Source organism: Periplaneta americana, chromosome 2 (genome assembly GCF_040183065.1).
Source record: "Periplaneta americana isolate PAMFEO1 chromosome 2, P.americana_PAMFEO1_priV1, whole genome shotgun sequence".
Classification (NCBI taxonomy): domain Eukaryota; kingdom Metazoa; phylum Arthropoda; class Insecta; order Blattodea; family Blattidae; genus Periplaneta; species Periplaneta americana.
The window spans coordinates 23,437,092-23,725,449 of record NC_091118.1 but is presented as its reverse complement, the minus strand read 5'-3'; the positions used below and the strand labels follow the sequence as shown (position 1 = coordinate 23,725,449).

The window sequence follows — 288,358 nt, the reverse complement described above, 5'->3', positions numbered from 1 at the left end:
TTCGCTCTCTACCGAATAATCTAAACCGCGGGAGTGCGGGACCTTCATCGTCAAGGTATGTTTGACTGGAGCGTTCCGTGGTGGGTGTAATGAACTCTCAGGTAAGCAACTCACTGTGCGTGTTTCAGACCTACAGTCTTGAATAATTATAATATGAATTGCCTACATACAATAATCATACATTTCGTACTTACCTAATTGATGCGATGTCGTCAGAATCTTTTTCTTCACAATAAAGAATTATAATTACAACTATGTAGGCCTACCTATACAGGGTGTTTCAAAAATACTGGGCATAATTTCAGGTATGTATTTCCCACATGTAGACAATCAAAATAGTTCATTACAACATGTGTCCGGAAATGCTTTATTTCCGAGTTATGGCCTTCACAATATTGAAATTCACCGGAACGTTTTTCTTTCCGCAGGTCGTTGCCGTCAAAGGAAACATTAAGAGGGCACTCTGACAGTTCATTCCGAGGCGAAGGTTACATTCAGTGTTGTGTAGGCGTTAGACTGTGCGACATGTAATCAAATCAAGAGCTGGCAGAGATACACTTCATGTACGGTAAGGCGGACGGCAATGCTGCGCTGGCTCGTCGTTTGTACCAGGAGAGGTACCCACAGCGACAATGTCCAGATCGGAAGACATTTGTACGTCTCCATTACCGTCTGTGCGAGTATGGAAAATTTAACTCTTCTGGTTTGGAATCCAATTGTGGCATGTTCTGAGGACATACGCAATAGGCCTACTCCTGGAGTTTGGGATCGTGTTCGCAGGTCAATGAGACATCGATGTGAGGTCTGTATTCAAGCAGGAGGTGGACATTTTGAACATATTCTGTAATGACAACGACCTGCGGAAAGAAAAACGTTCCGGTGAATTTCAATGTTGTGAAGGCCATAACTCGGAAATGAAGCATTTCCGGACACATGTTGTAATGAACTATTTCGATTGTCTACATGTGGGAAATACGTGCCTGAAATTATGCCCCGTATTTTTAAACACCCTGTATACGTATATTGTCAAAGGAGAAACTTCTGCGTTTATCAATTAGAATAATATGTTTGTGGGCTACTGCGAAAAGTTTCTTTCGACATCGCAAGAGGTTAATGGAGAGTACGTGAAAATAATAATAATTTTGTATTAACAAAAGCCGCCCTAAATAAGGGTTCAATAGGTCGGCCTACTAATCAATTCACAATGAACAATGATTAAAAACAATGTGTGACAATTTGAAAGAAAAAAACATTAAGATAAATGGTAAGAAAACATAGGAAATCATTTACAATAAAAGATTCTTAGGTACAAATGATTACTAATTATAGCTAAGGATGATTTTAATACATGAGATCCTATGGCATCAATCGTTGCATTAGAAATTTTAAATTGTTTAAGTTGATTTTAAAGTTTCTCGTGGGATCGTGCCACGGACACCGAACATGAGCCCAAAAACTATCCAATGTGTGATGTGGTATTGTGCTCCGAGATGCTGACAACAATGACTTGTTTTTCACGACACACCTCTTGTGGCTGTTGCTCATGCATATCGAAACGGATGTTGGGATCAAGAATGACACTCTTATACTTCTGCCGATCAATTATGATGATATCAGCACGTCTAATAGAGCCATCAGAAGAGACGCAACCAACCTCCTCATAAACCTCATAGGAAGCATTCTGACGGATTGAAGATTCAATGAGAGAACGAACCATATTATCAGGGATTTCTGCACTGAAATATCATATGTACTTCGGTACATCGTAATATATTATGTCTGTTGTCATTTAAATTTTTGTCCTGTTTTTTTCACCAAACTTTCAACACTACATAGCCATTATTTTTGTTGTATTACAGTATGAAATTTGTATTTTACATTACGAGGACACGGTCCTTGGGATAGACCTTGTTAATTGTTTCCGATACTTTCTCAATTACGAAATACGAATACGAAATACGAAAAGCCTGAAATCCCATAAGGGCAACGGCCTCCTACAGGAAGTGTAGGGTGAGCTGAAGGTCTACTACGCTTGGGGAGCCAGTCCAAGAGAGCTTACACTATACACTTACAAACTAAACAAATTATACCAACACGAAAAACAATGCAGACTAAACACATTAATTATGCAAACTAAACATCCACAAAAAATATTCAAACTAAACACATAAATTATAATCCGAACACAACTGTCCACACTAAACACACGATAAAAGAAAAAAAGAAAAAATTACACAAACTGAACACATACATAGTCTTAACTCACACACAAACTAAATACACAAAAACCTATACCAATTGCACACATAAATTGTACAGCCTAAACACACAAACTATCTAAACTAAACGCACAAAAACGATACAATTGAACACAAAAATTACACTAGCTAAATACATGAACTATACCACTATACACGGAGTCAAACTATTCAAACTAAAACACATAAAACCATATAACTGAACACAAAAATTATACTAACTAAATACATGAACTATACCAACTACACACGGAGTCAAACTATCCAAACTGAAACACACAAAACCATACAACTGAACACAAAAATTATACTAACTTAATACATGAACTATACCAACTATACACGGAGTCAAACTATCCGAACTAAAACACACAAAACCATACAACTGAACACAAAAATTATACTAACTTAATACATGAACTATACCAACTATACACGGTGTCAAACTATCCAAACTAAAACACACAAAACCATACAACTGAACACAAAAATTATACTAACTAAATACATGAACTATACTAACTACACACGGAGTCAAACTATCCAAACTGAAACACACAAAACCATACAACTGAACACAAAAATTACACTAACTAAATACATTAACTATACCAACTACACACGGAGTCCAACTATCCAAATTAAAACACACAAAACCATACAACTGAACACAAAAATTATACTAACTAAATACATGAACTATACCAACTACACACGGAGTCAAACTATCCAAACTAAAACACACAACATCATATAACTGAACACAAAAATTATACTAACTAAATACATGAACTATACCAACTACACACGGAGTCCAACTATCCAAACTAGAACACACAAAACCATATAACTGAACACAAAAATTATACTAACTAAATAGGCTACATGAACTATACCAACTACACACGGAGTCAAACTATCCAAACTAAAACACACAAAACCATACAACTGAACACAAAAATTATACTAACTTAATACATGAACTATACCAACTATACACGGAGTCAAACTATCCAAACTAAAACACACAAAACCATACAACTGAACACAAAAATTATACTAACTAAATACATGAACTATACTAACTACACACGGAGTCAAACTATCCAAACTAAAACACACAAAACCATACAACTGAACACAAAAATTATACTAACTTAATACATGAACTATACCAACTATACACGGAGTCAAACTATCCAAACTAAAACACACAAAACCATACAACTGAACACAAAAATTATACTAACTAAATACATGAACTATACTAACTACACACGGAGTCAAACTATCCAAACTAAAACACACAAAACCATACAACTGAACACAAAAATTATACTAACTTAATACATGAACTATACCAACTATACACGGAGTCAAACTATCCAAACTAAAACACACAAAACCATACAACTGAACACAAAAATTATACTAACTAAATACATGAACTATACTAACTACACACGGAGTCAAACTATCCAAACTAAAACACACAAAACCATACAACGGAACACAAAAATTATACTAGCTAAATACATGAACTATTTTCTCAATTAATTTAGCCTAATACCCTCTGACATTTGTAGACCAGACGTTTCCAGTTGAGTTATGACTAGTGGCAAGTTTCCCGAATTGATCTTTATGAATTGTAGATTTTGGTACATTTTTTTCTGAAATCAGAGATTTTGCTGTTATAATGGCGGCTGAATCTTCGCCATCTAATGCATGAATAACTAGTTTGACTTTATTGTAACGTTCTGCGAAATATACGGCAGCTTCAAGCCAGGTACCCAATCTTGTAACTACGGGTTGAAGTAGAAGGGGGAGATCTGGTGAAATTTCTCGAAATTTTAATATTCTTGAAGGGGCTTTGAGAAATATTTTTTTTTTTTCACAGACGCTATAAAACAATCCACATCGCTATACAGAGTGGAAAGTAATTAAACCGACAAACTCCAGGAGGTTGCATGGGACACCATTGTCATATTGTGTTGTGAAGCACTATTTCGCGAATAGATCTATGTGCCCTTTTAGATTATTATCAGGGAAAGGAAGTTCATGTCCTAAACAACGTGAAGAATATGTATGCATTTATGCCGTAAAAATAGATAAATATGCTACGAAATATGCATTGTCAGTCTGAGATTATTTTAACAGAATAATAAGGTATAGGTAACTTACGTTTAGTCTATGGATTTTGAAGTGCTTGCCTCATTGCTGAATGCTCCATTTATGCTCACAACTAAGCAGTGACGTATGTTTTCTGTTGTCATTCTTCGCCTGTTGTCTCTCAGCATAGCTTTGAAATTTGACACAGGTACTTTCCTTGTGATTATTCTCTCGTCGATTTACTGAGAAAGTATTTATTTTATATTCTTACTCGTGTTATGAGACTGCATCACTTTTCTAAATAGTGATAGGCCTACTAGGCCTACTACTACTACTACTACTACTACTACTACTACTACTACTACTACTACTACTACTACTACTACTACTACTACTACTACTAGTATAGCTACTAGGCCTACTACTACTATTACTAGACTAGAATTTATTATACTATCATTGTTATTAGGTCCTATTATTATTATTATTATTATTATTATTATTATTATTATTATTATTATTATTATTATTATTATTATTATTATTAGCCTGTTATTATTACTATTAGACTAGCAGGCCTATTTATTATACTATCATTATTATTATTATTATTATTATTATTATTATTAAAATCCTGTAGCCCTAGGCTACAATTAGACCTAATATTTTTTTAATAAATCTAGCCTAATGAACCAGTGTTCGAGTTATCACTGCCCTATAAAACATAGGCTAAAAGTTTGAAATTACATAGGCCTATGATAAAGATATGGGGCCTACGCCATTGAAGACCACAGGGGAAAAACTTGATAGGCTACATCCAAATTTATCGATTTTCTGTTCTAGATGTCAAGTAACAGCTCAAGTAGTGTAGATTTTCTAGTTTAACTGTAGAAACAACCTCATTAGTGGAAATAAATTTGAAGAATGATGAACTGGAAGAAAATAGAACAAATTTTTAACTTTCTCTCCTGCAAAAAAGCACAACAAGACATCAGATTTTTCCCTATAGCCTAGGTAGTCTTAATAGAGCCACGCTGTGCCTGATATAAACTTGATACGCCACTGACTGTAGCTAGTGTTACTGCTCCTCACATGCACAGCAATACTACGGCCAACTTGTAAGAGTAGCTGCATTTTCTTTATTTATTGTTTTTTTTTAATTCGGATATCAGCAATGTCTAGTTAGAGATAAACATTTTAGCATCACTGTGTCTCCACGAACTCAAAAGGCCCTGTTCACGTCTAGCGGCTTGTCATAGTCTTCTTCTTCTTCTTCTTCTTCTGCCAGACAAGGTTTAGGCCTTTAGACCTGTTACGAGGCTAAAAACTGGTCTGTCCATCTCCTACATGGTCGACCCCTGTCATAAGTGCCGGTACGCCACTGATACCTGAAAAAATCATAGAGGATTTACGGCCACATACGTAGCCTATTTTATGATCGCCATATTGGAGAAATCTAAGTACGAAATTAAGCAGAATTTAGATATATCTGAGAGTTATTATATAGACTTAGGCCTACCATTGTGTTAATGCATGACAGACCTAAATGTGGTAACAAACATTGGCAAGAATAATGGAGACGGTTTCAGGACAGCCCTGAAATGTGTTTGGCTATCCAGTGATTATATAGCTACGTGTTTAACCAAGGATAAATCAATATGATCTGGACTTGATAAGATAATGCCAGCCGAGACGCGAAATATTCCATTGTACCGCCTTTACCGACATCAGTATGCTGTACTGACATGAGTTTCTCTTGCTCTTTTTTTACACTTCTCAATTGGTGTAAGCCCTACATGACTCAAGAATGAGTTCGGAAGTACAAAAAGGAGGCCGCAAAGAAATTGAGACAGTAAGGCAGGCATGTCAATTGATGCCCATAGGAGCAAGCGCGCGCTTTAGAGCTCAGGAAAGCCTGAGCGCTTTACAGCGGAAGGAAAGAGACAGACGAAGGAGGTAGTAATTATATGCCGCTAGGTCGAGCTATATTCAGGGATGGCCACCACTGTTTCAACAGATAAAGGGAAGACAACTTATCAAAACTGTATCCATGTTAATTTTTAGATTTGTCTGAGAATTATAAGTGCATTATAGGCCTAAGAATGTAAGTTTTAATTTCAACGCTCATGTTTCACAAGTTTGATTCTTTTATTCAAAAGAAATATTTTCCCAAATTTTTTTTATAGAAAGTGAAATTTTCAGATATGGCCTATTTATTTAGCCTAGTAGCCTTACAGAATGTTTTCGTAATCTGATATACCGTAAATACGTATTAGGCCTAGTGTATTGAAAATTTTGAAAATATTCGCATGGAAATTGTTTGTAAGGAAATGAATTAACAAAGCAACTACTGTTACATCATAAGCAAAAGATATGTGCCCATGTGTTGTAAAAATGTCAGCTCTATAGCTTCATACGATGAAAGAGTAATGGAACGGAGAAAAATTCTCTCCGGCGCCGGGATTTGAACCCGGGTTTTCAGCTCTACGTGCTGATGCTTTATCCACTAAGCCACACCGGATACAACCCCGGCGTCGGACAGAATTGTCTCTGAGTTCCAACTCTTGGGTTCCCTCTAGTGGCCGCCCTCTGCACTACGTCATAGATGTCTATGAACATAGGACCGAAGTCCACACATGTGCTGAGGTGCACTCGTTATGAGTGACTAGTTGGCCGGGATCCGACGGAATAAGCGCCGTCTTAAATCACTTCGTGATTTACGCATATCATATATTATTTCAATGTACCGAAGTACATATGATATTTCCATGCAGATATTCTGCGTCATCATATGATGAAAGAGTAATGGAACGGAGAAAAATTCTCTCAGATGTGTGGACTTCGGTCCTATGTTCATAGACATCTATGACGTAGTGCAGAGGGCGGCCACTAGAGGGAACCCAAGAGTTGGAACTCAATCAGAGACAATTCTGTCCGACGCCGGGGTTGTATCCGGTATGGCTTAGTGGATAAAGCATCAGCACGTAGAGCTGAAAACCCGGGTTCAAATCCCGGCCCGGAGAGAATTTTTCTCCGTTCCATTACTCTTTCATCATATGATGACGCAGAATATCTGCATGGAAATATCATATGTACTTCGGTACATTGAAATAATATCTATAGCTTCAGATTTCGAGAAAATAATTTAATATTCTGATGATAGGAAGTTGCTCACCAATATCGTCTTAAAAGCATAATGCGATAAGAGTTTTATTATGGAATAGGCCTATTAGTTACACTTAAAACATAGGCTATAGAGAACCTAGGTAACTTTGCTTTGTACTGTAACATTGCTTTGATTAGTTTATTCATTACTTTTATGAGGCTAAAGATACCATCAATATGAATTCCAACTTATCATGTCATACTCAATCTTTTTTTTGGGGGGGGGATATCACTTTCTTTATGAATGATGTGTTTAATCCATTTAGTACAAAATAGTTGTACTACTATGGAATTTATGTGAGTATTCCTTCTTAACTCTCTATTATGTTATTAACATTTAAAAAACAACTCCAATATTAAGAAATTGGTATTAGTACTTTTGTTTTACAGATAATATAGATCATATTAAACAGAAAGAAGCCATATTAAAAATAACGACATAAAATTTCACGTTCCGTTTGAAGTTTGTGCACCACTGTTTTCTTAATCCAACAGGTTGCTTATTCATATACACAACCCTTCCTCTTTCCATACTTAGCGCTTGATGCCCGCGCACGACGTCAAGGTCAGAAAAATGCGCTTGCTTTGACATCACTGCAGTAAGGAGTTACGAAAGTAGGCTATTGGGCCTAGGCCTACATCTTTTCGAGTTAGTCCAGTTCTTGTAGGCCTATTGTATTGTATTGTATTTATTAACATTCCATGGTATTCATACATTGCTTCACAGCTAGAATGTGGAACAAGCCAAAAAACTTAATACTATTATAAAGTCTTAATTTATAGTCACATATCAATAGGCCTATATTTGAGTATAGGATAGTTAACACGAATATAACAACTTACTTGCCCCATCAGAAAAAGCCAATCACACCATTTGACTTCAAACTTTACGACTCAACATTCAGTAATACGTTTGTATTATAAAATAATTCTATAATATTTATCAATGGACAATATAGGCCTACGGTTACACATGTTCACATAGGCCTACCTGTGTTCTATAAGTCATTATTAATGAAAGTTTATTGGCAATAGGACAAAGTAGTACCTATGATATTAATGTATTAAGATTTGACTTTTGTGAGTCATCACTACTTACAGTATTAAGATTTCTTCAACAATATTTTACAGCTATGTAAACTTGTGAATTTTTAACATTTGACGTGATCATGTTTTTAATTAATATTTGTCACTATGCTAGATTACATATAGGCCTACTATCTCTTCAATAAGCTCATTATTATTTTCAAACATGAGGCCAGATTCTTTTAATTGATTTTAGATTGATATTGTAAATACTTCGTACCTGAAGATGTCCCATGAGGGTGAAAACGTTTGTATGATGACACAATACGATGTAAAACATTGAATTAATTTGTTTTATATAATTATCAGTGTTAAGCCATAAGATTAAATAAAAATTTTAATTTATTGATATAACTTATTGCATTAATAAGGGGCTTAGCTGACCATTTCCAAAATGAACTGTAAATTAGTTTCATCTCAACCAGTGACCCAACCAATTCCTTTTCCTCTTCCTGCTCACTCTCAGCATAATTCTTTCTTCACCCACTCTTTCCAACACAGCTTCATTTCTTATTCTGTCTGTCCACTTCACACGTTCCATTCTTCTCCAAATCCACATTTCAAATGCTTTTATTCGCTTCTCTTCACTTCGTCGTATTGTCCATGTTTCTGCCTCATACAATGCCACACTCCATACAAAGCACTTTACTAGTCTCTTCATTAGTTCTTTTTCCAGATGTTCGCAGAAATGCTCCTTTTTCTATTATAAGCTTCCTTTGCCATTGCTATTCTCCTTTTGACTTCCTGGCAGCAGCTCATGTTACTGTTTATAGTACACCCCAAGTATTTGAAGCTGTCCACTTGCTCTACTGCCTCATTTAGAATTCGCAAGTTTACCTTCTTTACTTTTCTTCCCATGACCATGGTCTTTATATTTCAGACGATTTTCATAATAACATTTTAATAATGTATATATATATATATATATATATATATATATATATTTTCAATTTGGAAAACATTAATATAGAAATAAATCAAATTTGTTGGATAATCAAGTTGACTTGTTTAAGCAAATTTTAGTTATCCGCTTTTGAAGCTATAGGCCTATAAGCGGAGAAAATGTAAATTTTGTTTATCCTCCCCATCCGATTATACCATACTGGATGACAGATTGAATCAAACCTAAATAAACTATTCGCAGAATATTTGTAGGGATGTAAGAGCGAAGGATTTACAAACTTATAAATTGTTTTACGAAGTCTGTTCCATAAAGAAGAAATATGTTTATTTCACCTTAAATGCTGGTCAGTAATAATTCCTAAGTACTTCACTTGAGTACATTTCTTCAGTTTAGAACATTTTCAATCATCATTAAATAAACAACGAGCATAATGAATTATTACATTTAATTTACACAAGATTTTAATTGTTGTATACCACTTGTAAAGCACGGTACTTTCAATGTTTGGATTGCTCATAAAATAGACGTATTTTAATGTGATGTAAATTGAACAGTGGGATCTAACTGATTCCAAACATAGGTTTAATTATTTACTTACATATAGGCTGTCTAGAGTTATGGTAAGATGGGTTGAAAGTAACGAAATTCAAAGAAGAAAATTGGTTTTTTCTTCTCATTTCTGCACACATTATTAATTTATGTTTCTGTACAGTTATTTAGAATGTTGCTTAATGTATTGCAATTTACACAAATGTAATTTTTCATTTGAGCATTCTTGCGACATTTATCTACATTAGCTCAAACCCTGCGTAATGAAATGTCATGTCGAATGTCGTCTCAATAGGCTACGCGTTTCATTCTCTCTTCACTGCATCAGAATGCGGGACGATTTGCGTATTTGTCTTGTTTCTGTCCGGGCAGTTGATGGGGCTGGGAAGTCTCTACATCCCACGGACGGGAGTCAAATGTGGAAATTTTGATTGGGGTAGATTATAGTGTAATATTGTATTACAACAGCTTGTTTATGAATGGGATGTGAAAGGAAATTGAATCTAAAGGTATACAACGGAACAATGAATCATATGACTACACGGGAAGAAGGATGACTAAGCATTCGAGCGCTTGATGTTTCTTGTGCTTTTCTTGCACGGAGGAAGGAGCGGCAACCAAGGAGTTTGCAATGCATTAGTACTTTGTTATGAATGATGTAGTCATAGGGTCTATGTTATTTAATGCATACAATTTACGATATTAATTAACGTAATAACCAGGCCACGGATGTTCGGTACGTCTGTGTTCTCCGCGCGACTACGACTTCAGATAGGACGGGGGGTTTGTGCTGGTAGTTTGCGTTGCAAGTGCACAGTGACAGTCACAACTAATAACAAAGCGGGCACATGCAAGTATAGCATACGGACGAGGTAACCGAGTCATGGCGAAGCCAATTACATTCAAAGAAGTGCAGGTAAGCGGACGTTTTGAGAACTCACAACATATGTGTTATTAGAAGCGGTGTTATAAAAGTTTAACAATACTACTTTGAATTATAGGTGAATTGTTTCGTGGAGGAATTTGGAGGAGGTGAAATATTTTCTTCGAATGGAGAATTTATAATTTGTAGATTGTGCCGCACACAAACTAGAGGCTGGAAACGAGCATTCATTGAAAGACATTGCAACACAAAACAACACAAGGCAAGTGTAGCTTTATTGGGGCAGGAAGTAAACAAAGTTCCATCTACTTCTCTCTCAAGTCGGAAGTCTACATTTTTTCGGGACGTCTGTGAGATGATGGTGGGGGCCAACATTCCATTCCATAAAGTACAGAATGTTTTTTTTAAGAACTTCATAGAAAAATATACAGAAAAACAACTTCCTTCCGAATCAACTCTTCGCAAAAACTATCTGCCAGATTGTTATGCAGATGTTTTAAATCAAATAAGGAAAGCGATAGGAAATAATAAGATTTGGGTTTCTGTGGACGAAACGACTGATGAAACAGGGCGATTTGTAGCACATGTCGTTGTCGGAACATTGAGTCCTGATGGACCTGGTGAAAAGTTTTTGTTAACCGCAGAGGTACTTGATAAAGTGAATCATGCATCCATTGTAACACTATTTGAAAACTCAATGTCTCTTTTATGGCCAGACGGAGTTAAACGTGAAAATATCCTGCTGCTAGTCACCGATGGCGCTGCTTACATGATGAAAGCAGGCAGACAAATAAAATTAAGCTACCCTAACATCTGTCACATGACTTGTCTTGCTCATTGTCTTCACAGAGTAGCCGAGACTGTGAGGAGTTCCTATCCAGATGTGGACCGGTTCATATCAAATATGAAAAAAATATTTTTAAAGGCACCTACTAGGTTACAAGTATTTAAAAATATAGCGCCAGAAATTCCCTTACCTCCAAAGCCAATCATAACACGTTGGGGTACTTGGTTGGATGCTGCAAGCTACTATGCAAAATACTACGAAAAAATAGTAGACGTGTTAGCAGTGCTCAAGAGTGAGGATTGTTCTTCAGTTGCCATAGCTAAAGAGTTAGTGTCGGAACAGCTAGGAGACCACATTATGTATATTGAACAGAAGTTCAAGGATTTGTCAAAATATATTAAGCTGTTGGAAACAAGTGCCATGGAAATATCTAAGTCTCTTAAGTAGTACAAGACTTGTCCACAGCCCTAGATCAAGTCAGAGAGGGGCCCGCCCAAGCAGTGACACAAAACTGAAAACAATTATTGACAAAAATGTTGGATATTCTGATCTTTGCCAAATACGTGATCTGCTAGCAAATACTGAAAATCAAACACATAACAGTGACAGTGAATACATTCAGTATTTTAAATTTGCACCCGTCACGTCTTGTGACGCGGAAAGAAGTTTTTCGCGCTTAAAATCGGTTCTAACTGACAATCGAAAAAATTTTCAATTCGAAAACCTTCGAATGTACATGGTCATACACTGTAATAAAATGTACAGAGCACACCATTAAATTCAATGTATTTCCCAAGGTTATTAATAAAATATATGCTGTTTTAGACAGAAGTCACTTTTCAAGGGGATCTGACAGTACCTCCTTTACGGAAGCGGGGTTGGAATGAGTTTATGTTGACATTGAAGTCGGTTACTTACGTATGTGCAGCAACACAAGTCTCCAAGATCCGGGCCTTGGTCATAACACTTGTTTTGTTGATACTGATTAGTAGAGAGCGGAATTTAGGCAAAAACCTATTTTTTCTCCTTGATACGTACAGGCTTGATATTTAATATTTACATTTTCATTAAGATATACTGTAGGTATAAATAAAGGGGTTTTATAGGCCTAAAATGCCTATTTCGACGTTACTACCTATTTTAAAGTTTTATTTTATTCTTGCATCTTTTTCGTAACTGTTTACTGTTTTTCTTGACATCCTGTATCGTTTACATTCCAAGACGGATAACAACAACTCCTTCCTAGCAGTGAACAACACAAAAGATAAGTAGGCTACCTCCCTTCTCATTTTTACAGTCTTTCAATCCTAAGATTCCAACTTTAACTCGGCCTGGATATCGTAGTTGGTATAGCGCTGGCCTTCTGTGATCGAGATTACGGGTTCGATCCCGGCCAAGGTAAGTGGTATTTAAGTGTGTTTAAATGCGACAGGCTCATGTCAGTAGATTTAGTGGCAAGTAAAAGAACTCCTGCGGGACAAATTATTATTATTATTATTATTATTATTATTATTATTATTATTATTATTATTATTATTATTATTCCTCTGTCTGTCAGCAATTTGTCCACGCCTGTGGAGTAACGGTTAGCACCTCTAGCCGCGAAACCAGGTGGCTCGGGTTCGATTCCCGGTCGGGACAAGTTACCTGGTTGAGGTTTTTTCCGGGGTTTTCCCTCAACCCAATATGAGCAAATGCTGGGTAACTTACGGTGTTGGACCCCGGACTCATTTCACCGGCATTATCACCTTCATCTCATTCAGACGCTAAATAACCAAAGCTGTTGATTTTTTTAGTTGGTTATTTTACGACGCTTTATCAACATCTTTGGTTATTTAGCGTCTGAATGAGATGAAGGTGATAATGCCGGTGAAATGAGTCCGGGGTCCAGCACCGAAAGTTACCCAGCATTTAGTCATATTGGGTTGAGGGAAAACCCCGGAAAAAAACCCCAACCAGGTAACTTGTCCCGACCGGGAATCGAACCCGGGCCACCTGGTTTCGCAGCCAGACGCGCTGACCGTTACTCCACAGGTGTGGACCAAAAGCTGTTGATAAAGCGTCGTAAAATAACCTATTAAAATAAAAAAATAAAGTCAGCAATTTAACACAAACTCGCTGGGTTGTACCCGAATAAGCATTCTCTTACATTCCAAGACAGATAACAACCCCTTCCTTTTTCCTCACCATTTGTAAGTACATCAGTGAGCGACACAATAGTCACAATAGTGCTGATCATCTACTGTGAAGCAGACTATGGAAATGTGATCGGTGAATGAAAAACTCTAACTTAAGGACAGAATGTCTTCATTTTGTGTATGTATGTGTATACTGGGGACAGAATATCTAGAAGCATGGAGACGGTTACTTTTAAGCGGTCCGACAACCCCCTCCTCTCGCACTAGCAGGTACGGTACCATTCATCTGCAAAACATTTTCTGAACGGAAGTTATTGTATTGTGAGCGCGCAGCGGATCAGTGAAAGTAAGTGGTCAACGTTTTCAGTTTGTATTGCAACGAACAATTCTGCTGTGTGTGGGTTCTTCTGCAGTGACGTCACTGAAGCCTCTAGTTGTTCAGTCCCCGGTGTACCCTTGTAAAATGTGAAATGTTTGGAAGTGTCTTGTAATCCTAGAATTTTGCATTAAATAAATGTTGAATGTTATTTTAGTGACATTTTTTTTTAACAAAAAAGCCTATTTTTTATTTTATGGAGCCTAAATAAAGGAGTTTAAGAGCCTATTTAGGCGCCTAAAATGCCACTTTTTAGGGCCTAAAATTTCGCTCTCTACCGATTAGTCTAAACCGCGGGAGAGCGGGACCTTCATCGTCAAGGTATGTTTGACTGGAGCGTTCCGTGGTGGGTGTAATGAACTCTCAGGTAAGCAACTCACTGTGCGTGTTTCAGACCTACAGTCTTGAATAATTATAATATGAATTGCCTACATACAATAATCATACATTTCGTACTTACCTAATTGATGCGATGTCGTCAGAATCTTTTTCTTCACAATAAGGAATTATAATTACAACTATGTAGGTCTACCTATACAGGGTGTTTCAAAAATACTGGGCATAATTTCAGGTATGTATTTCCCACATGTAGACAATCAAAATAGTTCATTACAACATGTGTCCGGAAATGCTTTATTTCCGAGTTATGGCCTTCACAATATTGAAATTCACCGGAACGTTTTTCTTTCCGCAGGTCGTTGCCGTCAAAGGAGACATTAAGAGGGCACTCTGACAGTTCATTCCGAGGCGAAGGTTACATTCAGTGTTGTGTAGGCGTTAGACTGTGCGACATGTATTCAAATCAAGAGCTGGCAGAGATAAACTTCATGTACGGTAAGGCGGACGGCAATGCTGCGCTGGCTCGTCGTTTGTACCAGGAGAGGTACCAACAGCGACAATGTCCAGATCGGAAGACATTTGTACGTCTCCATTACCGTCTGTGCGAGTATGGAAAATTTAACTCTCCTGGTTTGGAATCGAATTGTGGCATGTTCTGAGGACATACGCAGTACTCCTGGAGTTTGGGATCGTGTTCGCAGGTCAATGAGACATCGATGTGAGGTCTGTATTCAAGCAGGAGGTGGACATTTTAACATCTTCTGTAATGACAACGACCTGCGGAAAGAAAAACGTTCCGGTGAATTTCAATGTTGTGAAGGCCATAACTCGGAAATGAAGCATTTCCGGACACATGTAATGAACTATTTTGATTGTCTACATGTGGGAAATACATACCTGAAATAATCCCCGTATTTTTTAAGCAGCCTGTATACGTAGATTGTCAAAGGAGAAACTTCTGCGTTTATCAATTAGAATAATATGTTTGTGGGCTACTGCGAAAAGTTTCTTTCGACATCGTAAGAGGTTAATGGAGAGTACGTGAAAATAATAATAATTTTGTATTAAAAAAAGCCGCCCTAAATAAGGGTTCAATAGATCGGCCTACTAATCAATTCACAATGAACACTGATTGAAAACAATGTGACAATTTGAAAAAAAAAAAAAAAAACGTTAAGATAAATGATAAGAAAACATAGGAAATCATTTACAGTAAAAGATTCTTAGGTACAAATGATTAGCAATTATAGCTAATGATGATTTTAACACATGAGATCCTATGGCATCAATCGTTGCATCAGAAATTTTAAATTGTTTAAGTTGATTTAAAGTTTCACGTGGGATCGTGCCACGGGCATCGAACATGAGCCCGAAAACTGTCCAATGTGTGATGTGGTATTGTGCTCCAAGATGCTGACAACAAGGCTCATAGATGACTTGTTTTTCGCGACACACCTCTTGTGGCTGTTGCTTATGCATCTTGAAACGAATTTTGGGATCAAGAATGACACCCTTATCCTTCTGCCGATCAATTATGATGATATCAGCCCGTCTAGTAGAGCCATCAGAAGAGACGCAACCAACCTCCTCATAAACCTCATAGGAAGCATTCTGACGGATTGAAGATTCAATGAGAGAACGAACCATATTATCAGGGATTTTTGCACTGAAATATCATATGTACTTCGGTACATCGTAATATATTATGTCTGTTGTCATTTAAGTTTTTGTCCTGTTTTTTTCACCAAACTTTCAACACTACATAGCCATTATTTTTGTTGTATTACAATTTGAAATTTGTATTTTACATTATGTTGTCATTTAAGTTTTTGTCCTGTTTTTTTCACCAAACTTTCAACACTACATAGCCATTATTTTTGTTGTATTACAGTATGAAATTTGTATTTTACATTATGTTGTCATTTAAGTTTTTGTACTGTTTTTTTCACCAAACTTTCAACACTACATAGCCATTATTTTTGTTGTGTTACAGTATGAAATTTGTATTTTACATTATGTTGTCATTTAAGTTTTTGTACTGCTTTTTTCACCAAACTTTCAACACTACATGGCCATTATTTTTGTTGTATTACAATTTGAAATTTGTATTTTACATTATGTTGTCATTTAAGTTTTTGTACTGTTTTTTTCACCAAACTTTCAATACTACATAGCCATTATTTTTGTTGTATTACAGTATGAAATTTGTATTTTACATTATGTTGTCATTTAAGTTTTTGTCCTGTTTTTTTCACCAAACTTTCAACACTACATAGCCATTATTTTTGTTGTGTTACAGTATGAAATTTGTATTTTACATTATGTTGTCATTTAAGTTTTTGTACTGCTTTTTTCACCAAACTTTCAACACTACATGGCCATTATTTTTGTTGTATTACAATTTGAAATTTGTATTTTACATTATGTTGTCATTTAAGTTTTTGTCCTATTTTTTTCACCAAACTTTCAACACTACATAGCCATTATTTTTGTTGTATTACGGTATGAAATTTGTATTTTACATTATGTTGTCATTTAAGTTTTTGTCCTATTTTTTTCACCAAACTTTCAACACTACATAGCCATTATTTTTGTTGTATTACAGTATGAAATTTGTATTTTACATTATGTTGTCATTTAAGTTTTTGTCCTGTTTTTTTCACCAAACTTTCAACACTACATAGCCATTATTTTTGTTGTATTACAGTATGAAATTTGTATTTTACATTATGTTGTCATTTAAGTTTTTGTACTGTTTTTTTCACCAAACTTTCAACACTACATAGCCATTATTTTTGTTGTGTTACAGTATGAAATTTGTATTTTACATTATGTTGTCATTTAAGTTTTTGTACTGCTTTTTTCACCAAACTTTCAACACTACATGGCCATTATTTTTGTTGTATTACAATTTGAAATTTGTATTTTACATTATGTTGTCATTTAAGTTTTTGTACTGTTTTTTTCACCAAACTTTCAACACTACATAGCCATTATTTTTGTTGTATTACAGTATGAAATTTGTATTTTACATTATGTTGTCATTTAAGTTTTTGTCCTATTTTTTTCACCAAACTTTCAACACTACATAGCCATTATTTTTGTTGTATTACAGTATGAAATTTGTATTTTACATTATGTTGTCATTTAAGTTTTTGTCCTATTTTTTTCACCAAACTTTCAACACTACATAGCCATTATTTTTGTTGTATTACAGTATGAAATTTGTATTTTACATTATGTTGTCATTTAAGTTTTTGTCCTATTTTTTTCACCAAACTTTCAACACTACATAGCCATTATTTTTGTTGTATTACAGTATGAAATTTTTATTTTACATTATGTTGTCATTTATGTTTTTGTCCTGTTTTTTTTCACCAAACTTTCAACACTACATAGCCATTATTTTTGTTGTATTACAGTATGAAATTTTTATTTTACATTATGTTGTCATTTATGTTTTTGTCCTGTTTTTTTTCACCAAACTTTCAACACTACATAGCCATTATTTTTGTTGTATTACAGTATGAAATTTGTATTTTACATTATGTTGTCATTTAAGTTTTTGTCCTGTTTTTTCACCAAACTTTCAACACTACATAGCCATTATTTTTGTTGTATTACAGTATGAAATTTGTATTTTACATTATCAGGACACGGTCCTTGGGGTAGACCTTGTTAATTGTTTCCGATACTTTCTCAATTAATTTAGCCTAATACCCTCTGACATTTGTAGACTAGACGTTTCCAGTTGAGTTATGACTTGTGGCAAGTTTCCGTAATTGATCTTTATGAGTTGTTGATTTTGATACATATTTTCTGAAATCAGGGATTTTGCTGTTATAATGGCAGCTGAATCTTCGCCATCTAATGCATGAATAACTAGTTTTTACTTTATTGTAATGTTCTGCGAAACATAAGACAGCTTCAAGCCAGGTGCCCCATCTTGTAACTACGGGTTGAGGTGGAAGGGGGAGATCTGGTGAAATTTCTCGAAATTTTAATATTCTTGAAGGGGCTTTGAGAAATAATTTTTTTTTTTTTCACAGACGCTATAAAACAATCCACATCGCTATACAGAGTGGAAAGTAATTAAACCGGCAAACTCCAGGAGGTTGCATGGGACACTAAAACAAGCAGTTTTCTCTGATGTCATATTGTGCTGTGAAGCACTATTTCGCCAATAGATCTATGTGCCCTTTTAGATTATTACCAGGGAAAGGAAATTCATGCCCTAAACAACGTGAAGAATATGGAAGTTATGCATTTATGCCATAAAAATGGATAAATATGCTACAAAATATGCATTATCGTTTGCGATTACTTTAACAGAATAATAAGGTATAGGTAGCCTAACTTAGTCTATGGATTTTGAAGTGCTTGCCTCATTGCTGAATGCTCCATTTATGCTCACAACTAAGCAGTGACGTATATTATCTGTTGTCATTCTTCGCCTGTTGTCTCTCAGCATAGCTTTGAAATTTGACACAGGTACTTTTCTTGTGATTATTCTCTCGTCGATTTACTGAGAAAGTATTTATTTTATATTCTTACTCGTGTTATGAGACTGCATCACTTTTCTAAATAGTGATAGGCGTACTACTACTACTACTACTACTACTACTACTACTACTACTGCTGCTGCTGCTGCTGCTGATGCTGCTACTGCTGCTGCTGCTACTGCTACTGCTGCTGCTACTACTACTACTACTACTACTACTACTACTGCTACTACTACTACTACTACTACTACTGCTGCTGCTGCTGATGCTGCTACTGCTGCTGCTGCTACTGCTACTGCTGCTGCTGCTACTACTACTACTACTACTACTGCTGATGCTGCTACTGCTACTACTACTACTACTACTACTACTACTACTACTGCTACTACTACTACTACTACTACTACTACTACTGTCCGTTACTCAGGAGAAGACGAGCGGAAAGAATGTGATCTTCTTGACTATCGCTGCTGATTACTATAAACATCGCTCAGATAAGCATCCCAGTAGCCAGGTTATTACTCGTGCAGGAAACATGAGTAACAATGCGTATGGAAATTAAAGCTAAGTTGAACAGAAGGAGACCTAATGTTTCCGCTTACTGCAGTACAAATATTGCACGTGTTGTCGTACGTTATCTGTTCACATCCCTTCCTCCTCAGTCCGCTCTCGTCTTCTCCTGAGTCACCGACAGTACTACTACTACTACTACTGCTACTACTACTACTACTACTACTAAGCTTACTAGACTAAAATTTATTAGACTATCATTGTTATTAGGTCCTATTATTATTATTATTATTATTATTATTATTATTATTATTATTATTATTATTATTATTATTATTATTATTATTATTAGCCTGTTATTATTACTATTAGCCTGTTATTATTACTATTACACTAGTATTTATTATATTATTATTATTATTATTATTATTATTATTATTATTATTATTATTATTATTTTATTTTTATTGGGTTATTTTACGACGCTGTATCAACATCTAGGTTATTTAGCGTCTGGATGATATGAAAGTGATAATGCCGGTGAAATGAGTCCGGGGTCCAGCACCTCAAGTTACCCAGCATTTGCTCGTATTGGGTTGAGGGAAAACCCCGGAAAAAACCTCAACCAGGTAACTTGCCCCGACCGTATTATTATTATTATTATTATTATTATTAACTTATTATTAAAATCCTGTAGCCCTAGGCTACACTTAGACCTAATATTTTTTTAAATAAATCTAGCCTAATGAACCAGTGTTCGAGTTATCACTGCCCTATAAAACATAGGCTAAAAGTTTGAAATTACGTAGGCCTATGATAAAGATATGGGGCCTACGCCATTGAAGACCAAAGGGGAAAAACTTGATAGGCTACATCCAAATTTATCGATTTTCTGTTCTAGATGTCAAGTAACAGCTCAAGTAGTGTAGATTTTCTGGTTTAACAGTAGAAACAACCTCATTAGTTCAAATAAATTTTAAGAATGATGAACTGGAAGAAAATAGAACAAATTTTTAACTTTCTCTCCTGCAAAAAAGCAAAACGAGACATCAGATTTTTCCTTAAGCTTATAGCCTAGGTAAGTAGTCTTAAATAGAGCCATGCTCTGCCTGATATAAACTCGATACGCCACTGACTGTCGCTAGTGTTACTGCTCCTCACATGCACAGCAATACTACGGCCAACTTGTAAGAGTAGCTGCATTTTCTTTATTTATTATTTTTTTTAAATTCGGATATCAGCAATGTCTAGTTAGAGATAAACATTTTAGCATCACTGTGTCTCCACGAACTCAAAAGGCCCTGTTCACGTCTAGAGGCTTGTCATAGTCTTCTTCTTCTTCTTCTTCTTCTTCTGCCAGACAAGGTTTAGGCCTTTAGACCTGTTACGAGGCTAAAAACTGGTCTGTCCATCTCCTACATGGTCGACCCCTGTCATAAGTGCCGGTACGCCACTGATACCTGAAAAAATCATAGAGGATTTACGGCCACATACGTAGCCTATTTTGTGATCGCCATATTGAAGAAATCTAAGTACGAAATTAAGCAGAATTTAGATATATCTGAAGGTTATTAAATAGACTTAGGCGTACCATTGTGTTAATGCATGACAGACCTAAATGTGGTAACAAACATTGGCAAGAATAATGGAGACGGTTCCAGGACAGCCCTGAAATGTGTTTGGCTATCCAGTAATTCTATATAGCTACGTGTTTAACCAAGGATAAATCAATCTGATTTGAACTTAATAAGATAATGCCAGCCGAGACGCGAAATAGTCCATTGTACCGCCTTTACCGACATCAGTATGTTGTACGGACATGAGTTTCTCTTGCTCTTTTTTTACACTTCTCAATTGATGTAAGCCCTACATGCCTCAAGAATGAGTTCGGAAGTACAAAAAGGAGGCCGCAAAGAAATTGAGACAGTAAGGCAGGCATGTCAATTGATGCCCATAGGAGCAAGCGCGCGCTTTAGAGCTCAGGAAAGCCTGAGCGCTTTACAGCGGAAGGAAAGAGACAGACGAAGGAGGTAGTAATTATATGTCGCTTGGTCGAGCTATATTCAGGGATGGCCAGCACTGTTTCAATAGATAAAGGGAAGAGAACTTATCAAAACTGTATCCATGTTAATTTTTAGATTTGTCTGAGAATTATAAGTGCATTATAGGCCTAAGAATGTAAGTTTTAATTTCAATGCTCATGTTTCACAAGTTTGATTCTTTTATTCAAAAGAAATATTTTCCCAAATTTTTTTTATAGAAAAGTGAAATTTTCAGATATGGCCTATTTATTTAGCCTAGTAGCCTTACAGAATATTTTCGTAATCTGATATACCGTAAATACGTATTAGGCCTAGTGTATTGAAAATTTTGAAAATATTCGCATGGAAATTGTTTGTAAGGAAATGAATTAACAAAGCAACTACTGTTACATCATAAGCAAAAGATACGTGCCCATGTGTTGTAAAAATGTCAGCTCTATAGCTTCATACGATGAAAGAGTAATGGAACGGAGAAAAATTCTCTCCGGCGCCGGGATTTGAACCCGGGTTTTCAGCTCTACGTGCTGATGCTTTATCCACTAAGCCACACCGGATACAACCCCGGCATCGGACAGAATTGTCTCTGATTGAGTTTCAACTCTTGGGTTCCCTCTAGTGGCCGCCCTCTGCACTACGTCATAGATGTCTATGAACATAGGACCGAAGTCCACACATGTGCTGAGGTGCACTCGTTATGAGTGACTAGTTGGCCGGGATCCGACGGAATAAGCGCCGTCTTAAATCACTTCGTGATTTACGCATATCATATATTATTTCAATGTACCGAAGTACATATGATATTTCCATGCAGATATTCTGCGTCATCATATGATGAAAGAGTAATGGAACGGAGAAAAATTCTCTCAGATGTGTGGACTTCGGTCCTATGTTCATAGACATCTATGACGTAGTGCAGAGGGCGGCCACTAGAGGGAACCCAAGAGTTGGAACTCAATCAGAGACAATTCTGTCCGACGCCGGGGTTGTATCCGGTATGGCTTAGTGGATAAAGCATCAGCACGTAGAGCTGAAAACCCGGGTTCAAATCCCGGCGCCGGAGAGAATTTTTCTCCGTTCCATTACTCTTTCATCATATGATGACGCAGAATATCTGCATGGAAATATCATATGTACTTCGGTACATTGAAATAATATCTATAGCTTCAGATTTCGAGAAAATAATTTAATATTCTGATGATAGGAAGTTGCTCACCAATATCGTCTTAAAAGCATAATGCGATAAGAGTTTTATTATGGAATAGGCCTATTAGTTACACTTAAAACATAGGCTATAGAGAACCTAGGTAACTTTGCTTTGTACTGTAACATTGCTTTGATTAGTTTATTCATTACTTTTATGAGGCTAAAGATACCATCAATATGAATTCCAACTTATCATGTCATACTCAATCTTTTTTTGGGGGGGGGGATATCACTTTCTTTATGAATGATGTGTTTAATCCATTTAGTACAAAATAGTTGTACTACTATGGAATTTATGTGAGTATTCCTTCTTAACTCTCTATTATGTTATTAACATTTAAAAAACAACTCCAATATTAAGAAATTGGTATTAGTACTTTTGTTTTACAGATAATATAGATCATATTAAACAGAAAGAAGCCATATAAAAATAACGACATAAAATTTCACGTTCCGTTTGAAGTTTGTGCACCACTGTTTTCTTAATCCAACAGGTTGCTTATTCATATACACAACCCTTCCTCTTTCCATACTTAGCGCTTGATGCCCGCGCACGACGTCAAGGTCAGAAAAATGCGCTTGCTTTGACATCACTGCAGTAAGGAGTTACGAAAGTAGGCTATTGGGCCTAGCCTACATCTTTTCGAGTTAGTCCAGTTCTTGTAGGCCTATTGTATTGTATTGTATTTATTAACATTCCATGGTATTCATACATTGCTTCACAGCTAGAATGTGGAACAAGCCAAAAAACTTAATACTATTATAAAGTCTTAATTTATAGTCACATATCAATAGGCCTATATTTGAGTATAGGATAGTTAACACGAATATAACAACTTACTTGCCCCATCAGAAAAAGCCAATCACACCATTTGACTTCAAACTTTACGACTCAACATTCAGTAATACGTTTGTATTATAAAATAATTCTATAATATTTATCAATGGACAATATAGGCCTACGGATACACATGTTCACATAGGCCTACCTGTGTTCTATAAGTCATTATTAATGAAAGTTTATTGGCAATAGGACAAAGTAGTACCTATGATATTAATGTATTAAGATTTGACTTTTGTGAGTCATCACTACTTACAGTATTAAGATTTCTTCAACAATATTTTACAGCTATGTAAACTTGTGAATTTTTAACATTTGACGTGATCATGTTTTTAATTAATATTTGTCACTATGCTAGATTACATATAGGCCTACTATCTCTTCAATAAGCTCATTATTATTTTCAAACATGAGGCCAGATTCTTTTAATTGATTTTAGATTGATATTGTAAATACTTCGTACATGAAGATGCCCCATGAGGGCGAAAACGTTTGTATGATGACACAATACGATGTAAAACATTGAATTAATTTGTTTTATATAATTATCAGTGTTAAGCCATGAGATTAAATAAAAATTTAAATTTATTGATATAACTTATTGCATTAATAAAGGGCTTAGCTGACCATTTCCAAGATGAACTGTAAATTAGTTTCATCTCAACCAGTGACCCAACCAATTTCTTTTCCTCTTCCTGATCTCTTTCAGCATCATTCTTTCTTCACCACTCTTTCCAACACAGCATCATTTCTTATTCTATCTGTCCACTTCACACGCTCCATTCTTCTCCAAATCCACATTTAAAATGCTTCTATTCACTTCTTTTCACTTCGTCGTAATGTCCACGTTTCTGCCTCATACAATGCCACACTCCATACAAAGCACTTCACTAGGTCTCTCCCCTCAGTTCTTTTTCCAGAGGTTCGCAAGAAGATGCTCCTTTTTCTATTAAAAACTTCCTTTACTATCCTTCTTTTGACTTCCTGGCAGCAGCTCATGTTACTGCTTATAGTACACCCCAAGTATTTGAAGCTGTCCACTTGCTCTACTACCTCATTTAGAATTCGCAAATTTACCTTCTTTATTTTTCTTCCCATGACCATGGTCTTTATATTTCAGACGATTTTTATAATAACATTTTAATAATGTATATATATATATATATATATATATATATATATATATATATATATACATATTTTCAATTTGGAAAACATTAATATAGGAAAAAATCAAATTTGTTGGATAATCAAGTTGACTTGTTTAAGCAAATTTTAGTTATCCGCTTTTGAAGCTATATAAGCGGATAAAATGTAAATTTTATTGAGTGTTATGTTTTGGTTTATTCAACGACGTTCGCAACTGCAGAGGTTATATCAGCGTCGCCGGATGTGCCGGAATTTTGTGCCGCAGGAGTTCTTTTTACATGCCAGTAAATCTACTGACATGAGCCTGTCGCATTTAAGCACACTTAAATGCCATCGACGTGGCCCGGGATCGAACCCGCAACCTTGGGCATAGAAGGCCAGCGCTATACCAACTTGCCAACCAGGTCGACAATTTTATTGATCCTCCCCATCCGATTATACCACACTGGATGACAGATTGAATCAAACCTAAATAAACTATTCGCAGAATATTTGTAGGGATGTAAGAGCGAAGGATTTGCAAACTTATAAATTGTTTTACGAAATCTGTCAGGCCTACATAAAGAAGAAAGAAACATGTTTATTCCACCTTAGATACTGGTCAATAATAATCCCTAAGTACTTCACTTGCGTATATTTCTTCAGTTTAGGACATTTTCAATCATCATTAAATGAACAACCAGCATTATGAATTATTACATTTAATTTACACATTTAATTGTTTTAAACCACTTGTAAAGCAAGGTACTTTCAATGTTTGGATTGCTCATAAAATAGACGTATTTTAATGTGATGTAAATTGAACAGTGGGATCTAACTGATTCCAAACATAGGTTTAATTATTTACTTACATATAGGCTGTCTAGAGTTATGGTAAGATGGGTTGAAAGTAACGAAATTCAAAGAAGAAAATTGGTTTTTTCTTTTCATTTCTGCACACATTATTAATTTATGTTTCTGTACAGTTATTTAGAATGTTGCTTAATGTATTGCAATTTACACAAATGTAATTTTTCATTTGAGCATTCTTGCGACATTTATCTACATTAGCTCAAGCCCTGCGTAATGAAATGTCATGTCGAATGTCGTCTCAAGAGGCTACGCGTTTCATTCTCTCTTCAATGCATCAGAATGCAGGATGATTTGCGTATTTTTCTTGTTTCTGTCCGGGCAGTTGATGGGGCTGGGAAGTATCCATATCCCACGAACGGGAGTCAAATGTGGAAATTTTGATTGAGGTAGATTATAGTGTAATATTGTATTACAACAGCTTGTTTATGAATGGGATGTGAAAGACAATTGAATCTAAAGGTATACAACGGGACAATTAATCATATGAGGACTACACGACAATAAGGATGAATAAGCATTCGAGCGCTTGATGTTTCTTGTGCTTTTCTTGCACGGAGGAAGGAGCGGCAACCAAGGAGTTTGCAATGCATTAGTACTTTGTTATGTAGTCATAGGGTCTATGTTATTTAATGCATACAATTTACGATATTAATTAACGTAATAACTATTAGAGTAATATAATAATGAAGACATTATTACAAAAGCAACCTTTGTCAAAATTACTATTTTTCAGGAGGAAAATAAAAATAAATAGAACAACACATGTCAGCTGTTTCGTACAACTGGTGTTTATCCTTGTGGCTATTGGACCTAACATGTGTCATTTTTGGAGTCTATAAATACTTGAAATAGTAGAACATGTGTCCTTAATTCGATTTCATTAAAAGTGACTAGGGCTGTTTTTGTAATAATGTCTTTATATGTAAGAGAAGAGAATGAATATTTACTTACTTACTGGCTTTTAAGGAACCCGGAGGTTTATTGCCGCCCTCACATAAGCCCGCCATTGCTCCCTATCCTTAGCAAGATTAATCCAGTCTCTATCATCATATCCCACCTCCCTCAAATCCATTTTAATATTATCTTCCCATCTACGTCTCGGCCTCCCTAAAGGTCTTTTTCCCTCCGGTCTCCCAACTAACACTCTATATGCATTTCTGGATTCGCCCATACGTTCTACATGCCCTGCCCATCTCAAACGTCTGGATTTAATGTTCCTAATTATGTCAGGTGAAGAATACAATGCGTGAAGTTCTGTGTTGTGTAACTTTCTCCATTCTCCTGTAACTTCATCCCTCTTAGCCCCAAATATTTTCCTAAGCACCTTATTCTCAAACACCCTTAACCTATGTTCCTCTCTCAAAGTGAGAGTCCAAGTTTCACAACCATAAAGAACAACCGGTAATATAACTGTTTTATCAATTCTAACTTTCAGATTTTTCGACAGCAGACTGGATGATAAAATTTTCTCGACCGAATAATAACAGACATTTCCCATATTTATTCTGTGTTTAATTTCCTCCCGAGTATAATTTATATTTGTTACTGTTGCTCCAAGATATTTGAACTTCTCCGGCTCTTCAAAACATAAATTTCCTATTTTTATATTTCCATTTCGTACAATATTCTCGTCACGAGACATAATCATATACTTTGTCTTTTCAGGATTTACTTCCAAACCTATCTCTTTACTTGCTTCCAGTAAAATTCCCGTGTTTTCCCTAATCGTTTGTGGATTTTCTCCTAACATATTCACGTCATCCGCATAGACAAGCAGCTGATGTAACCCGTTCATTTCCAAACCGTCTCTGTTATTCTGGACTTTCCTAATGGCATACTCTAGAGCGAAGTTAAAAAGTAAAGGTGATAGTGCATCTCGTTGCTTTAGCCCGCAGTGAATTGGAAACGCATCTGACAGAAACTGACCTATACGAACTCTATTGTACGTTTCACTGAGACACATTTTAATTAATCGAACTAGAAGAGAATGAATAATCGGGTTAAAGAAGGAAACCAAATAAATTGTTACAATATAGCCTAATAGCTATTTAAATCGAGCCTTTAATGAGCATAAATTCTTAAGGGAAAAATATTAATATGCTCTGGGTGCTTTGATACAATTAATGCATAATGTAATAATGATGCACTAGGTACTAGGCCTATCATAACAAATAAATTCACGTATAAAAACAAAAGTTCATTGACTGTTGAAATTATAGGCTTATGAGGGACAATTCTGAAATATTCCTTTGCAACAGCTAAATTACATTATAGGTAGTATTGTTAGGCCCTATAAGGTAAGGGTGTTAAAATCTGACATGGACGAAATACCAGCATGGGATCTCTTACAGAACTCTCTCAAGTCTACAGGTATGCCACCTAGAGATCAACGCGGCAAACATCATAATCATCTCAACAAAAACCTGATGATGTCTTCGAAAGTGTGCACGAACACATTAAATCATTCAAGGGAAGGAAAAGCCATTATGGTCAGTCAAAAAGTGATCGGATATATCTTCCTAACAATCTAAACATTAAACAAATGTTTCAAATGTGTCTTATGAACGCTAAAGAAAGATTTTCAACACCAGATTTAACATATCATTTGGATATGCACGCCGTGGCATTTGCGATACTCGTACATGTGACAAGTTTCAGGCTGATCTCAAAGTTTATGAAAATAAACTCTCTGATAACGTTGCGTCTCCTCTTTCTGTACGTGAACGTGTACTATACACTCGTATACTCGTAGAATGACGCTGTATTCGCTTTGTTCTGTGTTTACAGCTAGGTCCGGGCTGCCTTCTTGTATTCGCTTTGTTCTGTGTTTACAGCTAGGTCCGGGCTGCCTTCTAAGATTCGTACAACAATGGCATATGACGCTGAATATTCCGTCAACTCTATTCATAATTTTTTCCGTGTACAGTTCATAATATATTAAAGTCTACTTTCCCATTGATTGAGCTTAAATGTCATACAAGTGCAGCTCTTAAAAATGGCGATAGTTTAGGTCCAAGACTTTATAATAAAATTACAAATCATTTTCCAAGTTTGAAATATTTTAAAATAAAGAGGACCGTTTTTGCAAAACTTGCTAACTGAAAAAAAAAAGACTAAATTTTACAGGAGAGATAGAACACTACAGTAAGCAAGTTTTGCTGTATGTCTCACTTAAGTTATAGCAGAAAGCAAGTTTTGAAAAAACGGTCATACTTTGACACACTACAATGAAGAGAAATGACCCAATTTTACTAAGACGCTTTGAACATCACGTAGAGGCCTTATGTTAACGAATCCATCAAAATCTCAATTTTGCAAATTTTGCAGTTACCAAGTTTTCCAAAAACGGTCCTTGAACCTTTTAAAAAAGAAGTTTATAAAATTAGATTCCTGATATATGATATATTAACAAATGGTGTATTTTTTACATTTTTATTTCTGTCGACTATATTCATATTTTTACTGAATGTCATTGGTTTTTGTCTGATTGTCAATTTTTATTAAGCTTAAATGTGTTTTTCTCTTTATTTCTCTTTCTTTTTTTTTTCTCTTGTATGTTAGTTGTCGGTCTGAATTAAGTTACGTACTGTATTTAGTAAACTGGTAAACTGTCTTTGTAAATGTTACGTTTATATTATCAGCTAAGACCACACCATACACGAGCCTGGCTCTTACGGTAGTGGCTAGAAACATTTTTGTTTTATAATTTTGAATTTATACTCACTTTACCTACTAACTAATTAAATAATAACAATTGAAAATACGCGTAGACTATAATACCATGATTAGACTCTTTTCCATGGTTTAAGTTGGAAAAGTATTTACAGATACACAAATGAAGGCACGAGTATTGTCAGTGCAAATCTATTTCTTTAAATATCACCTAATCGACGTTAATTCCTTTTTCATTAAACATAACTAGCAATCAGAAACTGAATTCAAACTTATCTCAAAATAAAAATACATAATTCTTATTGTTAATTCTCTATAAATTGCGTCGATCTGGTTGGCAAGTTGGTATAGCGCTGGCCTTCTATGCCCAAGGTTGCGGGTTCGATCCCGGGCCAGGTCGATGGCATTTAAGTGTGCTTAAATGCGACAGGCTCATGTCAGTAGATTTACTGGCATGTAAAAGAACTCCTGTGGGACAAAATTCCGGCACATCCGGCGACGCTGATATAACCTCTGCAGTTGCGAGCGTCGTTAAATAAAACATAACATTAACATCTATAAATTGCAATTGTCAATGTTCGGAAGAAACTTCGGAAATTAAATATTTAAGTATTGTCATTGATAAATATTTAAGATGGGACAAATATAAAAGCATATTTAGCCTATGGTAACATACTCAGTAAAATCGTTTATATATTTGTCATGCTCTGAAATTATTTACCCATTCATATTTTAAAAATTATTATTTACGTAGCTATTCGCAGCGTCAATAAGATATGAACGATTACTGCACATGTTTAAAGACAGGAAATGTTCGATGAATAGGATTTTCAAAATGACCACCGCGAATGGCAATTCAATGATTTAAACGTTCTTTAAAATTGTCAATAACTCTCTGGCACATGTCAGTTATAGACTCAGCTCATAGATGGTTCTAAAACTGTTAAAACCATTTCAACATAAACTCCCAAGCTTGTTTCTTGTTCTCCAACAATGCCATGAACAAATGACTAACAACTTCTCAATATTAACAAAATAAAATCGTTTATATTTTATTGGCGCTCTCTGTATTTAGCAATATTTGAATCTGTGTATACTTATTGTTAGATATTGTATAATTAGTTGGAAAGGAATTGGTAAATCACATTCTATTCCGCTGTCTTTGCTTAAAAAATGAATAATTAAAATTTGTTTGTCAAAGGCTGTTTATTACGCAATAGACTACATTTTTTTTTTTCACTGGAAGGAATGGTGAACGGGAGAAGAGTTCGGGACAGAAAAAGATATCAGATGATAGACAACATTTTAAGATATAGGTATGGATCATATGCGGAGACTAAGAGGAAGGCAGAAAATAGAAAAGATTGGAGAATGCTGGGTTTGCAGTGAAATGCCTGCTCTTCGGCAGAAAACTATGAATTAATTTCATTGATCAGTATATAAGATGGGATAAACATACAGCTTACTTATGTAGGCTAATAGTCTCCGTAAAACTGTTTATAAATTGGCCATTCTCTGAAATTATCTACTCATTCACATTTTAAAAATTAGGCTACATAGGCCTACCGGTATTTAGCAATATTTGAATCTATTACTTAGATACGGTGCATTTGGTTTGGGGAGGAAGTGCTAAATCATATCTTATTCCTCTGTCTTTGCTTAAAAAAATAATAATTAAATTTTGTTTGTCAAATCGTGTTTGTTTCCTATCATATTGAACAAATTTATAATTCAGTTCTGTTGAACTTTTTTTTTCATAAAAATCGTTGAAAGAAGACACAGAAATATTCCATAATATTATGCGAAATATGTTACCTTTTTTGCTTGAACGAAAATACAATACAAAATTTGGGCAAATCCATTCTTCATATTATGGACCAAGATTATATAATTAGTTTATTGAAATAAATCCAGAATTAAGTAAACTTAATAATAACATTTTCAGTATAGTAAGATGATTAAGTAGCCTATTATATTTCTTTTAATTGAAACTGCCCATTTTTTTTCCGTATAGGCCTAGAAATTTTTTCTTTCCTTTTTTCAAGTAGGGCCTACTGCTTTTTTCTCGATTTCTACTTATATTTTTATTATATTAGACTATTAGCGCTAAGATTTGTTCTTTTGGGTGTAAGTTACGGTACAGGTCTATATTTTAAATAGACTACATTACTTTATACATAACTAGTAAATTGAAATCCAATGCATTGGACATTAATTTCAATTGGAAGACATTTCTCGCTCTGTATTATATGCAAATGTGTTTATTTTTGTCTAATACTGTACTTCGTAGAATGATCTAGAAAAATGTTGAGACAACATTACTGCCTTCTCATTGGCTGAATTACATCCAACGCAATACTGCCCTCTGCCTGTGGTGGTTGAAATGTGAACTCTGTTTAGATGAACGGCGATGCTAGGAGTGTGCGGTTCGTTCCTGGGTTTGATGCGGTGAGTTACAATTCAAGATGTCTTTCTGTGTAAATCATATACTTCAAAATTGTTCTCAAACCCATCGAAGACAATGTATTACAACTGAAGTAAGAAATTTATTTAAAGTAGGTTAAAGCCTTGATTTATAATTTGATAGATGTAATAAAACATTAGAGCATATTTCGCTTTTTAGATTTTAGATTAAATTACGATATGAATTGTAACTTTACGTGTAAATTAAGTGCTTTAATAGACTTAAATTTAGATCTGGAATCATGTTACTTCAAAAGTAACATGTAATTTAGTTTCAGACGAAATCCGATATGATCTTAAATTAAAATATAAATTTTCGTGTTAAAATGAGTTCGAAGTGAAATGGCGTCTGTGAATATTTAACTTTTTCGGTACAACTAATGCAACTGAACCATCTGGAATATCTCGCCTACTAAGAGAGTTTATATTAAAAGGATTGAAAATTCATTCATTCATTCATTTTTATTCCATAGAACTTACATGAGCAATGAAGCTTTAATATGTGGAACAAGTCAAAATTTTACAAATTTTTATAATTTTACAATTTCGTAATTTTCTACAATTTTTACAATTTTGTGCAATGTTTTACAATATTTTGGCGAGATGTAGTGAGATGAGGTGAGGTCCGAGGATTCGCCAAAATATTACCCGGCATTTGCCTTTTGGTTGGGGAAACCTCGGAAAAACCCAACCCAACCAGAAATGTTAAGATTTTTGTTCTAGATCGTGGAGATTACATATCTAGGTATATTTCTTTAACATATTTGTCTTAGTCTAGCTGATGATGCATCTTATTTTGTGCAGGAATTTCTGTGGAAGAGAAGAGTTCAACAGAGCACACAGGCTACGACGCAAGTACGAGAAATCTGTCGTTTCTTCACTGATACGAGGTAAGTTTATTTCTGAGGAAGTCACAAACTTTTTACAGAGTACGCCATTTTCTACATATGACTGATATCTTGCTGTAAAATAGGACAGCGAAAGTCTCAATTAGCAATGTTGCACTTAGACTTTGAAAATAATATATTTAAGATTTTTTGAGGCCCTAATGAATAAACCCTAAATTTTAAATATTTAATTCAATTAATTTAGATGTTAAAATAAAAGTAAAATAATTTGAAGGCATACTCTGGTTTCATAAATTATGTAGGCCTAATAAAGAAGAACATTGTGCGCTATTATCTTTGTATTCTCTCTATCATGAACGGATTTTGACGTTTTAACATAACTCTCAATGAACGCTGGGACAATGAAAGTTTTCGTCATGATATTCAGAATATTGCGAAATTTGAATGACTTATTTTTTTTTTATTTCTCCATTTAATTCTTTTGGGCCGTGGTAAACTGCCGACAACTGAAACCGAATCTTCAGATACGAATAATTATATAATATTCGCAGACCATATAGCCTACAGTCCTCCGCTATGTCTCAGTGTATAAAGCGTGCGCTTCTTAACCCGGTGTGGACTGAGATTTATCTCCACTGGATTGGTGTTTGTCCTTTATTTTGTACTTGTCCTGTGATGTCTCTGCGGTGGCCCTGCAACATGCTGACCATACAATCAAGGTGTGTAGTGTTGGTTTACATACGTTCAAATAAAAGTACTGAAGAATTTGTACGAAACAGACGAAAGCGTATTTCCTTATCTTGGTTGTCAAGGCAACCTGAATATTTTAATTCATAATGCTGTTATATAGGCCTACATAGGTCTACATAATAATATCCAAAATTAAGAACAGAGTTTTAGGAGCCATTCAATCAAACTTTTCTACACAAGGACAGGTATTTCACTGCAAACTCGGCATTCTCCAATCTTTCCTATTTTCTGCTTTCCTCTTAGTCTTCGCATATATCTTAATGTCTTCTATCACTAATATCTTTTTCTATCGCAAACTTTTCTGCCGCTCAACATTTCTTGCAGTGTCTCTTTCAGGAGGCAGTTTTTTCTCCCAACCAATTCCTTGTTGTCTTCCTGACCATTTTCGGCATCATTTTTTTCTTCGCCCACTCTTCCCAGAAGGGGTAGCTATACGTGCAAATATTTTTGTCTTATATAACCTACGAATGGTCCCGCGCCGTGACGTCGTGGTCTAAGGCATCCTGTCTAGGACTCGTGTTACGGAATGCGCGCTGGTTCGAGTCCTCATGGGGGAAGAAATTTTCTCACGAAATTTCGGCCAGTGTATGGGATCGGTGCCCACCCAGCATCGTGACGCACTTGAGCTACGATATGTAGCAAAAATCCGGTTACGAAAACCAGCTATAACGGCTAGGGGGATTATCTTGCTAACCACACGATACCTCCATTCTGGTTGGATGATCGTCCACCTCTGCTTCGGCATGTGGACGTGAGGCCAGCAGCCGGCTGGTCGATCATGGTGCTTCATGGACTGTCGTGCCTCGGATGATGATGATGATGATTATTATTATTATTATTATTATTATTATTATTATTATTATTATTATTATTATTATTGGTTGTGAAACTTGGACTCTCACTTTGAGAGAGGAACATAGGTTAAGGGTGTTTGAGAATTTAGGTGCTTAGGAAAATATTTGGGGCTAAGCGGGATGAAGTTACAGGAGAATGGAGAAAGTTACACAACGCAGAGCTGCACGCATTGTATTCTTCACCTGACATAATTAGGAACATTAAATCCAGACGTTTGAGATGGGCAGGGCATGTAGCACGTATGGGCGAATCCAGAAATGCATATAGAGTGTTAATTGGGAGGCCGGAGGGAAAAAGAACTTAGGGAGGCCGAGAAGTAGATGGGAGGATAATATTAAAATGGATTTGAGGGAGGTGGGATATGATGATAGAAAATGGATTAATCTTGCTCAGGATAGGAACCTATGGCGGGCTTATGTGAGGGCGGCAATGAACCTCCGGTTCCTTAAGTCATTATTATTATTATTATTATTATTATTATTATTATTATTATTATTATTATTATTATTATTATACGAATGACAGTAGGACTATGAAACGCCTGTCAGTGTAGACTACATGCACATCTGTCGATCTCTCAATATTCCAGCATAAACACTTTCTCTTTCAGTTAAAGGTCATTAACCTTGCTCACTCACCAATATTTTACGTAATGGAAGGAATCATTGGCCCTGAACTAGCAGCTATTCATTTAATGTGCGGAACAGAAAGAGTAGGATCTGCAATAATGGCAAAGAGCTCTATTAGCTACGATTTACAAATCTTGGGATTCCAAACAGAATAATGTTCATTGCTGTGTATCAAATATTCGGGATGCAGGATCTTTTCGTCCTCGGATAGAGTATCGTGGAGTTTGTGATGTTTCTTTTCGGAATGTGATGCAACTTTTCTAAACAAATTTAGACGCTAGTTAAGAAAATATTATGTTAACAACTGAGAGATTATTTCATTTTCGTATATTTCTTTCATTTCAATAACCACTACTATTTTAAATGTGAATTTCTTTTATTTAATTCGTGATAGTTTAGAAGTGAATACAACGTAGTAGGCCTATATATATTTTTTTTATGAGTGAGATATCGTTACTTTCAATGCTTTCGTTTTATTGCAGCCTACCTTATGAGATTAAAAATGTACGCTGTTTTGAATTCGAACCTATTAAGTACAAAATAAATAATGAATTTAGTCCCGTGTGTTAATGAAACAAGGTTTCGCATAACTGGTTAAATTATTTGACTATCTGTTACAGTACAAATAGGTCTTCATGGTAAACCTGGACTTTATAGTAACTAGCCAAGCGTTCGTATGGAAAACAAATTACTTTAAAAATATTATCGAAGAACATGATACTTTTTCATGTCTATTAATAACTTCGAAGGTTGAGAAATTCTTTAAATTATATCATGCGATTCAGTAGACCTATATTGTACCTCCAGGTGAGGGCGCATCAAGGGTAGCAGGGGAGGTAAATAGGGAGAGGGGGTTAGATATAGGACCTACGAGCGGATTAAACACGCAGAAGCAAAAATATCCGAAATTAGTTCAGCAAATGGCGGACTGTGGAATTAGAATCTTTAATCGTGTTTGTCTTTTCTGTTCTTCGGCTGAAAAGCGTCGTTCGTCATATATTTTTCAGAATGACATGCACTTAAGCATAATATGTTTAAGGAACTATATATTTAATAAAGGTAGTCTAATCTATTTATTGAGTTCTAAAATCATGTCATTAATTTAATTTTATAAAGAAGAAATTAATAAACGTTCATAATAAAACATTATACAGTAGAACCCCGATTATCCGACACCCTATTAACCGATCGGCGGATTATTCGACTGTTTTTCTCTCTCTCTCTCTCTCTCTCTCTCTCTCTCTCTCTCTCTCTCTCTCTCTGCTCCAGAACAAAATAATATGAAGTTCTTTGCAGTTACTTGTTCGAGGGAGTATTTTTATTCCCAAGTTGTAAGTTAGTCATTACCTGCTTTTAATGTAATGACCCCAAGAACTTCCACACAATTGTAAAATCCGTGTACCATTCAGTCCTTGTCCTACTGTTGAAGTGGCCGTACTGTGTAACTCATATTATGTAAAATGTCTTCCATGGGTGTCGAAAGAAACGAAAAAAAAAAAAGCGCAAATAATTTAGAGGTTGGGAAAGCAGAAACTTTATTTTATGTTGAATCAGAATATCAGATTGACGTTACAGCTGTGCGTGATTTAATAAAAAAAGAGAGTAAAGTGTATAAAGTACGAGTACCTATGTAAATCTACAACATGAGACCTCTATTCCTATATTCATACAGTAGACAACCATCACAAGGAGTTCCCTTGGCCCTTAAAACAGGACTTAAATTAGTTAACTTGTGATCCTCTAACTAGCATGTTAAACAGAATACCATGGAGAATATTAGGCCTTTGTATTATGCACTTAATTTATGAAAGTCTTTTATGGTATCGGTACTGATTATCCGATTTTTTCGGTTAACCGTTCAATTCACCCCTTTCATTACCACGGATAATAGAGGTTCTACTGTATACAAAACTGAAATGACAAAATAAAAGTATCTACCGTAGTATCTTAGCTACATTGATGATGATGATGATAATAATAATAATAATAATAAAAACAACCGTGGTGCCACACCCCATGAAGGGCCCAGATCGACCAGTCAGCTGCTGGCCTCACGTTCACATGCCGAAGGAGAGGTGGACGATCATCCAACCAGAATGGAGGTATCTTGTGGTTAGCACGATAATTCTCCCAGACGTTATAGCTGGCTTTCGCTACCTATCGTAGCTCTCCAAGTGCATCACGATGCTGGGTGGGCTCCGGTCCCATACACTGGCCAATATTTCATGAGAAAATTTCTTCCCCCCGCATTCCGTAACGCGAGTCCTAGGCAGGATGCCTTAGACCACGACCCCATGGCGCGGGATAGCTACATTGATAATGGAAGTTTTAATTGCATTTGAATATCGATATTAAACATCACCAGTTGCTTTTGTTAAATATAATTAATGTAAGATCGTTAAATTTGAAATACGAGTAATTCAAAATGTAACGTTAGTTACCATAATGAAAAGAACACAAAACTATTACACAAAGCTTTCAACTGTTCCTTAACATCTAATGACATTTCATTTATTAGTTCTCTCAGGCAGTCTTACATTTTGAAATAAGACAACTTCGTCGACATACAATGCATCAGCTACTCTAGTGTCACCGCACGAGTAAAATTTCCTCTTCGATCTTTATGTATTTTCAGCTCTACTAGTCCCTATAATAAACATTTAAATTGTATTTTGCCATAAATAATGGTAATAGAAATTGTAATAACATTTACCACGACATCATTAATAATATCTAGAGCCCGGATGTTTGGCAAAATGCCTTTTTTACTGGATGGAAGTAAATCATTATTTGTATGGATATAAATGTGATTTGGAGGAAATCAAAGTGATAGGGCCGATTTTTATTTTGCCTATTTTGCCTTTTTAAGGTGTTTCTTTTTATTGCCTTTTTTGCCTGCCTATTTTAACTGTTATAAATGCCTAAAGATCCGGGCTCTAATTATAATCATAACGAATTCACGTTTCTAGTAAATGCATTCGAGCGTTATACACTTATCACATCCTCTTGTCTCTTTTATAAGCATGTCGTGCTTCTTTTCTTTCCATAGGACTGCAGTGGGGCGTCAGGTTTCTGAAATTCTGCCACGATGCGACGTCTTGTGCTGATTATCCACTACTGGGCCGTGGTGGAGGGAGCAAGAAGACATGACGTCACGAAGTATCTACCCTGGAAGCCAGATTTGCCCTAAAAAAGTAAGTAAAATTAATGATTTAGCAAATGTTATGTTGCACTGGTTACAGTATACACAAACTGCAATTGGGGTTATATAATAAATTAAATTTATAAACAAAACTGCTGTGCTTTTACAAAACTCATATATATATATATATATATATATATATATAATATAGATCAGCGTAGCGATTTTTAATGATGGGGAAACACATTTAAGTGAAATGACCATAATCATCCCATAAAATATTTCAGCTACAACACGTCCTTTTTGATTTTTAGTATGGCTGAGAGGTAGTATCCACCAGACTTTTGGAGATAGGCGCACCAGTGATTAAGTAATAAAAAATAGGCCGTAGTGTAACTTGGTAACACTTTCCTGGATGGATTCAGCACTTGAAAATGAATTTAATATAGATATAGACTACATACGCATAAAGACTTGTTTTGTTTTAGAATTCTGAGCCAATTTGTATGTTGTAACTCACCTTCATTAATAATAATAATGATGAGAAAAATGCGCTCGAGTTGAGCATTAATGTCCAAGTTCAGTCTTTGCCATAGTCAGTAACTCACCTTCATTGAGAGTGCTCAAAGTCTTGATTTTCTTATGTAGGAACTCCAACCGTTATGTTGTGATACCCAGAAGCAGGAATTATGTGAAAATTCTCGATTTGATAACTTCTTTATTTTTCTTAGCAAGTTGCCATTAATATTAACTGAACACTCACGTAAGAAATTAGGTCTACTAGGATCTTAATAGGATTCGGATATCTAGCATGTTAGGCACTATTACCATTGTAAATTGTAGGACTAATTGAATATTGAGTTATTCAGTGACACACTATTTTTTTTATTTTGGGCCAAGGTAGAGTATCCACCGGCCATTGAACGAATATTGCACACTTCTATCACTGCCAATGTGGCGCTATAAACCAATTTTCAATACTTTTATCACAACCACAACACATTTCAATTCTTCTTGTACTATATAATATATGGTATTATCACTACATTAACACATTTATGGTAATATATCAGAAAACATACACTAAACGAACTAAATGTCATTATTATGAAAGTCACCTTATTTTCTCCTTGGCATTACGATCTACTTCCACTAGATGGCTACCGACACGAGTAGCAGGATCGACAATACATGCAAACGAAATAATACTAAACGTGAGGAATGTTAGTATAGGTGTGTAGTATTATGTGACAGGTTAGGTTAGGTGAGATTAGGTGTGTAGTATTATGACAGAGGTTAGGTTAGGTTTGAGTAGGTGTGTAATATGAGAGAGGTTAGGTTAGATTTGATTAGGTGTGTAGTATTATTACTATGTTGGCAACACTGAAACCCACTGTTACATTAAAGAAATATGGCGGTATTCTTCGTTCACGCACGAAGATTTTCGTATATAAGTAAGGTACGTATTTAGGCCGGGTTGGATGGGCTTATACCTCTCCCAGTGATCACATCAATTTCTACTAATCAGTACTTTAAATCGAAGGCATTTTAGCAAGTTCTTATAGTGGCTGGGACGTAAGTAACCTTCACCTATTTTGAGGACCGAATTCATTGAGCCTAGAAGCTAAAATATTTTGCGTCCTTTTAAAATTTATCTTCTAAGATGACTGTAGTAGTTAAGAATGTCACTGTTGGCTTATATAGTTAGAATGTCTTCAAAACGACAATGCAATAGCGTCAATTTCATCCTTTGGTGGTTACACTAACAGGAAATGCATTTATCTCTGACACTTCTACAGATATAAAAGTTTGATTGAATCACCTACGTTATGAAGGTGATGGACAGAAGTGGATTTTTCACTTTTGTTAGGATGTTGCAACACTGTAAACATTGTTGCATTGTTCTGCTTGCAAGCTCACAACATAGGCTACACAATTTTGTTCAAATATGCTTTTAGCCTATTTATTTTTAGGAATATTTGTTTCGTAAAAAAGTGATAGACATGTTTTGCTCTTTCAGGGCCATGTTTACTTGCACTTACACAGGGAGGAAGTGAAATAATCCTGAAAATTGTAAGGGAGGATAAGGTATGCTTAAATGAATAGAAAAGCTATATTACATTTTGTGATTGAATGCAAAGTTAATTAGAAAATTAAGTTTGAAGTTTCAGCAGCCAAGCAACATCGCCGCTAATACACTGCTCTTTCTTATAATACAGATGTAAGAGGTAAACGAACTCGTGTCAGTCTCCTTAGGAGAACTACTCCCTCTGTGACTACAACATTGCAATCTGTTCGCATCGTTCAGTGGCTTGAAATCAGTGTCCTTTTTATTAAATGTAGGCTACCTGAAAACTGTCTACGCTATTGAAATATAACCGCGGAATAAGTGGTTCTTTATTACATTTTCTGTCGATATGAACAAAAATCAAGATCTTAAGCGCAACAGTTACCGAATAAGAGGGTGTTAAACATTTGGGGGGGGGGGAGAAATTCTAAGAAAAGTATGAACTTTCTACCAATATGGTATTAAACATTTTTGTGAGGTCTACGTACAACATATCTGTAAGGTTATTTCACTTCCACCCTGTACAGGCAACACCAAACCCTACTTGTTACAAGTGACACAAATTTTAAGCACGTGGCTTTATTGGAGAAATACTATCTGTAACTTATTCATTAATGTCTAAACCTTACAGGACAAGAACAGCGACTCCAACACCCACAGACGGTGTGGGCTGGTGGGTGCAGGCCTGCAAGGAGGATCTTCCTACCACAGCTCTACAAGGACACAAGTACAGCGGTGAGGACCAGTCCTTCGCATCTGCATGGCCGTGGTGCAGTTCGCATCGCTGTGTCTGGAATGTTCTGCCTGGCTGCCAGCGACTTCTGAAGCAGCTGACGTGACGGCGCCTGGCAGCCATTTTGTGTACCCTGGGCCCCCGTGATGCAGCAAGTCTGGAGAGTTTTCGGTCTTGGTGACCAGCGCGTAGATGGCGCTGTGACTGGGTGACTAGACAACACAAGGATGCTGCTGGTGCTGCCCACACTCTGGTGGATGCACGGGTGAGACTCAGGGGCCTTCATATATTTAGATTATTTTATTGAGATTTCGGATAAAAGCGTTAATAACATCAGACGTTTACTACTAACATATAAAAACAAACGGAAAAAATCCAATGTTCTGAAATTTAATGAATAATAATAATTTACAATACGTACCAGGGGCGATTTCTCAGGGCATGCTATGCTTTCTGCGCAAGCTCAATATTTTCGTAGAATGTGTATTTCTCAAAATGGGATTACGTACATTAAAAATTATGGGAAATGGGTGTTATTATTCGATCGAGAAACTTTTATCATCTAGTCTGCTGTCAAAAAATCTGAAAGTTAGAATTTATAAAACAGTTATATTACCGGTTGTTCTGTATGGTTGTAAAACTTGGACTCTCACTCTGAGAGAGGAACATAGGTTAAGGGTGTTTGAGAATAAGGTGCTTAGGAAAATATTTGGGGCTAAGAGGGATGAAGTTACAGGAGAATGGAGAAAGTTACACAACGCAGAACTGCACGCATTGTATTCTTCACCTGACATAATTAGGAACATTAAATCCAGACGTTTGAGATGGGCAGGGCATGTAGCACGTATGAGCGAATCCAGAAATGCATATAGAGTGTTAGTTGGGAGACCGGAGGGAAAAAGACCTTTGGGGAGGCCGAGACGTAGATGGAGGATAATATTAAAATGGATTTGAGGGAGGTGGGATATGATGATAGAGACTGGATTAATCTTGCACAGGATAGGGACCGATGGCGGGCTTATGTGAGGGCGGCAATGAACCTTCGGGTTCCTTAAAAGCCATTTGTAAGTAAGTAATGTAGGAAAATTGATACTTCACTGAAAACTGCTATTTCTCTGAAAAACTTTGTGTTCCAAGCTTCAAAATGAGGGGTCAATTATTAAAATCCTTTCAGCCGTCTTCCCATAATTTCCGTTACCAGTTCAAATTATATGGGAGGAATTATTTCTTGAGATTCAATTTGGACAGAATTCCTGAAATTTCCGGAGTCTTCCAGGCTACAAGGCTAACTAAGGGTTAAGGGGAACTCTTCGTGTCATGGATAGATATTGAGGAACCATGAGCCATGTTATTGGCTTCTCCCATGCAGCTCATTTCTATAAAGAGGTACTGTCATACTAATTTTGGCTTATTTTTGGATGGAAATTAACTTCTGTCAAAGATCGGAAATTTTGTGAAATACGGTTGTCTCATAAAATCCGTTCGCTTCGTCGTTACTTTTCGCCTGAGAACTCTGCACACCCGCGGCATAGGCGCGACAGAGAAGTTGCCGAACAGTCTAGGGTGAGGTATGAAAGTTTCAAAACATAAAACACGGAAGGTCATTAGATCAGAGAAAGTAGGATAGTAAGTCTTATTGTACTCTAATAAACTTTATTTCCCACAGTATACCCATTATTAGCAACAACAAATTGTCATTTTTCTGGAAGGTTACAAATTCGGTTTCTCCAAAACATTGGTGTTTTCTGATTGATGAACTCTTCCATGTTGAGCCTGCTTTCCTCCAAGGAAGTAAGGCGTTTATCATTCAGGAAATTCTGCAGAGTCGTTGTCGAGATATCGACGGTTTAACAGGAGAACGTTGGGGTCAAAATGCTAATTTTTTAGTGTCGGGGGATTGAAGTGAGTGGAGATTTCGAGTGAAGCGTCAACAGTACTGAAGGTCCTATTGCGACACTGGGGAGTAGAAAATGTGCCGGATCCGTCGCAAATACCGCTATTCCTGATTTTTTGGGATAAATATCCTTCAGAAAGTCGATTTTGACAGATTTTCAGAAATTTCCGGGGTCTTTCAGACTAAACCATTGTGTGTTAAGAGAAACCATTTGTCAGGGATAGAGATCGAGAACCCATACTCCCTGCTATTGTCTGCGCTCATGTAGATCCCTTCCAGCTGAATGTATTGCCTTATTTAGTTTGTATATGTTGACGAAGGAGAAGTATAGAACTCTTACCTATTTTTGGGTGCAAATTACCTTTCGTCGGATGTGGGATTTTTGTGAATTACTTAGGCACAAGTAGGCTATATGCACAGGAATTCAGATCCCAAGAACGCCTTTCTGCGACGCCTAGTTTTTGTGATAATCTGTTTATGTGGAGACTTAGTAGGTCAAAATGCCCATATTAGAATATTGAGTGGATAAAGTGCCAAATTAAAATGAAACTTACTTGCCTCAGCATAAAAACTCGTTCTCCTTCTTCCTCTTGTTCTGCTCAGATTACCCTTCATCTCCACGTTTCCCCTTGTTCTCCTTCTATTTACATTGTGCTCCTTGTATTCCCTTTGTTCTCCTCCTATTCCCCTTGTCCTCACTGTATAGCCCCTGTTCTCTCTGTATTCCTGTCTTTCTCATTGTTCCCCTTGTTCTCCTTGTATTCCCCTTGCTTTCACTATATTCTCCTTGTTCTCACTGTATTCCCCTTTTCCTCACTGTATTCCCCTTTTCCTCACTGTATTCCCCTTGTTTTCACTGTATTCTCCTTGTTTTCACTGTATTCTCCTTGTTTTCACTGTATTCCCCTTGTTTTCACTGTATTCCCCTTGTTTGCACTGTATTTCCCTTGTTTTCACTGTATTTCCCTTGTTTTCACTGTATTCCCCTTGTTTTCACTGTATTCTCCTTGTTTTCACTGTATTCCCCTTGTTTTCACTGTATTCTCCTTGTTTTCACTGTATTCTCCTTGTTTTCACTGTATTCCCCTTGTTTTCACTGTATTCCCCTTGTTTTCACTGTATTCCCCTTGTTTTCACTGTATTCCCCTTGTTTTCACTGTATTCTCCTTGTTTTCACTGTATTCCCCTTGTTTTCACTGTATTCCCCTTGTTTTCACTGTATTCTCCTTGTTTTCACTGTATTCTCCTTGTTTTCACTGTATTCCCCTTGTTTTCGCTGTATTCCCCTTGTTTTCACTGTATTCCCCTTGTTTTCACTGTATTCTCCTTGTTTTCACTCTATTCTCCTTGTTTTCACTGTATTCCCCTTGTTTTTTACTGTATTCTCCTTGTTTTCACTGTATTCCCCTTGTTTTCACTGTATTCTCCTTGTTTTCACTGTATTCCCCTTGTTTTCACTGTATTCTCCTTGTTTTCACTGTATTCCCCTTGTTTTCACTGTATTCCCCTTGTTTTCACTGTATTCCCCTTGTTTTCACTGTATTCCCCTTGTTTTCACTGTATTCTCCTTGTTTTCACTGTATTCTCCTTGTTTTCACTGTATTCCCCTTTTCACTGTATTCCCCTTGTTTTCACTGTATTCTCCTTGTTTTCACTGTATTCCCCTTGTTTTCACTGTATTCCCCTTGTTTTCACTGTATTCCCCTTGTTTTCACTGTATTCTCCTTGTTTTCACTGTATTCCCCTTGTTTTCACTGTATTCCCCTTGTTTTCACTGTATTCTCCTTGTTTTCACTGTATTCTCCTTGTTTTCACTGTATTCCCCTTGTTTTCACTGTATTCCCCTTGTTTTCACTGTATTCCCCTTGTTTTCACTGTATTCTCCTTGTTTACACTGTATTCCCCTTGTCCTCACTGTATTCCCCTTGTCCTCACTGTATTGCCCTCGCTCTGACTGTATTCCCTTGTTTTCACTGTATTCCCCTTGTTCTCACTGTATTTCCTTTGTTCTCATTGTATTGCCCTTGTTCTCCTTGTATTCCCCTTGTTCTCCTTGTATTCTCCTCTGAGCTGAGTGGTCAATGCAGCAGACTCGTAGACCAAGTGTATCAGCTGTGCTTGGTATGAGGCTTACTACAAGCATGCTGCCATTACATTCTGCTTGCTGTTCGTAAACAACTCTTTCTATACAAAGATGTGCACCATAGTAAAGCTATGCAGCTGTCGACTGTTTCAGTGTAGTGCAGTAATATACATTGTTTTGTCTCTGGTGTGATGGAAAATGTTTATTGTTGCAGCCAGCAGAAAATGATCGTGCCAGGAGGAAAGCGATGTGCAGTTGGTGTCAACTGGACTGGATTTGGAATGGAGGTCTTCACAAATCACAGCAACACAGGCAAGTGTCTTTGTTGAAATATTAATATTACGTGACACACATGACAGTTATTGAAAAGTAAACTGCTTTAACTTTTCTGTTACACAAAGAATAGAGAAAGTGTTATGAAGCTGTAAAGGTCTGCTTGTGGGTTTTAACATGAACACACTTTCAATCATTCCTGACGCCACCTGCTGATGTGCTGCAGTTTTGGTCGGGTTTTAGTCACATTCAGTATTACAAGTTAATATATCTGGGAATGACTCACAGGAAACATTGTAGCAAATACACATAGATTGGGATGGTCAATGCAGAGTTTTACTCCAATTTGTCAAGCTTCAGTTTTCCTTGGATGTGGGATGCTCTGTGTAGCTTACATTACCAGTTACAGTGTGACCAAGTGTTCAGCCATATCAGAGAAATGTCTTGTATCATTCTTGACAATCTAAGAGTTTGTGTAAAATCAGATCTGCGAATCTATGAGATATGAAATGCGGGAAATGGGAAATTAGTAGTAGGTATATTCATTAAATAATAGCAGTGGGATGAAAAGATAACATTAAATATGAAGGTTATGCGATCATCTGTAAATGCAGGAGAGTGGAATTTGTGAGCCATATTTATGCTCGTCTAGGTTCCATATTTTCCTTAAAATAATAGGTATGGCTGTGTTGGGTACATGTGAATACAGTAGAACCTCTATTATCCGTGGTAATGCAGAGAGTGGGCTGAACGGTTAATTGAAAAAATTGGATAAACCGTACCATAAAAGATTTTCGTAAATTTAGTGAATAATATTTACAGTATACTTTTGTAATTACCTCCGTGGTTTTGGCGGCGTTACGTTTAACACGCTGGATAGAAGATCAGAAGTTCACTAATTTAAGTCTGGTTATCAACGACAGGTTTTTAAGGGCCAAGGAAACTCCTTGTAATGGCTGTCTGTGGAAAGATATTAGTATTGGAGGTCTCGTGTTGTAGATTTACATACTTTCTACACTCCGATCTCGTATTCTGATGCGAAATGAGCCACTGTTTATCTTCCCCAAAATCACTCGATTATTTTTCGATTCTTAACACAATGAGTGTTTTTTTACAACCGTAGAAAACATTTCATATAGAAGTTATTCAGTACCACAATTCGAACAATAATAATAATAATAATAATAATAATAATAATAATAATAATGGTTTATTTAACCTGGCAGAGTTAACGCCATACGGCCTTCTCTAACACTCAACCAGGAGTAAAACTGCGTTACAAAAACACTACAAATTTACAAAGTACACTACAATTTTACACACAAAACTGAATAATATAATAATAATAATAATAATAATAATAATAATAATAATAAAATGTAAACAAGTAAGTAGAAATCAGATATAATATATAACATACAGAAAGAAAGAAAAAAGCATAAGAAAATGTGAACAGCAGGTCAAAATAAATGAGACATACAAAGTATAAAAAATAAGACAATTAATAATAATAATAATAATAATAATAATAATAATAATAATGATTTATTTAACCTGGCAGAGTTAAGGCCATACGGCCTTCTCTAACACTAAACCAGGAGTAAAACTGCGTTACAAAAAACACTACAAATTTACAAAGTACACTACAATTTTACACACAAAACTGAATAAGATAATAATATTAAAATGTAAACAACAAGTAAGTAGAAATCAGACATAATATATAATATACGGAAAGAAAGAAAAAAGTATAATAAAATGTGAACAGCAGGTCAAAATAAATGAGACATACAAAGTATAAAAAATAAGACAATTATTGATAATAATAATAATAATAATAATAATAATAATGATTTATTTAACCTTGCAGAGTTAAGGCCATATGGCCTTCTCTAACACTAAACCAGGAGTAAAACTGCGTTACAAAAACACTACAAGTTTACAAAGTACATTACAATTTTACACACAAAACAGAATAAGATAATAATAAAATATAAACAAGTAAGTAGAAATCAGACAATATATAACATACAGAAAGAAAGAAAAAAGCATAATAAAATGTGAACAGCAGGTCAAAATAAATGAGACATACAAAGTATAAAAAAATAAGACAATTATTGATAATAATAATAATAATAATAATAATAATAATAATAATAATAATAAGATTAATAATAATGATTTATTTAACCTGGCAGAGTTAAGGCATACGGCCTTCTCTAACACTCAACCAGGAGAAAAACTGCGTTACAAAAAACACTACAAATTTACAAAGTACACTACAATTTTACACACAAAACTGAATAAGATAATATAATGTAAACAACAAGTAAGAAGAAATCAGACATAATATATAACATACAGAAAGAAAGGAAAAAGCATAATAAAATGTGAACAGCAGGTCTAAATAAATGAGACATACAAAGTATAAAAAAATAAGACAATTATTGATAATAATAATAATAATAATAATAATAATAATAGTAATAAAATAATGCAGTACAAAGCATACAATGAATATAATACAGAGCGTTCGCCTATGGGTGGGGCCAGGAAAGCGGTATGTACTGATACGCCGCTTTGTGCGCGCAGTTGTTGAGACACGCTCGACAATCAAGGTCGACAAGTTATCAGTTGTGAGCCAGATGTTGCAGTATTTAACACGTACAGTGCAGTTTCTTGACACAGTTGCTTAAATATTCAGCGTGTGTGAAAAAATTTGTTAACAATGCAAAACGCAAAATTCACGTTTGAACAAAGAGTTTTTATGTATGATGCATATGTGAAAACAGAGACCTGTAGAGAGGTGCGTAGACTATTTGAAGTGAAATATCCGGGTGCTCCAATTCAGGGTAGAGAAACTGTTAGACGTCTTGTTAACAAATTAAGGACCACAGGGTCGATAAATGCTACAATTCCTAAGCGAAAACAAAGTGTATTGACGGGAGAAAAAATTGATGAAATCAGTGCATCATTTACACGCTCTCCTAATAAATCTCTAAGACGTGTTTCACAGGAAGTTAGTGTTTCAAAAACATCAGTCTTTACTGCTGCTAAACTTTTAAAATTAAAACCCTACAGAGTATAGTATAGAAAGCGGAAGCTTACGGATAGACGATTCCCGCAAGCGACACCGCAGGCAGGCCGCTTTCCTGGCCCCACCCGTAGGCGAATGCTCTGTATTTTTAAGTGCACACAGTAAGGAAAATTATGATTATAGACCATACTGTGTAAGGGAAAAGGTTTGTAATAACACACACTACAAAAAAAAATAACGTGGTAATAGAAAGTACAATACTTGATATATTTCTGCAGAAAAAAAAGTAAGAGAAAGACAGACGGTTAATCCACCACTCGGTGAATAGGGTGATTGATAATCAGGGTTCTACTGTATATCTTAAAGCGACAGATATAGACGAGATGTTTAATTTGCCACCAAAATCAGAGTGCTAGCACATTGCAGTTGTGAGAGATAGGTTTACTGCCTGAAAAATAATCTTGCATGCCCAAAATGGCTGCCAGTTGCTGTGGACCCCCCACCAAGTTTATGCTTGCATTGTAGTAGTATGCCCGATTGAATGAGATCACATTTATTTGTATTATGTTATTAGTCACCAAGTTAGATATTGAAATGGATCACCCTGTAAATATTACACTGCCATTTTTGCTCTGGTACCCCATATCTTGGTCTGATTTAAAAAAAAAAACATGTTCAAGTCAAAATTGAGACTTAACTAGGTTGGCTTTCATGAGAAATCATTTAAAATATCATTCATGGAAAATAAGAGCTAATACCTTATTCTTACATTACTTTCATTGCTGATTGTTGTAATTTACCTCTTGGGCTTGATTTCTGTCCACCATGTTAGAAGTTAGTCTTGAATCTTTCTTGCACCATGTCTGGAGATAGAGTGTGGAAGTGAAATAACCCTGCAGGTTTTCAGAGCGAATAGGTTATGTATGTAACAAAAAAGTGTAATACCATATTGGTTAAAAGTTCATACATTTCTCAGAAAAAAAAATTATTTTTCCAAAAGGTTTAACACCCTCTTATTCAGTAACTATTGTGAGTAGGTTTGTGATTTTTGTCTATAGCGATAGAAATCTAATAAGGAACCACTCATTCTCTGCTGTATTTCAATAGCATGGATGGTTTTCATGTAAATTTAATTGCAAAAACCACTTATTTCAAGCCACTGAACAATCTGACCAAATTGCAATGTTGCAGCCAGAGAGAGATTGTAGGTAGTTCATCTAGAGCATACATGGGCATCGTGTCTCACTTGAGAATTAGTGCCTCACTGACCTCCACAGAGCTTATCGCTCTGAGTGACATTATCTTCACAGTCCCCGTTCCTCCCTCACGTAGCTCCTAGGCGTGGGCAGGCTATATATCAGTTTCATAAGCAATATCAGTGGTGGCGCAATGGCATTATCAAAGCAGTGTGTATGTGTTAGAAAACGATTATTTCATGAGAAATGGGAGGAAGAGTTTTTTTGCTGTTTAGAAGGGGAGAACAAACGATGTATGTTATGCTCGAAAATCCTATTAGGCATTAATAAATTTAATATACAACGACATTACTCCTTATGTCATAAAGAACATGCTGAATTAGAAGGTAAGACAAATTAAACTATTCTGAAGAAAATCTATGATCTTAACATTTGCACAGTATACTAAATACGACATTATACCTTAAACATGCTGCATTAAAAGGTACGAGGAATTAAATGTTGTTTGTACGTATTATTTCCAAAAGAAATTTATATGAAAAAAAAAATCAAATGTGCATAGGAAACGAAATATGATTTTCTGAAATTGTTTTAGGTCGAGAACGTGCAAATCTATTAAGTAATCTTGATAAATGCCAGAATATTCAAGAAAATATATGTAGACAACATGTTGGAATATTATTGGCTAGTTACACAATTTCGAAATGCATATAGAGTGTTAGTTGGGAGGCCGGAGGGCAAAGGCCTTTAGGGAGACTGAGACGTAGGTGAGAGGATAATATTAAAATGGATTTGAGGGAGGTGGGATATGATGATAGAGAATGGATTAATCTTGCTCAGGATAGGGACCAATGGCGGGCTTATGTGAGGGTGGCAATGAACCTCCAGGTTCCTTAAAAGCCAGTAAGTTACACAATTTCTCGCGTGTGATTTAAATCAATTCAGCGACAGAGAAACAGTAAAAAGGTTTATGGTTAAAGCTGCCGAATTAATTTGCCAAATTGAATAAAAGTTTTCGAGTCTCTCACGTTAACCAAGCGCTTTCCTAACAATTCGCCACTGACCGCCTTAGCGATTACGATAAGGTGACGCAGGTCACAGCAGTTCATATTTCCCATCCTACTCTACAGTCTCCTCTCCTAGTAAACAAACTATTTCAAATTGAGTGCCTCACGTAACTGAAAATTGTGCCCATGTATGATCTAGAGAGATAGATCTGAGTTCGTTGACCTCTTCCATTTGTATTAGGAGAAGAAAGAGTAGTGTGTTAGTGGCAATGTTACAAGAGTGCTGAAACTTCAAACTTAAATTTCTAATTAACTGTACATTTAATCACAAAACGTAATACAGGTTTTCTATTCATTTAAGTGTACCCTATTGCCCCTTTCAATCTGCAGGGTTATTTTATTTCACTTCCACCCTTTATTTTCTTTCCATGCTGAAACTCTCCACTCTCATTTGTGATTGTAGAGCTCTCTTTAGGTGTCCAGTTAGTGTTGTTTCTGTTGCATTGTGCACACCAGCTGTGGTACAATTGTTACAATGCCTTGAAAGATTGTTGTCAGTGAAATGGTTTATATGCTGACCAGCCAGGATACATGTAATGGGATCATAAAAGAAATGAAGGAGGTGGGATATGATGCTGTAGACTGAATTAATCTTACTCAGTATAAGTGGGCTTATGTGAGGGCGGTAATGAACCTCTGGGTTGTCTAAAAGCCAGAAGTAACTGATTATTATAATATATATTATTTTAATGTACCGAAGTACATATGATATTTCCATGCAGATATTCTGCGTCATCATACGATGAAAGAGCTTAATCTGAGACGATTCTGTCCGATGCCGGGGTGGTATCCGGTGTGGCTTAGTGGATAAAGCATCAGCATGTAGAGCTGAAAACCCGGGTTCAAATCCCGGTGCCGGAGAGAATTTTTCTCTGTTCCATTACTCTTTCATCGTATGATGACGCAGAATATCTGCATGGAAATATCATATGTACTTCGGTACATTAAAATAATATATATGATATGCGTAAATCACTTCGTGATTTAAGACGGTGCTTATTCTGTCGGATTCTGGCCAACTGTCACTCATAACGAGTGCACCTCAGCACATGTGTGGACTTCGGTCCTACGTTCATAGACATCTATGACATAGTGCAGAGGGCAGCCACTAGAGGGAACCCAAGAGTTGGAGCTTATTCTGAGATGATTCTGTCCGATGCCGGAGTGGTATCCGGTGTGGCTTAGTGGATAAAGCATCAGCACGTAGAGTTGAAAACCCGGGTTCAAATCCTGGTGCCGGAGAGAATTTTTCTCTGTTCCATTACTCTTTCATCGCATGATTATTATAAGTTATTGAAAGAATTTTAGTTTTGATCTGAACAAATGTAACACTAAAATTCCTTTGAAGAATGAAAAGTTACATTGGTTTGGATCAAATTTCTGCAATGTTTAAAGGACAAAACTAAAATTCTTTCAATCACTTATCATAATAAACTGCTCTCTTAAACTAACTGAGCATATTGAGAATTAAATCAATGGCTTTCCCAAAACACACTATGAAATGTTTCATATAAAAAAAATTATCTCGAAAAAATGGCAAAATACGAGCAAAATTGTATTAAACTTTTATGTTTGAAGTCCACACCTGTGGAGTAATGGTTAGCGTGTCTAGTCGCGAAACCAGGTGGCTTGGGTTCGATTCCCAGTCGGGGCTAGTTACCTGGTTGAGATTTTTTTGGGGTTTTCCCTCAACTCAATGTGAGCAAATGCTGGGTAACTTTCGGTGTTGGACCCTGGACTCATTTCACTGGCATTATCACCATCTCGTTCAGATGCTAAGTAACCTATGCTGTTGATAAAGTGTTGTAAAATAACCTACTATATATTTGAAATATCTCAAAGAACAATCCCCTGAAATTGACATTACTTACGGTTGACACTGTATATCCTGGCATGTCGAGAATATAGGTGTCTGTCTTGTTAACATTCCTGGTGTCTCCCAGGCTGTAGTCATTTTTCTTGTGTAATGTATTGCATATTGTTGGAATTCGAGTAGCTTCTGGTGGTAGGTTTCTGGATGATGATGTGTCATTGATGTCTCCTGCTTCATTGCTAGAACGTTGCATCATAAAATGTCTTGCCCATCCATAACTTGCTTCAAATTCACTACACGACATTCTATTTGCTATCTTCCACACTTCAAAATAAGGATTTCAATAGACACAACAAATCTGTTGGCTTGTGGTTTCTTAACATACTTCAGGAGCTCCATTTCCACCTGAGAGTATTTTGCTTCCTTCCACTGAAATGTTTGTCTGATTTTATTGGTTGTTAAGGGAAGTCTTCATTTATCCAATGATGAAAGTTTTTATTGTTGGACCATCGGATCTGTACCCCTTCAGTGCTGTCGTTCTTGAAAAAGTTAACGCCTGTACTCACTCCATTCCACCTGCTTTCCTCCCACCACATTAAACAGCAAGCCACAAACCTTGCTGAATAGGGATGTTGCCAAACTTCCATCAAATGGTGTCATAAATAACTGGTCCTCCATGCTATATTATTTCTTTCAATCAAAATACATCTTGTATTTCTACATTTTTTAAACCTAAATCCCATGTCTCAAATCACTTTCTGTAGTTTTTCTCTCCAATGTTGGAAATTATTGCTTCTCTCGCAAGCTTAAGTCATTTCTTCAATGTTGAAACTTCTTTCTGAACTTTTTTAAATTCTTGTATCTTTCTTCTTAAAATATATCGGTTCATATCATCTACAATAATTAAAAGTTCCCTTAGTCTGTTCTCCTCTGGTGATTCTAGCTTTTCATCTCCTGCACAGACTCCCTCTTTCCAGATTTTATTAGGTGCTCTGACCTGTCTATATCAATTACATAAAATGTTGTATTATTAGTATTAGTTAAGTAATTTTAATACATAATCAATTGAAATAAAATAAGCCTCATCTGTGATATCAGTTGCTCTTCTCGTTGCCTGATTTATAGGAAACAGATATTGACCTGTTTGTTTCTCTTCATCACAAAATGCTATTACGCACTTGCTTAATAATATTTCTTTTGCCACTCTGTGCTACAGTATTCATGTTGAGTTGACAACACTGGACTGCAAGTGCAAATATTGTAAACTGTCCTGTAAGAAGGCCAAAATTGTGAGTAGTGGGGGACAGAAAGGGAGAGAGATAGGAATGCAGGGAGAGAAATGAATTACCGAGGCTGAGAAGGAATTAGGGTTCAGTTTGCATATCTTACGGGGGCACAGATCTGATGGTCCGACTATAGGATCAATATTGTGCTTTGTTCCTGCTGCTCTCTTGTACTGTAAATTTTGCAGTGTAGCTTCCATGTATCTGGCCCTTATCTCATGATTCCAAAAACTACAATTAGTTGTACTAAACTGAACAATACAATTCACAGACCAGGAAGGAATGTAGGTGAAGCGAGTTTGGCATTGTCACAACTAGGTAACTTTCTCCAATGTTCTGTTGTATGGCTGTTGAGTGCTGTTAGGCAGTAAAATAATTCATGACATTGACACATGTAGCAGAACATCCTCCTAGACTAAGTTTTATGGTAAATATGGTAATTGTAAGTAACTCATGCAAATGTACAGTTTCCCTGGAAAAGAATGAGATGATTGAATATTCCTAAGCCTCAGATGTAAGACACTGCGCATGATTGGAGACCAGAGCACTGATACACAAGATAACGAATATTGAGTTACTTAAATTCAGGCTATTTGGTTTGTTACTAGCATTGTTCTGAAATTCACTTCAAAAACTGCAAAAAATATATTACGTAAATAAAAGACAAATATATACATAAATTGTGTAGTTAAATCGACAATGGACCTTCATGACTAGATTGACACTGCACAGAAAGGAAAGCTTTTGTGTTGTTTCAATAGCTCAGATGCTAAGACTTCTGCATGTTGTGTAGAATAGAGAGAGTTCGATTCTTAGTCTACATAATGTTGAAATAGCTAAGTAATGTTGAAATAGTTTTACAAAGTCCTCAGATTAAGTGTTAATGATCACAGACAATACAAAATTACAAGTTATAATATTATAAACTTTAATCTAATGAATGCATTTATATACACACATATATACAATGTAAATGCATATATATTAAAAACTAACAATTAAAATGGCTATCTTCTTTGTGATCCTTATTCTGGTCCTTGTAACAATTCTTTTGTATTTGTCATGGTACTTATTGTTATGTTGATATTGAGTGAACTGAGGCTGTAGAACTTGAACTTCTGACAACCAAGAGTCGTCTCATTCCTTTTATGGGTAACTGTACATTAATATTGGTAGGCCTATAATTCAACCACAAATTGATGACAAAAATCCTATAGCAATGACGTGTATCTGATATGGCTGTCTCTTGGTTGCATAGTAATAAGTGTGTTCTGAAAATAAAATTTAATTCCATGGAACGGAAGTGAAATTTATGTTGTGTACAACCTTTCATACAGAAAATGGTCACTTTCCTGCATGGTAAATTATTAAGCATAGAGGCCAGAGGATGAAGATACAGCAGTGATTTATCTGTATGTTAGAGATTGAATATGAAAGCTTTATGGCTTAGTTATAGAGATCTTTGTCATTACAAAGACTGCTTTGAATCTATGTAAAATACATGCATGTAAATAGTGTATAATTTCCCAACTATTCCAAGGTGGGACTACTTTCTGAAGTGACCAATTTCTGTGTTAAAGAGTACAAAGATGAAGTAGATATTAAATTCTGCTTTCCCTAACCTCTCTTTCTCTAAAATTCGTCCTCCAGCCAAAATACAAGTAACCAATTCTTTATTTTTGCATTGTGTCAAAGAAATGGATCAGATTTCTTATCAGTTTCTGTTCTCTTTATTTCCAGATTTGCTGCACATTACAAGTTTGGGCAGAGAGCTAGCAAGAAGTATCTTGCTTCAAGTGTTCACAACTGCATCTGCACATTGAAGTCTATCATGGGAGTTCAGTGAAGTGTTGTGATTGCAAATGAACAGTTTATATAGACAGATGACATGAAGTGAATTTTAAGTGTTGAATTTGTTAGTTTTACTAGTTGTATAAATACTTACAAATAATAAATTGTATGATTGTAAGGACTAGATTTCTTTGTGGATTAGAATATGTATACCCTACACCCTCCCTCTAAAAATTTTTTAATTTTCCCGCCAAAAAAGATAGAATATATACACTTTATAGGCCTTTTATAGTGACTGTATGTGAGGACAAGTGGAGAGCAAATGAAGCCATTTATTTTTTTAAGTGCTGCTTATATAGGCTACAGTAGAGGACTCTGGTGGAGAAACCATGCACTAGATACTTCATGAATTTATTCTAAGTCCTGATGTTCAATGGATGCTTTTATTTTCTGAACTTGTATACACTAGAGAACTTGCCACACCAGAGTTCTCTAGTGTATACAAGTTCAGAAAATAAAAGCATCCATTGAACATCAGGACTTAGAATAAATTCATGAAGTATCTAGTGCATGGTTTCTCCACCAGAGTCCTCTACTGTAGCCTATATAAGCAGCACTTAGAAAATAAATGGCTTCATTTGCTCTCCACTTGTCCTCACAAGCACTATAAAAGGCCTATAAAGCGTATATATTCTATCTTTTTTGGCGGGAAAATTTTTCAAATGAAAAGGGATTCCCCTAGGAAAGGTGGCAGTTATAGGAGGCACAAAGAACATAAAATACATATAATCTTTCCTGAAAATTTTTAATTAAGCATCACAATTCATATTACAATCTCCATTTTACAAAGTTATACATGCACATAATTCATTTTTGCTTGCTTTAAGAATTACACCATTCACAATCTTGTATTCCTGAAACAGAATTCAATATTAAAAAGGCTATTCCCTACAATAGAAAGTATTCCTGCAATATAAAATTTAACATTGTTGATAAATTATATTGCAGGCTTCACATAGCTTTATACACTGTTACTGAATGATCACTACACACATAACAATATATCATAATAATTTATCTGCACACATTTATCCCTAATGTAGGTAAACTGCAAATATTTTGGTTTGCAGTTTTTATCATAACATGCGAGTCATTCATTTAGTATAGCATTGCAAGTTGCAGATTTTAGCAACATGTCTAATGAAAACCAAAAGGGATTCATTCAAAACTATAAAAAATGAACATCTCAAATGAAATGGCAAACAAAAAGAGGCTGCCTACAATAATTTCAATGAAAAATATAAATCTATGGACCCCACTGCCAACAGACAAGTAGTGAGACACCAAGAACATCTAACATGATCAGGGATTAATTACACTAAAACCATTTTGAGTAATTCCAGACATTTACATTATGAATCTATGGAAAAGCTGCTATGATTAAGAGTTATGACCCTTGACATGTCACTTATCATGGTCATGATCGCTATCTTGATGAAAATCAGTCATTTTAGTTTTCACCACAATTCTTATTGCAGTCATGGTCCTCATCATGATTGTGGTCTTGTGGTGCTTGAGGTCTTGTCAGGACACTTGTCATGATTGAGGTCTTGTCAGGACACTTGTCATGGTGCTTATCATGATCGAGGTCTTGTCGTGATTGAGATCTTGTCAGGACGCTTGTCGTGGTGCTTATCATGATTGAGGTCTTGTCAGGATGCTTGTCGTGATTGAGGTCTTGTCAGGATGCTTGTCGTGGTGCTTATCATGATTGAGGTCTTGTCAGGATGCTTGTCGTGATTGAGGTCTTGTCAGGACACTTGTCGTGGTGCTTATCATGATTGAGGTCTTGTCAGGAAGCTTGTCGTGATTGAGGTCTTGTCAGGATGCTTGTCATGATTGAGGTCTTGTCAGGACACTTGTCGTGATTGTGGTCTTGTCAGGACGCTTGTCATGGTGCTTATCATGATTCAGGTCTTGTCAGGACGCTTGTCGTGGTGCTTATCATGATTGTGGTCTTGTCAGGACACTTGTCGTGGTGCTTATCATGATTGAGATCTTGTCAGGACACTTGTCGTGGTGCTTATCATGATTGTGGTCTTGTCAGGACGCTTGTCGTGGTGCTTATAATGATTGTGGTCTTGTCAGGACGCCTGTCATGGTGCTTATCATGATTGTGGTCTTGTCAGGACACCTGTAGTTGTGCTTATCATGATTGTGGTCTTGTCAGGATGCCTGTCGTGGTGCTTATCATGATTGTGGTCTTGTCAGGATGCCTGTCGTGGTGCTTATCATGATTGTGGTCTTGTCAGGACGTTTGTCGTGGTGCTTATCATGATTGTGGTCTTGTCAGGACACTTGTCGTGGTGCTTATCATGATTGTGGTCTTGTCAGGACGCCTGTCGTGGTGCTTATCATGATTGTGGTCTTGTCAGGATGCCTGTCGTGGTGCTTATCATGATTGTGGTCTTGTCAGGACGCTTGTCATGGTGCTTATCATGATTGTGGTCTTGTCAGGACGCCTGTCGTGGTGCTTATCATGATTGTGGTCTTGTCAGGACGCCTGTCGTGGTGCTTATCATGATTGTGGTCTTGTCAGGACACCTGTCGTGGTGCTTATCATGATTGTGGTCTTGTCAGGATGCTTGTCGTGGTGCTTATCATGATTGTGGTCTTGTCAGGACGCTTGTCGTGGTGCTTATCATGATTGTGGTCTTGTCAGGATGCCTGTCGTGGTGCTTATCATGATTGTGGTCTTGTCAGGACGCTTGTCGTGGTGCTTATCATGATTGTGGTCTTGTCAGGACGCCTGTCGTAGTGCTTATCATGCTTGTGGTCTTGTCAGGACGCTTGTCGTGGTGCTTATCATGATTGTGTTCTTGTCAGGACGCCTGTCGTGGTGCTTATCATGATTGTGGTATTGTCAGGACGCTTGTCGTGGTGCTTATCATAATTGTGGTCTTGTCACGACGCCTGTCGTGGTGCTTATCATGATTGTGGTCTTGTCAGGACGCTTGTCGTGGTGCTTATCATGATTGTGGTCTTGTCAGGACGCTTGTCGTGGTGCTTATCATGATTGTGGTCTTGTCATGATTGTGGTCTTGTCAGGACGCCTGTCGTGGTGCTTGTCATGATCGTGGTCTTGTCAGGACGCTTGTCGTGGTGCTTATCATGATTGAGGTCTTGTCAGGACGCTTGTCGTGGTGCTCATCATGATTGTGGTCATGTCATGACACTTGTTGTGGTGCTTATCATGATTGTGGTCTTGTCAGGACACTTGTCGTGGTGCTCATCATGATTGTGGTCATGTCAGGACGCTTGTCGTTATGCTTATCATGATTGTGGTCTTGTCAGGAAGCTTGTCGTAGTAATTATCATGATTGAGGTCTGGTCAGGACACTTGACGTGGTGCTTATCATGATTGTGGTCTTGTCAGGACGCTTATCGTGATGCTTATCATGATTGTGGTCTTCTCAGGATGCTTGTCGTGATGCCTATCATGATTGTGGTCTTGTCAGGCATGATTGTGGTCTTGTCAGACGCTTTTCGTGGTGCTTATCATGATTGAGGTCTTGTCAGGACGCTTGTCGTGGTGCTTATCATGATTGAGGTCTTGTCAGGACGCTTGTCGTGGTGCTTATCATGATTGAGGTCTTGTCAGGACCCTTGTCGTGATGATTATCATGATTGAGGTCTTGTCAGGACGCTTGTCGTGGTGCTTATCATGATTGAGGTCTTGTCAGGACGCTTGTTGTGGTCCTTATCATGATTCTGGTCTTGTCAGTCATGACTATGGTCTTGTCAGGACGCTTTTCGTGGTGCTTATCATGATTGAGGTCTTGTCAGGACGTTGTCGTGGTGCTTATCATAACTGTGGTCTTGTCAGGACGCTTGTCGTGATGCTTATCATGATTGTGGTCTTGTCAGGACGCTTGTCGTGATGCTTATCATGATTGTGGTCTTGTCAGGACGCTTGTCGTAATGCTATCATGATTGTGGTCTTGTCAGGACGCTTGTAGCACTTATCATGATTGTGGTCTTGTCAGGACACTTGTCATGGCGCTTATCATGATTGTGGTCTTGTCAGGATGCTTGTCACGGTGCTTATCATGATTGTGGTCTTGTCAGGACACTTGTCGTGGTGCTTATCATGATTGTGGTCTTGTCAGGACGCTTGTCGTGGCACTTATCATGATTGTGGTCTTGTCAGCATGCTTGTCATGGTGCTTATCATGACTGTGGTCTTGTCAGGACGCTTGTCATGGTGCTTATCATGATTGTGGTCTTGTCAGCACACTTGTCATGGTGCTTATCATGATTGTGGTCTTGTCAGGACGCTTGTCGTGGTGCTTATCATGATTGTGGTCTTGTCAGGATGCTTGTCATGGTGCTTATCATGATTGTGGTCTTGTCAGGATGCTTGTCATGGTGCTTATCATGATTGTGGTCTTGTCAGGATGCTTGTCATGGTGCTTATCATGATTGTGGTCTTGTCAGGACGCTTGCCGTGGTGCTTATCATGATTGTGGTCTTGTCATGATTGTGGTCTTGTCAGGACGCCTGTCGTGGTGCTTGTCATGATCGTGGTCTTGTCAGGACGCTTGTCGTGGTGCTTATCATGATTGAGGTCTTGTCAGGACGCTTGTCGTGGTGCTCATCATGATTGTGGTCATGTCATGACACTTGTTGTGGTGCTTATCATGATTGTGGTCTTGTCAGGACACTTGTCGTGGTGCTCATCATGATTGTGGTCATGTCAGGACGCTTGTCGTTATGCTTATCATGATTGTGGTCTTGTCAGGAAGCTTGTCGTAGTAATTATCATGATTGAGGTCTGGTCAGGACACTTGACGTGGTGCTTATCATGATTGTGGTCTTGTCAGGACGCTTATCGTGATGCTTATCATGATTGTGGTCTTCTCAGGATGCTTGTCGTGATGCCTATCATGATTGTGGTCTTGTCAGGCATGATTGTGGTCTTGTCAGACGCTTTTCGTGGTGCTTATCATGATTGAGGTCTTGTCAGGACGCTTGTCGTGGTGCTTATCATGATTGAGGTCTTGTCAGGACGCTTGTCGTGGTGCTTATCATGATTGAGGTCTTGTCAGGACCCTTGTCGTGATGATTATCATGATTGAGGTCTTGTCAGGACGCTTGTCGTGGTGCTTATCATGATTGAGGTCTTGTCAGGACGCTTGTTGTGGTCCTTATCATGATTCTGGTCTTGTCAGTCATGACTATGGTCTTGTCAGGACGCTTTTCGTGGTGCTTATCATGATTGAGGTCTTGTCAGGACGTTGTCGTGGTGCTTATCATAACTGTGGTCTTGTCAGGACGCTTGTCGTGATGCTTATCATGATTGTGGTCTTGTCAGGACGCTTGTCGTGATGCTTATCATGATTGTGGTCTTGTCAGGACGCTTGTCGTAATGCTATCATGATTGTGGTCTTGTCAGGACGCTTGTAGCACTTATCATGATTGTGGTCTTGTCAGGATGCTTGTCGTGATGCTTATCATGATTGTGGTCTTGTCAGGACACTTGTCATGGCGCTTATCATGATTGTGGTCTTGTCAGGATGCTTGTCACGGTGCTTATCATGATTGTGGTCTTGTCAGGACACTTGTCGTGGTGCTTATCATGATTGTGGTCTTGTCAGGACGCTTGTCGTGGCACTTATCATGATTGTGGTCTTGTCAGCATGCTTGTCATGGTGCTTATCATGACTGTGGTCTTGTCAGGACGCTTGTCATGGTGCTTATCATGATTGTGGTCTTGTCAGCACACTTGTCATGGTGCTTATCATGATTGTGGTCTTGTCAGGACGCTTGTCGTGGTGCTTATCATGATTGTGGTCTTGTCAGGATGCTTGTCATGGTGCTTATCATGATTGTGGTCTTGTCAGGATGCTTGTCATGGTGCTTATCATGATTGTGGTCTTGTCAGGACGCTTGCCGTGGTGCTTATCATGATTGTGGTCTTGTCAGGATGCTTGTCGTGGTGCTTATCATGATTGTGGTCTTGTCAGGATGCTTGTTGTGATGCTTATCGTGATTGTGGTCTTGTCAGGACGCTTGTCGTGATGCTTATCATGATTGTGGTCTTGTCAGGACGCTTGTGATGCTTATGATTGTGGTCTTGTCAGGACGCTTGTCGTGGTGTTTATCATGATTGTGGTCTTGTCAGGACGCTTGTCGTGATGCTTATCATGATTGTGGTCTTGTCAGGACGCTTGTGATGCTTATCATGATTGTGGTCTTGTCAGGACGCTTGTCGTGATGCTTATCATGATTGTGGTCTTGTCAGGACGCTTGTCATGATGCTTATCATGATTGTGGTCTTGTCAGGACGCTTGTCATGGTGCTTATCATGATTGAGGTCTTGTCAGGACGCTTGTCATGGTGCTTATCATGATTGAGGTCTTGTCAGGATGCTTGTCGTGATGCTCATCATGATTGTGGTCTTGTCAGGACGCTTGTCGTGATGCTTATCATGATTGTGGTCTTGTCATGGTGCTTATAATGATTGAGGTCCTGTCAGGACGCTTGTCGTGGTGCCATCATGATTGTGGTCTTGTCAGGATGCTTGTCATGGTGCTTATGATTGTGGTCTTGTTAGGACGCTTGTCGTGGTGCTTATCATGATTGTGGTCTTGTCAGGACGCTTGTCGTGATGCTTATCATGATTGTGGTCTTGTCAGGATGCTTGTGATGCTTATCATGACTGTGGTCTTGTCAGGACGCTTGTCGTGGTGTTTATCATGATTGTGGTCTTGTCAGGGCGCTTGTCGTGATGCTTATCATGATTGTGGTCTTGTCAGGACGCTTGTGATGCTTATCATGATTGTGATCTTGTCAGGACGCTTGTCGTGATGCTTATCATGATTGTGGTCTTGTCAGGACGCTTGTCGTGATGCTTATCATGATTGTGGTCTTGTCAGGACGCTTGTCGTGATACTAATCATGATTGTGGTCTTGTCAGGACGCTTGTCATGGTGCTTATCATGATTGAGGTCTTGTCAGGACGCTTGTCATGGTGCTTATCATGATTGAGGTCTTGTCAGGACGCTTGTCGTGATGCTTATCATGATTGTGGTCTTGTCATGGTGCTTATAATGATTGAGGTCTTGTCAGGACGCTTGTCGTGGTGCTATCATGATTGTGGTCTTGTCAGGATGCTTGTCATGGTGCTTATGATTGTGGTCTTGTCAGGACGCTTGTCGTGGTGCTTATCATGATTGTGGTCTTGTCAGGACGCTTGTCGTGATGCTTATCATGATTGTGGTCTTGTCAGGATGCTTGTGATGCTTATCATGATTGTGGTCTTGTCAGGACGCTTGTCGTGATGCTTATCATGATTGAGGTCTTGTCAGGACGCTTGTCATGGTGCTTATCATGATTGAGGTCTTGTCAGGACGCTTGTCGTGATGCTTATCATGATTGAGGTCTTGTCAGGACGCTTGTCATGGTGCTTATCATGATTGAGGTCTTGTCAGGACATTTGTCGTGGTGCTTATCATGATTGAGGTCTTGTCAGGACGCTTGTCGTGGTGCTTATCATGATTGTGGTCTTGTCAGGACGCTTGTCGTGGTGCTTATCATGATTGTGGTCTTGTCAGGATGCTTGTCGTGGTGCTTATCATGATTGAGGTCTTGTCAGGACACTTGTCGTGGTGTTTATCATGATTGTGGTCTTGTCAGGACGCTTGTCGTGGTGCTTATCATGATTGTGGTCTTGTCAGGACGCTTGTCATGGTGCTTATCATGGTCATGGTCCTCGTCATGAAAACATTTGGAAAACGCAAAATATTTAACAAACTGTTAAATCATTAATAAATTGTTAGTAACTGTTAAGGCATCTTTGTATCAGATGTTGATGAAACTGGCCATTATTGTATACAATTTTATAATCCCACAGAATGGAAAACCGAACTATTGGATTCAATTTATCTAATCTCCATATTCAATCTATTCTGAACACACATTTGTTTATTCTGTTTATACCTCCTACATATCTCTATCGATCTACATATCTTTTTAAATATATAGTGTGCATTCCAATACATTACAATTCGTTCCAAAGCAGATAAGATCCCCACTGAAATCCTTCACTTCTTCGTAACAGTCCTGCTCGTCGATCTCAGGAAAAGCTGTGATCCTCCACTGTCCCGCAGAGAAACGATCTGAAAAAGTTGAAAAGAATGCCAGTTCAATGTTAGGTGAAACATAATTATCTATAGAACTCCTGTTTCTACAGAGTTGTGGAGAAAACACCAGCCAATCTCACTTGATTTGAAATTATGTTGGCTAACCTTTGAAATTCAAACCGTACATAGTGACAGCTGTGCAACAACTGAAGGAGCCCGATAAGGATAAACATGTAAATTTCTGCCGCTGGTTGTTGAATATGGTCGTTTGGACCTGTTTATCATGACTGATAAGGCTTTGTTTCATCTATTGGGATATGTAACAGCAGGTATTGGGTGACAGAAAATCCTAACCTAGTGTATGAGCAACCCCTACACAACCAAAAGATCGCTATGACTGCAAAACTCATTACCGATCCAATATTCTTTGACACCACAGTCAACACAGGTTTATACTTGACCTTCTTGGATGAATTTTATCCCCAACAGAAGAGGAGCGTAATTACTGCTTTTTTCAACAAGATGGAGCAACATCTCACACATCTGAGAGGTCACTTACTGTACGCGTATTCATCAGACATTCACTGAAGAGTGGACTGTGAGCGAACGCTTGTGGCCACAGCGGTCACCAGAATTGTTGACATGTGACTTTTATTTATGAGTATACTTGAAGGGGAAGTGTACAAGAAGAATCCCTACGCTATCGATGAACTGAAGGATAACATCCGCACTATTACCTGTGAGGAACTGGGATGCATGTATATTAATCTGTTAAGACATGCACAGAAGTGTCCAGAAGTTGGTGGAGGGCACTTTCAACGTCTATTATGGTTAGTACAGGACATATTTATTTATTCATTCATTTTTTTCCATGTCTTTGAAAAAAGTTAGTTTCAAATCAAATGAGATGAGACAGGCTGGTGTCAACTATCCAACCCTGTACTTCCCCAATATCTGCAGTACAAAGTATTGTGATTCTGCAAAACGTCCATTTAGAGATATTCACAAAGTACACATTTCCAGCAATCCTGATATAGAGAAAAGTGGTTTTCAGGATGTCATCCTTGTCTTTGTCCTTATCATGGTCTTCGTTATTTTTATCATGCTACCTATTTCTATCATTGTCCTTATGATATTTGTCTCTGTTATGGTCTGTATAGTTGCCTTTTTCCTTGTCATGATCTATATCATGGTTCTTGTCGTAGTCCATGTTGTGTTCCTTAAGCTACAGTTTCTTTACGGCGATCATCACCGGACGCACATCACCGGCGATTATAAATGCTGGCGATCGTCAGGAAGTGGTTTCTTTATCAGCATACATCGCTGTCAATTCTCATTTGTTTTGCTGCCGTAACTCGATTCAATATTTCTACATGGCCTTCTCTAAATATCGATTATTGAACATGTATGCGGCGATGTGCATCCTGAATTTGCTTCAGAAGCAACCTCCAACGATCTACGTTGGCGATCATCGCTGTAAAGAAACCGTGTGCATTCATTTTAACTGCTAGCAACTCCAGGTGACAAATGCCAGCGATGATCACCATAAACAAACCACAGCTTTATTGTGATCACTGTCATCCTAGTCTTTATCTTTGTCATCTGTGTCATGGCTCTTATCGTGGTACTTGTTATCTTATCATGGTCGTGATCCTTTGGTGGTCCTCATCATGGTGCTTACCGTGGTCCATGTCATTGTCCTTATTGTCTGTCATGGCCCTTGTTGCCTTTGTCATTGTCCTTATCATGATCCATGTCATAGCCTTATTGTGATCCTTGCCATAGCCCTTCTCATGTTACTTGTCTTACCATGGTCCTTATCTTGGTCTTGGTGCTTTGGTGGTCCTTATCATGGTCCATGTCGTTGTCCTTATTGTCTGTCATGGCCCTTGGTACTTTTGTCATTGACCTCATCATGATCGTGGTCCTATGTTCCATATCATGATCCACGTCATAGTCCTTATTGTGATCCTTGTCATGTGCTTGGTTCTTGCAATAGTTCATGTCACTATCCTTGTCATGGTCGTGGTCCTTGTGATCCTCATCATGAGCCATGTCATAATCCTTATTGTGATCTTTGTCATGGTGATTGTCATGGTTCGTCCACACCTGTGGAGTAATGGTTAGCACGTCTAGCCACGAACCCAGGTGGCCTGGGTTTGATTCCCGGTCAGGGCAAGTTACCTGGTTGAGGTTTTTTCCAGGGTTTTCCCTCAACCCAATATGAGCAAATGCTGGGTAACTTTCGGTGTTGGACCCCGGACTCATTTCACCGGCATTATCACCTTCATCTCATTCAGACGCTAAATAACCTAAGTGCCGCGAACCCAGGTGGCCTGGGTTTGATTCCCGGTCAGGGCAAGTTACCTGGTTGAGGTTTTTTCCGGGGTTTTCCCTCAACCCAATATGACCAAATGCTGGGTAACTTTCGGTGTTGGACCCCGGACTCATTTCACCGGCATTATCACCGTCATCTCATTCAGATGCTAAATAACCTAAGTGCCGCGAACCCAGGTGGCCCGGGTTCGATTCCCAGTCGGGGCAAGTTACCTGGTTGAGGTTTTTTCTGGGGTTTTCCCTCAACCCAATATGAGCAAATGCTGGGTAACTTTCGGTGTTGGACCCTGGACTCATTTCACCGGCATTATCACCGTCATCTCATTCAGATGCTAAATAACCTAAGTTGTTGATAAAGCGTCGTAAAATAACCTACTAAAATAAAAAATAAAAATTGTCATGGTTCATGTCATGATTCTTACTGTAGTCCTTGTCGTGGTATTTGTCTTTATCAGTCCTTATCATGGTACCTGTTGTCCTTGTAATGATGCTTATCATGATCCATTTCGTGGCCCTTCTTTTTGTCCTTGTATGTCATGGCCTTTGTTTTCTTTGTCATTGTTGTGGTCCTTGTCATCCTTATTGTGGTCCATGTCATGGTCCATGATCCTTGATGTGTTGCCTGTCGTAGTCCATGTTGTGATCCTTACTGTGGTCATTGTTTTTGTCTTTCTCATGGTCCTACATTTGTCATTTCAAAATAATAGTTTTGTTTTGGTCATTTGACAAGTGACTTTTGTGTGACACAGTGAGAAGACAGGAAAATAAGCATAATATGCCTCAACTACTAAACTGTCACGTAGCAAATACACTTATTTCCTGCTCTTTACTTCATACACAACAGTGACTAGAATTTCAAAGAGAAGATCAGATCTATACTCTGAAAAGATGATAGGAGAATATCAGGCGGGGTTTCAATCAGGAAGATCTACAACAGATAATTTGTTCACACTAACATAAATAATGGAGTGCCGGGAATTTAACCTAATTACCATTAATTGCAAGCAAGTTTACGATTGTATTTTACAAAAGACACTGGGGCTGCCTTACTAATATATAGCATTCCATCTAAATTTAGACCAATGAACCTAACAATGAAGGAAACTGTTAATATTGTTAAAATACAAAATGAGATAACTGACATCTTTATTATTGGCCAAGGGTTAAAGCAGGCTGACGGATTGGTCCCACTACTATTTAATCTCACTCTAAATTCATAACACAAACTGGTTTGGGTGGAAAAAATACAATACCATTCAAATCATTGCATATGCTGATGGCCTGGTTATAGTACCGTAATAAAGAAAAAAAAAATGTTTTATTTAACGACGCTCGCAACTGCAGAGGTTATATCAGCGTCGCCAGATGTGCCGGAATTTTGTCCCGCAGGAGTTCTTTTACGTGCCAGTAAATCTACTGACACGAGCCTGTCGCATTTAAGCACACTTAAATGCCATCGCCCTGGCCCGGAATCGAACCCGCAACCTTGGGCATAGAAGGCCAGCCACAATAAAGATTTTCAGGAAAACCTTAAATCAAAAAATTTTCACTTCATTAAGCAATTCTTTTAGCTCATTGATTTTGCTAAGTTTTACAATTTTAAAATGACTCCAACCTATCTAGGTGAAATTCTTCTAACCTGCTTAACAAAATCTACCGAATCTATTTTTTTACTTGGTTATTTAACGACGCTGTATCAACTACTGGTCTTACTAATAAACTGTGTATAGTTTTTATACGAGACTTATGCAGTGTTGAGACAGGAAATGTTACTAATAAACCATGCACAAGCGATGGATGTATAAACAGCCTGTAACTATACAATGGGAATTGCTTTGCAGTAGTTATATATACGAAACCCCTTGTTTAAGCGTTGTATATAGAGAAAAATGGTCACCCCACTAACAGCTGTTCGTATCGACTGTCATTTTATGATGATGGATGCCTTGTAACCACAGAAGAACACACCAAAGAGCTCATAATAAGTAGAATATTATTGCTGTAGCTTGTAGTCTTTGACCAAAATGTAGTGTGGTAATTGATCAGAGCCAGTTGTACTATCGATTCTTAACACGGCACACTAGAGCGCTCTACCGGATGCAATAGAGAATTTCAGATATTCTATTACCTTTCATAATGAAGTAATGACAAAACTATGACGTAGCTGTGTAACAGTTATACTGTTATACACGACGTATGTAGTGATTATTAGTAAGGAATTTACACACAACTTATAAACGAGCTACTCATTGTATAAGTATAAGACAGTTAAACGTCTGTATATAGAGTTTTTATTAGTAAGACCGTACGAGGTTATTTAGCGTCGATGGGATTGGTAATAGTGAGATGAGGCCGAGAATTTGCCATAAATTACCTGACATTTGCCAACACATAATCAGTCCAAGCGGGAATCAAACCTCAAGCTCAAGCTAACACCGGATTGGCAGATCTATCTATTCTAAACAACTCTGTTATACTCTGATTAAATACTGCATCTTGTACATATGTTTAGGAATCTTAATATCCACTCCTGGGAACCTCAGCAATGCCAGTGTTCCTCATCTAACCATCTTGACTTGGTTGGCCAAAGTCCCGTTTTCCCTAAGCTTTATAATTTTATCTATTCTATTCAAGTATGTTACATTCTAATATATACAAACCTTAAGCTCACAATGATCTTGTCGAAGTCATTCACCTCTTCATACAGCCCTGCTCAGTTTCAGGAAAATCTGTAGTCCTCTCCGGCCCATGGAGAAACAATCTGTGACAGAAATACCGGCAGAATATAAGCTCAATGTTAGGTGTTAGAATTCCTATTTTTACTTCCTCAATACATGAAGTTTTAAAGCTAAAGCATTGTGATGCTGGAAAAAATTAATTTCGCTATTTCCAAGGGACCACACATTTTCAATAAATCATTGTACCAGGAAGTGATTTAGATCATGTTGTATGTCTATAACAAATATTTCTGCACTATTGGTCAGATTTTGTTCATATCCACTAACTCTCGCCTCCAAAGTCAACTTATTCAAGGATCCTTCACACAAAAAAAAATGTATATTCGAAAAAACACTCATGGCAATTTAGCGCACATGAAATCATTTTCTTTTTAATTGTTTTTAACTAATAACAGGTAGGTACTCGACTATTCGTCATTCACCCATATAAAACCAATTATATAGATAAATTTACCGAGAGTCATTGTCCAGGTTGTGCCATAGGAGGCTGGTCTACGCTACATCTGCGATGAGATGAGATGAGATGGAGATTTGTCAGGATGTCACAGGAGAACTGCAGCTCCCGGCGAAAACTCTGTGAAATATAATGTAAAAATATGATTATTTCAGTTATTTCTTTACATTTATAAAGCAACCCATTTCGCGCTCACATAAATACTTCTGCACTATTGGTCAGATTTTGTTCAAATCCACTAACTCTCGTCTCCAAAGTCAATTTATTCAAGGATCATGAATATTATATTACATTTTTTCCTTCAAAAAAAAAAAAAGTAACATTCGAAAAAACTCATGGCAATTTAGCGCAAATGAAATAATTTTCTTTTTCTTTTTTAACTAATAACAGGTAGGTACTTGACTATTCGTCATTCACCCATATCAAACCAATTATATAGATCAATTTACCGAGAGTCATTGTCCAGGTTGTGCCATAGGAGGCTGGTCTAAGCTACATCTGCGATGAGACGAGATGATTTGTCAGGATGTCACAGGAGAACTGCAGCTCCCGGCGAAAACCCTGTGAAATATAATGTAAAAATATGATTATTTCAGTTATTTCTTTACATTTATAAAGCAACCCATTTCGCACTCACATAAATACTTCTGCACTATTGGTCAGATTTTGTTCATATCCACTAACTCTCGTCTCCAAAGTGAATTTATTCAAGGATCATGAATATTATATTACATTTTTCCTTAAAAAAAAAAAAAGTACATTCGAAAAAACTCATGGAAATTTAGCGCAAATGAAATAATTTTCTTTTTCTTTTTTAACTAATGCTCGACTATTCGTCATTCACTCATATAAAACCAATGATATAGATCAATTTACCGAGAGTCATTGTCCAGGTTGTGCCATAGGAGGGTGGTCTATGCTACATCTGCGATGAGATGAAATGAAGATTTGCCAGGATGTCACAGGAGAACTGCAGCTCCCGGCAAAAAACCCTGTGAAATATAATATAAAAATATTATTATTTCAGTTATTTCTTTATATTTATAAAGCAACTCATTTAGCACTCACATCTCTCCCCTGCTAGAACCTTTACAGCTATTACGAGACTTCTGTCATAACACAAAGCATCCTGAACACTTATAAACTCTACTTCTACTGGACAAAGTTTGTCGTGAATCGTACAATTAAAGGGCATGTTAAAAAAAAATCTAAAACAAAAATGAGGTAACAGCAAGGCCCCATGAAAACCCACTTAACACCTTCTGTTCTCCACACATCCTAGAGCCTTGTCAATAGCACTTGTCCTATTCTGCAGTCTTATAGGGTGCTATTCATAGACAGTTAGCTAGCCCGCACTACGAGCATGCTAAACTAGCCCCGCTATCGACTGGTTACTTGTACAGGATTCATATATCATATCGCTAACAGTGGTTTAGGAATATGAAAAACGTTAGTTCGCTGATTATCTACCGGAAGCCAGCGCTAAGAATGTCTACGAATACGGCCCATACTGATTGATGAATATTAATCTATGCTCGGCTTTTCTATAGCATGTGATGCTCAAACTTCCAACTTTAATTTTTCTAAGTTCTCCGGTGCGGGAATCTGTGACAGATTAGGTTAGATTAGCTTAGTTTCTTAGTTTAGGCTTTTCGAAGCCTTGTATATACGAATCTGTGACAGGTTAGATTAGTTTAGGTTTTTGATATACCTTGCATATACGAATCTGTATTTAGTTTAGGCTTTTTGCATGCTTTGGTACACTAAGTGAAATGAAATGTGCGTTTCGCGTTATATTTTGAAGTGTTCTACCTTTTTATTTCAAGTTTTAGGTTATCTGCACCGATAAACGCTTTCCAATTTGTACCTATTTTCTAATATGTTTTCAAGTCAACTGACGTCCTATACGAATTCTTCACATTCCATCAGAAAATTACCGGTAGCCTTTTTCCCAGTTTTCGTATAAAAAAAAAAAAAAAAACCTTCAGTGTCGCATGTTATGGAAAACCCCTGTGCTCGATATCTTTCATGATCTTCTATATCATTGCTCGACATCTTTCATGGTCTTCTATGTCATAATTAAGTCAAAGAATACGTCGTCCCTTAGAATCAGTGAAACTTTGGTATCTCCCCACACTACACAATTCCTCGGCCTCATATCACTTACATAATCCCAACTAACCCACTAACCTTGCCATATACGTCGGCTAAATATTAACTATCCCCTCATTTAACCCATAAAAAAAATCTAAATCGGTCAGTCCCATTTGTGGTGTGAGGCGATATCGAAGATTGGCCGAATGCTATTTCAGTACAAACTCCAAAAGCTATGTTGACTAATATATTAATATGAATTTTAATCACACCTGTTGCAACTTCCGAAAAATGCTGTGCAATATAAAGGACTAATACTGAAGTTTTCCCCAGAGCAGTGCATATCACCATATTATTTGTTTACGGAGTATTTACTTATTTATTTCTAAACATAAGCAGCCTATTCATTACGAAAATTTATTTCAAAATGCGTATCCTACGTCCTGCCATCCCATTACGTCCTTTCCTTTTCGCACAGGAAAATACAAAATAATTTCTCGTTGTTTTAAAAATCCGGTCACCTTATGAAAACTATAATGAAACGATTACCATATTACTTCATATCATTGAAAAATATTACAAATTGTAAGCATAATATGAAAATTACAGACAAAATTATACAAACCCAACCGAACTCACGTCATGTCGAAGAAGAAAAGGATGTTCGAACGATTTGCATGCAGTGTCGCCAGGCTCACGGAATGGAAAATCCCTTTGATACAATGAAAAAACTCTATATTTCCAAAACAATTACCTAAATAATCCCTCCGTAGATTGGTAGAGCCGTAGAGCGGATGTTTAAATGAAGGCTCAGACAATACACAACAGTACACGACAATCATAGAGGGTTTCTAGACAATATTTACTTACTTACTTACTTACTTATGGCTTTTAAGAAAGCCAGAGGTTCATTGCCGCCCTCACATAAGGCCGCCATCTGTCCCTATCCTAAGCAAGATCAATCCAGTCCCTACCATCATACCCCACCTCCCTCAAATCCATTTTTATATTATCCTCCCATCTACGTCTCTCTAGGTCTTATTCCCTCCGGCCTCCCAACTAACACGCTATATATGCATTTCTGGATTCTCCCATACGTGCTACATGTCCTGCCCAGCTCAAACGTCTGAATTTAATGTTCCTAATTATGTCAGGTGAAGAATATAATGCGAGCAGTTCTGAATTGGGTAACTTTCTCCATTCTCCTGTAACTTCATCCCTCTTAGCCCCAAATATTTTCTAAGAACCTTATTTTCAAACATCCTTAATCTCTGTTCCTCTCTCAAAGTTCTAGACAATATACAACCCTATAAATATATTACAATCAAAAAGCATTTAGAGAAAATCCTGGGTGTCAAATCCAGATGGGATTTTAAAACGTGCTAAAAAGAAAAAAAAGGATTGTTTCAATAATCTTTCTTGACAGTATAGCATATGGTAATGTTGGTTCAGATCACCTAAAAATAGACCATACTGTCCAAGCCTAAATTACAAGATGTTATAATAAATTTACAGCGAAATAACAGAATACATATTTAAACTAATAATCAGCATACAAACCCTTTAAATAAACCTCTTGTGATGCAAGTTGCATCATTGTAGCCTATTCTATATAACTTAACCACTGAGCATATTCTAAATGACATATAGTACCATTGCAGAAAAATATGGTTACAACTTACAACCTCATTTTATTTACCCAATATCAACATTCTTGTATTCGCAGATGATACAGTATTAGTAGCTAAAGACATTAATACTGATTTGACTCTTTTAGCAATAGCTCAAACAAAATTCAATGAAACTGACTTAATGAAAAAACTAAAATTGGTTTTAATATAATTAAAGGTAAAAATTTCTCAAGTTATCATTGATCTCAGCATAAAAATGGAATCGATTTCCAAAGAAGAAAAATAAAATGTCAGGGAAATCACATTTAATGATGAAATTGTAATTGACACTGCTAATATAAAGAATCAGCTAAAAGACAAACTAAGGAATCTAGTCTCCTCACCCTTATTAAGACCAGACCAGAAATTTAATATATTAAGTTCTTGTTTTCGACCTACTCTAATTTCTACCTGTTTGAGAGACTAAAGGTAATATAGAAGACATGAACTTCTTATTACGACAATGTAATCAGAGTTGTTCCGAGAGTGAATACATATACAACACAACAACGTTTTTGAGAAATAGATAAAACTATTCCCAAAATGTAGGGAATTAAAGTTTATAAATACTAAAAGAAAGCACTTTTAAATTTAAAGCATAATACAGATAATTTTGTACTAAAGTGTTAAAAAAGTGTCCTGCTTATATTTTAATTACTTTCTAAAGAATATGTTGTTGTTGTTGTTTTCTAATGCCAGGCGTTTGACAATAAAGTCATTTGACCTCTTGCACTCCAATATTTTTCAAAGATATTATCATGGTTTTCTAAAGAATATACACACATTATCAGCAGAGGATTGTAATGTAAAATTTGAGACGGTGTCGGGTGGAGTTCCCGGGTAGCTCAGTTGGCAGAGCGCTGGTACGTTCAACCAGAGGTCCCGGGATCGATACCCGGCCCTGGAACAATTTTTCCCTTGAAATTATTCAAATCTGCTTTACAGGAAGCTTTACCTGAAAGACTAGATTTGCATAAAATTTTCTGCTTGTTAAATTATTTTATCCATACTAATTAAGGAAAATGGAAAAGGATGAAGGATATTAGATTTGATGCAGTAAAGGTTTCGTTTCTATAAATTAATGCAACATCTGTTTCAAGAGATAAATTTATTTGTTTTTGTGGTTGCATATAGGTAGCAAACTACTAAATTGTAAATACGAAGAACATATAAATAACTTTTAAGGTCTGAAACAAAACTTCAACAATCAAAAGTGACATCTCCATATACACTGTAAAGATATGAGCTACTGTACTCCAACCACGAGAAAGTCTCCAGGGAATGAAACGAAGTGGGGTGATGCTGTGAATGAATGTTGATGTCATAAGGTCACACATGTGGGTACTCGTATCTCTATTGGCTATCTCTCAAAGTACAAACCATAACACTGATATACACATTTTTATACTACCCTAGTTACAAAATTAGATCACTGTTAATCTCCTGGTCTTTTAATCCCTCCATACAGGAAATAACATATGCAGGAGAGCGCATGGTTTTTAAACTGACGTTATAACTCTAATATTATCTATCTCAGTCTTAAGCAAGCAGCTGAGTGTGGAGGTTGATTTGTGCAAGTCAGTGGAAGTAAGCGTAGCAAAGGCATTGACCTGTGTAATGAGTGAAAGAGGCCGGAGTGAAATGGAGGATATTGAAATGAAACAAGATTTAGTAGCATTGAAGGAGACCATAGCGGAGATGAGGAAGAAGGTGGAAGAAATCCAACACGAAAATGAAGGTTTGAAAAGCAAATGGGAGCACTTAGAGGAGGAAAAGAGGAGAAAACTTGATATTTTTTGGAGTAGAAGAAATGGAAAAGGAACATAGTGGTGAAACATACGAGAAGATAATAGGAGTGTGCTGGGAGTGTTTTGGAATGGATTTGAGCGACGGACAAATTGTGGATGTATTTAGAATAGGGAGAAGAAATCGAAATCGCAATCCAGATCAAGTTAGGCCTATACTAGTGAAATTCAAGAGCATGACAACGAAGGATAAGATCGTGAGAAGCAGAAGGTTGCTAGGGAACACTTCTATCAGATTGGAGTTATGAAGTAAGGAGCAGAAGACGGGTTTTGGTCCCTTTCCTGAAAGAAGCTAGGAAAAGTGGTCAATTTGCAAGACTGTGTGGTGATAAATTAAAGATTAACAATTTGATCTTTAGTGTTGAAGAATGTCTCGAAAGCATCAAGGAGCCGGTAGTAGGTTCGGAAGAAATGGAGAGGAATAGGAGAGTCCTGAAGAAGAAAATTAGGGGATTAGTGTCGAGGAGCACTGGAAATGAAAATATTCATGAAAATAGCAAGGCAAGCACGACACGGAGTTCATCAGACAGACATGGAATGCGGAAAGAAGCAACTTCATGCGATCGAGTAAAGCCTACGACGTCATCTGAGGAGAAAATATCAACACGTAGCAGAAATCTACAAACGCGTCAAAATTCCTGCATTTCCAGCATTTTGAGGCGATTCCAAGGCGCGTACGTGAGTTGCAGAGTCAGGGGAAAACAACGACAAGGCAAGTGAAGAAAAATGGAGCGGATTCAGGTAGCAGTGATGAAGGAATAAAGGCGAATAGTAAAAAGAAGAGAAGTAGTGGGGGAAAATACAAGAAACTAGTAGGGGTGGGACAAGGATATCAATAGGAAGTGAAGTGGAGTGAGGGGAGGATATAAGGTGGGGGTCAGCAATGGAGAAGTGGGGAAATATAGATGGATAGGCCGGTGAAGGAGACGTGACAAGATACATTTAAAGAGAACATAAGTGAAAGAGACGGAAGTAAGTTATGACTTGCATAAATTTGCTATGTAATAAGGTGGATGGCACTGTATACAAATATGTGAAGTGCCATCTCACCGGAAGAAAGTGCTTAATGACAAATATATATCATATCATATCATATTATCTATCTACTTCGCTCCAATACATGACACAATAGTAACCACATTCCTTTCACGGTTTATCCCCTGGTTGGAGAGCAGTACCAAAACCATCCTACAGCACAATCCAATGAACAAAAAATGTTAATATCCTTCTGCATCGGATGTTTTAGTTCGAGCACTAAGTAGTTCATAGCATAATCCGATAGATAGTGCACATGCATGATGGGTAAAAGCCTCGCAAGCGACAAATCCTTGAACACAATAAGCCGAGCGTTAGGCATTCGTTCTTGTTACCGGCAAGTAGTACACTATCAAAAATGGAGCGCGAGCTGAAAGATATGGCGAAGTTGTTATTTTGTTCATTCATAGCGTCGAAAAGAAATTTAATGTTTAAGTGTACAGTGATGAACTTTGTACTAACATCATAGATGTTTATGATTTCCGGCAGAGATAGAATGCAATATCTATACCAGTACCCGAAATACTGGGCCTACTGTTCGTGTCCTGAAATGGATACAATAAATTCAGAAAGATTAGAAAAACAGACTTTTATTTGTTAATCTGCATCTATAAAAATGTGACAACCACATTAAATAAAAATATCGGATGTAACTAAATTCATCTTATTGTTAAATTTAATATTTACAAGTTTACACAACGTACAACGACTGTGATTTTTTAATAACCAATAAAAGTTCATGCTGAGAAAATTCACTAGGCCTACTTTGAATATGACTTGTAGCATTATATTTTGTTATAAATCACCAGTATAAAATGTATTCTTTTTTCGCTAACAACACGTGTCCCAAAATTGTTTCAGTTTGAATACGGTTTATTTCGGAAAGTGTGTAAGCTGTAAAAACGCAGTTAATCTCAATAGACAGATAATATCTTCTAGTTTATTATGCCTACAGATCCCACATGCACACGTGCTGGCTATTGTTAGAAAATGGTGCTATCGAAACCTCACAGAGCTTTCTGCGTCCTGAATTTCACAGCCTGTCTCTCTGTTGTACTACACGAAAGGAAGACGAGTTAATTTTTTCACCAAGATGGTACGCCACCTCACTTCCATCACCTTGTGCACAAGTATCTTAACATTAGATTGACCATTGCACTGCCAAAGACCAAAGCTTGATGAAGTGGCCATCATACTCAACTGATTTAACCCCTGTGATTTTTTTCTGTGGGATATGTAAAGGCCAATAACCTGCAGGAGCTACAGCATCGCATCACAGCTGCGGTGCAGGTAATAAATGGTAACACGCTGCACAGAGTGTGGGAGAAATTGGAATATCGCCTAGATGTATGGAGAACTTGTATGGCATCAAACAAATGAAGGGTACACGGGAAAAGCGAACAATGTCACATTCCATTAAAGGTGAGATAGTGATCTATTTCAGTATATAACTACAAAATTTATTGATGTTTCTACTTGAAATGAAGGAAATGATTAGTGTATCCATGGATTTAATTCTTCTTTACCACTTTTGGTAAAAATAACACTGTGTTTGTAGTAATACAGTGAATTAAATAATGACATCATCCTTAACAGCATTGTGACATTGTTCGTTTTTCTCGTGTACCCTTCAAATCTTAAAGAGTTTACCTGTTTATTGGCACTTACTGCAGTGCTCTGACGTTAGTAGTTACAGAGATAAAATGTTGTGAAATTAGAGCAATCTTTTGTAACACAGTATGTAAACAAGGCACTCTATCTACTAACAAAATATTATCTTAGCACTGAACTAATATGAAACACAATTCACATATACTGTATTGCGTAATCCACACAAAAAGATGAAATAGTGCTGCATGATAACTTCCAATTAATAAGACTAAGACATACTTGATTTTTAATTAAACAAATCCATATTTCATTCACAAAAGCTGGTTTCCAAACTTTAGATTCAAAATGAATCTACAAAGACAACATGTTAATGTAAAAGTCTGTGTTTTTAAAATAACAAACTATTCCTCACGAATCTCATACATTTCAATAACATAGAGAGCTTTCAATAAAAAAATTCCCAGTCTAAATAACTATTTATTTCAATTAAATTTATTTTAAACAAAAAACATGTTAATTTAGATATTGAGGGGAAGTTTAAAACCAGTGTTAACTGCATTTTAGGTTTCACCCCCTCAACTCCCTTTGAAATTTAAAATTGCACCCTTATATTATGATACCTTCACTTACCTTGGCTATACACTATCACCTTATGATGAAGTAGATATTGCTGAAAAAATATGTAAATATAATAAAACAATGGAGATCATTAATAAAATCATGAAACCTTCACTAGTACAAAGACACACAAGAATCGGCTTGTATAAAACCTTAGCACAGCCAGTATTAAGTTATGGTAGTGAAGCGTGGACTGTGAAGAATAAAGATGTCAGTAGAATAACAGCAAGTGAGATGAGGTTTATGAGAGAAACAGCTGGATATACTCGCTGGGATCATAAAAAAAATGAGGACATAATGCAAGAACTTCAAATAGAACCCATTATGCAGTTCATCAGCAAATATCAACTTCAGTGGAAGGGTCATCTCGAACGAATGAATCGATGCAGAATTCCAAAAGCACTGTTTCATTACCATCCATATGGCAAAAGATCTCTAGGCCGTCCAAAGAAGAGATGGACTGAAAATTCTAGTTTGAGACCGTAACAGGCCACTTGGCCTAATACTTGTTAGGAAGACGACGACGATATTATGATATTCAAATCTGAAAGAGTATTCAGTTTTTTTATACATCTCATTCATTTGTTCTCACATCTGTTGTTTTCTATCGTCGCCTGGCCACCTGGATTTGAGAATGATTGAATGAGATGAATATAATAATAAATTTAGCTTCCCTTATGGAAAGGTTGCCAGATTTGACAAAGTGTATTACATATAATTTGGAAACTCACCTAAAAGGTAAAATGATATACATTTGAAACGGTTAGGGAATCGAATATGCAAAATGTCAGAAAAATTTACACCTAAGAAGCGTTTGTGCTCATTCACAGTTAAGAAGGGGGGGGGGGGGAATATCATCAGATAGGTTAGAATGATTTGAATGCCATATACCACGAGAAAAATAATAGTACGGATTGATTGGCATTGATATCTAAACCAATCAACAGCCATCGGTTAAGATAACTTGAAATTTCATTATCACTCCCATACAAATGATTTCTCAATATCTGAACTGAATCTTTGAGGGCACTAATGGCTATTTCCTTCACAATGCTGTGTGTTAGCCCCAGGTTTTTACATTTGTTGGCAGAGAAGGAGGGTATGGTACCTCGTGCTCCCACCATCAGACCTATTACATCAATGTGGGACAGGCTATATTTATCTTTATAGAACGGGATTGTTGGTTCATAGATCCGTTTCTTTTCACTGTCCACAATTGAATACTCTTTCAAATTTAAATATCATAATATAGGGGTGCCAATTGAAATTTCAAGAGGGGGTGGGGGAGTGAGGGTGAAACCTAAAATGCAGTTGCAATTATTTAAAATGCAGTTAACATTGATTTTAAACTTCTCCTTCAATATCTAAATTCATGTATTTTTTTGTTTAAATTACATTTAATTGAAGTAAATAGTTATTTAGAATGGGAAGTTTTGAAATGAAAGCCCAGGATACTTACAGAAATGTACTGGTACCACAGTATAGTATATATAGTCACGAAGCTTGAGGTGATGAGAGTACTAGAAACAATAAACTGTGCTGGTACTATTTCACATTGTCTGTGGTGAGGCGATTGTAGCGATCCTAGTGGTTAGCAACTATCTATGGATGCATATTGCCTACGTATTGAGCTTCGTGACTGTTTATACTAGACTGTGTTGGTATTGTAATAAAATTGTATTTTTAGGAACATATATTTGCTTGCACGTACGCACGCACAAACACACAACATATACCAGTACACAAGCGTCCACACAACTGGTCATTTCATAAAGTTTCATTTCATTTGGAAACCAGCTAGAAAGGAAGAAAATATTCATGTGGAAGCAGATTTCACTAATTCTACTCCCATTGCAATTAGTCAGACAGACTTAGACTCAGGTGACTACATAAACTAATGCACAAACCTGCGCAGTAAAAAAAAGTGAATACTATTTATGCCTCAATATCTTCGCTATATAGTTCAGAACTTGGTTTGAGAACTCCGAGGTAAGCCTGCATCGGAGTGCAAGGTAAGCGACAATCCTGTAGATTATGGCGAGTACTATCACAGCTACTATCTGTCCCAGCGTTGTGGTTCCAGCCATTCCCAAGTCTCTCAGCACTAATTTTGGGTCTTTGTAATGACAGTATTCAAATTCCCCACTCATACAACTCAGCAGGGGTCGATTGTGTCCATACAGAGAGTCTGTAACGGCTACTAAACCATATCGCAGATAGCTTAGACTCATCAGGAAGGACATCCTGCTTTCGATGGCCTCGCCGTGCCCCATGCCGTAGACAGCCAATAGCAGTAATGGAGTGAAGGATGCAGGTGCCACCACTGAACCATTCTGGAAACAACAAGTTTCATGTTGAATCTTTCGTACACTACTTTTAACACTTGAATATAAATAATTGATTAAATGGCGATCTTACTAGTGTTAATTACGTAAGCATGTGCGGCTTACAGCTGTTTCGGTGTTACTTGACACCATCCTCAGAGCCTACTAGATCTCGGCGCTATCTAAACTTCGCTGCCTGTTGTGTGGGTGCGTTTGTGTGATGAAGAGTTGTGTCAAATAGTGTGTGTGTCTTCTGAAATTGATGTGTGTGTTGAGAATTTGATTAGGGTGTGTTTTAGTATGTCTATATATTTCATATTGTTCTAGTGTGTTGAGTTTTTGGTTTTTGGGTTGTATGTGTAGGATTTCCATGTGATGTTGTTACGTATGTGTAATTTCTGGTGCTTGGGTTTTAGTTTTTTGAGCTATGTGTGTGGTGTTTTTTATGTGTATTTGTGCGTATTTTGGTGTGATCTGTTGGTTTAAACATGTGTGATTGAATCTGATGTTGAGTGAGGCTTTGATAGTCTTGATGCGCGCTGACCTGTATTTGTGTACTAGTTGACTTGTAGAGTTGTCTTGATAATCCATGTTGAATCTTTCGTACACTACTTTTAACACTTGAATATAAATAATTGATTAAATGGCGATCCATGTTGAATCTTTCGTACACTACTTTTAACACTTGAATATAAATAATTGATTAAATGGCGATCTTACTCGTGTTAATTATGTAAGCATGTGTGGCTTACAGCTGTTTCGGTGTTACTTGACACCATCCTCAGAGCCTACTAGATCTCGTCACTATCTCAACTTCGCTGCCTGTTGTGTGGGTGCGTTCGTGTGATGAAGAGTTGTGTCAAATAGTGTGTGTGATCTGAAATTGATCTGTGTGTTGAAAATTTGATACACATACTTACATAATTAACACGAGTAAGATCGCCATTTAATCAATTATTTATAACAAGTATCAAATATATCTACACTTCTGAATGGAGATACAAGACAGTTTTTTTTACTTGGTTACTACGACAATGTTTCAACTACGAGGTTATTTAGCGTCGATGGGATTGGTGATAGCGAGATGATATTTGGTGAGATGAGGCCGAGGATTCGCCATAGATTACCTGACATTTGCCTTACGGTTGGGGAAAACCTCGGAAAAAACCCAATCAGGTAATCAGCCCAAACGGGAATCGAACCCGCGCCCAAGCGCAACTCTGGATTGCCAGGCAAGCACCTTAGCCGACTGAGCTACGCCGGTGGCCTTACAAGAAGTTTAGTACTGTACTACAATACATTTTTCAACTTCAACATTATCTTCTCTTCATTTCTCAAAAAAAAAAAAAATGTACTTAAGGAAAATATCTCACCGCTACACTGAAAACTGAGCCAACAATCAGTCCATGACCTTCTGACACGATTCCAACAGCCAGACCGGAAGCAAGGAACCATAGGAAGCGGGTTACTTCCATAGGTTGTTCTGATAATAAGTATGAAACCAGGCAGAAGAGAAATCCAAAACTTATCTGAAAATATGAATGAAAAACAGGACAGCTTTTGTGAGTTAAGTAAATAGCTCTTATGTCATATCAATTAATATTTATATAAAATGTTAGGGAAATAAGTGAAGGCTAAGTGATTGTTTGGATAACAGCAGGTAATGAGAATAATAAAAATCCGTTCTTTACGATTTTTGGCATATTATAATGCTTTTGTGCACCAGAAAAATCCGATGTCATAGCTTCAATTTTACCACAACATTCCTCAACAATTAAATTAAATTAAATTCAACAAAATAAATAAGAAACAGTCTGTTTCTCATCCAACCATTCATTCCAACCCCAATTCAATTTTTCCCTAAAGTTGACTTAATAATGAAAAATAGTAGGTTACCCCCATTACAGTTTTACCACAGTCTAGTATATATAGTCACGAAGCTTGAGTTGTGAGGGTGCTAGGAACACTAGACTGTGCAGGTACTATTTCGCATTGTCTGTAATGAGGCGATAGTAGCGATCCTAGTGGTTAGCAACTACCTATGGATGCATATTTACTACGTATTGAGCTTCGTGACTATATATTCTGGACTGTGGTTTTACCTTCTTTTAAGTACGTAGTCTGTCATAATTATGCCATCTGCGTCCCCTACACTCCCCAAAAAAATTTATTCCAGGACCTTTCCTGCCGATTTTTTGAATGCGAAATTTCTTTGGAATTCTTACATCCTTGAACACATTAGAAATTATCACCCGCTCTCTAAATAAAAGATACACAGGATTTATTTTAATTTTTACTTCTTGTACTTGCATAAAAATAATGTAATTTTTTTCATAATTTAAATTATAAACGTAAATGATTACATAAATTAGTCTACACCAGAAACACGTTCCATTTCACCAAGTTTTTGTATGAGTTTCCAGAAATTTAGCGGCCCCTGCCAAGTTCGCAGTTTACCACCCCCTAAATATGGCCTCATAAGCACCCTAACCTCATAAGTTGGTTACACGTAAGTCAGTGCTTGAAGAGAAGATCAAAAATGTCGAAAGACAACCTGGTGGCATTAGTGGCATTGAGGGTGAGGGACTTACCATTGATGGGAAAGATGCAACTGTCATGGCCATGTAGTATGCCTTCAAGCTGTACCATCTGTTGAAATATTCTCTCTTGAGATGTCTGACAGCAGTTGGAACTGTGAAGAAAGTCACATTAATTCAGTTGTCATATATTTCCTGAAACTGGCACTCATATTTTTTATTTAGGTCCATCAATATTTCTAAATTGAGTCAAAGTTATAAATATAAAATCAGACGAAACATTTAAACAGGGTGGAAGTGAAATAATCCTAGAGCTTGAAACGGACGATAGGGTACACTTAAATGAATAGAAACCCTATATTATGTTTTGTGATTAAATGCACGGTTAATTAGAAAATTAAGTTGGAAATTTCAGCAGTCCAGAAACATCGGAGCTAACACAGATGTAAGAGGTCAACGAATTCAGGTCTGTCTGTCTAAGTGAACTACCTCCCACATCCCTCTCTGGCTACAATGTTTCAATCTGTTCCAATCGTTCAGTGGCTTGATATTAGTGCTTTTTAAATTATCAATCTTCTTAATGTATCCAGCTGTTTGCTGACAACATAAAGTCCACTATAGACCACTGCAGTCTATTCAGTTGTTGTTTTTCATGAGAAATGAGGGGTATTTTGATCGGTGTTCATTATAGATGCCTGTTACTAGTAGCCAGAATTGGGGTGTAGTCAATATATACTGCAGGGCTGTGTCTTCTGCAACTGGTACTGATGAGTTTAATTTTCTTCTTTTGTGGTTTATGGATGGACAGTATAGAAGAATGTGTTCCAGATCTTCTTCACGATTATTACACCACAGACAAGCAGGATTATCAGAAATGTGAAATCGGTGTAGGTACAATTGAGTGACAATGTGACCTGTTCTGGCTCTTGTTAAAAATGTTTGAACATGTCTGGGCAAGTTTTTGTACATTTCCAGGTCATTTGGTTTCTTTTGCGCAGACTGTAAAATTTTTCTTTTGTCAGAAGAGAGCCAATTGTTGATCCAGAGGTTTGTAAAATGAGACTTTACTGAAGCGTTTTTAAATTAACTATACATGAAAACGGTCCACACTATTGAAATAGTATGACAGAGGGATACATTTTTCTTTACTAGATTTTCTATCGATATGGACAAAAATCACGATCCTACTCGCAATAGTTACCATGTAAGAGAGTGTTAAACATTTGGGAAAAATATCAAATGCAGTCAAAGGATTAAACCTTTGGCAATGTTCTGCGAAAACATAAACTTGTATTAAAGAGTGTAAACTCTATTTGTAATTTTTCGTTTTCTCTGTTTCGGCTTCTATTCGCCTCTTCAGCTAGAGAAGTGTGATGACAAAAATTCTGTCGATCACTACTCTAGGACAGAGTGGAGAAGGAAAATCTCCAACGAGAAATTCCAAATTGTAGAAACATTTTCTTTTTGAGAAAACTATGAACGTTTCACCAATATAGTGTTATAGTTTTTTGTTACATACAACATGAGCTATTCGCTCTGAAAATCTGCAGGGTTATTTTCACTTCCACCCTGTATTCTATGCTTAGACACAGCACTAGAAGAAAGGAATACTTTTACAAACACAGAAACCATAAAGTTTTAAGGATATATGTACGTGAACGACCACAAACATTATTAGAAAATGCAGGCTCTAAATTTCTAAAATTTTATAAGGAAATGAACTCACAATTGGACAAAAATTACAAGGTACCACAACAAAGACTTATTAGAACTTAAATATCTGATAAAAGTACAAAAAAGGTTACTAATAATATTTTTTAGAATTCATTTTTTACTTCAAATTAAATTTTCCAAACTTTGAAAATTTTCACACATATTATTTCATAACTCCACAACTATTAGAGATAGAATTCCGAAATTTTGAACACTGATTTAACATGCATTTATGCAAAAGGTAGAGTACAAAAATGCCCATTTCTTTGAAAATAGGAAAATTAGGTCACGTAACATTATGTAAATTTTAATATATTTTATGTAGGACAAATAAAAAATTAATTGCATTAAGATAAACAACTTTACATATCTGAGAGTAGTCTACTTTTCAGAAATAAGTGTTTATTATTAAAGATGTCAGAGAGACCATAACAATGTTATGGTTAGCAAACGATGTAACTGGAGATTTTTTTTTTCATACTTTGAAAAAACTGGTTTGAAAAATATTATTAGTAACCTTTTTTTATACCTTTATCAGATATTTAAGTTCTAATAAGTCTTGTTGTGGTACCTTGTAATTTTTGTCCAATTATGAGTTCATTTTCTTCTAAAATTGTAGAAATTTAGAGCACGCATTTTATGATAATATTTGTGGTCGTTCACATACGAAGGGTACACGGGAAAAACGATCAATGTCCATCAAAAATCGAAATTGAGTTAATAATGCTATCTTATAGTAGAAAGGAAGTACTATCATGTGGTCTAGCTAGTAATAAGAAATCATCGTTCTTGACATTCCATTACGTCAATTTCTATTAAATACACACATAACAAAGTATTAAGTGCTTAAACTTTAAAATTCGTTTTTCTCGAAACTTTCTAAAATAGACCTTGATCATTATTCCCGTGTACCCTTCAATTACATATACCCTTAAACATTTCTGCTCTCCTTTGTGCATCGAGATGTTGAGTAAGTTTCTACATCAGAATTTTAAGAAAAGGGTATACGAGTAAAATAGACAAAGATGAAGATTTTAAGAATTGTCACTGGATGTAGACTTACAGATATAAAGTGTGATATGAAACAGACACATACAAGTGCAGCATTTGACGTTTCCTATTTTCAAAATGTCGTAACATATTTATTGTACAGCTAAATCAACAACACTGAACAATTTTAGGTAGGTTAGATTCTTGGATTTACAATACTTGTCTCGTTGCCTCACTTCCTGAATATTATAATATCACATGCTTGCTGATGTTAACAGCCTTAAAAATGAAATTTATTAGTAGGGAAATTGCTGATGTTACGTCAGGCACTACAAAGTGTAATGGATAGAGGGAGATTGCAGTGCAAGAGACTGGATGACATCATCGTCAATTGCTGAACAACAGATACCAACCATATTATGTTGCGTGTTAATGGATATACATAATAGACCTACTTACACAAAAGAACAGGAGTCATGACATGTGTGTACAGGAAGAACACAGTGACACAGAGGCTGAATTTCACGCTGGAGAAAGGCTTGGTAGCATCTTCGCCAATCTTGAAGTACACTCCTCCTAGCAGAAAAGCTGAGAACAAATGATGGAACAGCTGGATGCTAAGGGAAACCTGCAAGCAGAACATATTATATTTTTAATCTCAGTTTCCTGGACAGATTTATATTTTTAATTTTCTCTAAACAGTACTATGTACGTACATAATAATGTTTACGAGTCTTAAAATTATTATACAGTAGTATGAGTAGGCCTAACTTGTTGTGTATAAATATATAAAATCCAATGTACGATGTAAAGTCAGTAAATTATAAATTATAGTAGTGACCCATACATTTAATGAGGCACCTGAAACTATCAACAATAGAAACATCCACAGATGTAATAAAAGTTCTAGCCCTCGAAACAATCAACACAAAATATCCCCCAAAAGAATGGTTACCGGTACATATTTTTACAGACGGATCTTCTAAAGACCACCGAACTGGAGCTGGAGTCTCATGTTCACTATTCTCATTTTATCAAGCAACAGCTCTTAACACTACAAACTATGACGGAGAAATAATGGCAATACACATAGCTCTACAGCAATTAATGAATCTCCCAATTAACAAGTACAATAAAGCAGTAATCCTCTCAGATTCCAAAGCTGCAATTCAAGCAATATGCTCAAACACCACAAAAAAATCAGAGAAAATAAAGGATTGCTACAGCATGTTAGTTCAACTTCAAAATCTTAACAAAACAATTCACATACAGTGGGTCCCGGCACACTGTGGGATCGAGGACAACGAACTGGCAGATACACTTGCCAAGAACAATACAGCAAATGAAAACGACAAATCTGCCCATGACTTCAGTAAAGCGCCTGATCAATTCTAAATTCTCACACCTTCATATTGAGGATATAAAAATACATGCCGAAAACAGAAAATGGAACACCCTAATCTTGAACCCAGAAGTAATCCCACAGGCATCACGGAAAACTGCAGTTGCAGCTTTCAAGCTGCTTACAGGACATGATTGCTTGGCAAGCCAATTACATAAACTACGAATTCTAAATTCACCATTGTGTCCCCTGTGCAACAGGCAAGAGGAGATGAACGAGAGCCATTTGAAGACCTGCAATGCACTATCTGCAGAAGACACTGTAGCCCAAAGTATTGGAGAGCACGAATGCTAATGGCCTCATTGCTAGATGCAAGGCATTGAAATAACAACAACAGATGGCAGTATTATCAATGAATACCCAAGCGAAACAAAGAAGCAGCAATTGCAAGATGGCAGCACCTCTACATGAGTGTACTTTATGAAATTGTTAATTGAATTAATCAATTAGGCTGTGTTATGATTATTAAATTGAGAAAAATTCGTTCTGGTACCGGGAATCGAACCCAGTACCTCTCAGCTCTGCATGCTCTTTCCAACTGAGCTATGCCGGAACACGATCCACGGCACTAGCCCAACTCTTCTCATTCATATCATCAATAGCCTACATTTTCAAGTCATTCAAGTCACATATGCAGGAGCGCTTATTTAAATGACTTTCTGGCCATTTTCGACAACAGTTTATGAATACTGGTAACGTTTGACATTATATTCAATGAGGATGGCGAGATCTATATATGTATAGGCTGTGTTAATTGGCATTTATTCAAAATGGGCATCCTCTTAGGATTTTTATATAAACAAATTGAGCAATAATTCTTGTAACTATATTTTGATGGAATCTTTTGATAATGGATAATGCACAAAATATTCGTAATAGTAGGTCTGTATCCTTTCACATTAACTTTTCAATCTAGCAGATCTTGTAACATTATAGATGAAAGTATGTGCCTTATTTCACCACTGATTAAAATATTTCATCCCAAGCTGAAAGAAAATTAAAAGTCTAAATCTGGTGTTATACTAACCCCACACTTACCCTCCTTACCTTGCAGTAACTAAAACAATGGAACTTACAGTATTTCTTCTCTGTTGAATATATGATCTTCGTAACAGAATGGAAAACTGTTGACAGAATGAGGTAGGGAATTCATACTCTGTGTTGCCATCTATAGAATCCATTAATGAATGGTTGAAAACTGCTGGCATCACATCCACAGTCTCTTTACGACCTGAAAAAATGAACCACAAACTATGTTAACCTTAAAAAATTGTTTAAATTCCAACATATATTTTATTTAATTATAGAGAGTGAAACGAAAAAAAAAATGGATAGACATCAATGATATATAAACAAAGTGGCGTAAAAAATTTATGGACCCACACATAGGGCACCTATCTGGGCACATTTATAGAAATTTGGGGGATATTATTGTGAATCTTTTGCACACCTATTAAAGATCTGGATCCGTCTTTATTATCAATGGCTAAGAAGTGATACCTAGCTTCTACAAATATGGCCATTTAGTTTAACTACATTATTATTAAGAATAATTATATATAAATCCCACAAGGGTAGCTGCCCTTCAGTAAGGGTTGCCAAAAGACACAGCATACTACTACACAAATAAAAAAAATATAAAAAACCATTTGTATGATTATTATTTTCAAATGGAAACTATCCTTGGAAAGGTATGTTTATTCAATAATATTAGTAATCAGATAGAATATAAAGAAATTTATGTGTACAGGTGATTACGTAAAATCTGAACAGAATATTCCATTATGTCTATGTATAGCAATTTCTGGCAATGTGATATACAGATTTTAATAATTACAGGTTTGTATGTATCTTATATGTCCCGCGTCGTGGCGTCGTGGTCTAAGACAACCTGCCTAGGACTCGCATTACGGAATGGGCGCTGGTTCGAGTCCTCATGGGGGAAGAAATTTTCTCACGAAATTTCGACCAGTGTATGGGATCGGTGCCTACCCAGCATCATGATGCACTTGGGGAGCTACAATAGGTAACGAACTCCGGTTATGCAAACCAGCTATAATGGCTGGGGGGGCTTATCGTGTTAACCACACGATACTTCCATTCTGGTTGGATGATCGTCCACCTCTGTTTCGGCATGTGACCGTGAGGCCAGCAGCTGGCTGGTTGGTCTTGGCCCTTCATGGGCTGTAGCACCACGGATTATGTATCTTATATCCCCTTAATCAGTTATAAGCTGAATATAAAGAAACATGGAGGAATTTATTTTTTGAGCAGATCTGGGTTTTAAAGGGCCAGCACAGATTCCTTCATAAGCGAAAGGAAGTCAAGCAAGACCTCCCCTACAGATCCCTTGATCTGGAAATTACTTTCCTTAATACTTACAAAACTTAGTGAGTGCCTTTTGATTGCCTGAGCTCTGTCCTCCACAAGCAACAATAGGATCCAGTTTCTTGATCAGCTTGCCATTCTGAATCTCGGCCGACAGAATCTTAATATTCTCTGCATATTCACCTTGTATCATCTCCATCACTGTAAAAATATATTAAAATATTAAAATACGTCCACTGTACTTATATCATCCTCTCTGGTTTTGATCATATACTAAGAACTTTGACTGATTGAACTATCATGACAGTATCATTTTCTTCCTTCTAGTGAACATAGACGAGTATATTTATCTATCCACAGTTTCATGTGCCCAAGCAATGATCTGTCTTTGGTGTTTGCTTCCATTACATGGAGGAGTGTCTTTGTGTTCATTCTGATTTGGACCCTGACTAGACAGAACAGTCCACCGCTGTGGATTAAAGGTTAACCTGGGTTCAAATCCTGGTTGGGAAAGTTACCTGGTTCAGGTTTTTTTTCCGGGGTTTTCCTTCAACCCAATAAAAGCAAATGCTGGATAACTTTCAGAGCCATTGGCGTGGCTCAGTCGGTTAAGGCGCTTGCCTGCCGGACTGAGGTTGCATTCGGGCACGGGTTCGATCCCTGCTTGGGCTGATTACCTGGTTAGGTTTTTTCCGAGGTTTTCCCCAACCGTAATGTGAATGTAAGGTAATCTATGGTGAATCCTCGGCCTCATCTCACCAAATATCATCTCGCTATCACCAATCTCATTGACACTAAATAACCTAGTAGTTGATACAGCATCGATAAATAACCAACTAAAATAAAAAAAAAAATAACTTTCAGCACACGACCCTGGACTCATTTCGCTGGCATTATCACCTTAATTTTACTCAGACGTCAGATAATCATTGCAGTTGATAAAGCATCGTAAAATAAATTATTTAAAATAAATACCATATGTATTGGTATGTAAGAAATAATCTTATTTGGTCTACTTTAATTTCGATAGACCTACTTTATTTCTAAACTCCAAAATCAGTTACTTACATTATATTGATCATTGATCCTCTCTGGCTAGCACAATGATTTTTGTTTTCTTAATTGTCATGCATTATGTCTACTTAATATGTAGACAGACAGACAGACAGATAGATAGATTTATTCGTTCCATAATATTCTTACATTTGCTTTATAGCACAGAATAAAGAACATGTCCAATTCTTACTTTTAACAATAAAATGCAATACATATAAAATGCATTCCTTCTGCAGGTATTTATACTATGTATGGCTGAGTTAGTTGGAAAATTTTCTTTATTACATAAGAGGAAATGTATTGTAGAGTATATGTATTGATTTGTTAAGGTTAGAATCTCTAATTGTTTAAAAAATAATCTACATGATTCTCTATCCTTTGCTCCAACTATTATTCTAATGGCTCTTTTTTGTAATAAGAATATATTTTTACTATCTACAGAATTTCCCCAAAATATTATTCCGTAGGACATTATGGAATGAAAGTAGGCAAAATATATTGTCTTTAAGATACTGCTGTTTATGTGTGTCTTTATCGAATGTTTACATGAGGGCGTAAATATGTATTGTCCCTAACATAGAAAATAATATTCCCTGGGACTGTGAGATACTTCTTTCACTTATGTCTGAAAAATTCTCTACGTACTTCGGTTTGTGAAAAAAAAAAAATCTTACATACAGGGCTCGAAATGGATGTTTTCATGAACAGGAATGCACTTTCATTTCTGTGGACGCAGTGCTGTTGATGACAACGACGGAATTAATGGCCAGTGAGATACAATGACATGTTTACATACACTTCAATTCACATAAAAATTTCGGACACATGTTTTTGGAAATTTTTATCCCTTTATCATATTTACACAGGTAGAAACAATGAACGGTAGTCACTTCAATCAGCCGAAAAAAATATATAGGGCCTACCAGTATTGACCAAAATGCACACATCTTTAACAATTTACTTTCACGCGTATATTATTGAATCGCCCCATGCAGAAAGGGCTTCAGTCCATTAGACCTAGTTTTGAGAAAACTAAAAAAAAAAAAAAAAAACATTCTGTACACTATACATGGTGAGCATAAATGATTGCCCTAGTTTGGGGATTTTTTTTATAGACAAACCGTGAATGATACAACAATGGTACTAATATTACCAAATAAGGTATCTCTCAAAGTTTTATTTGAAATTATCCGCATGGTGTAATTCCACTTCTTACCGGTAGAGGACCTGAGTTTACAGAAATGGCGACTGGTGTTGAGCGTGCATTTGTAGCGTTGGAATTTCATTCCACAAGATCAGTCATAACAGTGAAGCGAAATTTTCGAACAAGATTCCATAAAGATCCACCAGACCCCAAGACCATTAGACGATGGTACAATCAATTAGTGACCACAGGATGTCTGTGTAAAGGAAAATCTCCTGGTCGGCCACGCATCTCACAAGAAACAGTTGAACGAGTGCGGGCATGCTTCCAGCGTAGTTCACAGAAATCTACACGCCGCGCCAGCAGGGAGTTAGCTGTACCGCAAAAAACAGTATGGAGCGTATTGTGCAAACGATTGAATTTCAAACCATACCGCATAAAGCTGTTGCAAGCATTACAGCCTAATGACTACCATCTGCGGTTAGATTTCTGTTCTAACATTTTGCATCACATGGCAGAAGATGACGATTTCAGCAACGAATTGGTTTTCAGTGATGTCCGGCAATTCCTGAACAACAGATTGCCAAACAGATGGATTGGTCGTGCGAGCAGAGACGATATGCAGCAATTGTCCTGGCCTCCACGTTCCCCTGACATAACACCCTGTGATATTTACCTGTGGGGATATGTTAAAGACTCTGTTTTTGTACCTCTATTACCGGCAAATCTGCCAGAGTTACGCGACCGCATCATCAACGCCATCGCTGCAATCGATATGGATACACTTCATCATGTATGGGACGAATTGGACTACCGGCTTGATGTCTGCAGGGTCACAAGGGGACCACACATTGAGCACCTATAAGGTATGTTAAAAAAACTTGGAGAGTTTCTCTATCTACTTGCATATCTAAATATTTTCTATGTTAAATCGTTAGTCCACAAATAATTTTCGTAACTAGGGCAATCATTTACGGTCACACTGTATTATGAATTGAAAGCTTATGAAAAAATCACGTTTGTTTATTGACCTAGCAAGAATGGCCTTACAGAGTTTCAATGGCTTCGAAGTGTTTTAAATGACCAAAAAAAATTGTTTTGTGTGCTGGACTGCAGTCCTTTCTGCATGGAGCAAAATATATCTTTACATTTTTTGTATTTTCTTGAGCAAATGAACATGATTAATTATTTCATTGAGGTAATGGTTATAGTTTAGGGTTGTGAAAGGGTAATGAGCATAAAATAAAATAAAACAATTGGTTTTGAAACAGTATTTAATTGTAATGGATTGAGAATATAAACTTACCATAATCTGCTGGATTATAGTGTTTGGGGCAATGGAGTCCCACAGAAGACAAGAATGGAACCAGCTGTGGTGCAGCACCCTGGTACACGCACAAGCCCTTGGCCATGATGTAGACCTGATCGAAGAGTTGAAAATGGGATGCAGTTGGTTGATGTATTGTGCAGATGATGGTACGGCCCTGACGAGCCAGCAGTTTCAACATGGATAAACATTGCTTTATTGCCACAATATCCAGGCCTCTGAAAAAATAAAAATCACAGGACTTAACTATAGTAATGTTTATACTGATTTTTAATCAAGAAATTTTAAAGGCATTATTATAGTGGTTATAATACAAAAATAATGTTTCCAAAGCCATAATTAAGTTACCCTAGTGAAATTGAAGGGTTTTATTACGTAGTTATAAGCAGACCTCGGATTTTTAGGCCCTTAAAAACCAATTTCTAGGTACGTAAAGTAGGCTCTAAAATTATCGAAACAGGCACTGGAAATACAGTTTAGGCGCCTAAAAATAGAATATGAGGCAGTTGAAAATGCGATTTTATGCACCAAAATGTGTTTCCAGCTACTCAAACTACAGTAACTATAAAAATGGAATTAATTAGTGGAATTAAAAATGGAATTACTGAACACTGTAGATGGTTTTAAAAACAAAACAAATAACACCTGTCAAATTATCTGCAAAAGTGAACTGCAGATTTATATTTGAAGACTTCGAATAAATAATGAACTAAGTCGTCGTCATCATCATCATCATCATCATCATCATTATAATGATATAGCCCACAGTGACAAAAATATAAAACAATTATTGTGGTTAGAAAGTTTATTTTTGTAATGTGTTAAATTACGAATAATTGTTACGGTAAAGAATTCATCGATCCCACTGCCATATGACTGCTGATATATAAATGTTAATATTACAATTAATTAATTTACTAATGAATGTACAATTAATTAATAATTAGCACTGCAATAAATAACATGGTTTTTCTCTACATTTTCTGTTATGAAACTTTTTCTTTTCTTAGACAGAACCATTTTACAAGCAGAAAAATTTCTTTCTAGTGATACCGAAGTAATGGGTACATATGAGCTGTTCAGAGCAGAACTGGTGTAAGTCAAAAATGGGTAATGAGGTTAAAATAAACATTCTGTAAAATATAGCGCAAAGTAGCATTCAATTTATTTAAATTATTAATAGTCAGTGGTTAGCACGAAGGACATATTAATTTCTACTTTGCGCTGTATTTTACAGAATTTTTATTTTAAACCTCATTACTCAATTTTGACTTACACCACTTCTGCTCTGAACGCCTCATATTTAAAACTAGTAACACTTGTCATGCCGATTTCTTAACGGAGAAGTACATCCTCCCCTTTCATCACATTCCTACTGCCTGTTCAAGTGGTCAACAAAACAAGTTACTTACCAGGAATTTATTAATTCCTACAACCAAAATATTACAAGGTCTTTGACCCAAAGCAATCCCATGACATCCAAAACTTTCTCTTTCATTGTTACACGAAAAAATTAAAAACATATTAACAAAATAGAAATAGGCATTTTAAGGCTCTGAATCCTTAAAATAGGTCACAATGGGCAAAATAGGTATTTTAGGCACCATAAAACCCTTTGGAAACGTTTATATTCCATGTGAAACTGAATGGTAGCACTATTTAACTAGTTGTACTTTATCCCTATAGAAAATGACATTTAGTCTATAATCTGAAGTCTAGTGATAAGACAGTTAAATAAGATGCCTCAGACATGCAGAATAAAATTCCTACCATCTTTGCTATTTCTTTAACATCGCAGGACATAAAAGGAACCTAATCCTTTGTCTGCCTAACCTAAATAAAATGTTCCAACTTTAAAGCCAAAATATCTAGTGAGTACATGAAGACATTTCGATATTTATTAGAGCAAGTGGACAGTTTCAAATACTTGTGGTGTGCTATAAGCAGTAACATTAGCTGCAGCCAGGAAGTCAAAAGGAGGATAGCAATGGACAAGGAAGCTTTTAATAGAAAAAGGGGCATCTTCTGCGGATCTCTGGAAAAAGAACTACGGAAGAGACTAGTGAAGTGCTTTGTATGAAGTGTAGTATTGTATGGGGCAGAAACATGGACATTACGACGAAGTGAAGAGAAGCGAATAGAAGCATTTGAAATGTGGATATGGAGAAGAATGGAACATGTAAAGTGGACAGACAGAATAAAGAAATGAAGCTCTGTTGGAAAGAGTGGGTGAAGAAAAAATGATGCTGAAACTGATAAGGAAGAGAAAAAGGAATTGGTTGGGTCACTGGCTGAGAAGAAACTGTCTACTGAAGGATACACTGGAAGGAATGGTGAACGGGAAAAGAGTTTGGGTTAGAAGAAGTTATCATATGATAGACGACATTAAGATATGTGGATCATATAGGAAACAAAGAGGAAGGCAGAAAATTGAAAAGACTGGAGAAAGCTGGGTTTGCAGTGAAAGACCTGCCCTTGGGCAGAACACTAAATGAATGAATGAATGATATTCAGAATAAATTTGGTATCTATTTTCCTTAGAAAGCATTTTTATATCTAATACCGGTGACATATTATATAATATGCGAATTTTTCTCTGCATTAAATAAACACTAAAATGTTGAAAGATCTTGGTTCAACTGCACTCTAAAGCTCGTCAAGTCAAACTGCTTCCCATTTGACAGATGGTACAGGTACTCACGTAGTGGGTTCATCCAGGAATATCACTGGTGGGTTGTTAACCAGTTCGAGAGCAATGGACACGCGCTTCCTCTGTCCTCCTGATAGACACTCTGTTCGAGTGTTGCGACATGATGTCAGCCCCAGCGTGTTGAGCACTTCGTCTATCTGAAAACAGAATGGGCAATGAGCTGTGATGAGTTGAGGTGGTGGCCTGATGGGGAATTTCCCACCCCCATATTCCCCCTTGAAGATTTTTCACTCTTTTTAACTAAAAAAATATAATTCACACAATATTATATTTGAATTTGATATGACTTTTCAGTGACTAAAATAAATTGCGTTATAGATTTTGAGATAGTTGTTTCACCTACACCAAAGCAGCTATTCTATCAATAGTCTCTAAACACACACCTTCATCTCAAACAGCAGAAATAACTAAAATGCTCTCTCAATTAATATCACTCAATAAAAGAATTGTATTCCAATGGATACCATCCCATTGTGGAATCCTGGGAAACAAGAATGCGGATGCTTTAGCAAAGAAGGGCAGCACTGCTACTTACAGACCTGTTACTAAATCTACGTATTACTCTGTGAAGAGCTTTATTAAATCTACATACTTAGACTTCAACAAACAAAATTTGATAACTCAATCCCAAGGGAAAAAATGGAACTCTCTGCATCATAATCCACAGTTAATTCCCGATTTACCACGAAAATCGTCTGTAGCTGCATTTAGATTGGCAACAGGCCATGATTGTTTGGCCAAACACCTGCATAGAATTGGAATATATCAGTCCCCTAACTGCCCATTGTGCAACTCAAACCAAGAAATGGATTCGGAACATCTCAAAATCTGTGCTTCATTGGCTGGTCATGATAATATCTTTGAATAATATTGGAGTGCAAGAGGTCAAATGACTTCATTGTCAAATGCCTGGCATTAGAAAACAACAACAACAATAACATTTTTTTTTACGGGATTTTAGGAAAGGCTAGTTGGCGACATAATTCGCATAGCTGAGTCTGCCGGCTGATCTTATTGGTTGAAATTTAAACCGTCTGAATTTTCAATCTTGATAGTTCAGTTAAGAAGTCAGGTGTGCTATGTTTTTATTTGTGTAGTTTTCAGTATTAGTTTCATTCAACAAATATAATAATTTTGTTTATTAAAATAGTTTATATACATTACGTATAAATATTTCAGTGTACGATGGCAAAACAATAGACATTAATACATTTCTTAAAAAGAAAAGAGATCTTGAGGAATCAAATGAAAGTGTATCCATTGCAATTAATTAAAAAAATTCTCAACCGGTATCGATCGATCAATCAATCAATCAATCAATCAATCAATCAATCAATCAATCAATCAATCAATCAATCAATCAATCAATCTTCTTAATGTATCCAGCTGTTTCCTGACAACATAAAATCCATTATAGTCCACTGTAGTCTATTCAGTTGTTGTTTCTCATGAGAAATTAGGGGTATTTTGATCGGTGTTCATTATAGATACCTGTTGCTATAGTCCCATCGCTCTAATTTCCGGCAGCCAATCACATTGGAGGATGGCTACTTTTAAACATGTGCGTCTTGTGATTCGCTGATGAAGACATTATGTATTTCCTAAGGCTCGATAAATACTTAATATAATCGCCCGCCATTTTAGCTCTTTTGTTGGCATTCGCAGAAAGCACACGAGGACGTTATTTGCCGCTCAATTATTTGCTGAATTACAGTGCGTTTGATTTATTATTATAGGAGCTACGACATGATAATGTTTAACGGTGTGGCAAATAGATTTCTCGTCTGGTAGCTCGGCAACGAAAGAACAAAAATGGCGAATGATACTGCCTACCTAGACTTTATAGAGCCTTCACTTCCTAAGACATAAGCAAAGAGGAGGAGTCACGCTGGGAATAACAGCGTCGTGACTATAGTAGCCAGAATTGGGGTGTGGTCAATATATACTGCAGGCCTGTGTCTTCTGCAACTGGTACTGATGATTTTAATTTATTCTTTTGTGGTTTATGGATGGACAGTATAGAAGAATGTGTTCCAGATCTTCATCATGATTATTACACCACAGACAAGTAGGATTATCAGAAATGTGAAATTGATGTAGGTACAATTGAGTGACAATGTGACCTGTTCTGGCTCTTGTTAAAATGTTTGAACATGTCTGGGCAAGTTTCTGTACATTTCCAGGTCATTTTGTTTCTTTTGTATGGACTGTAAAATTTTTCCTTTGTCAGAAGAGAGCCAATTTTGATCCATAGTTTTATAAAATGAAACCTTACAGAAGCAAAAGCACTGGATAGAGATATCACCTGAAAAGGTCTTGGTTGAAAATATGTTGCCTGTTTCGTAATATTATCGACTTTCTCGTTTCCAGGTATACCACAATGACTAGGTATCCTTTTGGATTTTTTTTTAGTTTACTTGGTTGTTTCTGAATTGGAATAATTCTGTGCGCGTAGGCCTATAGGTTTGGTACATATGTAATTATATTAAATATAGACCCCATGAAGTCGGTTTCAACTGGTTTTAAGTGAAAGTGAAATTTGTGAACCGACAATTCCATAATATGTATTACCTTCGCCTAGTGCTCTTAGTGGTGAGTCAGTGAATAACATGTAGGGCACGAAATCAATTATAAAAAGTGACTGAAGGCTAAATATGATTGGTTGTACTTCGATTACTCGGGGTGGTATATTTTGTAAACTGTGTGAAATTTATTTAAAAATGACCTCAAAGCTCTTCAAAAACCAGGTGGGGTATTCATATCAATGTGCTTTGAAAACTTAAAAATGCTACTGGAAGACGCATTCGTTTAATTTATTCAGTGATAAATTGAAGAGTATGATCCCAAAACGCGCTCAGTCCATTTTTATGAAAGAACTGAACTAGTTTTTTTTATCCTTTGGTCTACAGACTGCGTGAGTTTTCAAGTGACATGCACAATAACACAAACTTTCAGACAGGGATTGGCGTTGTTTTGGAAGAAAACAAGCTTAAAATATCATGATAAAGGTATAAAAAATCATATATAATATGTATAAATCATAAAAATGGGGCCAAATGGACTGAGCGAGTTCTGGGATCACAATCTTCAATTACCGGTACTACTTGTAGACCCACAAAATTTAGGCTGCTTACGTAAAAAAAGGACACCCGGTACATAATGGGACAATTTCACACTGAAGGATAGTTCATATTCGCCATGTTTTACATAACAGTATTAACATCTTTAAGTTAATGCCTATGATTAACATTTGAAGGTTTTTTTTTTAAATAGAACCATAGTCCAAAAAATGCAAATTTGAGATATTAAGCATGTGATGAACGTATTATTGTGACCATCTACTGGATCAATTGTTAGTGAAAATTAAAACATAGTCCTATGTTGTATGAGTGGGAATTTTCAGTAGTTTTCATAAAACAACCATAGTCCAAAGACTTTCTTTTTATGAAAACAGTCATTGTCCAGGATGACGATGACATTTACAAATATCATATTCATATCATCTTGAAGCCCCTCTGATTAAGGTTCTGGCCGATATGTACATCTATTATAGGTGGAGTAACGGTTAGCGCGTCTGGCCGCGAAACCAGGTGGCCCTGGTTCGATTCCCGGTCAGGGCAATTTACCTGGTTGAGGTTTTTTCTGGGGTTTTCCCTCAATCCAATATGAGCAAATGCTGGGTAACTTTCGGTGCTGGATCCCGGACTCATTTCACCGGCATTATTACCTTCATCTCATTCAGATAATAAATAACCAAAGATATTGACAAAGCGTCGTAAAATAGCCTAACCTACATCTATTATTTATTATCAGGCAGTACATTTCACTTGACGATATGTGTCAGAGGAAAAACAATTGTTTGTATACATTTGAAGTCTGACTAGTGTAATATGTAACTAGTCAGCGATGTATACAGTGGAGAGGAAAAAGAACTGGCCACTCTATCCCTTATCTCCTGGCCTAGTTGCCTCATGAATGTTGCTTTATTGGTGTCACTTGTGAGATTCAGACCTGTCTTCGGATAGTTGACTAAACAACAACAATAACAACAACAATCATCTTGAAACATTTATCCATACAATTTTTAGACTGTAGTGGATTGGCAGTACTGCTTTTTATGTACGGTATATTGTGGGTTCAGAATGATAAGGTTCTATCTAGTGTTTAGTAAATTTTACAGGAGAGCATTTTAAAAGTCTGGTTGTTAATAAAATCAATGCAGATAAGAACCTTTTCAAACTAACTTTATCACGAACAACAATTGAGATATCAACATATAATTTATATGGTAGATAGCTGTGAAGTAGCAGAATTCAGTGCAACAAAAATCTCAATTTTGCTAAAAATGTCAGATAGAACTTTGTCATTCTGAGCCTGCGATATGGCAGAAGCCACTTCAGAGAAAAATACTTTAGCATGTGAATTGTTGTATTAGTGTGAAGTCATCTTTAGGCGCAGAAGTAATCCCATGGAAGAAACATAAGCAACGAAAGGAGAGAAAAAAAGAAACAGAATATAATAAAGAAAAAGAAGGTTAAAGGAGAGGCACACTTCAGCCACAACAGACTATTTTTTTCTTAAAACAACCACTGTCCACAGTTACCTACATTTACACATGTATTTTTATGAGGCAATTTAAGTTATAAATGTAGTTTATCCAAATTTCTGCAACATCTTAAGAAATGGCATAATGAATTTCATACTGGTACTTGATGTGTCAGCAACACTCATGCCAGATAGTTTTTTATTTTTCCTGGACTATGGTTGTTTTCTCAAAAAAAAAAAAAACCTTCATTCAGTAGTATTTAAAATACCGAATAACGAAACGAATAAATGCTCTATTTATTTAATTTTGGTCAACCCCATTTTTCTATGTTCCCTTGCAGATAGACTGCTTCTATTGTTACCGGTACGTAAGATCTGAATTATTGTTTCTTTTTCTGTCAATTCCACTCTTCCCTCTCCGATGTAGTATAATTCCCTCCCAACAGGAGAAAAGTCTGAATTCAACACTGATTCTCTAGGATGTAAACATTTCAAAGAATAATGAACACCATTTTTATAATACCACCCTGAAAAACATAACCACATATTATGACAGTGAAATACAGCAGTGAAAAGGAAGACACAAAAGGCTCTTGACGCAACAGAAATGGCAGACATGCTGCTGGGCTGATTATAGATCCAAGCTGGAAATAAATCCTAACAACAGAATTCGGGAAATTATGGGAGTGGGTCACACAATATTGTTGACGAAATTAAAACTAAATGGTATGGATATATGCAAAGAATGGCAGAAGAGCGACTGCCGAAATAAATATTGCATTTGACACCAGCTGGAAGTAAATCGTTAATGATCTTAGAATAATTGGAAGTATCTTACAGCTAATAGCTTTTCATCAGCTTTCAGTTCATCCCCAAGCTTGAGATTCGCTGCTATTTCCATCGACTCCTGCACTGTCAGCAGAGGTTGAATTAAATCCTCTTGCAATATGTAGCTGGACAGCTTGTTGAAGAGCCTCAACTGTCTGGGATGCCCATTGGTCTTTATAGTGCCACTTACTCCGGCCGATCTGAAACAAATGAAGGGTTTTTCGAAAAAAGAACCATAGTCCAAAAAATGCAAATTTGAGACATTATAAGCATATGGTGAGCATAGGCCTATTGTAGCGGTCATCTATTAAATTAGTTGTTGGGGAAAAAGACACCATAGTCCTATGTTATAGGAATGGAAATTGTCAGTGGTTTTTATAAAACAACCATAGGCGGAGTTATGGGGGGAGCATGGGGGAACTGCCCCCCCCCAAACTTGCTGAACACTTTTTCTTCTATTAACATTAGAAAATATTGAATTCAAAATATCTTTTTTGCTTTTAATTATGGTTAAGTTTCTGTGTTAAATTGATGAATTAAGTCTTCAGATCATGTGTCCGGACTATAATATTTATTTTAAATTTCTGAATGTAAAAGAATTCCTATAGCTTATTTGAGGAATGGAAGCACTGTAATGTTTCTTTTGTAACAACCTGTACCTGGGGCGAATGCTAGTCACGAAAGTTAGGCTTGCTCTTTTATTCATAGGAGAAGGTAGGAGGATATAATAATTCATAATTAATAAAAATAATCAGACCCACATAAATAATTTATTTTATAATTATGAAATCATTATGAGTCATGGATCATGTTCGCTTATCAGATGTAGAAGTTCGATATAATATAACAAACATGGCCAACAAAACAGTTTATTAAGTTTTTTCGACCCTGCCAACCAATGCATATTGTTGTATTGAGATGCACTGAACGAGCGCACATATTCTCTATGTCTGTCATCTCTTGAATAGTCCTTCGGGAAAATGGATTTAATAATAAGGTTTCAATGACACACAATTCCGAACTCATTGCAATACTTCAAATTAATGTTTAAGAATTATTAATTCATGCAGCAGCTAACATATGCATTCCGCTCATACAATTACATTGCACTCGCAAATCACAGCACATTCCCGCTGTCAATACTGCTCCGTGTAACGTTAAATAGGCGTTTGTGTAGCTCTCGGACCAGAGCTTCAAACAACACACAACAGAAGCATGTGAGCCTAGGACGGACCAAGGAGGAAGGCGCTTGCGCGCGCATCATATTCTCGCTATTTCTACGTCTTTCCTGTAGCTCCAAGAAACGAGCAAGCGTTGCAATACTTGCGGTGTGCAACCTGCGGATGGTATTACGCCTATACAGTAATCCAAAAATCAAAATAAATTTTAATGCACGTAACGCCATTTTGAGAAATACACATTCTACGAAAATATTGAGCTTGCGCAGCAAGCATAGCATGCCCTGAGAAATCGCCCCTGGCCTGTACTGATGTGTTAGAAGTCTGCAGGTGTTCAGGCCGCCACTTGGAGAAATATGAATAACATACTGCACAACAATGCAGGAAGAAGAAAAGTGATCCCGGTATAATGTGTAAACTTAAAGACGAGATTAAATAAAATAATTAGATATAACATAATATTGTTTTATTTGAAGTTCAGTCTAATTAACATATCACAAGTTTAAAATCAATGACATTTACATATGTAAATGATCATTGTGTATTATAAAAATTAAAGCAAATGTTTTCGCCCTTCGGGCATCATCAGGCATTTTGCATACAATATCTTGTACTTTTTTTTTAAGTCTTTGTTGTGGAATGTGTACAAACTGATTAAACATAACCTTTATATAATAATGAAACAACTATTTTATGATTGACTTCTGATGATTAACGATCTAAAATAAAAATACAGGTATAAAATGTAATATATAATAAAATTGTAGCTGAACTATTGGTCTTATGTTTAAATTATAACATTATAAAATTGCAAACATGATAAAAACCATTGTATCCTCTTTAAACTTCATAATAGCTTCATTAGTTGGATGTTTTACTGTGAGCCTTGGTCTCAATGATTCATCACTCGATTTTATGGTGAAATCATTATTTAAGAACGTGTGTACTGCACTGGGTTATCTGTGTTGACATTTACATTGAAACAATGTTGTGGGACTGGGTTTTATTATGAATTGTGGCTGACCTAGTTGCGACGCATCTTGTCGACTTATAATAATCAGAGTTTACATTTCATAATGATATCTTCAGGAAGGTAAGTAAAGTAAATCCATGGAGCTACAGCCCTGAAGGGCCAAAATCGACCAGCCAGCTGCTGGCCTCACGTTCACATGCCGAAGCAGAGATGGACGATCATCCAACCAGAATGGAAGTATCGTGTGATTAGCACGATGATCTCAAAGCTGGTTTTCAGGAAGGTAAACTTCATACAAAAAGTTTCTGTTAGCAGTTTACGTAGTTTTATTAATGAAAAAGAGGGAGATTGTTTTAAGTTATGCCCTATTATAATTTGTAGTAGACCTACAGTTCAAGCCATATACAACTCGGTCCAAAACATCACAGATGTGGATGTAACACTGTAAGAAACATGCCCTCGAAAATACCTTTATTAAATAATCATATGCCGATGTACTGTACCATGGTCAAGCTATAATGGGGGAAGGAGGTAAATGATGTCCCCCATAACTCCTTTAAATGGGGATTCTATGATTTTGCTTTGCCCCCTCCCAAGGAAACGGTTCTCTCTCCGCATAGTCCAAAAACTTTTCGTGAAAACAGTCATTGTCCAGCCAGGACGATGGTAGCATTTACAAATATCCTATTCATATCATCTAGAAACATTTATCCATACAAATTTAAACTGTAGTAGATTGGCAATACTGCTTCTTACGTATGCAGCAAAAGCCATCTCAGCGAAAAATACTTTGGCGCGTGAATTGAAGGGTTCAGAGCCATAGTGGGCCAAGCACTATGGAATTCATACCAGTGCAACAGGAGTCAATAGCATCTTATTACTACAAAAAAGAGCACTGAGGGTAATATTCAATAAAAATACCAAGGAATCATGTAGACCACTATTTCTAGAGTTAAAGGTAATGACAGTTTACAATCTATTCATTTACAGAACCTTGATATTCCTTAGATCCAACATAGATCTTTATCAGACTAGATCAGATCTACATTCCTTCAACACTAGAAATAAAGATAAATTAGATTACACAAGGTGCAGATTGAGTGTGAGCTCAAATACCTGCTTTTTTAATGGCATAAATATATTTAATAAGTTACCATTGGAGGCGAGAAAGTTACCAATAAATAGGTTTAAGTCCTGCATACATAGATGGTTGCTGAACAGACCTTTCTATTCAGTGAATGAATTCATGGAGTGTGATGTAAATATTGTATTTTAGAAATGTAACCCTTTCTTTATATTTTAACTTGTCTCTTTGTATTTTAATTATACTTTTTGTCCTTATATAAATGTGTTAACCTACAGCATACTCTGTTTATCTCCCAGTGTTTGTTTTCTTTATTTCTCAGTGTTCGTTTATTTGACTATGTATGTTTATTTGCTTGTAATTATTTGTTTACTTGTCTATATTTAATTGTGCTAAGTTTGTTTGTGCATGTGTGAGTGTATGTGTGCGTGTGTATACTATCGGACCTGACGATGTCATATCCAGGCCTTGTACACTGGTTTCTGACAAATAAATATTATTATTATTATTATTATTATTATTATTAAAAACGGAGAAAGCAAGGGTTAAAGTTAAGTGAATACCATAGTTTAATGAAGATTGACATATCATTTAGTTTTAATGTGTATACTTTATATTACCGGTACTTGCTATATGATTCCATTGAATTATGGTAATAACTTCATTTTAACCCTTGTTTTCTACGGTTTTAGTAAATGGTGCTTGGCCCACTATGGTTCTGAACCCTTCAATTGTTGTACATATTAGTTATGGAGTCACTCCATGGAAACACTAAGCCAGCGAGTAAAATTCGGTTTATTTACATTTTCTACTACATTTTGTTGCTGTAGGAAGTTTAGATAAAAATTATTATGGTGCTGTTAAAATGATTGCGGGTGTTTCTATTAAAATAGGTACTATACGTCTTCAGGATCTATGACGCCAAGAAGCTAGTTTTAGTCGTGATATCTGTCTGCCTGAATGCAGCAATTACAGATTGTTTTTAAATCGCTTACATATTTAACGCGGCGCTGTATAACTACTGGGTTAGTCTATTATTTTAGTGTCGGTGAAATTGATGGTAAGGAGATGGTATTCGACGAAATGATATGCAGTAGAAGTTCCACCAGGAATTACCTGAAATACATCTTACAATTCTGTCGTCGATTTGCAAAAGAGGACATGTCCAAAATAACAAAGTGTTGGAAAATCGCAAAAACTATAACTAAGTTAACAAATTAAAATGTTCATATAGTTTTTTTCTAATTAGATCACTATGGGTACGTACATTCAGGATCAATGAACATTTAATTTTTTAAGTCTATTGTGGCTTTTTTTTACGATTTCCCAACACTTTTGTCATTTTGGACGTGTCCCCTTTTGCAAATCGACGACAGAATTGAGGGATACCTCAAAAAACCTGAACAGGTAATCAGCTCAAGCAAGAAGCGAACCCACATCCAAGCAGAGCTTCAGGTCACGATCCCACCTCGCTAACACTTAATGAAGTTGATTGCCTACACTGTTGAATACAAGAGCCTTTTGGAATACTTTGGCGACCCCTAATTAGTACGGCCATATTCGGACTAGAGCGAGTTGCTGAAAATTACATTCTGATGGAGATAGGCAGACAGAGAGTCCTTCACCTTTACGTTCATAGGTTACTATTATATGAATGAATTAAGGCTGTATCATTAGTCAACATGAAATGAAGACTTTCACCTGTTACAGGGCAGTCAGATGTAGCTAACAAGTGGCACACGGGGAGAGAGACCTCCTCAAGTAAATAATGCCGCCACAATAGCGGAACATCCACTAAACCTCATTCCATAGAAGAAGACTGCGCATGTCAACAAACATATAAAATCCTTCCGCACTCCAACCGCTGATTGGTCCTATGTTCACGCAGAAAAATGAGGCATGGATCGACACATGTGGAGCATTGGCAGATGACGTGACATAATAGATAGTTATTTCAAATTAACAGCTTAACATAAAGCATCGAGTCTGTCTGGTTGGCGCAGTCGGTATAGTGCTGGCCTTCTTTGCCCGAGGTTGCGGGGTTTCTGGACGTTTTATTGTCGAGATATTCAGAACTGTAAGTATCACACTATGATTAATGAATTCTCCATATTCTTATGATTGGGGTTGCGGGTTTGATCCCGGGCCAGATCGATGGCATTTAAGTCTGCTTAAATACGACAGGCTCATGTCAGTAGATTTACTGGCATGTAAAAGAGCTCCTGCGGGATAAAATTCCGGCACACCGGCGGCGCTGATATGTAGTATCTATTTGTCTGTTCTTTTTTTTTTCCTTTTCTCATTTTCCATTTTAATTTGTATTTACATTTGTATCCTGCATTTGTATTTGTTTCATCTCTTTTTTTCATGTTATATGTTTTTTAAACGAATATCTGTACTGTCTATTGTAACTGGGGCTTTGCCCTGTTATAGGTATAAATAAATAAATAAATAAATAAATAAATAAATAAATAAATAAATAAATAAATAAATAAATAAATAAATAAATAAATAAATAAATAAATAAATAAATAAATAAATAAATAACCTCAGCAGTTACGAGCGTCGTTAAATGAAACATAACATTAGGGGAGAGGCGGGTAGTATCGGACATCGGGTAATATCGGACAGTGAGTTTCTTTCATCTACCACACGATGATAGTACCTGATTGACATGGTTACGTTTCTGTGATGTCGCATAGAGAAACGTAACCATGTCGTTCAGGTACTACCATATGGTGGTAGACGAAAGAAACGCACTGTCCGATATTACCCGATGTCCGATACTACCCGACACTCCCCTAACATTAAAGCATTGAATGCATGCTGGATTTATACACGAAGGTACTTATATTATGAAGCGTCCAAGCTAGGTAACAGACTGTTTCTAAAGGGTTTCCACATATTTTTGAGCCCTGAATTACCATCTAACCCCAGCGTCACTCACGCTATCTCAGCAAACAAACACCTACTAAAGCAGATAGTTGTATAACTTTCGCCAGAATACGTTGCAATAGGATCTTCCTGCATGAAACATCCCCGACAGGTTCTAGCATTTATCAGTATTTTTGTAAGCTCAAACGAATACGGACAACTCCACAACTAATTAATATACGAGTATGAGATACTGCGAAATTAGACGTACTGCGAAAATAGCCGAGTTTGCCTTATACATCTACATTTCAAATGCTTCTAGTCACTCCTCTTCACTTTGTCGTAATGTCCATGTTTCTGCCTCATATAATGCCACACTCCACACAAAGCACTTCATTAGCCTCTTCCTTAGTTCTTTCTCCAGAGATCCGTTTTTTTTATTAAAAGCTTCCTTGGCCATTGATATCCTCCTTTTCACTTCCTGGCAGCAGCTCATGTTACTGGTTATAGTACACTCCAAATATTCGAAGCTGTCCACTTGCTCTACTGCCTCATTTCAAATTTGCACGTTTAGTTTCTTTTTTTTTTCTGATAACCATGGTCCTCGTCTTGTTTGCATTATCTTCATCCCACACTGCTCAGAGCTGTCATTTTCCTCCAGTAGCATATCTCTTAGTATCATCTCCTCTTCTGCTAACAACGCCATATCAGCAACTCTTATGTACTTTATTCTTCTTCCTCCTAATACCACCCCTCCCATATGAGACTAAGTTCCATAAAACTATGCAAACTCGATGCGGAATGGTTTAAGCTAGAATTTCTTACACATTCTAAGTGAATAATAAATTGTCAAGAATGTGCCGGGATTAAAGAGTGAGATAATGTCTGCAGTGTACTCATAAAGTAAATTTTATGGCTTTGATTCGTAAACCGACATAAATACCACTAAACAGGAGTCCTGAATAGCCTAACATTCCACTTTCTCGCGGAAGTAATGTCACACCTCGGTTACGAAAGCCCTTTCATTCACTTTTAAGATGCTGCAACATGGGATAATTCGTTACGGAGCCTGCGAAAGCGGCTTCAAGATGCTAATCAATTATTACAAAGTTTAAGGCCCGAATACTAAGCAGCTTTGGCCCCTTTCGCAAGAGGTGTCTCTCCTCAACACGACCAGACATTATATCCTACACATATTGCAACATATACTATTGGGCTTCAACGATATTTGAGTTGTGGGGGTTAGGATGACTTTAGTCAAAAAACTATCTGTTTACTCCAGTGTGCTTCTCATAGTTAAAATTGATTTTGAGTGAAAAAAAGCTGAACACTTCATCTTCCTTTAAGGCTGGTTCACAATAAACCGGGAACGAGAACCAGAGTGAAAATGAAAAGCAGAGAACGTGAATATGAAAATTTTTGATTCACAATAAACTGAGAACGTAGACGACTATGCATATCAACAACGATATGTAAAGTCGACATTACGCATTCTGATGTTATTTGTGTATAATTGATCAACGGCGTTCTCTCATGAGTACAAGGCAGCCAACATAAACACAGGTTAACCAACTTCAAAATTTCAACGGTACTATAAATATGCCATGCATCTTTATTATCACAACCTATTTTAAGTTTACCATAACGTAAAATAATTAGAGAAGAAACATTTGTAATAGAACAAAAATGAACACAACAGTAGTTATTGAATTGAAGCATGAATATGTAGTGTGTAATACAACCAATACAGTAATAAAATATGATTCACTTACGATCGGTGTTCAAAGATGCAGCTATTGAAAGCCACGTATTCTCCTTCATTTTCTTATCTTTATGCGAGGCGCGCCGCTTATCGTAAACGTGAGGATTTTCCTCAACACTCAATATTAGAATCTCATCAAATAAAACTTGCTCCATGATGCACAGCACAGAACAAAATAATGCATAGGTTATGTCACGGTCTTCTTGCTACAAAATATACGACGACAAAATAGCTTTTAGATGGCAATAGAATGAATCTAGTGGGCTGTGATCGGAAACGTGAACGCCAAAGTTGAAAGTTGGCCAACTATCCGTTCCCGATCCCGGGCTCCGGCAAGCTTTTCGTTAATTGTGAATACTCACATTTAAATGTATACATTTTAACAATTTTACCATTTTTGTTTTCGTTCCGATTCTCGTTTCCGGTTTATTGTGAACCAGCCTTTAGCGGTACAATCTTTCGTAAGTTTTAGCCTTACCAACTGAAAATACAAGATGTTAAAGTCTATAGACGAGCAGAATAATAATTGAATACTCTACATTTTATATTCATTCATTCACAGTTTTCTGTCTAGGGTCAGGTCTTTCACTGCAAATCCAGCATTCGCCAATCCTCCCTCTTTTCAGCGTTTCTCTTAGTCCCCGCATACGATTCATATAGGGCCTATCTTAAAATATTGTCTGTCATCTGATATCTTCTTCTGCCCCGAACTCTTCTCCCGTTCACCATTCCTTCCACTGCCATGCATCCTTAAGTAGGTAGCTTCTTCTTAGCCAGTGACAATATATAAGAAAGCCATTAGAATTTTAGGCCTATGTATAAATCAAACTATCTGGAACATTGTCGGTCACTTTTCAGACAATCACGGATTGTAACAATCATAAATTTGTATAGGCTATATATGATCTAGTACTTTACATTCGACAAAATATCGACAATTACTCATTAGTGGCCAATATACATGATCATGAAATTAGAAATAGTGAACAAATTAATATTCCATATTGTAGACTACACAAGAGCAACACAAACTTTTTAATTATGGGGATGTAATTATATAATGGGCCTAAGCTCCCCAGTCAATATTATAAATTACCAATCAATAGTTTCAAAACTAGATTTTACAATTGGTTATTAAATAATCCTTTTTATTCTGTTGCTGAATTTTTCAACACAAATTTGTATGAAATTGTTTTTAATAAATAAGTTTAATTGCAATTTAGTTAGTTTCCCTTAATTTAAAAGTTTCAAATTATTTCATGTTTTCATTGTATTATTTAAATTTTACTGTTTCTTTTATTAGTGTTTTTTTTTAATGTAGCCTATTTATAGTCTGGGTCAGCTTACTTCATACCCTAAGGGTGAAACCTAACCATTTTTCCCCCATTACTACATATGCTAGCGAATTGTGGTGATTTTCTAGTTTGCAGATTGAATTTTCTTTTGCCAACTTCGTTTCGAATTTCGATACTGACAAATACTACAAATGGTAGTGATTTTGTAACTAGTATGTTGGCAGCAGAGACAAATATCGACAATATTTGTCGGTATAGGAGTTCCATGAAATTAAAATTGTACTAGATTTCTGACCCTGTTACTGGAAGCTAGTGAAATTTGAACATACTAATAATTAATTAATATCAGTATTAATATATAATAGTTATTTTATGTGTTGTGTTGTGGTTATAATTCAAGACTATAGTCAGGTAAGTTTTCGGAGTTAGTACTAATAATTTCACGTGGTCAAACAAAATACATTTTTAGGTTACGTCTTGTGAGTCAATTGTTTAGCCAAACCAATGGATTTCGTAATGCCAGAAAAAATACTTATGTTGATTCTTTTCTCGTATAGTTTGCCTACGAAAACATGTTACAAATTATTGAATTATTTAGAATAACCTTTCAACATAAAGTAGGTAAGTAAATAAGTCATTTAATACGAAGGATCGTGTGATATCTGGTAACAGTTGGCAACACTGACAAGTCGGCAATATTTGCTGTTTGGGAACTGTTCTTATGTGATCCTCACTATATATGTTTTTCAATGTATTATGACGAAGCCTAAAACTGTATGTCTAATGGCCAAAATAAATTGAATTGAATTGAATATAATACTATTAAAGTCGAAATGCATTATTTAACAAAAACTTGTAGAGAAATATTACTGTAACAGTATACAAATTGTTATTTTGATAAAAATTGCATTCAAATCACAATGACATACAAATAAATCTTTCAATCTTTGTTTTCTCGAAATATAACTTTTACTTATGGGCCCTATTTCCGGCTACCGCCTCAATTGTACTAACTTTTTTGTATAAAATATCTCAAAGAATAACCCCCTGAAATTAACGACATTACTTACGGTTCACTCTATATAACTGTTCGGATTTTTTCTGAATTATTACTTATTATAAAGACATAGGTTTACAAAAATTTAATAACTTGATAAGCACCGAAGTAAGAAGGTGGACTTTCGTTTTGAATGTTGAATAATTGAATACAACACGAGGGTACCTACGAGAGATTCTTTATTAAACAAGCTACTAGAAACATGACTTATTTTATGTAATAATAATAATAATAATAATAATAATAAATTAATATTTATTTATTTTTTATTTTATTTTATTGCTAGTAAGTTTGAAATGAATACAAGATAATACAATGTAAGATAAGAATGAGTAAGACTCGTGCTCAGAAGGGGATTCCAATACAGACAAAATAAAATTAAAATTGAGAGTGAATGCAGATTAAAAAGTGTTTAATATCTTTAAACCAAAACTATAAATCCAACACAATTTTTTTTTACTTTTTTTATTAATTTGGAGAGAATTCGTGGCTAAAATAATATTAGAATAAAATTAGTTTAATAATCTGGGACCTTGACTCATGCTATGATAAAAAGCTGCATTGGTTTTACATTTTGGTTCAGACAAACGCAGAGAATTCATATTTTTATTTCTATATTTATGTATATACCTTTCAAATTTGTTAATATTTCTGTGAAAATATTTTAATAAAATAAAATAATAAATTTGTTTAATGTTGAAAACTTTGAAATGTTTAAACAACAATTCAGTTGAGTAATCTTAAGCAAATTTTTAATACCTTTTTCTGTAGTAAAATTAACGGATATAGGTTGGATTTATAAGTTTCAATGTAGTAATAATAAATTGCTTTTATTGACTTTTCCATATTTGAATATAGTTTTCCCCACAGACTCTACTTCTTTTGAAATAGCTATTACATACGACCATGAACCTCCCATTACACAGAAGCTAGGAGGTATTTGGGACACCAGCAGTAAAGAGTTAAATGATATTGAGTCGGCTATTGGCTTGCAGAAAAAACAGCTTTGCGGTACTCAATTATCGGTTACCGACCTCTATGACCAGTATTTCCTGTGCAGGCTATTTATTACGACACGCAAGACAGTGCTTGAGTACTGTACTTACATGTCAAATGGTTACAAATAAACATACAAGCAATTACGGGTTGCAGACAGTTTATGATTTATAGGGTACTAGCTATATGAAAAACTGCATCGTCACGTCCGTTTGTCCGTGGCCTAGAAACGAAGCGGAGTTATTTTATGAACTTCAGACTTTGTAGAGCAAGTTAAACTAGTGTTACAGCGTAAGTCAGTGGTTCCTAGGGTGAAAATCTTCTGATCACAAAAATACGGGAGACTTGGACACTTGGCGCATTTAGAATTCGCAGGTTTACCTTCTTTATTTTTCTTCCTATGACTATGGTCTTCGTCTTGTTTGCATTTATCTTCATCCCATACTGCTCACAGCTGTCATTTAGCTCCAGTAGCATATCTCTTAGTATCATCTCCTCTTCTGTTAACGCCATATCATCAGCAAATCTTATGCACTTTATTCTTATTCCTCCTACTATCGCTCCTCCCATGTTCTGAAAACAGTTCTTCACTAAATCCTCCGAGTAGATGTTGAACAGGATAGGTGATATATAGGGATCGGAAGTTTAGGAAAATGCCTGTTTTGTTTGAATGCACGAAATTTAAGGCTGTTAATTTATGTATACGAATCACGAAAAATCAAATGTTGTGGTGAAGTTTTATATTGCCTATATTTGCCTCTCATACAGTTTGTGCCTTTTTTGTTTTTATTTGTTCTTTTTTCCCTTTTTTGTTTAGGCATATAGAGTTAACAGCACTCATTATTATTATTTTTTTTTTGCTTGAAACTGAAAAAAAAAAAAAAAAAAACTGATAGTTCTTATAAGTTTAGTATACAAAGATTTCGGACACCCTATTGTGATGAAATTCTTAAGACCCTCTGCCTAACTAGTCCCATCGTTCATACCGACCAGTCACCGTCTTGAGTTCAGATAACGGTTTACTTTATTATCTACCCTTCTCCTGCATAACATAGACGACGTATCTGCTTGAAACACACAGTCTATAATCTTTTCGCTGTAAGAAAAATCCTAATGTAAACAATAGCACGTGACTGAAGTGAGGCTTCATTGGCCGCTGTTTGGCGCCATAGATTCTCAGTACATGTTCCCGCCTACTGTTGTACATTCTGTTTCATGTTAAACATTTCCCGTTACTCGTCAAGTAGGCCTAACCTCACTACCTACTATGCATTCGTTTGCTTAGGAAACATTTACTTTATAATTACTGTAATTAAATTATTATTAAGGTCAATCGCTGCCGGACAAAGGAGTTATTCCTTCCAAATCGGAGTAATCAGAACTATCATCGACAGGATAAATCGAGAAGGTCCACAACAGCGTCAGTTATCCCTTCCAGCTGGAACGTGCAGTCGGATTGACTTGCTCTGAATAGATAACGTTGGATTCAACTCACTTAACTTATCATAGGATACATGTAAGACTATTTGTTTTTCGCCGCTTTTGAGAGGGTTTCCACTCTTATGATTATTAACCACACACATTGAGGATGCAGAAGCCACACTTCATTACCACGTGCTTACGTGAACAACTAGGAGCTCAAGTGACGCTAGCTTGTTACAAGAACAGACTACCTCGGTATTACTGTTGGTATTCATCCGCGTTCATAGTACATAACAAAATATAAAAGTAGCTTTTCTTTTACATAGCGTTTTACATAAGAGTGAAGTTATATGTTTCATCATATTTAGCAACTAGAATTCAATTTTTTATTTTCAAATAATACAAGATTATGGTTTCCCAATACGAACTGTATTTTCCTGCGTCATGTGAGTGTTTCGACTGCGAGCCAATCACGGGTATGACAGCAACGTGCTTATGTTTACATTAGGATTTTTCTTACAGCGCAAACAGTATAGGATTTTCTTTGTAGTTAGAGAGAGGTTACCTGACACTCCCCTACGCCCTGAGCCTATTATTACGAGGTGGGGGACATGGTGGAGAGCAGTAAAATGCTATGCGAAAAATGCGTCATCAGCATGACATCAATTTTGATACAAAATTTACAACTGTGCATTTAACATTACATAAAAATCAGTGTTAGGATATTGCGTAAAGAAACATTAGCACGTGTAGCATTTGAATAATTTATGCAGTAACAAATTTAATACCCATTTTCTAAACTCGTTCAAGGTTTGGGCGTTGACGGGGGAAGAAAAGAGTGAGTTCTACTATTATACGAGTAAATACATACTGCATTGTACAGATTCATTAGATTAACGCCTTCGAATCCGGGTATTGCTACTACGCCACGTGCTTATGTAGAACGATCAGACTAAAGATGAACAAATCTAACTGCAGCACTCGCTCGCTGTGTTCGTTGCACTTGTCTTTCTAGTCACGTCTCGTAACTCTCGTGCGCTTCGAGTCTTGATCATCATTCTCGAAATAGCATTTGGTCTGCGTGGAAATATTTCGTAACGTACTTACTTATGGCTTTTAAGGAACCCGGAGGTTCATTGCCGCCCTCACATAAGCCCGCCATTGGTCCCTATCCTGAGCAAGATTAATCCAGTCTCTACCATCATATCCCACCTCCCTCAAATCCATTTTAATATTATCTTCCCATCTACGTCTCGGCCTCCCTAAAGGTATTTTTCCCTCCGGCCTCCCTACTAACACTCTATATGTATTTCTGGATTCACCCATACGTGCTACATGCCCTGCCCATCTCAAACGTTTGGATTAATGTTCCTAATTATGTCAGGTGAAGAATACAATGCGTGTAGTTCTGTGTTGTGTAACTTTCTCCATTCTCCTGTAACTTCATCCCTCTTAGCCCCAAATATTTTCCTAAGCACCTTATTCTCAAACACCCTTAACCTATGTTACTCTCTCAAAGTGAGAGTCCAAATTTCACAACCATAAAGAACAACCGGTAATATAACTGTTTTATAAATTCTAACTTTCAGATTTTTTGACAGCAGACTGGATGATAAAAGCTTCTCAACCGAATAATAACAGGCATTTTCCATATTTATTCTGTGTTTAATTTCCTCCCGAGTATCATTTATATTTCTTACTGTTGCTCCCAGGTATTTGAATTTTTCCACTTCTTCAAAGATAAATTTCCAATTTTTATATTTCCATTTTGTATAATATTCTCGTCACGAGACATAATCATAATACTTTGTCTTTTCGGGATTTACTTCCAAACCTATCTCTTCACTTGCTTCAAGTAAAATTCCTGTGTTTTCCCTAATCGTTTGTGGACTTTCTCCTAACATATTCACGTCATCCGCATAGACAAGCAGCTGATGTGACCCGTTCAATTCCAAACCCTCTCTGTTTTCCTAGACTTTCCTAATGGCATACTCTAGAGCAAAGTTAAAAAGTAAAGGTGATACTGCATCTCCTTGCTTTAGCCCACAGTGAATTGGCCTATACGGACTCTGCTGTACGTTTCACTGAGACATATAATTTAAATAAAAAACATTATAGATGTTTAATTGATACAAAAAGACAAAACAAAACAGTATCATAGTTATCAAAATGTTGTATTATCAGATATTACCTATGGTGACACCTCTGATTGAGGTTCTGGCTGATATGTAGGCCCATTATCAGGTAGTACATCTCACTTGACGATATGTGTCAGAGGAAGAACAATTGTTTGTATACATCTGAAGTCTGATTAGTGGAATATGTAGCTAATCGGCGATTGTATGCAATGGAAGGGGAAAGGAACTGGCCACCCTATCCCATTATATTCTGGGTTAGTTGCCTCATGAATGATGCCTTATTGGTGTCACTTATGAGGTTCAAATCTGTCTTCGGACAGTTGACTAAACAACAACAACAATCTACGATGTCATAAATAGAAAAAAAATTCTCAAATAAATTTGCATTTCTAAGAAACATAAAACATAACGTTAAATAAAGTCTTAGGCCTAATATTTTTTTTTTTATTTGAGATTGTATACTTGATCTCAAACATACGAAAAAATCCTAGCCTTTTAATAAGGGCATAGTAATTAAATAAATATTGGGGAACGGATTATTATACACTGAAAGGTACAGATGAAGTTTCAAATAGGCTACTTGATTGTTTATACATATACGAGTATAACAGTTGCCAAAACAGATAAAAGTTCAGTCTGGTATAAACAACTGTGACGATTCAAGGTTGCTTAACGTTCGAGAGTTGACCACTCCCGCTGTCTTGAAAGTTTGCTTAAGCAGTCAACGACGTAGGCAATATTGTCGTGCGGGTTTTCGGCTTTGCGGGCGCTGTTACTCCTCCTTTCTCGATCGTTGTTCAACTCTAGATCAGACAGTCGCTCAGCCACACTGAAGAATTAGATTCAAATGCCAGTCAATATAGAATGTAATTTATGTCACACACATGTGTTGGAGCGTGTTTTGTTGGAATAATCCTGTTTCACCTGTCACCATTGCATTATTTCTCCATAATTTGCAACCACACTTATTATTAGAGCCCAGAACTCTATGTAATCATGCATACAAGGTTTCTTCTGTAGAGATCATCAGCGTTAATAGTCAAGTATTGATGCATTAAAATTTAACGTGGAAGAGAAGGTCTTATGGCTTTAACTCTGCCAGGCAAAATAAACTACTACTACTATTACTAACAGAGATAAGGTCCATTTCCGCTTGTGTTGATTATCTGGTTGGTTTTTTTCTCGGATGTTTTCCATATTATAAGACATTTAGCCTACTCATGTATTTCTTCTATTTACGCATTTACATATTTACGCTAACTTCTTTTCTCCGGCACTTGTTCTAGCTACTTAGGAAAGACATATAACGAAACAGAACGAGTGTTATGACCTCAACTAGTGGTTCGATTGTGAACCTGGTCGCTCGTCCTCTGATCATGCGCAGTGTCTTCTTTCTGTACGCCATCAATTGTTTCTAATCTATACTAATAATAAATCTGTAGCCGAAATTTTTCTGGTAATTTTCGATTTTCCAAAAATAATTGGTCCTAACATATATAATTAACCACCCTGAAACCGAAAATCGCTTTTTTTGAAATTTTTCTTTGTATGTCTGTCTGTATGTTTGTTACCTTTTCACGCGATAATGGCTGAACGGATTTCGATGAAAATTGGAATATAAATTAAGTTCGTTCTAACTTAGATTTTAGGCCATATGACATTCAAAATACATTATTTAAAAGGGGGGTTATAAGGAGGCCTGAATTAAATAAATCGAAATATCTCGCTTATTATTCATTTTTGTGAAAAATGTTACATAATAAAAGTTTCTTTAAAAATTATTTGCGATAAGTTTTATTCCTTGAAAAATTTTGATAGGACTGATATTTAAAGAGATAAATGAGTTTTAAAATTAAAATAACTGCAATCTAAGGCCGTGTAATGAATTAAAAAACAAATGACTTCGTCTATAAGGGGCCTTGGACAGCAACAATCGAAAGCTATGAAAGGATAGCCTACAGAGAATGTTTCTGTGTTTTATGAAGTAATATCGGAAGCTAAATTAACCGATTTGTATAATTAATTATTATTTCACCATTGAAAAGTGTAGTTTCTCTAGATGGACATAATGTTATAATGTTATTACAGTAACTTCTGATATAATATAATATAATATAATATAATATAATATAATATAATATAATATAATATAATATAATATAATATAATATAATATAATATAATATAATATAATATAATATAATATAATATAAGTTATTTGAAGGGTTCAGAACCATAGTGGGCCAAGCGCCATTTACTGAATACGTAGAAAACAAGGGTTAAAATTAAGTTATTACCATAATTCAATTGAAACTTATAACAAGTAAAATAAAATATACACATTAAATTTAAATGATGTCAATGTTCATTAAACTATGGTTGCATGTAATAAAAATTAAGAAACATGTTAAAGGAATTGTCATTGCTCGAAATGAGTGTCTCTGGACCAAAATGATCACATTTTAATTATTTGGATGCAATTTAAATTAAGTAACATATTAAACGATTTATCCTTCTATCAAACACGAATGTTCCCTGGATCAAATGTCCTATTTTAATTATGTAATTACTTTATATTTATTTCTAACGGGTGCAGCGGAGCGCACGGGTAGGCTAGTACTGTATATAAAATTAATCTCGTAACAAATAAGATATATATTCGACTGAATTGATAAATTTTGGGGTTTAAATGTATGCAAATAATTTTTTCAATAATATCACGTACAAAAGAGCTATTGGCAAAATATTAATTCATAGTTTCAGAAGGTCGATATTCAATAATAGTAAACATTAAAATGAATTATTAATTATATAATTACATTTAAGTACAGGAGCGTATTGCATGTTGTAATGGAACCTAGTTTATCGATCATACTTTATTATACAGTGCAGTGTATGAAGTAGGACAATTAGTGTGGAAATGTTGCACAAACCGTCTGTGGTTTTTCTGTGCCCAACTGCTTACGTCAAGACGACATACTTCGCATTAATTTTTGTTAATGTGTTACTCCTAGAGAAAGGTTATTCATGCAAATATATATTCTGAAGGCATGCTGCATTACTAAAACTTAGCATCTGTCCATTCCAAGGCTCTCTAATTCCAAATACATAGGCCTTAGTTTTTCTGGTGCATGTTTGCATATTTTGATCTTACTTGGGCTGAAGTCATGCTTAATGCATATTTTGGGCTTAATATTGCCTATAACACTGGACAACAATGATTTTGTTAAATGTACAGTTTCTGCTGTTTCTTATGTAATTATACAGGGACATCATTTTATTTTTACTTGCATTTTTATTGTACCTGCATTTCTGAATGTACTTCACTCTCACCCCTTCACTAATGTCCTTGCTCCCGTCAGACACACAAACATACGGCCGCTGTTGCATTCGAAGTCTTCAAGCAGTGAAGTAAACACTGCAGTGTATAGTGTGTTTCATAAATATGATTGCGTTTTATATAGAAGAAAGAACCTATATTAATAATATCGTACTAAAAAATTATATTCAAGAAACGATCAATTCAATTTCAGAGAATATGCTTCAAAATGTTTTGAATAATATGCGTACTGAATTGAAGCCTGGATTATAATGAACGGCAACCATTTTCAGCAACTTGTTTAAAAATTCAGATTAGCTTTTTTTGAATTGAGGTGGCTAGAAGCAAAGGAATGGTAGTGACATTTGTAATAACATGAGTTAAGTGCATCCAGTGTAAGCAAAAGTATCTAAAATTTTAGTGGCAAAGGGATATTTTAATCGCATCACACATTAAAATTTAAATAAAAATTTCACCGGTTTTACGAAAGCTTAAATATTTAAAACCCATTTTCTCAAAAGTAACTTAAGTGCACTTACAGCCCTTTACTTATGACCCCCTCAATTTAAATGCACTCTCTATATTGTATGTTAACATCAATAATTAATATGCTAAGTAAAGTAGACATTACATAACGAACATAGCCGCCTGAAAAGTTGAGTTTTTGAAAAAAAAAAAAAAAATGTTACTACTCTTCTGTATTTTGATAAACTCCGTAAAAGTGATGATCAAACTGAAAATCGTAATATCGTATTTCCCTACAACATAAGTGGATACACTACTTTTCTCTCTTCTTGTACCTAGTAAACTGATTTGTTTACATATTGCACTAGTAACATCAAACTCCTGTAATGGAAGGGGGCAACAGTGTTTCCGAGTATAGCGAGGTTAATGTTAAAAATGTTGGTAAAAATAAAGTGACGTCCCTGTATTTGCTGATTCCAAAAATGAAGTCATAAATTTTTCTACCACCCACCATCTTTTTGTAATTTTAGAAAAATTGATTTGTTTTATTGCTATATATACAGTCCTTAGCGTGCTAATGGAAAAAAAATAGTTCATTTTATTGCTTTAACAATTTAGTGTAACTTTATATCACTGTTGCCTATGAAGCCAGAATTCATAAAAATTAATTTTATTCCTCAGAAGACTGCGAGAGTTAGTATTAATTCTCAGTTGAGTTGAAAGTTACAATCATGAAACAAGTTTCATAATCCGTGTTTCCTTTGTCCTAATTTTAAGTGTGATAAAAGTTTATTATAAATTGAAAAATATCTCGAAATATTCTGTAAATCACAAAGAATTTTTTGTTATGTTTGTGATTAATTAACTTTGAAGACACACAGGTGAATTTTACTACACTAGTTAAAAGAACTTACGAGTGTTCTTTTGATAGCAAAATAATGAGGACAGGAACTGGGCCCCTGAAATCTGTTGTGCTCCATGTAATTCTATTAGCCTAAGTGGTTGGCTAAAAGGATCCCGTCATATGCCTTTTCCAGTTCCAATGATATGCCGGGAACCTAAGGATCATTCAACAGACTGTTACTTTCTAGGAACCACAGATCAGAAAAATTACAAAGAACTTTTCAGTGAGCTGATTCAGAACTAATAACGTGATGGGTAGCGAAGTACCTCTCAAAATAACTTGTTGGATTCTCATTTATTTTTTATTTCCTCAAAACCTTGGGGCAGTGAGCAATGAACATGGGGAGCGTTTTCATCAGAATTTTTTTGAAACGGAAAGGCGCTACCAGGAAAAATGGAGCCCAAATATTCTGTCAGACTACTGCTGGACACTCAAAAGAGATGTTTCTCAAGCAAAGTATACCCTAAAATCTATTTTACGCACATTTTAGGTAAATAAATATGATTTTAGATGAAATGTTGCATTTCATATAATAACTTAAAAATCCTGGGTGATAGAAAAAGCTTGAAAACAGATCTGAAGTCAGCATGAAAAATGCTATAAGAATCACCCATTCTTTATCTTTTAACAAAAATTATGTTTAATTTTGTTTACCAGTGTAATCTCATTTTTTTAAGTTTTAAACAAGTGGCGTCGTACGGGTAAATGACGAAAAGCCATTAGTAAAAAAAAAAAAAAAAAACATAACTTACTGTTATGTTTGAAATCGTCAGACGGACTCTATTACTTCGGAACTGCTTCTGTAAACTGAAGAAGGTTTAGTTTGACGGTACTGTGAAGTTTGTGAATGTAGAGAAAATAGAATCGCAACAAAATCAGAATTAATTAAATGAAATGGAGTCAATTTGATTCCTGTCTAGAGTTATGGATTAAACAGTAGGCCTATATTTCCAGAGTAGTGCATGTTATTGTGACTGAAGTGTTTTGGTCCAGTTTGAGGTGCAAGAAGCGAAATACTTAGTGCAGTGAATTCATGAATTTTTTTTATTTAATGGGTTATTTTACGACGCTGTATCAACACCTAGGTTATTTAGCGTCTGAATGAAATTAAGGTGATAATGCCGGTGAAATGAGTCCGGGGTCCAGCACCGAAAGTTACCGAGCATTTGCTCGTATTGGGTTGAGGGAAAACCCCGGAAAAAACCTCAACCAGGTAACTTGCCCCGACCGGGATTCGAACCCGGGCCACCTGGTTTCGCTGCCAGACGCGCTGACCGTTACTCCATAGGTGTGGACGAATTCATAAAAATAATACATTAGAACGGATGGGAAAATAGTCTTTTTGTACGATAGTACATTTTAACCATTATTATCAGTCTTTAAAACACTAGTGTGTAAAAAAGTAAGTAATCATTACATGGATTGCTATTCTATTTAAGCACTGCGAAAGAAAATGTAATATTCAATGTACGAGCGTCATTCAATAAGAAATTAATGTATTACCTGCATCTTTCATGACGTAAATATTGCACGTAACACAAATAAGTAACAAATTTAATATTCATATCTACATTATAAGCCTATTATTATGAAGTTACATCTGTAGTACTCATTGCAATAAGATTGGCATTCAACTTTTTCTAACCGCTTTGATGATTATATGGTCGGTTTAGGATGGCCATGAAATCGTGATCATGAATAAAACAGGCTGTGGTTCCATGGATATTTGTTTCTTAATGGTTCTAAGTCTAGACAGGCGTGAAATCATGATTTTATAATATCTCCAACTTGAAATATTTATTTAACGTAAATTTATGCTATCTTAGGAAAAAACATTGTATAATACACATTCGTAAAGTTATTTTTCTGACCCTCGTTTCACGAACTTCGCACTTGTGCCAAAATAGTAATATGCGTTACAAGAGCGGTATGTTGAAGTTTTCATGTTCGAGGAAAAGTTTGAAAAAGCGAAACGTAGTTGAGCTTTTTTAATTTCCGAGAATTGAAAGAAAACATACCTCTCGTGTATCGTACATTATTTTGTGCGAATATCGTTTATTACATACCTCGAAGAGGAATTTCTAATTAGTTGCAATGAAATCTCCATCTTGGTTTCTGTTCAATGACGGCAAATTTGCAAAACAAAAATATCTATCTTCAACATTGTTGCTTTAAAATGTTTTCTGTGTTTACTATACTCCAGCAGGCCGTGATATACGTCTGTCTTTTTTTTTCCCCCAATCTATAAATCTTGTTGATTTTTCACGGCTTCCTTAATGTTACTTGCATCACGAATGCAATAACTTTAGTGGAGTTGTAGAGTTTACTTAATTTTTGCAAATATTTAAAAACAATAATTAACAGTGCAATTTAGGTGAAATTGCAGTGGTAAGTTTCCAATTTATAATTATTACTATATTGAACGTCTCTAAAAATAATATGTTAAAAGCCTAAAGCAATAAAATCAATATGTCATTTAAGCGGTAAGAAGAGGGAAATTGTTATGTGTGTTAGGTTGGGAATACTGAATGTGGAATTTAAGACTTTCGTGCGGAAACCAAGCAAATACGCACGATCTCGCACAAAAAGAATCTTTACGAACTTGTATTATAAATAACTGTCTCTGATTGTTATAATAGAGACGCCAGGAGACTTACCGTAGTCCATTTTTGAATATAATTGAATATCCTGCATTTTTGCTTGGTTGGTAAAATATCTAAAATATCTATGTAGGCCTAATTAGCGTTACAAGTAATTCCTCAGTATTTACGGGTTTCTGGTAGACACGACCTTCATGTGCCTCAAGAGAGAAGCAAATAAAGTTGAGTCAGATCGGGTGACCTTGCTGGCCAATGACCCTACAAGTCACGGCCAATACAATGTACAGAAAACTTTCCGTTCAAGAATGCTCTCACTCGGTGAATGACATGGCATCGTGTTGAAACCATATTTTTCTCCTTATATGAAGCGACATGTTATCTAATCTGTTAATATATTCCAGAGGAAGATGAGGTAAAGAACCCCACAATTAGGCATAGAGGAAAAACTTAAAATTTTAACGTTTAACAGAACGTTGTGAATCATGCCGATCAAATATTAACTTAAAACCACTCTTTAAAATTGTGAACCACCATGGCATGAGGATTTGCACGGTCCACAAGTGGCATTAACATTATTTTTGACGTAGAATACGCACTTCCCCGCACTGAGTATGAGCACCCGTTCGGGGATACGTGATTAAACAAAAATGACAAAATTTTACATGCTTACTGCAACAAGACTAAGTCACAGCCGAATTCTAATGTTATTAATGATTGTTCCATGAAGCAATGTGCCTTGTGAACAAACCTGATGCCACCTTCCCTCGCTACGGGTATGAAGACGCCGAAGTTTCGTGTAAAATTAGATGTGCCGCGCTGCCTGTCTCAGTAATATCTCGGCATCGAGAGCAACTACAGACCCGTGGGACCACTTGTTTGATTTGTAATTGTGAGTTCTGAAATATTAAAATGATAATAGACACGTATGATACATTTTGAGTGAACCACAGAGAAAAATTTGTGAGCTGGGACTAATTTTGGAAAGTCATTTCACATGAAGAGAAAATATATAGCATGCCCTTCATTAATTACTTCTCTTATCATTAGAGAGCGCATTTTGGGTTTATAAACCGCAAGGTTCTCTGCAACATCGACTATAGCTATAAACCTGGCGGTACAGAAGTTTGAGTTATATATTTCTAGTGTTCCGTGAATGCACTTTCAAGTATTAAACCACCTATTGTTTAAATTTTACATTACTTCGTCTATTTACACCATTATAATACACATATGTACAATGAATTTATACAGTTACCCACATATAGAAAAATTACATTATTTTACTTTCCCTCCTCCATGGTTGCACTTGTTGCAATGAACATCGATATGTTTTATCAGAGATTAAGAGATGAACCTCTTACGATATCCAGTTAGGCAGTGAACATCTATTCTATAAAAGATAAAATTTTGGACTACTGACATAAATGGAGACAACACGTGTTACGAATGGACGAAAATATGATCCCGAAAATGGCAATGGACTACAAACCACGCGGAAGAAGAGACCAGGGTCCACCTCGAAAGAGATGGAGTGATCTTTGAAAGCGGGACAGGCAATGAAAATGCCTATATCGTGAAGTGACGATGATGATTATGAAGATGATGATGTATAGCTGCAACCATATGTTCAAGCTAGTACATAAAGATGCCAGAAGAAACTAGACAAGTTGGAAGACAAAAATATGAGATGGGAAAACTATGAAGCAAGATATGAATATCCTGAGGATTAAGAATAGCAGAAGCATGGCTATGAGGAGAGAAAAATAATGTATGTATGTATTTATTTACACTGCAAGTGGGCAAGCACCCGGTGGCAGTGGTATAGCCTACACAATGTAAACAATGCACAATAAAATTACAATACACAATACAAATTATACAATACGCAATACAATTATACAATACACAATACAATAATAATAATAATAATAATAATAATGTATGTATGTATTTATTTACACTGCAAGTGGGCAAGCACCCGGTGGCAGTGGTATAGCCTACACAATGTAAACAATGCACAATAAAATTACAATACACAATACAAATTATACAATACGCAATACAATTATACAATACACAATACAATAATAATAATAATAATAATAATAATAATAATAATAATAATAATAATAATAATGTATGTATGTATTTATTTACACTGCAAGTGGGCAAGCACCCGGTGGCAGTGGTATAGCCTACACAATGTAAACAATGCACAATAAAATTACAATACACAATACAAATTATACAATACGCAATACAATTATACAATACACAATACAATAATAATAATAATAATAATAATAATAATAATAATAATAATAATAATAATAATAATAATAATAATTCTTTATTTATAGTGGCAGAGTTAAGGCCATAGGGCCGTCTCTTACACTCTACCACAATACACAATACAATTTAACACAATAATTACAATTAATAATAAAACATAAAATAACCTAATTTTACAATACAATCTACATGTGTATAGGCCCTACATAAGTTTCAATAGTCTTTCACTTTACTCTCACTGTAGTGGCACTATGACGCATTTCACTGACACTTTAGGACACATTTCACTGACACTATAGAACACATTTCATTGACGCTATAAATTATCACTGATCGGAACTATCCACTGCACTGTAAAACCATAACTTCACTGACTCACCTCGCTTCACTGATACAACAGTTCAAATAAGACAAATAATTACACCCTTATGCATACTTATAAACAGAACTACATTTAAGCTAAACATTTATAGTCTAAGGCCCTCTTACAAGCTATTTTTAAATAATTTACAATTCAAACCAAGGGAGTAACTCGTCAGGCTAAATAAATTCGTGTCACCTTAAGAAATTAGATGTTAAATGTCATCTTAATTTTAATTTGCACTTTATACACAACTTTTTAAGTTATTCTCGAATCTCCTTAAGGAAGGACAGCCCTCAAAGACCGCTGCAGGTAGATCATTCCAATCATTTATAGTTATATTTAAAAATTAGAATTTACCTACATCAGTTTTCTGTTTCCTACATTTGATTTTAAAATCATGATCGTTCCTACCATAGTACGTTGGCTTTTCTAACCGAGCCGTTATATCTACCCATGCTTTCTGACCTATATGTGCTCTATACAATGATGTTATTCTAGTTTTCCTACGTCTGTTTTCCAAGGTTTCCCATTTAAGTTCTTTTATCGTATCGTTTCCATCTTCTCTTTTACGTTTAACAAATGGAGCCGATTGTGATGATAATGATGTGTCCTTGAATGACAAGGCTAATTAAAATTTACTTGTCTCTTCTCACTTATGGCAACACTTCACGGTGGTCATACAGGTTATCTGTTATTTCTGGTCGTAATGAATTTCCATTTCAAAGATGTTTCTAGCTAATAAATACCATTCTACCAGATTTATGCAGTCCATAAATGTCTTAACCTGTCATGTTTGGAGATGTTAGTGATATCGAACCATTTTAATGTTCTTGTGAGAAATATAACAGTAACATGAATCACATGCTAGTTTGCGAAACAAGGTTTATTGCGAAATTTAAATTTCTTCTTTCACGTGCTAATCACATGTCTGCAAATCTAAAGCAACTATATTTTATGCCTACAGGAATAATTAGATGCATTAAATTATCAACATATAGGCTATAATTATAAATGTAACGTACACCTGGCTGCAAAAGAAATGCCGAGTCGAAGTCGCTATCGATTTGAAATATTGTCGTGTTATGAGGACTTCGCTGTAAGTATAAAATAATTATATTTATTCATTATAGACACCAGCTCAAAGAATTTGATTGATCACAAGGGTCCTGAATACAATAAACATGTGTAATATAATTGATTTGAAGCATTAAAGAAAAAAGAAAGTTAATTCAGCGTATAGATATTATACAGTATGGAAACTTCGCGTCGGTACCTTTGATGTAGCAGGACTGATTTCAATGACCTTCAAACCAGTTTGAGCGTGAGATTCTGCTTTCTCCCAGGAGTTGGCACTGACATAACACCAGCTAGCAGTCGACACAGCGGAAATATAGCTAACACATGCAATTAGTACATCTAGGTACATTATGTACTCAAATAAAATAAATTGGATCAATGAGATAATAAATCCGTCATTAACTGTAATGTCTAGACTCTAGAGTTCCTTTATAATGAGAGCTGAGACGTTGACCCCAACAACAATTAAAATATGTAATGATTTGATAGCGCTGAAAATGGAAAAAAAAAAAAAAATTATGAGAAGTAAAACCATATACCTATATTATATTTTATAGAAATATTAAACGAATTTGATACATAATTTTATAATATAATTTATTATATATATAAAATATAAACAATTATTATAACTAGTTTGTCACTGAGAAATAAGGAAAAGCTGTTAACTTGAATTTATTTGAAGCAAAGCGTTACTGGATTATGCAATAAGGTAGGCGATGTTTGGATCCTGTGTCTCAACTCTACTCTCAATTATTATCTTAGCGTGTGCTCGATTACACTAACCTCTAGCGCTTGAAAGTGGAACTAAACGCCGGCGCACAGAGAAACAAAACACAGGAAAATTCGCTCAGTGTCCATTCTTTGTAATCCCTATTCGCTGGTTAATTGTTGAAGGCAAATAATATAAGTGGATTAATTGAAATAGAGATGATGATATGATATTTGAAGAGAATCCTTGATAATATTTATAAGAATATATATTACATAATCAAAAGAAATGTGAAGTTCCTTAAGATAATTTCGTGTGAATTTTGTAATAGAACCTCTACTGCCAAACAGCAAACCAATGACAGACCATTGTTTAAGAGGTACGTTGTACTTTTGAGAAAGATACGGCAGATGAGGTTCATATTTATATACTTCTCAATATCAACTTCGGTGGCCTGATTTAGGTTCCTTTCGAAAACGGATATAGGGTCAAGAACAAGAGCCCGTTTTAAGCGTCCTTTAATAGCAGTAATGTCTGCCCGTCTAAAAGAACCATCTGATGATACACAATGTACTTCCTCATGAATCTCCCAATCTGAACTGGCCTGAATTTTCTACAGAGTTTTTATTCCATGCAAAGGAGAAATACGTACGGTAGTTAAATGTTTCAAGTATATTCAATTTTCAGTTCTGTATCTGTAGGCCTATTCATTTTAACATTTTATGTTTATATCTATACTAATAATAAATCTGTAGCCGAAATTTTTCTGGTAATTTTCGATTTTCCAAAAATAATTGGTCCTAACATATATAATTAATCACCCTGAAACCGAAAATCGCTTTTTTGAAATTTTTGTTTGTATGTCTTGTCTGTCTGTCTGTCTGTATGTTTGTTACCTTTTCACGCGATAATGGCTGAACGGATTTCGATGAAAATTGGAATATAAATTAAGTTCGTCGTAACTTAGATTATAGGCTATATGGCATTCAAAATACATTATTTAAAAGGGGGATTATAAGGGGGCCTGAATTAAATAAATCGAAATATCTCGCTTATTATTGATTTTTATGAAAAATGTTACATAATAAAAATTGCTTTAAAAATAATTTCCGATAAGTTTTATTCTTTGAAAAATTTTGATAGGACTGATATTTAATGAGATAAATGAGTTTCAAAATTAAAATAACTGCCATCTAAGGCCGTGTAATGAATTAAAAAACAAATGACTTCGTCTCTAAGGGGCCTTGGACAGCAACAATCGAAAGCTATGAAAGATAGCCTACAGATAATGTTTCTGCGTTTCTATGAAGTAATATCGGAAGCTAAATTAACCGATTTGTATAAATAATTATTAATTCACCATTGGAAAGTGTAGTTTCTCTAGCTGGACATAATGCTATAATGTTATCACAGTAACTCCTGAGTGAATCGAGGACAGGTAAGATTAAAATAGATTCGTATGTACAGAAAACTTGATAGGCTATTCTGTATATTCGTTTCCCGTATTTCCTAAACTAATTTTTATGACCAAATGAGTGGTCTCTGGATCAAAATGATCGCATTTTAATTTTTTAATTAAATTTAAATTAAGTAACATAATAAACGATTTATCCTTCTATCAAACACGAATGTTCCCTGGATCAAATGTCCTATTTTAATTATATAATTACTTTATATTTATTTCTAACGGGTGCAGCGGAGCGCACGGGTACGGCTAGTTTATAATAAGATTGATATATTTTTTTGTTAATACAATACGAAACGTAACTGGCCGTACTTACTCGTATCGATTGTAACAATGACAGCATCCATGGATAATAAGGAAGGCCGTGGAATACCATATAAACAGCAGTTTCACTATTTTCGTGAGTATTCTTATTAATGTTGTAAAATAAAAGTATATGAATAATTTAAAATCAATTCATATTAAATAATAACGTGAACATGTTATAAAAGTCGTTTAAAAAATAATCTCAGGAAAATAGCTTTCCACCTAGGAAAACGATATAATTTCGTATCGGTATTTCTTTTGTAGCAGTGTACGCCTACTGGGTGGCAGTAATACAGCTGTGCAGATTTTAACAGAAGTTTATTTCTTGGATAGAGTACGTACAACAACAAAATTCTAATACCATAGTAGTATTAAATGAATGTCCATAGTTAACGGTTAGCATGTCTGACTGTGAAACGAGCAGACTCGGGTTCAAACCCTGCTCGAGTCAAGTTACCTGGTTGAGGTTTTCCCTCAACCAATTGAAGCAGAAGTGTTGGATAACTTCCGGCGTTGGATTTAATTTTAATTTTATTGGGTTATTTTACGGCGCTGTATCAACATCTAGGTTATTTAGCGTCTGAATGAAATGAAGGTGATAATGCCGGTGAAATGAGTCCGGGGTCCAGCACCGAAAGTTACCCAGCATTTGCTCGTATTGGGTTGAGGGAAAACCCCGGAAAAAACCTTAACCAAGTAGCTTGCCCCGACCGGGATTCGAACCCGGGCCACCTGGTTTCGCGGCCAGACGCGCTAACCGTTACTCCGCAGTGTGGACTCCGGCGTTGGAACTCGGACTCATTTCACCATCATAAGTACACTTCCCCTCTTCCATCATAATCTCCGTTTCTTTCCTAGGTTTCGGGCTTTCTCCGATGTACAGTCGCCCGCGGACCGCCGCCGAACTTGGACCCCGTGGATATGTGGTCATTCGTTGTTGGTGGTAGTGCTATGCACTGTGAGCTCTTCACTGTGCTCATGGTACCTCATGGGACGGGGAAATAATAGAAGAGCCCTAAATGAATACTTTTTTTAGAAAAAATAATTTTACCCTAAATGTTAACATTATTTTACTCAATAAGTATAATCGGTACGATTTTTATTTTTACACTTATCATTAGAGAATCTGATAAGGCATAATTTATTCCTTTGCAGTTTTCAATAAAATGGATGTTTTTTTTTTTACATACAATATCATATCCTAATGGAAATCTGGCAACCTTAGGCCTACTGCAGTGTAAGGGACGAAACGAAAAATTGGTGGTGATAGTGAAGAATTATTTAATTATACTAAAATAATATGTATGTCCATTTGTGTTTTGATTCCGAACAGCTAAAACTCAAACGATGACATATACAGTAATACTCGTATATAGGGGTACTCACACATATCCCACGAGAATGTTCATGAGAGTGGACTTGCCGGCTCCAGAAGGTCCCATTATTGCAGTTAGTTCTCCAGCTCTGAATTTGCCACTCACACTCTTCAGAATGGTACGTCGACCTGAAATAAACCACAATTTTTCATACAAAACCATGTTTTCACGAAAGTGAAACATTGTAATTTATCTTTTGGAATTATTATACACTTCTTGAAAAGACAGGAGAATAAAAAAACAAACATATCTCTCCAAATACAGAGTGGAAGAAATGTAACTACGCATATTTTAACAGTTTATTCCTTGGACAGGGAACAACAAAAATTACTGTAATACCATATTAGTCCCAAATGAATAATTTTCTCAGAAAAAAATCCCTTAATGTTAACACTGGTTTACTTGATAAGTACTATCTGTACCATTCTTATTTTTATTCTTATCATTAGAGAAACTGATAAGCAATGATTTATCCCGTTGCAGTTTTCCAATAAAATGTACGGTTTTCTTGTAAATTAAATAAAAATGTAACAAGTATCGTTATTTTCTGTCATTAGGAAGTCTAGCAACCCTGCTGCAAAGAGACGGAATGCTGCTATTCAGACTGAGTGCTTGTGTGTATTCGTAAGTGAGCCGGCAATGCGCTGTTGCCAAACTACGCATATTTTCAGTCTAATTTTCAAATTAACCATGCACTTAATTATAAAACGCATAACAGATCATTTATTTATACATCTTGATTACACACATGTAACACTTTGTAATTAATCATCTTCAGAACTAGTGAGTTCCTTGCTTCTTCCGATTTCTTCAGTTGTTTTGCTCGGTGGTGCGTTTATGTTTGATAGTGTGGAGTCAAATAGGGTGTGTGTTCTGAAATTAGTTGTGTATTGAGGATATGTTGTGAGTGTGTTTTTGTGTATCTGTATATTTCGTACTGGTTTTTCTGGTTTTGCGGTTGAATATGTAGGATTTCCATGTCTGTTTCTATGTTGCTGTAGCTGTGGTTGGTGTTTATGATGTATTTTGCGTATGTCGAGGTATTGTGTGACCATAACCAGCCATAAATAAACCAAAAAACTCAAACGTCTGGATCAGCTCAGACCTCACGAAGTTATAAGCACAAAATGGCCGTCGGAACGCAGTTTTCGAGGCATGTTTTTCCCCTTCCCGTCTCGCTGACCTTTAAGGTCCGATCAGTTTCGTACATATGTTTACGGTTACGGAACTTCTTTGTCTACTCGGTGGTATAATTTTCATTTTGTTATATTTATTTTTTCAAAAGTTATAAGCGATTCTAATGTAACACTTTTTGGACATCGTTGCCAAGGCGTTGGTGACCTACCGTGCCGAATACAAATATTTCAAAACGGAAGAAATCCAAGAAAAACCTTCAAATTAACATTGGCTTCGTTCACCGAAGCAGGGGATTGAACCCGGATCTACTTGTACGGCAGTCTCAAGCGACTGCAATGAACGTAATATCACAGTCTAGTATATACAGTCACGAAGCTCAATACGTAGTAAATATGCATCCATGGATAGTTGCTAACCACTAAGATCGCTAATATCGCCTCATTACAGACAATGCGAAAAAGTACCGGCACAGTCTATTGTTCCTAGCACCCTCACAACTCAAGCTTCGTGACTGTATATACTAGACTGTGGTAATATAGTTCAGGGATAGATGCTAAAGGGAACCATGAAACGGCGATCATTTTTTAAAAATGCAATTTTCAACAGTTGCTCTTTTTTTTTAAAGACGCTTCAAATTAATACCACTATCGCGTTGGTCTTTTAAATCGTTACTAGAAGACATTGTATCCATTTGCCTTATAATTGAAGAGTCCACTGCAAGAATGATGGATGTCACTTTCTTGTCGAAAATGAACCAAGACTGTCAATGCATAGCTTAAGACATATAGAATGTACATAGAGAATTATATGGCATTAACACTGATAGTCATTGTCCAGTAATGATCGGAAAATCACAGTTAAGCTTTGAGCGCTAAGCATTTCAAACTTTCAATTGCTTCTCCTGCAAAATGTATTCCAAATAACATCCATCATTCTTGCAGTGGACTCTTCAATTGCAGAAAACCTCTGAATAACACAAATAGGTAATCAGTTCAGGTGGGATTCGAACACACATTCGAGAGCAGTTTCCGAGCTTGAGTCCAGCTAGCTAATCCCTGACTCACATTATAGTGATGTTAAAATCCATTCTTTCCTTTATGATATGATGTTTATGCCCATTTTGTATTTAACAATATTTCAGCGATTTCAGATTTGTCCTGTCATTTAAATAATCCGGTATAATGATTTTCAAAGAAGCTTCCTTTTTGTATATTCTAAGAGTGTTACATTCAACATGCATTTTGCATGTTGTATAAATTCGAATTTCCATGGAAACTTTATCAAGGGCTTAAGCAATACATCTAAAACGCGCTGACGTCATCAGGAATCACAAGTAGGTCACTTGATTGATTGCCGGTCTCCAAGTTACTGTTTGTATATTCATAGTCTCGTCTTATTTTCTGGTTCTTATTTTGCTACGCTCTGGGCTGTGTAATGTGTTTTGTAGGGTGACAACAGAAATAGCTGGTTTACATAACTGCTGCGAAGACTATTGCAGTAGGAGAAATCTCCTGTATGTTTAACCTAATAGCTACAAGATGCCAAGTCTCTAAGTACCTTCTAAAAAGCGTTTATGTAAATGTATTGCAGTGTATTTAAATGTTTTGTTGATTATGTTTGTATAGCAATTATTTCTACCAAATGTCAGAGTATACGGCACGTAGAAGTGTCGTAATTAATTACTTATTTAAAAACGCACTTAGCATAAAACAGCGTAACAAGTACAGACTGTGTGGTCTTGACCATACGAGTCCAGGTTCGAGTCCTGTGCAGCCTGAGATTTTTTTTTTAAGTTTAATACGTTTAATTCATAAATGCAGATAATAGGCCTACAGATAAATACAAAATGCAAATACAAGAAAATAATAATAGGGGAGACTGTTGTACCTTTAGCATAGTGTACCTTTGAAAATTTTCTGTTTTTTAATTTTTGCTGCTACCTAGAGGACTCAAACTGAAGTCGATTGTAGATAAAGCCGCTAAGTAGGTCTGGTTGTAGTTTCAGTTTGATTTATTGCAAAATGCGAGTTCCGTGGACAAAATAAGTTTTTTAGTACCAAAAGTAAACATTTTGTTCATTGATGTATGTTTTCTAACACAAAATCAGATTGTATTTGTTAATATCTTTCAAGTACGGCGTGTTCCCTATCATCTGGTGAGTAATAACATATTTTAATTTCCATGATTTATTGGACTCTCTAGTTTTCGGAGCCATATTTGTTTAAACGTGCACCCTCTTGTACCTTTGAACACAAAACATCTTGTACCATGGAACATGTTCCAAATTACACGATACTATCGGTTTTTGTTTTTCTTTTATTTTAAGGTCATAAGTCTGGAATTAAAGAGGTCCCCAATTGATCCGGATGCCTTGAAGAAAGCTGTTGAAGCAGTTATTGCTTCTCCAGGAAATAAAATCTCAATCAGAGCAGCCTGCTCTGGTTTATGATTGCAAATACATTTTAAATATGATTGTCAGTTTTTACAGCTATATTCCCTCCTATATTCCATGTGTTCCAACTTACAAGAGTGTATGTTCCAAGGTACATGAACCTGTTGTACCTTTGTACACATTACATATCCCTTCATTTTATTTTTTCCATCCTTAATAGAGCTGTAAATCAGGAAAATACATACAGGAAGTTGTAAAGGAATCTTCAATAATTATTTCAAGCATTTTTTCATTTAAAAATTTCATTTCCCAAAATTAAAAAAAAAATAAAATATGAAAAGTGTTTCAAGGTACAACAGTCTCCCCTACATATAAAACAGAAGATATAATAATGTTCAGCCTAACAGATTTTAGGACACAATAAGCAGTGTTGGTGTTCGGTCACAGTAGGGTTCCCAGAAATAATAGAAAAAAATACGGGCTACACAGCATTGGTTTAAAAGTTAAGCGGTCAGCGCGTCTGGCCGCGAAACCAGGTGGCCCGGGTTCGAATCCCGGTCGGGGCAAGTTACCTGGTTGAGTTTTTTCCCGCGGTTTTCCCTCAACCCAATACGAGCAAATGCTGGGTAACTTTCGGTGCTGGACCCCGGACTCATTCCACCGGCATTATCACCTTCATTTCATTCAGACGCTAAATAACCTAAATGTTGATACAGCGTCGTAAAATAACCCAATAAAAAATTAAAAGTTAAGCTTTGGTATATATTTTCCAACGCGCTTATCCATGTTGTTTTTAAGATATTAAAACAATATAATTAAATCATATTAATTTAATTTACAAAACTTACCACCAGAGTGGCTTGCTTAAAATGACAAAGTATATCGCTACCTAACAAAATGTAATAATATTAAATAATAAATGAAGAACATAAACATGAATTTAGAGTACACATAAACAAGTATAAGTATTTGAAATTATGTGCTGTTATTATATAAATTATATTTTAAAATCTAAATAAATTACTTAAGAGGCATGAGGGCAAATTTTTACAGATTGTTTTCAGTAAATTAAAACGTCAATAAAATAAAAAATATATATGTATATATATTTTTTTGTTTGGACTCTCACTTTGAGAGAGGAAAAGAGATTAAGGGTGTTTGAGAATAAGGTTCTTAGGAAAATATTTGAGGCTAAGAGGGATGAAGTTACAGGAGAATGGAGAAAGTTACACAACGCAGAACTGCACGCATTGTATTTTTCACCTGACATAATTAGGAACATTAAATCCAGACGTTTGAGATGAGCAGGGCATGTAGCACGTATGGGTCAATCCAGAAATGCATATAGAGTGTTAGTTGGGTGACCGGAGGGAAAAATACCTTTGGAGAGGCCGAGACATAGGTGGGAGGATAATATTAAAATGGATTTGAGGGAGGTGGGATATGATAGAGACTGGATTAATCTTGCTCAGGATAGGGAGCGATGGCGGGCTTATGTGAGGGCGGCAATGAACCTGCGGGTTCCTTAAAGGCAATAAGTAAGTAAGTTATATAAATGATATTTTAAAATCTAAATAAATTACTTAAGAGCCATGAGGGCAAGTTTTTACAGATTGTTTTCAGTAAATTAAATCGTTAATAAAATAATAAAAAATATATATGTATATATATTTTTTTTTTGTTTGGACTCTCACTTTGAGAGAGGAAAAGAGATTAAGGGTGTTTGAGAATAAGGTTCTTAGGAAAATATTTGGGGCTAAGAGAGATGAAGTTACAGGAGAATGGAGAAAGTTACACAACGCAGAACTGCATGCATTGTATTCTTCACCTGACATAATTAGGAACATTAAATTCAGACGTTTGAGATGGGCAGGGCATGTAGCACGTATGGGTCAATCCAGAAATGCATATAGAGTGTTAGTTGGGTGACCGGAGGGAAAAAGACTTTTGGAGAGGCCGAGACGTATATGGGAGGATAATATTAAAATAGATTTGAGGGAGATGGGATATGATTGTAGAGACTGGCTTAATCTTGCACAGGCTAGGGACCGATGGCGGGCTTATGTGAGGGCGGCAATGAACCTGCGGGTTCCTTAAAAGCCATTTCCAAGTAAGTAAGTATATATATTTTGTTATAGTTCTCCTGCTTTCAATGAATGGGTCCATAATTTCAATTATCTATTTATGATAATTTATTTTTAAAGGTTCATAATTTACCTCTTCTCGTTGTCTACTTCTAAAGACTGGTCTCTGCAGGTCTCAAATTGTATGGTATGATCCAAGATGTACCTTGTCTTCTTATTGCGGTCAATAGCAGTTACGGTATGTCTCCTCGTCTATGACTCCCATTAGAAGTGACATAGTGAACGTCTTCATAAACCTCTAGACTGGTGTTGTTGATCTTGCTATTTTGCTCCATATCAAATGATGCCTGGCGTTTCGGAGGAGCTCTCCATAGTGACAAAAACCAAGGACATGAGGTAGGGTTTCACACTCGTTACAACGTCTGCAACGGGAGTTGTCCTGGATCCGTCCATGAAGAGCTCTCATAGGAGCAAAATTTCCCTTACTTTATAGCGTCACGCCATTCTGTACTGGAGAGTCCATTTTGGAATCCATCCGTGAGTTAGCAAGTTTGTATTGTTGATAGAGAATTACTCCTTTGGCATGTGTTCATAGTTGAGTCACAGTCTAGTATATACAGTCGCGAAGCTCAATACGTAGTAAATATGCAAACATTATATAGTTGCTCACCTCTAGGATCGCTAATATCGCCTCATTACAGGCAATGCAAAATAGTACCGTCACAGTCTATTGTTTCTAGCACCCTCAAAACTCAAGCTCGTGACTGTATATAGTAGACTGTGGTTGAGGTAAACACGTTGCCTGAGAAGAGTAACCAACAAAATGGTAACTATGGAAATGCAAAAAGTAACAAATGAGAAAACACTTTTTTCGCCCAACACAGTGATGTTTTCTTTATCTCAAATTATAATACAAAGGTGGGTCAAAAGTCGCTTTCCCCAATATTCATTCAATAGGTTTCAAACTTGTACACATATACAGATGTCATAACTTGAATAAATGAATAGCTAATGTAATAAATGGTGGGTTGACAATGTACGTGTGTCAACTGTTTTTCCGATGTCATATCCTGTTATTGTTGTTGTTTTGTGTTTATTGTGTTGCGTTGCGTTTGTACTTAATAGGCTTAACTGATAATTTCTTGCAATCGACATGAAGCCGATCCTGACTTTTGGAAAACAATTCTATGGACTGATGAAACTACATTTAAGCTAAACGGCAAAGTGAACCTGCGCAAATTGTGTTTACTGGGACAGTGAAAATCCACATGAAATTATCTCAAAAGAATTAAACACTCCAGCCTGACTGTTTGGGGTGGCATTTAAAGTGAGTTATGTTCTGTTATATGTAAATCAATGTCTAAACGTTGTGAATTGTGTATCGAGAAACAGGACCTCCATTTTGAACAAAATTTGTAAAGGAATGTATGGCCAATTGAAAATTGAATGTAATTAAATGTAACGAAGTATTTGGGGAAAGCGACTTTTAATCCACTCTGTATTTATATTGCTTTAAAAACTGAAGTGACTTTTGAATGATTCTACGTATATATAACTCTGTGTCCGTGAAAATGTTTAATAACATAAATATTTTACTTGGGATTACAAATAATGCCATTTTGTGTAATTAAGAAAACGAAAGTTAATTTTCTTATGTAGGTGAAGTGACATTGATTATGTCTCGTGACCAGAATATTGTACGAAATGGAACTATAAAAATTGGAGATTTATCCTTCGAAGAGGTAGAAAAATTCAAATATCTTTGAGCAACAGTAACAAATATAAATGAAACTGGGGAGGAAATTAAACGCAGAATAAATATGGGAAATGCCTGTTATTATTCGGTTGAGAAACTTTTGTCATCTAGTCTACTGTCAAAAAATCTGAAAGTTAGAATTTATAAAACAGTTCTATTACCGGTTTTTCTGTATGGCTGTGAAACTTGGACTCTCACTTTGAGAGAGGAACAGAAATTAAGGGAGTTTGAGAATAAGGTTCTTAGGAAAATATTTGGGGCTAAGAGGGATGAAGTTACAGGAGAATGGAGAAAGTTACAGAACACAGAACTGCACGCATTGTATTCTTCACCTGACATAATTAGGAACATTAAATCCAGACGTTTGAGATGGGCAGGGCATGTAGCACGTATGGGCGAATCCAGAAATGCATACAGAGTGATAGTTGGGAGGCCGGAGGGAAAAAGACCTTTAGGGAGGCCGAGACGTAGATGGGAAGAAAATATTAAAACGGATTTGAGGGAGGTGGGGTATGATGATAGAGAATGGATTAATCTTGCTCAGGATAGGGACCAATGGCGGGCTTATGTGAGGGCGGCAATGAACCTCCGGGTTCCTTAAAAGCCAGTGAGTAAGTAAGTAAGTAGGTGAAGTGATATAATTTATGTATGTCTACTGAAGGATGCACTGGAAGGAATGGTGAACGGGAGAAGAATTCAGAGCAGGAGAAGACATTAAGATACATGGATCGTATGTGGAGATCAAGAAAAAGGCAGAAAATAGGAAAGATTGGAGAATGCTGGGTTTGCAGTGAAAGATCTTCCCTTGGGCAGAACATTTACGTATGTATTTATGTATGCATAATTTATACAGCTGGACGGTATTACTCAAATTAATCGGGTATGAAATAGGTACAATCATTATTTTTGTATAGTGCTGTGCTCCGCTGTATGTGTCTAAATTTGGTATAAACTCATAAAATGTGTACAGGGAGAAACTATTCTGTTAGGCTACAATTCTAGGAAAGTAGGATTATGTTAATTGGACATAGCCTACCGCTCACTTTACATATACCAGGTTCGTATTGGCAGACGGAGTGGTTCGCCTGCGTGATTCCCTTACGTAACAAGACGAAGTGTGTTTGACTCCAGTCGGCACGTATTTTATATGACGCAACGTAAGTACCCGTCATTCAGCTCATTCACGGCCAAATGCCTGTTACTGACCTTATACTGGAGACAGATAAATCACGATACGTGCCCAACCGCAGCTCAGTATTAGGAAAATTAAAGGAGCTCGTGCTTCCATTCCGGTAATGTCCTGTGAAATCTGTGTTGGACAAGGCGGTTGTAGAGAATATTACCTGCTCTAAAAGGAGATCCGCCATTTTAATTTGTTGTTTTAAAGATATTAATTACTAGCCGTACCCTTGCGCTCCGCTGCACCTGTTAGAAATAAATATAAAGTAATTGCATAATTAAAATAGGACGTTTGATCCAGGGAACATTCGTGTTTGATAGAAGGATAAATCGTTTAATATGTTACTTAATTTAAATTGCATTTAAATCATTAAAATGCGGTAATTTTGGTCCAGAGAGCAATCATTTGGTGCAATGACAATTCCTTTAACATGTTTCTTAATTGTTATTACATGCAACCATAGTTTAATGAACATTGACATATCATTTAGTTTTAATGTGTATACTTTATATTACTTGCTATATGTTTCAGAAGTTACTGTAATAACATTGTAGAATTATGTCCATCTAGAGAAACTACACTTTCCAATGGTGAAATAATAATTAAACAATTAATTAGCTTCCGATATTACTTCATACAAACACAGAAATATTCTCTGTAGGCTATGTTTAATAGCTTTCGATTGTTGTTGTCCAAGGCCCCTTATAGACGAAGTCATTTGTTTTTATTTCAGTACAGCGCCTTAGATGGCGTTGTTATTGTAATTTTAAAACTCATTTATCTCATTAAATATCAAAATTTTGTATAGAATAAAGCGTATCAGAAATTATTTTTAAAGAAACTTTTGTTATGTAACATTTTTCATGAAAATTAATAATAAGGGAGATATTTCGATTTATTTAATTCAAGCCCCCTTATAAGCCCCCTTTTAAATAAAGTATTTTGAATGCCATATAGTCTAAAATCTAAGTTACAACGAACTTAATTGATATTCTAATTTTCATATAAATCGTTTCAGCCATTATCGCGTGAAAAGGTAACAAACATCCAGACAGACAGACAGACAACAAACAAAAATTTCGAAACAGCGATTTTCGGTTTCAGGATGGTTAATTATACATGTTAAAACCAATTATTTTTGGAAAATCGAAAATTACCAGAAAAATTTTGGCTACATATTTATTATTAGTAGCCTATAGATATACACCAACAAAGCTCTACTGTAGCTCGCCGGAGCTTTTAGTCCAATGTCATATAACCCACGGACCGCTTGGAAAACACACTTGTTTCCATGGCATCACAAGTCACGTCTTCTCATTACAAGAAAATGTGACAGTTTTATCTATAGTAATGTCACAAGAGGTCTGAGATTTGCTGATAAATAAAAATGTAAATAATATATTCCTAAAATTCGCTCACAAAATGTTAATAATTGTATATTTATGAATACTTAACCTATTCAGACATTGTGAAGTCAAAATAGATGAATAACGATTACTACAATAAAGAAATTGAATGTTATTCAGTAATGCCAATTGAGAAAAACGAAATACAGGTTTAAAAATGTTAATTACATGTACTGCGCTTTTCTCTTGTTGTTATAACAGAAATACGTTTTCATTATCTGCTGAAATCATAATTTAATTTAAACACTTTATACCATAATTATAAATAACATTATTAATACATTAACTAAATGAACAATTGTTATGAAGGAGTGTCATTTTCTTTAGACACAATGGACATGGAATTAGAAGATTAAGATGTAGATGTGGAAGTAGGATTTCGCACTTTATTTAGTACAATGGATCCATGCTTATCGATTTACGTGGAAATAGTTGGCGACACTGCTAAACAAAAGAACGACTATGCGATAAATTGATAGTGATAAATCGAGCTGAAGAAATTATCGCGATGTATCACTGTTATTGGTTGGAATTCAAAATTTCATTACACTTCATTGGCCGAAAATCGAATGACGTCATATAAACTAAATAGTCATCGTAGTATTCCGCGTAAAATTTTGAGTTAAAACGTCACTGCAATAGGTCTACATTGTAACTCGTAATTCGTGTAAATTTACATGTAATCTATTTTTAGGGATTATAATGAATGTCTGCTGTATGCAAGCCAGAAAACGAAAGTACGTTGTCTTATTTGGGTGCATATTAAATGGCTTTACTTATCCTCAGGCCTAGCTTTAAATAATGGTTCAAAAATAGAATATATACAGTACAAAAACCTAACTTTTTTTACTTTATAAGGGAACAAAATTGTTACTATAACCTCAAAACACAGATAGGCCTAAGTATAAATTTTGGCTATTAAATCTCTTGCAGCTTGCATCAGAATTACTAATGTTCTTAGACATTTCCCCTTTTGGAGTTTGTCTTTTGTTTCCAAGGCCGCCGGTCATTCCGGTCTCTTATTATTCTGTAAACCTCGATCTTCCATTATGTATTTTTTTATATACAATTTCATTTCATTGCTAGTCTGCCTCTTCTTCTTGTCCTCAACGTAGAATTTGCTTTGGCCCTCGTTCTTCTGGCATTCTTTCTACATGTCCATATTATTTTAAGGATTTATTTTCTTAGGTTTTTATTATGGTGAAGTCTATTTTCTTTCTGTCCCAGATTAGTTCTGTTCTAGCTCGATCTTCTCTTGTGAGTTGTAAACATCTTCTCACACAATATTTAATTCGACAGGATAACAGTATCAAGGTTCATATATTTCTGCTTTTGAGTATGCCTACATCAGAGTGCTGCATTGGAGTTAAATCGCTCGCTTGAACTCGGTCAAGTGTCGAACCCTCGAGTGAGATACGATCGGTCGTGATACGCTCGTAATAAATAGAAGCACAGTACAAGGTCATCTCACCGACATGTCTTATCTTGTATGGAAGGCGACAGATAAGGTACACATATGTTTCGCTCACACGGTAAAAATAAGGCTTTATTTTCTGCGTTTATGACAAATGTTTAATGGAACAGTCGATGGAACGTACCAGAACAGGAACATGAAGTTCTAAATAAAATAGTATGAAAAACTTCTATATACAGTTATTATTGCTAATTAATAATTATTCAATATTTGATTTACCACATATATAATATGATAGGTCCATGCATAGTATTCCGCCTATATAGCGACAATGTAGAAACGTTTTACAAAATATTATTGATATAGCAGTAGATTAATAACAATATTAGTACAGAGATAACGTCACAGAAAATATAATAAAACGAATAATCATGCTGCACAACTGTTACAGACGCAAAGATTGATACACTAATTATTAGAGATTATTATTATTATTATTATTATTATTATTATTATTATTATTATTATTATTAGAAAACTTGATACAGTTCTTGCATTATCGTGATTGTGTTCTCCGTTTATAATAATTAAATTTACATTCAATAACATCTATCAGATGTGGCAAAAACAAAATCACTCCTGTGTGAAAAAAAAAAATACCTACAACATTTATATTACATTTTAAAGCAAGTTTTGTAGTTGTACTATGGAGAGGTTAGTTAAACACTGCAACGTTTTGAAATGATAAACATCTATGATGTTACTACACAGTTCATCACTGTAACAAGAACGAATGTCTAACGCTCGGCTTATACCGTTCGAGGATTTATCGCTCGTGACAATTTTACCCATCATGCATGTGCACTACCTAACGGATTATGTTATGAACTACTTGGCGCTCGAGTGAAAACGTCCGATGCAGACCTCTGGCCTACATCTATATAACTTGCCAGAAGTCAGTCGTTTAAGGCCTTAATTCTTTAATTGGTTATTTTACGACACTTTATCGACTGCTGTGGCTATCTAGCATCTGAGCGAGATGGTGATAATGCCAGTGGAATGAGTCCAGAGTCCAGTGCAGAAAGTTATCTAGCATTTTTTCTTAATGGGTTGAGAAAAAAATGGAAAAAACTCAACTAGGTAACTTGTCCCAACCAGGATTTGAACCCAGTGCCGCTCATTTCACGATCAGACGTACTAACCGTTACTCTACAGCGGTGGACGCCTTAACGTTAATTACTGTGTTAGATAAAGAATGAAGTTTTCCCAACAGCTTGAAAACAATTGCACATCATTGTGTAAGTACTTCATAATTATCGTCTTCAAGTGCTCCTCAGCTCTGGCGAAAGTTAGAAAGTGAAATCGTAAAAACAAAACATTAATAAAAACCTAAATTAATGTATTAGAAAAAAAGGAGTTTCATCATTTAGAGAAAGTGAATTCCGCATGACGATCGTATGACGAATTTACATATTTTTTTATTCTTAATTGCTCTGAATTATTGCAATAATCTCGAAACCAACATTTAACGAAATAAATAGATCTCCCCCATTATCGTTTGAGTGCGTGCGTGTCCGTCTACAGAGGATATGAGTTCTAATCCCGCACAGGGAAGGAAAGATTTATCCCTCTACTACAGGAGTCGTCATCTCAGTGCACTATGGTGCAGGCACAGTTTGCTCGCTGCTCAGTTCTATCAACTGTGCAGCAGGAGGTGGGGGGAAGGAATCGGTGATGGCAGTGGCGTCCGTTCACTTGTTCAACCCTTTTAATCAGTCTCTAATAATTATAATGAAAATAAAGACAGAAGAAGCATGTACTTACTTACTTACTGGCTTTTAAGGAACCCGGAGGTTCATTGCCGCCCTCATATAAGCCCGCCATTGGTCCTTATCCTGAGCAAGATTAATCCAGTCTCTTTATCATCACATCCCACCTCCCTGAAATCCATTTTAATATTATCTTCCCATTTACGTCTTGGCCTCCCCAAAGGTCTTTTTCCCTCCGGCTCCCAACTAACACTCTAGGCCTATATGCATTTCTGGATTCGCCCATACGTGCTACATGCCCTGCCCATCTCAAACGTCTGGATTTAATGTTCCTAATTATGTCAGGTGAAGAATACAATGCGTGCAGTTCTGCGTTGTGTAGCTTTCTCCATTCTCCTGTAACTTAATTTATTTTAAGAGGAACTGTGTAATAAGTAAATCACTTTCAGTTTAAAACAAGAAGTAAGTTGTATTTTACCGTTATGTATTGTAACGGTTTTGAAAGCAAATATATATATATATTTTTTCATATTACAGTAATTGAGAACTTACAGACTTATAATGAATTTTCACTGTTACAAGATATTAAACAAATCGAATCCATTACTAATATTTAAATCATGTCATCGTATTCCTTTATTCAAGTGTCGCCAATAAAATAAAATAAATTATCCATTTTTTATCTGACACTATATATCACAAAACAATTATTTGTTATTATGTATAACATATGAAACATACTGTCGTTTCTGTTACAAGACTGAAGTAGGCCTAAATTATTTTATTACAATGTAAATAACAAATGATAAAAATTATTTTCGCCGATCATTAGCATTGGTTTTCCTGGATTTTTGAATTCGTTTTTCCCTCACTAACTGGTTTATGTTAGGTGTCAATGCTCGTGTAGAACACAATCGAAGAAGATATTGTAAATTATGGTCAGAAAGTTGGCGTCAGTTGGCTCGACACACTGCACACGACTACCTCCTCAGCCAGCGTCTCGGCGCTCCGAACCAGTATGCAGGCCAGTTGACGATGGCTGATCTACTGTAAGAACTCATTGTCTATGTATTTGTTCTCAAACGACTAATTTGATGCATGGTACTACATAACTAGAACATCTCTGTCCAGAGTGTTACAAACCTAAAAACTAAGCTATTACGGCAGCAGCAGCAACAACAACAATAATAATAATAATAATAATAATAATAATAATAATGATTCGTTAAAACAGACCGATTCGTTAAAACAGACCTAATACAGAGCGTTACAGCGAACGATGTACCTTCCCATACGGACAGGCATCCAGGACGTTTATATATCAGGAATATAATTTTATTTTCTCTAATCAAACATGATTCATATGTCGTAGGTGGCAGTCTCAGTGATTGATAAAGAAGTTGGGCTCATGTTTATCTTCAACAACAGAATAAATTTATGCAAAAGTAAAGAGACAGAGAGAGAGAGAGGAATGAATCGGCAAAAAATAACCAGTTTGCAAATTGATGCCGCAATATCGACGCGAAAGTTTATTACGAATTTAGAACAACTTGATGGGAGATATTTTAGGTTAACATGTTACGCCATAAAAGTTTCTTCCATGAATTATTTGAAATTACAACGTAGTGTAGTCATAAACAATGAGGTGGAAGAACTGTCAGTTGCAGCATCTATAATTAATGCCAATCCTCGATTATTCAACTGGTAATTTGTTGCATTAGAAGTTCAGACTTTCCGTGTTCGAGTTGAGGAAGGTAAGTGGGAAAAACTGCACATGCGTCAGTGATTCCTGATTCAGTTTCATTATCATCATCCTTCACGAATTAGGCCTCTGTAGACCTGTTTCGGCCTCATCTAGCAGTCTTCTTAAAGGTCTTCCTGGTCGACGATGTCCTTTAGGTTTATACTGCATCATAATTTTAGGGATTCTTGAATTTTCCATTCTTCTTACATGATCTAGCCAATTGAATTTGTATCTGCTGATTTTTTCTTCTACTGACTCTACTTCTAATTGTTCTAAAATTTCTTCATTCCTTTTTCGGTCTAAAAGAGTATATCCTACTGTCCTCCTGAAAAATTTCATTTCCGTTGCTTTGATTCTGTTCATGTCTTTTTTCTTTAATGTCCAAATCTCGCTTCCGTATAAAAGGGAGGGTAATGCTAGTGTATTATATATTTTTATTCTTGTAGATTTTTGTACTAATTTAGCTTTTAATGTATTGTTTATTATTCCTAGAATTTGTGTAAATTTGGTAATTTTCTTGTTCACATCTTTTTAATTTTGATAAGATATTTCACAACCCAGATAATTGAAATTTTGCACTTGTTCGAGGCATTGGTTATTGTGTATTATCTTACTTCTGACTGGGTCTTGTCCTAAAAATGCCATTACTTTTGATTTTTGTGCTGAAATTTCCATCCCAAAATCTTTTAATATTTTATTTAATGTATATAATCCTCTTTCACTTTTTACTTTTTAATTATACGAAATTATGCTGCAAAAATATTTCGAGATTTTTTCCAAAATATATAGCAAAACAGATGTAGATCTTTTGACCCTCTGTCTGTGTGTACAGCTATTTCTCTTAAATAATTCTGTTCATACTAAGTAGGTCTCCCAATGAGTCGATTTTTTTTTTTTTTTTCCCAAATTTTCTTTCTTCCATAAGAACTACTGGATTGGTACACAAATTCATAGCGTTTTTCTGCAGTTTCATTCATCTGCTGTCCATGTTTCCATAGCAACCGAGTATTTATTTACGCTATGAACTTATGCACCAATCCAATATTATAAACAAATACCTTACTATAATAATACCGGACAGCTGTATACCAGCACCATTGACGGTAGTGTGAAATATCGCGGACCTGACATCTAGCGGAGCGGCGTGGAATTAAGTCCACAAATACAAATATTAACATAGCGGGATTCAGACTATTGTTTAAAACGTGAGTTAATAATGAGGAATAATATATGAAACACTTAAATGTTGAGTAGTATTTAATGTAAAATTATCATATATCAAAGCTGCATATTATGAGAAATATTGCATACTTCATACTACTTTCCGTAATTTGTTATATATTATATTTTTTCTTTGGTTTAGTGAGACAAAATCAATTCTGACATTAAGAATGAATTTACAATAATGCTTTATACACGCATTGCTGACAACTGCAAATATACATGATAGTAATCTAATGCTTGTAATAATTAGTAAAGGCATGTGGACAACAATAAAACTTAATTTGATAAAACCTTAAAATTTCCGATACATTTTAACTTCTATACATTTATTAGGTCTAAATAAAAAAGCTAATTTGTATTTTTCTAACAACACAATGACGAAGGAATTGGGCCTACTAAAGAATGTTGTTGACTCACGTTTTATGATCCCTCGGAAATCGAAAGTACGATTTGGAGCAATTTGTAATGCTGTAATTTCGTAGCAATTATAAACAGCACATATACACCCTGAAATTTTAACACAGCACTAATTAATAAAACTATTAACTAGCCCAGCAACAATATACATTGCAGTTGATTACAGCTTGTTTCGCGAGTATCGCCACACCGGCCGCCTAGGTAGCAGCACCAGCGTCGTTCGCGCGCAAAACTTCTAACTGTCCAACCGGTATTATTATAGTAAGGTACTTGTTATAAATATAATGAGCAACACGGTATGTTCACAGATCCGTATTTTTGGGAGAATTAATATATTTTATCACCATCATCATCATCATTATTTAATGCAACCTTTTCTTACTTCAAGCTAACACAAAATAATTGCCATAAGTTTATTACTTACAACTATGCATTCTTATTTTTATTATTGCGACAAATAAGTGAAATAATTATGTGTTCAATTAGATATCTATTGCTATCCATTACTCTTGTTGCCTGTTATTAAAGGAAAAAATAACGACGTTGCTATTTAAATGTAATAAGATTTGAGCAACAACAACACTTAATATGCGTCATAAATACGTATATAGGCAGGCTACTACAAAAAACAAAATAATAATAATAATAATTTCGAGGTACAGAATTGAAGCTTATATAACCAGAAAAAGTCAAATGATATGAAGAAAATTTAATGTACATTGTGTTAAAGATTACATATAGATTAACATAAAAAGAATACTATATTATAATTCACTTCTACCGGGAATGGAAGATAGAAGATAGTCAAAAGAAAACCTCAACTACCAATCCAAAGGAGAAGAGATCTTGCACGTTCGAAGGAGAAACTGGGAACCGAAACACGCATCAGCATAATCGCTAATAACAATGATGGTGGCGGTGAGTATTTATGCTATACTTCATTTCATCTTCCCAATCCCTAACATATTTAGAGTTAAAATTTCTATACACGAAGCGGAATGAGAGTAATTACAAGCTATATTTTGTCTATTTTTTTAAATTTATGAACTGTTCCCCTTTTTCAGTTGTTCGATATATATATATATATATATATATATATATATATATATATATATATATATATATATATATATAGGGTGAACCATAAGTAATCGCATTAATTTGAGAGGGTTATTCTTTGAGATATTTCAAACAAAATGTATAATACAATTTTGCTCGTTTTTGGTTCCTTTTCTAGATAAAAACTGTTTTGTATGAAATATTCCATAGCGTATTTTGGGGAAGCCGTTGATTTAATTCCCAATATGCTGAATCAATTTAGGATAATAAATGCTTGAAAAATTTTAGTTCTTGTCCTTATAATGTGCAGAAATTGATCCGAACAAAGGTAACATTGTAAAATTCCTTTCCAGAACAATAAGTTACATTTATTCCGGTCAAATTTCTGTACATTTAAAGCACAAAACTACAATTTTATTCTTTCAATAATGTATTACAGCTATTTACACTTTTACTACATCATACTATTTTTGAGCAATATAACGGTACGGAACTACGTGTTTCAATCAATCTTGGCTGCTTATCCTGCTTATCACCTCCCTAGCATTTGTTTCCTTGCCAACATTGTACTTTCTATAATTGTACCTTTTAAAATGATTACTATTTATTTAATTATCCTTAATTAAAACTTTTCAATCATTTATCTTATTTATATTATTTAGGTTATGTTATAGCTCCTGCTGTATAATATACATTATCTTCAAATGGATCGATGATTGCAGAAAGGGCTTAAGTCTACTTTTTTATGACAACGATCTAAGACCAGTTTCATAACCCCTGAAGATAGACCCATCAATGAGCACAGAAAGGAAACTCAGTCCAGCATTTTTAATGTGTGAAATTCTACTCTCTTTTCCCCGTTGAGTGCAGAAAGGTATGCAGTTCAGAACTGAGGTACCTTTCTGCAAAAAATGCTGGCAAACATGTATACATACGGTATAATATTAAGACAATCACTTTCTCAGAATTAACATTCTGTTTCATTGTTGATATTTTTGTTATTTAACTTTTCACTCTATTTGAGTAGCTGATCAGTGTACAAGTGCAAACATGGCATCTAGTAGTGATAGCAACGAAGAAGCAGTAGTGAATAATCTATAAGAGACATTTATAATATATCTGAATATAAAAGAAATACCGGTAAGATAAAAGTTGCTAAATCAAAGGGAGTAGAACATACGAACTATGCAAGCAAAACAAACAGTGCCTGCTAAGACCGTTGATGAGTCATGTAATTGAATCAGGAATTTGCAAAAGGGACAAAGTCCATATTTTTTGCAAATTGAGTTTATACCCATTTCTGGCTCTGACTCTTCTTGGATTTCAGCATTAAAAGGAACCAAGTCCTATAGAATGTACACATTTAAATTGTGTATCAACATGTTTGGACTATGTATATCCAGATCCATACAAAAAGGTTTTTTGTTGTTTTCTTAAAATTTACTTTTTCGGACTTAGTCCCTTTTGCAAATTCCTGATTCAATTGTCAAATTGAACTGTTTTAAAAATGTTTTAAAACTACGTTAAAATAGATTTAATGTTAAATAACATACTTGAATATGCTTCTTATTGCATATTTCATGTGCTTTTACTAACACAATTAATTAACTAATAACATACTTTAATATGCTTCTTATTGCATATTTCATGTACTTTTACTAACATAATTAATTAACTAATTAGTTAAAACTGTTAATGTCTGTTGATTGCAGAAAGAACTTAAGTCCAACAGTTAAAAAAATTAATAACACACAAACTACAATTGAAATTAGTTTCATTTAATATTTAATCAGTGAACATGCATGTATACTTTTAAAGAAATAACAACTAAGTTATTTTAATGTAATCCAGAAAATGCAAAACACTTTTTCTCAGTTTCCTCAAAAGTAGTTTTCTGGACTTAAGTCCTTTCTGCAATCATCGTTCAAACACTACGGAAAGCGACGGAATTGCCATTTTAATATGGGCCACACTGTAGGGTAAGTTCCTTCAAACTGATAGGTATATCAACAGCTGATTAACTATTTGAGGCGCTCAGCGCACAAATGGCCCAACCCACAAAATTTACATATTCATTTTATTGCTTTAAAGATTCCTCATATTACTCTCAACAAAGAGTAAATCGGCCTAATCATCATTCCCAGTTTTTCCATGATATTTCAACACAAGTTTCGTTTGTGCATTGCATTTCGCGCACTGTTATAAATAGGTAAAGTGGAAATATAATTGAGGGGCGTTTTCACAAAACTCGTTATCTACAAAATCTTGCTTTTTTTCAAGAGAGCTCTTTTCTAAAATACACAACCGAGTTTTGAAAAATCTCTTTTATTTCAAGATCAATTTACTGGTATACTTACGAACTTTAGCTTAATTCTGATAGCACCATTGGATTCTCCTGACCCAAAAACATAAGGATACGCTAAAACCTCAAAATCGAAAAAAAAATGTAGATAACGAGTTTTGTGAAAACGCCCCTCGCAGTGCTTGAGAAAAGTGACATAAGTCAGTTTTCACAAACCTTTTTTGATAATTTATTGACAACTCACACTGGTTTATGTCGATTTGATTTTTTTCTGTATGAATTATTGTGATGGGAGATATACTTATGTCTCTTTTTTTCCAAGCGAGCTGATGTTCCGTAAGTTGTCAATAAATTATCAAAAAACGGTTTGTGGAAACTGACTTACGTCACTTTTCCCAACCACTACAGAATTCTGTGGGTTGGCCAGCGAATAGGGATCATAAAGAATGGACACTTCGCGTCGGTACCTTTGATGTAGCCGGACTGATTTCAATGACCTTCAAGCCAGCTAAAGCGTGAGATTCTGCTTTCTCCCAAGAGTTGGCGCTGACATCACACCAGCTAGCAGTCGACACAGCGGAAATATAACACATATAATTAATACATCTAGGTACATTATGTACTCAAATAAAATAAATTGGATCCATAAAATAATAAATCCGTCATTAACTGTAATGTCTAGACTCTAGAGTTCCTTTATAATGAGAGTTCAGACGTTGACCCCTACAACAATTAAAATATATAATGATGTGATATCGCTAAAAATGGAAAAACAAAACTCTTATGAGAAGTAAAACCATATACCTATATTATATTATATACAAATATTAAACGAATTCGATACTTAATTTTATAATGTATTATATTATTTTATAATATAATTTATTATATCTGAAATATAAAATATTATTATTACAACTAGTTTGTCACTGAGAAATATGGAAAAGCTGTTAACTTGAATTTATTTGAAGCAAAGCGTTACTGGATTATGCAATAAGGTAGGCGATGTTTGGATCCTGTGTCTTAACTCTGTTCTCAATTATTATCTTAGCGTATGCTCGATTACACTAACCTCTAGCGCTTGAAAGTGGAACTAAACGCTGGCGCACAGAGAAACAAAACACAGGAAAATTCGCTCAGTGTCCATTCTTTATAATCCCTATTCGCTGGGTTGGCCATTTGTGCGCTGAGTGCCTCATTTCTGCTTTCGGCTTCATTGCTTCTCAAAATATCCCCCCTTAAACCTAATGCACTCTTCCACTTGATGGAACCAGTCATCACAGCACTGGACGCACTCTTCTGGATTTATCTGTTATAACAAATTCTCCGCAGTTCTGCGCTGTGATTCGTAAAGACGTGACTTCATTTCAGATGAACAGGCTGGAATGTGGTATGTAGTTCACACCAACAAAGCGTCTGGACACGGGAAAGAATCGTGTGCAACAGCACGGCAAATCCAGCGTCGCGGATCATTCTCTCGTCTCATTGTTCAAGATTTTAACCATGAAATCAAGAGTCGTGCTTGACGACTGTTGCAGATGCTGTACGCAATAACATTTTTCAAGGTTAAACAACTGTTTGTGAGAAATAGTGTCTTCTCCTATATTTTCTTCTTTAAAATCAAGTCACTTTCCTGTCATCTCCGTTTCTTATATTCTACCACTCCATTGCTCTTAATTTGTAAAATTCCATTCCATTGTTCTTTTCTCAATTTTCTCTCTCTGTCTCTCTCTCTCTCTCTCATAAATTAATTAAATATTATAATAGTACATTATGCAACGAGCCTATAATGAAGGTAATTAAGAAGTGAGTATGGATATTTATGAAACGAGCGCAAGCGAGTTTCATAATTTTCATACGAGCTTCTTAATTACCATTATAGGCGAGTTTCATACGACTTTTTATGCTCGACCATATTTTTAACTTGATATTATTAATTTTATTGCATCTGACCTGGAGCAATGTCCCGTATGTTGTGAGATGTGCGCAGACGCGAAAGTATTGATTTTTTCCGAGGAACAGATGTGCACATTGACCTTGCTAGGCCATAAGAACCTACAGAGATAACATTGAAAAAAAATTATACATTGAAAAACGAGATGACAAATTGAATTTATTTGAATATTATTTACAATTAACGCTAAGTATTATAGTAACAGAACATAACCTTCTGCGGCAGTATTGGATTTCCAGCCTCCGTGACTTTTCGCTAATTCTCTTTCGATTGCATATCCGAGAATAATCGATACTTGCGATTTTATAACGGTAGAAAGCTGACCTGTCATTGGCTGAACAGTTGTAACCTGAGTCGTCATTGGCTGAAAGACCTGACCTTTAATGAGTAGGTGTACTTTAATGACATGCATTAAAGGTCTGCTACCAGGTGTATAATTACTACATTTCGGCATGGTCGAGCATAAATAAATATATATATATATATATCCATATAAGGCCGTGTCTCAAAGCTACATTTTCAGCTGAAGTGAACTAGATTGTTGACTAAATAGCCAGATGTGACGCCAGAAGTTACGATCCAAAGCTACGTAGTGAATAGCAATCAAGTCCGTAGTAGCTGGTAAACGAAAATGCTTGCTTGATTGTTGACTTGTATACTAAACAAACATGGATACCTCATTAACAATAATTGAGGGTTACGAAATCTGATGATGCTTTGGAAATAAAATGTGAGTTCAACACGTTAACTTGAAACATTGACATTGTTATCTGCGTTACATTTCTTTTTAATATTGTAATATTTCAGGTTCTTACCTTTTCCACATTTATTTCGATTGTTGATAGCCAAACGTAACTTTCATGGATATCTTTTGAACATCTTTTACACTTCCACATCTTTCTACGTTTCTTTTCTAGTGTCTCAGGAAATTACCATTCAGTTCATAAACCTGAGAATTAAGTTTCTTGAACTGTTTACTGGAAAACTGTTTATAAACAAAGAATTCGAATTTCCAAAAAAATAACAGCTGATAACTCGTAATTAAACTGCATTAGGACACTGCCTTCTTAATTTAATGCTGTATCGTAATTTCATGGCTTTGAGAAAAATAGTCTATGAAGAAGGCCATGATTCCAGTATACATGTTCAAAGCTCTCTAGTGTGTAGTTTACAAATCAGCTAGTTGCTAGTTATTAGCATGAAGTATAGACTTCAGCTTTGAGATACGGCCTAAGTATTGTTTAGTCAACTATGTATAGGTACCTATATATACCTTCCCTGTCTTTTCTCATACATTTCCCTTCTGATCTTTCCTTCAGTACACTTCATCCCATACTTATTTCGCCAAATATTCACTCCATCCCGTATTTCGATACTTTTCCACTTCATCCCATATTTCGCCACTTTTTTTTTTTAGTAGGTTGTCTTACGACGCTTTATCAACAGCTTAGGTTATTTAGCGTCTGAATGAGATGAAGGTGATAATGCCGGTGAAATGAGTCCGGGGTCCAGCACCGAAAGTTACCCAGCATTTGCTCATATTGGGTTGAGGAAAAACCTCGGAAAAAATCTCAACCAGGTAACTTGCCCCGACCGGGACTCGAACTCGGGCCACCTGCTTTCGCGGCCAGACGCGCTGGCCGTTACTCCACAGGTGTGGACGTCACTTCTTCACTTCATCCAGCATCTCGCCACTTGACTTATTCGCTTAATTCCTTTTTTTGCTAATTATTAATTTCATTCCATATTTCGCCACGTCTTCGCTTCATCCCGAAATTCGCTACTTATTCATTTCATCCCATACTGCGTCACTTTTTCACTTCATCTCGTATTTCGCCAAATATTTATTTTATACAGTATTTCAATACTTTTCCATTAATTCCGTATTTCGTCACTTATCCACTTCATCTCGTATTTTGCCAGTTATTCGCTTCATTCCATATTTCGCCACTTCTTCACTTCATATCGCATTTTGCCAATTATTCGCTTCATTCCATATATCACCACTTCTTCACTTCATATCGCATTTTGCCAATTATTCGCTTCATTCCATATTTCGCCACTTCTTCACTTCATATCGCATTTTGCCAATTATTCGCTTCATTCCATATTTCGCCACTTCTTCACTTCATATCGCATTTTGCCAATTATTCGCTTCATTCCATATATCACCACTTCTTCACTTCATATCGCATTTTGCCAATTATTCGCTTCATTCCATATTTCGCCACTTCTTCACTTCATATCGCATTTTGCCAATTATTCGCTTCATTCCATATATCACCACTTCTTCACTTCATATCGCATTTTGCCAATTATTCGCTTCATTCCATATTTCGCCACTTCTTCACTTCATATCGCATTTTGCCAGTTATTCGCTTCATTCCATATTTCGCCACTTCTTCACTTCATATCGCCTTTTGCCAATTATTCGCTTCATTCCATATTTCGCCACTTCTTCACTTCATATCGCATTTTGCCAGTTATTCGCTTCATTCCATATTTCGCCACTTCTTCACTTCATATCGCCTTTTGCCAATTATTCGCTTCATTCCATATTTCGCCACTTCTTCACTTCATATCGCATTTTGCCAGTTATTCGCTTCATTCCATATTTCGCCACTTCTTCACTTCATATCGCATTTTGCCAATTATTCGCTTCATTCCATATATCACCACTTCTTCACTTCATATCGCGTTTTGCCAATTATTCACTTCATTCCATATTTCGCCACTTCTTCACTTCATATCGCATTTTGCCAATTATTCGCTTCATTCCATATATCACTTCTTCACTTCATATCGCATTTTGCCAATTATTCACTTCATTCCATATTTCGCCACTTCTTCACTTTGTTCCGCATTTCGCCACTTAGTCACTTCATCCCATATTTCGCTATCCTGTATTACACCACTCCTTCACTTAATCCCTTGTTTCGCTACGTCTTCACCCTACACTGGCTTTCGCTACTTTCACTTCATTACCTATTTCGCCATATCTTCACTTCATTTCCTATTTCTCTACTTCTCCACTTCATACCGTATTTCATTCTCTTGTAACTTTGGTTTTTAATTTAATTATCATTTTGTTATCTATTTCTTTCCATGTTGATATTTACATTATTTCAGTAAATAATTGTGGAATTTTTCATATTCTACTCAATTTCTGCGCCCCACTTCATTTTCTTCGCTTCAAGTCATGTCTAATAATTTCTCTTTCTGGATTTTGCAGATGAAAAATCTGTCTAGCGGTAATATAGTCTGTAGATTACTTCCTTATTTCTGCATGTCAAATCTCTTTTGAAAGTCATGTACAGTAACATTCGCAATGAAATAACGACAGCAATTTCAGTGAGGTCGTTAAACTGTAAACTTAGTAGTTTTCATTGTGTTGGTCGGACCATAAAATCAGAAGCAATCAAGCTGAAACGTTTTCTATATAGCCTAACTCCAGGGAGATGTATGGGCTACGTAACTGCAACTTTTCACCAGCATACTTTTCAGTCCATAAATTTTACAGTCTTGATACCCCTGTCAGAGCATCGTATTATATTATTAATGTCGATATTGGAAGCAACGGCCTTTTATTTATTTATTAAACTAGCTAGCTAGTGAGTACAAATTAAAATTATAAAACAAAGATGTTTCTAGCCACTACCGTAAGAGCCAGGATCGTGTACGGTGTGGTCTTAGCCAATAATATAAGATAAAATTTACAAGGACAGTTTACTAAATACAGTAAGTAACTTAATTCAAACCAATAAATAACACACAAGAGCAAAAAAGAAGAAGAAGAAGAAGAAGAAGAAGAAAAAGAAGAAAGAGAAAAACACATTTAATATAAATTGACAATCAGACAGGAGCCAGTGATATTCAATAAAAACATGAATATAGTCGACAGAAATAAAAGGTAAAAAAATACACACTTACTTACTTACTGGCTTTTAAGGAACCCGGAGGTTCATTGCCGCCCTCACATAAGCCCCCCATTGGTCCCTATCCTGAGCAAGATTAATCCATTCTGTATCATCATATCTCACCTCCCTCAAATCATTTTAATATTATCTTCCCATCTATGTCTCGGCCTCCCCAAAGGTTTTTTTCCCTCCGGCCTCTCAACTAACACTCTATTTGCATTTCTGGATTCGCCCATACGTGCTGCATGCCCTGCCCATCTCAAACATCTGGATTTAATGTTCCTAATTATGTCAGGTGAAGAATACAATGCATGCAGTTCTGTGTTGTGTAACTTTCTCCATTCTCCTGTAACTTCATCCCTCTTAGCCCCAAATATTTTCCTAAGAACCTTATTCTCAAACACCCTTAACCTATGTTCCTCTCTCAAAGTGAGAGTCCAAGTTTCAAAACCATAAAGAACAACCGGTAATATAACTGTTTTATAAATTCTAACTTTCAGATTTTTTTTACAGCAGACTGGATGATAAAAGCTTCTCAACCGAATAATAACAGGGATTTCCCATAACTTATTTATTCTGTGTTTAATTTCCTCCCGAGTATAATTTATATTTGTTAGTGTTGCTCCAAGATATTTGAACTTCTCCACCTCTTCAAAAGATAAATTTCCAATTTTTATATTTCCATTTCGTATAATATTCTGGTCACGAGACATAATCATATACTTTGTCTTTTCGGGATTTACTTGCAAACCTATTTCTTTACTTGTTTCCAGTAAAATTCCCGTGTTTTCCCTAAAAACAAAATACACACATTTGTTAATATTATATATGATGAATAATTTCATAAATTTCTTTTTTAAAAGCTTCAATTTTTAAATATTTCATATTTGGAAAATGGTTTGTAATTTTATTGTAAAGTCTTGGGCCGAAACTAGCACCATGTTTAAGAGCTGCATTTGTATGACATTTAGGCTCAATTAATGGGAAAGTATACTTTTGTCTTCGAGTACGATATTCATGTCTATTAGATTTATGTTTTATTTGATTTATGTGATAGTAAGTTAATAAACTATATTTATAAATTTCTTCAATAGTTAATACTTTAAAATCTGCATAAATTAAATTTGTTGGTTAATCCATATTTTTGGTTAGACAAATTTTTATTAATCTTCTGTGTAATAAAATTAACGGATTAAGTACAGATGATGCTACTCCACCCCAATTTATTACACCATACTGTATTAATGATTGTACTAAAGCTAAAAATATTATTCTCAATGCCTCCTTAGTGATAAAATTTCGAAGTATTATGAATTTATAAATTGTCTTTCTTATACCTGTACACATGAAATCAATTTGTTCATCTCAACGTAAATGCTGGTCTATAATAATTCCTAAATACTTGACTTGTGTGGAAGGTGTTAGATGTTTTAAAATGAGAGAGAGAGAGAGAGAGATAGAGAGAGAAATAACTCATCCGGCCTTAATTAAGGATGACCACGAGGATCCGGAAATTAATAGAAAATAAATATAATTAATTAAATATGAATATTGTTATACAAATAAAATGTAATAATTAAGCACCATTGAGTATCAATTATAAAATAAAATCTTAGAAGATGACTATAAAATTATACTTATAAATAAAAGATTTTATTTAAAATTAACATATCCTTAATTAAGGCCTTCTGAGTGGTATAATTGATACTGTATAATCTGCAGGGAATCTTTAAGAATTTGCGAGATGATTTTTTGAATTTCAAAAGAACTCCGAGCACCAAAAAATAAACCTGTCACTGACCAATTGAAGAGAGGGTGTTATACTTGGCATAACATTTGCTCATTATGTATATATATATATATATATAAGGGGTGCGGCAAAATATTCTCCCTATTTTAAAGTTTAAATAAAAAAAAAAACAGATGGATCAAACTAAGGAACCTGTATTAATACGGATGATATTTTATTTCGAATAAATTTTATTCAGCTTCCTCCAAGTGAAGGCTGCCTAGAAGACAAAGCTTACCATAAAATTGTTATAATGGAAAAAAAAAAAAAGAAAACAATGGAGAAGAAAAAGAATAAGAAATAGCACAATTAGAAATAATTGGAAAAGATTAAACAAAACATCATTAATTCCAGAAGAAACATAAAATTTCCTAGTATCTATTACCTATTGGGTGATCACTGTCGTCTATTTGCAAGACCCAACTTAAGTGAGCAGATCGCCATAGCAAAGAGAACGATCTATATAAGTGTAGAGATGGTTTCTTAGGATTTTTATAGATCCCTTCACTGCAGACATAGATACTTCAGTGACAAGAGTTTGTCCTAGACCAAACTGCTTACAAAAATGCGCGAATCTTTTTGTGATGGTTCCTCTAGCCCCAATCAGTAATCCAATAACTTCGATCGATGTTGGGTGGGAAATTTAGGTTTACATGCGTTGCCATAGCGATATCAAATGACATGCGCAAAACAACAAGAACTGAATAGGACATTGAATACACGGAATTGACATTCAATTAGTGCAAATTGTAATCAGTAACGAATTCCAACCATGCCGTGGACGGGTGAAGAACGTGCTTACGCTGTGGTATGGTTTCTGGTAAGTGGTAATTCCGTTGTCGCTGCCCAGCGTGCTTTTCGGAGACGCTTTCAGATTCTCCCTCATGAGGCAGTTCGAGATCGGAAAAGCATTAACTTGTGGGTATAAAACTTTAGAGCAAGTGGTGACGTGATTAAAAAGGGAGGAGGAAGGCCACGCAGCGTGCGAACTCCAGAAAACATTAATGCTGTAAGGCGTTCATTTCAGCAGTCTCCAAAGAGGTATTCTCGAAAAGACGCTAGAGCTCTTCATTTATCTGATTGGAGTATGGGTCGAATTTTGCACCATGACTTGCGATTTCATCCCTACAAGATGATCGTCGTTCAAGAATTGTTTGAACGTGATTACGAAAATCGTGTGAGGTCATGTGCAAACGTCCTTCAAAATGTGCCTGAAGATGCTGTGGTTCATTTTAGTGATGAATCATAAAAATTTCCGATACTGGAGTGGACAGAACCCTCGTGAACTTCATGAAAAACCTCTACATAACGACCGTGTTACTGTATGGTGCGCGGTTGTAAGAGTCGGGATACTTGGTCCTTACTTTTTTGAAGAGGACAGTAAACTCTCAGTGGTACACTTTTATGATCAATTTTTTGGCACCAAGACTCAATGCTCTGTAGATGGACCAGGTATGGTTTCAGCAGGACGGAGCCACCTCTCACACATCTCAGATTTCTCTCAAAGTCCTGAGACAGATGTTTCCCGGACGTTTAATTTCTTCACGTGGCGACGTCCCCTGGCCAGCACGATCACCAGACCTTGCACCCTGCGATTTTTTTTCTATGGGGGCATCTTAAGGCTGAGGTGTTCAGACATCGGCCGAGGACTTTGCCAGACCTAAGAAATGCAATACAGGAATAAATTGGTCTTATTCCTCAAGATACGATAGTTAGAGTGATGCAGAATTTCAGAAGTCGAATTCAACAATGCATTTATGGTGAAGGACACCACTTGAGAGACATGTTATTAAAAAAAATCCCACTGTTAAGATACCATTCATATTAATAAAGTTTCCTTATTTTGATCCACCTGTTTTTTTTATTTAAACTTTAAATTAGGGAGGATGTTTTGCCGCACTCTTTATATAACAATTAAAAGGGTAAGTTATGTTTTATTATTATTATTATTATTATTATTATTATTATTATTATTATATCTTCCTCTGTCTGTCAGCAATTTAACACAAACTTGTTGGGTTGTACCTGAATAAGCATTCTCTTACATTCCAGACAGATAACAACTCCCTCCTTTTTTCTCACCATTTGTAAGTATAGCAGAGAGCGACACAATAGCCACAATAGTGCTGGTCATCTACTGTGAAGCAAACTATGGAAATGTGATTGGTGAATGAAAAACACTGTTCTAGGATAAACTAGGGTCTGTTGGACAGTCGGGCATGTTGGACACTCCGTACTTTAACGTGTTACCTCGCCACTTGTGGGCACCACATTCAGCTAGAAGTCAATGACGGAAGTAGCCCCACTCGTGGTACCACATTCTGCTAGAAGTCAATGACGGAAGTAGCCCCACTCGTGGCTACTTCCGTCATTGACTTCTAGCTGAATGTGGTACCCACAAGTGGCGAGGTAACACGTTAAAGTACGGAATGTCCAACATGCTCGACTGTCCAACAGACCCTAGTTTACCCTATTAGTTGTATTCTTTAACAAAAAAAGCCTATTTTTTACTTTATAGAGCCTAAATAAAGGAGTTCAAGAGCCGATTTTAGGCTCCTAAAATGCCACTTTTTAGGACTTAAAATTCCGCTCTCTAATGATGACGATGACGAGAAGAGAAACAAAACGACAATGCCGCAGAATCGACGAATGCCAGCTCAAGAGATGTTAGTAGGGCATAGAAGGTAAGAGACAGGTACAAAAGTTTCCTCCGAAAAGAAAGTAGGCCGTATATAGACTACAATGTTGCAGAAAGAGATGGTAGAGGATATATAGGTGACGATGATTTGCACTTTGTCAGTTGTTAGTACGTAATTCCGGGTGTAAGAAAAGAATGATCAATCAATCCTTTGTAATGTTTTCCTTGAGAAATCTTTCTTCACATCGTTGAGTCCGACATCGGGTGGCAAACTGCGCATATCGCAATGCACATCCGCGTGACACCTGCATGCGTGTATTTGCGTGTTGTTTACGGAGAATTTTTTCTGTCTGGTTTTTATTTAAAACTGTGTAATTTTTATCTGGATAATGAGGAGCAACAAAAACGGAAAAGTAATTATGTTCCTCGAAATGAGAAGAGGAATTCTTCATTACTCCAAGGATGAAGCTTTGGTTCATTATGAGAGGCGCGTGCATTGTATGAAAAAGACGTCGTTGAACGAAATTGTTGTGATACTGCTAAAATTTCTTTCTGCATTTGTATGTATGTCTGTATGTATGTATGTATGTATGTATGTATGTATGTATGTATGTATGTATGTATGTATGTATGTATGTATGTATGTATGCATGTATTTTTTTCATCTTTATTTGGACAACATGCTCCATTACTTAAGCAATATACATGTCTGGTTTGTGCTTGCAGGATTACAATGTTCTTACAATTATATATGCGACAGAATTTGTTACTTACAGGGTAATGTAATTTATGCTATTGTGACTAGAATGAATATATCATATTATAAACGTAGAAATAATTTTGAATAGTGTATATTTATATGTTACATTATTATTAAGTATTCTGATACTCTATTTGAGATTTGTATCGTACAATATTATTTATATTAACTTAATGTATGTATGTATGTATGTATGTATGTATGTATGTATGTATGTATGTATGTACTGTATGTATGTATGTATGTATTTATTTACACTGGAAATGGGTAAATACCCGGTGGCAGTGGTAACTAATTACACTCAATAATGACAATTAATAATAAACACAATTAATAAAAAATACAATTAATACTAAATTAATAATAATAATACTAATAATTAATAATAATTAATAATAATAATAGTAATAATAACAGTTGGTAGAGCAGCTGGCTATGGACTAGAAGGTCCGGGGTTCGATCCCAGGTGGTGACAGGATTTTTTCTCGTTGCCAAACTTTCAGAACGGCCCCAAGGTTCACTCAGCCTTCTATAAAATTGAGTACCGGGTCTTTCCCGGGGGTAAAAGGCGGTCAGAGCGTGGTGCCGACCACACCACCTCATTCTAGTGCCGAGGTCATGGAAAGCATGGGGCTCTACCTCCATGCTCCCCAAGTGCCTTCATGGCATGTTACGGGGATACCTTTACCTTTTTACCTTTTAACAACAACAAGGAGCATCCTAAATTAAATGGAACACGATCACTTAAAATAAAATTTAAAATAAATCTAATTTGCATCTTAACCCTAAGTTCGAACTAAAACCCACGAGTATGATATGTTCATAAAATGCACAAGTATCTTTCAGCACTACACTCATTTCGCTGTCAACTCACTCACTGCACTGGAACTACGACACATTTCACTGATACTGTCCTGAGTTCACTAACACTTCAAAAGCATTTCACTGTTCAAATACTTTGCACTACCATTATAAACTATAAAACTTCACTGACACAAACACACTTCACTGACACAACACACTTCACTGATACAACACACTTCTTCACTGATACAATACTTAAAATAACAAAACATCAATTACATTCTTTAAATAGTGTGTAGGCCTATAATATACTACCATAATTTGTAGTGGATTACTATAATATATAATGAAATTTCATCACACTTTGCTGTTACATAAAAGTAGCCCACATTACTCAGCAAGGGTAACGCCTACGGGGGAAAATAGCCACAGCTTTGGAGAGTTGCTCATAAATGAGAATGCTTCGCAAAGCGAAGTACCTGTCGTTGAATAAAAAATAATAATTTCGTCTTGAGAAAGCTTCATATAACAAAGATGTCTTAAATAGTTTCCTAACGGTCATCGGATCTAGGCCAATCCTCAAAGCAAATCGCTCAGTAAATGACAAAGCATTCCCTTCAGACATAGGAAGAGAAATGTAAAAAAAAAAAAGGGATTAAAAATCGGTTAGTTTTATTATAGATTATATGAAAGCTCGCATGTTCTTTAGTGCGAGATCGTGCGTATTTGCTTGTTTTCCGCACAGAACCAATACGCGGTAAGTGTGAAATACCACATTCAGTATTCCCAACGTAACACACATAACAATTTCCCTCTTCTTACCGCTTAAGCGCGACATTCATTTTACTGCTTTAGGCTTTTAACATGTTATTTTTAGAGACGTTTAACATAATAATAATTATAAATTGGAAACTTACAACTGCAATTTCACCTAAATTGCAATGTTAATTATTGTTTTTAAATATTTGCAAAAATTAAGTAAAGTCTACTACTCCACGAAACTTATTGCATTCCTGATACAAGTAACATTGAGGAAGCCGTGAAAAAATCAACAAGATTCCTGATGCCGATGTTATTACTGCAATATGTTATATAAATAATATTGTTAAAATATTAAAATGAAAAATAAATCATTACATAACCTTACCGTTTGTTTTAAGTTCGCATTTATAGACTGGAGGAAAAAAAAAAGACAGACGTATATCACGGCCTGCTGGAGTATAGTAAACACAGAAAAAAATTTTACAGCAACAATGTTGAAGAAAGATATTTTGGTGTTCCGAAGTTGGCGTCATTAAACAGAAACCAACATGGAGATTTCATTGCAACTAATTAGAAATTCGTCTTTCAGGTATGTAATAAACGATCTTTTCATGTTCTCGGAAATTAAAAAAGCTCAACTACGTTTCGCTTTTTCAATCTTTTCCTCGACCATGAAAACGTCAACATACCGCTCTTGTAACGCATATTACTATTAAACATTGAGTATCCTCACAGCGCACACTGTCCCAGGGTAGACCTTATATCTATAGCTATTGCAATTAGTGTATCAAGTTACTATAAAATTTAATTTGTTACCTAATTTAGGTATTTAAGTTCATTACTAGGACCAGAAAGTTCATGCATTTGGATATCTTTTGCATTAGCTGTAATTAATTACCGATTTTATCTTCAATAATACAACGAGTGCTGATAGTTTCTCGATAATTTAATTGAGCTTAACGAACGTATGTTGTCATGATATATATTTTTTGAGACCAAAGATCGAGAAAAAATTATCTTATGACAACATAAATGAGTTTAGAGGCTCAATTAAATTCTCTCAGAGAAAATATCAAGCACGAATTGTATTCAGTGAGATAATTCCGACGAGAGAAATATGCCATATGTTCACGTTCATGATAGTGACTTACCTTTTTCAGCTTCGCAAAACACACAAATTTCCTTCATAATTACCATGTTTACGTTTAACATTCAGGGGAGTGTAATTTACTTACTTACTGGCTTTTAAGGAACCCGGAGGTCATTGCCGCCCTCACATAAGCCCGCCATTGGTCCCTATCCTGAGCAAGATTAATCCATTCTTTATCATCATATCCCACCTCCCTCAAATCCATTTTAATATTATCCTCCCATCTACGTCTTGGCCTCCCCGAAGGTCTTTTTCCCTCCGGCCTCCCAACTAACACTCTATATGCATTTCTGGATTCGCCCATACGTGCTACATGGCTTGCCCATCTCAAACGTCTGGATTTAATGTTCCTAATTACGTCAGGTGAAGAATACAATGCGTGCAGTTCTGTGTTGTGTAACTTTCTCCATTCTCCTGTAACGTCATCCCTCTTAGCCCCCAAAATTTTCCTAAGCACCTTATTCTCAAACACCCTTAACCTATGTTACTCTCTCAAAGTGAGAGTTCAAGTTTCACAACCATACAGAACAACCGGTAATATAACTATTTTATAAATTCTAACTTTCAGATTTTTTGACAGCAGGCTGGATGATAAAAGCTTCTCAAACGAATAATAATAGGCATTTTCCATATTTATTCTGTGTTTAATTTCCTCTCGAGTATCATTTATATTTGTTACTGTTGCTCCAAGATGTTTGAACTTCTTCACCTCTTCAAAAGACAAGGAGGGTGTAACTCACTCGATTTTTAAAATATGACATATATTTATATGAACTTTTTCCATCACATTGCTGTCAGAAATCAGATCCTAGAGTATGGCACAATCTTCGTGAATCATCCTGTATTAGGAAATTTTTGGCTTTTTCTAGTGTAATGATATAGCTCGTGTCAGCGCAGTAACAGTGCAATAAAATGTGGTTATGACTTCGTCACACACTGATATAAAACTATATAGCTTTCATTTCATGACAACAGAAAAGAGATCGCGTATCTTATGAGTTTAAAGACAAAAGATTATGCAATGTTGTTTAATGCTTCATCATTTTCATCTGGTATGTAATGTCATATAAGTGTGTGAACAATTTTAATGCCTCAGGTTTAAAATTACATAAGCGATGCTCTTTTGTTTCTCTGTCATGTTTTACCTCTTTCTTTGTTACAGACTTAACAGCCAATGCGGGGTTGTGGAGAGTATAATATATCAATAGAACAACACTAGACAAGAACACAACACAACCCTCCTTGATCGTGTGGTTAGCACGCACAGAGCCACCACTACGACAACACAGGACAGCACAACACAAGGGACAAACACTCAGTTCCGTGGACGTAAATCTCTTCCATTGCTCACGCGAGGAATCGAACCACGATTCACTTGGATGGGGAACACATATTCTATCTACAAAGCAAAGACTATTCATAACGCTATGCCAGAAAATATACTTTGGAATGGGATGAAACTTCTCAAGGGGGACATTACGACCGAGCACTGCGACCTTTCAAGATCTGTTGCGCTAACTCTCAAACTAGGCGCATTCCCAAACCGACACCGGCTGGCTACACTAAAGGCTGGTTCACAATAAACCGGAAACGGAAACGACAACGAGAACAAGAACGAGAACGGAAATAATGTTAAAGTAAATGTATTTAAATATTATTTCCGTTCTCGTTCTCGTTGCCCTTTCCATTCCCGGTTTATTGTGAACCAGACTTTAGATTCGATATGTGCCCAGGTTTCGAGCAGGCAAACCTAGTCGTCCCTATGTCAGCCCTCCCTGTGTGTCGCCAGCCGGCTATGGAATGACAACGAATTGGAGAAATGTTTTTTATTGGTTATTTTACGACGCTTTATCAACTGCTGTGAATGAAATGAAGGTGATAATGCTGGCGAAATGAGTTCAAGGTCCAACGCCGAAAGTTACCCAGCATTTGGTCTTAATGGGTTGAGGGAAAACCACGGAAAAACCTCAACCAGATAACTTGTCCCAACCAGAATTTGAACCCGAACCCGCTCGTTTCACGGTCAGGCAGGCTAACCCTTACTCTACAGCGGTGGACGGAGAAATGTTGACGGAATTATGTATATGCTTAGTATGGGAAAACGGGAGAATCCTGAGAAAAACTCCAACTGCGACCTTGTTCGTCACAAGTGTCACTATGGACTTTTCAATAAACAATTCCAGGTCTAACCGGGACTCGAACCCAGATCGCCTTCGTGACAGCTGAAGCTCTCAGCTACCGCAGGGGTAAATATAGCCTACATTATTTAACACGTTATTTTAGGTGCTTTTCTTTAAGTGACCTGTATGATAAATACAATTGCCTACATCCATGGTTATTACATGTAAATTTCCCTTTATAAGCATCAGGTTGGTTTCGATTCCTGCATATTGATGTAATTCACAGACAAGAAATTAAAGAAAATTAAAACCAGGGACATAAAAATCAAGGACTTTCTGGGGACGTCTACTGACCCTAAAGAACATGCTTTATTCAATCCCCCTCCAATAATACTTCAAAAAAACTCGTCACCTAAGACCTGAGATGACTTTCTCCAGCTACCACCCAGAGAGTCGTCTTCAGCTTATTAACATTTTCTACACTTGCGAAAGGATGCATATATGTATATATTAATGTTCTTCGTATGTCACGAAGCTCACGGTTGTTTTTGTAAAACAAATATGTTTGCAACACTAAACATGTGAAGTGAAATAACGTACGTACATTGAATAGACGCTAAGCTAAGACATCAACAAGTTCTGTAGTAAGTCTAAGACGGGTCAAGGATGAAGACTGATGTGTCAAAATTCCACTCTAGAAAGCGGCGAACCAATACGGATAACAGGCATAGCGCTGTCTTGCGATAGATTCTTGTGTACAAACACAATCTAATTCAAAAGTCACATCAAACTTTACAGCAAAAACATCACTCTGTTGGGCAAACAATGGAAAAGAGAATTATGAAGGTATACCGTAAGTAATGTAATTAACTTCAGGGGGTTACTCTTTGAGATATATCACATATATATCAATATATACTTTGTCAGTCTTGAACATTGTAATTGGGCTTTGCCTGTTATATTCAATAATAAATAAATAAATAAATAAATAGATAGATAGATAGATAGATAGATAGATAGATAGATAGATAGATAGATAGATAGATAGATAGATAGATAGCTAGGTAGGTAGGTAGGTAGGTAGGTAGGTAGGTAGGTAGGTAGGTAGATAGATAGATAGATAGATAGATAGATAGATAGATAGATAGATAGATAGATAGATAGATAGATAGATAGATAGATAGATAGATAGATAGATAGATAGATAGATAGATAGATAGATAGATAGATAGATAGATAGATAGATAGATAGATAGATAGATAGATAGATAGATAGATAGATAGATAGATAGATAGATAGATAGATAGATAGATAGATAGATAGATAGATAGATAGATAGATAGATAGATAGATAGATAGATAGATAGATAGATAGATAGATAGATAGATAGATAGATAGATAGATAGATAGATAGATAGATAAGTAAATGAATAAATGAATGAATGAATAAATAAATAAATAAATAAATAAATAAGTAAATGAATAAATGAATGAATAAATAAATAAATGAGTAAATGAATAAATATATATATATATAAGTTTAAAATAATGCTGCTAATTTTTGCTTCCTTTTCGAGATGAAAATTGTTTTATATCAAACATTTCATAGCATGTTTTGTGAAAGCCATTGATTGAATTCCCAATATGTTCAGTCAATTTGAGAGAGCAGTGTATTATGATAATAATGAATTATTGAAAGAATTTTAGTTTTGTCCTTCAAATATGCAGAGATTTGATCCCAACAAATATAGGCCTAACATTGTAAAATTCCTTTGCAGAATGAAAAGTTACATTTATTCAGATCAAATTGGTGCATATTTGAAGGACAAAACTAAAATTATTTCAATAATTTATTATCATAATACACTGCTCTCTTAAATTGACTGAGCATATTGGGAATTAAATCAATAACTTTCCCGAAACATGCTATGAAATATTTCATATAAAACAATTTTTATCTAGAAAAGGAAGCAAAATCGAGTTAAATTGTATTAAACGTTTTTGTTTGAAATGTCTCAAAGAATAACCCCCTGAAATTAATGACATTACTTATCGTTCAACCTGTAGGGGAGAGTCGGGTAGCATCGGACATCGGGTAATATCGGTCAGTGAGTTTCTTTCATCTACCACACGATGATAGTACCTGATTGACATGGTTACTTTTCTGTGATGTCGCATAGAGAAACGTAACCATGTCATTCAGGTACTACCATATGGTGGTAGATGAAAAAAACGCACTGTCCGATACTATTCGATGTCCGATACTACCCGACTCTCCCCTATATTCTAATCCAAATACGGGATTAAACCATCGACGAAGATATAATTGTCAAAGATTATAATTTTACATATGTTCCAGCATGTAATATAATAAAATATTTTTATGTAGTATGTACGTTTGTGCATTATTAATGAATAAGCCACCACTGTTTCCTAACTTCAAATCAGTCATTCAATTATTACTCCTATTTGTAGTTGCTGTGTGGTAAATAATTACATGACAATTCCTCTTGAACTTTAGCCTATATTGAAACTGAATTTTTTCCTACGTCATCGACACGAATCTTGCAAGGTGTGCTATTTGTCAAGTTCATTAGACTAACAAGTCTATTAGTCATAACGCTGGGAGAAATAATTGCCTTATAGCTATTTCGTAATCAAGCATTACGTGAAGGATGTTCCAAAACAGGAACGACAATGTATACTGGTGCCTAGATACCATACGTATAATTTTGTTCACTTTTTAGACACGGCCATACCTAAATAATGTAAAAGCATTTCTCAGATTTCACTTAGAATTATAGCGACGGGCCAGTTCAAAAGGAAAACAACTCATAATCTAAAGTTTTAAGAAACTTACAGCATAAATATAAAACATCATTAACAGAACTTGAAGTAAATTCAACACTCCTTTGATTTTTCACAGCAACACAAAGCTTTAAAATGCAGGTTTTTCAAAACTTTAAATGTTCAGCTGTCTATATCGCCTTAACTCCACCAGATTAAATAAACAACTATGAGACAAGCTGAAAATATCCAGTTTAAACCGAAAATATTTGAATTACCTTATGTCTGTACAAAAGAATCAATGTCAAAGTTTAAACCGTGTTTTATAGTATCGGCTCCTAATAAATTTATGTTGTTGTTTAGTTAACTGTACGAAGACAAGTTGGAACCTCATAAGTGACACCAATAAGGCATCGTTTATGACGAAAGTAATCCAGAAGATAATAGATAGAGTGGCCAGTTCCCTTCTCCCCCCATTGCATACATCGCTGACTAGTTACATATTACCCTAGATCGTATATGTAACAGATAAGTCATCGTTATGTTAAAATCATTTGCACTTTGAAGAGAACAACCGCCAGGATCGCCACCCGTCCGCCGTAAAAGAACACGAGATGGCAGTACAGTCGCTAATGCAATTCAAATGGGAATTATGACGTGACTTCTTATGTAACAACTAGATGGCAGCGTAGTAAACCTGACAAAAGTTGTTAACTTCAAAACCTATAAGGCCGACCTATCTATCTATATATGATCTAGGATATTACACTAATCAGACTTCAGATATATATAAACAATTTATTGTTCTTCCTCTGGCACATAACTTCAAGTGATATGTACTGCCTGATAATAGATGTACACTGGCGTTCAAAGATATCTGACCTAGGATTTTCTGATCGTGTAAGCGAACTTTTCATCAACAGAATAAGTCACAACCAAAGATATATGAAATTAACAAACTTTGAAATAGTTCTCTAGTGCTCAATAGCTGATACCATTATTGGGACGAGTAATAATGTGTTGAGGAAAATGATGATGATGATAATGATGATGACGATGATGACTGAGTATAAATTATTCTTATAATTGACTATCAGCGGTTTCCCGATAAACCTGGTGCGTTTTACAATCAGCAGAGGTGGATGAAAATTTTAATAATTCTAGAATGCGGGCATATTTATGTACTATTGGTGACACTAAAGGCTGGTTCACAATAAACCGGGAACGAGAACCAGAATGAAAACGAGAAGCAGAGGACGTGAATATGAAAATTTTTGATTCACAACAAACCGAGAACGTAGACGACTATGCATATCGATATGTATGTCAATAACGATATGCAAAGTCGATATTACGCATTCTGATGTTATTTGTGTATAATTGACCAATGGCGTTCTGTCATGAGTACAAGGCAGCCAACATAAACACAGGTTAACCAACTTCGAAATTTCAACTGAAACATTTCATTAGGTACGGTACTATAAATATGCCCATGCATCTTTATTATCACAACCTATTTTAAGTCTACCATAACGTAAAATAATTAGAGGGGAAACATTTGTAATAGAACAAAAATGAACACAACAGTAGGCTAGTTACTGAATTGAAGCATGAATATGTAGTGTGTAATACAACCAATACAGTAATAAAATATGATTCACTTACAATCGTATTCAAAGATGCAGCTATTGAAAGCCACGTATTCTCCTTCATTTTCTCATCTTTATACGAGGCGCGCCGCTTATCGTAAACGTGAGGATTTTCCTCAACACTCAATATTAGAATCTCATCAAATAAAACTTGCTCCATGATGCACAGCACAGAACAAAATAATGCATAGTTTATGTCACGGTCTTCTTGCTACAAAATATACGACGACAAAATAGCTTTTAGACGACAACAGAATGAATCTAGTGGGCTGTGATCGGAAACGTGAACGCCAAAGTTGAAACTTGGCCAACTATCCGTTCCCGATCCCGGGCTCCGGCAAGCTTTTCGTTAATTGTGAATGCTCACATTTAAATGTACACATTTTAACAATTTTACCGTTTTCGTTTTCGTTCCGATTCTCGTTTCCGGTCTATTGTGAACTAGACTTAACTGTTATCTTCGTTATCTATTCTTAAACGTAATAACTAAAGAAGCTGCTTACACCAACAAATTATCGATCGCTATAGATTAGTAGGGGTCGGATATCGTCGAACGCCATTGTACAAATCAGTCAAAGCCTCAATCAGAGGAAACTACTGTATTTAATGAAATAATATAGACGTACATGTAATTTTCTACACCATATTCCTTTTACTGAAATCGCAAAACTAATACAACGTTAACAATTTATAATTTCATAGCTAATGTAGGCTATGATTGAACATAAGACTTCTTCGTCATGTAGGCCTACACTGGCATTTAAAGATATTTGACTCTACTAATCGATAGTGATCGATCATTTATTCGTATGCGTGTGGCTTCTTTAGTTATTACTTCTATGAATAGCAGGCGAAGATAATTGTCAGTGTTGCCAGTCGTACATAAATATACCCGCATTATAGAATTCAATTTTTCATACCACTCTACTGATTGTAAAACAACACAGGGTTTACCTGGAAAAGCTCATATTATCAATTATGAGAATAATTTATACTTAAACCACATCATCATTTTCCACGACACTCCTTTTAATCGCCCCAATAAATTGAGCACTATCGGAACGATTTCAAAGTTTGTCAATTTGTTATATCTTTGGTTCTGACTTAACCCTTGGTTAGAAAGTTCGCTTACACGATCATAAAATCGTAGGTCGGATATATTTGAACGTCAGTGTAGCTGTAAGCTACATTAAACAAACGCAAGATCAACAATTTGCCTGCATGCCAGAAGTACAAACATTTCTGCGTAGTTACTTTTCTAAAAGCTGCAGAATTATAGACTGCATTAGTAGAGGATAGCGTGTTGTATTGGAGACAGTAACTTATTACGGCTGACCATGAGACCAGACCAGCCAAGAAGAAGAAAGCGGTCAGGAAGTAGGTGAAAAGAGAGTCGATCGCGTGACTCAACCTTCTACGCGGACGTGAACTTGAGACACCGAAGAGCAGTCTGGAGCGAATCACAGCACACTGTATCCGAGTAAAATGTAAATTGAGGAGCAGATCTTGTGCGGTCACTAGCCTACTGCCTCCAGATGTGGGTGTACGGACTACAGTGGGATCCATGTAATGTAGCCTATGGGATAGCGCGCAACTTGACACCGATATCTGGGAGTCATACATTACACATACAGATGACGACTATATAAATAATATAGTCTACCCTAATTCTTTACCATCGGCCTGTCAACAGCGATATAGATTGAGTCCCGGTTAGACCTGGGATTATTCATTGACTATTACACTTTTACTAGGCCTACGTCATGCTACTTTTGACCAATAAAACAGTAGGAAAGGACGTCTTTCAACCAATCATGGCTGCTTATCGTACAATTTTATCGCGTCCCTAGCATTTGTTTAATTTTATCGTTTCCCTAGCATTTGTTTGTTTTTGTCACTACCCTAGTATTTGTTTCTTTGTTTGCCAACATTTCAAACTGCACTGGTCTAGACATCAAAAAACAGAAAATTTCAAACCACTCCAGTCGATGCACAGCAGTTTCAAATATGACTCGCATTGGCATTCAAGAACAAGAATGAATAAAGATCACTTGGTCATAGCTATGAATCTTCTCTAAAAGCCTATTTACAAATAAATGAAGAGCACCATTCGGAAATCCTGAATAAGTTGAGGAATAATCCATGTACAGCAATGATTTCCACTTCTTTTACGCACACGTCCAATATAACGTCAAATGAACCACCAACCATTATAACATTCAAATTTAAAAATTGTACATTCAATAATTGTTCTTATTAATATTATTCATGTTCATTTTTTTATTTCATCATCCCTTATTAAAACTTTCCTAATACTTGTTTATATTATTTAGGTTATGTTACAGCTTCTACTATATGATATTATGGATAGTCACGTATCAGAGATTGTTTAATATTAAGATTTATTGAAAATCATCTGACAAGTGACGTTGATTACTGGGATCCGGATAATTGAAGTGGAATGAACTGTTTTAATAAAAGTGAAACTGAATTAACAAAGCTTTCTTGACTAGTAACCGTCCACAGAGTTCAATGAAGATTCCATAGTTGGCACAACTGATAACAAGAAAACATCTAATCATAACATACTACTGCCATTTAGCGTAATGTTGAGGTGGTACAATAATACATTTGAAGACAGTTGTATTTTCGTAAGTCAATTAATATTTTATTGTATTGGAGTACTTCGTTACTTCTAATCTTTATATACTTTCTAATTGTGCAATAGTCAATTAAATCCCACACATGTTTTGATTTTCTCTAGATAAATCAAAACCTCTAGTGAGATTACTGTTGAAAAATCCATAGTGACGCTAGTGATGGATAAGGTAACAGTTGTGATTTTTCTCGGAGTTCTCATTTTTCCCTACGTAATGCACCAATAACATTCCGTCCGATCTTTATTCCAATTTTTCATTCCATAGTACTCCCGAAAGCCGGCTGGCGAGGCAAGGATGGGCACGGGCAGGTACTTATTGAGATTAATTTTATAATTTGTGGTTTTTAATATTGGTGTCGGCGGAGATTGTTGGAGATTGATTTGTACTCTTGGAGGGGACTAATGGAAATTTTGTAAAATATAATTATTTTGGAATTGGAGTATTAACTCAGTATGAATATTGCTTTCCAAATAATTAACATTACTCGTTCGTTGGATTCTGGTAAAGGTGCGGTATGGCCAATAGACAATATTTGTTGGATTGACACTGTATTTAATATACACTCATTAAAAACGAAAAAAACTTGCAGCCCTCAAATTAACACCTTCAAATTATTACTGAAATGTTGAATTCTCCGTCTTTTGAGTTCACTAATGTAATCAGAACACCTGGAATACCATGTAATGTAGCCTACTTGGATATATAACAAATTCAGTGAAAAAAAAAAAAATTCGAAAAAAACTCAGAATATGAAATTCGCTATAAAACGACGCAATAGTAATAATTCGCGAATGTGGTCATATTTCCCTATTACAACTCATTTCGCAATTTTTCACGATTGTTTTATCCGCATATTATTAATCAGAATCAGTTAATTCGTAAAGATTAGTAAAAATCTATTGTATATCTATTATGTCGTGATTTTTGCGATCACCATAAATATCCGGCACTGAGGATGGGGCTGATCTAGGGACGAGTGGGTTTGCCTGTTTCGAAATAGCGAACCTTAATGTAGTCATCTGGTGTTTTAGAGATAAATCATCATCATCATCATCATCATCATCATCATCATCATCATGAACTTTCTTGTATCAGACTCCTGGATCTGTTACCATCTCGTGCCACCGTTTTTCAGGTCGTCCTAAATTCCTTCGTTCTCTTGGGACATAAGATTTTTTAAGCCAGCGGTCATCAGAACACTGCACTCTCGGGCTAGCTTCTCTTACCAGTAGGTCTCTTACAGCACCAGCGTGCATTCGTGGCTGCTGGCGGGTATGCTTCCTCCTGCACGAGGGTGCATGTCGCCATGCACTGCTTACCCATTTCAGCGAGTACTGACGACCACTGGTTTAGGACATCCATATGATCCATCCTTTTGACATACTCTTTCCATTGCAGCCTATATTGCTATAGACAATTGATTATACGATCAATTTTAAGTTCTTTGAGAATGTCTTCATTCCGACGGTGATCATGTAAAGAAGATCCTGCAGTTCTTCGCATGAATCGCATTCCAGCTGTTAATCGTCTGTCATCACATTTCCTTATTGTTCATGCCTAGCTGCCATAAACTAGAACTGATGAACTATAACCCAACAGGTAGAAGAAATGTTGGTAGACCGAAAACAAGATAGGCTCAGCAGTGTTAAAAACGAGACCGGAACGAGCCTTATAAGGCTTGAACCATGATGCTGCTGCTGCTGATGATGATGATGATGATGATGATGATGACTATGATGATAATTATGATCATGGTGCAGTATCTCTAAAAGGATGTTTATGTTTTTGTCAAATTTTGGGATAAATTGCCTAGCAGATACTGAATATGAACAAAATCCATCCAATAGTTTAGTAGAAATCGCTGTACACAGACAGACTAGTACTAAAATTATTATGTTTCATGTACATCATTCCCTGATAAATTGACTAGTAGATACTGAATATGAACAAAATCCGTCAAATAGTTTAATAGAAATCGCTGTACACAGACAGACTAGTACTAAAATTATTATATTTCATGTACTTCATTCCCTGATAAATTGACTCGTAGATACTGAATATGAACAAAATCCGTCCATAGTTTAGTAGAAATCGCTGTACACAGACAGACTAGTACTGAAATTATTATATTTCATGTATATCATTCCCTGATAAATTGACTCGTAGATACTGAATATGAACAAAATCCGTCCAATAGTTTAGTAGAAATCGCTGTGCACAGACAGACTAGTACTAAAATTATATTTCATGTACATCATTCCCTGATAAATTAACTCGCAGGTACTGAATATGAAGAAAATCCGTCCAGTAGTTTAGTAGAAATCGCTGTACACAGACAGACTAGTACTAAAATTATTATATTTCATGTACCTCATTCCCTGATGAATTGACTCGTAGATACTGAATATGAACAAAATCCGTCAAATAGTTTAATAGAAATCGCTGTACACAGACAGACTAGTACTAAAATTATTATATTTCATGTACATCATTCCCTGATAAATTGACTAGTAGATACTGAATATGAACAAAATCCGTCCAATAGTTTAGTAGAAATCGCTGTACACAGACAGACTAGTACTAAAATTATATTTCATGTACATCATTCCCTGATAAATTAACTCGCAGGTACTGAATATGAAGAATATCCGTCCAGTAGTTTAGTAGAAATCGCTGTACAGACAGACTAGTACTAAAATTATTATATTTCATGTACATCATTCCCCGATAAATTGACTCGCAGAAATTGAATATGAACAAAATCCGTCCAATAGTTTAGTAGAAATCGCTGTACTCAGACAGACTAGTACTAAAATTATTATATTTCATGTACATCATTCCCTGATAAATTGACCGTAGATACTGAATATGAACAAAATCCGTCCAATAGTTTAGTAGAAATCGCTGTACACAGACAGACTAGTTCTAAAATTAGGGCTATTATATTTCATGTACATCATTCCCTGATAAATTGACCGTAGGTACTGAATATGAATAAAATTCGTCCAATAGTTTAGTAGAAATTGCTGTACACAGACAGGACTAGTACGAAAATTATTATATTTCACGTACATCATTCCCTGATAAATTGACAGTAGATACTGATTATGAACAAAATCCGTCCAATAGTTTAGTAGAAATCGCTGTACACAGACAGACTAGTTCTAAAATTATTATATTTCATGTACATCATTCCCTGATAAATTGACTCGTAGATACCGAATATGAACAAAATCCGTCCAATAGTTTAGTAGAAATCGCTGTACACAGAGAGACTAGTACTAAAATTATTATATTTCATATACATCATTCCCTGATAAATTGATTCGTTGATACTGAATATGAACAAAATCCGTCCAACAGTTTAGTAGAAATCGCTGTACACAGACAGACTAGTTCTAAAATCATTATATTTCATGTACCTCATTCCCTGATGAATTGACTCGTAGATACTGAATATGAACAAAATCCGTCAAATAGTTTAATAGAAATCGCTGTACACAGACAGACTAGTACTAAAATTATTATATTTCATGTACATTATTCCCTGATGAATTGACTCGTAGATACTGAATATGAACAAAATCCGTCCAATAGTTTAGTAGAAATCGCTGTACACAGACAGACTAGTACTAAAATTATTATATTTCATGTACATCATTCCCTGATAAATTGACTCGTAGATACTGAATATGAACAAAATCCGTCCAATAGTTTAGTAGAAATCGCTGTACACAGAGAGAAGCAAAAAGAAAAAAAAAAAAACACTTTTTCGGTATTAAAGTTGGAGGCCACAAGCCGGCAATCTCAAATCCTCTGGAAGATAGACAGTTTTTGCTGCCCACCAGTCGTGGCAAACTTTTTACCGTTTATAGTAATTGCAGTGAGTACTTTTAGAAAGTTCTTCGGTAGCACGAGAGCTGAGGTTGGGTCGCCTTGCCCCACTTCCCGTAATATAAATAAGCATTCTGAAGTAGGAGCATCTTCTCCGAGAACATGACGAAATCAAATGCTGCAATCTTTCCTTTAGCTTGACATGCTGAAATTTCCTGTTTTTTACACTAGAAATGTAGTAACTTTGAACAAAAATATCAAGCTCTCTTCTTTCAGGATGAAGTAGTGATATCACTAAATAGAATATACCATTAGTGTGTGTAAATACCCAGTAGGAATGCAGTTTGTCTCAATCTGAGAAAGAACGTACGTGATTCTTCTTTTGTGTTGGTCTTTGACTCCTACAACAACAAACTACTAACTACTGGATGGATATTGTTCAAATTTATTACTTACAAATAACTTTATCGAGGATTTAGGCCTATGTGGTAAAAAAATTAACAATTTTAATTGAAGGGTTCAGAGCCATAATGGGCCAAGCGCCATTTATTAAAAGCGGAGAAAGCAAGTGTTAAAGTGAATACCATAGTTTAATGAAGATTGACATATCATTTAGTTTGAATGTGTATACTTTATATTACTTGCTATATGTTTCCATTGAATTATGGTAATAACTTCATTTTAACCCTTGTTTTCTACGATTTTAGTAAATGGCGCTTGGCCCACCATGGTTCTGAATCCTTCAATTTAAATATGCTAAATAAAAATATATTTGCATTTAAATGGGAAAAGCCTCGAAATATATATTTATGTAAAATAAAGTTGGCTTCATCCGAACGTAAAAACCATGATCGACAAAAATACACCTTTACTTTTTCAATTATGCAAATCAATAAAAATAAATACAATTACATGAAGTTCCGCGGTGTAGTTATCAATGTGTAAAGTGAGCGTTTAAAACATTATTATTATTATTATTATTATTATTATTATTATTATTATTATTTTGAATAAACTTTTATTCATTCAGCTTTCTCCAAGTGGAAGCTGCTGTAATCACTTTACGTAACCGCCAGTGACGGTTTCTCTATATGAGCACAGGAGCACGTGAACACCTTAAAAACCAAAAATAATCGAACATATTACTGTATTAATATTATTACATCTATTACTTTCCAATGTGTAATGACGTTCCTACATATTTCGTCTCGAGAGAATGTCCCGTTCGTGTGTCGTGTGTCTTTAAATCTCCATTGGACAGGTTGACAGCAGTTCGCACAATTTTTCCGTAGCAGGGTGGAATAGCCTCAGGCAAGAATATTTTCTGGTTTGGTACAATGGTTACAATAGCTCTGGGTCGCACAGGTCTTAACGTGCTAGTGACAGAGAAAGAGAGATGCTCCATCTCTCTTGGGTCTGGCATCCTGTTCCTTTCTCCCTCTTTCCTCGTTTTCTCTCTTTACTGTTTCTTTTCAAAATACCGATACGCACGGGGGCTGATTCTGTTGTCTTTTGTTCAGGAAAGTAAGTAACACACGTGTGTAAAGTTGTGAGGGTGTTAAATTAAGAGAGGATTAAAATATTCCTCCGTAGCACAATTACATAAGAGCGATTAAGTACACTGGCTATGTTGGCCGTGGAAAAAAAAACTTGTTAACAACATTAGAGTTATTGATAAATTTGCATCTCTCAAAACTAGGCGCATGGAGTTTCTCTACAAATAAATCTAGATCTTCAACAACAGCAGTTAAGGTGAGTCCTATGAATTAATTTTACTCTACTCTTGTTTAATGGTTTTAATTTTGATGTATATGCGTAGATTTGGTGCATGAATATTAGAACTCGTTTATCTCTGACGTGTGACTCACCTATACGAGAATAGCCTATATCAGTGTGTTCATTACCAATATTTTTTTTTTTTTTGTGAACACCCATCCAAGAAAGGCACGAGCCGCCACTGGTAACCGCTTTTCATTTTACGCACTGCCGAAGAAAATATAATTTTCAATGTACAAACTTCATTCAGTAAGAAATTATTGCATTACTTCGATGTTCCATGACATAAATATTACACTAACACAAATAAGTAACAAATTTAACATTCATATCTATATTTTAGCCCTTATTATTCTGAAGTTACATGTAGTACTCATTGCAACAGGATATAGCATTCAACTTTTCCTAACCGCTTTTTTATTATGGCCAGTTTAGACGGCCATCCATGGATTATTAATGGTTCTGAGTTTAGGCGGCCGTGAAATCGTATTCTTATAACCTCTACAACTTGAAATATTTATTTAATATGAATTTGTGCTATCGTACGAAAAACATTGTATTCTACACATTCGTAAAGTTATCTTTTTGGCCCTCGTGTGTTGTCTCGTTTCGTAAATTTTACACTCGTGCCGAAAAGAGAAACTTTACGAACTTATATCATAAATAATACTATTAATTCATTGCTGTAAATAAAACCATTGTTCGCGTTGCTAAGGGAGGTGGAAGAAAGACTAGTTTTAGGTCATGGATAAAAGCCATAAACTGAGCATTTTCTACATTTCATTTACGGTTGGAAAGAGAATAAAATTAAAGTAAAACAAATTATTTCTAGTAAATACATTTCCATTGTCATAAACAAAAACAAATTAAAGAGTTTCTTTCAATTATCTACCTATCTACCTTTGTTACTTATATTGTTTCGAAACTCATAAAAGAAAATTAGATTCATATTTAATAACAATAAATTTATTATATATATATATATATATATATATATATATATATATATATATATATATATACTAGTGGCTTGTGCAGCAAATGCAGCAAACTAACTTCATTAGACGTTCAAATAAACATTTTTCAGATTTATTTTCAATGAAGAATACCAGACATTCGGAAAGTTATTTGCTTCCATAATAATGAAAGATACTCTCTCTCTCTCTCTCTCGAGCCAATACTGAAGAGAATCACGCATATAAATATCTACACCACACAGCCATTAAATATATGAAAAAGACCCAACCCCACTTGATTAATAACTATAAAAATATTTGATTTTTAATACTATTATTATCTTACGTAAGTTTTATAGGTTTCAGTAACATATACTATATATATACTATATAGCTGCCAATCAGTAAAATACAGAAATCAAAATCTACATCTACTTATATAACCCCAAAACGTTTCACTTTCATATCAACAGTATAACATTAATATGTATAATTAATGAAAAATGGTCATATCATGGCATTAACTACAATAATATTTCATTTCTAATGGTAATAATGTCATCAAACCGCCTCAAGTTTTGTAGTTTTTAATATCCAATACACAACTGTACCCAGAAAATTACACACCACAGAATCGAACCTGTAAATTATTTTTAGTAAGTTACGTTTTTAATAACCAAATTAATTAGAGTTCTAAATATGTCAGCATTCTTGCAGATCATGGCCTTCGTGCAATATTGTTTACTGTAGTGTGTGTTTTGTTTTATTCAGAAGTGCAACACGGCCGACTTGATGTTACCTTCGCTTTTTGGAGAAGCGAAGCGAGCATCAAGTCGGCCGTGAGTGCAATTAGCTAGTTCTCAAAACTGACGACAGATGGATTTTGGAAAATAGGAAAATTATGTAGGAAAATTGACATTTCACTGAAAACTACTATTTTTCCGAAAAACTTTGGGTTCCAAGCTTCAAAATGAGGGGTCATTTATTAAAATCCGTTCAGCCGTTTTCCCGTAATTTCCATTACCAGTTCAAATTATATATATATCATTTAGAGCAAATTAACATTCATTTTTCTTAGAGTTTTTCAAGCGAGTTTCGGAACCAGTTCCAGTTCCAACAATAAACCAAACAGAATGAATTTATACAATTCAATTACGCGTTATCTTTTGTATCTGTGCTCTGGGTCTCCGATCAAGAGCAGTATCTTGTATCTGAGACTAAGAATATTCCAACGCCTCAATCTTTCGTTGGTAACTGTCTCTATTTCCTACGAAAGTTGTCTTTTTCGCGGCTGAGGAGTTTCTTTCCTGGCTAATAAGAGGGAATTTTCCTTACGCAACTATCGCAGTTCCACTTACAACCATTTCAAGGTAACGTATTTTGTGTATAATAAGTAATAAACATACAGATTAGTCTGAAGTGTAAGTGATTCAGAAAAATTGCAGACTAATAACATACAATTACCTATAGAGGCGACCGGTTAGCACAGTTTGTAGAGCCGCCGTAGGATACAGACTAGATAAAGGCTGCTACTTTCAAGAACAGGCTAAGCGATTTCTTACGGATGCAGTCAAATTGAAGTTATAAATGGCGGGTGGGTGGGAAAAGTGTGTTAACTCCAGAAAAGTTGTTTCCGAGAAATACGATTTCTAAAGTCCCCCAAAATCGTAATTTGTATATTTTTACTTTGTGATCTTCTTATAGTGTTTATACATCTTGATTACACAACTTTTAACACTGTATCACTTCGGAATATTTATGATATGAACTTTCTTGTGTTAAATATTATTCACGTACCTTGTTAACATGTTTCGACCTATTTTCGGTCATCTTCGGAACTGGTCGTTGTTGGTCTTGGTGGCTCTTGTTTCCTGTGTGGGTGCGTTCGTAGTGTAGAGTCAAAGAGTGTATGTGTTTTGAAGTTGAGTTGTGTGTTGAGAATATCGTTGGGGTGTGTTTTCGTGTGTCTGTATATTTCATATTGTTCTAGTGTGTTGAGTTTCTGGCTTTTTGGTTGGATGTGCAGTATTTCCATGTCTTTGTTGATGTCTCTGTAGGTGTGGTTAGGATTTGTGATGTGTTCTGCATATGTGGAGGTGTTCTATAATTTTGTTATGGCTGTGATGTGTTCTTTGTAACGTGTTTGAAATGATCTGCCTGTCTGTCCTATATAGAAGTTGTTGCGGGTTTGTTACAGAACAAATAACACTCAACAAGAACATCTCAACACACAAACAAACAAATACAACCACACAGGCGTATACAAACTCAAATGTAACACCTGCAACAACTTCTATATAGGACAAACAGGCAGTTCATTTCAAACACGTTACAAAGAACACATCACAGCCATAACAAAATTACAGAACACCTCCACATATGCAGAACACATCACAAATCCCAACCACACCTACAGAGACATCAACACAGACATGGAAATACTGCACATCCAACTAAAAAGCCAGAAACTCAACACACTAGAACAATATGAAATATACAGACACACGAAAACACACCCCAACGATATTCTCAACACACAAATCAACTTCAAAACACATACACCCTTTGACTCTACACTACGAACGCACCCACATAGGAAACAAGAGGCACCAAGACCAACAACGACCAGTTCCGAAGATGACCGAAAATAGGTCGAAACATGTTAACAAGGTACGTGAATAATATTTAACACAACAAAGTTCCTATCATAATTATAATGTTTATTAGAGTATTGTTAATCTCGCTTAAAAATAACTGAAGCTCAATTTTAATTTAAGACTCTAAAATGGGCTTAAGCGTAAGGAGATGCCGTGTATTATTCTTCCTCTTTTTTCTACTGTTGATCCTTCCGTTGCTTCGAAGCTTTACGTAAGTGCTAACATTGAATTTCCTTTATAACCTCAATGACATAAAAAAATGCTCGGATGATGAAGTGGAAGAGTGAACTCGAATCTAATGTAAATCTAGGTATAAAACTCGTCATTCATGCAGCTTTGGGAATCAATCCAGACGCTAAAAGCTTCCAGAACAACCCCAAGGATCACTCAACCTCCGACTAATTGAATACCGGGTCTTTCCCGGGGGTAAAAAGGTGGTCGGAGCGTGGTGCTAACATACCACACCATTTTGATTCACAAGATATGAAAGCATGGATCTCTACCTTCCATTTCCCACATGCTTTTGCGTCTAAAAGTTAAACCCTTATGCATTTTACCTTAATATAGTAGTAGGCCTATATATATTTATTTAAGGGGGCTCATACAGTAGCGGTACTGCAGACTGTAAACTTTCCACAAAATTTTAAATATCTCGGAGATAATTCAGTGGATTTTTCTCATTTTGTACACACGCAATTTGTATTTGGGCCTCTCATTTGGCATCAACAAATTTATAATTATCATAATAGGCCTAGTGTATTATTTTATTATCAAAATTTAAAGGAAATAATTTGTTGCAGTTTTTCAAACTAAAAACAGATATCTCTTGAACTAATTGTCCAAATTGTTTCAAATTTTCAGGATGTCTGAAGCCATTCAAACTGTAGAAGATGAAGCACTTTCATAGAGATATAAGTATAATTTCACAAATTTTAAGTAAATAATGTATAATAAAAATGAATTTTTTCCTTATGACAAAATTAAAAAAATGTAGTTCAAAGATTTTTTAACGTAGGAAATTCACTGTGGACCATCCCCTAACACTGCATTTCTGGAGTCAGAAATAGAAAAGAAACTTAGAATGTGAGAGGTGGTTGAGAAGATACTATGTTTTTCCTCTTATGTAGCAGCAAATTACTTCTTTTAAATTGTGTAAATAAAAATAATAAAATTAATTTGATAGTTATAAATTTCTTTATGCCAAACGAAAGGCCCAAATACCACTTATTTGTGTACTAGAAATGAGAAAGATCCACTGAATTATCTCGGAGATATTTAAAATTCTGTGAAAGGTTTACAATCTGAAGCAACGCTACTGTATGAGACCCCTTAACCTGGTACAGATAAGGCCATCAGGCCTTCTCTTCTCCTATACCAGGGGATTACAACTACAATATTAAGAATACAATTACAATAATTATAATTACAATTAATATTAAATTTACAAATGCAATAAAAATCAAAGTACTAAAAGATTAGCTGATTAATAAAGGCTAGATATTTTATTGTAGAAGTTAAGAACAAAGAAATATTCTTTTTACTTAAGTAAAAATTAAACCTAGAATAATAAAATTATACAGGGCGTTTCCGAGGTGGTGTTACAAACTTTCAGGGGATGATGGCGAAGGGCACATGTATCAATTTGAGATAAGGAACCCTGGTCCGGAAATGACTGAGTCGAAAGTTATAAGCAAAAATAGTTGTGTGGAAATGAAATAATTTTATTCCTCTGTACATCTTATTTATGTGTATTTATCTGCACATCTTACACATACTGTATTAGGCTGACGTTGGTTACGTTGTCTACTTACAGTATTCCGTTCAGTGCGCTGTCTGAGGGATGGGGACAGGAAACTACACTAAAGCAATGCAGATAGCGTAATGTGTAACGGACATGGTCGGTCCTGATATGCACGTCTGTAGACAGCAGTGTATGTGTACAAGTTGCAGTGTCCAGTCGATCAGTCCTAGTGAAATGGAGGAGTACACGAGAGCGGAATATGTAGACATGATTTTCGAATACGGATGAGCTAATGGGAACAGTAGACAAGCTCACAGATTGTATCGGAGCAAGTACCCACGTAGGGGACATCCGGCCCATACCATCTTTCCACGACTGTTCCAAAGGTTAAGAGAAAGAGGGCACGTGGTGCCAAATTACAATTTCATTTCCACACAAGTATTTTTGCTTATAACTTTCGACTCAGTCATTTCCGGACCATTGTTCCTTATCTCAAATTGATACACGTGCCCTTCCCCATCATTCCTGAAAGTTTGTAACACCACCTCGGAAACACTCTGTATAGTGATGAAATTAGCGGATATTGAAATATTTTGTGCTAGAATAAGAGAACTATTTACAAGAAGCAATGTCTGAACGAGTCTAAATTACTGACCAAGTGCCTAGTAAGTTTGCGTTTGAATTCAATTTTATTTCGACAGTCCCTGATGCTAGCAGGCAGCGAATTCCAGAGTCTTGGCAGGGCTGTTGCGAAAGAGAATGAGTATGAGGAGGTGCGATGGGATAGTATTGTTTCATGGCCAGAGCGTGTGTTCAGATTATGGTGGGAAGAAAGGTAAGTGAAGCGAAACGACAGGTACGAAGGAATAGAAGAGTTCAAAATTTCGAAGAGAAGGAGAAATGAATGTAAATTTCTTTTCTTATCTAGTTTAAGCCAACCTTACCGATCCACGAACATAATTGTTCATTGCACTTTTTTTCAATATTTCAATGTCAAAGCCATAATTATAATTTGCGAACTAATTGCGTTGGTATACAAGTGCCAGTTCATTCTCTATTATGCCACGTCATGGGACCTCTATTATTATGTGCCATAAGATTAATAAATGTACCTTATTTCTCTGTCCATGACTTTGAATATTTGACTTACGTAATCTCTGTTAAAATCTATCCAACATACTCAGAATTGAAAGGTATTAATTAGTACTGAACAATAAAAACAAAGACACTCATTACGTAGCACTTCAAAAGCCGGACATCATTTTTTATTTTAAATAGTCAGAACATCTAAACAAAAGATTTATCTACGCGCTACCACCCGATACTGAACTCGAGACTGTCCAGTCCGTATTCAACTACTGTACAAACTGAGCCATACGGCCGTCTTTTGAACAAGGAGTATGCAATTATTACATATGCCTATTTCTCTTTTCGATAGTGCGTAAATTTGCATTTTACCCACTGCTAATAGTGCGTAAAGTGAGCCTTTAGTGCGTAAAAAGAGTAAGTAATAATTTTTGTGCGAGATCGTGCGTATTTGCTTGTTTTCCGCACAGAACCAATACGCGGTAAGTGTGAAATACCACATTCAGTATTCCCAACGTAACACACATAACAATTTCCCTCTTCTTACCGCTTAAGCGCGACATTCATTTTACTACTTGAGGCTTTTAACATATTATTTTTAGAGACGTTTAACATAGTAATAATTATAAATTGGAAACTTGCCACTGCAATTTCACCTAAATTGCAATGTTAATTATTGTTTTTAAATATTTGCAAAAATTCAGTAAACTCTACTACTCCGCGAAACTTATTGCATTCCTGATACAAGTAACATTAAGGAAGCCGTCAAAAAATCAACGAGATTCCAGATGCCGATGTTATTACTGCAATATGTTATATAAATAATATTGTTAAAATATTAAAATGAAAAAATAAATCATTACATAACCTTACCGTTTGCTTTAAGTTCGCATTTATAGACTGTGGGGGAAAAGAAGACAGACGTATATCACGGCCTGCTGGAGTATAGTAAACACAGAAAACATTTTACAGCAAGAAAGATATTTTGGTGTTCCGAAGTTGCCGTCATTAAACAGAAACCAACATGGAGATTTCATTGCAACTAATTAGAAATTCGTCTTTCAGGTATGTAATAAACGATCTTCGCACAAAATAATGTACGATACACGAGCGGTATGTTTGTTTTCATGTTCTCGGAAATTAAAAAAGCTCAACTACGTTTCGCTTTTTCAATCTTTTCCTCGACCATGAAAACGTCAACATACCGCTCTTGTAACGTATATTACTATTACGCACTGCTATTCACTGCCAAGGAAAATGCAATATTCAATGTACAGTAGTGGCAAAAAAAAACGGACCGACCCTTGTAGCTGATTTCAGAGCCTTGTTCACTCCAGAGCACGATAGACTGGTAACTAGGACCTTCGTGGTTCGAATCCTACCTGGGAAGGAAACTTTTTTTGTTCCTTATTCAAATTTATTCCCAATACTTTTCGATTGCAGCGATATTTTACTACTTAATTAACTTATTATTCCCAGAACATGAATTTTACCAGCAATCGAAAAGTATTGGGAATAAATTTGAATAAAGAACAAAAAAAGTTTCCTTCCCAGGCAGGATTCGAACCACGAAAGTCTTAGTTACCAGTCTATCGTACTCTGGAGTGAACAAGGCTCTGAAATCAGCTACAAGGGTCGGTCCGGTTATTTTGCCACTACTGTACAAACTTCAATCAATAAGAAATTAATAAGCCTACATTATCTCGATCTTTCATGACGTAAATATTACACGTAACACAAATAAGTAATAAATTTAACATTCATATTTACATTTTAGCCTTATTATTCTGAAGTTACATCTGTAGATACTCATTGCAACAAGATATAACATTCAACTTTTTCTAACCGCTTTGTTGATTATATGGCCGGCTTAGACGACTGTGAAATGAAGATCATGAATAAAACTGACTGTAATTTTATGGATATTTATTTCTTAACGGTTCTGGGTTTAAACGGCGGTGAAATCGTGATCTTATAACCTCTCCAACTTGAAAGATTTATTTTATGTAAATTTGTGCTATCGCAGAAAAAGCTTTGTATGATAAATATTCGGAAAATTATCTTTTTGCTGTCGTGTGTTTGTGAAACAAACTTTGAACTCACGTCAAACAGAGAATCTTTACAAACTTGCATAATACAGTATATAATTAGTATTTTCTAACGTGTGTGTTTTCATTTCAAATTGCAGTGAAACCTACAGCAGAGTCCGTATAGGCCAGTTTCTATCTGATGCTTTTCCAATTCACTGCGGGCTAAAGCAGGGAGATGCACTATCACCTTTACTTTTTAACTTCGCTCTAGAATATGCCATTAGGAAAGTTCAGAATTACACAGAGGGTTTGGAATTGAACGGGTTACATCAGCATCAGCTTCTTGTCTATGCGGATGACGTAAATATGTTAGGAGAAAATCCACAAACGATTAGGGAAAACACGGAAATTCTAGTTGAAGCAAGTAAAGCGATAGGGTTGGAAGTAAATCCCGAAAAGACTAAGTATATGATTATGTCTCGTGACCAGAATATTCTACGAAATGGAACTATAAAAATTGGAGATTTATCCTTCGAAGAGGTGGAAAAATTCAAATATCTTGGGGCAACAGTAACAAATATAAATGACACTCGAGAGGAAATTAAACGCAGAATAAATATGGGAAATGCGTGTTATTATTCCGTTGAGAAGCTTTTATCATCCAGTCTGCTGTCAAAAAATCTGAAAGTTAGAATTTGTAAAACAGTTATATTACCGGTTGTTCTGTATGGTTGTGAAACTTGGACTCTCACTTTGAGAGAGGAACAGAGATTAAGGGTGTTTGAGAATAAGGTTCTTAGGAAAATATTTGGGGCTAAGAGGGATGAAGTTACAGGAGAATGGAGAAAGTTACACAACACAGAGCTGCACGCATTGTATACTTCACCTGACATAATCAGGAACATAAAATCCAGACATTTGAGATGGGCAGGACATGTAGCACGTATGGGCGATTCCAGAAATGCATATAGAGTGTTAGTTGGGAGACCGGAGGGAAAAAGACCTTTCGGGAGGCCGAGACGTAGGTGGGAAGATAATATTAAAATGGATTTGAGGGATGTGGGATATGATGGTAGAGACTGGATTAATCTTGCTCAGGATAGGGACCAATGGCGGGCTTATGTGAGGGCGGCAATGAACCTCCGGGTTCCTTAAAAGCCAGTAAGTAAGTAAGTATATACATTTAATAAATTACAAAGCATGTTGTCTTGAAAGATTTAACTACAGATACACAATTAGATGTACGAAAATCCTCAATCTATAACAGTAAAAACCCTCCCAGCCACGAAGAAGATAACTTTCGTAGGAAATTCGGGTCAGCAGCTCTGTGACTAATTTAAATGTTCATCATAACCCAGTATTTAGACTACTCGCAGTAAATTGTACTAAACATCTGGTTAGATGTATTCTGAACAATACCAATGTGTTAAAGAACGCTGCTATCACAAATTCCACAATTTGGGACATCTGGCCGACATCTACGGCTGACCACTAGGATCCAGAATACAAAGCAGAGGTTAAATTAAAAATAAAATACAATATGATTTGCGGAGAGAATACGGAACAATGATAAATTTAAAATAAAGTACAATTTGATTTCGGAGAAACATGAGATGAAAATACAGTACAATGAAAAGTAATGAAATGAATATAAAAAAAATACATAGGCCTACCGGCAGCTCAAACTGTCTCTAAGAAATCAAAAAGTGATGGTTCATAAATAGCTAAGATTCCTTTTAAAATTAAGACTTTGAAGGTCGACACCTGTGGAGTAACGGTTAGCGCGTCTAGCCGTGAAACCAGGTGGCCGGAGTTCGATTCCCGATCGGGGCAAGTTACCTGTTGAGGTTTCTTCCGGGGTTTTCCCTCAAGCCAATATGTGTAAATGCTGGGTAACTTTCGGTGTTGGACCCCGGACTCATTTCTCCGGCATTATCTCCTTCATCTCATTCAGGAGCTAAATAACCTAAGATGTTAATAAAGCGTCGTAAAATAAACTATTAAAATAAAAAAACTTTTGAATAGTCTGGCGATATTGTAAAAAAAATATTCTTCTGAGTTGACAGAACAGCATAACAGGTATTGATAATGATTGGCACAGCTCAGTTTTAATATTAACAAGAATGGCCCTGCAAACCAGTACTGTAATTCCATTAAGGAAAATAAGTGCTGTTAAGGATTGTAATAGGCCTATTAAGAGAAAATGGAATTGGATTTTGCGTGAAATTTTTTACTTATTTTTTTATTTTTCCAGTTTATTATTTTGTTTTCCCTCCTTAAAATGGCATATCACATATGACTACAACAAAATCGTAAGCATTTTAATTTTTTGATTTTCTGAGTTTTAATTTTTAACCATCATTTTATAAAAGTTTAGAGATTTTTGGCATGAAATTGTGCATTTTTATTTTTCCAATTTATTCTTTGACTTTTGCTCTATAAAATAGTATATCACATATGACTAAACAAAATTGTATCCATTTTCATTCTTTTTTTCTAAGGTACGGTGTAGATGTTTTAATTTTAATCCTCATTTTCCAAAAATTTGAGGATTTTGGGCGAAAAATTATTTATTTTTTTATTTTTCCAATTTATTTTTTATTTTTAAAATTTTAGGCCTATACCACATAACGACTATACCAAAATTGTATCCATTTCAATTTTTCTTATTTTCTAAGGAAGAGTGTAGATGTTTTAATTTGAATCCTCATTTTCCAAAAATTTGTTGATTTCGGGCGGAAAATTATGTATTTTTTATTTTTTCAATTTATTCCTTGATTTTTTTTCACTTTAAAATGGTATATTACATATGGTTATAACAAAATTGCATCCAATCTAATTTTCGATTTTCTGAGGAAAGGTGTACAGTAGATGTTTTAATTTTAACCCTCATTTTCCAAAAATTTATGGATTTTGAACGGAAAATTATGTATTTTGCCAATTTATTCTTTGATTTTTTCCTCTTTAAAATGGTACATCGCATATGATCATACCAAAATTGTATCCATTTTAATTTTTTTATTTTCTTAGGAAAGGTGTAGATGTTTTAATTTTAAACCTCACTTTCCAAAAATTTATGGATTTTGGGCGAAAAATTATGTGCGTGTTTATTTCTCCAATTTATTCTTTGATTTTTCCTCTTTAAAATGGTATATCACATATGATTATACCAAAATTGTATCCAATTTAATTTTTTGATTATCTGAGGAAGAGTGTAGATATTTTAATTTTAACTCTCATTTTCCAAACATTTATGGATTTTGGGCGGAATATTATGTGTTTTTTTATTTTTACAATTTTACAATTTATTTTTTATTCAGTAAAAGAATTCTTAAATCACAAGTTATGATATATGCAATACTACATGATTATATTATTTATTTTAAATGTATTTTAACTTGTGTCTTTAATTTTATTGTGTTTTTTTATTTATTATGTATTATGTATGTAATTGACGTGTACATCCATGTATATGGCCATGTATAGAATAAACAATCAATCAATCAATCAATCAATCAATCAATCAATCAATCAATCAATCAATCAATTCTATGATATTTATTCTTTAAAATGGTATATCACGTATTATTATCTTAAAATTATATATGTGTTAATTTTTCGTTTTTCCGAGGAGACGGAGCAGTATACGGTTTGTTTATATATAGGGGAGAGTTGGGTAGTATCGGACAGTGCGTTTCTTTCATCTACCACCAGATCGCAATACCTGAATGACATGATTACGTTTCTGTATGCGACGTCACAGAAACGTAATCATGTTATACAGGTACTATCATCTGGTGGTAGATGAAAGAAACTCACTGTCCGTTATTACCCGATGTCTGATACTACCCAATTCTCCCCTAATTTTAGCTTTCCTTTTCCGTCTCTGATTTTAGTTTTTCCAGAAAAAAAGGAACTTTTTCTTAGCCTCTATTTCGTCTACGAAGCTGGAATTTTTAAGAATTGTTTATTTGGATATTGCACGCGTACTGAAGCAATGTTTTTTGAAATGTGTTAAATTTTAGAGATAGTGCAAGGTATAGGGTACAGAAATCGTTAAAAAAATATAATAATGTGATAGAGATATTTCTCAGTAAGAAAATAAAGAAAAACTACTGTTTCAGCATAAAGACAAGTTATGTGTACATGAGCAAAAAAGAAAACAACCAGCTTCAATAGTTTTCGAGGAAAAGTTCATTATGTAAGACATAATTTAACATTGACGAAATAGGTAATTCCGCATCCCAGTTAACAATATGAGACTCCCGGCTTCATTTCGAACAAAAAAGAAACAAAACAAACTAAGCTGCTTTCCCAACGTCCTCGCCCAGGTTCAAAGCTTCTCACATGACCTTAAGATGTGCACGGTAAATAACCACTCGCGCACAGAGACATTGAAAAGGACTCGACGCATACTTCCGGTGTTGATATTGCGATGCACGGAACTGTACTGCATGAGCGCCTCGCTTTCATGCCCCCCAGCTGCACTTTCTCCCAATACAACACGGATAATTGCTCTCAGCTTTCTTCGTTATCAACTTTATATCCATTTTTTGCTTTCACGTTCTTACCTATACGCGTTTCCAAGAATTCTTATACAATTAACTGGTACTGCAACATTGCATGGGTTCGATTCCCGGTCGGGACAAGTTACCTTGTTGAGGTTTTTTCCGGGGTTTTCCCTCAATCCAATATGAGGAAATGCTGGGTAACTTTCGGTGCTGGATCCCGGACTCATTTCACCGGCATTATCACCTTCATCTCATTCAGACGCTAAATAACCAAATATGTTGATAAAGCGTCGTAAAATAACCTACTAAAAATAACATTCCATGCTTTGCTATTCAATCATGCATTGCACGTTAAATCTGTTCTACCTCAATTGACCAGGGATTCATCTTTGGCATGTACACGTATATAGGCCTACCTCTCATTCCACCCACTTCGTCTCTGCAATTCTTTACCTAATGACGTCAGAGACTGCAGGATATTATCACAATTCAAAATTAAACTGGAACATTTTGTCTTATTCCATTGTTTTTAAGTATTGCTATAAGACAAGTGTTGATTTGTGTTTTTACTCTAGATTTAAAATTATTACAAGTTTCTTGTCTATATTCGTTAATACTTTAGCCTTGTTAATTAACTAGGATATAATTATGATTACTAATCATTCATTTAAAGTTTCTGTGAGTGTAATCTGAATATGTTTTCGAGTGTTTTATTATTATTATTATTATTATTATTATTATTATTATTGTAGTTATATTTCTTGTGTTATAGAAGAGAAGGTCTGATGGCCTTAACTACACCAGAATAAATAAATAAATAAATAAATAAATAAATTAATTAATAATAATAATAATAATAATAATAATAATGTATTTCAGTGAAACTTACAGCAGAGTCTGTATAGGCCAGTTTATACCTGATGTTTTTCCAATTCACTGCGGGCTAAAGCAAGGAGATGCACTATCACCTTTACTTTTTAACTCTGCTCTAGAATATGCCATTAGGAAAGTTCAGGATCACAGAGAGGGTTTGGATTGAATGGGTTACATCAGCTTCTTGTCTATGTGGATGACGTGAATATGTTAGGAGAAAATCCACAAACGATTAGGGAAAACACGGAAATTTTACTTGAAGCAAGTAAAGCGATAGGTTTGGAAGAAAATCCTGAAAAGACAAAGTATACGATTATGTCTCATGACCAGGATATTGTACGAAATGGAAACATAAAAATTTGAGATTTATCTTTCGAAGAGGTGGAAAAATTCAAATATCTTGGAGCAACAGTAACAAATAAATGACACTAGGGAGGAAATTAAATGCAGAATAAATATGGGAAATCCCTGTTATTATTCGGTTGAGAAGCTTTTGTCATCTAGTCTGCTATCAAAAAATCTGAAATTTAGAATTTATAAAACAGTTATATTACCGGTTGTTCTGTATGGTTGTGAAACTTGGACTCTCACTTTGAGAGATGAACACAGATTGAGGGTGTTTGAGAATAAAGTTCTTAAGAAGATATTTGGGGCTAAGAGGGATGAAGTTACAGGAGAATGGAGAAAGTTACGCAACGCAGAACTGCACGCATTGTATTCTTCACCTGACATAATTAGGAACATTAAATCCAGACGTTTGAGATGGACAGAGCTTGTAGCACGTATGGGCGAATCCAGAAATGCATATAGAGTGTTAGTTGGGAGACCGGAGGGAAAAAGACCTTTGGGACGGCCGAGATGTAGATGGGAGGATAATATTAAAATGGATTTGAGGGAGTTGAGATATGATGATAGAGAGTGGATTAATATTGCTCAGGATAGGGACCGATGGTGGGCTTATGTGAGGGCGGCAATGAACCTGCAGGTTCATTAAAAGTCATTTGTAACTAAGTAAATAAGTAGGTTAGTAAGTAAGTAAATAAATATAATAATAATAATAATAATAATAATAATAATAATAATAATAATAATAATAATAAATACACAAAATTTAAAATACCGATAATGTAAATTGTAAACAATTTTAATAATGACCTCCCCCTTCACAAAATGGCTGCGTACGCCACTGCTCATGATAATTCTATTATCCATGAAATCAGAGATAAAAACTGACGATAAATATTTACTCTGCTTTGAGCCTGTTCAAGTGTCAATTCATGAAGTACAGATCTAAAACTTCTGTATAATTTTGTAAGCGTCTTAATTTGGCGATGTATTGTATCTTTTGAAGCATCAAGTTCTTCTGACAAACTACAAGTAATTTTTTGTGAATTTTCTTCCAACTCTAAGTGTATTCTCAACATTCCATACTTTAGGTCTTCCAGGACATTATAAATCTTTAACGTCTCCTTCTCCATTATTGAAATGCTGGAACTACGGTTGTGCTACACGCTCACTAACGATGCCTACACCCTCGACTTCACATATTCTTTGGGCCGCGGCATCAGCTTCATAATCTTGTTTCCAGCAGTGCTTTAGAAGGAATCTAATCTCATACCTCATCATCTCAATTTTACATTATCATTGATGACTGTCACTTGCTCACAATACAAAAATCATTAAAATTTTACAGAACACCAAAGTTAAAATCCCGGCATTACTTATGAGAGGAGTTAATATAAGACTTTTTTTAATGTTCTTATGTATTTCTTTTGATTAATAGTTCAAAATGTTAATGAAATTAAAAACTTGAACATCATTGCTAATATGATGAAGGATTTGAATTGAAAGGTACGGTTTATCTTCACGACGGCGTTTCTTTTTCTTACGCTGGCATGAGGGCAGAACTTTGTTGTTAAGTACGTCGTCTGTATTCGTTGGTCAGAGAAGCTATAACTGGGCATAACTGGCTGACCGAGAACTTCCGAATCGTCAAGTGTGTAAAAACCTAACACGCAGTGCTCGAGCTAGAATTACGAGTTAGGTCACGTTTCCTTTACAAGAGACAACGTACACAAACTCCAGACCATTACTTTCACTCTAGGGTCAGAGAGAATTAATGTTCTTTTATATTTTTCAACCAACAGCAAAGAAAAGGACGTATACTATAAGTGACGCTTTTCATTGCATCATGACATTTCAGCGTGCTGTGCCAAAAGGGTTGAAAATATGAAAATAAGTAGGTCTATGATATGCCTCAGATAATGTAATTTTGCAAATCACACATTTAAAATGTTAATCACAGCATCTCATGGTTCTTTGATATCTTACCTAGAAACGGTTAATTATAGGGTAGAGTAGCATAAATCGCACCGCTTCCTAAATGGCACCACTGCTAGTTTAAAACAAGTTACTGTAGTAGTGTAGCATCTAGTGGTATTGTTACAATCTACCATATGATCTTCCACCATGTCACTTGATTTCTGCCACTTCTTTGTGTCAGCAACGTTGTGATAGTGTATCTAATATAATCGCTCGGGTGGATGAGTATTTAACTAACATTTTGTAACTAAATAACGGATTTGTATGCAAAGTAATCCGTAATCTTAAATGTTATTTGTTTAAAGAGATGTTAAAGAACATTTAACTTAGTAGGATTTTCAAATATGTGGTGATTATAGGCTAGAATGAAGAAAATAATAAATTATGGAGTAGTTTCTCAATTCGCATCACTTTATAGGTGCCTAATTCGCACCGGTGCGATATGAGCAACTGTAGCAATTCTAGCCGTACAAAAGGAGGCCAAAAAATTTTAACTCAACGAGGAATGCATCAGATGGGTGCAATATCAAGTGGTGAAAAGGGCGTTAATACAACAAGTGTGTGTTGTACAAGCGCACCAGGTATTTTATGCCACCTGTGATAATTTTTAAACGTCAAACAGTGCATCCTACATTATCAGCTGGTGCTCCTCCAGGATCGTTATTTGTTTGCTCTGAGTCAGGTTACATCAACAGTGAACTATTTGTCGAATAGTCAAACATTTTATTTGCCACTCAAACCTGCCATAGAAAAAAGTGCTGCTTCTGTATGTCCACCCATACGACCCATTCCAAAAATTTAGAAGCTAGATTATCTCGGGAAAATGGTATGCTCCTGTTTCAGCTTCCTCGTCATAATACTCAGAGGCCCAGCCTTTAGATGTTTTTATCTTCAAATCATTTTAGACAGCTAAATCATGAAGCAGTTCTTAGGTGGCTTCGAGATAATCGTGGAGAAAAGGTGACGCAGTTTACAGTCTGAACTGCCTGGTGAAGCACATGGCAAATGTGTAACAATAAAAAATGTTTTTTGCAGTACAAAAGTCAGTGGAATCTAATAGGGTCGGGAAATATTAAAGCAGGTATGGACATCCTTTTCAAAGAAACTATATATATTGTGATAAATCATAAGAAACACGAAGTCCTAAGGGGTTAGGTACAGCTTGAAGGAGTAAAATTTTGGAAATATTCAATTTTTTTTCCTCCATTACTCTATTTTGTACAATAATGAAAATTAGTATGTGTAAAACACTGTTCTTTTGCTATATGATAAACATATTTTTACGATTTAAAAAATTATTTATATATATTTTTTTCAAAATTCAAAATTCACTGTGCAATGATGAAGTGTTTCCCTCATAACTAAAAAGTATCCAACATTCTGTGATGAAATTTTTGTGTGTATTTATGCATGTCATATCTACAATATGATGCAAAATCACTTCTCTACCTTTGATAGATTGTCTGATAAAAAATAAATTCATTTAAAAAAATGTTTAAATATCTAACACAAAATAAAACAAAAATATTATTTATTAAGGAATGTAGTTGAAAGAGCATAATATTGTAAACATGAGTTTCAGCAATAAAATAAAAGAGAGAGAGATCATGAAAAAGTTAACAAGTTTATGAGTTATGAAGGAAAAGCTTCATTACTGCACAGTGAATTTTGAATTTTGAAAAAATATATAAATAGTTTTTTTAATCGTAAAAATATTTTTGTCATGTAGCAGAAGTATAGTGTTTTACACAAACCAGTTTTCATTATTGTACAAGATACAGTAATGGAAGAAAATAATGTTGAATATTTCCAAAAAAATTACTGCTGTAAGCTGTACATAACCCCTTAAGAAAATACGTGTTGTTACTTCAACTCGCTATTTCATCCCTCTCAAAAGTTATAACAGGAAAAATCCAATGCCGAGTATGCGATCACCCGAACGACATTGTATAAAATATAGCGACCTCTTCGGAGATAAGATTATGTAGAAAATAAAGACAATATGAGAAACTAAATTTACCTGTTACTTTTGTAAAACCCTATATCCCAATAAATCCGTTTCTCCAGTTCGAACGAAATCAAACTCCAGTTGTTCAAACAATATGCGTAACTTTCTCCAGCACTTAAGAATTTTCACAGCATAAGAAATATCTCGTAAAGCATGGAATATGGTGAAACGTTCTCCATACTCATGCTAAAGAAAGGCGGAGTATAAAACAAAACCTTACAAAAGCCTTCGCTGTCCCCACATTTGCATAATATTTTTAGGTTGGAGTAGCCTGGAATGCAATCACAACCACGTGAGCCTTGCACCTAGGAAGTGTTCTCGGACATTTCCTTCTTCCGGCGAGCTACTTGTCTGAACTGCTCTGACGTAAACAGCTATTTTCACGCCGAGAGAAAGTGTACGCGCCAAACAACGAGAGCGGTTAAAGAGCAGATCTAGAAGACTCACAGCCTTACGACGCCTGCAGCCAGTTATTATATCGTTAACCGTCTACTTGCACATAAAAAGTAAATTACGAATTCTAATTCATTACTGATACAGGCCCTCTGATGTATAAAGAGAGTGTAGTCTGAACCGTTTACGAGATAAGATGTTACCACTGCGGTCACGAACTGTATCTCGCGGATTAGAAACTTCTTCATTACTTGGCAGATTTAATGATCGTGAGTACCTCCAATTTTCCAACATGAGCTACACGACTTTTTTGGATGACGTGACTCTTTGCGAAAGGCATGTGGTACATGCATAAACTGCTCACTTTCATTGCAACATTCGAGAGTTCTTACGCACAAGGTTGCACAATAGGTGTATCTTCCATGGCGTAACACTATGACCTCCAAAGTCCCCAGACTTGAATACCCTCGATTTTTTCGTTGGGGATATTTGAAATGAGTTGTGTATTCCAGCCCTGTTGATAATGTTAACGAACTCCGTTAACGCATTGTCAGTGATCGTCAAGTCACCAGAGACACGCCAGGGATATTCGAACGTGTAGGCCTACAATTTTGATTGAGAAAACGTGCGATGCCTACCTTGTCATGAACGGTGTCATATTGAGCACGTTATAACGCTTTCTTCCTCCATCGTATAGCCTAATAAAACACCTTAGATTTCGGAGACGGCTGGTTTGCGGACCTATGTTTACTAGAAATTTTTTGTCTTGTTTCATTGTTCTCTAGTCATCTCTGCAGTTTGTACCTATAATTATGAATCACTCTGTATATATAGTCTATTTTTTACTTTCGTATTGTAAACTGGTGGAGTGTAAGAAAAGACTTTATGGCCTTAACTCCGTTAGTATAAATAAATAAGTAAATAAATAAATAAGTAAATAGAGAAGTAAATAAGTAAGTAAATAAACAAACAAACAACGGACAGAGAAACATACAAATAAAGAAATAAGTATAAATGCATAAATAAATACATATAAATGCATACATAAATAGATGGATTTATTGAGTAATATTATACATACAGATTTTATATTATCATAATTTTTCTAAAATCCAATGCACGGGTCTTCTGACCGTACGTGCTTTGTACCCAAAACAAGTCCTCCTTTGTAGGTTCCCCCTCACCTATGATTATATCCAACTACTCTCTAAAAGAACAAACATATTAAAATGGAAATGGCACAATAAAACACATTATATAATATATCCTCACCTAAAAGACATAAAAGTGTACAGTTGGGTGGGTACTGTTTTCCCTTCCTCAGTTCGCGTCATAAACTTCAACAGCTGAAGTTCTAATCTTTCTCGCCTTCAAGAGGAACAATCCAGTCTTTTGTTTCCATTCACTATTCCCCATGAGGTCAAGACATGCAAGCGAACTCCTATTCTGACTTAGCATCGAGGGTGGTTGATATTTTCTCCGTACATGTTCCAATTCGACACAATGTAATAAAATATGTTTATAGGAGTCCTTTTCTTTGCAAAGCGGACAAAGACGCTCCCCTTCTAAATCTCATATATATTATATATATATATATATATATATATATATATAAATGGATCAATAAAGAAATAAGTAAAATAAATGCAAAGAAACAAAAGTAAATAAATTAAAAAATAAATAAAAACATAAATCTTTTGCTCCTTCATTAATATATTTTACTATTGCTATCTCTATATTTAAGCAATAATTACCGTAATTAGTAATAATGTAAAATTCAATTATTTAGTCTACTTGTCAATTCTCACAGAAGACAGAATTTTTTTAACTCTAAAAATTATTTTATTTGTATGTTCCGAAAATATTTTTTTCGGAACTAGTCCATTTGCAGGGAGTGCTCCGGAAATTAATTGTTCAATTGATTACATTTTCTCCACCTTTATTTTACTATACTCTCTTGAGCAATTTAAAATTAGAGTGTACCTAACAATTAGTCTGACCGCCAAGAAAAATGACCTCCAGGCTCATGTTACACAATAGTCAATGTCCTTCATTGCCTCTAGTCCAGGTTGGGATGGTGAAATTCACCATGTGGAATTTCCTCCAGCCCAGGGCACTTCACACATACAGTATTTCTACATCTTCGACACTAACATAACTCTGTCTTTACAGCCTTTCTCAGTTTTTAAAATTCTCTTTTATACTGGCCAAATAGATCGTAGAGAAAGAGCAACATGGCTTTCAGCCGAGTCGGTCGAAGATTCCGGTTACGTAGAGAGCGGTGTTCGGTCTATCACGCAGGCGGTCCGAATTCGAGTCCCGGTCGGGCTTTGCATTTTTCATTGTAAAACCTATAGTATCACGAACGAGGTCGCAGTTGGGATTTTCCTCGGTCAGTTGGACCAGAAATTCAAACGTAACAAGTAATGACCAACAAATTTTGCCCGGAGCCCTCTTACCAGAGACACGGTTCATTTAAATGACGTAAATTCACGGCACAGGCCTTGAACCTTTATTTTCCAGGCAGAGCTAGTCACGCTTTGTATTTTATTGCTCTTTAATCAACATTCATGGCCCTCGACCGGATTTCAACCCGTGAGCCTCGAATCCAAAGGTAGCCATTGATCAGACTATCGAAGATGAACCGCCAAGTCCACACCTGTAGAGTAACGGTCAGCGCGTCTGGCCGCGAAACCAGGTGGCCCGGGTTCGAATCCCGGTGGGAGCAAGTTACCTGGTTGAGGTTTTTTCCGGGGTTTTCCCTCAACCTAATACGAGCAAATGCCGGGTAACTTTCGGTGGTGGACCCCGGACTCATTTCACCGTCATTATCACCTTCATCTCATTCAGACGCTAAATAACCTGAGATGTTGATACAGCGTCGTAAAATAACCTAATAAATAAAATGAACAGCCAACGACGATAACGACTGGAATCTTGATGACGATGGCAGCTATGGCAACGTGTTGTCGCGGGCGACACACAAACTCTTTGCGGAAGTTTACTGTATGTCATACTCATTTTTTTTTTTTTTTTGCGTTTAGAAGTACTGAAACTGATCTTTTCTTGAACGTTGAGCTTTCTCTTTATACCAAAGAGAAAGTATAAATGTACACGATGTGCAAGATACCGGTACCTAATCCATTTTTATACACGACAGAATCGCTTTATCAAAAATTATGTTTTATTTAACGACGCTCGCAACTGCAGAGGTTATATCAGCGTCGCCGTTATGCCAGAATTTTGTCTCGCATGAGTTCTTTCACATACCAGTAAATCTACTGATATGAGCCTGTCGCATATAAATATCAGCCAGAACCTCAATCAGAGAGATAAATTTGGAAAAAATATATATTTTTTTTTATTTTAGTTGGTTATTTAACGGCGCTGTATCAACTACTAGGTTATTTAGCGTCGATGGGATTGGTGAAAGCGAGATGATATTTGGCGAGGTGAGGCCGAGGATTCGCCATAGATTATATTGCATTCACATTACGGTTGGGGAAAACCTCGGAAAAAACCCAACCAGGTTATTTTGACCTGCTGTTCACATTTTATTATGCTTTCTCCTTTTTCTGTGTGTTATATATTATGCCTGAGTTCTACTTACTTGTTATTTACATTTTATTATTATTATTATCTTATTCAGTTTTGTGTGTAAAATTGTAGTGTACTTTGTAAATTTGTAGTGTTTTTTGTATCGCAGTTTTACTCCTGATTGAATGTTAGAGAAGTCCGTAAGGCCTTAACTTTGCTAGGTTAAATAAATCATTATTATTATTATTATTATTATTATTATTATTATTATTATTATTATTAAAGTTCCCTGATAGTGCAGCAACCCGCTACTCTTGCTCTTAAACAACGTCACACGCTGAATAAGACTCCCTCTTTTTGCACACTGGTCAAAAGTGCGCTCACTGGCCAGGGCTGGTTCAATGCATAACGTAATATCGCACCCAGATTTCGAGCAGGGAACCCAACTTCTTCCAAGACCAGCCCCCTCCGTGCGTCGTCAGCAGACGATCGGGAAATGCTATGGAATGGTAATGGACTGAAGGTCGAACGGAACGATCTTGATGCCTCACGTAGAGAAACGCAACAACCCCGAGAAAATCCCCAACCGCAACCTTGTCTGTCACAGGTGTCATTATGGATCTGAATAGGATTCGAACACGAACCGCCTGCATGACAGGCATGACCACTCAGCCACTGCACAGGGACATGGGCTGTGGTTACAATATCTTTAAAGCAAATAACACAGTTTCAAATTACAGAAATATCTGAAGGCGAAGCTGCCTGGATTGAAGGTTTTCTTCTATTCCATGTCTATGATTTCATTTTACGTAAGTTGTTTCCTTGTAATAGATCACTGTGATAAGTTCCAACGTACATCTGTCGAGAATAGCATTCTAATTTATATCACGAGTTTAATTTTTTTTCCTTGTAGAATTTATACAGCAACGCCTTATGACATCATTGTGTGTTTGAAAGAATATTTCTTTAAAATGTTATACAACATGCTATTTTCTTCTTTATTTTATTCTAATTGAGATTCTGGTCGATACATCTACTATCAGGCAATACATCTCACTTGACGATATGTGTCAGAGGAAAAACATTTGTTACGTAAATCTCAAGTCTGGTTAGTGAATTTACTATGTTAATAGTCTGCGATGTATGTAATGCAGGAGGAAAGGAACTGGACACCATACACCTTTATCTTCTGGCTTATTTTCCTCATAAGTGATACTTTATTGGTGTTATAAGTTTCCAAGAAGTGTTCGGACTGCTGACTAAACATACTGCACATTTATTCCAGGAGAGGAAATAATTGTGGTCTTAAACTGTATTTTTCTTACAAATAGTTTCCTGTAAAATCATAATTCGAGTCTGGAATAACTTATCTATAGGAAATAGGTACGACAACGAATGACCTACAAAAATTGACCAACATCGTTATCATCAGAATGACACGTATTTTCTCACTGCACGTTTTACACCTTTGGTAACACAGAAGTTCTTTTACAATATATATATATATATATATATATATATATATATATATATATATATATATATATATATGAGTCTTCACCGTCCTCATTGAATAATCAAAACTACCTATATTTAGTCCACATGTAGATAACTATTATTCGAGAAAAATTCGTTCCGGCACCGGGAATCGAACCCAGGACTTCTCAGCTTTGCGAGCTGAGCGCTCTTTCCATCTGAGTTATACCGAGACCCGATTCTTTTACACATTATATTTCTGTTGATTAGGTTATTTTTCTCAACTATCAATGAAAAATTAATGAAATAATTTCCTATCTACCTAAAATATAGTCTAACATAAAAGTTTGTTTTCTAGATTGCCCAAAATAGGTATTTTTGTAACCTCGAGAATAATATTGGCTCTATTAAATTTCGTTTATAAATATTAAGATTCAAATAAGTGTAATTTTACATACTGTAAATTCACATAAAATACATACGTATTCGTATATTATAATAATTTTCAATATTTTTCTGTTTATGACAATAGCCTAGGTATGCAAAAGTGATATAAAAGAAAAAATTTAAAGTTTTTAACAAGATTCAAAGCATAATCCCGCAATGCTGATCTTCAGACCGCAGCAAAATTAATCCATTTTGTAGGGATTTACCCAAACATAAAAATTTACAATTTATTACAACTTATTTTTTAAGAAATAGGAACTCTTCCCTCTCTGTATGATCTTCTGGTCTCAAGGAGTGTTAAATCGGACTAAAATCGCAACGAAGAACGTAATAGGCATATTATATTATGAAACCGGTTTATAATGTTGTACTTTAGTGCATGAGTCAGTGTTTAGGGAACGAGCTTTCAATAAACAACGTGTATCAAAATTTTCAATAAATTCTGACATAAAGTTTTTGAGAATGTGGTACCAGACGAAAAATAAAAGAAACAAACTACCGTAACTAAATCAGAAATCTTTACTCCATTCAGTTGATTTTAGAATAAAAACGCTATTTATTTTGGGTAATTTCCTAAATATAATTAATTAAATTTCCTAAATTAAATGTTCAAAATGTTGGCTATACAATAATAATAATAATAATAATAATAATAATAATAATAATAATAATAATAATAATAATAATATATTTCGCAACTCCTCAACATAGCATTGCCATAGTATCAAAACCATACCTAAATTACGGAAATCCACATTTTTGCGTTTATTATAACCTATTCTGTTTTTAAAATTTTTTAAGACTAGGTTTATAATACACAACTATAATATTCCTTAATATTAGTTTGTGACCAGAAATAACCTGTAATCAACAATAGTGTTTGTAGTGTTATTCTCTTCGGGTCTAATCAATAATATCAACAAACCAGGTTGCCAGGCGACGACAGAAAACAAAAGGTGTGAAGCAAATGAATGAGATGTATACACTTTCAAATTTAAGTATTGTAGAACCTCTATTATCCGTGGTAATGAAGGGGATGGGCTGAACGGTTAATCGAAAAAATCGGATAATCAGTACCCTGAAATATTTTCGTAAATTTAGTGAATAATATAATATGTACACTTTCGTAATTCCCTTCGTGATGTTAAGTTTAATCTGCTAGGTAGTGGATCAGAAGTTCATTAATTTAAGTCTAGTTGTCAACGACGGGTTTTTAAGGGCCAAGGAAACTCCTTGTAATGGCTGTCTGTGGAAAGATATGAGTAGTGAAGGTCTCGTGTTGTAGATTTACACACTTTATACACTCAAATCTCGTATTCTGTTGCGAGATGAGCCACAGTTTCTCATTCCCCAAACGACTCAAATGTTTACAGTTTTTTTTTTTCGATTCTTAGCACAATGAGATTCCTTTTGATACCCGGAGAAAACATTTCATATGGAAGTTATACAGTACGACAATTCGAACAATAGACCATACTGTGTATAGGAAAAGGGCTTGTAATAACACTCTCTAGAAAAAAATAACGTGCTAGTACAAAGTACAGTACTCCATATATTTCTGCAGCAGGAAAAAAACGAGAGAAAGACTGACGGTTAATTCACCAATCGGTTAATAGGGTGACGGATAATCGGGATTCTACTGTAGTCTATCATAATAGGGATACCATTTGAAATTTCAAAGAAAGGTAGGGGTGAGGGGGTGAAAACTAAACTTCAATTAACACTGATTTTAAACTTCCCCCTCAATATCTAAATTGGCCCGTTTTTGTTTAAATTTAATTTAATTGAAATAAATAAATATTTAGACTGGGATGTTTCGAAATGCAAGGCCTGTATAAGCCTAGAGGTGTTCGCAATCAACTAACAAAATCGAATATGCAATAGCACGGAATTCATATCATTAATTCGAGAAAAATGGCCAATTTTATCCGCCACGAATCTCACACTACTTGCGGAAAATGTATTCATTAATTTTCTCAGGGAATGGATCACACTAGATGTAATAAAATAAATGTAGGCCTATAAAAATTGAATTACAAATCCCTACCTTCTCTCCTTCTCGGATTCCTCACGGAATAGCACAAGTCTTGAAACTCGATGTCCACGGATGGTCGTTTGGCCATGTGAGTGAGGGTCTTGAGTTCGATTTTTGTAGGAATTCGGGTAACCACGAGATCGTGGCGAGTCTTCCTTCTTGGATTCCCCTCGTCAACAGCATCAGAATCTTCATCAACGTACGGAATTCTTTCTTGAAATTTAAATTTGTTTTTCGGATCTCCATCTTTACTTTTCTTTGTTGTGCTATTGACGCCTTCATTTTCGATCTGTCTAAAGTTATTTTTGGCAGTAACACTTATTTCCATATTTTTTACTGTTGACTCACCCGTAGAATTTATAGCTGACATTTTTTTCACTTTTTTTTTTTCCACTAATTTTAATAATTCCTACTAATAAAATATACGAATATTACATATAAGCCAAGTTTGAGGTCAGCTTCTATACGCTTTCTTAAAAAAATACACCAATCACAACTATTGAAGCACACGAATGGTTATAGAAATTAATTTATTCACTATTAAGCATGTAAATCAATTTATAACAGTAAATTATATTATTCCGCACGCTCGTTTATGTATCAGATACAAAATTCATCCACTCATTGTTGCTAAAACACTGTTACCAATTCAATATTTCAGTTAAATCTACCTGTATTTAGGTTTATTTCATAAAACTGTTAAAACAACTGAATGTTCCATGCGCGCATTGTTGATTGCCGGCACCGACACCTGGGTAACGAGTTAACAACAAGGAAACTGGTACAATCCTCGTTGTTCAGCGTAGTGAAGGCAAATACGGGAACTCAACTCGATGTTTCTGACCTAGTCCCCTCACCAACCTGTTCACTGAAGATGTTCTCCACTATATTCCAACCAATCACCGGCTTCTCCTTTGCACACAGATGGTGTTGTTCATATTTTTTACCGAGTATACCGAACTTGCACGTTGGCTGTCTTCGGATTGAAAACAAGCTGTTACTAGAATACTAACGAACTAATTTCAATACCAGAGTAAAATCCTCCTGTGCTTGAAGTGACCTTCTACGAACGAAAGTGAAACCTCTACTGCATAATGTAGTAAGGTAACTCTTTAAGTTTTCTCCGAAGACACGGAGATAGATGAGTGGGGAAATGGTGCAGGAAGGAAATAAAAAGCAGAATATGACGCGGAGATTACTGGGACGAAGAGAGAGGAAGGGGACGTAAAAATGACGAAGAGGAAGGAGCAAAGAAAGTGGCACAACTAAAGAAATCATGATCAGTCCGCTTATTCAGTGTAAGATTTCTTTAGAATGAAAAGCAAGAACAGCTACTGATCTACCTTTCTTAATCTACTGTATCTTACGCGCTACAAGTTTCCAAATTAGTTACGATGCTGAAATTTTTTACTCTTAAAATATTAATACAAAGTTAAAACCGAGTGATATGGCTCAGCGGTAACGCACTGGACTTGCAATCAGGAGGTCCTGGGTTGATACCCGATGCCGACTAATCTGGTCGAGGTTTTTCTCCGCGGTGTTCCTCGGCTGTAAGCCTACATAACTAATTTTAAATTAAATAAAGGCGAATAACGAAGTGGACCCCAAATTACAACGAAATAATAGGTATATTATAACGATAACAATTCCGATCAGTACATTGCAGACAGTGGCGATATGACCTAGAGATAGAGCTGTTAAAATAAATACAGATAAAAGAAAAAAAAAACAAAATTAAAACTACTCATATTCGCTATTGCCATAAACGAAGGACAGCATAATCCTAAAAAATGTCGAAGGAGAAAACAACGTAATAATAATAATAATAATAATAATAATAATAATAATAATAATAATAATAATAATACTTAGAAATGGCTTTTAAGGAACGCGAAAGTTCATTGCCGCCCTCACATAAGCCCGACATCGATCCCTATCCTGTGCAAGATTAATCCAGTCTCTATCATCATATCCCACCTCCCTCAAATCCATTTTAATATTTTCCTCCCATCTACGTCTCGGCCTCCCCAAAGGTCTATTTCCCTCCGGTCTCCCAACTAACACTCTATATGCATTTCTGGATTCTCACTTTGAGAGAGGAACATAGGTTAAGGGTGTTTGAGTAGGCCTATAAGGTGCTTAGGAAAATATTTGGGGCTAAGAGGGATGAAGTTACAGTAGAATGGAGAAAGTTATACAACACAGAACTGCACGAATTGTATTCTTCACCTGACATAATTAGGAACATTAAATCCAGACGTTTGAGATAGGCAGGGCATGTAACACTTATGGGTGAATCTAGAAATGCATATAGAGTGTTAGTTGGGAGGCCGAGACGTAGAAGGGAGGATAATATTAAAATGGATTTGAGGGAGGTGGGATATGATGGTAGAGACTGGATTAATCTTGCACAGGATAGAGACAGATGGCGGGCTTATGTGAGGGCGGCAAGGAACCTGCGGGTTCCTTACAAGCCATAAGTAAGTAGGGTAAAGGTTGGTAATATTATGATAGTTCTTTTTGAGAATTTATTTTACAATTTTACTGAGAGAGAGGAAGATCGGTTTTTTTGCGTCAACGTATTAAGGGAATGTTGGTGGACAAGTTTCTGCACAAAACCGGACCTTCTCTCGCTCAGTAAAATTGTGAAAAATTCTCAAAAAGTACTATCAAAATATTATTATTATCACAATATTACCAACTTTTACCCTAAGTAAGTAAGTATATCACATTTCAGTACTTACTCTTACTTTTCTCGGTCACACGCCACAAAATCTTTTTTTTTTTTTTTAAACTGTCATAGCCTAATGTCAGAGAGAATGTTTTTCATAATTGAAAAAGATATTTCTACTTCCATCGAAGTGATGGGAGCATACTTAAAACATGCTATTGTGGATGGACTTACATCGGTAACAATAGCGCAAACTATTGTGTCATTCCTGTTAACTGTTTTCAATACGATTCGAACTGTCATAGAGAATTTATTCTTTTCCCCTCTCTGCACTCTTTTCTGAAATCAGTAGAAACCAACTGCCTAGGAGTCGTACAATAGCAGTAACTGGTCCCACCAAACCTCTCGTTGGACTGATCAGCTTAGGGCTGGTTTGTGGGCATGCAACCACAATAGTAATATGCGTTACAAGAGCGGTATGTTGAAGTTTTCATGTTCGAGGAAAAGTTTGAAAAAGCGAAACGTAGTTGAGCTTTTTTAATTTCCGAGAATTGAAAGAAAACATACCGCTCGTGTATCGTACATTATTTTGTGCGAAGATCGTTTATTACATACCTGAAAGACGAATTTCTAATTAGTTTCAATGAAATCTCCATCTTGGTTTCTGTTCAATGACGGCAAATTTGCAAAACAAAAATATCTATCTTCAACATTGTTGCTTTAAATTATTCTGTGTTTACCATACTCCAGCAGGCCGTGATATACGTCTGTCTTTTTTTTCCCTCTAGTCTATAAATGCGAAGTTAAAACAAACGGTAAGGTTATGTAATGATTTATTTTTCATTTTAATATTTTAACAATATTATTTATATAACATATTGCAGTAATAACATCGGCATCTGCAATCTTGTTGATTTTTTCACGGTTTCCTTAATGTTACTTGCATCACGAATGCAGTAACTGTAGTGGAGTTGTAGAGTTTACTTAATTTTTATAAATATTTAAAAACAATAATTAACAGTGCAATTTAGATGAAATTGCAGTGGTAAGTTTCCAATTTATAATTATTACTATACTGAACGTCTCTAAAAATAATATGTTAAAAGCCTAAAGCAGTAAAATCAATATGTCACTTAAGCGGTAAGAAGAGGGAAATTGTTATGTGTGTTAGGTTGGGAATACTGAATGTGGAATTTAAGACTTTCCGCGAATTGGTTTTGTGCGGAAACCAAGCAAACACGCACGATCTCGCACAAATTTATTTATGCGTAGTATATTGCGATACGTGTTTTAAGTGCATTATAACAGAAATCGAGGAAACAGTTTGAAAAACGAGGCGAAGCAGAGTTTTAGAGATTCTCTTAAGCAGTTAACGCATATGTAGAACTATCAGACATTATTTTTTGGATGATCGTCATTTAAATAAATATGTTTTTAATTTTAAATACTGCACAAATTTGTTTGATAAGTAAAAATTATCCCTATAAGTAAGTTATGAACGTCGTTGCCAAGGCAGTAGGTAGGCATTTGTTTTTGTGCAGTAAGTAATTATCAAGGCTTCTATACACTCAATAGCTTATCTCATTTTTCATTAGCCAATCAAATGGCTGATGACGCGCGAAGAGTCCATGGTCATTGGTTCTTTATTTTCCAATTGATAGCGACATCAGCATACATTATAAACATAACCGCCTGAAATAAAAACATTATAATGGATATAAACCAATTGTTTGCGTATCATGTCATAATAAAGGGTGCGGCAAAACATCCTTCCTAATTTAAAGTTTAAATAAAAATTAGATGGATCAAAATAAGGAAACTATATTAAGGGTATATGTACGTGAACGACCACAAATATTCTCAGAAAATGCAGGCTCTAACTTTCTAAAATTTTGTAAGGAAATGAACTGATAATTAGACAAAAATTACAAGGTACCACAACAAGACTTTTAAATATCTGATAAAAGTATAAAAAAGGTTACTAATAATATTTTTAAGAATTCACTTTTTACTTTAAGTTAAATTTTCCAAAATTTGAAAATTTTCACACATATTTCATAACTCCACAATCATTAGAGATAGAATTATGAAATTTTGTACACTTATTTAACATGTATTTATGCAAAAGGTATACTATAAATAATGCCCATTTCTTTGAAAATAGAAAAATAAGATCACAAAACATTGTGCAAATTTTAATATATTTTATGTAAAGCAAATATATAATTAATTGTATTAAAATAAACAACTCTACATGTCTGAGAGTAATCTGCTTTTCAGAAATAAGTGTTTATTATATGCAGGAAAAATATTAAAGATGTCAGAGAGACCATAACAATGTTACGGTTACCAAATGATGTAACTGAATTTTTGTTTTTTCTTTTTTCATACTCTGATAAACTGGTTTGAAAAATATTAGTACCCTTTTTTATACTTTTATCAGATTTTTAAGTTCTAATAAGTCTTGTTGTGGTACCTTGTAATTTATGTTCAATTGTGAGTTCATTTTCTTATAAAATTTTAGAAATTTAGAGCCTGCATTTTCTAATAATATTTGTGATCGTTCACGTACATACACCCTTAATATGAATTGTATCTAAACAGTGGGAAATTTAGGTTTATATGCGTTGCCATAGTGATATCAAATGTCATGCGCAAAACAACAAGAATTGAATAGGACATTGAATACACGGAATTGACATTCAATTAGTGCAAATTGTAATCTGTAACGAATTCCAACTATGCCTTGGACGGGTGAAGAACGTGCTTACGCTGTGGTATCGTTTCTGGTAAGTGGTAATTCCGTTGTCGCTGCTCAGCAGATGTTTCCCGGACGCTTAATTTCTTCACGTGGCGACGTCCCCTGGCCAGCACGATCACAAGACCTTGCACCCTGCGATTTTTTTCTATGGGAGCATCTTAAGGCTGAGGTGTTCAAACATCGGCCGAGGACTTTGCCAGACCTAAGAAATGCAATACAGGAATAAATTGGTCTTATTCCTCAAGAAATGCTAGTTAGAGTGATTCAGAATTTCCGAAGTCGCATTCAACAATGCATTGATAGTGAAGGACACCACTTGAGAGACACGTTATTAAAAAAATGAAAAATTCCCACTGTTAAGATACCATTCATATTAATGAAGTTTCCTTATTTTGATCCATATTTTTTTTATTTAAACTTTAAATTAGGGAGGATGTTTTGCCGCACTCTTTATAAATACGTTAAAACTGTTTATACCTTGTATATAAAAGCTGTACTTACACTTGTCACTGCATTATTTTTCTGTATTTCTTAACAATTCGTCTGCTCTCAGTGTCTGCCGTCCGTTTTCGTCTGCTGGTTTCCAGTCTTGTGTTTATAAAAATTCTAACATTGAAAAATTCTAACATTGAATGTTTTTTTAATATCTCATTCTAAAGTTTGGATGTATCGGTAATGAAATGTCAGCCACACGTTCATTTGCAATAATCATTGTAACTCAACAATGAATTGTCACTGAAGGCTTTTTTGATTAACCCACTGAATATGCCATAAGGACAAAATGTCATAAATCGTTAATATAAAATCAATGTAATGAGAATTATAGTGAAAAAACATTACTAGTATCAGTCGCTAACCCTCCATCCCTTTGGTATGCGACTGTTAGTATAAGTAGCATGATTGTTTTGTTAATTGTAAGTTATGTACGACCCAGCAAAGATTACAAAAGAAAGAAAATAATTTGAAGGTTAACATATATGAACCTAATCTAATTATTATGCAAAGCTGGTATTAATGTAGGCTACTTATACTGGGTGTTCATTTCAAAGTGTGTCATGACGTCATTGTTATGAGTCAGCGATTTGAAGCGAGTTTCAGCTTTTATGTCAGAGAAGTTGCCTATTAATCAAGGCGTTCAATCTGAACTTGAGAACGTGTACGGTATAACTTGAATGTCGTAGCAACAGATGGCGGTCTGTAAAGTCTGTGTGCTACCATAACCTCTTTCGAACTGTGTTTTGCGCGGGCAAGTCGTACGCAGGGTATTTGTTATCATCGATTACGTACGGCAACATTCCACAACACAAATCAAATGTTCCGTGTCCATGTTGACCGTAGAAGTTAATGTCAACAAATACGTAAGTAATCGTCTTAACCCTCTCCCCATATCCCGACAGTAAGAAAAAAAAAAGTCACTTCAGTACGTGTTTCCAAACAGTTCACATTCTTGCCACTACTGGCGTTACCGTACGTATCGGTAAGTAATCTTCAGAATGAACGCCGTACTTGCTAGGCAACTTCTCTCGCATTTAGGTAATACGCCTCTGCGGAAGTGTAGGAAGATTGAATTCTCTAGGCTCATCGGATAGCCACATGACGACATACAGCGAGCCATGACACATTTTGAACTGAACACCCAGTATAGGCCTACATGATTTATTTAAACTTGCTTGTAGGCTTTAACATTCTCGGTCGTTTCGGCTTTATTTTCATTAAAGGTGCTCGAAAATCAGGAACAAAATCATCTTTAAAATGATCAGAGCATACTCTGCTTGTATCATGATTGAATTTATCGTGTCTTTTGTGCGGAGTTACCTTTTTTTTTTTCTAATTCCTAAATCTTTAGGAATGGTAAAGAAAGACAACTCTTTTTTTATCGTTAGAATTGTTGCATACCGCAACAGCACACCTTTGACCTGGCATAATGCATTCTAAACAACATAAACAAGAAAAAAAAACACGAGATACTGGTTTGAAGCACTTGAACTTTGGCGCGCTCAGCTAACTTGTGACGTCAGAACCGCTCTCCTTTCCCCGTCGATCCCTCGCCAACAAGCTCGATTCTAATACAACCTAAGACAAGTTTAGAAGCCTTGAGTAATAACAGCACTGTGATTTCTTTTGTTTGCATAGCAACCAGAACGTGTGGTACTGGCAACTTATGAAGCATGTAAACAATTGTAAGCAGCGAAAAAAAAGTATTGTAATCCAAAAAAATATATTTATGTGGAGTGAGATTCTCAATAGAGATTCCTGTGATGCAAAAATATTGTTTAATTTTGTAACAGGAGTTACATTTATAAAATAAAAAATAGTTTTCATTTATATGTTTAATTTATTCAGAAGTAGTACTGACTGTTTAATATACGTATATATAATAGCAGAAAATATCCAACAAATGAAAACAAGAGGCAAAATAAGCCATTAACCCTTAAAATAGGCAACGGAAGCTAAAATATACAAGAAAAGCAAAATAAAAACTGGTCCTACCGTCCCAAAATGTGCTCAAACATGTTTTGTTTCTACAGGGATATCTTACGCGAAGTTTTACCGCTAGATTGCAGGAGCGTTCCATGCGGCGCAACATGTTGTAGGGCTATGTTTTGTCATATGTTACAGTTGATTACGTTTTCCCGCTTGTTGGTTTTCTCTGCGTGTCAAAATTATATTTACAATTATTTTGTATAACCTAGTATAATTTAATATAATTCAATATTTTCTTACCTCGTAATTTAATTTAATTTACAATAAATACTAACGTAAACCTGTACCGGTATATAATATTGAGCGATTCCCCGAGATGGGTGGAGAAATCTGCAGTATGCAGAATATAGATGCGAGTAAATTGAATGGTCATGAACCTAAACGAGAACTTTGAGAACGAGGTGCACGAATAAAAAAATAGGAACTATGTCGAAGGTGAATATTGCCCTCTTTAATCATTAGTATTTAAGAACCATGCGCTAAAAACAGGATATGCAGCCACCCATGTGTTTCTTTTTATAGGGAAGGGACTATCGAGATTGAATTCTTGTATTTTTTTCTGTAGTTGCAGAAAGATCAAATGCAATTTTTAATAGGATGATATAATATGATGGCAGTAGTATCACGATTAGTCGTGCGTTTTGTAGGTTAAGGACATGCAGTTTTAAATACTATGTAGAATGATTTTGAAAATTTGAAGTTAAAACATGGTTTTAATAATTAGGGTAGAGTACATTAAAAACATTATTCACGAAATGGGTTCCACTACGGATCGTCCTAGATTAATAAACATCCCAGTTTATCGAGAGTTTACTGCAGGCGTAAACTTCGGAGACTCCTACAACTACTGCATATAATCTAAGCTAACATAGCTCGCTGTCGAGGTTGCATATGTTTTTATTAATTTTTCTTTTTCCTCTTCCAAAATGAAACTGTAGTCAACAATTCCTTACTTGAAGTAGTTACTTTTACTTAATACCTAGCACTTTCGAGGCGCAATTTAATTACATATATTTTTTAAGATTTAAAGCATATATTCAGAATATTTCGGGACCTGATTGAAGACAAAAAGCTTTCCCTGGTGTTTACATATAGGAACATAACAAAAATTTGCCATTTTAGTTGTTTTTAAGAGTATTTAATATATTAATACACTACGTATATCCTCAATGTTTATATACCCAAACACAAATGCACACGCAAAGTGCATCCCTCAAAGTACACGTGCGCTATCTGTTGGTGCTAGTTCAGGATATCCCTATTGACCTCTTTCTTATACAGGGTGCGTCAGAAAGAACGGATGGATTTCACATGGCAAGAAAATTGTAAGGATTCGTCAAATCAAAAATTTATTGTTATCAACATATTCACCAAAACATGCAGTTTATTTATGGAAAACAACATAATCCATATGATGTCCTTGGCTTTCAATACAGGCATCGAGGCTTTTTCTGAAGTTCGCCATCACTTTCACAGTCATAGCTGGTGGGATTGCCACGATTTCTTCACGAATCGCCGTCTTCAGTTCATCCAGTATATGTGATCGATGTTTACAAACTTACGGCTTCAAATGGTCCCAAAGAAAGAAGTCGCAGGGCGCGAGATCTTACCGTAGCCTCGGACAATCTCAGTGAATAGCATGTTTGCGGGCTGATCTTTGAGGTGGCCGGAAAACCTAGTGTCTGTCTCCACATTTGCAGGTGTACACGCGCTCCGTGTTCATTCAGGTGATTTTTTCTTTAATGTTGAACCTGTGATACGAAATGAAGTCACCCACCGCAAAATTGTATTCCGAGTTGGAATCCTAGCGTGACGTCCGATGTCGAAATGAGTCCTGAGTGACGATCACAGACTCTTCATTTTTCAAAAATATCTCTACAATGAAAGCACGTTGTACACCAGACCAACACCATGTTCTCAACTAAAACTGCATTCTCTGGCTGACCCAACAGTCGTGGTCCCCCTCACTATATCCCTCCCCTCGCTGCGTATCGATAGTTTGAAATCCATCCGTTCTTTCTGACGCATTCTTTATCTACCTACTTATAAAGGCATTTTGCCTAACTTCCGGGCTCTAATTATAACATTAATCAGTGATTCCGTGGGTTCAATTTTTAAATCTCGCTTGCATATATGGAAAACATCGACTTGGAAAGGAATTTTGCCAACGGCAGAGTTCCGTACATCCTGGGATTGATGTACCACTTAGCGCTGTAACGAAGCACATGTGTTAATGGAGTTCCAGAATGCATCGGCCAGGTCAAGCACCTCCAATTGATAAACTCCGGAGTGACCTTGCGGGCCACTAACGGCTGTGTGTGTGGACACGTAACACGCTGCTGTTACAACCAGTTCTGGTGCGGCACAATAGTACCTTTCAGCGGATTCTTAATGCGTGTCAGTGTGGCAGTACAGCCTTGCCCTTCTTCTGCTCTCGCTACTCAGGGCTATTCCATATGAAATCGATCAGTAAAAAACCTCGCACATTTTATACTCTAATTTTTTCCCTATTTATACAATGTGCTGAGGAGAGTGCATTTTCAAAAATATACTATCGAAAGTCAAACGGTTTTCGTACTATTGAGCGACAAATTTAGCGTATTTTATAAAAACAAGCCTCTTTCAGCGCTCAGAACTCTGGAACAATTTACTGCAGAACATTGAACGGGAGCTCATTTTGAAGCTGACATTTGGTAGGTTATGTTAAGAAGTAATCCTTATTTTTAGTGTATACAGAGAGACAGATAATCTGATTTTACTTACTTTTAGACTTTTTGACAATTTGTAAAAATGTAAGAAAATACTGAGAAAAAACCTTGCATTATTAAGAGGGATTCGGCATTGTTTGCTTAGTGGTATGTCAATAAGTTTCGAGGGTATTAAATAAATTATTTTCACACGCCTGGACTTGAACGGCGCAGTACCGCACGCACTGGCCGAAAGCTGAAGATAAGCGAGCGTTGGGTGTCATTTTACTCCTGTGTTTATGAAAACTTGTGATAAAGCTAGCCCAGCTATGCGCTACTAGACGAAACATCACGTGTTTGTCTCCTGGCCTTGCTTGTCTCGGCTAGCTCCCGTCTCACAGTAGCTGGTTAGTTCACGAGCGTATTATTTATTTTCTTTATTTGATATTTTCAATACTTTCTTAACAACATACCATCAGTAAAAAATATGTGTTTATTTGTACTTTCAATGCGGAATATAACTATATATTTTTTAAATATTTTTTTCGGTGGCAAAGCCGTCTTAATGAGAAAAATTCTAAATTTCTCCATTTCCATAAAAAGTACGAAAATCTGTTTATATGTCAATATAAACTTTAATTTCTCAGCATCAAAATAAATCATGATTTTGATCACTGGGTGAAAGGGTTTCGGAGCTATAACAGTTTAAAGTTGCAAATTTTATGAAAATACGATAAATTTAAATATTTTTAATTTAAACACTAAGAAGTTCTGATGCCTCAAACTTTGCACAAAGTATTGTATCACAGTTCTCTACGTACAAAAAAAAAGTTTCATTGTATTTAGAAATTGTAAGGTCAATTTTCTCTATATTTCGGTCGATTTGAGATGGAATAGCTCAATACAACGAAGCCGAGTTCGATTCACGGCTGCGAAATGGAGATTAATTTCTTCCACAGCAACTGTGTGTTGTGAACTTGTTCCGTATGTCTTCAAAGGAAGCTTTGTGCTTTGATCGAGGGAAATAGCATATCTAACGTTAGTGCGACCATTAATGGAATATGGAACTACATGTTGGGATCCCTATAGAATATCTCAGATAAATTCCTTACTAAGAATCCAATATAGTATTAGTATTAGTATTTATTTATTTAACCTGGTAGAGATAAGGCCGTCAGGCCTTCCCTGCCCCTCTACCAGGGGATTACAACTATAACATGAACAATAAGATTACAATTAATATTAAATTTACAATTACAATTACAATAAAAATTAAAGTACGACAAGAATACCTGATTAATGAAAGCTAGACATTTTATCATAGAAATTAAGAACAAAGAATATTTTTGAATTTACTAAATTACAAATTAAACCTACAATAGCAAAATTCTATAGTGATGAAATTACCGGATATTGAAATATTTTGTGATAGATTAAGAGAACTATTTACAAGAAACCATGTCTGAACGAGTCTCAATTACTGCTATAGGGCAGCTAAATTTGTTAAAGGTAAAAGAGGAGACGGAAATGATACGATAAAAGAGCTTAAATGAGAAACATTGGAAAACAGACGTAAACGAACTATAATAACAACATTGTATAGAGCCTATTTGTCAGTACCCGAAATTCGGAAAGAAGTTAGTAAAAGAAAATTCAACCTGAGAGCTAGAAAATCACTATAATCCACTAGCATATGTAGTAATAGGGGACAATGGTTAGGTTTCACCCTTATGGTATTAAGTAAGCTGACCCGGACTATACTGTAACACAGGCATGTCGATTGATGCCCACAGGAGCAAGCGCGCGCTTTAGAGCCCAGGAGAGCCTGAGCGCTTTACAGCGGAAAGGAGACAGACGAAAGAGGTGGTATATGCCGCTTGGTCGAGCTATATTCAGGGATGGCCAGCACTGATTCAACAGATAAAGGGAAGAGAACTTATTAAAACTGTATCCATGTTAATTTTTAGATTTGCCTGAGAAGTATAAGTGCATTATAAGAACGTAAGTTTTAATTTTAATGCTCATTTTTCACAAGTTTGATTTTTTTATTCAAAAGAAATATTTTCCCAACTTTTCGTATAGAAACGTGAAATTTTCAGGTATAGGCCTATTTATTTAGTAGCCTTACAGAATGTTTTCGTAAATCTAATACCGGTATACCGTATATATGTATTACTGAAGATAGTGTATTGAAAATTTTGAAAATATTCGCATGGAAATTGTTTGTAAGGAAATGAATTAACAAAGCAACTACTGTTACATCATAAGCAAAAGATACGTGCCCATGTGTTGTAAAAATGTCAGCTCTATAGCTTCAGCAGATTTCCAGAAAATAATTTAATATTCTGATGATAGGAAGTTGCTCACAAATATCACCTTAAAAGCATAATGCGGTAAGAGTTTTGTTATGTAATATTAGTTACACTTAAAACAGATACAGTACCTAGGTAACTTTGCTTTGTAATGTAATATTGTTTTGATTAGTTTATTGATTACTTTTGTAAGGCTAAAGATACCATCAATATAAATTCCAACTTATCATGTCATACTCAATCTCTTTCTTTGGAATATCACTTTCTTTATGAATGATGTGTTTCATCCACTTAATACAGTATAATATTATACTACTATGGAATTTTAGTGAATATTCCTTCTTAACTCTCTATTATGTTATTAACATTTAAAACACAAGTGCAATATTAAGAAATCAGTGTTAGTACTTTTGTTTTACAGACAATATAGATCATATTAAACAGAAAGAAGCCATGTAAAAATAACGACATAAAATTTCACGTTCCGTCTGAAGTTTATGCACCACTGTTTTCTTAATCCAACAGGTTGCTTATTCATATACACAACCCTTCCTCTTTCCATACTAAGCGCTTGCTGCCCGCGCACGACGTCAAGGTCAGAAAAATGCGCTTGCTTTGACATCACTGCATGTAACAGATAGGGTAGAGGGCAAGCGAGTGACTAGACACTCAAAACGGGACTCAATCTGCTAGGGGAGTAAATTACATAAGATCCTTGCCCCTTATAAGTGAAAGGATTGTATGTTGGACTAAGAATCCAACTATGTAAAAATGGATTGTGACGGAAATAGTAGGTTGCACCTACTGTAATACAAATATGGAAAGGGGCAAAATGAGTATCAAAGTTGTAGCTCCAAACATACGAATTTTTCATTTGCCATTTTCACAACCGAGTTACACACTATTTTTCTACGAAAGTGGTAGAATTAAACATATCAGGGAAAAATGCATACATGTCAAAATGACAGTCTTCATAGTTTATTTCGAAAACGCGTATATTGTAAGTTACGCTTCCAGAAGAGGATTATCTCGCTGTAACAATAGTGTATTGTTGATGTAAACAACAGTTCTTGTTTTTAAGGGTAGGTTGAAGACTGAGACGACCAAAAAATTATATCTTTCACTTTCAATTCAATTAAAGAACTTAAATGGGAAACATTGGAAAACAGACGTAGGAAAACTAGAATAACATCATTGTATAGAGCACATCTAGGTCAGAAAGCATGGGTAGACATGACGGCTCGGTTAGAGAAGCCTTCGTACTATGGTAGGAACGAACATGAGTTTAAAATCAAATGTAGGAAACAGAAAACGGATGTAGGTAAATTCTCATTTTTAAATAGAACTATAAATGATTGGAATGACCTACCTGCAGCGGTCTTTGAAGGCTGTCCTTCCTTAAGGAGATTCAAGAATAACCTAAAAAGTTGTGTATAAAGTGTAAATTAAAATTAAGGTGACATTTAACATTTAATTTTTTAAGGTGACATGTATTTATTTACCTTGACGAGTTACTCCCTTGGTTTGAATTATAAATTATTTAAAAATAACTTGTAAGAAGGTCTTAGACTAGAAATATTTAGTTTAAATGTAGTTCTGTTTATAAATATGCATAAGGGTGTAATTATTTGTTTTATTTGAACTGTTGTATCAGTGAAGCGAGGTGAGTCAGTGAAGTTATGGTTTTACAGTGCAGTGAATAGTTCCGATCAGTGATAATGTATAGTGTCAGTGAAATGTGTTATATATTGTCAGTGAAATGTGTTCTAAAGTTTCAGTGAAATGCGTCATAGTGCCACTACAGTGAGTGAGATGAGAGTAAAATGAAAGATTATTATCAGTACCAATGTGAAACATATGGAGGGCCTATACATATGTAGGTTGTAATGTAAAATTAGGCTCACTTATTAATTAGGTAACTTTATGTATTATTATTAATTGTAATTATTGTGTATAATTGTAGGCCATTGTGTATTCTTATTGTATTGTCTGTATAATTGTATTGTGTATTGTAATTTTATTGTGCATTGTTTATATTGTGTATACCACTGCCACCGGGTGCTTGCCCACTTGCAGTGTCAATAAATACATACATACAAATTTGCGTCTTGTTATTAATCATAGTGCAATTAATATATATTTCCGAACTGCACTTGTATTTATTGTACCGTTAAACATATATGCGCGTGTCACTGAAGATCATTGCTTCCATGCCTGTTGAGTCAGTCTTTCAAACAGTGTCAGATTGTCTTTAAGAACTGAGCTTCTATACGTAATTTTGTGCAAACATGCCAAGGCCATATTGCGATTTTTCCTGGAATCTTTCCATGTTGGTATAGGCCTACGCCTAATAGCTAGCCTTCTTCTCTGTCCCTTAAGTGATGCATTTAGTATAGATTCCAGGCGTTTCCATGATTCTAAATAACTTGTCAGTTTCCTATGTCCTTTGCTTTGCCTAATTTCAGGGCAGTCCGGAAATTTATTCATCGCTCTCTCTCTCTCTCTCTCTCTACCAATAATAAAATAAATCTTTATCGGTGTTTTTCTCTAAATGACGTTTTGCAATCTTCAATGTATTGTTATTGAAGTGTTGTATCAGTGAAGAATTATGTTGTGTCAGTGAAGTGTGTTGTACCAGTGAAGAAGTATGTCGTGTCAGTGAAGTGTGCTGTGTAAGTGAAACGTGTTCCTGTCAGTGAAGCTTTATAGTTTATAGTGGCAGTGCATAGTATTTGAACAATGAAATGTTTTTGAAGTGTTAGTGAAATCAGGATAGAATCAGTGAAATGTGTCGTAGTTCCAGTGCAGTGAGTGAGTTGACAGCGAAATGAGTGTAATTTGAAAGGTACTTGTGCAGATATGAACATATCATACTCGTGGGTTTTAGTTCGATCTTAGTTTTAAGATACAAATTAGATTTATTTAAAATGTTATTTTAAGTGATCGTTTCATTTAATTTAGTATATTCCCTGTTGTTGTTGTTGTTGTTATCATTATTATTATTATTATTAATTATTGTTAATATTAATTATTAGTATTATTATTAATTGGATTTTTAATTAATAAGTTTATTATTGTCATTATTGAGTGTAATTAGTTACCACTGCCACCGGGTATATACCCACTGCAGTGTGAATAAATACATACATACATACCTTTTCTCAATGTGATTCAAATATTGCAGAGATGTTTATTATAGCCTACTGGATTACCACAGTCTATTATATACAGTCACGAAGCTCAGTACTTAGGAAATATGCATCCATAGATGGTTGCTAACCACTAGGATCGCTACTATCGCCTCATCACAGACAATGCGAAATAGTACTGGCACAGTCTATTGTTCCTAGTATCCTCACCAACTCAAGCTTCGTGACTGTATATACTACACTGTGGTATTACTCCAATCATAATTATACATCTTAAGACTCATTCATAATGCATGTTAAATATTCTGGAAACGTATTTCTTTTTGGATTGCAAATAATGAACATTACGAATAATTTTTTATATGATGGTAATGAAGATTTGACTTTCTCTGTCCATCAAACTGTAACTTATGGCTCATAACAACTGTGAAAAAATATTCACACTTCTGCCTATGATCATTTTTTTTTTTTTTTAGAAAAATAACACTTTATAAAAACTAAAGTTAAAGATTTAAATGATAATCTGTCAGCGTTGGTCACTTCAGTCTTCATTCCCATATTAAGTATGAAATTTAATTCTCTAATCACAGTTTATAGTATATTGCGATATTAGGTTGGTAAGTGCTCTATAACAGAGGCGAGGGAAATTTTGAAAAAAAAAAGCGCCTTGTTTTTTTTTTTTTAGTTCCCAAGACTCTGTTATGCACTTAACGCCCGTGTATTGTAAATTATTTTTTGCACAATCATAATTTACATCTTTATTTTATCTATTATGTATTTTAGTTATGTATTCATTTTAAACTGAACGTTTGTCATTTTGTTAATGGCAATGTGTAATTTTCTAGGTGACCGTGTTTTCGTATTCTTTTGTTTTATTTGTTGGATACGACTGTCTTTTATGTGTAAGCATTGTTTAAATAATAAAAAACTATTGCAATATACGAAATTGAATTGTAGGAATATTTTGTATGAAAATTTTAAATTATAAACATATTATGGATTATATGAACAACAGTTTTGATGATGAAGTAGATAACGAAATTGAAGACTCGTTCAGAAAAGGATTGGAGGTATGTGTGACAGTTTTTATCCCATAACATTTAATAATTGTTCAAACTTCACGTTCAATTTTAATGTTGATAGATGAAGTTACAGTCCACACCTGTGGAGAAACGGTCAGCGCGTCTGGCCGCGAAACCAGGTGGCCCGGGTTGAGTTTTTTTCCGGGGTTTTCCCTCAACCCAATATGAGCAAATGCTGGGTAACTTTCGGTGCGGGACCCCGGACTCATTTCACCGGCATTATCACCTTCATCTCATTCAGACGCTAAATAACCTAGATGTTGATAAAGCGTCGTAAAATAACCTACTAAAAAAAAAGATGAAGTTATAGCTTGTTTTGTCAGAATTCTTGTTCTTTCTTAATTTAAAAATGACTATGTCAAGTTTGTAGAGAGTTTACTTACAACACCTGTGTTGTAGGCCTAAATAATTTGCTTATGCGCTGTTGTTTTCAGCTTTTCCGTAGTAATCACTGAACGTGTTGTATCTTTAATTTACATGGCTGCAACAATGTGGTAAGTATGCAGAAAGAGTATGATTGTGCAAAAACTTTGTGTCAAAAATAATGTATTCTGGTGATGAAAATGAAACCAACGAATTTACGATTAATATTAATATGAAATACAAATAACAATTTATAAATCACTGTAGAAACGTTTCATTCAATACTATTATGAATAAATTGTTAATTATGGAAAATTTCCTTGTGTAGATGAGTTTATTAGGAAGCGTGCGGAAAGCGAATGCGGAAAAAATGCAGGAAATCTTACTTTCAGTTCCAGTTCTCTTGTTGGAAATGCTGTTTTTCCACACTTTCGAAATGAAAAAAAAAAAATTAACAAATTTTTAAACATTTCTACTTGGAAAACTGAAACGCTCTATTGAGAAAATGATTGACGATTATCAAATAATAAATCTTGAGATAATAATCACATTAATGGAATGATTAACGAAAAAGTCTGGGAATATAATCATGACGTCCATTATTTGTTTATTGATTTCACTAAAGCTTATGACTCAATATATCGACAAAGACTATGGAACATAAATGAGAGAATTTGAAAGCCTTTCAAAATTATTGGGTTATGGAATACATATAGGAAGGGAACAGTAAGTAGACTAGGCCTAGTAGCAAATGCCATTGTGTCAAGAGCATTTTCAGTAAAAAGAGCATTACGGCAAGGTGACGTTCTCTCCCTAATTATGTTTAGCATTTCATTCGAGAAGATAATTACCGGTATTGAAATTAATACCGGCTGGCATAAATCTAGGTGGACAACATTATTTGCATACACGGATGACCTACTACTGATCGGAAAAAGTGAAATGGAGATAAATTTATTCGTAGAATTAACTGAAACAGCACTAAGAATAATTACTAGTGTAAACATTAATGAAAATAAAACAAAGTAGTCATGGTAACAAAAAGAAATCACATCCAACTAAAACTCCAAATTAACTGCTACGTTGATATATAAGAAAGTCAATGTTCAGCTACTTAGATATCATACACGGAGCAAGTCCCCTGCAATAGGCAAACATCATGTTTAGGTAGAGCATGAAAGTCAGAGAATATTATAAACAATAAAAGATCGATTTTAGAGTTGTTAATCTACAGTTCTATACTATTAATAAATCTGTAACCAAAATTTTTCTGGTAATTTTAGATTTTTCAAGAATAATTGGCGTTAACCTTCCTGAGACCAAAAATCGAGTTTTTGAAAACTTTGTTTGTATATCTGTCTGGATGTTTGTTACGTTTTCACGCGATAATAGCTGAATCGATTTATATGAAAATTTGAATATAAATTAAGTTTGTTCTAACTTAGATTTTAGGCTATACGGCATTCAAAATACTTTATTTAAAAGGGAGGTTATTGATTTTCATAGAAAATTTTACATAACACTTGTTTTTTCAAAATAATGTATTATTTAATAATGTAAAAACAAATAAATGAGACGTACAAACAAACGAATACTGTTTCATATTTAAGCACCATAATATATAAGGGCGCCATCTAAAAATTCAAAAGGAGAAGGGGATAGGAGTGTGAGGAGGTGAAACTAAAATGCATTTCATTTTTAGGTGGTTATTTAACGAAGCTGTATCAATTACTAGGTTATGTAGCGTCGATAGGATTGGTGATAGAGAGATGATATTTGGCGAGGTGAGACCGAGGATTCGCCATAGATTACCTGACATTCCAATTATGGTTGGGGAAAATCAATCCAAGCGGGGATCGAACCCGCGCCCAAGCGCAACTCTGGATCAGCAGGTAAGCTAAAATTAAATTAACACTTGTTTTAATCTTCCCACTCTTGACGTGTTTTTTTAATTACATTTAATTGAAATAAATAGTTATTTACAGTGGAAAGTTTTGAAATGGAATGTTATTTAGATATTGTGCATTTGATCATATGACTTCAATTATGCCGAAAAAATCAAATAATGTATCCATTCAGAGATGAAAGCTACGATCCCAAGAATAATTCCAAATAAAAGTAAATAGAATACAGGATAAATATGCCCCATGTTGAAATTATAGTAATCTTCTTTTTGAGAATTTACGTTAGAAGTCATGTATAATGTCATCAAGAACCTTTTCGTATAGTAATCAAGCAATCCTGATTCCATAACATTACGCATGATAGTGTTTACTCGTACCAAAAGAGGATTACTTTGGGACATATACGCCACTAGAGGACCACGAAATGATATTTCATTATTAAGTTTACAAATTAATGGTCTGTTATTCTCATCCGTATATTTTCCCAAAAATAACTCCGTTTTAATTCTTGATTCACTCGACATGAAAGATGCTTTTCGGTCTTTCACAGCCATTTCTACGCAATCTTCCTTGTTAAGCATTTCTATAGATGCACCTTCAACCTTAGACCATAATTTGCTGTCAAAAGATTTTAAAGGAGCTTTCAACCCAGGGTGAATACAAAGCTTCAAACCTTTTTCAATCATCTCTGCTATACTCTCAATTGGATGTTCATATCCTGGCTCTATAAGATACGTAGTGAGAAAACACTGAAACACTGTGTTCACAGCAAAACTAAAACACACCCATATCAAGAAGAATAACCGGAGTGCAGATGTGAGAGGCATGACAGATACAGAAACACCCAGGATTATGGGCCAAACATTTGTTAAAGAGCTTCTAAAACTCTGATATATTTGCCACTCTGAGGTTTGGCCCATAAATCGAGCTAATATAGTCATCACTACAGATGCAACAATTAATGAAATCGACAGACATATCCATATTTCGTATGTAAATATCCTGAAGATGCCATTCCATTTCGGATATTTGAAGGAACATGGAACGTAAATGACAATGTCATCAGAGAAGTAAATGTGTGATGCGCTGATACCCGGTATAGCGTCGTATATCAACAATATACCACCGATAATCATATCGACTTTCCCATAAAAAACATTCGATAGTTTATTTATCATGCTATTTCTTCTCACAGTCTCTGTTAATACAGAAGACATGTTCATAGATTCCAATATTAACATCAATAACATTTTTTCGAAGTAGGCATCAGTATTTATATCCACTATTAGAGGGTATCCATGTAGCTGTTTACCAATTTTGGTGGGAAACAAGTTCCTGTTTCTCAAGATATACCCATCGCCTTCTGCAAGCCAAGAATCTAACCGACTGAAACGCATCCCACGAGAATTTAGAAATGATTTTTCGTATGGGAAGTAAGAAAAAAGCCCAAGTTTCAAGCGCAACTTCTCGTCATGATTTGTAAATCTCTGGACACCTTTGGGATGTTGATATTCTTTCATCAAAACAATTACATTAAATAATCTCAAATGCCAAAATATACTGAAAAGTTTTCCTATCAATGAATCAGATCGGTCACATTCACTAGTTACAGCCACTACGAATCGCGATTCCGGTGTCCAAAATGGGAATTTTATCAAACGTTGTCGAAGACTTGAAACGGATGCCTCACATTTGCCACCCAGTAATACAACATAGCTGCTGAACCTTACGTTAATACTGTCTTCTGCATCGAAGTCATCGGGATACGAAATAACGGGCCATCTGTTTAATTTATGGATCGCTGTTAAAAGTTTCGTTAACAAATCAGTGTTTCTGTGGATGGGTGAAGATGACACTGTCAGGATTGCGAGCGTATGTCCGGGCTTCAAGTATCGGACGCTGATGTTGGAGAGGCAACGAATCCAGTGATCATCATCAGATACCACGTCACCATACACAACTCTGCTTGCGACGGTAAGAATGATGACGCATAGCAACATGATCCTGTTGAGATGATAAACTGTATGAAATACTTAATAACAGAATACTTCATTACATACCCTATAATGAAAATGTCACTGGTGTTTTCAGTGAGGAAATTTAAAAAAAGCGTAATATTTCTTAAATAAAATTATCTATATTATTCTTTAGAACATAATAATAATAATAATAATAATAATAATAATAATAATAATAATAATAATAATAATAATAATAATAATAATTTACCCTTCGAAGAGGTGGAAAAATTCAAATATCTTGGAGCAACAGTAACAAATATAAATGACACTTACTTACAAATGGCTTTTAAGGAACCAGAAGGTTCATTGGCGCCCTCACGTAAGCCCGCCATCGGTCCCTATCCTGTGCAAGATTAATCCACTCTTTATCATCATATCCCACCTCCCTCAAACCTATTTTAATATTATCCTTTCATCTACGTCTCGGCCTCCCCGAAGGTCTATTTTCCTCCGGTCTCCCAACTAACACTCTATATGCATTTCTGGATTCGCCCATACGTGCTACATGCCCTGCCCATCTCTAACGTCTGGATTTAATGTTCCTAATTATGTCAGATGAAGAATACAATGCGTACAGTTCTGTGTTGTGTAATTTTCTCCATTCTCCTGTAACTTCGTTCCTCTCAGCACCAAATATTTTCCTAAGAACTTTATTCTCAAACATCCTTAATCTCTGTTCCTCTCTCAAAGTGAGAGTCCAAGTTTCACAACCATATAGAACAACCGGTAATATAACTGTTTTATAAATTATAACTTTAGATTTTTTGACAGCAGACTAGATGACAAAAGCTTCTCAACCGAATAATAACAGGCATTTCCCATATTTCTTCTGCGTTTAATTTCCTCCCGAGTGTCATTTATATTTGTTACTGTTGCTCCAAGATATTTGAATTTTTCCACCTCTTCAAAGGATAAATTTTCAATTGTTATATTTCCATTTCATACAATATTCTGGTCACGAGACATAATCATACATTGTGTCTTTTCGGAATTTACTTCCAAACCTATAGCTTTACTTGCTTCAAGTAAAATTTCCGTGTTTTCCCTAAACGTTTGTGGATTTTCTCCTAACATATTCAGTCATTCGCATAGACAAGAAGCTTATGTAACCCATTCAATATTCCAAACCTTGTCTGTTATCCTGAATTTAATATAAATGACATTCGGGAAGAAATTAAACGCAGAATAAACATGGGAAATGCCTGTTATTATTCGGCTGAGAAGCTTTTGTCATCCAGTCTACTGTTGAAAACTCTGAAAGTTAGAATTTATAAAACAGTTATATTACCGGTTCTTCTGTATGGTTGTGAAACTTGGACTCTCACTTTGAGAGAGGAACAGAGATTAAGAGTGTTTGAGAATAAGGTTCTTAGGATAATATTTGGGGCTAAGAGGGATGAAGTTACAGGAGAATGGAAAGTTACACAATGCAAAACTGCATGCATTGTATTCTTCACCTGACATAATTAGGAAAATTAAATCCAGACGTTTGAGATGGGCTGGGCATGTAGCACTTATGGGCGAATCCAAAAATATATACAGAGTGTTAGTTAGGAGCCCGGAGGGAAAAGGACCTTTGGGGAGACCGAGACGTAGAAGGGAGAATAATATTAAAATAGATTTGAGGGAGGTGGGATACGATGGTAGAGACTGGATTAATCTTGCACAGAATATGAACCGATGGCGGGCTTATGTGAGGACGGCAATGAACCTCCGGGTTTTTTAAAAGCCATAAGTAGGTAAGTAATAATAATAATAATAATAATAATAATAATAATAATAATAATAATAATAGACCTAATGGTTTTATTTAAGGACATAGGGTCTTCTCTAACCAGGAGCAAAACTTCGATACGAAGAACATGACTTGTATACCAAATTTAGTATACACTGCTCTATCTACTGTATGTAGGAAAAAGCCAATGTTTACCTACTTACAAGAGATGTACTTGACCTCGAACGCTCAGAACAACACAAAAACATGTTTATAACATAAATCGCTTAGTGGTATGAGTCATTTCCATGCAAAACTTCGTGTCTTACCACGAGAGGCATTTGAATGATCACTTATTCAAGATCTAACAAGCACACATTCTCATGGGGGCAGATAAAAATGTTATTTTTTCTTCCATCATGTTAATAATATCAAAAAAATGCTATACAAATTTTGGCCACTCGAGCGCAATTACAAGGACCGTAAAAAATAGTTTCCCTGGAGTCGTGTACAGAAAGAAAACACAATTTCAATGGAAAAATATATTGGAACAGATACAGCAACTGTTGGGGTATTTTTCAAAATATTCCCCACCGGAATTGGGACATTTGTCTTACAGAGAGGTGCAGACGGTTGTCATACACTGGTTCCGATCCCAGGCGGCAGACTTCTACGACACGGGGATACAAAAGTTGATCCCACGGCATGACTTACATTGCTTTTCCTAGTATAAGTCCACAGAAATAAATATTTAGACTTCATAACCAACGCCAAAATATCACTAAACGTTATTCCTAACCGAACTTTATATAACAAAGCACCGTGTCTGCTACATTTTTGTTGAATGTTTTAGATTTATTTCCTGTAAATATTGTAACTCAAAAATATAAGGTTATTCAAAACCAAATTATATTTTGACGTCGCCATAACCTTTTAAAGAATTAAGCGAAGATATACACAAACAAGAACACACTTATACTCCTAAAAATATGGGGTTTATTGGATTCAGTTTAAATGTTGAATAAGTCCGTCATTTTGTTCTTCAACAAGCAACAATCTTTCTTCTTTGTTGTGAACAGCATTTACTAATAGATCTGGTGGAACGTCTTCAAGTTGTTGCATATTTTAATTCGTCGGTAGTCGTAGAATTAGTTAAAACAAGTTCGGTCTTTTAAATAAATCTGTTAGATTGATATCAGGGGAACGCGCTGGCCAGGTGTTAGGTAAATTATGTTTTGTTCTGGGTTTTCATATGCCGTTTGTTAAACTCCTTTTGCATTCATAATAACACTGAACAAGACTAATTCGATTTTGTAAAGTCAAAACTATTTTAAAACACAGTCAATGATAGTTATTTAAAAATTCAGTAAGTGTAAATTTACTTTTGATACATTATAAACAAAATCTGTTACCATGTTAACAAAAACAAATGACTCCTCAAATGAGTGTAATAAATGAACAGATATCATTGTTCGATACACAGGCCTACAAAGGTGTTGCCATTTTGTATATACGTTAATTTTTTTTAATGTTATATCTATTTGAAAATATAACTTACTTTTAAATAACCCTATATATATATATATATATATATATATATATATATAAATTTTCACACTAAAATAATTTGTTACCGGTACTACAAATTAAAATCCATTTTGAATCTTGCGTACACTACTTTTAACACTTGAATATAATTATTTAATTAACTAGTGGACTTACTCGTGTTAATTATGTAAGATTTGTCCGGCTTACAGCTGTTTCATGCTTCACGTACCATCCTCAGAGCCTACTAGATCACGGCGTCATCTCGAACTTCTCGGTTTGTTATGTGGGTGTGTTTGATTGTTGAAAGGTGTTGAAGAGTGGAGTCAAATAGTGTGTGTGTACTGAAATTGATCTGTGTGTTGAGAATTTGATCGGGGTGTGTTTTAGTGTGTTTGTACATTTCATAATGTTCTAGTGTGTTGAGTTTTTGGTTCTTGGGTTGTATGTGTAGGATTTCCATGTCCGCATTTATGTTATTGTATGTATGGTTGGCATTGGTTATGCGATCGGCGTATAACCAGAGGACACAATACATCTACATACGCCGATCACATAACCAATGCAAATCATACATACAATAACATAAATACGGACATGGAATCCTACACATACAACCCAAGAACCAAAAACTCAACACACTAGAATAATATGAAATATACAAATACACTAAAACAAACCCCGATCAAATTCTCAACACACAGATCAATTTCAGTACACACACACTATTTGACTCCACTCTTCAACACCTTTCAACAATCGAACACACCCACATAGCAGGCCGAGAAGTTCGAGATGACGCCGTGATCTAGTAGGCTCTGAGGATGGTACGTGAAGCATGAAACAGCTGTAAGCCGGACAAATCTTACATAATTAACACGAGTAAGTCCACTAGTTAATCAAATAATTACAAATTAAAAGTTATAAATTGACAACCATGGAGTACTGAATTAAATTTTGAAACAGTATTTACAACAAATAATATCACCTACACTGAAGAAGATGTCACTACATACATGAACCTCACGATTCCTATCTTGTAACTAAACTTTTAGATGTCGAATACAAAAACAGCGAAAACAGCGTAAGGTAATCAAAATCGATTATACGAATGTAAAAACAAGTGTAATACGACTTCTCTGCAAAAGTAACAATTTAATTGTTTTTCGTTACAGTACCACATTAAGACTCCTATACAAACAAACTGGAAGTTTACAAATGGTTATTATAGAAGTAAATGACACACAACTAACGTGTTTATTTCTTCAGCGAACATTCAGCATACTACAAACACACAAGAAACTTTACATACTACTACTCGAACTCCATGTCTCTCTCAGTCACTAATAAATAAACGAAAAAGTATAAATGCTAACATAAAGTCTATTTCACTTTTTCTTCACGAGTGCTACAATATATTAATTTTCTTTTCATCAAATAAATAATGTCCCTTATTATAGTAATTATAGTATAATAGAATAAAATCTATTTATTCTCGTGTGCTATACAATACTTTATCCATTATTGGTATCTACAAAAAAAAAAAAAAAAAAAAAAAAACTGTCCACATCTGAATTTGAAAAGAAACTAAATCTATCACATGGCTTTCGAGCATATGCTACATATTGGAGGCTGAATAATATCACTGTTTAGTTTTGAAAGCAGTAACATATTGTAAAACATGTGACATACGAATTCCATTCTTCCATTTTGATTTTTTAACTCTATTGAATGACACAGTTTAAAATTCAATCCTGAATATAAATATTATGCACGCAAGGAAGAAAGTAATATGCAACGCATCTTCACAACGATTTAACTTGCAACAACACTTCACTATCATTGACTAGTCAACAAGGACAGACTTGAACTATAACCACAGTCTAGTATCATTGTCACGAAGATTGAGATGATTTTTTGCATTTTGATACAGCACTCCAACCAGTTAGCAACTGAGAATACTAGGAACAATATAGACTATGCCGGTACTATTTCGCATTGTCTGTGATGAGCGATCCTAATGGCTAGCAACTAAAGTTCAACTGCCATTGGATGCACATTGCCTACGTATTGATCTTCATGACTGTATGTACTAGACCAGAGGTCTCCAAAAAGCGCATCATCATTCATGCTCTCGATGCTGCCCGCCGAACACAGTGTGCTGTAAGACTAGAGAAGAGGAAGAGACTCGTACCTCAACAAATGGAAGCGATCAGTAGGGGATCGTGGCAGCAGTCTGCTAATGTTTACAAATAATATCATCAAAAGAATAAGAAATGTCATACGTTTGTATATTATTTTGACATATTATGAAGCTGGAGCCCCGTCTGTTGCTATTGACACAAGCCATTGCAAATGCAACCTCTTCTGTTCTATGGTGTTTTTCAGTGCCTGGAAAAGATCTTCTCCAGTTGCATTTTTTGTATGAATGTGAGTGTGATTGTGAGTGTGCCGGGTTAATATTAATTAACCAATCATCACAAACATAAAATACATCAGGACTGTCGCTGGGCAGTAACCTGAACACACGTTTCAGCGTCACATTGTTGACAAGTAACTCCATCTGTTAGCACAACCATAAAGCATCTAATAGATGCTATAGAGTTACCAACAACGATAAAAAAAAAAGTTGTATTTTATAATTACATCTAGAAGACATTCAAACACAGTAAAATCTTCATTAACTCCTCGGATGAATATGGCTAGGTGAGCTTTGTCATTTCTATCTGTGTTTCATCCAATGCAAGTAAGCTACAAACTGGTTAGTTGTGGTTTCGACTTCAGATTCAATTACGTTTACAATCTTGAAATTCCTTCTCTGAACTGTAATTGGAAACAATTTAATTTTCTTAAACTTTGACTTTGTTCTGGACACAGTATTTTAGTAACGTCCTATATGCACGACTTTACAAATGATGCTTCTGTAAAGGGCTTCATTGATTTTCCAATATTCCAAGCTAGAACATAGCTAGCAAGAAGCTTTTTTTGTTTAAGACTGAGGACACGTGTGTGATTTGTGTTTGTATTTTCTTGTTTTATATTTATCAAAATAATTGTAGGCCTACGCATTTCACCTGGAATTAAACGAAAAACTATATGTTTGTCATGCGGAACTAAGTAACATACTGACTATTATATATAACCAACAGTTATACAGACAGCCCCAAAATAAATTATTTTCACATGTCCAACATGCCTGTAATTGTACGATATTCTTTGTGAAGAGTCGAGTAGTGTCGTCGCATGTTGAATTTTAACACACCCTTAAGAATTTTCGAACAAATTAAGCATTTCACATTCTCCCCACTAACACACACAAAAAAAAATTAAATTCCTATTTATCCTTCATTGTACTACGTCCATGATTAGAAGACATTTTGAAATGGTGGAACACGCCGACCAACACAGTGATAATGGCAGTCCGCCACTGCTCTTCGTTTGCGCATTCACATTGAGTACAGTACAGGTGGAGATGGGTGAGGCGGAGCGCGCTCATTACGTACTGGCTTCGGTTCCGTTCAGGGGCTTACTCGCGAGTACGCTTTTGGAGACGTCTGTACTAGACTGTGCTATAACTGAGTTCACGTAAGATTATTTCCTAAAATGCTAATATGACCATCTTTTCAATGTTGCCAACTGCTATGAAAGAATAATATTAATTTGTTTATATTTTTGATTGATCTAATATTAAAACGGATTTTATTTGGAAACATGAAATTTAACTACATAATTTACGATTCAGAAGGACGGACCTAAAAATGTATTTTGTTTGACATGTAATGATTAGTACAAACTCCGGAAACAGAATACCACTTTAAAATGTGTATTATTTATTAATTATTATTAGTTTTAATACCTGGGTATTCGATAAGTAATAGCAACAATGCTGTAAATCAGTGCTCCTAGTGGTGAGTATTGTAATCTGTTATCTAATACCGGGCTTAGGCAACGAAGCCATTAGCGTTCTTGCTCTCCAATATTTCTCTGTGATGGATCCATCAGGTAGAACTTCACAGGTTTGTAGATGATCTTCAGTCATTTCTTCTTCTTTGTTGCATAGAGGGCAATTTAGATTTGTGTAAATTCCTATTTTATTCAAGTGTTTGGCCAAATAATCGTGTTCTGTAAGCAGTCTGAATTTTGCTACTGCAGATTTACGTGGGATTTCTGGAATAATTTCTGTTTTTTTTTTATTAAAATGCTCCATTTTTTATCTTTGGCTTTGGTACATAGTGCTTGGTTTTGCTTGATTTTATATTTATTTTTAATTAGTCTTTTGATGGATGTAAAAGGTAGGCTTGTATTTGTATTCTGAATTAAATTGGATCCTTTTTTGGCAAGAAAGTCAGCAGTTTCATTTCCAGCAATTCCGCAATGTGCAGGTATCCATTGCAATTGAATTCTTTTCTGTAGTTTTTGAAGTTGTTGGATCATTTTGTGACATTCTTTAATTTGGATTGACATCATTTTATATGAATTTATTGCATATAATGCTGCTTTAGAATCAGAGAGAATGACAGCATTTTGAAATGTATCTATTCTGTATAGTAGGTGTTGCAGTGAGATATGAATAGCCATTATTTCCGCATCAAAATTTGTTGTATGATGTCCTGCTGGTTGATAAAATGAGAATAACGCACACGTAATTCCTGATCCTGACTTGTTATCGATAGTAGACCCATCTCAGTAGATATGTAACCATTCTTCTAATGCTAGCACTTTTAGTACAGGTGTATTACAGTATTGTAATCTTATAGTATGTAACAGAGCAGAGATTCTTTCATTAACCTGCAATATTGAAAACCTCTAAGTACCGGTAACCATATTTTGTAAATACTGTCACTACTTCTGATTTGTAGTAAGTAATACAGCCTTAAAAATTACTCAGTAGGTGCAAACAAAGGTGCTTCATAAAATCCAAGTTACAAGAGGAAACATGCAACTCAATGCTTTAGGGCATTACAAGAAGCCTGTGGGAGAAGAGTCCTATCATACCGAACTATTGCAAGTTGGGTGGCAGCGAAGCATCCAAGAGCTTTAGTTCGATCAGTGACAGAGATATCCAGAAACTATGCTGAAGATGGAGTCCGCCATCTTTCAAGAATTTGGCAACATATCGTTGACATGACAGGAAACTATATTTGAATTATATGATGTCAAAAGTCATTTAAATAATTTAGTGTGAAACAGTAACTATGTTGCCTTTACTTTTCGAATGTCCTGGTATTAATATTAACTACGTTCAAATTTCTTATAACATTCCCTAGTAACTTTCGTTTCATGGATGTTGGCAACTTCTTCAAAGGTAAACGACGTTGTCAACATAACAGTAAAAAAAAAAAAAGTAACAGTCTGTTGTAGTAATTTCGAAACAAAGTTGGCAAAGAAAATTCAACCAGACTAGAAAATCTCCATAATCCACTGACATATGACGTAAAGGGAGGGGGGGGGGAATGGTTAGATTTCACCCAGAGGATATACAGTAAGGCAGCAGTGGCGAAAATGTAATCATGCGCAGAGCCACTGTGTAACCTGCAACATGCATAGCATCTATGGAGGGAGGCGGACACCCAAAGGGGAAGTGAAGCAACTGTCTGACTTATTAACGGATTTTCATTTTCCTTACGTCAAGCACTTAAATATAACTTTATACAGTACAAGGCTACAAACTAATGTTTAGTACGTGTAACGAAGAAAGAAATGAACAATATTACAACCTAAAATTAACTGTCTTCAGAATGTCTCTACGACAAAGTTTCAAAATCAGGAATTATGTCACTTACTGCCAGTCGTAGTTGATCACGAAGGTATTTGTCTGTCAGTCGTGATCTAAATTCGGTTTTTATTATTTTCATTGTTAAAAATAATTTTTCACAAACGTAAGTTTTAGCGAACATGGCTTCAACAGAGCAAGCGAAAGAACAAAGCTTCGGATATTTATTTGTAGGCAAAGATTTGAAAGTTCAACATTTGTCAAGTCCTTACATCTAGCTTTCATTTGACATCACATAGTAAATCAGCGAGTTCAAATTGAAGAGCTAACCACATTATTGGTACATCTGCTGAAAAAGGGTCGACGTACAGAGATGAGGAGATGATGATGATGATGATGATGATGATGGTGGTGGTGGTGATGACGATGATGGTGATGATGATAATGATGATGATAGTAACACTTAACCTTTTAATGTTTCATCAGTAATAAGTAGTATAATGCCGTTTTATGTTATACAACAGTTTTCCTCACAATACTTGGGAACAAATCATACATTTAATATTCTCATCATATTGACAGCAAAAAATGCGTCCTCCGATCCTACTTGGAACTTTCGTACATGGTTTCGAGAGAGACATATGCCACTCGCAGGTCAGAGACAAATACAAATGGAACGGAGTTTGACTCCATTGAGTGAGAGGGTGAGGGTTGGCGCAGGTTAGAAGCAAACGAAATGCACAGCTATCACTGCGAGCCACAATGTCCAGCGAGTCACGTTCTCGCCACGGCTGCAGTAAGGATACCATACCTGGACTCCAAGTTATGCCTTCTTATTCTGAAAGCAGTTTAGTGAGTATTTTGATGTTCAGCGAGAACAATGATAAAAACAAAACATTCTTAGTTATTACTATTTATTCAAATATTAATAACACATTTATAAAAAGATAATAATAATATAAAAGGATATTGATAATAATATAAGAGGGTAATGATAATATAAAAGGATATTGATAATAATATAAGAGGGTAATGATAATATAAAAGGATATTGATAATAATATAAGAGGATAATGATAATATAAAAGGATATTGATAATAATATAAGAGGATAATGATAATATAAAAGGATATTGATAATAATATAAGAGGATAATGATAATAGAAAAGGATATTGATAATAATATAAGAGGATACTAATAATATAAAAGGACATTGATAATAATATAAGAGGATAATGATAATATAAAAGGATATTGATAATAATATAAGAGAATAATAATAATATAAAAGGATATTGATAATAATATAAGAGAATAATAATAATATAAAAGGATATTAATAATAATATAAGAGGATAATGATAATATAAAAGGATATTGATAATAATATAAGAGGATAATAATAATAATATAAAAGGATATTGATAATAATATAAGAGGATAATGATAATATAAAAGGATATTGATAATAATATAAGAGGATAATAATAATATAAAAGGATACTGATAATAATATAAGAGGATAATGATAATATAACAGGATAATAAGAATATAAAAGGATAATGATAGTAATAGTGATATTGCTGTTATGATGGCAGCACTGTGCCTGCTCAGCTGCTGACTCAGGATTTCAGAATGACCATCACTTCAGTGTGCTTGAACTGACGCGCCACATCCAGGGCTGTCCGCCCAGCACGTTCCTTTGCCCCTTGGTCAGCGCCATGCTGCAACAGCAGCTCCACCACAGCGGCATGGCCCCTCCATGCTGCACGGTGCAGTGGAGTACTCTGGCTTGCATCACACTCATTGGGCTGCGCCCCAGCACACAGCAGCAGGTGACACACTTCACGGTGCCCGTGCAATGCAGCAACATGCAGTGGAGTCCAGCCTGATCCTGCTTTCATGTTCGGCTTTGCCCCAGCAGCAAGCAGCAACCTGCATGCGTCCAGGTGGCCTCGCCCTGCTGCAAACCACAAGGGTGTGAAGCCAGCAGGGTCCGCGACATTCACAGTGCTGCCTGCTTTCAGGAGGACCTGCACTGTATGCGTGTCACCCCGGTCTGCTGCCCGGTGCAGCAGAGTCCTCCCAATATTGTCTGCCTTCTCCAAGACAGACCCCATATCCTGCAGGACACGCACAGCTGCAGCTGCTTCCTGTAACACAAACAGACCCGATATCTCACAGGACCCACACAGCTGCAGCTGGTTCCTGTAACACAAACAGACCTGATATCACACAGGACCCACACAGCTGCAGCTGCTTCCTGTAACACAAACAGACCCGATATCTCACAGGACCCACACAGCTGCAGCTGCTTTCTGTAACACAAAGAGACCCGATATCTCACAGGACCCACACAGCTGCAGCTGCTTCCTGTAACACAAACAGACCCGATATCCCACAGGACCCACACAGCTGCAGCTGCTTCCTGTAACACAAACAGACCTGATATCACACAGGACCCACACAGCTGCAGCTGCTTCCTGTAACACAAACAGACCCGATATCTCACAGGACCCACACAGCTGCAGCTGCTTTCTGTAACACAAAGAGACCCGATATCTCACAGGACCCACACAGCTGCAGCTGCTTCCTGTAACACAAACAGACCCGATATCCCACAGGACCATCACAGCTGCAGCTGCTTCCTGTAACACAAACAGACCCGATATCTCACAGGACCCACACAGCTGCAGCTGGTTCCTGTAACACAAACAGACCTGATATCACACAGGACCCACACAGCTGCAGCTACTTCCTGTAACACAAACAGACCCGATATCTCACAGGACCCACACAGCTGCAGCTGCTTTCTGTAACACAAAGAGACCCGATATCTCACAGGACCCACACAGCTGCAGCTGCTTCCTGTAACACAAACAGACCCGATATCCCACAGGACCATCACAGCTGCAGCTGCTTCCTGTAACACAAACAGACCCGATATCTCACAGGACCCACACAGCTGCAGCTGCTTCCTGTAACACAAACAGACCCGATATCCCACAGGACCATCACAGCTGCAGCTGCTTCCTGTAACACAAACAGACCCGATATCTCACAGGACCCACACAGCTGCAGCTGCTTCCTGTAACACAAACAGACCCAATATCACACAGGACCCACACAGCTGCAGCTGCTTCCTGTAACACAAACAGACCCGATATCTCACAGGACCCACACAGCTGCAGCTGCTTCCTGTAACACAAACAGACTCGATATCACACAGGACCTACACAGCTGCAGCTGCTTCCTGTAACACAAACAGACCCGATATCACACAGGACCCACACAGCTGCAGCTGCTTCCTGTAACACAAACAGACCCGATATCTCACAGGACCCACACAGCTGCAGCTGCTTCCTGTAACACAAACAGACCCGATATCCCACAGGACCATCACAGCTGCAGCTGCTTCCTGTAACACAAACAGACCCGATATCTCACAGGACCCACACAGCTGCAGCTGCTTCCTGTAACACAAACAGACCCGATATCCCACAGGACCATCACAGCTGCAGCTGCTTCCTGTAACACAAACAGACCCGATATCTCACAGGACCCACACAGCTGCAGCTGCTTCCTGTAACACAAACAGACCCAATATCACACAGGACCCACACGGCTGCAGCTGCTTCCTGTAACACAAACAGACCCGATATCTCACAGGACCCACACAGCTGCAGCTGCTTCCTGTAACACAAACAGACTCGATATCACACAGGACCTACACAGCTGCAGCTGCTTCCTGTAACACAAACAGACCCGATATCACACAGGACCCACACAGCTGCAGCTGCTTCCTGTAACACAAACAGACCCGATATCTCACAGGACCCACACAGCTGCAGCTGCTTCCTGTAACACAAACAGACCCGATATCCCACAGGACCATCAAAGCTGCAGCTGCTTCCTGTAACACAAACAGACCCGATATCTCACAGGACCCACACAGCTGCAGCTGCTTCCTGTAACACAAACAGACCCGATATCTCACAGGACCCATATAGCTGCAGCTGCTTCCTGTAACACAGACCTGATATCTCACAGGACCCACACAGCTGCAGCTGCTTCCTGTAACACAAACAGACCCGATATCTCACAGGACCCATATAGCTGCAGCTACTTCCTGTAACACAGACCTGATATCTCACAGGACCCATATTGCTGCAGCTACTTCCTATAACACAAACACACCCGATATCACACAGGACCCACACAGCTGCAGCTGCTTCCTGTAACACAAACAGACCCGATATCTCACAGGACCCATATAGCTGCAGCTACTTCCTGTAACACAGACCTGATATCTCACAGGACCCATATTGCTGCAGCTGCTTCCTGTAACACAAACAGACCCGATATCACACAGGACCCACACAGCTGCAGCTGCTTCCTGTAACACAAACAGACCCGATATCTCACAGGACCCACATAGCTGCAGCTGCTTCCTGTAACACAAACAGACCCGATATCCCACAGGACCATCACAGCTGCAGCTGCTTCCTGTAACACAAACAGACCCGATATCTCACAGGACCCACACAGCTGCAGCTGCTTCCTGTAACACAAACAGACCCGATATCTCACAGGACCCATATAGCTGCAGCTGCTTCCTGTAACACAGACCTGATATCTCACAGGACCCACACAGCTGCAGCTGCTTCCTGTAACACAAACAGACCCGATATCTCACAGGACCCATATAGCTGCGGCTACTTCCTGTAACACAGACCTGATATCTCACAGGACCCATATTGCTGCAGCTACTACCTGTAACACAAACACACCCGATATCACACAGGACCCACACAGCTGCAGCTGCTTCCTGTAACACAAACAGACCCGATATCTCACAGGACCCATATAGCTGCAGCTACTTCCTGTAACACAGACCTGATATCTCACAGGACCCATATTGCTGCAGCTACTTCCTGTAACACAAACACACCCGATATCACACAGGACCCACACAGCTGCAGCTGCTTCCTGTAACACAAACAGACCCGATATCACACAGGACCTACACAGCTGCAGCTGCCTCTTGTAACACAAACAGACTCGATATTTCACAGGACCCATATAACTGCAGCTGCTTCCTGTAACACAAACAGACCCGATATCACACAGGACCTACACAGCTGCAGCTGCAGCTGCCTCTTGTAACACATACAGACCTGATATGACGCAGGAAACACACACACACACAGCTGTCTCTACAGGCAAAGCCAGTACATTTTTTGCACAACTAAATACATCTGCCATATAGTGATTCTTTTGAAAACTTCTTCCACCATATATTACATCCAAATACAGGTTATAACCATCCTAATTCTGATTTATTATACACTATTGCTGAAAACAATGACAACATTAACAATGTAAAAATATTTTAAAATCCATATAACATTTAAAATAACTCAAAATCCTTACGTGATACAGCAATTCCGAAAGCCGTTTGGATTCTACAACCAAAAACTGATATGTATTGATGCATCACACACCAGATGCAAAATGGCTGTTTTCCAGTGTAATTTACACCTGAATATGTGGCTGTATTGTTCTACATTCACGAAAAGAAATTGGAGAAGGTACACTTCTGGTGGTAGTGGTGACGACGCAGCTAAAATATGAGTTCAAATATACCACATACAGCATTATATAAATCCTAAAAGTCATCCTCGTAACTGTAACCAAGGTAACACTTCATCACTTACTGCTTCCTGCTGGAGTCGTGAAAGATCCCTTGCCTCCAGTTCTTCTCTGAGATCTGCCAGTTCTACCTCCTTACTCTGTAATAGAGGACAAAAGACAAGTTCAGTAAAGTGATAGTTTGAATGGAAGCATAAGGTTCGATGAGGGAAACAAAGGAAAATTTAAAGCATAAAGTTCAGTTGAGACAACGATCGGAAATTTAAATTTATGTTGGTTAATAGTGATTTTTAAGACCTGTGATTCTGTTGCTGTGATAGGTTTGTCACTGGTTTCAATTGATTATAGTTCGAAAATCACAGCTCCGAGAAATGGTCAATTGATGTACAATTATGACAGTTCCAGAGTCCAGACAACTGCAAGTCAGAACATTAACTATAGGAAAATATATTTTTCACTGCTATAAACAATCGGCGAAAGATACCTAGAGAAGAATAAAGTGTATGTAATATTTGTGAACCTAGAAAAGGCTTTAGACACAGTGACTTGCAACAAACTGATGGGAATTCTAAAGAAAATTGGTATGGATTGGAAAGAGGAGGAGGCTGTACAGTAACCTTTGTATGAAACAACGAGTCAAAGACAGGATAGAAGAAATGTCTGAAGGAAGTGAAATAGGGAGAGAAGTACGACAAGGATGCCCTTTATCACCAACCCTGTTCAATATCTACTTGGAGGTTTTAGCGAAAAACTGTTTTCAGAACATGGGAGGAGTGATGGTAGGAGGAAGAAGACTAAAGTGCACAAGATTTGCTTATGATATGGCGTTGTTAGCGGAAGAGAAGATGATCCTAAGAGATATGTTACTGGAGCTAAATGACAGCTGTGAGCAGTATGGAATGAAAATAAATGCCAACAAGACGAAGACCATGGTCATAAGAAGAAAAGTAAAGACGGTAAACTTGCAAATTCTAAATGAGCCAGTAGAGCAAGTGATAGCTTCAAATACTTAGGGCGTAGAATAAGCGGTAACATGAGCTGCTGCCAGGAAGTCAAGAGAAGGATAGCAATGGCAGATGAAGCTTTTGCTTTTAATAGAAAAAGGAGAATCTTCTGCAGGCCTCTGGAAAAAGAACTAAGAAAGAGATTAGTGAAGTGCTTTGTGTGGAATTGTATGAGGCAGAAACAAGGACATTAAGAAGAACTGAAGAAAAGCGACTAGAGCATTTGAAATTAGGATATGGAGAAAAATGGAGCATGTGAAGTGGACAGACAGAATAAGAAATGAAGCTGTGTTGGAAGGAGTGGGTGAAGAAAGAATGATGCTGAAACTGATCAGGAAGAGAAAAAGGAATTGGTTGGGTTACTAGCTGAGAAGAAACTGCCTACTGAAGGATGCACAGGAAGGAATGGTGAACGGGAGAAGAGTTCAGGGCAGAAGAAGATAGATGACAGGCGACGTTAAGATATATCGATCATATGCGGAGACAAAGAGGAAGGCGGAAAATACGAAAGATTGGAGAATGCTGGGTTTGCAGTGAAAGACCTGCCTTGGATAGAACACTATAAATGAATATATTTTTAATCTAATTACAATTACCGTCCCTCTCTAAAGGTGAACAAGGATAACTCTTTGATACTGAAGCTATGTATATGCACTCGCTATCGGCTATATTCTTCCACGAATGAATCATTTCGTCAACATTCTTGGGACAAATCGCAGATAAGACAGGTCAGAGGGTGTTTTGTTTTTAGTACAGTCGCTGGGCTAATCACTATCGTTTATACAAGACATGGGGGCGGTAGAGCAATTCACAGAGGAGTGATGAACATAAACAACTGTTGGGTTCGAGATGCAAAACATTGAAATATTTTGATTAAATATATTGCTATAATTAATTATATTGCTATATTTAATTTATACAGTACACTCGTCCACACCTGTGGAGTAACGGTTAGCACGTCTGGCCGCGAAACCAGGTGGCCCAGGTTCGATTCCCAGTCGGGGCAAGTTACCTGGTTGAGGTTTTTTCCGGGGTTTTCCCTCAACCCAATACGAGCAAATGCTGGGTAACTATCGGTGCTGGACCCCTGACTCATTTCACCAGCATTATCACCTTCATCTCATTCAGGTGCTAAATAACCTAAGCTGTTGATAAAGTGTCGTAAAATAACCTACCAAAAAATATATATATATATATATATATATATATATATATATACAGTACACTCCATATTGCTAAACACAATTAATTTAGAACAATTTAACAATTGAACACTCATTATTGATTTCTATAAAATTTCAAATGATCGAATGTTACGGAATATGTGAATGAGAAGATTGAACACTTCACTGTCACCAGTTAGAATTATTGGTTTGTCTCAGAAAACGAAAATTTGTGTTCGGTACATTATGGGCTGTTGTTGTTTTCGAATGCCAGGCATTTGACAATGAAGTCATTTGACCTCTTGCACTCCAATATTTTTCAAAGATATTGTCATGGTTTGCCACTGACGCACAGATTTTGAGATGTTTTGAATCCATTTCTTGATCTGAGTTGCACAATGGACATGAAAATGGCAAGTTGTAGCCGATTTAAGTGAACACCATATTTTAACGTTTTGGTGGCTACTTCATTCACACACAACCCCCAGAATGTCTGGAGGACCACACCTGCTGTTGGTCGACGGGTCCACTGGACCTAGCTGGCAGATCTTGTTGATCACCAGCTTTCCCTCCTTAAGCCACTGGAGGACGATTTTAGTGCCATAGCAGGTCAGCACTAGGAACAGAAAAGTAGGAAGGAAAGTGAAATGAACCCCTAGGCCTCAAGTGCTATAATATTGTCAGGGTCGAAGAAAGTAAGAGTTCAGTCAGAGGACTGGATAGGAAAGGGTAAAGAGAGAATTAGGTATTGAATAGAGGAAAATTATACCAAATTCAGTCATTAACTCATCAAGCTGATCACTGCTAATTGATGAGTAGCCCCTCCCTTTAGTTCAGCTCGTAAAATTATGCTTACTAACAGCTGCACCACGGGAAGGTAGGGATGGGACATTGGGTATTTGTCCAGGTTGGCTCTTTAAAGCCTTCAATGGGAAGGATTAATGGCTCTCCCCCCTGTATTCGACAAATACCGTTTTGCAGCCATATTATGGGCTGCACTATGCCTTCTGATTATAATATTCGGATTCATTTCGGATTTGTTCCGATATACATTCCCCTTGCAAAGAACAGTTAGGTCTGTATTCCTTAATTTTGTAAAATGATCACGAAATGAATACTTGAAGAACCCAGACAAGCTGGGACTTGCAGCAACAAGCAACTTCTACATTACGACTGATGATGACATCACCCTTCGAATGTGGCGCATGCATTGCCTGCCATCATCTTTAATGAATGATAGGGCATTACAACATTAGCAATCTCCAAGAATCATCCAAACACAAAAATCACTATTATCTATTACAGCTATATTTCCAGAGCTGTCAGAGTTCGAAATTGGGTACTTTTAAAGATACGATGGAAAGGAATGACATTATTTCACTTAAATAATCCCATCGACTAACCCACTAACCTTGTCACACACCTCGGCTTAATATCACTTAGCTATCCCCTCATTTAACCCATAAAGAACGTATGGTGGGTTAATTCTGGGGATTATTTAAGTGAATTTGATATCATACCTTTCCATTGAATCTTTCAAATTACCCGAAACGCTGTCGCAACCATAGACAAATAACAGTCACAACCCATCTTCAGTGGTTAATGGTGCTGTTTAAGACGATGCAGTTGAAATAGTTTGAGAATTATGTAACGATTATATTAAAACTTCGAAATCATACCCTTAACTGTAACCATTACAAAACTGCATCACTTACCACTTCCTGCTCACGCAATAACTGCTTCTGTGCCTCAAGTATCTGTCTGAGATTTGCCAGTTTTTCCTTCTTATTCTGCAATAGAAAAAAATCGATCAGAAGAAGTTCAGTTAAGTGATAGTTTGATTAGACACACATTAGGTTCAATTAAAAAAGAGTGAAAATTTTAATCTATGGTGATTATGGTAATGTTTCACACACTGCATTTGAAGTTCAAGAATGCCACACACAGAATAATCATGTAATGATCATATCAAAACCTCGAAATCCTTGTTGTAACTTTAACCATAACAACAGTTCATCACTTACTTTTTCCTGCTGGAGCAGTAACTGGCTCTGTGCCTCTAGTTCCTCTCTGAGGTTTGTCAGTTCTTCCTCCTTCCTCTGTAATAGAAAATCAAAGTCTTTTCAAAGCAAGTTCAGCTAAGTGATGGTTTGAATAGAAGCGTAAAGTTTGATCAAGAAAACTAGAGAAAACTTATAGCAATGATCATTGTGGTGATGTGTACGACAACGCATCACAAGTGAGTTAAATAATGCCAAAACAGATTATACAAAGATTATTTGAAACCTCGAAATCTTGCTCATACCAATAGCAACAGATCATCACTTACTGCTTCTTGCTGCCGCAGTAACTGGTTCTCTGCCTCTAATTTCTCTCTGAGATTTGCAAGCTTTTCCTTACTCTATAATAAAAAACAGATGTCGTTCAAAGGAAGTTAGGTGACAGTTTGAATAGAAGCATCAAGATAGTTTGAATAGAGGCATTAAGGTTCAATGAAAGAAACGAGAAAAAATGTTAATTTATTGTGGTTATAGTGATGTTATGACAATGCATTTGAAGTTCAGGAATGCCTCACACAGATTTTTGAGATTATTTGAAACCTCGAAAATCCTCTGTTAACTGTAACAATAACATCAGCTCATCACTTACTGCTTCCTGCTGACGTAATAACTGGTTCTGTGCCTCTAGTTTTTCTCTGAGATTTGCAAGCTCTTCCTTCATCTATAATAGAAAACAGAAGTCGTTCAGAGGAAGTTAAGTGATAGTTTGAATAGAAGCGTAAGGTTCTATGCAGCAAAACGAGGAAAAATTTTAATCTATGTTTTGGTGATGTGAAAACAATGTATTTGAAGTGAGTTCACGTATGCCACACACAGAATAATTATGCAACAACTAAATCAAAACCTTGAATTCCTTCTCGTAACTATAACCATGACAACAGTGTATCACTTACTGCTTCCTGCTGGTGCAGTAACTGAATCTGTGCCTCTAGTTCTTGTCTGAGATTTGCCAGATTTTCTTCCTTACTCTGTAAAAGAAAACAAAAATTGTTCAGAGGGAGTTCAGGTAAGTGACAGTTCGAATGGAAGCATTAAGCTTCAATGGAGGACTCAGGGAAATTTTTTTTTATTTTTGGCAGTTATAATGATGTTATGACGATGCACATGAAGTTCAGAAATGTCTCACACAGAATTATGAAACGATTGTTTCACACCTCGAAATTTCTCTCGCAACTGTAACCATAACAATAGTTCATCACTTACTTGTTCCTGCTGGTGCAGTAAGTAGTTCATTGCGTCTAGTTTTCCTTCGAGGTTTGCCATTTCTTGTCTGAGTTTTGCTAGCTTTTGCTCCTTACTCTGTAATAGAAAACAAAAGTCATTCAGAGGAAGTCAAGTGATAGTTTGAATAGAAGCATAAGGTTCAATGAAAGAAATAAGAAAAAAATTTAATTTATGGTGGTTATACCTGTAGTGATGTTATGACAATAAATTTGAATTTCAGGAATGCCTCACGCAGAATTATGCTACGATTATATGAAACCTCAAAATTCTTCTCATAATTGTAACCACGGCAACAGTTTATCACTTACTTTTTCACGCTGGCGCACTAACTGCTTCTCTGCCTCTAGTTTTTCTCTAAGGTATGCCAGCTCTTGCTCCTTACCCTGTAATAGAAAACAAAGTAGTTCAGCACAAGTTCATTTAAGTGAAAGTTTGAATAGAAACATAACCTTCAATGCAGAAAAACGAAAGAAAATGTTTAATCTATGTTGTTTATGGTGATGTTTAAGACTATGCATTTGACGTGGGTTCACATATGTCACACATGGAACAATTATGCAATGATTGTATAAAAATCTCGAAATCCTTCTCATAACCATAACAACAGCTTATCACTTACTGCTTCTTGCTGGCGCAGTAACTGGATCTGTGCCTCTAGTTCCTGTCTGAGGTTTGCCAGCTCTTCCTCCTTACTCTATAATAGAAAACAGAAGTTCAGAGAAAGTTAAGTGATAGTTTGATTAGAAGCTTGAGGATCAATGAAGGAAACGGGAAGATTTTAATCTATGATGTATAAGACGATGCATCTGAAGCGAGTTCAAGAATGCCACATACATAATTACGGAATGATTATTATTTGAAAATCTCGAAATCCTTCCCATAACTGCAACCATAACAAGAATTCATCACTTACTGCTTCTTGCTGGCGCAGTAACTGGCTCTGTGCCTCTAGTTCTTCTCTGAGGTTTGCCAGTTCTTCCTCATTCTGTAATAGGAAACATAATTTCAGATGAAGTTCAGTTAAATGGTGGTTTAAGTATAAGCATAAGGTTCACTGAAGGAAACAAGAGAAAATTGTAATCTATGGTGATTATGGTGATTTTTTTAGGAAGATGCATTTGGAGTTCAAGAATACTTCACACAGAATTATGCAACGATTATATGAAGCCTCGAAATCCCTCATGTAACTGCAACCATAATAACAATTCATTACTCACTGCTTCCTGGTGGTGTAGTAACTGGCTCTCTCCCTCTAGTTCTTGTTCGAGGTTTGTTAGCTCTTCCTCCTTACTCTGTAATAGACAATCAACAGTCGTTCAGAGGAAGTTAAGTTAAAGTTTGAATAGAAGCATAAGGTTCAATGAAGAAAACGAGGAAAAATTTTATTTTATGATGGTTATAGTGATGTTACGCCAATGCATTTGGAGTTCAAGATTGCCTCACACAGAATTATGCAAGGATTATATGAAATCTCAAAATCCTTCTCGTAACTGCATCCATGACAAGAGTTCATCACTTACTTCTTCCTGGTGTTGCAATATCTGACTCTTGGCACCTAACTCTTCTATGAGGTTTGCCAGCTGTTCCTTACTCTGTAATGAAGAAGTAATGTCGTTCAGAGGAAGTTCAGTTAAGTAAAGGTTTGACTAGTACCACAAGATTCAATTGAGGCAGGAAAATTTTAAGCTATGGTGCTTGTTGGTGACGTTTAAAATTATGCATTTGAAGTGAGTTCAAGTATTCCACACACGGAATAATTATGGAACTATCATATGAAACCCCGAATTCCTTCTCTGAAATGTAATCATGGCAACAGTTCGGTTTGGAAAGACAAACAATATAAATTTTGAAGCATGCAAACAGTCAACTATTCATTATTTTCGAAATGGTCCGGTATTCATTCCAGGAACAAGCCAAAATGGTGTTCGTGTATGGCCAAGCACCTGCAGGTTGAAAAGTGTAATACACAATTTCACAGTGGTACTTATATGCATGTCTGGTTTGGGCTTACTCATTTCAAAATCTGTCATTTCTCTTCGAATGTACGCGAGGAAAATGCCTTGCCAATCAAACTGTACGATATGCAATCACCTCTACCACCCTCATGGCTTCTGCCGGCCTGCAGTTCCTTCCATCTTCAAGTTCACAACACTACTGGTAACTGCCAACTAGTACACAAGGCATACGGAATTGCTTACCTTGAAATGCTGGTTCCACACTTAACCATATAGTACTTTCTGAGGTCTCTGTCAAATTTAAACTTACACACAGAATAATAAAAACATCGAAAATAACAACAAAATGCAATACAATACTGAGATACACTAAACATCCATAGAAAATGCACAGAACTTGAATCTTCACTGTATAAATATCGCTTAAACACAATACCAGTACTGTAAACTCTCGATCAAATCCACCACTGTGAAGTAACGGTTAGCATGTTTGACTGTGAAATGAGCGGGTCTGGGTCCAAATCCTGGTTGGGACAAGTTACCTGGTTGAGGTTTTACTGGGGTTTTCCCTCAACCCATTAAGAGAAAATGCTGGATAACTTTCGGTACTGGATCCTGGACTCATCTCATTGGCATTATCACCTTCATTTCAATCAAACGCTATATAACTATTGCACTTGATAAAGCATTGTAAAATAAATCAATTAAAAATAAAACTCTCGACCAGAAAACATCCTATGTGCGGGACCAAGTCGAATAATCCGGAAAATCTTAACAATCACGTTATTTTTGCTGCTGGAGAATCCGGGTGCAGGGTAGACAAGAGAGGAACTGATCATGGTATGACAGTTTGAATCCAACATTTCAACACGAAACAAAATATGAATAAAACATTACGTTTTCAAACAATTTTTTTGTAGACTTTATATTAGACCTACGTATAATTATTTTCGATTTACTTCCTTTGTATTTAAGAGTAATCAATGCTTACCATAACTTTATGGAGTATACGCCACTGCATGTTACCCTGTAATAGAAAACAAAACTCGTTCAGAGGAAGTTAAGTAATGCTTTGAATAGAAGCATGAGGTTCATGTATGAACCTCAAAAATTCCTCTCGTAACTGTACCCACGGTAACAATTCATCACTTACTCCTTCCTGCTTACGAAGTAACTGGCTTTCTTCCTCTACTTCTTCTCTGAGGTTTACCAGCTCTTCCTCCTTAATCTGTAAGAGAAAACAGAAGTCTTTCTTTCAAAGGAAGTAAAATAATGCTTTGAATAGAAGCATAACATTCAATGAAGTAAACGAGGGAAAATTTAAAGCTATGGTGAGTCTAGTGAAATTTAAGAGATTTTTTGAAGTGGGTTTAAATATGTCACACACACAATTATGCAACGATTGTATCAAGCCTCCAAATTCCTTTTGTAACTGTAACTATGGCAACAGTTCATAACTTACTCCTACCTTGCGAAGTAACTGGTTTTCTTCCTCTACTTCTTCTCTGAGGTTTACCAGCTCTTCCTGCTTAATCTGCAATAGAGAACAAAAGTTTCCCAAAGGAAGTAAAATAATGCTTTGAATAGAAAAATAACCTTCAATGAAGTAAATGAGGAAAAAATTTAAAGCTACGGTGATTCTAGTGAAATTTAAGAGATCTTTTTGAAATCGATTCAAGTATGCCACACACAATTATGTAACGACTATATCAAGCCTCCAAATTCCTTTCGTACTGTAACTATGGCAACAGTTCATAACTTACTTCTTCCTGCTTGCGAAGTAACTGGCCTTCTTCCTCTATTTCTTCTCTGAGATTTACCAGCTCTTCCTCCTTTATCTGTAATAGAAAACAAAAAGTTTCTCAAAGGAAGTAAAATAATGCTTCGAATAGAAACATAATGTTCAGATAAGTAAACGAGGAAAAATTTAAAGCTATGGTGATTCTAGTGAAATTTAAGAGATTTTTTGAAGTGGGTTTAAGTATGTTACACACAAAATTATACAACGATTATATCAAGCCTTCAAATTCCTTTCGTAGCTGTAACAATGGCAACAGTTCATAACTTACTTCTTCCTGCTTGCGAAGTAACTGTCTTTCTTCCCCTATTTCTTCTCTGAGATTTACCAGCTCTTCCTCCTTAATCTGTAATAGAAAACAAAAGTTTTTCAAAGGAAGCAAAATAATGCTTTGAATAGAAACATAACGTTCAATGAAGTAAACGAGGAAAAATTTAAAGCTATGGTGATTCTAGTGAAATTTAAAGAGATTTTTTGAAGTGGGTTTAAATATGCCACACGCACGCGCACGCGCACGCGCACGCGCACACGCACACGCACACACACACACACACAAAATTATGCAACGACTGTATCAAGCCTTCAAATTCCTTTCGTACTGTAACTATGGCAACAGTTCATAACTTACTTCTTCCTGCTTGCGAAATAACTGGTTTTCTTCCTCTATTTCTTCTCTGAGGTTCACCAGCTCTTCCTCCTTAATCTGTAATAGAAAACAAAAGTTTTTCAAAGGAAGCAAAATAATGCTTTGAATAGAAACATAACGTTCAATGAAGTAAACGAGGAAAAATTTAAAGCTATGGTGATTCTAGTGAAATTTAAAGATATTTTTTGAAGTGGGTTTAAATATGCCACACACACACAATTATGTAACGACTGTATCAAGCCTCCAAATTCCTTTCGTACTGTAACTATGGCAACAGTTCATAACTTACTTCTTCCTGCTTGCAAAGTAACTGGCTTTCTTCCTCCATTTGTTCTCTGAGGTTTACGAGCTCTTCCTGCATAATCTGTAATGGAAAACAAAAGTTTCTCAAAGGAAGTAAAATAATGCTTTGAATAGAAACATAAAGTTCAATGAAGTAAACGAGGAAAAAATTTAAAGCCATGGTGATTCTAGTAAAATTTAAGAGATTCTTTGAAGTGGCTGTAACTATGGCAACAGTTCGTAACTTACTTCTTCCTGCTGGCTCAGTAACTCACTCACTGCCTCCAATGCTTGTCTGATGTTAGCCAGCTCTTCATTCTTACTCTGCAAGAGAAAACGAAATTCGTCTACAAGATCAGTTAAGTAATGGTTTGAGCAGAAGCAAAGGGTTCAAGGAAGGAAACGAAGTAAAATTTAAAGCTATGTTTGTTATTATGATGAAGTTTAAGAGATGTATTTGAGTGACGTAAGTATGCCACGCACAGAATAAGCAATGATTATATAATAGAATTTCAAGATCAACTTTATTCATGGCGACAGTTCATCACTTACTTCTTCCTGCTGGCACGGTAACTCACTCTCTGCCTCTAATTCTTCTCTGATGATAGCCAGCTCTTCAGCCTTAATCTGTAAGAGAAAACGAAATTCGTCCACAAGAAGATCAGTTAAGTAATGGTTTGTGCAGAAACAAGATTCAATGAAAGATACGAGGGAAAATTTAAAACTACTGTTGTTATTGTGAAGTTAAAGACGATGCAGTTGGAGTTCAAGTATGCCACACACAGAATAAGCATTCATTATATTACGGATTTCAAAATCATTCCTATAATTGTATTCATGGCAACAGTTAATCACTTACTTCTTCCTGCTGGCACAGTAACTCGCTCTCTGCCTCTAATTCTTCTCTGATGTTAGCAAGCTCTTTATCCTTATTCTGTAAGAGAAAACGAAATTCGTCCACATAATGATCAGTTAAGTAACAGTTTCAGCACAAACAAAAAGTTCAATAAAGCAAGCAAGGGAAAATTTAAAGCTATGATTGCTTTGAAGTTCAGGACGAGTTGGAGTTGATGTCACACATAGAATAATTATGCAATGATTATATATTATGTAACTTCAAAATCATTCTCGTAACTGTATCCTAGGCAACAGTTCATCACTTACCGGTATTTCTTCCTGCTGGTGCAGTAAATTGTTTTCTGCCTCTAATTCTTCTTTGACATTAGCCAGCTCTTCATCCTTATTCTGTAATAAAAAAACGAACGTCGTTCAGAGGAAATTCATTTACATAATGTTTTGACTAGAAGTATAAGGTTCAATTACGGAAACGAGGGAAAATTTAAAATTATAGTGTTCGTGATGTTTAAGACAATGCATTTGAAGCGAGTTCAAGTACATCTTACTTACTGGCTTTTAAGGAACCTGGAGGTTCATTGCCGCCCTCACATAAGCCCGCCATAGGTCCCTATCCTGAGCAAGATTAATCCAGTCTCTATCATCATATCCCACCTCCCTCAAATCCATTTTATTATTTTCCCATCTGCGTCTCGGCCTCCCTAAAGGTTTTTTTCCCTCCGGCCTCCCAACTAACATTCTATATGCATTTCTGGATTCCCCCATACGTGCTACATGCCCTGCCCATCTCAAACGTCTGGATTCAATGTTCCTAATTATGTCAGGTGAAGAATACAATGCGTGCAGTTGTGTTGTGTAACTTTCTCCATTCTTCTGCAACTTCATCCCTCTTAGCTCCAAATATTTTCCTAAGCACCTTATTCTCAAACACCCTTAACTTATGTTCCTCTCTCAAAGTGAGAGTCCAAATTTCACAACCATAAAGAACAACCGGTAATATAACTGTTTTATAAATTCTAACTTTCAGATTTTTTGACAGCAGACTGGATGATAAAAGCTTCTCAACCGAATAAAAACAGACTTACGAAACCTTCAAATAAGCCTAAGTATATCACACAGAATAATTATGCGACGATTATATGAAATCTCGAAATTCTTTTTTTAACTGTGACCATGGTAAATGTTTGCCACTTACTGCTTTCTGCTGGTGCAGTAACTTGCTCTCTATCTCCACATCTTCTCTGTGACTCATAGGCTCTTCCTCCTTACTCTGTAAAAGAAAATGAAAGCATTCAAAGTAGTAATGGTTTGACAAGCAGCATAAGGTTCAATGAAGGAAGGGAAGGAGAATTTAAAGCTATGATGGTTATGGTGATGTTTTTTTGACGATGCATTAGAACAGGGTTCAAGAATACCTCACACAGAATTACTCAGCGATTATACGAAACCTGAAAATCTTTCTCATAACTGTAACTATGGCAACAGTTCATCACTTACTTCTTCCTGCTTAAGCAGTAACTGGTTCTCTGCCTCTAGTTCTTCTCTGACGTTTACCAGATCTTGCTCCTTACTCTGGAATAGAAAGGGAAGGAGAATTTAAAGCTATGATGGTTATGGTGATGTTTTTTTTTTTTGACAATGCATTAGAACAGAGTTCAAGAATACCTCACACAGAATTACTCAGTGATTATACGAAACCTCAAAATCTTTCTCATAAGTGTAACTATGGCAACAGTTCATTACTTACTTCTTCCTGCTTAAGCAGTAACTGGTTCTCTGCCTCTAGTTCTTCTCTGACGTTTACCAGATCTTGCTCCTTACTCTGGAATAGAAAGGGAAGGAGAATTTAAAGCTATGATGGTTATGGTGATGTTTTTTTTTTTGACAATGCATTAGAACAGAGTTCAAGAATACCTCACACAGAATTACTCAGTGATTATACGAAACCTCAAAATCTTTCTCATAAGTGTAACTATGGCAACAGTTCATTACTTACTTCTTCCTGCTTAAGCAGTAACTGGTTCTCTGCCTCTAGTTCTTCTCTGACGTTTACCAGATCTTGCTCCTTACTCTGGAATAGAAAGGGAAGGAGAATTTAAAGCTATGATGGTTATGGTGATGTTTTTTTTTTTGACAATGCATTAGAACAGAGTTCAAGAATACCTCACACAGAATTACTCAGTGATTATACGAAACCTCAAAATCTTTCTCATAAGTGTAACTATGGCAACAGTTCATTACTTACTTCTTCCTGCTTAAGCAGTAACTGGTTCTCTGCCTCTAGTTCTTCTCTGACGTTTACCAGATCTTGCTCCTTACTCTGGAATAGAAAACGTTAGTCGTTCAGAGGAAGTTAAGCAATGGATTGAATAGAAGCATTAAGTTCAATGAAGGTAAGGAAAATTTAAAGTTATGGTGGTCATAGTGGAATTTGAGACGCACTTGAAGTGAGTTCAAGAACACCTTACAAAGAATATTATGCAACGATTATATGAAACCTCGAAATCCTTCCCATAACTGTAACTATGGCAACAGTTCATCACTTACTTCGTCCTGCTTAAGCAGTAACTGGTTCTCTGTGTCTAGTTCTTCTCTGAGGCTTACCAGATCTTGCTCCTTACTCTGTAAGGGTAGGTACACGTTGGAGCAACGATAAACGATAAAAGAAATGACCTAGCGACGTTTTGGTATTATCAAAGAATCAGGTGTTCATATCGGAGCAACGAGGAAGCAAACATTTTGATTTATCAGTAGAAGATAGTCTATACATCCACTTAATGAAAGAAGATATATAGGAAATATCAGCTGCTAGGTTCAAGTTTAATATAACTTAAATACGTACAAAAGTGAACCCGTTTCTCATCCCAAAGGTAGTATAAATTCATTGTGCTGTGACTGGTTCTTGTGATCACATAATGTATCACGAATAAATACGCAACTGATCAATTTTCCAATATCTACAATAACTAATTTAATATGCCGAAATAATAATAAGTCGATAAATATTCGGATATATTGATAACCACCCGTCATTATACAGAGTAATATTATCTTAATCAGAGATCATATGAACGACAAGAGCGAAGAAAATGGAACTTTTCTTTTTCGTCACTTTTATCGTGTATCTTCGCTTTTATAGTTACTCCAATATGCACACCTCAATGACAATGCATGGTTCAATTTTCTCTGATATAGCATCGGTGCTTCTTTTATCGTTTATCGTCGCTCCAATGTGTACGTACCCTAAGAGAAAAGATAGTCGTTCAGAGGAAGTTAAGCAATAAAGAATATTATGCTAGGATTATATGAAACCTCGAAATCTTTCCCGTAACTGTAACCATAACAACAGTTCATTACTTACTTCTTCCTGGTGGTGCAGTAATTGACTCTCTGTCTCTAGTTCTTCTCTGAAGTTTATCAGATCTTCTTCTTTACTCTGTAATGGGAAACAAAAGTCGGGAAGTTTAGTAATGCTTTGAATAGAAATATGAGTTTCAATCAAGGAAACAAAATCTTTCTCATAGTTGTAACCACGGCAATGGATCATCACTTACTTCCTGGTGTTGTAGTAACTGGATATCCGCCTCTAGTTCTCTGAGGTTTATCAGGTCTTCTTCTTTACTCTGTAACAGAAAATAAAAGTCAGGAATTTAATAGATATTATTGGTTGTTCACATAAGTCACTTTAATACATATATAAGGATATAAGGTACCGGTACACTAGGTCTGTCTGCAAAGAACATTAAAAATCATCAAGTGAAGCCATTTTGTAGCAAATTGTCTTGTAAATCTAATGGTAAAAAAAAAACACTTTACATATATCTAAAAAATCTTTTTTATATAATTTTTATAATTTAGTTACAAATGGCCCCCATTTACATTTTTTAAAACCTAATACCCAATTTTAGATTTCATTCTTATGGTTGTCCAGCACAAAAAATTGCAAGTTTCAACGAAATAACAAGAAAATTAGTGACATTACTTATGAAAATAGCAATGTGACACATCAGACCACAAGCATTAAAAAGATTTCCTCTGTGGTTTGGTGGTCAGCATGGTAGCTTCCAGATCTGGAGGTCCCAAGTTCGATTGCTGGGTTCGATTCTCGTGAAGTTTTCCTTAAAGAAGAAAAGATTCCTGGGCGTCCAGAGTCAACAAATTTGTATGAATGCAAGTATGATTGCGAGTGTGCTAGGTTATTAATTAACCAATCTTGAAATAAAAATACAATATATCAGGATTGCTGGTGGGCAAAAGCATTGCTGAAAAGTTGAGCCATTTATACGCTCAACCAGAAAGTACTAAGAGCTGGTAGAGGAAGAGAGTTCAACAATAAAAAAAAACAAATAACTGTCGATCACGAACAAATCTAAATATATTATTGTAACTATGGCAAAAAGTCTCTTACTTTTTCTAATTTTTGTTTTATCTTCTCTAGCTCTTCTCGTTTCTCATCTAATTCCTTGTATTTGGTTTTCAGACACTCATTCACCATTCTCAGCGCCTCAGACGCATTTTCCTCTTCTACTTCTTCGTCCTCCTGCTGTGCTGCCTTTAAGCATAGAGAAACAGCATCCAAACTGTCCTTGAGGTTCTTTACTTCCTCAAAGAGTTGCTGCACCTGCCCCATTAGTGCCCTGACAAGCTTCAGATCTTCAGGAGTGGAATAAGATGTCGCCATTCTGCAGACATGAGAAGAGATCCTGCTCTAGAATCACATTCCATTTCTCAAATACTGTACCTAATCTTTATCTAGAAACTGGACGCAATAACAGGGTTAATATATTTTAAAAATTCGCTTTTCAGAAAAATTAGATAGTTCTAAATTGTCAGGTCAACATTTTTACATATTGCTGTTCCAGAACAATGACGCAATTGCAAAATTGGAGTGAATATTAAAATAAAAACATCCCTGACAAATACAATTTAAAAGCAATCAAAAATTATAATACAGGCGGGATAAAAGTCGCTCTTCCCAAATACTTCCTTACATTTACATTCCATTTATATTTGACTATATATTCCTTTACAGATTTTGTTCAAAATTGAAGCCTTATTTCTCGATACACAATTCACAACGTTTAGTCACTGATTTACATACAGCAGAACATAACTCACGATTTTCATCCATTTTCACGAATGACTATTCGATCATCTATCGCAAATGATGCAGATCCTGTGGTTTCTGAGCAAAAACATCATTTTTTAAGATATCCTACAGCGAAAATCACATGGTGTCGGGTCACGTTTTCCTGTGGTTAATTTTCGATTCATTGCAAGAAACTAGCAGTTACTGCATAGAGACGCAACCCAATACAATAAAACAAAACAATAATAACAAGACATGGCATCGGAAAAACAGTTGACTACTCATTACACCAGTTACTCGTTTATTCAAATTATGTTATTGTAAGTACAAATATGAAACCTAAGAACGAATATTGGGGAAAGTGACTTTTGACCCACATTGTGTTTTGCTTTATTTCGATTGTTGTAATATTTTTTTCAAATATTTATTATTTATTAATACATGTATTAATCCGTTCCATTACTCTTTCAACGTATGATGACGCAGAATATCTGCATGGAAATATCATATGTACTTCGGTACATTAAAATAATATATATGATATGCGTAAATCACTTCGTGATTTAAGACGGCGCTTATTCCGTCGGATCCCGGCCAACTAGTCACTCATAACGAGTGCACCTCAGCACATGTGTGGACTTCAGTCCTACGTTCATAGACATCTATGACGTAGTGCAGAGGGCGGCCACTAGAGGGAACCCAACAGTTGGAACTTAATCTGAGACGATTCTGTCCGACGCCGGATGGGCATCCGGTGTGGCTTAGTGGATAAAGCATCAGCACGTAGAGCTGAAAACCCGGGTTCAAAGCCCGGTGCCGGAGAGAATTTTTCTCTTTTCCATTACTCTTTCGTCAAATAAGATTCTGTTTTTTGCTTCTCTTGAAAAGCATTCTTTGTTGCACTTGTTCCTTCGGAACAGCGATATGGTAATAATTAATTTTATGTTAGGGGGGTTGTATTATTAAAATTAAAGATTTTATAATGTATAATATATCGGAACACCCTCCGACCCTTTGCTGGATACACGCTTTTTTTGATAACAAAAGAAATGAAAACATTAGACAAAAATTTAATGCATAAAATATTTGCAACTAAATTACAGGATACAGAACATAAGGGTCCAGGGGAAGAACCTGCTCAGTCACATTTTACTGTTTTTACAGGAGAGCAAGTTAAAAGTTTCAAGGTCCATTACATTCTATTGTCTCTGAGGTATCATTGTTGAAATATTTTTGGCTTAATCAAGTTTTTACTCTGTACAATTAAACCACAAAAATCTCTACTGCTTGATACATGGCATTCAAAACAAAAAAATTGATAATTTTGGACTTAACAGGTTTTTCCCCTGGACCCTAGGAAGAATGTCACCACCACACACGATCCCCAAAAGTACACTACTCCGCCTATTTAGTAGAATGCGTTTGAGTCTAAAGAAAGTAGCGAAACTGTACAACGTGGTCTATTGTTATGACTAGAATCCAAGCCCCCTAATACCGATAAGGCATCATGTCACAAACACGTTCACGTCTGAGTATTTCTGACAAAGTAAATATTATTAAACGCCGCAAATATTAAGGATATTTCTGGAGAGTTTAAGGTATTTATTTATTTTATTTAGGCCTACTTATTTATTTATTATTGTATTTTATAGATATAATCTAGGAAATAAAACTAATTTGTATTAAGGTTGTATCAGATTAACTTATTATAATGAATTAACAACTCTTAAATACCCCTTCCCTTATAATGTTTTAGGATTGCAGAGACTTGCTCTGCGTGTTATATTTAAGTAGGTAAACATTGGGTTTCTCCTATATCGACAGAACACTATACAGGGCTTTCATTTCAAAACTTCCTAGTCTAAATAACTAATTATTTAAATTGAATTCAATTTACACGAAAAAATACGTCAATTTATATATTGAGGGGGAAGTCTGAAACCAGGATTAATTGCATTTTAGATTTCACCCCCCACCTCCAGCCACCCTACTTTGAAATTTCAAGTGGCACCCCTATACTTTTATACTTAAATATGAAAGAGCATTCAATTGTTTATATACTTCATTCGTTTTCGCATCTTTTGTTTTCTATCGTCGCCTGGCAACTTGTATTTTTTGTTATTATCAGTTGATTGTAGGATGAAAACACAGCTTATTTTGTGTAATTTCCTAAATTTAATCAATAAGGATGATTTATGTTCTCTCTTGAAGGGTATACACCATTTTAAAATTTAATACACAAACACAACTATTATACATGAAATGCTCAATAAGTTTTTGTAACTTTATTCTCTTCAGCTCTAATCAACAACAATAATCCAGGTTGCCAGGCGACGATAGAAAACAAAAGATGCGAAAATAAATGAATGAAGTGTATAAACAATTGAATGCTCTTTCATATTTAAGTATAAAAACATAGGGGTGATATTTGAAGTGGAGGTGGTGGGGGTGAAATCTAAAATGCAATTAAGCCTGCTTTCAGACTTCCCCCTCAATATCTAAATTGACGTGCTTTTTGTTTAAATTGAATTCAATTTAAATAATTAGATATTTAGACTGGGAAGTTATGAAATGAAAGCCCTGTGCTTAATTATACACGCCAACAGGCAGACGATCATATACTATAGTCCCGTCGCTCTAATTTCCGGCAGCCAATCGCGTTGCAGTTCGGCTACATTTAAACGTGTGCGTCTTGTGATTCGCTTATGAAGACGTTATTCATTTCTTAAGACTCGATAAATACTTAATATAATCGCCCGCCATTTTGGCTCTTTCGTTGGCGTTCGCAGAAAGCACACGAAGACGTTATTTGCCGCTCAATTATTTGCTGAATTACAGTGCGTTTGATTTATTATCATAGGAGCTACGACATGATAATGTTTAACGGTGTGACAAATAGATTCCTCGTATAGTAGCTCCGCAACGAAAGAACAAAAATGGCGAACGATACTACCTACCTAGACTTTATAGAGCCTTCACTTCCTAAGACGTAAGCAAAAAGGAGGAGTCACGCCGGGAATAACAGCGTCGCGACTATAGCATCAACCATGTAAATTATTGCCGTACTTGTACCATAAACAATTCATTCCACTTTACAAAGCACAAATTTGAAGTGCCGTATACAAATAGGGTCTAGATGGACGAACAAACTGAAGGATAACCGGACGACGGACACACGGGCTGTTGGATGGACGGACAGAGAGACAAAAGGACAAAGTGTTTTTTAAAGAGAAATGCACACATTAGTTTTAAAATTTGGTAGATAGAATGACTTTCAAGGAAGATAGATGCATTGATTTAAAAGGCAGATGGATAGGTTGATTTTAAAGGGGGATAGATGCATTGAATTAAAAAGTAGCTGGACAGGTTGATTTAAAGGGGGACAGCACATTCAATTAAAAGATAGATGGACAGGTTGATTTTAAAGGGGGATAGATGGTTTGATTTTAAAGGGAGAAGCACACATTGGTTTTAAAGGAAGATGTAATGAATTAAAGAGGCGATACTGTAGACGCAGATGCAATGTTTTAAAAGACAGACGTTTCTTTGAAGGGAGATGGATATAAACTGATTTTAAAGAGAGATGGTCTCATTGGTTTTTTAAAGTGAGATAGGTGGACTGATTTTAAAGGGAGATGGACACACTAGATTTAAAGGGAGATAAATTAATTTACTGTAAAGGGAGGTGGACAGATTAGTTTTAAAGGGAGGGTGATTCGTTTTAGAGAGAGAAGGACTGATTTTAAAGTGAGACGGATTCATTATTTTAAAGAGAGATGGACAGATTGGTTGAGACTACACGAACTACAGGGCCTACTATAATGCGACTACACAGAATATTATAAATGCGACTACACCGAATAATATAAATGCGACTACACAGAATACTATAAATGCGACTACACCGAATAATATAAATGGGACTACACAGAATACTATAAATGCGACTACACAGAATAATATAAATGCGACTACACAGAATACTATAAATGCGACTACACCGAATAATATAAATGCGACTACACCGAATACTATAAGTGCGACTACACCGAATAATATAAATGCGACTACACAGAATAATATAAATGCGACTACACCGAATAATATAAATGCGACTACACAGAATACTATAAATGCGACTACACCGAATAATATAAATGGGACTACACAGAATACTATAAATGCGACTACACAGAATAATATAAATGCGACTACACCGAATAATATAAATGGGACTACACCGAATAATATAAATGCGACTACACCGAATAATATAAATGCGACTACACAGAATAATATAAATGGGACTACACCGAATAATATAAATGGGACTACACAGAATGCTATAAATGCGACTACACCGAATAATATAAATGCGACTACACCGAATAATATAAATGGGACTACACCGAATAATATAAATGCGACTACACAGAATAATATAAATGCGACTACACCGAATACTATAAATGTGACTACACCGAATAATATAAATGCGACTACACCGAATACTATAAATGGGACTACACCGAATAATATAAATGCGACTACACAGAATAATATAAATGGGACTACACCGAATAATATAAATGGGACTACACAGAATATTATAAATGCCACTATACGGAATACTATGTCATTCTACGTGAAACTGAACACTTAAAAAACATTACAATTTTATAAAAGGTTCAATTTTTTTTTTTTTATTGTTGCCTTGTTTCCTCATACATTTACAACTGAACAGCAATCATCGTTTGTAAAAGATCGAAAAAAGCAATTGCAGGCAGGAGATTGCATTGTAATTATTGAAGTGTGAATTATGCTTTTATGATAGAAGATTGTGTTCTGGGAGTCCATTGGAATAAAAGACCCTGGTCATTAACCAATCCTTTTCTTGTATATATTACAAAGAAAATACTGTTACCTATAAATCACAAAAACATTGTTGCAAAGTCAGAGTATCTGAAGCATGATATAATCGCTCCATGCTTTTGAGACTGAATTAATCAAATTTGTGAAAAAGGAGCGAGCAAACGTAAAAAAAAAAATGTTTTTCCAATGGAGCCACTGCGCAATAAAAAAAAAGAGTAGATTAGTTACTTACTGGCTTTTAAGGAACCCGGAGGTTCATTGCCGCCCTCACATAAGCCCGCCATTGGTCCCTATCCTGAGCAAGATTAATCCAGTCTCTACCATCATATGCCACCTCCCTCAAATCCATTTTAATATTATCTTCCCACCTACGTCTCGGCCTCCCCAAAGATCTTTTTCCCTCCGGCCTCCCAACTAACACTTTATATGCATTTCTGGATTCGCCCATACGTGCTACATGTCCTGCCCATCTCAAACGTCTGGATTTTATGTTCCTAATTATGTCAGGTGAAGAATACAATGCGTGCAGTTCTGTGTTGTGTAACGTTCTCCATTCTCCTGTAACTTCATCCCTCTTAGCCCCAAATATTTTCCTAAGAACCTTATTCTCAAACACCCTTAATCTCTGTTCCTCTCTCAAAGTGAGAGTCCAAGTTTCACAACCATACAGCACAACCGGTAATATAACTGTTTTATAAATTCTAACTTTCAGATTTTTTGACAGAAGACTATATGACACAAGCTTCTCAACCGAATAATAACAGGCATTTCCCATATTTATTCTGCGTTTAATTTCCTCCCGAGTGTCATTTATATTTGTTACTGTTGCTCCAAGATATTTGAATTTTTCTACCTCTTCAAAGGTAGCAGAGCAAAAATAGCTATGTATCGTGGTACCGTGATGGAACTATCTATGACCATCCCGTCTGCAAGAAATTATGGTTAAACTAGCGCTGAGGTAGTTTTGATGATTTTGGAAGTGAAAGTCGTTGATTTTATAAGATTTTTTTTTTGTGGAGATACAGTTGATCGTAGGCTATATGCAAGGCATAAAAAAGCCTAAACTAACCAAACCTAACTTCTCAGATTCGTATATGCAAGATGTAAAAAAAAAAAAAAAAAAAAAAAGGTAAAGGTATCCACGTAATATGCCATGAAGGCACTTCAGGGGAATGGAGGTAGAGCCCCATGCTTTCCATGACCTCGGCACTAGAATGAGGTGGTGTGGTCGGCACCACCGGGAAACACCCGGTATTTTATAGAAGGTTGAGTAAACCTCGGGGCCGTTCTGAAAGTTTGACAACGAGAAAAAATCCTGTCATCCCCTCGGATCGAATCCCAGACCTTCCAGTCCGTAGCCAGCTGCTCCACCAACTGAGCTACCCGGCTACCTACATGCAAGATGTATAACTGGAATATAAAGGAATTATCTCAGCGTTAGTTTAGCCGAACTAAGAGATTTAAAATCTGGTATACATACTTAAAAAAATTATTTTGGTTAACAGATTAAGCTGTTTAAACAGTTACAAGACAGTCGCAAACTTTTGTTTTCAAGTTAATTTTAGAAAATACACGTTCGAATGTAGTACATGAATGAGGAAGGACCAATTACAGTAGGCCTATCGTAAAATAAGGAATTATTCGTAAAAGAGTAAATTTTTCTATGGTCAAAACTATCGTACAAAATGAGAATTAACGTACGAGGTGGCAACACTGGCCATTATATTCCCAACCCCAACCAACGCCCACCGCGCGATGTCATGTGAGTGCAGTTTGAGAACAAAGAATTCGCGCGTGTGGTATGGTCAATGACGTCACTCAAATTCCCTGACGGAGGAAAAATTAAACATGTTGTAGAAGGAAAGCTCAATACTTAACATAACCGAAATATAAATTTTGACAGATATAAGCTAACAGGTTTTGTGGAATTACTAAGAATGGGCTGTATAAATATGTGGGCTTACAGCACGTAACACATTCAACTTTTCTTTCAATTTTAAGTATTCAAGCAATGCATGCAAGATTGATATTTAATATTAATGAATATATATACGTAATGAAAATGACGTTCAAAACGGCTCACCATGTAGGCTAGACACAAAATCTGGTGAAACGGGCGTTGAGGGACTTCCGCCGATTTTAGCAAGACATCTGACTTCTGTTGCATTCAAATAATTATAAAATACGATAATTTGGTCCAGGGAGCATCCGTTTTTGGTGCAAAGATAATTCGTTTGGCGTGTTTCTTAATTGAAATTAACCTAAGTGGGTCGGTGTCTTCCAAAATCGGCGGAAGTCCCTCAACGGTCGTTTAACCCAAAATCTTTATGCATCTTAGGCCGTGTCTCAAAGCTCAAGTACAAACTACACACTAGTGACTAGCAACTAGGTGACTTGTAAACTACACACCAGGGAGCTTTGGAAATGTATGCTTGAAACATGGCCTTCTTCACAGTCTATTTTTCTAAAAACCATAACTTCACGGTGTAGCACTGAATTAAGAAGGCAGTGTCCCAATGCATTTTCATTACGAGTTATGTGGAAAAGATAAGGGCTTAATATATTACAATAATGTGTAAAACATTGTACAGAAGGTACTAACAATGTCAGTGTTTAAAGTTGACGTGTTATTCTCCATTATGTTTACATTATTTCACTTCCAAAGCATCTTCAGATTTCATAACCGCAATTGCTGATGAGGTATCCATGTTTGTTTAGTGACCAAGTCAACAATCAAGCAAGCATTTTCGTTTACTAGCTACTACGGACTTGATTGCTATGCACTATATAGCTTTGGATCATAACTTCTGACGTTACATCCGGCTATTTAGTCAACAATCTAGTTCACTTCAGCTGAAAATGTAGCTTTGAGACACGGCCTAAATTGAACGTGCGTTTTAAACTTGATTCTTTCAATATCCTGCCCAGATTACATGCGTACGTGCATGGGAAATTGAACCGTGCAGATGTAGCTATATCACAGTCTAGTCATGAAGCTCAATACGTAGTAAATATGCATCCATAGATAGTTGCTAACCACCAGGATCGCTAATATCGCCTCATTACAGACAATGCGAAATAGTACTCGCACAGTTCATTGTTCCTAGCACCCTCACAAACTCGAGCTTCGTGACTAGATATATACACAACGGCACATTACATTAGAAACCTGGTCAGCCTCTTGATTAGCGAAGCTAGCTCCTAACCAGGGGATTTGGGGTTCGATTTCAGACTCTACGAGAATTTTTTGTTAGAAAATGTGTTGTACAGTAGATATGCGTTTGGAGGTGATCGGCGCTCCCTACTGTGAATATTCCCTTACGGGATCACAAGAACGACCCGATGGATTTTAAAACTCGAAACCTACGATTAATATTTACCAATAATTATATCAAACGTAACACGCATTGCTATTATAATTCTCTTAACTTACATTAAATAATGTTAAAGAACCTGAAACACGAGACAACTTCTCGAGAAAAAGCACTGAATTGCCTACTTAAGTCTACATGAGCAAAGTTGTTCCACTATTTCAAAGTTAGAAATAATATGAATTGATATATGAATTTCTTACTAAACGAACTCCTTGATGTCACACCACTCAAAGTTTAATACAAAACACCTCAAACAAAATTGCACGAAATACGCACCTGACTGGACAAGTATCCTCAAGCGGAGTACCGAAAACGTTCTCGTCACATGACAAAGGTAGCCCAGCGTTGCCAACTTAATTCTTACAACCCTCTATGAAACAGTACAAAATTCGGTAAATTGCTATACCGTTAATGTAAAATGAGATTATTTTACAGTTCTGTTATAAATACTTCCTAAATCTCTATATCAGCAATACAAATATCATACATTTTACGCGATACACTAAGACTGAAAAAAAAAAAAAAAATGCCACACCTAGCGGCAACACTGACGAAGCCCCTTCCCAAAAAATGATGGGGCGACCACAACTAAAAAAAAACCCACAGTGTTGCCAAAGTATCGGAATCACATGATTCTAGAGTTGGGCAACACGATTCTTTTTCAGAAGTCGATTCCAACGATTCAATCACACATTACGAATCGATTCTAACGATTCGTTCACGGTTCTTCTCAGTCTGCGATTCCAACTATTCTTTTAAATCGTCAAGGAGTTCACGATTCTTTTGAATCGTCGCAAGACACTTTCCTTTGCAAACCACGCGTAGAACAAAAACGTTCTACATCTCTCTCATAGATGGCATAAGAGGCGAGACATTGGATTGTCTCTTTCTCATTGGCTGGAACCATTCAGTATGAACTCCATTAGTGTACAAAATTACCCAAGATAATGTCTCTAAATTATAATTTATCAACTGAACCTTATTATGAAGTACATTTTTTGCATTACATCTCTATTTAACTATGCAAATTTCAGGTTTGTGTTCATTATTTTCCATACTTAACAAATGCAGTACATATTTTGATTTAACTCTCGCTCGGGAGCATTCGACACGGTTCGGAAATGTCCGTTGACAGGTTACATCAAACAACGAATAGAATCGTGGGTTACGATACCATGCCGATTCCTTCATATTCTTTTGAACGACGATTCGTTACGATTCTTTTGAACGACGATTCGTTGATACCACGAATCGATTCTTTATTATTAGTCGTTCGAATGAACGATTCGTTCACGAATCGACCCAACTCTACATGATTCAATAGCCATGTTTCATATGAGACCTATAGTATATAGGCGTATCTGTATTTAGCTTCTCCCAGTGTTTACGTGTATTAGCGCAACCCACTCGATGATACCTGAGGTGATTAATATACTACATTAATACCATAAATAATAATGTTTTCAACTCTGCATAGTCTTTGTACTGAACTACGGTTACTTAACAATTACCCAGCAATTCATATTTTAAGAAATACAATAATTTTATCAGTCACATCAAATGATACACACAAAATACTTACATGATCAAACTTGAAAATATATCACACGCTGTGTAACAAAAGGACACGGAGGACACTCAAATGAACGCCACAAAATTGAGAAGGCATTAAACAATATAACCACTTCAGCCGCCAAACAGAACAATGCTGCCGACCCAAGTCTTTAAAACCCGCTATGGCACAGTACAGAAACTGTTAGTAAATTGCCATATTTTCACTGCAGAATAAGATTTTCCTAGTCAGAGTGATAGAAATGTTCGACATGAAAGTTCCATAAATTATACCGCTAAACGAAAACTGAACGCAGATCTAGCGGAAAACCTCTGAATTGGCACCACTGAACAAGAAAACTGCGTTCATTGGTAAAAACGTTTATCATGCAATAAGCAGGATCGCCAACGCAGTTTCCAGAAAGTCACTACACGCTTCAGTGTCACCACACTATATTCTCTCATTCATTATGAAATGATGCAGAAACAAGAATCATCGTATAAATAATTATAAAATACTTAAAGAATCTATAAAAATTAATTATCTGCTCTTTCAATAAAATCCAGATATGTCGTACCAGTAGGCCTGAAAGTATATTTATACCTGCAGGTTCCTGCTTTGAAGTTTCCATATCCCAGTTTTTTTTGTTTTTAATTTAATACGTATTTTGACAATTCAAATTGATGTACGCCTCTACGCCCACTTACTGCAGTGCTGTCAAAATTGTTTATACATTCGCAGTAAAAATTGCACCCTAATCAATGATATTTTTACAAGTCCTTGTTCTTATAATTTAGGCGAAATGCACTCTTGTAAATTTTTTAACTTTCTATTCGGCCAAATTTAAAAAAAAAATTTACAGCATAGATATGCTAACCAGAAATAGTATTCCATGACATTTCAAAAGAATTTGGTAATTCCTTCAAGAGTCTAATTCTTTCATGTATTATGTAGCCTAAACTTTCGATTAGGCCATAAATTTATTCCTTAATTAGGCTACCATTAAATCTTGTGTAATTTGTACAGCTGAGTCTGGTAGTACTAAGCTGTGCATTAAATTTACGTAATATGAATTAGAATCTGAGGTATAACTTTTTGAAAATTGGGGTCTACCTCCAGGCTAGCCGGCCCGGGTTCGATTCCTGGTGGGGTCAGAAATTTTCACGTAACATTTCTACTTCGGGACTAGGAGGGATGGCGGCGCGTAATTTCTAATCACTAGATTGTGCACCAATATGCCTGGGTTAAATCCCAAATCTCTCCACAGTGCATATGAAGAGAAGGCATGTCACTGTTGATAGTGATTTGTCTGTTGGATGGGGATGTTAAGCCTGGTGGCTCTCTTGGTGCTATTCGACAGGAGTAGACTACGTGCCGCGCCTGGTTTCCCCTTCTCCCTTCCTCATCATCATCACCACTCGTTCCAGACACTACACTTAAACATACATTCACCCTAGTACACGACATAACTCTCCACAGATACATATCATGTATAGTGTGGCCCGCCGAAGTGGAGTACAACTAGAAAATGGGTCACAGTCCTTCCATCTATCTGCAATATGCGGAAACCGAATCACGTGAAGTATAATGGGTAGGCATTGGATACATACAATTTTAAAATATAAAATTCATTATATTTTAAATGAAGTTTTGACTGGAAGCCACCTGGAATAAGGATATGAGGAAGACTCCAACTTACATGGGCTGATGGAATAAGGGACAGCATGAAGAAGAGGGACATAGGAGATGGAGATCTGGACAGAGTTATCTCGAAAAAGAAAACTGCATCTTTTGGTCAAGGATATCACAATGATAGACAGAATAATAATTACAACACCAGCACAAGATGTGTTACTTACAAAATGAGAGTAATGAAAAGTAATGGTAATAGCAATAAATGATGAAATATTTATTAAAAAATCATCAGCCCTGTAATGATAGTGACAACAAGGATCCAGAACAATGATAAAGTTTTTTATAATTTTGAGGACAATTGAAGCGTCAGCTGGAACAACGTTGTAAGTTACAAAATTTTCATTCGGCGTGTTTCCGTGTAATAATGTTGTATATCATGTTACCTTGCTATACTCCTTGGCTTGCAACTGTCCATCAATGCAGTATGTGAAATTTGTCCACTCAAAAGTTTGCTACTATCATAAGAACAACGTTGTACGTGTACACATTTTTGCAGCTACTGTAAATTTTACCAAATGTAACTTATAACGTTGTTCCAGCCGACGCACAGTGGTCTAGAATACAAATTTAGCGGGACATATCAATACTTTTCAGCTACCTAACAGATTTTTATGAAATTTTACACAGTAGTTACAGGTAGCATATATGTTTTGTATGCAAGCTCTCGTTACGTTGGTATAAGGGGAACTACCCCTTATAGGGGGGCGCATTTAGACAAAATTGGAAACTTTTCTCCTATCTGGCAGATTTTTATGAAATTTTACAAAGCAGTTACAAGTAGCATATATGTTTTGTATACAAGCTCTGATTACGTTAGTATAAGGGGAACTAGCCCTTACAGGGGGCGCAATTAGAAAAAATTAGTAACTTTTCTCCCATTTAACAGATTTTTATGAAATTTTACACAGCAGTTACAGGTAGCATATATGTTTTGTATACAAGCTCTCGTTACGTTGGTATAAGGGGAACCACCCCTTATAGGGGGGCGCAATTAGACAAAATTAGTAACTTTTCTCCTATTTAACAGATTTTTATGAAATTTTACAAAGCAGTTACAAGTTGCATATATGTTTTGTATACAAGCTCTGATTACGGTCGTATAAGGGGAACTACCCCTTCTAGGGGGCGCAATTAGACAAAATTAGTAACTTTTCTCCTATTTAACAGATTTTTATGAAATTTTACAAAGTAGTTACAGGTAGCATATATGTCTTGTATACAAGCTCTCGTTACGTTGGTATAAGGGGAACTACCCCTTATAGGGGGGCGCAATTAAACAAAATTAGTAACTTTTCTCCTATTTGATAGTTTTTTATGAAATTTTACAAAACAATTACAAGGAACATATATGTTTTGTATACAAGTTCTGATTACGTTGGTATAAGGAGAACTAGCCCTTTTAGGGGACACATTTAGACAAAATTAGTAACTTTTCTCCTATTTAACAGATTTTTATGAAATTTTACAAAGTAGTTACAGGTAGCATGTATGTTTTGTATACAAGCTCTCATTACATTGGTCTAAGTGTAACTACCCCTTATAGGAGGGCGCAATTAGACAAAATTAGTAACTTTTGTCCTATCTAACAGATTTTTATGAAATTTTATACAGTAGTTACACTTAGTACATTTGTTTTGTGTACAAACTCTGTTTACGTTGGTATGAACAGAAGTGCCCCTTACAGGGGGATGCATTTAGACAAAATCTTATGGGGGGGAAAATGTAACATTTTAGGTACTATTGCACCTTTTGGAAACTCGGGAAGCTTATTTGGTACATAATTAACAAGCTGTCATCTTGAATTCCCTGAATTATACTGCGGAAGTAGATTCGGTTCACAGAAATTAAAAAAACTGCAACCGAGAAAAATTGCACTACTGCACCTCGAAAGAATAGTGCTCATAAATTATTACTTCCGCAAATCTGCGCACCTTAAGACTAGATTTAAAATAGAGGTAAATAGTGGAGGAAGTGAAAAAAAATCATTTTTGGGCGAACCAAAGGGGTTTTTTTTTTCTCTACCTTAGCAGTCTGCACTCAATGGTTATATTTATATTTTGTCCCGTGTCCATTCATGCTAATTTTACATACTATAATAACATTAAATGTAACAAAAACAAACAGTGTTACATACCTAAAGAACTACTTGACATACTGGTACCAAATATGAATGGAATCGACCACTTACAACAGAGGTACAGCACAAGGAAAACGGCAGACTCGCGGCGCTTGCTGAGTAAGAATGCTGGGTGGCGAAATGTGGCATGTTACCGGCTTCTTATCTCGCTATGCAGCCACCTCCGCTGATTAAGATAATCAATTGAGTGTTACTCAGTTATATAGGAAAAATAATTTAAGGGTTTAATTTCATTTTTTTACATGTCATTTTTCTGCATTTGTCCTCCTAAATATGGATTTTAGACCACTGTGCGACGCTTCAATTAATGTAGTGAATACAAAGACGTGATAATCAATACAGCAAATACCAGTAACAAGATTGCTGGTGGACTCAGGAATGCAGCATGTTCACCACTCCTGTGTGTCCAAACTGACACGCCAGATCCAAGGCCGTCTGTCCAGCACGATTCCTTGCCCCCTGCTCAGCACCATGCTGTAACAACAGTTGCACCACCGGGACGTGACCCTTCCACCATGCCGCACAGTGCAGTGAAGTACAATGGTCTACATCATCAAGTTCATTGGGTTGCGCCCCACCAGCCAGCAGCACCTTGCACACATCCTGATGCCTTTCTAATGCCGCCTGGTACAAGGGCATGTAACCAGCAGGATCTGTAGCATTCACAATGCTGCCTGCGCCCAGGAGGACCTGCACTATGTGTATGTCCCCATGCTGTGCTGCCCAGTGTAGTTGTGTCCTTCCAGTGCTGTCTACCTTTTCCAGGTCGGCCTCAACCTCACATATGAGCTTCACAGTTGCAGCTCTGCAATCCTGCAACAGGCAAGTACAAGTGGCAGTAGCAGCAATTCAGTAATATCAATAGTAGTACAAGTGGCAGTAGCAGCAATGTCAGTAATGTCAATAGTAGTAAAAGTAGCAGTAGCAGCAATTCAGTAATATCAATAGTAGTACAAGTGGCAGTAGCAGCAATGTCAGTAATGTCAATAGTAGTAAAAGTAGCAGTAGCAGCAATGTCAATAGTAGTACAAGTGGCAGTGTCAGTAATGTCAATAGTAGTACAAGTGGCAGTAACAGCAATGTCAGCAAAGTGAATAGTAGTACAAGTGACAGTAGCAGCAATTCAGTAATATCAATAGTAATACAAGTGGCAGTAGCAGCAATGTCAGTAATGTCAATAGTAGCACAAGTGGCAGTAACAGCAATGTCAGCAAAGTCAATAGTAGTACAAGTGGCAGTAGCAGCAATTCAGTAATATCAATAGTAACACAAGTGGCAGTAGCAGCAATGTCAGTAATGTCAATAGTAGTACAAGTGGCAGTAACAGCAATGTCAGTAATATCAATAGTAGTACAAGTGGCAGTAGCAGCAATGTCAGTAATGTCAATAGTAGTACAAGTGGCAGTAACAGCAATATCAGTAATATCAATAGTAGTACAAGTGGCAGTAGCAGCAATGTCAGTAATGTCAATAGTAGTACAAGTGGCAGTAACAGCAATGTCAGTAATATCAATAGCAGTACAAGTGGCAGTAGCAGCAATTCAGTAATATCAATAGTAGTACAAGTGGCAGTAGCAGCAATGTCAGTAATGTCAATAGTAGTACAAGTGGCAGTAACAGCAATGTCAGTAATATCAATAGCAGTACAAGTGGCAGTAGCAGCAATTCAGTAATATCAATAGTAGTACAAGTGGCAGTAGCAGTAATGTCAGTAATATCAATAGTAGTACAAGTGGCAGTAGCAGCAATGTCAGTAATATCAATAGTAGTACAAGTGGCAGTAGCAGCAATGTCAGTAATGTCAATAGTAGTACAAGTGGCAGTAACAGCAATGTCAGTAATATCAATAGTAGTACAAGTGGCAGTAGCAGCAATTCAGTAATATCAATAGTAACACAAGTGGCAGTAGCAGCAATGTCAGTAATGTCAATAGTAGTACAAGTGGTAGTAACAGCAATGTCAGTAATATCAATAGCAGTACAAGTGGCAGTAGCAGCAATTCAGTAATATCAATAGCAGTACAAGTGGCAGTAGCAGTAATTCAGTAATATCAATAGTAGTACAAGTGGCAGTAGCAGCAATGTCAGTAATATCAATAATAGTACAAGTGGCAGTAGCAGCAATGTCAGTAATGTCAATAGTAGTACAAGTGACAGTTGCAGCAATTCAGTAATATCAATAGTAGTACAAGTGGCAGTAGCAGCAATGTCAGTAATATCAATAGTAGTACAAGTGGCAGTAGCAGCAATGTCAGTAATATCAATAGCAGTACAAGTGGTAGTAGTAATATCAATAATATTAATAATAAATAGTACAGAATCAGAAACAAAATTTGAGCCACCTGAATTTCCAAGTTTAAGTTATAACCAAGCTTAGAGACTTTGGACCCGATACAATAAGTTTACTGTGCTTGCACTATAGGTTGTTGACTCGCTGCAGGTAGGTAGGGATGTGTTGAGGTAACAACGTTGCTATTTAGAGTAGAGTACTGTACACATATGTATATCCTGAAAGTAAATATACATTACACAATGATAATGTCAAAAGAATGTGAAAAGCATTTATTCTCCTGTTTTTTATAAACATTTGTGTTTAATTATACACAGTGTTAATGGTGGAAATAAGGATGTAGCAATTTTAGTTTTTTCATTTATCCTGTTGGTCGTCTTTAGGAAGTGCAGTTACAGTACCGAATTGCAATGTACTACAAGATACATTTTCAGTGTCTCAAACGTAAATCTTTTTCGGTTATCTGCCAAACACAGTTTGTACTGCAGAAAGCTGCGCTCTACGTCGCATGACATGATAGGAGCAAAACGAAAAAACCTAACATGATTGCAGTCTCTAAGAGACAGTCCTTTATTCTCGGGTGACTTTATGTCCACTAATTTGCTGTTTATGTTACACAATGTTCCATATCCGTTATTTTTACATAAAATTGATTTCCATTTCTGTTTTACACGTTCAGTAACCGGTGTACTTGATATCTGATTAATTCTCTGCATCATTTTCTAAATTAATTTGAGGGCTTCCGGCATCTCTTGCTCTGACTTTTCTAACCGTGTAATAGTTTCAGACACGGTTTGTATGAAAACCAAATTATTCGTCAGAACCTTCAAATCCAGAGCGTTTTCCTTTGCGTATTTATTGGCATTCATTCTACAGTACCCCCACCCATTGTATGATTTACCACTATACTCAGTACACCGTTATGCGGATTTCCCACTGAACTGCTCTATTGGGTCCGAAGTCTCGAAGCCTGGTTATAACATACTGCACATGCTCAGTAAGCACTAATATGTTAAAACTAGAACTTGGAAAATTCAGGCGGCCCAAATTTTGTTTCTGGGTCTGTACAAGTGGCAGAAGTAATAATGGCAGTAAGTAGCAATACAAGTGGCAGTAGTAATGTCAGTAGTATCAGTAGCAGTACAAGTGGCAGTAGTAGTGTCAGTAATATCAGTAGCAGTAATAGTGACAGTAAAATCAGCAGCAGTACTAGTAGTAGTAGCAGTAATATTAGTAGTACAAGTGGCAGAAATAATAATGGCAGTAAGTAGCAATACAAATGGCAGTAGTAATGTCAATAGTATCAGTAACAGTACAAGAAACAGTAGTAGTGTCAGTAATAGTAGCAGTACAATAGGCAGAAGTAATGACAGTAATATCAATAGTGCAAGTGGTAGTAGGAGTGTCAGTAGTACCAGTAGCAGTACAAGTTGCATGTCACTGAGATATCACTCAACTAACCACTAACCTTCTCACATAAGTTGACTTCATGTCACTGAGATATCACTCAACTAACCACTAACCTTCTCACATAAGTTGACCTCATGTCACTGAGATATCACTCAACTACCCACTAACCTTCTCACATAAGTTGACCTCATGTCACTGAGATATCACTCAACTAACCACTAGCCTTCTCACATAAGTTGACCTCATGTCACTGAGATATCACTCAACTAACCACTAACCTTCTCACATAAGTTGACCTCATGTCACTGAGATATCACTCAACTATCCACTAACTTTCTCAAGTAAGTTGACCTCATGTCACTGAGATATCACCTCAACTAACCCACTAACCTTCTCACATACGTCGACCACATGACATCACCCCATTCTCCAATCTAGCCAACATAATATATTCTTATAAACACACAACCGATATCCTATAGTCATATAGACCCGAATAGGCTACAGAAAGCTTCAACAGCTTCACAGGTTCGTGACCATGGAAATTTAGTTGGGTTAAACGAGCGTTAAGCGACTTCCGCCGATTTTGTAATAGACACCGACCCACTTAGGTTAGGTTAGGTTAGTTTACCTTTTATTATCCCGTCAAGATGAAGGTGAAAGCGATTGAGTGTGATTTTTTGTTTTCTATGTTGGCAGTTCAAGCTCGTCGGTGTCTACTCCAAAATCGGCGGAAGTCGCTCAACGCTCGTTTCACCTTTAGTTGTTCCTTCATACATCTTGGAGGATATCAACTGTTAAACAATAGGTACCCCAAAAATACAATGGTCCACCATTTATACGTAGAAAATTAACACATTTACTCTGCAACAGATTCGTCTTTAGCACTACGATTCACAATAATATTATTGAACATTCTTTAGTACAATTCAACCTTATTAATACACGAAATGTTTTGGAAGTTTTAATTAATTAATTAAAAATAGCGACAATCGGTAATGCTAAGAACAAATAGGCTTACCCAAATACACATGTACATACAGATGCCGGTACTCGGAAGGTTAGGAAGACAGGTAGCAAAGTATTAAATCAAAACGATTTCACAAATTATTTCTGCGCTCTCACAACAATCCGTGTATAATTAGAAACTACTAATCGACTAATAAACGCCAAAACAAATAAATAAAACTCTAATTCTATTTCACAATGGATGTTTATTTCATTCCGTAATAAAAGCACAATGCTGCCAACACCTGTCGCCTAGCAATCACAATTTAGCGATGTGAATGAAGGAATTTCAAGAGAGATAAATGGAAAACAAAATAACTGGAAAAGGCTAAAACATCACTTTTTTGGCAATAAAAATAAAATTACTAAAATTTACAGAGAACATTCATTACTGTCTGTATTTTAGATCTATAATTTTCTCGCCTACAATTGGCAATATCCATCGATTTTTCTTCCACGAGATGGCAATACCTTAAGCTTCTTTCATCTAGTGATATCTGTTGGCAATTGGAGGAACTACTACAAATTGGGAAGTTTTATTTCCTATTAAAATTAGTGTGCTAACAGCCTAGATCATAGTACATTATAGTAAGTTATATTATGATCTAGGCTAACAGCTACAGCCAATATTAATAATAATAATAATAATAATAATAATAATAATAATCACATTAGCCCTACCTGACACTTGAGCCACAAGCTGCTTGGCTAATTTAGAGTGACACTTAGCCATAGAAATTCAAGAAATGTTTACAGCCTGAAATAAAGCAGGGACCGGGTAGCTCAGTTGGTAGAGCAGCTGGCTACGGACTGGAAAATCCGGGGTTCAATTCCAAGTGGTGACGGGATTTTCTCATTGCCAAACTTCCAGAACAGCCCCAAGGTTCACTCAGCCTCTTATAAAATTGAGTACCGGGTCTTTCCCAGGAGTAAAAGGCAGTCAGAGTGTGGTGCCAACCACATCACCTCATTCTAGTGCTGAGGTCAGAGAAAGCATGAGGCTCTACATTCATGCCCCCACCAAGTGCCTTCATGGCGTGTGACAGAGATACCTTTTACCTTTTTACCTGAATTATAGCATTTTTTTTTTTACTATCTGGCCAGAGTCTAGCTATTTCTTATGCCTGGCCAGAGTCTAGCTGTTTTTTATGATTGTCTCGCCAGAGTCTAGCTATTTTTATGACTGTCTGGCTAGAATCTAGTTTTTTTTTTATGATTGTCTCGCCAGAGTCTAGCTATTTTTATGACTGTCTGGCTAGAGTCTAGCTATTTTTTATGACTGTCTGACCAGAGTTTAGCTGTTTTTATGACTGTCTGGCTAGAATCTAGCTATTTTTATGACTGTCTGGCCAGAGTCTAGCTATTTTTATGAGTCTGTCCAGAGTCTAGCTATTTTTATGACTGTCTGTCCAGAGTCTAGCTGTTTTTATGACTATCTGGCCAGAGTTTAGTTGTTTTTATGACTGTCTGTCCAGAGCCTAGCTGTTTTTATGACTGTCTGGCCAGAGTCTAGCTGTTTTTATGAGTCTGTCCAGAGTCTAGCTATTTTTATGACTGTCTGTCCAGAGTCTAGCTGTTTTTATGACTATCTGGCCAGAGTTTAGTTGTTTTTATGACTGTCTGGCCAGAGCCTAGCTGTTTTTATGACTGTCTGGCCAGAGCCTAGCTGTTTTTTATGACTGCCTGGCCAGAGTCTAGCTGTTTTTCCTGTTAAATATTATCTTCTAAAATATCAAACGAAAACAAAGCTGGTGTCAAACCATTAACTGAAAATATCGCATCATGAGTGATTAAAAAATGTAATATCCTGTTATTGATTTGCACACAGCACGGATGTTCTCGAGCTGCCATGCAACGATATATTATATCACTTGTTGTTTGGTGAACTGTCCGAAGACAGATCTGAACCTCACAAGTGATGAACAAGTCGCCACTTATGAAGCAACTATGCCAGGAGATAATGAGGTAGGATGGCCAGTTCCTTTCCCCCTCCATTGCATACATCACTGACTAGCTACATATTACACTAGTCAGACTTCAGACGAGTACAAACAATTGTTCTTCTACACATCTTGATCACACAACTTTTAATACTATATCAAATTTTTTGTATTCGACAGATATTGGAGAAAAAAATGGGAGTATAAGGGTACAGTACATCAGTTATTCATAGATTTAAAAAAGGCGTATGACTCGGTTAAGAGAGAAGTTTTATATAATATTCCTATTGAATTTGGTATTCCGAAGAAACTAGTTCGATTAATTAAAATGTGTCTCAGTGAAACTTACAGCAGAGTCCGTGTAGGCCAGTTTCTATCTGATGCTTTTCCAATTCACTGTGGGCTAAAGCAAGGAGATGCACTATCACCTTTACTTTTTAACTTCTCTCTAGAATATGCCATTAGGAAAGTTCAGGATAACAGAGAAGGTTTGGAATTGAATGGGTTACATCAGCTTCTTTTCTATGGGGATGACGTGAATATGTTAGGAGAAAATCCACAAACGATTAGAGAAAACGCGGAAATTCTACTTGAAGCAAGTAAAGAGATAGGTTTGGAAGTAAATCCCGAAAAGACTAAGTATATGATTATGTCTCGTGATCAGAATATTGTACGAAATGGAACTATAAAAGTTGGAGATTTATCCTTCGAAGAGGTGGAAAAATTCAAATATCTTGGAGCAACAGTAACAAATGTAAATGACACTCGGGAGGAAATTAAACACAGAATAAATATGGGAAATGCGTGTTATTATTCGGTTGAGAAGCTTTTGTCATCTAGTTTTCTGTCAAAAAATCTGAAAGTTAGAATTTATAAAACAGTTATATTACCGGTTGTTCTGTATGGCTGTGAAACTTGGACTCTCACTTTGAGAGAGGAACAGAGATTGAGGGGTTTTGAGAATAAGGTTCTTAGGAAAATATTTGGGGCTAAGAGGGATGAAGTTACAGGAGAATGGAGAAAGTTACACAATGCAGAGCTGCACGCATTGTATCCTTCACCTGACATAATTAGGAATATTAAATCCAGATGTTTGAGATGGGCTGGGCATGTAGCACGTATGGGCGAATCCAGAAATGCATATAGAGTGTTAGTTGGGAGGCTAGAGGGGAAAAGACCTTTGGGAAGGCCGAGACGTAGATGGGAAGATAATATTAAAATGTATTTGAGGGAGGTGGGATATGATGGTAGGGACTGGATTAATCTTGCTCAGGATAGGGACCAATGGCGGGCTTATGTGAGGGTGGCTATGAACCTTAAAAGTCAGTAAGTAAGTAAGTAAGTAAGTAAGTAAGTAAGTAAGTAAGTAAGTAATTAAGTAAGTAAGTAAGTAAGTATCAGTGTTTATGTGTGTGTGTGTGTGTGTGTGTGTGTGCTTGCGTGCATATGTGAAATAATCTTAGAAATACGTGCATATTGGTAAAATAAAAGTCAGAGAATTTAATACTTTCATAAACTTTTTAATAAAACATAATATCTCTTTTCATTAACAGTGATATCTCAGCTGTTTTTAATTCATCAGCTGAAATAATAAAAAAAAAGAATACTCATCAAAAACAGTTAATATGTACAGAAACAATAACAATACAATGGAAATATGAGTGAGTTATATGAAAAAAAGAAATTGTCGCTATATAGAAAAGTGAAAATAATATTAAATTAAAGTACTAGAAAAACTAGAGCCAGTCAGTTGTACTTTCTACACAATGTATACTGTGAATAAACGAAAAGCTAAACAGTACGTGCGACACTTCCATCCTGCTGATGGTCAGTAGACCAGTTAAATTATCACACTTCTTGAGCAGTTTTTCACACACTGATTCCACACTTTATTTACAAGGCACTTCTGAGGAGTACACAAACACACATTTCTCAGTGACCATAGATAGTCCTCTTCAGACTATAGTAAGCAATGAACCTGACGCTTACTGCATACAAGAGTAAGACACCGAAATCAAACCAGTAGTCCTCTCCGGTGATGCCCATCTCTCTCATGATGTACTCAGGGTCGCTGTAGTGACAATAGATCTCGGTCGGTGGACAATATGATATTTTTCCTCGTTCGTAGCCATAAACGGAACTGACGAGTCCATCGAAACAGAATGTGATGAACCCTATGTAAGTCATCCAGTACATGGACCTGGAAATGTGTGGTCGCAGAATGCAGAAACCAGCAAAGAGGACCATGTATGCTGTGAAGAGAGCTCCGAAGAAAGTTCCCGTCTGAAAGTTGAAAAGTAACAAGGATACTCAGTATTAAGTTGGCTTGTTCTATATTGATGTACATCATTATTAAGGACCGGATTTCTATGTAATTAATAGTTATTTATGGTACTTGTGAGGTAAGTGCATCTTTATTGCACGAGTGGAAAGATTTAAGCACGAGGCGTCAGCCGAGTGCTTAAATTACACGAGTGCAATAAAGATCACGCTCACAAGTACCATACGTAATTTTATCCATGACCATAACGAAAAATTATGTTTTATACAAGAAAATATGTTGAAAATAAGTCCTCATGTAATCACATACTATGGCATGGATTTTAGAATCAATATGTGTACTAGGTAGGTCATGATGTAGGAGGCCATGATTAGTAGAGAATGGTATCTAAGGCGTTGGATAAATAACAAATTATAATTAATTATGTAATTTTAATACATATTTTTTTCATTTTAAACGTGTATTTTCGTCTTTTTGAAGTTTCAGGGATTATTTAGAAGTGTTCACGGGATTATTGTGATTAAAATAATTTCACATTTTACTTCTGTGAACTTAAGAGGAATATTAAAACTTCATTAATCATCGTGTCTGTTTAGCCCAGTTGGCTAACGCGTGTTGTTTTAAAATTGTTTTAAAATCCTATAAACCCAACTTCGCAGGTTCAAGTCTCCTCGCATCCCAAAAGGTAAATTATTACAAAATTTTAAAAAGATGCATATTAGATATGGATGTAATGTACAAATTACGACGTAGCAGATAGAGAAAAGAGAAGGAGATTGAATATATGTATATTTAAGAAATGGTAATAAAGAAGTAGAGGTAGTGACATCTAGTAACTAATATATTAACTTCTTGAGTAATAGCTCAATGGAAAAGTATACGTGTGTGCCCGGGTACTAGGAAAATACTAATGAACTGTGAGATAAAGTCCAAACTGTGAGGTAAAGTCTTTATCTGACTAGTGGAATAAAGTAATGTTGAATAAAAGCCTACTTTACAAACGCAAAAGTATTTAGTAAAGGCATGTTTTTCGTTATGGTCATGGATAAATATTATTTTTGCGTGTGATAAAACACAATTAACAATGTACCGAATATGAATGAGGTCTCGCCCACCTCATTGCATATTACACGACTAGTGTGAACTAGTCAGTTTGTTTTATTACCATTAAGTACGAGAAAAATTCGTACCGGCACCGGGAATCGAACCCAGGACCTCTCAGCTGTGCGCGCTGAGTGCTCTTAACCAACTGAGCCATGCCGGGACACGATCCACGACGCCGGCCGAACTCCTCTCGTAGTATTATGTTACGGCCTTACTACCTGCATTTAAGACGATACACGTCATATATATACAGGAGCGCATATTAAATGACTTTATGGCCATATTCAACAACAGTTTCCCGGTGCCGGTACAAATTTTTCTTGTACTTCATCATCATCAATAGCTATCACGGTTTGGGCCATTTGGCCTGTTCCGTCTCAGGTGAAAAGCTGGTCTCTCCATCGCTTCTTCGGGCGTCCACGATCGCGGTATCCAAGCGGTCTGTAATTTAATAATCTCCTGGGTAGTCTATCATTTGGCATCCGTAGAACATGCTCATGCCAGTTGCTCCGATACTTGTGGATTGTCTCTGTAATGGCTGCGATATTTAGTTCTTGTCGGATGTCTTCACTATATTTATGGTCATAGAGAGTGTAGCCTACCAGCGGTCTTAGTAATCTCATCTCAGCTGCTTCTATTCTTTTCAGTTGACTAGTTGTTAGAGTCCAAGTTTCTGATCCATATAGCAAAGTTGGAATGGCCATTGTTTTGTAGAATTTCAAAATTGTGTCTTGCCGGACCTTCTTAAACAGTGTATTTCTAATTGTTCTTAGCAGCTGTTGAAATTTGGCTAATTTATTATCTATATCTCGAGAATGAATATAGGAGAGATTACAGTCAAAGTAAGTAAAAGCATTTACTTGCTCTACTCCAGAGTTATTGATAACTATTTTAGTTCTTATAGAATTTTTACCAATAAAGGCCATGGTTTTTGTTTTGTGTATAGAAATTTCTAAATTGTACTCTTTTGCTTTTTGATATAACCTATGAATTGCCATTTGTAAGTTGTCTTCGGTGTTAGCTAATATAATTACATCATCTGCGTAGAGCAGAGTGTTAAGGGGTTTATTATCGATCATAAAATGTGTGGCCAAATCAATTTCCCAGTCCTTAATAAGTGCATTAATATATATATTAAATAAACAAGGAGACAGCGGACAACCTTGTTTTAAGCCTTGATTTGTTATCCTAGTCGTTAAACTAATCTTGTTATTAATTTTAATTTTAATCTTTGTGTTTCTGTACATGCTTTGAATGGCATAAATTAAATTTTGAGGTATCCCTTCTTTCTTTAAAATGTTTCTCGTACTTAATGGTAATAAAACAAACCGACTAGTTCACACTAGTCATGTAATATGCAATGAGGTGGGAGAGACCTCATTCATATTCGACACATATATAATGTTAACAGTTTTCTGAAAACTGTTGTTGAATATGGCCATAAAGTCATGTAATATGCGCTCCTGTATATATATGACGTGTATCGTCTCAAGTGCAGGCAGTAAGGCCGTAACACGATACTACGAGAGGAGTTCGGCCGGCGTCGTGAATCGTGTCCCGGCATGGCTCAGTTGGTTAAGAGCACTCAGCGCGCACAGCTGAGAGGTCCTGGGTTCGATTCCCGGTGCCGGTACGAATTTTTCTCGTACTTAATGGTAATAACACAATTAACAAAGTTAAAAATTCCGAACATGAAGTTTCAAGTTTAAAACCCCGAATTTTATTTCACATAAAAACACATATTTTCACCAAAAAATTATGTAAATACATATTTTCAGGAAATCTATTACAAACACATAAATCTTGGAGTTTTTTTAATTAAATAATTTTTTACAAGAACTTTTAAACATTTTAAAACTAAATCAATTATGTAACTCAGAAGTGCGTTATCTTTTTAAGAATTCTCGGTTGCTTCGTGTTTCTAAGCGCTGTGTGGTGTATCCGTGATCCATTTTTGTAATAGTTTCGCCACAGTTCTGAGAACTGCTAGGCAGCATATCAGTATTATTATTATTAGAGAATAAATTAACATGAACAAGAAGAAGAGATCTTCAAACACATAATTAGAAATGTTTATTGTTGCTGAAGATGATTTCATTCTACGCTTTGTTTGTGAAACACAACAGATAAGAGCTCAGGAATGAACATTATTTAATTTAAACAAATCTCTCCCCTCTCGCTCATGTCCATCAAGTAAGGCAATACATCTTGTTGTGATTCCCTGTTATCGGGCTTCATCAATCGATATCCATCAAGATATACTGAAAGATGGTTATTTAAAAAACGGTGTGGCTTTCTTATTTGCAAATCTAAGCTTTTTGTGTGACACCATAAAAAAAACTCGAAACATCCAAAAACCTGTTGTCTGAAACAGGGAGGTGCGTGCAATGGAAATTAAACTGTACTCACTACCAGGTTCAGAAGTACAAGTACTAAGGGACAAATTCCAGAATGTGTTTGGGAAAAACAGTGGCTATAAAAAAAATGTGTTAAGTTGCTCAAGTATTGGAGTGTGTGCCTGTAGGTGTTTGTGACATTCCTCTCTTTAAATATGCACGTCTGACGTCCTGTGATGTGAAAAGATCGTTTTCACAGTATAAGTCGTTGTTCAGAGATAATCGGCATGCATTTGTGATGGAGAATTTGGAGATGACCTTTGTTGTTCACTGCAATTCTCGGCCAACTACTAGCACTCAAGTGTGGTTGGTGAGTACCTAGTAACATTTTTTTTTCCAAGCTAAGTAAGGTATTTTTGTCATATTAAAAAAAAATATTTTTTTTTATTTTTAGCAAATATTTTCGTACTTTTAGCACATAAAAAAATAAATATATTTAAATTTTTTAGCACATAAAAATCCGCTCCCTAATCATTATACTCCAACTGGCAGCCTGTAGGCTACATCCGGCCCGCGTTCGGTAATAAACTGGCCCCCAAACAAAGTCACAGTTCTTAGAAGACTTAAATGCTGTGCATTTTCCTCTATTCTGAAATATTTGGTTCAGTGCCAGAGAAACCATAAACTTGTTTTTGCAGGAACATGTAAAATCAGAAACTTTTATTTACGCACAAAAATTGCAAAAAAACTCAGTTGTTGTGATTATTATGTTTTCTGATTGACCTTAGCTGAACATTCTAATTTGGGATTTCAAAATAAGAAAGAGAGCATCACAGAGCTTACGACCATTTTGTTTCCTTCAGGGAAAAGATAATCATCTTTAAGGGCAGATAATGGGTGAAATTTTGGTCATTTTCAGTCAAAATTGAATTTTCATTTTCTTCTAAAAATGAATCAACACTGTCTTATTTATACGTTAAGCGTCCACACCTGTGGAGGAATGGCTAGCGCGTCTGGCTGCGAAACCAGGTGGCCCGGGTTCGATTCCCAGTCGGAGCAAGTTACTTGGTTGAGGTTTTTTCCGAGATTTTCCCTCAACCCAATATGAGCAAATGTTGGGTAACTTTCGGTGCTGGACCCCGGACTCATTTCACCAGCACTATCATCTTCATGTCATTCACATGCTAAATAACCTAAGATGTTGATAAAGCATCGTAAAATAACCTACTTAAAAAAAAAGTATGTTAAGCAAGTTTAAATGTCCTGCTGCACTCGGAAGCATAAAAATTACGCAATACAGTATAAATGGCTGCGCCCTTGAACTTCAATTCCATGCAAATTTTACAAGCTATTTTCTCACACTTTTTTTTTCAGCACATTTCGTCAAGTTCGAAGAGTAAAGACTCTTACAATTTTGATGATAAGAACATGAAATTTTTACTGCATGTTCTATATACTGTGGTTAACAAAGTAGCGCATGGCTTTTATAATTAAATTAATGCTTTTTAAAATAAAAAATGCAATATTTATAGTGGTAATGGAAAATTTCTATTTTTAGCTAAACAGTGGTTATAAAAATTTTTCCCCCTTTCGTATTAAAGATAAAGAAAAACTAATGCGTGATGTTTTTCTAAATATGCCATTGGTCTTGCCAAAAAAGAAAAAAAAATCAAATATTTTATTGACAAATTGAGCGACATATTTCATTTTTAAATATGCAAATTTTTCAAAATATTTTTGTTAATAACTAAGAACCTCACAGAAATGAAATTTTATCACATCATTATCTATCACATAGCCACCGGCATAGCTCAGTCGGTTAAGGTGCTTGCCTGCCGGTCTGTAGTTGCACTCGGGCGCGGGTTTGATCCCCGCTTGGGCTGATTACCTGGTTGGGTTTTTCCGAGGTTTTCCCCAACCGTAAGGTGAATGCCAGGTAATCTATGGCGAATCCTCGGCCTCATCTCGCCAAATATCATCTCGCTATCACCAATCTCATCGACGCTAAATAACCTCGTAGTTGATACAGCGTCGTTAAATAACCAACTTAAAAAAATATTATCTATCACACCATGATTATGTGTACAAAAAATCAAGTATGTAGCTTGAAAAATATAGAAAATATACATTTCTCCCATCATCCCCATTAAAGAAGACATTTATAAAAATTATAGGAAACATTTCAAGTGCTGCTCTACATCTACGATGAAGCTAGTGTGAAGATGCTGACGTTTTACTATTTGTTGAATATGTGGCAGAGATTATCTTCATCAAATCCATCTCCATTTGAAGAAAAATAATGAACTGACTCTTCAGATTCTTCATTTTCTACAAGAGGTCTCAATAATATAATTACATTTCATAGATATCTTAGCTTGCGAAATTGTTCTATATCATCCATTACTAGGTTTAGGCCTGGAGGTATATATACATTAACAAGTGAAAATGAAATGTTATTTTGAAGTAATAATTTTGTCCTAATGTATTCAATTTGGCCTTTAAATTGTTGTTTAAATCCAATTACATGAATGGAGTTGTGGATCATGGTAACAATACCTCCACCCCCTCTATCTTCACGAAACAGGTTAAAAATTTTGTAGTCAGCAAATTTGTAAAATTTTAAAATATCATCAATCTGAAAAGATTTTTGTATGCATATTATAGAAGGCCTTTTTGTCCTGAACTTCTTGCTTTAATAAATCCATTTTATTTCTTACAGACCTAGAGTTCAATTGTAAAATTTGTAGAGTGTCTATATCTTTTTCGTTAATGTTGCCTTTTCGTTTTAATTCTCGGTCTTTAAATGTACTACCCAATGAGACATGGAATTTATTCTTTTTAGCCTCATTTTTTATATTACAGAGAATGGATTTTGCTTCTGCTTTGGACTGACACCATACTTCAATCCTTTTGGTATTATATTTGCCTCTTTGTCCCATTATATGGTTCTTTTCAATATTAAACTTGGCTCTGATTGACTGGACGGTGTGACCAGCGAATAGGGATTATAAAGAATGGACACTTCGCGTCGGTACCTTTGATGTAGCCGGACTGATTTCAATGACCTTCAAGCCAGGTAGAGCGTGAGATTCTGCTTTCTCCCTAGAGTTGGCACTGACATCACACCAGCTAGCAGTCGACACAGCGGAAATATAACACACACAGTTAATACATCTAGGTACATTATGTACTCAAATAAAATAAATTGGACCGATGAAATAATAAATCCGTCATTAACTGTAATGTCTAGACTCTAGAGTTCCTTCATAATGAGAGTTGAGACGTTGACCCCAACAACAATTAAAATATGTAATGATTTGATAGCGCTGAAAATGGAAAAACAAAACTCTTATGAGAAGTAAAACCATATACCTATATTATATTATATACAAATATTAAACGAATTTGATACATAATTTTATAATATATTATATTATTTTATAACATAATTTATTATATCTGAAATATAAGAAATTATTATTATTACTCGTTTGTCATTGAGAAATAAGGAAAAGCTGTTAACTTGAATTTATTTGAAGCAAAGCGTTACTGGATTATGCAATAAGGTAGGCGATGTTTGGATCCTGTGTCTCAACTCTATACTCAATTATTATCTTAGCGATGCTCGATTACACTAACCTCTGCGCTTGAAAGTGGAACTAAATGCTGGCGCACAGAGAAACAAAACACAGGAAAATTCGCTGTGTCCATTCTTTATAATCCCTATTCGCTGGTGTGACTTTTGGTGTTCCAAATAAGTACTTTAGTACGATTCTTGGCATATCTCAGTCCCTACCTGGAGATCCGATTGAGGGACTATTTTACCTCTGGAGAATTTTACACTGAAGGACTCCATGAATATAAACAGTGAAAAATATAGTGGGATTGCGTTGGTGGTAATGCAACTTACGTGGATACCTCTTTGTTACTTGTTAGCTTAAACAACAAGTTTAAGCCCCTTCAACGCGACAAGGTGAGTACCCACGAGAGGGAAATCTCCCCACCTCTGGCTACTAGCAACAGGCATCTATAATGAACACCGATCAAAATACCCCTCATTTCTCGTGAAAAACAACAACTGAATAGACTACAGTGGACTATAGTGGACTTTATGTTGTCAGCAAACAGCTGGATACATTAAGAAGATTGATCAGCTTGCGAAAGAATAGCAGTTGAAAAAATGTAGTAAAATAAACCCAGTTCCGGACAATTGGCCACAGAAAATTAGTAACTGGGACAATTGTCCACAGAAAATTGGTAATAAGGACAATTCGCCAAAGATAGACAATTCGCCACAAACAGACAATTTGCCACAGATAGACAATTTGTCACACTGAGGTACAAAGATAAATCCATGACTTCCAGAAGCTCTATAATGTGGAATGGATACAGGGATTAACAATTGTAAATTTACTAAGTATTGCTATATACATGTAAATTTGGCTTCAAAAATGCCCTGCTAGTTTGTGGCCTACAGCTCTCAAGTACCGGTACCAGATGATGGTGCCTTCTGCCTTGTACCGCAGGTATTCTTCACTATACGTGATATTCGTCTGTCCATGTCGATGTACTTCCGCTTCTTTTTGGTAGGAGTATGACCACTTTCCAATCTCTCTATGCATCTGTCCACTTCTTCCACTTGCAACTGCAGTTACTCCAGCACGTGATACAAGGAAGGATGCGTTTTATATATTAATTTGTCAGAGCCTCTTTCTGATTTTGTGAAGCGAATTTCTTCCGCCATTGTTCCGAATTAGTTTACAGCTTCTGGATTTGTCTTGTGTTACCATAGAAATATATTCTAAATTGTTGCGAATTTGAGTATTGCCTTGAATTTTAATGTGTGGCTAATTGTCTTTGATACTAATTTCAATTATGTGGCGAGTTGCCTCTGTGGCCAATTTTCTGTGGCGAGTTGTCCCCAACCCAAATAAACCACAAATAAAAAAATAGCACAGGTACTAGGATATTCAACAGCATTTTCATTAAATTCATGAGACACTGAGAATTATGATGGTGAAATAAGAGCTGCTTTTTTAAGATGTCCATAAATTTGCTTAATTATGGTGAAATAAATTTATATTCTATCCTGGAGCTCAATTTTTCTATTAACTTCGATAATAACGGATGACTCGAATGCAATTATGTCATCACCTTCAGTTTTGATTATGGCACCATGAAAAAAGTGGCAACGTTACATTAGCAGAATTTACTCATATAACAGCAATGTGCATGGATCATTAAACCATATTAATAATTAACAATTAAAATCCGGGAATATCTGGGAAAAAAATTAAATCTGGGGA

The 288,358-nt window shown here is 35.9% G+C and overlaps 4 protein-coding genes and 1 long non-coding RNA gene across 13 annotated transcripts in view; all 5 read right to left on the bottom strand.

Moving 5' to 3' along the window:
- Positions 1–56,076: 56,076 nt before the first annotated feature.
- Positions 56,077–71,732, bottom strand: LOC138716257 (uncharacterized). 2 transcript variants are annotated; one of them, XR_011336616.1, is made up of 7 exons: positions 71,697–71,732; positions 69,840–69,955; positions 69,413–69,524; positions 68,964–69,083; positions 68,432–68,532; positions 63,357–63,470; positions 56,077–56,204 (listed from the first exon to the last, which is right to left on the bottom strand). It is a non-coding gene; the product is annotated as an uncharacterized lncRNA (long non-coding RNA). The 2 variants fall into 2 exon arrangements; XR_011336615.1 differs by having other exon boundaries at positions 71,683–71,714.
- Positions 71,733–79,584: 7,852 nt separating this feature from the next.
- LOC138716255 (ATP-binding cassette subfamily G member 4-like) lies at positions 79,585–205,421 on the bottom strand. Its single transcript, XM_069849122.1, has 11 exons — positions 204,930–205,421; positions 130,370–130,487; positions 100,711–100,900; positions 95,319–95,464; positions 92,597–92,835; positions 89,145–89,291; positions 87,839–87,993; positions 85,820–85,988; positions 82,712–82,812; positions 81,494–81,649; positions 79,585–80,129 (listed from the first exon to the last, which is right to left on the bottom strand). Exons 1-11 carry the CDS (start codon positions 205,285–205,287, stop codon positions 79,728–79,730), a joined length of 2,181 nt encoding a protein of 726 aa, XP_069705223.1. The 5' UTR covers positions 205,288–205,421; the 3' UTR covers positions 79,585–79,727.
- A 30,862-nt stretch (positions 205,422–236,283) lies between these two features.
- On the bottom strand, positions 236,284–267,013 carry LOC138716233 (golgin subfamily A member 6-like protein 22). 3 transcript variants are annotated; one of them, XM_069849081.1, is made up of 30 exons: positions 266,883–267,013; positions 256,374–256,647; positions 255,520–255,588; positions 255,327–255,401; positions 254,513–254,587; positions 254,211–254,285; positions 253,962–254,036; positions 253,713–253,787; positions 253,463–253,537; positions 253,161–253,235; positions 252,275–252,355; positions 251,970–252,044; positions 251,663–251,737; positions 251,360–251,434; positions 249,853–249,918; positions 249,538–249,612; positions 249,376–249,411; positions 247,950–248,021; positions 247,647–247,721; positions 247,343–247,414; positions 247,049–247,123; positions 246,738–246,812; positions 246,409–246,504; positions 246,099–246,173; positions 245,795–245,866; positions 245,475–245,546; positions 245,170–245,244; positions 244,861–244,935; positions 241,044–241,118; positions 236,284–237,479 (listed from the first exon to the last, which is right to left on the bottom strand). In XM_069849081.1, exons 2-30 carry the CDS (start codon positions 256,644–256,646, stop codon positions 236,949–236,951), a joined length of 2,790 nt encoding a protein of 929 aa, XP_069705182.1. In that variant the 5' UTR covers position 256,647; positions 266,883–267,013; the 3' UTR covers positions 236,284–236,948. The 3 variants fall into 3 exon arrangements, with proteins under 3 accessions (XP_069705182.1, XP_069705199.1, XP_069705191.1); XM_069849098.1 differs by lacking the exon at positions 266,883–267,013 and adding an exon at positions 265,577–265,718; XM_069849090.1 differs by lacking the exon at positions 266,883–267,013 and adding an exon at positions 265,501–265,587.
- A 1,727-nt stretch (positions 267,014–268,740) lies between these two features.
- Positions 268,741–275,625, bottom strand: LOC138716248 (ankyrin repeat domain-containing protein 39-like). The gene is made up of 2 exons (XM_069849109.1): positions 275,405–275,625; positions 268,741–271,497 (listed from the first exon to the last, which is right to left on the bottom strand). Exons 1-2 carry the CDS (start codon positions 275,420–275,422, stop codon positions 271,057–271,059), a joined length of 459 nt encoding a protein of 152 aa, XP_069705210.1. The 5' UTR covers positions 275,423–275,625; the 3' UTR covers positions 268,741–271,056.
- A 3,205-nt stretch (positions 275,626–278,830) lies between these two features.
- The window catches only part of LOC138716204 (ATP-binding cassette sub-family G member 1), a 372,962-nt gene continuing 363,434 nt past the window's right edge, over positions 278,831–288,358 (bottom strand). For all 6 annotated transcript variants that reach the window (XM_069849057.1, XM_069849050.1, XM_069849071.1 and 3 more), the window contains one exon: positions 278,831–279,614. In XM_069849057.1, the coding sequence (XP_069705158.1) occupies positions 279,264–279,614 (351 nt within the window). In that variant the 3' untranslated portion in view covers positions 278,831–279,263. The remainder of the gene's footprint in view (positions 279,615–288,358) is intronic.

Coding starts and splice junctions, on each gene's coding strand:
- LOC138716255 (XM_069849122.1), bottom strand. CDS start 205,287: ATGTCAGCTATAAATTCTACGGGTGAGTCAACAGTAAAAAATATGGAA. Junction 87,994..89,144: donor AAAGGCACTCACTAAGTTTT/GTAAGTATTAAG, acceptor TCATTTTTTCAG/GTCGTAAAGAGACTGTGGAT. Junction 85,989..87,838: donor TTCAACAGAGAAGAAATACT/GTAAGTTCCATT, acceptor TTCTGCTTGCAG/GTTTCCCTTAGCATCCAGCT.
- LOC138716233 (XM_069849081.1), bottom strand. CDS start 256,646: ATGGCGACATCTTATTCCACTCCTGAAGATCTGAAGCTTGTCAGGGCA. Junction 246,174..246,408: donor TACTGCACCAGCAGGAACAA/GTAAGTGATGAA, acceptor TTTCTTTTACAG/AGTAAGGAAGAAAATCTGGC. Junction 241,119..244,860: donor TATTGCGTGAGCAGGAAGTG/GTAAGTGATGCA, acceptor CCTCTATTACAG/AGTAAGGAGGTAGAACTGGC.